At 57.6% G+C, this 248388-nt stretch overlaps 10 protein-coding genes across 26 annotated transcripts; 4 read left to right on the top strand and 6 right to left on the bottom strand.

Moving 5' to 3' along the window:
• Positions 1–14630: 14630 nt before the first annotated feature.
• Positions 14631–21421, top strand: TCTE1 (t-complex-associated-testis-expressed 1). The gene is made up of 4 exons (XM_072858176.1): positions 14631–14826; positions 16771–17339; positions 18436–18885; positions 20811–21421. The coding sequence occupies exons 1-4, from the start codon at positions 14646–14648 to the stop codon at positions 20985–20987; spliced, it is 1377 nt and encodes a 458-aa protein (XP_072714277.1). The 5' UTR covers positions 14631–14645; the 3' UTR covers positions 20988–21421.
• A 2798-nt stretch (positions 21422–24219) lies between these two features.
• TMEM151B (transmembrane protein 151B) lies at positions 24220–42671 on the bottom strand. 5 transcript variants are annotated; one of them, XM_072856684.1, is made up of 5 exons: positions 42327–42392; positions 35880–36025; positions 33255–35240; positions 33054–33172; positions 24220–27581 (listed from the first exon to the last, which is right to left on the bottom strand). In XM_072856684.1, exons 1-3 carry the CDS (start codon positions 42379–42381, stop codon positions 33804–33806), a joined length of 1638 nt encoding a protein of 545 aa, XP_072712785.1. In that variant the 5' UTR covers positions 42382–42392; the 3' UTR covers positions 24220–27581; positions 33054–33172; positions 33255–33803. The 5 variants fall into 5 exon arrangements, with proteins under 5 accessions (XP_072712785.1, XP_072712786.1, XP_072712784.1 ...); XM_072856685.1 differs by having other exon boundaries at positions 33626–35240; XM_072856683.1 differs by having other exon boundaries at positions 33054–35240.
• Positions 42672–52794: 10123 nt separating this feature from the next.
• NFKBIE (NFKB inhibitor epsilon) lies at positions 52795–66376 on the top strand. The gene is made up of 6 exons (XM_072858175.1): positions 52795–53283; positions 63904–64006; positions 64544–64775; positions 64966–65054; positions 65307–65555; positions 65876–66376. The coding sequence occupies exons 1-6, from the start codon at positions 52937–52939 to the stop codon at positions 65939–65941; spliced, it is 1086 nt and encodes a 361-aa protein (XP_072714276.1). The 5' UTR covers positions 52795–52936; the 3' UTR covers positions 65942–66376.
• A 1808-nt stretch (positions 66377–68184) lies between these two features.
• Positions 68185–75224, top strand: SLC35B2 (solute carrier family 35 member B2). Of its 2 annotated transcripts, XM_072856681.1 has the most exons (5): positions 68185–68282; positions 70760–70787; positions 71122–71315; positions 71606–71766; positions 73071–75224. In XM_072856681.1, exons 3-5 carry the CDS (start codon positions 71159–71161, stop codon positions 74007–74009), a joined length of 1257 nt encoding a protein of 418 aa, XP_072712782.1. In that variant the 5' UTR covers positions 68185–68282; positions 70760–70787; positions 71122–71158; the 3' UTR covers positions 74010–75224. The 2 variants fall into 2 exon arrangements, with proteins under 2 accessions (XP_072712782.1, XP_072712783.1); XM_072856682.1 differs by lacking the exon at positions 70760–70787 and having other exon boundaries at positions 68186–68282.
• A 2046-nt stretch (positions 75225–77270) lies between these two features.
• Positions 77271–83706, bottom strand: HSP90AB1 (heat shock protein 90 alpha family class B member 1). Of its 2 annotated transcripts, none has more exons than XM_072856680.1 (12): positions 83359–83703; positions 83127–83273; positions 82732–82938; positions 82292–82451; positions 81954–82087; positions 81125–81439; positions 80536–80701; positions 80151–80341; positions 79751–79898; positions 79209–79477; positions 78429–78762; positions 77271–77887 (listed from the first exon to the last, which is right to left on the bottom strand). In XM_072856680.1, exons 2-12 carry the CDS (start codon positions 83271–83273, stop codon positions 77778–77780), a joined length of 2181 nt encoding a protein of 726 aa, XP_072712781.1. In that variant the 5' UTR covers positions 83359–83703; the 3' UTR covers positions 77271–77777. The 2 variants fall into 2 exon arrangements, 1 of the variants encoding a protein (XP_072712781.1); XR_012041623.1 differs by lacking the exon at positions 77271–77887 and adding an exon at positions 79021–79091 and having other exon boundaries at positions 78627–78762; positions 83359–83706.
• A 988-nt stretch (positions 83707–84694) lies between these two features.
• On the bottom strand, positions 84695–107552 carry SLC29A1 (solute carrier family 29 member 1 (Augustine blood group)). Of its 5 annotated transcripts, XM_072856678.1 has the most exons (14): positions 98075–98218; positions 95227–95293; positions 91637–91719; positions 91036–91117; positions 90610–90770; positions 90243–90382; positions 89902–90036; positions 89630–89727; positions 89170–89260; positions 88950–89041; positions 88700–88808; positions 88327–88412; positions 86385–86584; positions 84695–85730 (listed from the first exon to the last, which is right to left on the bottom strand). In XM_072856678.1, exons 3-14 carry the CDS (start codon positions 91663–91665, stop codon positions 85619–85621), a joined length of 1335 nt encoding a protein of 444 aa, XP_072712779.1. In that variant the 5' UTR covers positions 91666–91719; positions 95227–95293; positions 98075–98218; the 3' UTR covers positions 84695–85618. The 5 variants fall into 5 exon arrangements, with proteins under 5 accessions (XP_072712779.1, XP_072712778.1, XP_072712777.1 ...); XM_072856677.1 differs by lacking the exons at positions 95227–95293; positions 98075–98218 and adding an exon at positions 107500–107552; XM_072856676.1 differs by lacking the exons at positions 95227–95293; positions 98075–98218 and adding an exon at positions 107224–107286.
• A 13394-nt stretch (positions 107553–120946) lies between these two features.
• On the bottom strand, positions 120947–140933 carry LOC140649448 (uncharacterized). Of its 5 annotated transcripts, none has more exons than XM_072856670.1 (33): positions 140195–140933; positions 136976–137083; positions 135448–135603; positions 134630–134761; positions 134322–134513; positions 134158–134241; positions 133884–134002; positions 133601–133715; positions 133241–133324; positions 132806–132921; positions 132483–132627; positions 132162–132268; positions 131976–132048; positions 131671–131799; positions 131465–131596; positions 130940–131196; positions 130699–130822; positions 130338–130532; positions 129876–130031; positions 129133–129353; positions 128612–128789; positions 128208–128354; positions 127583–127981; positions 127135–127254; positions 124447–125982; positions 123967–124047; positions 123644–123730; positions 123409–123500; positions 123091–123176; positions 122436–122502; positions 122148–122308; positions 121717–121851; positions 120947–121514 (listed from the first exon to the last, which is right to left on the bottom strand). In XM_072856670.1, exons 1-33 carry the CDS (start codon positions 140621–140623, stop codon positions 121279–121281), a joined length of 6399 nt encoding a protein of 2132 aa, XP_072712771.1. In that variant the 5' UTR covers positions 140624–140933; the 3' UTR covers positions 120947–121278. The 5 variants fall into 5 exon arrangements, with proteins under 5 accessions (XP_072712771.1, XP_072712770.1, XP_072712772.1 ...); XM_072856669.1 differs by having other exon boundaries at positions 133241–133327; positions 140195–140932; XM_072856671.1 differs by having other exon boundaries at positions 131997–132048; positions 133241–133327; positions 140195–140932.
• A 7065-nt stretch (positions 140934–147998) lies between these two features.
• CAPN11 (calpain 11) lies at positions 147999–161392 on the bottom strand. Of its 2 annotated transcripts, none has more exons than XM_072856667.1 (22): positions 161305–161392; positions 157951–158233; positions 157298–157367; positions 155743–155861; positions 155467–155600; positions 155127–155295; positions 154451–154534; positions 154279–154364; positions 153993–154067; positions 153431–153591; positions 153182–153351; positions 152955–152966; positions 152447–152658; positions 152284–152323; positions 151955–152020; positions 151618–151675; positions 151455–151519; positions 150510–150578; positions 150300–150378; positions 149727–149843; positions 149592–149650; positions 147999–149329 (listed from the first exon to the last, which is right to left on the bottom strand). In XM_072856667.1, the coding sequence occupies exons 2-22, from the start codon at positions 158194–158196 to the stop codon at positions 149303–149305; spliced, it is 2118 nt and encodes a 705-aa protein (XP_072712768.1). In that variant the 5' UTR covers positions 158197–158233; positions 161305–161392; the 3' UTR covers positions 147999–149302. The 2 variants fall into 2 exon arrangements, with proteins under 2 accessions (XP_072712768.1, XP_072712769.1); XM_072856668.1 differs by lacking the exon at positions 161305–161392 and adding an exon at positions 158711–158843.
• A 2763-nt stretch (positions 161393–164155) lies between these two features.
• TMEM63B (transmembrane protein 63B) lies at positions 164156–213210 on the bottom strand. 2 transcript variants are annotated; one of them, XM_072856664.1, is made up of 24 exons: positions 213052–213210; positions 183539–183737; positions 182826–182905; positions 180925–180963; positions 177230–177320; positions 176355–176392; positions 175431–175573; positions 175101–175152; positions 174703–174811; positions 174108–174178; positions 173168–173248; positions 172908–173031; positions 172685–172818; positions 172398–172535; positions 171972–172125; positions 171597–171703; positions 170710–170796; positions 169247–169312; positions 168947–169109; positions 168674–168779; positions 168348–168515; positions 168079–168194; positions 167763–167843; positions 164156–166674 (listed from the first exon to the last, which is right to left on the bottom strand). In XM_072856664.1, the coding sequence occupies exons 2-24, from the start codon at positions 183713–183715 to the stop codon at positions 166507–166509; spliced, it is 2493 nt and encodes an 830-aa protein (XP_072712765.1). In that variant the 5' UTR covers positions 183716–183737; positions 213052–213210; the 3' UTR covers positions 164156–166506. The 2 variants fall into 2 exon arrangements, with proteins under 2 accessions (XP_072712765.1, XP_072712766.1); XM_072856665.1 differs by having other exon boundaries at positions 164156–166671.
• A 44-nt stretch (positions 213211–213254) lies between these two features.
• MRPL14 (mitochondrial ribosomal protein L14) lies at positions 213255–224119 on the top strand. Its single transcript, XM_072856666.1, has 3 exons — positions 213255–213320; positions 220813–220906; positions 223458–224119. The coding sequence occupies exons 2-3, from the start codon at positions 220833–220835 to the stop codon at positions 223822–223824; spliced, it is 441 nt and encodes a 146-aa protein (XP_072712767.1). The 5' UTR covers positions 213255–213320; positions 220813–220832; the 3' UTR covers positions 223825–224119.
• Positions 224120–248388: the final 24269 nt, after the last annotated feature.

Below are 248388 nucleotides of genomic sequence, written 5' to 3'. Positions count from 1 at the left end.
TGAGGCTACGCAGGCACTGGGTTACTATTCCAGTCCCCGACCAAGATCCCTGCATCTCCTTCTAGTCCTTGCCCAGCTTTGTTTCACGCACTTCCCTCTTGCTTTGCATCAGAGGTTGCCTGAGCTTGAGCTCCAGGAACGTGAAGATATATCTGAGCCTACGTAGACCTTCTTTTCACATGGTGAGGAATTATTTACACTTGGGTTGGGATTTGCTGCTCTACTAATTTTGTTGTCTCCTCGTTTGCCTGTTTGTCCCACATTTCAGATGGCGTTCCCTCCCTCCCTCCCTCCCCCTTCCTTCCCTTGCTGCCCCCACTTGTGGGCGCCTTTCCTTCCTCCGCCTTCTCCTCCTCCTCCTGGCTGGCCCGGTTAGGCAGGTGCAAGAAGAAGCTGCAAAAGGAAGATAATCCATCAACTCAAATATCACTGAGTTTTACAGAGAAAGGGGGAAAGAGATGCAAAACTAAATGACCTTTAAAACAAGCGACCTCTCGGATTCCCTCCCCCACCCAGAAGCAGCTCCTCTGCTCCGCTGTAACCTTCTCCTCCCTGTCCCAGCATTTATTTATAAGCACCATCAATAATTAAGAAGCTGCCTGCCCGCCTGCTTGCCTCGGCTGCCGTGTTGACAGAGACATCTCTGACGTTTCCTGGCTCAGCCTGGCTGCATTGCTCACTTGAGCTTTTAATTTTCTTCCCCTGCCTTGTTAGAAACACAGGAATCACCCACCTGGAACGGACCAGAGGTCCAGCGAGCCAGGAGACCTCCCTGCAGCAGGCTGGTCCCCCCGAGAGCAACCCAAGAGCTGCCGGCTCTCACAGCCCCGCAGCAGCAGCGTGGGGTGGGATGTCTGGGCTGTCCCTGCCTCGGGCACCACCACTCCCTGCCAGAGTCCAGCTCCAGGAGAAGAGACCCCCTTGTCCACATCCGAGGGCCGGGGAGCTCCCACGCTGGTGGCTCCTTGCTGAGAAAACCGCAAGCAAGGGCTCTGTGGCTGGAGTTCCCTGCCCAGGGGAGCAGCATCACCCTGGACACCCAGCCCCAGGCACCCGGCCAGGGAGGTGGAAGAAGGAGAGACCCACCAAGCAGTGCAGCCAAAAAGCACAGCCAAGCCGGATGACTTGGCCCGAGCAGGCAGAGCTGGATGCCTGACAGTAGAGGGGTACAGCTGGGCTTAGAAATCAGGGATGGAAGGCTTTACACTGGCCTGGAGGAAGCATCACAGGGCATAACCCAGGGACAGGCCGGGCACAGAGGCAGCAGCCGGGCTTGGCACATCGCTGACACTTCAGAAGTCCTTGGGAACACTCTGGGTCACTCCTCGCGGGTTCAAAGGCACCCTGCAGGCATCAGGCAAGCTCTGGCCCTTGAACAAACCCTCAAGCGTGCGGTTTCCAGCCAGCCCGGCTCAGCAGCTGCAAGCAGAGCCTGCAGCGCGCCAGGGCTGAGCCCAGGTCCCTTTGCCAGTGCGACCCCAATGCAGCGATGGGGCGCAAGAGGGAAGCCCAGTGGTTCTCCCTGAGCTGGCCTGCGATGCTGCCAGACACGGTAGGGACAGGCAGACAAGCAGTGGCAGATAGCTGCAGCCACAGGCGTTTGGCAGCCTCCACCCCGCTCCCCCAGCACACAGCACGATGCCTTGGGCTCCCCTGCTCCACCGACTGAGCCCTGAAAGGGAACATGCAGGGGGCCGGGGCTCTGCCATGGCCCCCACACCCTGCCGCGGGGCCAGGGAGTGCCTGGGAGCCCGGCGCAGCAGCGGCGGGAAGCGGATCTGTCACAGAGCGTGGCTCTGGAGGGACGGTGATGGCAGCTGGCAGCTCCCCAGCCCTGCCGGTGCCGGGCTCCGCTGGGGTGGGAAGAGGGCACCAAAGGACAGTGTCAACTCAGCAGCCCTTGGCGCGCGAGCTCCCAGGCTGTCCTGTCCCATCAGCGTCCGACTCCCGCCACGGTGACCGCCCTGACATTGTCCTTGCTGCGATGGGGTGGGGTGGACAGGACCCCCGTTCTGCCCTCCCAAGTTGCCCCACAGCAGACCCTGCAACTGCTGATGAAGGACGTACGGAGCTGCAGCTGGGGGACTCCCAGGGCCTGAGAGACGGAAGAGGCACCTTCTTCCCCAGGTAGCCCACCTCCCCAGCCCACGCAGCCCAGCTGTCGCAGGGGTGCTGGAAGAGCTCACCCCCCTCCCCAGTGGTCTCCTTCTTCTGTGGGTCAGGCTCTGAGGAACGTCCCCAGCCTTCAAGGGAAGGGGTGGCCTCCTGCAAGGGGTATCAGGTGTCTCTCTGCAGGGGGTATCGCAGCCAGGCTGACTTTGAAGGTAAATAAGGCAAGCAGGGACGATGCCCTCATTTCAAATATAACAAAGTCCCTGGACCTCTGGGCTGCTTTCTGGTGGCCACATGAGGGAAAGACGCTGCACTGCCTGCCCTGGGCTTTTCAAAATCTGCCTGTGCACTGCCTGTGCTGTAGGACCTGAGCCCGCTCTGCATCCCTCTAGAGCACTTACCCCTGTCACAAGCGCCTTGGGTTTATCAAACCACAGCACAACAGGGAGAGGTGGAAACTGGGGCAGGGAAGGGACTGACACAGAGTCACAAGCTAAAATGCAAAGCATGGACCACCCCGGGGAAAAAAGAGACCACGCAAAACCAACGGAGTATCTCCATGAGAGTGCTGGAAAACAGCCTCCCACTAACTCTCATCCCCAGCCTGGGAAGGGAAAAGCTTCACACCTGCTCTGAATGTCGTGAAGGCTGCAATAAGCCCAGACAGGAATAGAAGTCACTAACTAGATGCTTTCCCTCCTCCAGGCGAAAGTGCAGCCGCCTCTCCTCTCCTCTCCTCTCCTCTCCTCTCCTCTCCTCTCCTCTCCTCTCCTCTCCTCTCCTCTCCTCTCCTCTCCTCTCCTCTCCTCGCCTCGCCTCGCCTCGCCTCGCCTCGCCTCGCCTCGCCTCTCCTCGCCTCTCCTCGCCTCTCCTCGCCTCTCCTCGCCTCTCTTCTCCTCTCCTCGCCTCTCCTCGCCTCTCCTCGCCTCTCCTCGCCTCTCTTCCCTTGCAGCAGCCCAGCAGCCGTGGTGCCAGAGCAGCAGCGTGCACGCCGTCCCGGCTTGGCTCGTGCACCCGCTGCCAGGTTTGCCGAGTGAGGTGACGCTGTCCATGTCGGACAGCCCTGCAGCTGGTGGCCAAGTCCACAGGGCAGGGAGGAACGTGACCAGCGCGGCCGAGGGGAGCCTGCCGCATCCAGCACCTCGGCAAGGACACGACAGCACCCCACTTCACAGGAACAGAGGTGCAGAGGAGGAGGGCTATCAAAAGTGTTCAGTGACCAATGTTATTGTATTAATTACCTCCTTCATGGCCTGACCTACTGCAGCTAGCCCTGTTTCTGTGCATGTCTCCTCCTGGACTCTCCTAAGGGAGATGTCTTCCTCATCCCCCATCCCCTCGAAGGGGATGAGTGGCAGCAGCCTGGCAGTGAGGGGATGCATGCTCCAAGGCCAGGAGCCGTGGGGATTGCTGTGACACAGCAGTGACAGTGGAGACCCTAGAGCTCAGGCAGTGCTAATGGAGATGCCCATCCCTGGGTATCAAGAAGAGCCAGCAGAAACTGTCAGAGTCCCTCCAGGAAAGGAAGGATTGCTCAAGGGGCCACCCAGTTCTGAGCCAAAAGCAGCAGGCATTGCGCTAAGGAAGCAGAAAGGCTGGGAATATCTGAGCAAATCCTCCCTGAGTCCCTTTTGCTGCCCAAATACTGCCCCATGCTGCCAGCAGGGCTCACAAATAGGATGTTTCTGCTGCCCACAGCCTCTGAGACAGGCTTTCTGGCAGGACGGTTGCTCTGCTTTTCCCCTCCTCCTCCTCATTTCAGAAAGGGGCCACTGGGGGCTTGTCCTGCCCGGGAGAAGCTTGCTAAACCCTCAGACCTTCAGACCTGTAACTACCTTTGCAGGTAGTTACCCAGTGGGGGTGAGTAACCCCGGCCGAACAAGAAATTTTCCAACAAGTAAGGAAGGAAGCAGGGGCGAGGGAGCGTGGAGGAAGCAGCAGCTGCGGTCGCGTCCCAGGCATTGCTTGTTAATTATAGCATAGCCTGGGAGCTGGGCACAGGGGAGAGCTTCAGAGCAGGTCCTCTCTTCCCTGGCACCCTTTGGTCTGGGGTTCTGCCAGCACCTCCCACGTCAATCCCACCGCGGCTGGGGCTGAAGACCAGGGAAGCTGGAGCAAACACGGCAGCCTGAAATCTGGCAGTGCTAGTTCTCCATCTCTTTTCTGTAAATTGAAGGGTGGAGAGAAAGGGAGGGGAGCCTGGCACAGCTCCTGCCCGAGCCTAGTGTGCCATCTGGCACTTGGATGCAACACGAGGGGCTGAGTGGGAGTCAGCAGAGGGACCTGAGTCTTCTGGCCTGACGTTGGAGGGATCTCGGCGAGAGAAGGAGAGAGGGCTCCAGCAGCAAGGAGAGAGGCGTTTGCAAACGGGAGCCAGTAGGTCCCTGGGCACAGATCCTGCCCACAGGAAGGTTTTCATGATTCAGTCAAGAAAACATATGATCTGGAAAAATAATTTTAAAACTAAGAAGAGGCAAATAAACTGTCTTGCCTGGGGAGCTTCAGCTTGGCAGGATGAGGCAGTGTGTCCGCCCTTTTCCTCTCACCCTGCTACAAGCAGCAAGGGTCACTGAAGGAAAGGGGTTCCCATAGTGGAAAGTGTTACCAGCTGCTGAGCTGAACCAAGCAGGGATAAATCCAAAGTTTTGGGGAGCTGCAAGGATTTGGCTGGCTGTTGAGACACCATGGCTCTTCAGATGGGCAGGACAGCACAGAGGTTGGGTTAGCAAAGCGCAGCCTTAGCAGGCATCTTGGGCAAACAGCGGGGCCAGGGATGTCCTGCCCCAGAGCCAGAGTCTGGGATGTACAGGAAAGATTTAGCAGCCATCCACCTTTTCCTCCATCTTCCTGGGATGTGATTCCTGGGAGGCACAGCCTCAGAGGATGAAGAAAACCTCCCACACTATTTTTGTGCCTGAGCTAAAGTAACCTGGATGAAAGAAACCTTCCTGCTTCAGAGTTCAGGCCCGAGGTGGAGCGGCGTAAGAAGGAAAAAAACATCCCCCTTGGGCAGATCGTATCCTGACTAACCCCACGGCAGCTGGGCTCTGCCCCGAGGGAGACGGGGACAAGTCCAGGTCTATCCTGGGACTGGCTTGTACCAGCAGCAGGGGAAGGATGCTGCTTTTCACAGACCTTGGATGCGATGCATGGTGGTGGGGATGCCAACCATCACGACAGGTCAGATCCCCTGATTATTTCTTCCTCTGACTTGTTTCTTTAATCAATCTCAAAGAGAGAGCATCCAACCCACCCGCGCCCTCAGGCTTGGGTGGGAGCATTTATCTGACCCCCTGCAGGGCTCCTGTGTCCCACGGGAGAGGCCGGGGTGAGATGAGCTCCCGCAGCCCGACAGCTGGCAGGCTCTGCCTCCTCCCCTGTGCCCAGCACCCCCGGGCAAGGCCTGCGGGATCTCCTGGGGAGACGAGCCTCCGCTCCCGCTGCCGAGCCCTGCTCCCGGCAGAGCCGGCGCAGGCAGCAGATGGGCCAGTCTCTCCCTGCCGGCACAGGCAAGGGGGCTGGAAGGTAGGAGGTGGAACCAAACCCAGTCTAATTAAGGGTAATTACCATTCATCCCAGGAAGCGGTAGGAGACAGAGCCCACGTTCTCCCCGTCTATTAATAGCTGTCAGCAGCTGCACGGTTCCTGCTGGGACCCAGGGAGAGCGGAAAGCTTTGGGAGGAGCGGCAGCACGGAGAGCATCCTGCTCTCCCGTCCTTCAGCGCTGGCTGCGCAGGGGCCTTTTTCCTCCTCCCAGGATGCCGTTTCTTTTGCCGCTTCCCCCAGGACTCCAGGAGATGCTGGCTGCTTTTAAGCTGTGTTTTCCAGCTGGAGCTGCAGGGAGCCAGCTGAAGGAGGACCTGGAGACAGGGCTTTGGAGCTCTGCTCCTCAGTCCTCAATTTGTGGAGCGCCCCCCATTTTTGGCAACTTTCTGTGCTCCTCTGAACTCTCCTTTGAAAGGGTAGAAGCCATCCATGCAAGAGGACTCCCCCGGCATCAAGGACGAACCTCGCTGGCTCCTGCCCTAGTGAATCCCTTTGGTGTCAGGCAGACATCAAACATAAACTGCCTCCTCTCAAACCTGACCTTCAGCTGCGACTGCGATTCTTCCCCCTCGGAGAGATGAACCGCATCTGACAGATGGGGGGTGCCTCGCTGAAGGCATCAGCTAGAGAAGCCACCCCACATGGCGTAAAGGACTTGAATAAAATGCTATCCTGAACCAGTACGGTGACTTCTGGCCGTCACAGCGTGATGTGAGGACAAAGGGGGCTGTAGGAGATGCACTAGCAGAGCTGACCGGGTGGACACGTGCACAGAGGGTTGGTTTTTTTTTTCCTTTCCACTGCTGCTACCTCCAGCTGCCAGTGCAAACAAACAGCCTGCCGCTTGCCGTGGGCAAAAACCTCACCAGATGCATTTGGGCAGTCCCCAAGGAGACAGCTGGTGCTGGTGCCACCCCACCAGGGAGGAACCAAGAAGCAGATTAGAGGAGAGGAGAGGAGAGCCGCTTGGCTGCGGGGTGTCTTGGTGGCCGGGCAAAGCAGCCTGGAGGAGGGAAAGGCACCTTTCTGTGCCTGGGCACTGTCCTCTCCCACTCTGGCACCTGGCAATAGTCCCTGTCCCAGCAACACCCAGCAGAGTTTCACGGCCAGTACTGCATGGCTGCCAGCAATCTTTGTGCTCAAAGCTGCTGGGGCAAGGGTTCCCCTTGGGTCTCCTTCTCTCAGCTGCTCAACTTGAAGTGGAAGATGCCTATTTTGAGAGGGGCCGCATCCAGCATCTTCTCTGAGAGGAGCAAGGCTCTGCTTCTTGCTGGAGCCGATTACCGAAAGAAACCAGGACAGCAGCAGAGAAAAGAAACGTAAGAGCGGAGGTTTGGGTTGAAAGAGGGAGCTCCCCAGGCCAGCCACGGACAGGCAAGTTGGTCTTTAACTTCTGCAGGTCCCTGCAGCACACAGGCTGCATACAGGCCACCAGCCTCTCTCCCTGGATGATCTTCAGCAAGCACAGCCTGCGGTGCTATGAAAGAGCATTTGGGGATGGAGCAGAGGTTTGGAGCTCTCTGACAAAGCCTGAGCTTCTGGTGTCCCAGCTCTAGAAATCACACCCAGTTGTGAGCTTAAGTCGTGGGCAGATAAAGCAAGGATTTTCCCTTCTTTCCCCTTCCCAGGATGACATGGTGCTGCCTTCATCCCCACATAGCTCATCTCCCAGCAAGTCCTTACAAACACCCTCTAAGAGACAAAGAAATCAGAGTGGGAGAAGCCAGGGAGGATGACATGCTTCTGGTCCATCACGCCTGGGACACTAAAAAAGGTTGTCATCCTACAGCCATAGCCCTATCTCAGAGCAGCACCCAAATCTTTGCATTAGATGCCTTGTGGGATACATTCCCCACACACAAGGCACTGCAGGACCTGACTCCTCTCCTATTCATTTGTTGTGATATGAAGTTCGACTACTGTTACACTGTCCTCAAACTCCAGGCAAAGACGGCAGAGCTGATAATGCACAACACCACCATAGGCGCTGTCTGGGGGAAACCTGAGCCCTGGCAGCTGGAGAGATACAGAGGGCAGCTGGGATTTGCTGGTAGGATGATGCTCTAGTCACTAAGGCCAGGAAGCAGTGCCTTTCCCCATCATCCACCTCAGATGTGAACAGGGGAATGGGAATGGATATGGGTGTTTTACCCTCCATGGCATTTGAGGAGCAACTGCTACTGCACACCCCACTGGAAACACATGCTAATGTCTACATGCATGGAAACAAATGCTAAGGTGCATAAAGAGTTAACACAGCCATTTTTCAGGTACCGCTACTTGTTTTCAGCATATGATTCAACACCTGATTGCATCTGTTTCAACAACTGACTGCAGTACTTGGGCAGTATTGTCTCTGGGATTCGGTGACTCTGGGCAGACACAGCTGAACTCCATTGGATTGCGAAGTGTTCAAAACATGGTATTTGCATCATATTAGCTGTGAGGTGGGCTAAAGACTCCCCTGTTGCTGGGTTGTTGAAGGCTCAGCTCAGAAATTGAGCACAATTGTGGAGGCAACTCAGGGGGGCTATTTCTGTGGATCCGGTTTGGCTATCTCCTTTGCTATTCAGGACACAAACTGAATTCAGGAGTAAGTGCACGGAAATCAGTGCAAGGGAAAATATTTATGGTTCTATATTGCCCTCATTCCTGCTTTTCAAGATCCCGAAAGCCCTGAAGATGTGTTCCCAGGAATAACATGGTCAGTGTGGGGCCAGTGTTTGTGAAGGGCTTTGCAAGGCTTCTGACACCCCCGCTGTGTTAAACACAGGTTGACTCACAGGCAGTGTCACTGTCTTCTCCGGAGCTGAGTGACAGAATCAGGCCACACCTAGAAAAGAAGTGCATTGCTGCCAAAGTCTAACTCACCATCTTTGAAACTCACAAAGGAGGCCTCAAAATCCCGATCCTTTTTTTTTAATCTAGCTGTCTTTGCATTTATTGCGTTGTTGCTGAGCCTTTCGGGTAATCTTGGATCACGTTTGTAACATCTTCTTCGTGACCAGGAGGTATATTTTATATGACAGTCAGTGCAGCTTCCCAAAAATGCCAGCTATCAGGGAACTTGCAGGACTGTCATGAGAGCTGGCACCAGTATTGTGTACGCTCCCACAGGGCACAGGCTGGCTACGCTCATCATGTACCCGCTACTGAGCACATCAGCATTTTGAAGGAGCGAAAGAAAGCCACGCTTCAGTCTGAAAATCTACTGGCAAATACCGAAATGCTTAGATCTGAGAAATGGGAAAGAGGAGATGCACATTTTCCTCCCTTTTTTACTTTCTGTGTTCCACAGCATTATGTGTGCAGCTGCTGCCATGCCGAGGATTCAGGTCTTTCCCCTGCTCTGCAAGAGGGTGCTCGCTAGCAGAATGGAAAAAGAGCAGACCGAGGAGGAGAGAGATGGGCACACAGCAGATGGACCAAGATCTTGCTGTTGGTGGAGTTCTCAGATTTGCTTTCCTCCCCCTCGGACCTGCCTGCGATCTGTCATTCAGGGGTAACGGCCCCAAATGTGAGGCCTTGAAGCAAGCCAGTTTCAGGCACCGACAGCATCTCTTTAGCAAGGAAGTTGTTGTGAATACTGATGAGCCTTAAAATACAAATGTGCAAGAAAACAAGTACCTTCAGCACGGCAAAGCATTCACCTTTTGAATACTGGTACCTAATCGCTCACGGAGCACTGCTTGCCCTGTTCTTTCCATGCTGCCGAGCTGCCGCTGCAAGAGTGTACAGGACCCTGGGCAACGTCCCCACCAGCACCCCTGGAGCAGCTCCCTGGGCCAGCGCGGGCTGTGGGGGACCTCGTGGTGAGCTCACGCACCTCTCCGTGCCGGAGAAGAGGGCTTCCACCAAGGCCCCGCGTCGCGGGCCTCCAGCACTGGGTTTCAGCAGCTTCGGTGGGGCGAGGTGACGGGGCAGCACCATCCCAAATCCCATCCCTCTGCCTTCCTGCCGTTTCTTGGCACCCCGGGCAGTCCCCGGCAGCAGGCGCAGCGTGTCACAGCCGGCGCGGAGCGCAGCACCCTGCGCGGGCTCTGCCCGGGAGTCCCGGCTCGGCAAGGACCCACCCGCGGCCCCCCCACGCGACGTGGGAGCAGCTCCCCACGAGCCCGCGCCCCCCCGCTCGGGCTGCCACGCGTGCCCGGCCCGGCAGCGGCTCCCCGCACGCCGGCTTTGTCCCCGCAGGAGCCCCCGCCCCGCCCCGCCCCGCCCGGCAACGGCCGCGTCCCCAGCGACCGGCGGCGGCGGGTGAGGGGTCGGCCGGGCCGGGGGGAGGAGGCCGGGCTGTTCGCACCCCCTTCCCCGCGGCCGTGGGCAGGGACAGCCGGCAGAGCCGGCAGACGAAACCCCCAGGGCCGAGGGGCGAGGAGGGACCCCGCGCGTTTCACGCCCGGGCTGCGTCCGCGGCGTTGCCGGGGGCTGCCGGCACCCCCCTCCCGGCGCCTCGGCGGACAGCCCCCCCGGCAGCTTGCAGGTCGTCTTCTTCGTCCAGCCGGCGGGGTAATGAGTTTTCTTCCCGCTCGGGGACTCTGGAGGGGAGCTTGGCTGGGAGGAGGCAGCGCAGGGTCGCGCCAGCGGCATTTCGGGCAGCCGGGCTGATGGGGCTGGCGGGGGCTGGGGCGTTTAGCAGCAGCCAGATGTTCTCCTTGCCCCCGGGGCGAGAGACTCCTCTCCCAGTCCCCGGGGGCTGACACGACAGAGCCACAGAGCCAGCTGCGCGGAGTGGCCAGGGCCGCAGTGGGCAATGCTCAGGTCCTGAAGTGCTTTCGTGCCTCTGACACCCCTTCGGGGCAGCGACCCTTACCTGGGCCTGCTGACGGATATCCAGGAACCACAGTGTTGGCGCCTGGATTACAGCGATGACATTAACCGTACTCCCAAATGGCCGGCTGGCCTCGTTCTGCCCAGTCTCCCATTACAGACGAATGCCATTACATCTGAAGTGAAATAGATTCCTCATTTGGCACACTTTTTTTTTAACTTACTTAAAGCCCGTTGCAGAGACTCAGCCCCTTGATGAGCCTGCAATATGCTGTCCTAATGCACACTCAGCATCAGCCTTTTGAAGTGCAAGGGAGCGTGGCAAGTCCCTGCAGGTGGCAGCGGGATCAGCGGTGTTAGCCAGCGCTCGGGATCGCTTGCCCATGTCCCCACTAGCCTGCCTGGAGCAGACGTAACAGCACAAAGGCCGGGACACCTGCAGAACAGCTGGCATTTTCAGAGTGCTGCTGCGGTGACGTGAGAGCTTCCTCGAATTCTGGGTAGATGGAGCTTCAGTGCGAATGCGACCTCGGCTGGGGCATAACCATCCTCAGAAAGAATTTCTCCTGCACTTACAAACTCTTCAGTAAACGCAGCATTTACAGTTGCTCCGTTTCTTGGATCACCGTACTGCTGGTAGGAGGCATCAGCCAAAGGTCACCGGTTTCCATGCAACTCTTCTTTTTTGGTCTCTCTGGGCTTTGGTGTGAATCGAAAGAGCAGAAATCTTTTATTTCTAGATCAAAACAGGTTCATCTGAAGAAGGTTTGTTAAGCAGGCTAGGTAGCAGCGTAAGTTGGCTGTGTGAGTGGATTTCTGTTGGCTTCTTCCTGGGAAGGAAGTGTGATTACTTTTTTTTAAGAAGTTTAGTATCATTTACCTTCCAGCCTAATCTGGGTGTTAAATGACACAAACTGGGAATTTACTACATGACCTCATTTGTTGTATATCATTTAATAAAGCCTTTTTAGTGTAGGTGACTGATGTGTATGTAGAGCGGGTGGAAAGGAGCGTGCATTAACGCTGTTGACTTGGCTTATTGATAGTGAATTACAACGCTTCTCCGGTGTTTAAATACATGCTTAGCAAGCCCAGCTACGGGAACTGGCTTGGCGTGTTAGCTCCGGCTGGGTGAGACTCCTGCAGCCAAGGCGGAGGGGATGCAGCGGTGAAAGAGGCCCTTCCCCTGGCAGCAAGCACTCCCGGTGGGGTGTGCTTACCGTGCTGGGGGTGGTGGGAATGGATGCAGTGCGAGCGGTGACTCAGCGTCAGACTCAGCCCCCCCGCCCGGCACTGCAGGCATGGGGTTGACTCAGACGCCTTACAGGCTGGCTGTCACACGCCGGCAGCCTCGCTCTTGCTGGCTTCACACCGAATGCTGAGTGGGGATGGCAGAGTCAGCTGAGCTGACTTGTTGTGGAGCTCAGGTCGAGGGAAAGCTCCTCAGCAGCCCGGACACAGACACGCCGAGCTGTCTGCCTCTCTTTTCGGGCTACCCTACATTGGGCCTGGCCCACAGCTGGGTAGCGCACACCGGCTGACCTCCCGCTGCAAGCGAGCTTCGCTCAGCGAGCTTCATCCAGTGTATGGAGGGGCTGCACTGTTTCTAGAGCTGAGTTTCGACTCTGCCTGAGGGCAGCTCTGTCTCCTGCTTGGTCTCCAGGAGCCCCTTTAGCAGTCCCACATGCGCCATGGGTTACATCCCCGCTAAAAATCAATCTGCCATCAGTAAACTGGCAATCAGATCCTCTGCTGGAACGCAGCCATGAAATAATCCTAGGTCACCTAGGCTTTCCCCAACAGCTGGCCTTTAACGATTGCTTCCAAAAGGTCAGGAAAGACATCAGAAGCTCCAATTAGCTGTGACTGGCCGGGGGGACAGAGTGACACAGATGCTTTTTGAATAGTACGAAGGACCGAGCAAGGAGAAAACATTTTTCCCAGTCACTTCTCCTCTATTAATGCCACCTCACTGCCATCTGGCTGTGCTTTGCCCTTCTGCTGAAGTCCATCAAGCACCAAGAGCTGGGTTTCAGCTGGGTCAGTGTGCTGTGGAGAATCAGGCCTCTTCTCTTCCCCCTCAACGGTGGCCCGCCATCACAGCACCTTCCTTTGGGGGCAGGGAGCTTCGCAGAGAAAGGTCTCCCAGTCCTCACATCTGCCTGTCACCCATTCCTTCTCCTTCCACACTCACCCTCCTTCAGATCAGGCTCCCTTTTTCTACAGCCTTTGCCTTCGTCATCCGTACAGCAGTGGCTCCCAGGAAATACAGCCTCCCTGCCCTTGGTGCCCTTCGTCCTCCTGCTTTGTGCTGGAGGATGCCCTGCCACGGACATCTCCACCCTTTCCTGACTCTCATTCTGAAAGGGTTACTCTTCTCAGACCTGCTCCGAGTGCATTTGAAGAAGCCTTTGCTGACATATTTGCTGCAGTACAGCATGAATCATTTTGCTCCTCTCCTCTAGTTCTCGGCATTTCACAGATCTCCTCTCTTCCCCCTTTTGCTGGTTCCTTTGCAGGCCCTTCCTCGGATGTCTTCTGGAGGGGGAAGGAGCAGAGGGAGGAACACTAGCAAAGCCAGCTACAAAGCTTTCAGGGAGAGAGGGGCCTGTGCTGACCGAAGCAGCGCAAACTGGGAGGGCAGAAGAGGAGGGAGCAGCCTGGTGCAGGGGCAGGACGTAAGACGTTTCATCTGGCGAGCACTGCCTGCCTCACACCCTTCACAAAGGAGGAGCTGTTTGGGATCAAAGCGCCGTTCAGCTGAGGGATGTTGTGGCACAAGATCCTACATGGCAGTTATCTTCTGTCCAGGTTGTTACCACAGGATCCTTTTGACTCTACTGTGGTGCAAGGCCACCTTTGCCCTGAGGCATCCTCTTGGTCTTGCAGGAAGCTGTCCTCACCTCTGACGTTGCCATCCATCCATCCGTCCATCTGCCTCATGCTTCTTTTAGGTGTCCTGCAGTCTCTAAGCGCCCAGCCCTGTGCTGCAGCCCTGTTATGTCCAGTTAGCCCCAGTAAGGATCAGCATGGGTCTGTATGCCCTGGGACATGCTCACCAAGTCTTGGTACTCTTGTTGAACCCAGAACTCAAGGGGCAGACTCCTGCCTAGTGTCTTCTCTGCCTCTTCCAGGCTGGTGGGCTGGGAAGGGAACCATTAGGACTTCCAGGCAATAACCGTACACGAGGGATCCTGACGACTGAGAGCCCTGGTCCTGAGGTTGGGGTAGGAAGCAGCAAATGAGAAACTTTGGTCTGGGAAAGCTCCGCAGAGCTAATAGGACTGGGCATCCTGCCTTCTGCTCCAGGCTGGCTTTTTAGCTCATATCTGCTTAGGCTCAGTGTGGTCTGAATAAGTTGGACCTATCTCATCAGTTAATGGATGTTTGGGAGGAGTTCAGCTGGAGAGTAATTGGGAAAAGCAGAAAAAATAAACAGCAAATACACTTATAGTGTATTCATCTGTAAAGCATCTGTCTTTAAAGAGTCATAAGAACAGGCATACTGGATCAAACCAGGGGATGGTCTGGCCCACTATCCCATCTCTGACAGTGGCTAGAAGCAGGTGCCTGGAGAAGAATAGAAAAACAATGCAAGCATGTGTGTTTCTTTCCTCCAGCACTCTCCCCACCTCCAGCTGTGTTCAACTCACACTGAGCCAGATGTGGTTTCTGTGCATTGAATCCTTCTCAAGGGGTTTCTCTTTCACGGACTTCTCCTGGAACCTGCATAGACTCTCAGCATCCATAACATCCTGTAGCAAGGAATTCCCTAGTTCAGCTGCAGGCTGTGTGAAGAACCATAATTTTCCTTTGCTTTAAACCCAGCTCCTGCCAGCTTCACCTGTTTCTTTTATTGGAAAAGACAGTAAACAATCCATTCCTGTCCATCCTTTTCAACACCACTCTGAATTAACACCATGTTATTATCTGCTTATTACGCGTGGTATTTAGAGTCCTCTTGCTACAGGGCAGTGTATAAAGATAAGGCTGAGTAATAGTTGTTTTGCTGCAGTGCTTCCAGTCCAAGCAGAAGAGGCAGGCAAGGAGCAGGGGCCAAGTGCATTACAGGAGAGCAGTGTGAGCAGACCATTCTTATCGCTGGCCTCTTTCTAAAGTTGCCTTTTTCTTTTGCAGGCAGCCCAGCTGGAAAATGTGGTGGTGACTCTCAAGCAATTTTCCTCTTGCTCCTCTTGAAGGAGAAGCGGGTCCTGAGCAGGATGCAGCAGCCAGCAGCGGGTGACAAGAGCACAGCCGTCCCCTCGCTGTATCCATGCCAGGCCAGCCTCGCTGCTGACTTGTACTATACACACCGCATCATCGAGGATCCCGAGTGGTCCCTCGCCACTGTCCCGCACCTCACTGAGCTCTGCCTCCAGCACATCGTTCACAATTTCGAAAGTAAGCAGGAGCACGTTTCCCTGGGACACATGGAGAGAGAGTGTGAGTCCCGGGGAGCAGAGGGTCAACAAGGCAGGCAGATGCATCTGAAAGGCAGAGTGTGGTACCCAGCCCTGCCAAAGGAACAGATGGGGAGAAACATCCCCTCAGGCAGCTAGTTAAACAAACTAACTCTTTAGTTGCTAAGTATGTACTTGAACACTCCAGGGATGGCTGTAGTCCTCTGGGCTGCTATCCAGGATGTGACTCTGCCCTAACCTTGTCCTATCGTTTCTTCTTCCTTCCGTGCTCTGCTGGACTCACTTACCTCAACCATGGCTGGGGCTGCCGAGTCGGTTTCCTTCTCTTGATTCATGCACGTGTTACAGTAGCGCTCGAGGACGGAGCCCCGTTGTGCTGAGTGCTGTACAAAGAGATGGAGAATTGCTCCCTGCTCGGAGGAGCTGCCGTCTCAGAATATGTATTGTACTCACAGTCTCAGGCCTTCTCCATGGCTTTTGGTGGTGATATGACAAGTTATATCCTCAGGCAGGGCATGTGCTTTTGAAGCAGGTGGACTGATGAAACATAGCAAAACAGAAAAAGCGTGTCTCATCTGGGAACTGACTGGGAAGGGGAAAGGAAGGGCCTACCTGTCTTTTTGGCTGACTCGGTGAAGTGGCAGCAGAGACCAAAGGCAGGTCTAAGGCTGTGTCCACTTTGGGACTGTAAGACAGCACAGAGGAGCTCAGTGCTGCCTTACGCCAGGAGCTGATGGTACCTGGGGGTCTGAGCTGGGACACCCTTGCAGTCCTGTCAGCCTGGTCAGTCAGCCCGATGCCAAATGGATTGGACCTACATTGCGTGCACATAAAAGCAGTGTGCTCGGTGTCTTGGGGACCCTCATGCCATTACCTGAGCTGTGCAGCTGCATCTTGCCCACTGCTGTGGCCTGAGTGAGCCCGAGTGAAGCGAGCCCGGTTCTGCCCGTACGTGTCCCTCCACTGCTTGTGTTGCGGGACTTTGCAGAGAAGGTCACTGCAGTGCCGCTGTAGGACACTGGAGAACAGACTCCAGGAAGAGGCTGTGGTAAAACCCTGGGTGTCCTTAGGAAGGAAATGGCCACAGAGACAGAGGAAATATAAAGTTAACCCCACTTTGTGTCTCAAAATCTGATTTCCCATGCGCAGATAGGCCTCTCCACGGATGATTTCTGTTACTCAGCACTGCTGTGTACATGTCACCAAGCATTCATGGTGTGAGTATGCACGGCTTTTCTCTGGCATTTCTTACCACAAAGAACTTCCACCAGACAGGAACCAGCTGAGTCTTAGGGTGAGCATCAGGAAAGAGACTGAGGGGAGAAAGCTCCTTGGAAAAAAGAACTTTTATTTAAACAAGGTGCACCTAAAGGCTAAGAGCGTGTCTCGGTGGAAAGGAACAGGAATCAATTTGGGGTAAGACAGACACCTGAGTTAAGATAAAAAGGCACGAGGACTTGCATGAAGAGCACACAGACAGTTGTTCTCCAATATCATCCTTCAATATGCTTAGAAACCAAAGGGAGCAAAGTTCAGCAAATGACAAGCCAAGCTCTCCCATCGCTGTAAGGCTGAATTAGCTCTCTTGGGAGCAGAAGTCCTGCTCTGAATATAAACTGCATTCAAACTAAATTTAAACTGGGAGCTAAGTTTCTGATGCAGTTCCCAAATATTATGGGAGTAAACCCAATTATGCTGATGTTTTATTGTAAAAGTTAGAAATCCTACACAGAAATGTAGGAGATGAATCCTACACATTTTCTGCCAGCTTAGCTCCCTGCACCAGCCGCTGGCAACTGAGAAGAGAGACAGTATCAGCAGAGGGGAGGGCATGGGCACACAGCTGGGGGCCTGGGCAGAACCATAGTGCCAGCCATGGTTCCTACAGCCCAGACCAACCTCTCCTTCTCTTCATCCCCTCCAGAGAACCCTATTTTGGACCGTCTTCTGCCTCAGCACCAAAGGAAGGTGCTGGACAGGCTCTCCACTGGCCTTCCACTCGCTGTGACTGCCAACCTAATAAGCGATGAGGACTACTGGAAGAGGTGCTGCACTGAGCGCTGGCAAGTCTGCGACATCTCCAACTATGGAGACAGCTGGAAACGGATGTTCTTCGAACGTCACCTGGAGAACATCCTGAAATGTTTCATCCCTAACAGCACAGACCCCAACCAGGTCCTAGAGCTCATCCCACTCTGCAAAGACTATGTGCGGAAGCTGGAGGTTGATCAGTTCCTGCCACCGGTGCAGGTGGATCAAAAGGAGGAGAGGGATGACCTCTCTGATACAGGGAGTGATTTTGGATTCGGCACGGTCTCCATGCATCACTATGACCTGGGAGTCCTCATTACTGCTCTCCCTCACCTTGAAGAGCTTGATCTCACTTATGGTGTGAAGGACTGCGGCATGAACTTCGAGTGGAACCTCTTTAACTTCACCCACCAGGACTGCTGCAACCTGGCTGTTGCTGTGAAGATGTGCCACAACCTGAAAGTAACGTATCCCAAACTGAACCTTCCTTCCTCAGCTAGATCTCCAAATTGCCTGGGGATAGAAACCCAGGGACCAGTTTTGCTTGCTGGCAGCACCCTTCCTTTTGCAAGTTGCAATCTGGCAGAGTGCAGAGATGTTAACTCTCTGGCTAGTGCCAAGTATCTTGTTCTGCATATGTCCTTGTTAGAACAGGTTGTCAGAGGGTCGGTGAGAAAAATACTTGCTCCTACAAAACTTGTTCCCTGTAGCGCAAGAGAAAGCAGCAGTCCTATTTTAACTCCTCAGATAGTTCTAGGAGGGATGAGAGGAGAAGCCCAGAGAGAGTTTTTCATAAGGAGTTTTTGGGAGTTATGCTCAGTAAATACACATCAACATGCCCCAGAGGAGCAGAGACCCCCCCAAGAAGAGTATGTGGAAATACTCACATTTGCCTTAGAGTGGTGAGGGGTTTTCCTTCTGGACACTAAGACCATCTTCAGTTCTGTGGCAACTGCACTGCAGATACTCAGCCCCTCAAAAACATCAGCGGGCATTGCTATCCAGAGGGCAGCCAGAGCAAGCTGGCTGAACGGTCTCCCCACAGATTGGTGTGCTTTGGGAAATATTTGTCTGCTTGGCTTCCAGAAGAGAAATTACTTCTCCTGTGGCTATTCAGGTACCCTGGCCATGCAGGACATTGCCCTTCACAGAGAGCACTGTGGTTACCACCGGTGCACGTGCTCGTTCAGACAGTGTTCAACTGTGATGTGGGGTGAGTTCTGCTGTTACTCTCTGCAGACATTTGGGCATCTTTATCTCGTTTTAATTTAGCCCTCTGTGTCAGAGATCCCGTGGAGTCAGAGGAGAGGAAAAGGCATTTCCAGGAGATGAACCATTTCTCCCTAGAATAGGCATGGGACGTCAGTGGCATGCCCTGCCTGCTGGAAGTATCTGCCCACTATAAAAGCAACTATTTGAGCCTACTGGCTAAAGGTGTCTGATGTGAAGGGAGATGAATCCTGTCTGGTGGACCATGGGCTTAACTCCCTTGAGGTCTTGTACAAAGCTCCATCCAAAGCACTGGCTGTTTTAGTGTCCCTGTCCTTTATCCCCACAGGTTTTCAAGCTGACGCGAAGCAAAGTGGATGATGACAAGACCAGGCTGCTGGTCCGTCACTTGCTGGATCACCCCTGCTTGGTGGAGCTGAACTTGTCCCACAATCTCATCAGGGACAAGGGGGCACAAGCTGTTGGCAAACTGATCAACCGCAGCAGATTAGAAACCCTCGATCTGTGTAACAACCAGATCCATCACCTGGGGGCTCAGGCTCTTGCTCAAGCCCTGGCTGAGAACTCCACCCTGACCTCCCTGAATCTGCGCCTCAACTGCGTGGAGGACAAAGGCGGGGAGGCGATCGGCCGTGCTCTGCTGACCAACACCACCCTGAAGTCCATCCACCTGGGAAGTAATAACCTGTGCGAGCCAACCGCTACGCTTTTCTCCCAGGTCCTGACTCAGAACACTACCCTGGCAAATATCAACTTCTCATGCAACCACCTGGGGCTGGTAAGAGAAACCCCTTCTCCCTGCAGTTTGTGAGCCTGCATGGTGGCCTTACAAAGCAGATGCTGAGCCTGCCCTGCCTCGAAGCCGCAGAGGCAAATCCATCCCTCACTTTGCAATCTTGCTGCGATAACAATCAGTTGCGAGCAGGGAAGAGACTCTAGCAGACGGCAGGAAGGAGGACATCTTCTGTGCACGCAAGCATTTATCTCACTCGTTACATCTAGCTCTGTTCACAGGGCTGGCTTCCAGGCTTTGGGCTTTTGGGCAGAGAGGGATTTTCCCCCCAGGAAACTGAAAACCAGGGAGTATGTCTGGGAAAAATCACAGCCGCTTCACACACGTGGGAGTAGATAATAATGATAGGCGGCATGAGACAAGGGCCTTATGCATATCCTCTGTACTTTGGATCTGCTGTGCCATCTGTCACTCAGCAGCACACAGATAGTGTCATCCTTCCCAGAATCTCTCCTGTCCGTCACGCGCTCAGAGGAGACTGTTAGAAAATTGGCTCGGTTGTTGAGCTCCTTTAACTCACCCTGCAGCTCTGGAGCAGTGCAGTAGGTCAAAAGTGTCACGTCGGGGTGCTTGCAAGTAGCTCCTAAACCACGGGTCCTAAACCATTTTCTAGATAGAGGAGCATCCACAGATCTTACTACATCCCTAAGAGCTGCAGTATGCAACATGCCCACAAACCAGACCGCTTCTCTTCTGCTGATTAAAAAGAGCTTTAGAAATCTGAAACTAGACAGCCAAATGCAATCATGCTGGCTTTTAAACTTTCTGCGCTGCCTCAATTTTTCTCACTGTCACAATAGACAGCAAGACCAGCTGTCCCTGCTGGCAGGAATATTGGCATCAATGTGTTTGACAACGGTTTTAAAAGGGTTTGATGGCAGAAAACCTTTTGTGAGTTCTGAGTTTTATGATCCTGGACATGGAAAACCATTTGCGTTTAATGATACAAGGGGGCAAAGGTTGGAAAGGATAGAAAGATTTTTGCTTAGTAAATAATAATCTCTATGCTTAGCATCTTTCTTCTGATGAGCTCTCCCGTTACCCATTTGTGAAGCTCCACAGCAGCCCAACAAGTGGGCTGGTGGTATTTTCTTTGGGGAAGTGGGGGTCTTTGCTAGAGAGGCATCAAATTCTGACCTCTGTACCCCATTAAAAAGAGACTCCTTCCCGGTCCTTTTTGCTGTGTCCTTAATAGGCAGGGTGCTGGGATGAGGGGACCACCTGGATGGAGGAGATGGGGGCAGGAGGTGTATTTGGTACCTGAAAGAGAATAGCTGTGGGGGAAAAAAAAAGTCAAATTGTCACATCCCTAAACACAGTGCTTCAGGTAAGGGAGGGAAATGCCTCCAAGTGAGTTGCCTCCCTAAGGCTATCTGCATCGCGTTTTCTGTCCCGTGCAGGCTGGACCTCAGTTGCGTGAGATGTTCCCCCCAGGAAAGCCAGCCCAGCCTGGGAAACAGCATCCAGGCAGGAGACTGCCAGCACTGGGGCTCTCGCCACTGCCGAGACGAGGCGCAGCGCACTAGCCACGGGCATTTGTCACCAGGCAGCAGTGAGCTGGGGACCAGGGACAGGGGAGAGCAGAGACTCCTCTCAGGTTATCATCGCCAGCCGTGCTATTAATCAGCCTGAGCTTGAGGACTCCTGACACGGTACCCAGAGGGAGTCATTAGCATGTGTCATATCACCAAGTGCTGCATAAGGTTACACTCCTTCCCTGTGTACTTCTCCTGTGAGCAACATTTCGGGCTTGGGTGAAGGCCTTTGTCACTTTTGGCACCATCTCATGAGCTCTCCACCACCGGCAGCAGGGAAGTGCAGGAGAAGTTGCCCTGGGGAGGAGGGAAACGGAGCAATACACTTCACTTTTGGATCTCCTCCTTTAACCCTTCCTTCTTACCCATTTGCAGGATGGTGGGAAGCAGCTGCTTGATGGGCTGGCAGATAACAAGGCTTTGACCGAGTTCGACCTCCGCCTGGCAGAGGTGGGCCAGGAGACCGAGTACCTCATTCACCAAGTTGTGTGGGCCAACCGGGAAGCAGCCAGGCTGGGGTCTCTGCAGCACCCCCCTGCCAAACCCCTCTGAAGAAAATGTTCCAGAGAGCAATGAGCTTTGCAGGTGCAGTGTTGGAGATACTTTACTTCAGAGGCTTGTTTTTATTTGTATTTCTGAGAAACGCTCAACTTGTGGCCGCCATCGCAGCCTTTTCCAGATCCCCATCATCCAGCCTGTGACTTAACACGAGACAGATATTAGACCTCATGGGCCTGTAGTGGCATCACAGAAGCAACCTGCCTCTTGGGCCCTCTCTCCCACTGCACCTGAGCCTAAATCCCACCTCCTGTGGTGTTTCTTATGTGCTCCAGCAGCAACCTCAGTTCAGGCAACTGGATGTTGTTCCACCTGCAAAGCAGCTAAGGTGAAGGCTCCACTATCTAAATGGCCTAGTCCAGACCTAACCTCCAGGGCAGGCAGTTCTTTTAGGCTTTTTGCTGAGGAGGACGTCAGATGCATAGAGGATAGAGGGAATGTTGTTTCTAGTTCCTCAGCAGCTTTTTCTGGCTATTGCTCTGCTCCAGGATTTATTCGTTTTTATAGCAAAATCTGTCTGGAGTCTCGGATATGGGTGGTGAAAAGTAAAAAAAAATAAATTCAATAAATGATAGGTCTCTCCACCATGGTTTCCTGCTTTGGGTTGCTATGCCTTTGATCAGTGCTAGCCTGCTTTGCCAACAGGTGAATTCTTTACGACCAGATGCTTACCTTAACTAGTAGTGCTCTTCTGTGCAAACCTGTCAAAAAAATCTGTGTTTTGCATGACTTCAAGGCAGAGGGGTCCCTTGCAGGACTGCTGGCCCACACAGCCCACAGGGTTGAAAATGGAGCAGCTTCCTTGGGCTTGGAGGGAAACGGAGCAGCTTCCTTCTGCCCCATGGGCTGTGGCCGCCTGAGGACAGGACAGGGCACGTACCTGATTGCCTTGGTCCTTCAACCACCCCCCTTAGGAGAGGTCAGCAGGGAATTAAGCAAGCGGGCTGACCTCCATCCCCTCCCGCCCTCTGAGCATCACAGGGGCTTCAGGCGTCTCCCAGCCTGGCACCAGCGCTCACAGACCCACCGCTGGCAGCCACCTCAGTGAATCATCTGAAACTTTTATTACACCGATTTGGTTTACAATCTTTGTACTTTGATATTTCCAACAAAAAAGGCAACATTGTGATATACTGTTTGTACATATATAGAGAGACAGACAGAGCTAGATCATATTGACAGAGTTGAAAAGTAAAAACCATTTCCCAGTGCTCACAAAAGAATTTGTTCGCCACATACCCGCTTCTGCCTTGCTCTGCCTGATGGATACAGATGCCCGCAGCACCGCCGGCCACCGGCCCCCAGCTGACGGGACCTTTCCTGTGCCGTGTCACCCCCTTACAGAGCAGAAAGGATGGAGTGCGAGGCTGTCCCCGGCGGCAGCGGCCACACGAGGGGTGCTGACAGGGCTCAGCCCAAGCCCTCACAGGTTGTGCGAGGCTTGGGCTCCTTTCCCAACTATTTGTGGATGCTCCAGGGGCTACGTCCACAAGAAAACTTAACCAGCAGCAGCTGTGAAACCTCCCCACCCGGGCATCTCCCTCTACTTGTTTCCCATCCTCGAGACCGAGGTATTGAATAGATTTATTTCTTTTTATTTGCATTTACAAAATATTTCCACTGAATGACACACCTGAATGAGATGAGAACTCGTGTTCAGAAACAGCAGAAAAGACCCAGATCAGCATCAGGCTGATGAAGGAACAGCTCCAGCAGCAAGGGTGGGGTGGGGGCTTAATGGGGGTGGCCTGGTCCTGGGCAAGCCTGCCTGTAGCTCCAAGTACAGGGCTGTGTCTGGTCAGCCAGTTGTGCAATGAAAGCTCATGCTGGGAGGGCAGCAATGAGATCCCTTAGACATGCTAGCAGACACGTGAGGAGGAATTGGCCACCAGAGCCAGTGAGGAACAGGGATGGAAAGAAAAGGGCTTGGGAAAACTTAACATCACCAGAACAACTGTTGACTTGCTTTCCAGAATACTGACGGCTCCTCTTCCTGCAAATGGCCAAGACTGTTAAGACCAACTGAGCACCCTCCAAACCCACGTACAGGAACGCCTGGACAGGTAGCTGCTGCCTGGAGAACCCTCTGCCTTCCCTCCCATCACTCTCTTGGCCAAAGAGCAAAGCCCAAACCAAGCAGCCTGCACCACTCGCCCACGCCCAAGACCAACAGTCCACTATCTGCCAGTTTACATGGGTTGAAACCATTTCAAATGCCATACACTTTGGTAAAAATGAAAGCCCTGACAGCAACAGCAGATTGTCTGAGAGTGAACACTGTTGCTGGTGGGTCACTTGTCAGCTTCAGCTCCAGTTACCGTGGTGTGGGACTGCCTTGCAGAGCGGTAACTAGCAGGTCACTCTGTGCTGGGAAGGGCACGTGCCAGCGCAGGGCCAGTACAGACCCCTTAGCTCTCCCATGAGATCCATCCCTAAGGAGTACTGCAGGGCTTTGAGGAGGGGGGTCAGCTGTGGGCCTCCATCTGGAGGAGGGAACGACCTCCAGCACCTTGCCTGGGAGCTGGTCTTCCCTCCCGCCACCATCCACCAATGCAGCGTGAGCGGCACTCAGCAGCAGAGGGACTCCAGCCAAGCTGGGAGCATCCCCCCACCCATGGGTCTGTGCCAGAGGGATGGGGGGAGACAGGGGAGAGCCGGGAAGTAAAGGAGGGGGGATGACACAAGGGCTTGCACTTAGACAACGCCAGCGGGTGCCCCATCGGGCCGGAGCAGGGGCGCCCGGCTGGCTCCCTCCCGCAGCAGATGGCGAGCCCTGCTTCTGCTGCTCTGAGCACAGCGCGTGCGGCGGCAGGAGCTGATGGCCGGCTTCCCAAGCCTGGTGGCTTCTGCTCACAGCGACCCAGGCATCGATTTGCAAGGTGTCAGGCTGGCATATGTCGTAAACAGGACGGCAGGTTGATTTCGAGCACCAACTGGGGGTGGAGGAGCAGGCTGCCGCGGGGATGGGCAGAGGCTGTGCATGGAAATGGTTGCTGCCTTCAGCCTCCCTTTGCTCCCATGAAGCTGGATTTGTCCACACTGAGCTTCTGTCCCTGCCTGCCGGGTGCCTGCTGGCCCTCTGCACAGCCAGCCGAGGTGCTCGCGGCTGGGGTTCAACAGCAGGGGGGAAAATGGGGGGCCCTGTGCGCTTCCCCTGGGACAGCACAGTAGAGCTGTCTCCGGACGGGGTGAGGGCTCGGGCTGGGGCAGGCTCAGGGAATTTCCAGGTCGCCTCTTACAGGGGCAAACTATGGAAGTGAACTGGGGAGTAAAGGGCACGTTCGTAAAACACGGTGCCAAGCACGACTGGCCTGAAGCACGCACAGTGCAGGCCACGGCCCTGCACCCCAGACAACTGACGGAAGCTCTCCTGGTCGCTGGGGACCCACGGCTTCACGCCCACACCACCTGCACCGCCCGTGCCCTCTGTGCAGCAGCCTCCCTCCAAACTCCCTCGCCAGCTAGCCCCGGCCAGGGCCACACACCGCCCTGCTGACAGGGCACTTCTGGCGAACCTAGACCTTCTCCTGCTTCTTCCTTCGGTCACAGCGCAGAGGGATGAAGCCCGAGCTCATGCGGCTGGGAAGCTGGGGAGCAGCGCAGAGCCAAGTCCTGCATCGGCTTCCCTAGGCGGAGGGGACAGCTCAGAAATGAAGCGTTCCTCCTCCCTACAGGCTATGCCTGAAATAGCCAAGCCTGTCAGATCCCCGTCCCCGGCTGCGATGGATTAGCCTCTCCAAGGCACACGGCAATTTATTCATTAGTGACACTTACACCTTGTGGCTGCATTAGCACTGCGGTTTGGTGACACGTGCTCGAGCTGTCAGTGCTGGGCTTGGAGGCAACATCACTGCTCTGACAATGCAGCGAGGCTTGGCCTGGGCACATCAGCTTGGAAATACTCCTGCCTGTCTCCTCGGCCAGAGCATGCACAGCCTGCTTTGAAAGCCCGCTTTGTTCCCAGGCTTCTCCCTCCAATGCCCCGCTCCCTCTGTTTCCCTCCCACCTTCCCGGCCTCGCAGCACCACCGCTCCAGCACAGCAGCCTCCTGCCCTGTCTTGCCTCGTGTCTCCCGCAAAAGCCACCACATCTGCAAAGCCTTTTACAGCTGTTCTCATACAGCCCCTCCTCTCCACACGTCTTGCTGAGCATGTACATGCTATTCTGCCCTCCTCAGCTAGCTCTTCCATCAGCTGCACCTTGTTCAGCCCACAGCAAAGCTGCCCTTGGTCCCAGCGGAGAAGCACAGAGCCCATGTTCGGAGACTCCCCCAGCAGACACGTTGCTTTCACCACGACACCGTCCCCTGGTCCCGCACCACCACAAGAGCTGACCTGCCTCTCCTCCCCTGGGACAGCACTGGGGCACTGGAGATCAGGACCACCAAAATGTCAAGGGCTTCTGTTTTCTAACTTCATTCTGTCGAACTTATCCTGTCTACAAAGGCTCAGAGAAGTGCTGTGAAATTCTCTGGGAAAGCATAAAGCGATGCAAACATGAGGCCAGGATGCGCTGCAATGCTCTGCAGGCTGTGCTGTCTCTCCACCAAGCAAGCACGAGGCACGCCAGGGCAGGGAGCATTGCTGGAAGGCCCTGCACAGGCAAACCAGCAGGTTATGGTGAGGTCTGGGCACCAGCACACCCGAGGTCATCACGCGTCCACTGGCGTTTCACGGCCAGCCCATGGCGACTAGCAGGGAGAGGACTGAAATGATGCGAATGCCAGCCTCGGAGGAGTTCAGGGGAGGGGGGTGCTTTGGCTAGCTCAAAGGAATGACAGTTTGCACACTGGGTTTGGGGAGGGTGAGAAGAGCTGGACAGTGTTGGCCAGGGAGCAGATCCAGCAGCTCTCCCATTTCAGGCAGCCAGCAAGGGATTAGCTTGTTCTCAAACACAGCTTGCTCCATGCTTTTATCCCTGCTCCCTGCCACTCGCTGCAGCAAATGTGACACTTCTCACCATCTCCTCACAAAAAACAGGTCAGGAGTTTCCTTGCATGAGGAACAAGCATTGCTCTATCACCTTGCACCTCACCACGAGGACAGACAGGCGACACCAGACCAAAGCCACAAACACACCAACCCTCTGCAGGGCCGCGGGTCCTGGCCTTGCACACGAGCACGCAGAAGCCCGCCCTGCCACGCACACACGCTTGGGTGGACGGCCAGGTCACACCTCAGGGGCAGAGGAAGACTTTAAACTCCAGCCTCCACTCCTGATCAGCCTACCCCACTGCCAAGCCACAGGGCCACCGTCCCAGTCTTCCCTGAGCATTTTTTTTCCACCAGCACTGCGCATTTCTAACAGAGCTGGCTGAAGTGGAGTGTTTAAACCCACCTCAACGTCAAAAATTAAACTTTTTAAGCAAGGAACGGCAACCTGAAACGTTCCTCACAACTGTTAAGGGCTTTTAGTCTCATTTCAGTTTGAAAAAGCCGTTGGCATTTCCAAAGTGAAATCCTGTTATTTTGGGGTCTAGTTGTCACCACTTTATTCCCAACCGGCCGAACGGTGCTGTGCACGCTGCTTCGGCGGAGGCTCCGTTACTTGCATTCCCCTCTGCTCGGCCCCTGGGGACAGGCTCTCCCTGGGAGGGCAGGTGCAGCACAAACAGAGCCCACCAGCTTCTGGCTGGGCTGAGCAGGAGGCGACGGCTGCTTTCAGCTGATCCTCTCTCTGCATCTGCTTCTGGAGACGCGTATAGGCTCGGGCTTGGGTTTTTCCAAACTTTTCACCCTGACCGGTTCGTGGGCTGCCATCCAAAGTCCGAATTCATGGCACGGCAGCTGACGGCACTGCTAATGGACATTGGGACCATGGGACTGATACAAAATACTAAGTCATCTCACCACGTTCTAGCTAGGCTTTTTCTTTCGCTAATGTGAGTAGCTAAGATTGCAGAAGCAGCTTGTGCTGATGGAGAGTGAAAGAACCTCGTGTGTCTGTGTGTGAAGTTACTTTGCTCTACAAAGTCCGCTAAATTACAATCACAGTAGGTGATCCATCCGTTCCCGAAGTTCAAAGGACTGGGGAGGGTTCAGGATGGGCACCAATTTCTCACAAGCTTCATTTCCCCAAATGAATTTTACAAAAAACAAACTAATGAATAAAAAGCCCCAACAAAAACAGTCTTCCTCGGGAGGAGGGGAGGAATAAAACCCACTTAGCTTTCCAGCAGCCGCTGTGCTTATTCTCAGTGCTGGATGGCCACGCCATGCATTGTAATGGGCTCCTGAAAACTCGGCAGCTTCTGGAAGTGTTGCATAGGTGGATGACGTACCTGTTAGTCGAGCCTGGTTATGAGCTGCAGGAAGAGGAGCTTGCTGAACTCCACAAAGAAACTGTCCCTCCCCCAAGACAGACAGACGAGGTGAGGAGGGAAGGAGGAAGGGGAGGCCATGAGGCCATGGGTCTTGCAGGTTCAGTTCTGTCCTTGGGACCTCTTTTCCCTCGTGTGTGGAAAGGCTACAGTCCTGTGGGAGAAGGCTCCTCTCCCAGTGCGGTGGAGGTCAATTTGCTTGTTAGCTTGCTTTTGAGGGAGTTGACGAGATCGCATCCATGAGCATAACGTTTCCCTTGGCGGAGCAGCTGTGATGGAGGCAGTAGAGCAGAACAATTCAACCCACTGCTTACAGAGACAGTAGATATTCAACATGCATTCATGTTGGCCAAGTCCCAACACGAACTCTATGCATCAAAGCAACACTGTGACAGATCAATTTGTCTGGACTCGAGGACAGATCACTCTGAGAAGTTGCTAAGCCAAGCTCACATTGGTATAGTACCACTGGCTTCAATAAAACTACACTAGGAATGAACATAGCCCATTCATTTCTACCTGAAATGGGACTAAGCCCCTTTCCCCTTTTTCCAGAATGCCCACGGGGAAAAGAGCCCTAGGCGGGCTCAGCGCCAAGTCCCCACTGGGCTCCCAGTCCTGTGAACCAGCCTTTGGTCCCCACACAGACCTGGCTCAGTGGAGGCTCTGGGCCCACGAGCATCACAGGAGGCAGCATTACCAAATAGAGCTAACACTTAAACCATGTCCCATTTCTGAGATGATCTGGATCCAGACCATATTCATACAGACCTTATTCTAACCACCAAATATGAATGAAACATGATTAGAAGCACGTATCACAAATTGAGACTTCTAGCTCTTTGGTAACACAGCTTCTTGGTAGTGGTGTAATTTTTCAGACCCATGCCCTACAGCTACTGCAGCAGAGTAGGAGCACATTGCAGCAAGGTTGTACCCTGCTAAAAGTAAGGCAGCATCCTGGTGATATTAGACAGCAGTACTGAAGCCATGGTTGGAAAGGCTGGAAGGAGAGCTTAAAAGGTATTCTTCTTCCCACAGGCTAATCAGGAGGCACTGCTCTACCGACATCAGCTGCTACCTAACTTTCCTCAACTTCCACTTAATAAACCTCTTCCTGCAGTCCCCTCCCCACGGGCATCCATCAGAGTTACTAAAGAGCTCTGCAGCCTCTTGAGCATGAGCGGAGAGACAAGAAAGAGGGCACGGATGGGCTGGGTCTCTGACGTGCATTTTATGGGGAGCCGAAAGGGAGGGGGTTGTGCTTGTTCGAAATCAGAAAAACAGCAGCTTCCCCAGCACTAATCCTGAGTATTTGCCTGGTGTGTGACTCTGGAAGGCTTGGCATTGGCCATAAGCTGAGGTTCCCTCTCCCTGTTCTAACGAATGCCGCTACAGTTGCTCAACCCAAAAGCCCTCTCTGAAGCTTCCCTCCTTGGTGTGGTCTGCATGACACACAGTGGGCCCAAGAAGTACCACCAGGCTGGCTGGTGTCACCGCCTGGCTCTACACGAACAAAGTGCTAGGCACTATCTGGGAAGCTTCCAGTGTGTGCTGAAAGATGGATAAATGGGTGGTGATGTGTCTTGAAGATCAGCTAATCCAGAGCTTCTCACACGCTCATTCTCTCTCTTTTTCTAGTTCAGGAAAGCTGGAGAGCTTTTAAGTACCCGGCAAGTATACTGGCAGCAACGGGAAACACCAAATAGCCCAAACTTATTGTCCAGCCTTGCAGCAGTGAGGACTAGCTCTCTTCTAGGGACGTATTAGTGCCGTGAAGGGCCAGGAAGAGGAGCTGGCAACGTTCCCGCTTCACTCGTCCGGTATGCGAGGAAAGCCTGCTGACAAGTGCAGTGCTGAGCCTGACTCTCGGCCCATGGAAAGCTGCAATGGGTGAATGACATATGGAAAAAACCAAGGCTGTCTGACTGCGGAGATCCTCTAGTTATTGCCCCCTCGTACTGACAAGCACCCGTCTTTCACCTTCCCAGAGGGTGATGCTGGCTGTCCCGCTTTCCTTGCGTAAGGGGCCAGCAGCTCTGTGTACTTGCATAGAATCATAGAACAGTTTGGGTTGGAAGGAACCTTTAAAGGTCATCTTGTCCACTCCCCCTGCAATGAGCAGGGACATGTTCAACCAGATCAGGTTGCTCAGAGCCCCGTTAAACATGACCTTGAACGTTGCCAGAAATGGGGCATCTACCACCTCTCTGGGCAACTTTGCTCACTTTGAAGAGATCTTCTGCACCAGAAATGAGGACACAGCCATCCTGACAGACCAAGGCATTGCTTGCACCTTTGGCCCTCTCCTCTGGCCCAGCCCAGGCTCAGAGCAGGAAGGATATACTCACTACCCATGGAAAACCGCACCATCACACAAGCCAGGGTTTGCCCAGTGAGATCCTGGGGGAGAGAAGACCCTGGGGTTGGTGAAGGGAAGGCTGCAGAGACCAGATAACACCTGCTTGTGTCGGGAAGGCCATGGGGAAAAGGAGCAGAGCCAATTAGACTCGCCAGTCAATGGAGGAGAAGTAATGGGATTAAGATACAGCAGGGAGAATTCAGATTAGATATAAGGGAGCAGGCTATCATGAGAGGAGCAGACTGGGCCATCGAACAAGCTGCCAAAGGAATCATCGTCACCGACACAGACACGGCAGAGAGCAGACGCAAGTCTGCAGGAAGAGCAGGCACCTGACGGCTGCTCAGCCCGGAGCTGTGGCGGGTGGATGTCTGTGTGCCGGGGGAGATGGGACCACTCCACCATGGAGAGGCTGTGCGCCAGAACAGGGACAGACCGTCTCTGGACATCTGTGCTGATAACCTGAGCCGCAAGGAGAATTAAATCAGCTGCCCTTTAGCCCAGCGCGCTGGGGTCCCTCGCCAACGCTTAGGAGGAAACCTATACACGCACACACGCTTTCTGCTGGCTGAGTCCCATGCTGGAGGTGGGAAGGGAGAGCCTAGTTGTCTGCCATGAACTTCCCTGCCTGGCTAGACATGCTGCCCTGCCACTGCAGGCAAGGAGATGGAGAGGGAGCACAACCCCAGTTTCAGCCTGTCGTCTTCAGCTCCACCAAGCCACCTGTTCCTCCTGCCCAGTCCCGCTCCCCTCCCATGCCCAAGCATGGCACCCGCCTTCCTGAGCCTAAGACAGAGCAGGAAGGTCTCCAGCCTGGCGAGAATGGAGTAGGCTGGACCGGGGGTGCAGCTCCACCAGGTGTAGTGGGGCAGCAGGGCCAAGAACATGAGGAAGGGATGTCCGAGAAATCCTGGCGTGCAGCGGGGAGCACTGACTAGAGAGCTCCCACTTCTTCTCAGGGTGCTGTGGGTCTGGCACGGCCACAGACTGTGGCACTGGGACTACGTCTGGGACCTGGCTGCGGCTGGCACTATGGGCATGGGGAAGGTGTTCAGCAGCAGGAAGACTCTGCATGGATCCTGCAGGCCAGAGCAGCAGCCATGCCTCAAAGATACATGTGTCCACCTGGATAGACCACCTCCAGAATAAGATTTCATAGGTGAAAATGGGGCCAGAAGAATGAGTTGAGGCAATCTCATGAAAAGGCCCACAAAGAGCCAAGGACAAGGTGCCTGAAAGCAGAACTGCTGCAGGTGCTAAAGGACAGGGGCACAGAGACCCTACTAATCTGTCCCTATTCCGAGGACTGTCTTTGCCCCAGGGAGCTAAAAGGCCTGCCAAATCTTAGATAAATCCATCTGTCCAAGGCACCTTGGAGGCTGGAGATAGAAAGACGAGACATCGCAGCCTAATTTAAGCAATGTGTAGGAGATTTCAAAGAGAACATGTTAGGAAGGACAAGCAGACCACATTCTTCACTAATGACCCATTGCAGCTCCACTGACCGAACGTCTCCTGATTCACCAAGACATACAAGCACACGCATTATCTCCCCAGAGTCACGAGGACCCTCAGCATTGGCCTTGGCTTACATTAGGCCCTTGGAGAGAGAAGCACAAGTGCACAGCAAGCCAAATGTCATCACTAAGCAAGGAAACCCCCAGGCGTCCAAGGGGGCTGTAGCGACTTTCACCCAGTCTGAATCTGTGCCAATAATGACAAGAACAAAACGCAGAGCTGTGCCCACACCGGAGACCTTATGCTTCTCTGTTCTCAAAGGGACCCCCTTATTTAAGCCAACGTCTAGGTCTGGTAGCAAGAGTAAGGGCAGATGACAAGACAGAATCATAACCGAGTGAGATTTTAAGGGACTTTCTGTTCAAACCGCCATTTGGAGTCTAGCACTTGAGATCCAGGAGGACAAGCTGACTTGAAGGGCAAGAGACGCCGACCAGGACACGCAGGGCACAAAGAGCAGGAGAACAGACTGCTCTGGGGGCAAAGCCAAGCAGAGCCTTACCATGCCTGCAGGCACTGACCGCTCCAGGCTTGCCAGCAAGAGGTGATTTTCAAAAGAGGACTGATGTGCTGGAAGGGTGCATTTGCAACCTCCCCAAGACCTGGGAGGTGAAGCAGTACAGCAGCATGACTAGAGAAACAGACCCTTCGTTACTAAGTTGGCAGGAGGAAGACTGGCTGGACTAAATACACTGCCTTACAGTTTGCTGTTACATCTTGCCCTTCTGAGATGGGATGCGGAGGCAGACACCAAGCTCAAATGCCCAGGTGCTAATGGACTTGCTCTTGTCACCCAAGACCTGCTGCTCTCAGCTGTTGCTTGCCCCAGCAGACAAGGGAAGCATGGTGAGGCTGAGGAGCAGTGCTGTCTGGAGAAATCGCTGCCTGATTTGGCATGCACTCCCCCAAAGAGCCGACTGAAGAGGAGACAGCTTTTCTGAGAACAGGGACACAACAGATCCGGGGATGTGTTAACGGAGAAGGAAAAGCTGGGTGCCTGCATGCTGCAGTCACTGGTGCGGCTTCAGCGACATGAAGGCTCCTTGCCCAACGTCACCAAGATCCTTTCTGGCAGGGTAGAAGGGGCAGCACAGAGCTCAGAGCTGGCCAACCTGCCCCAACAAGAGCAAGGCAGAGGAACCCAGGGGTTAATGGGCTGCAGAGAAGCCATCTCACTTCTCACAGCCTGACACCTCTCTGCAAAAACCTCTGTAGTGCAAGCCGCTCCATTTTAAGCAGGCTCCCCTCGAACATATCCCCAGCCTCTGTTCTGCAGAGCATCCCTCACGGCAGACGCCTCCCTGTCTCCCAGCTGCAGGTCCTGCACCCACAGCGGGGTCCCACAAGAAGGGAATCCCTTCATTCCTCATTTTCCCAGCCCGGGCTCCTGACGCTGCAGGGTGCTTTTGCATTTCTCCCTCCCAGCCCCTCAGAGCTCTCTGACAAAACCATGCTGCCAGGAGCCTGCAGCTGAGTCTGCAGCCAGAACCCAGCCTGATCTCATGCAAAATTCACTCTTGCAGACATGCACCAACCTGCTGCTCTATTATTAATAGGTGAACTGCAGCTGAACCGACCAGAGCCTTCCTCGATGCTTGTCTGAACCAATTAGGACACACTTCAAAGCCAGGACGGGACCCCAGCCGCTTGATGTGCCGCCTATTACCACAATGCCTGTCCCACTGCCACCCTCTCCCCCTTCCCCAGCTCACCGGGAGCCTCCCGTTTTCTCTTTCCAGCTGAGCCCTCCTCCAGCAAGCGGATCAGTAACGCCGCAGATCTCCGCTACATCTGGGTTCGCACATTCATCCCTTACCCGGTGCTGCCTGTCTGCTGTAATCCCACACAGAAAGCCCTTTACCTAGGGGATGCTGACTCTCAGAGCTGGCGTGCCGAAGCTTCCTAAGGAGCCGAGCCTGGGATCCTCTGGAGGCGGTGCCATTCCCAGCAGTGAGAACAGAGTAACAGTCGGAGCATGGTCTAAAAAAAAAAGTGGGGAGGGTGGGGAACGGTCGGGGGAAGGGGAAGAGCTGGATTCGTGGCTTTCAGCCTTTGCTCTAACCTGCCGCTCAGCTCCACGTGCCTGGATGCCCCAGACCTTTAGGCACAGGCAGTTACACGCCGCTCCCAAAGGGCCCGTTCCCCTCCACCCTGCGAGGGGACTCGCTCCAGCATGGGCAGCGGGGTGGGCAGAGGTGCAGCAGGACGCTTTCTGGTGGCTGCTGGTTCCTCGGAGCACGAGCCAGCCTGGAGCCAGGGCTGGGAGCCAAAGCACCCCCCTCCCTGCATCAGGCCTGTCTTTTTATTCCCCCTGTTGGATCTTGATGCCATGAATGATGGTTTTGGGGTTGGTTTGGTTGGGTTTGGGTTTTTTTTGCATGTGGTGGTCGGTCTAGAGTTCTGTGCCATGTCAGGGGGAGCATCAGCACTCACCCCTCCGGGAGGTCAGAGCCACGGCAGGGGGAGCTTTCGCTGGCTGCCGGAGCGAGATGCCGTGTCCGCTCCATCCTGATGTCCTCCTAGGCCATCTCCCTCCCCTGCGCTCCTCTTCCCAAATCCTGCACTGGCTCGGGCCAGGCAATGGACAACGAGATCTCACCGCCCTCTGCTTTCACAGTGAGGTCTCCACGCAGGACCCGTTGCGGTGGAGGTGACGGTGGTCATGGTTCAGGCAGCCTTCGTTGCGGTGCACGATGAGGATGGGGAAGTAGAGGGCATCCTGGTAAGGAGGGGGCTCTTCCTCCTCCACAGTCACCTGGCTGGAGAGGCGGGTCTGCTCGGTGGGGCAGCTCTGCTCGTTCAGGCTCCCACTCCGGCTCTGCCAGAGGCAGCTGCGTCGCGAGCCGTACAGGCGGCCCAGGGAGAAGCGGCTGCTGCTGAAGGGGATCCTGGGGCTGCCGTTGCAGATGCTCAGGGCACTGCGGGAGAAGATGGAGGAGCTGCTTATAGTCCTGTGGCACTGCTCGCAGTTCTGCCGGTAGCCCCCGTACCGGCAAGCGGAGTAGCTGGTGCAGCTGGAGAGCCCCACCAAGTCCATCAGGACCGCTTCCGAGTAGCTGGGCACCAGCTGCTGGTTGGATCGGATGTGCCACTCCAGCTCGGTGCTGTCCACTGTGTTGACACGGGGCATCCTCCGGCAGAAGGAGCGTTCCTCGGCCGGCGTCACCGCCACGTAGTCGAACCCAAAGAGTTTCTCCACGTGGTAATGGACGTAGGAGGTGCGGTACTCATTCAGCACCCGCAGGGGCCAGGATAGGGTCAGCAGAGCCGCCACCCAGAAGACATAGTGGGATACGTACCAAGGCAGGTTGTCTGGGTCGGAAAAGGCCACCATGTATTCCTTGAAGTCCACGTTTTTGAGGTGCATCCCCTCCCTGGCCTCCATGTAGTCATCTAGGCCCTCGTTCTCCGTGAAGAAGCGGGCCCGCTGGGTCAGGTAGGAGTTCTCCGACTCCACATTGGCAAAGCTGAAACACTTGGTAAAGCGGAGCCGCGTGGCCGGGTAGCTCTCCAAGTCAATGAGGTCCTTGGAGATGTCCTTAACTCCACAATTGGAATAATCAAACTCAGCCTCTGCCACGTGGGTGTTGACCCGCTCGTGATACACTTGAGTGGTGGTGTAGGCATCCCCGTTGCGGTAGCGGGTAACCTGCCGGGTCCTGCGGACATAGTGGTAGCTGATGGCCTTCCACCAGATGCAGGGGGTCGCCTGCTGCATCCGCTGCACGCGCTCGTGCACGCTCTCCACGTCCACTTTGTACTGCAGCTCGTTGCGGGTGTAGCAGTGCCAGCACTCCACCAAGTACACCACGTAGAGCATCACCAGGAAGGCCAAGGGGATGTAGACGTAGCCGTTGGAACAGGGGCTGTCATGGTACATCATGGACTTGCCCTTGTAAGCGCTGTCAAAGGTCAGCCGGGTCACCTTGGTGACATGGCACCAGGTCATGGCTCCCATGCAGCCGTACATGAGGAGGGACAGCAGCAGGCATTTCCAGTGGGACTCTCGGCACAGGGACTTGCTGAGAGACTGCTTCACTGGCCGCTGCTGCTCCGGGGGACCGGGGAGAAGGAGAGAGAAAACAAGAGAGAAGTCAGTAGGCTGCAGCGGCAGGGGGAAGGGGAGCAGGCAGCAGGGTGCCGTGGTGGCACTTGCAGCTCCGCGGACGGGGACAAACAGCAGAAGCTGTAGGGCTCCTAGCCTCAGCGGGCAGGCCGGGGGCCGGGATCTCTCCCAGGATGACAGTCCCAGAGTGCGGGCAACTGTCACCCCCCTTCCCTTCACGGTGCCCTGCCCCTCCTTGGGAGATGGCCGGAGCCCTGCTGGACGTGGAGGAGAGCGGCAGAGGGCAACTCTGCCAGCCCGCACCCCGAGCATCCCCCTTCTTCAACAGGGAGTAACCCTCACCACTGCCACGTCCCGGGGAGGGACACTGAAGCACAGCAAGATGGAGGCTGGGGGATGCCCTCCACGTACCTCGGCTTCTGCAGCCATCCCACCAGCACAGGCAGCGCTAACTGATGGGTCGTCCCACCTGAACACCTCACGACAGCTCACCCCATCGCGCCTCTCACCACTCGCATTAGTCTCTCCCCCTTTCCCAGTAACGACTGACAGCAACATTCAGACTTCTCCTACCAGGGCAGCACAAGCGGCCTGGGGTGCCTGTAAGGTGGAGAAACAAACCTTCTGCAGCTGGGAAGGTCTCTGCTTGGTAATGGTGATTCCCACCACAACACTTGGCAGCCCAAGGGGCTCTGAAGTGCTTCTCAGGTGCTTTACAAACCACACGAATGGGAAAGTACTTTTCCACGACTGAAACGCAGCCACCTCTGGTGGGAGAGAAAGCGAACATGGAATAACATCCTAAAAGGTGTTCAGGCTGGAAGAGAAGAGTACCCTACCAATCTGCAGCAGCAGGGAGGGCAAGCGGTGGGTCACGGCTGCCAGGAAAGGGCCCTGCCTGCAGTGGAATTTGGTTGTGACAGCCCATACTTCTGGAAAAACCGCTCTCAGGTCTTTCATGGTGAGGAAAGGGCAGGGCTTCAGCAATAGGACTTTTAAAAGAGATTGCACTGATGCCTTCACCATAGGAACTGTGCAGGGTTTCACAAAGACCTGGGAAAAAAACCCACTTAAGGAAACCTCCGTCACTCTCTGCAACACCCTGAAGTCTCAAGTATTGATCCAGCTTGGTCAGTGAGACCTGACAGTATCACACCCAAAGGGAGAACAGGCAAAGAGGTTATTTGCTTTCTTACACAACAAACTTCATCCAGCACAAACACCATCCAACCCAGCAATCTCCAAAGGTGCGACCTGAGAGAGGGGGGCAAGAACCCCAGCCTCATGCAGATGCCACTAAGCTCACTAAGAAGCTTTCAGCTTTGCTTTCCCTCCCCAGCTGCACGCAGCACAGCTCCTGAGCTCACCTCCGCCATTGCAGGGGCTAACACCAGCTCTAATGACACCGCTCAGGGCAGTGAAGTCCAAGTCTGGCCCCATTCCTCCTCCATTCCTGAGCGCACTGGGCTGGAGAGGTCTTTCATCCAGGGATCCCAAAGAGCTTAATGGGCTCACGCTGCTAGAAAGCAGGGGGTTCACTTTCACTCTTGCATGAAAAGGGAAATTAAAGCAAGACCCAGAGGTCACAATGTCACTGGCAGATCTAGGGACATATCTAGGCCTCTTCTTTCCTCTAAGAAATTCCCCTTGCTCTCCCTGAAGAGCCCCTCAGCCCTGGCTTGGTCCCCTAGAGTCCCACATGCTAATCTTTCCTCCCTACACCTTGCCAAAGCCTGGTCCACCCCATGCCAGTGGGACTTCTGCCACTGTGACTAGCAGGTCTGGATCCAGCCCAAATCTCCAACAGAGGTTTCTCTCCCGGAGGCAGGGAGCTTCCCTTCCCGCCCACCCAGCAGCCAGCCTGTGATGAGCGGAGCCCGCAGCACATCCAGAGGGGTGGCGAGGGGAACGATGGCACATCCCACTGGGGGTCCCGAGCACTGGTAGCGCTGAGTCCTCCTCTTTGGGGCAAACTGACTGAGAATGAGAGCCCGCGACAGAGACACAGACCCCAGGGAAGGCAGGTGGGGTAGCGCTGGTCTGCAGGCAACAGCACGGGGCACAGGGCAGTTCTGCTCAGCAGCTCCGGCACAGACACGTGTGTGCCCCGGTCTTCCCAGTGCAACCCTCCACTGCGGCAGCCTCACAGTCACGGGGGAAGAAGGGAACCCCAGGTAAGAGAAAAGGTAGGGAGGAGAGGCAGGGGGGGCACTGAGCAGGCAGAGCTGCCTGAGCTGTGCCCTCCCTGCTCAGGTCCCCGCTGCGGTTACAAGAGCCTGCCCGGATGCCTCTGCCTTTGCTCGGCTACAGCACGGCTCTCCCGCACTGGACTGCTGTGCCACCACCCAGGCGGCTGAAGGTTTCCTCTCCCACAGCTGCCTTCTGCATCGCAAATCTTCCCCAGCAGCCCTGGCTGTGATGCTCTAAGGGGACGGCTGAGCCGAAGGAGAAGCATGGGGGCTCTGAGCAGGAGGTGCAAGGCACACGCTAACCCTGGGGTGTCTATGGGGTGAGAGGGCTTGCACAGAAACAGTGCCTTGTTGGGGGCGGGGATCTGCAAATGGAGTACAAGGAATAAAGCAAAGCGTACAGCTCACTCATTTGACAAGTTGGGGAAGGGGCACCAGGGAGGCAGGTCTTCAGCCAGGCCCATCTCAGAAAAGCAAATTCCACCTCCCAGTCGCTCCCCGGCCCCTCACATCCCGCGCTGCCTGCGTCGTCCTGCTCAGGAGAAGGGCGATGCTGGCTGTCGCCTTGCGGACATGCAGGCAAGCCCTGCTGCGGTTACCCGCCCGGGGCAGGGCGGCAGGGAGCGCGATGCAGCCCAGGCTTGGTTCCAGGAACTGTGTTAGCAGGGCTCTAGTCCACGCATTAGTCTCCTCCTAGGACTACGCAGCATTTAGATACTGCGGCGCTTTTACAGGGTCACGCTAACCCCTGCTGTAAACTGTTTACAACCCAGTTTTGTCCTAGGCTTTTGAGGTAAAACACATACACATCAGCTGTGCTGGTGGGGTTTCTGAAAGCTGATCAAGTGCCAATGACAGGGGATACAAGCACAGCAGAGACGGAGGAGGAGCCAGCTGCAGAGCCTAATCCCAGTAGGAACTGCAGCATCCCTGCTCCTCTCCCGGGCTGCAAAGGGCTCACAGGAGCAAACAACTGGCTCCATGGCTTCCCCCCACAGAAGCAGCTGAATAAGATTGCCTCCTCGAGCTCTTACCCAGCCTTGGAGAAGTCCAGCACAGCAAACATGCAGATGAAAAAGCTGAGGAAAGGGAAATCCTTTCTGTCCCAGAACAGTGTCACTGAGAGGAGAGCAGGCTCTGATACAAATGCCATCGTCATCTGCCCGCTGCAGTCTGATGGAACAAGGCGAAAGGCTTGCCCTACTTCACTGCAACCAGGGTTTCCCTCCATCACCAGGAGCCTCCTGCACTGCTCAGGCTTGAGCACTGGAGAGTGGTAAGCAAATCTGCCATTGCAGGTGCACCTAAACATCTCTGCAGTGCTAGAGGGCAGAACTGGTCCAGCCATGGCTTGACCAACCCCTTTGTGGGACCCCAGTCAACTCCCTTCTCTGTGCTTCAGTTCACCATGTAGAACACATGGGACAACCCTTACCAAGCGCCTGGGCGCTAACTGTAACACACATTGGGAAGGGCAAGGGGTAGAGTGTTGCTACAGCCTCCCCTCCCTCATACATAGCATTTGCCTCCGACGTTGCCCCTGAGGCGAAAGGCGATGGAGTCCCACACCTGCAGCTGCTGCTCTGGGATGGCCGGGAAGGGATGGAGGGGATGACTTACAAGCAGCCATGAAGCAAACGGAGATGCCCACAATGCACAGGGCAGAGGCAGTAGAAGAGAGGGCGTCCATCACTGCTTGCACTAAACTCCTTTGAGATCTGGGGAATCCTCGTCTCAAAAAAGCCTCGAGGGGATAAACCTGCTCAGAGCCCTCCTGACCAAGCACATGGGCCAAAATACCTTCATCGCCCCTACAACCTTGACCCTGCAACTTAGAACACTAAACAACTCCAGAAATCTTTCAAGCTCTACAAAGTTCCTCTCTGAAACTGCCTGGCCCTGGCCCCATCTACCATCCCTCCATTTAACAAGTGTTCCCATGTCCTCACCTCCCCTGCCTCTCACCTGCTTCTCCCTGCAGAGACCAACCTGAAATCTCCAGTTCATCCCCAGAACGCTAAGCCCTCACTTTACAAGACGCCCCGGGGTTCACAGGGTTAGGTGTCCTAGAGGCAGCCCTCTACGGGGCTGAAAAAATGAATCAAAAGCCCCAGACCAGCAGCCTGAAGGCCCAGGTAGCTCCCGAGTGCTAGGCTGTGGCAGCAGCTTGCAGGAGACTCCAGTGGGACTCCTGAGCATCAGTTTCCATGGCTCTGCCCTGCCGACTTGCTTACCTCATGCAACAAATTAAGAAGCCCTGTCCCCGTTGACTTCAAATTCCCAGAACAAGGCAGGTGGGGAGGATCGAGTCATTTCTAGGAACTGCCACCGTCTTCCAAGGCCCCGGACAGACATGGACAACTCCTGGTCAGGATGGTCCCAGCAAACCCCCACATCACACCCCACATGCCTACCGTCCAGATTCAGGAACTACCTGCCTAGAAGAAAGAGCTGGCTCAGCCCCAGGCTGGCAGCGTTGCCAACTGCAGAGGAAAGGGGAAGGCTGAGCATCTAGGAGCCAGGGAACCCTGCCAGCAGTCAGCTCCTGCAACGGTACCCAAGGTCTCCATTTTACACAGCAACTTGGAGGAAGACCGGTTCCCTCCATCGGATCCCACCTGAGCAACAGGACAAGGACATTTTTTTGCTTGTTCCCAGGCTGAAGAGCTTGTCCCTTGGCATTTCATACCCTCTGAGGTGGAAATGCATTGCTGAGTGAGATTCAGCTTACCGTCATTAAGTGTAGGTGTATGCATGTGATGCCAACAGGGAACAAGGGCTCAGCCAGCCTGCTACAGCCAGCTCTAGCCAGTAACTCTTGCTACTTGCCTTGCTGGGACAAGCTGAGCAGCTGAACAAGCTGAAGCCTTGCATGGCTCCGAGGTACAGTGACCCAAGACATGTCAAGATGAGGCACCTTCCAACAGGACAGAGCTCATTTCCCATTTTCCAGTCCCCAGACATCTCCTCTGGCTCCCTGCCAGCCCTGGCCAACGGACCCTTACAGGTGGGACTCAGCCACATTCCCGGGATGCTCAGCAATGCTGGCAGCAGCAGTTGGTCCTGATGGAAAGGAGGACATCACACTGGCAGTACAATTACGCAGGCAACAGAGGGGAGCAGGAACACCCTCCCCTCCCGACAATTCTGAAGACAAGAAGATTGCCCTAGGTCAGCCCATGAATCCAAGCTCCCCACTAAGGTCTCTCCTCATTGCATCAGATGAGACACCAGCAGGCATGGCACTGTCAGGAGAGGCTGTAGCTTCCCTCTCCTCCACCAACTGCTTCATGCAAGTCTGTGATAGCTTCTAGCCGCAGGAAGCGTGCCCTTAGCCTAACCAGTGCAGGTCATGGACTGCAGCCTTTCTGCCTGCTCCCACGGGGTAAGATTATACTGACACCCTAGTTGGCAGCCACCGCAGAGCAATCAAAGCCCAGACGATCTTCTTGTAATCCCCACAAGGCAGGGGACACTGTAGGCGAGGGAAACTCACCCGCACACTGCCCCTGCTACGCTTCTTTCATCCAAACCGGCTCTCGCTCTGGCACCTCTCAAAAGCCACTGTGCTCTCTTGGACGTAGTACCAGCACTGCCAGGGCACTGGGGGCAAGAGATCATGTCCCAGTGTGGCACAAGCATGTCCTCGCACTAAAAAGACGCCTCACGGTTTAGCTTCGCTGGTCAGGATCCGTTTGGAGAGCCTGGGCTCATGGCATCAGGGGCTGCTGAATGGAAGCAGGAACAGAGGAACAGCCGCAGAGCAGAGTATAGGGTATCTGTACAGCTTCCCAGTCCTTGAACTTCAGCATTCCTCTCCAGCAATTATTTATATCTAAATATAAGTCTGTATGTATAGAATAACCGTGCACAGGCATGCATGTTCTTCCTAAACCAAGGAGGCAGAGAATACCAGGATTATGCAGCACTTGCTAACCGCAGCTCCTCAACAGCAGAGGACGAGTGATGCGCCAGCTTCTGAGCAACCCCCCAAGCTGCCCTTTGGGCTGTGGTCTCACCGGCGAGGACAACCCACCACGCCAGGAGAACGCTGCCCTTCCTACGCTGCCTAGCTGCCCTCCACGGGCCGCCAGCCCCATAGCGTAAGGTGGGTCTTGCTAGTCAGTGCGGTTGCTTTCTCTCCTCTTGGGAAGCCCAAGCTGCAAGCAGGATCTGTGAGGGCAGACAAAGGGGCTCGCTTGCACACCTGCCTCCCGTGCTGCTCCCTATGCACAGAGCACCCTGCTCCCGGCCCTTTTCGGCGTCTGCTGCCTGGACGCTAGAGAAGTCATCAGCTGGGGGGGGACTGCAGCATACCTGGAGGCAAGGCTGTGCTGCTACCTGGCCTGCCCTAGCCTGCACCTTCTGCTCTCCCCAGCCTGCCTCCGGCTGCGAGCTGCCACCAGCGGCAACCCCAGGGTCCAGCACGTCCCCAGGCCCTCTCCCCTGCTGCCCGCCGCGTCTTCCCTCGCAGGGACCCAGGCAGCCGTGCTACCTCCTGGCACCCCGCAAGCCAGAGCGCAGGAAGGGGGGTCTCCCTCCACACCCCTTTCTCCCAACCCCTTCCCATCGCAGTCAGCCCAAGCAGCGCCCCGCGCTTCTCTGTTGTGGTTTCCTCCCTTCCTCCCACGCCCCCGCCACCCCCGGCCCCGGCCCCGGCCCCGGCCCCGGCCCCGTCTCCGGACGGCGCTGGCTGCTGCGCCCCTGCCAGCCCCGGCGAGGCGGCGGCGAGCCCGAGGGGACAGGCGAGCCACGGCGACGGGCAGCCTGCCGGCGGCGGGCACCGACGGGCGGGTTTCCTCGCCCTCCCCCCGCCGGCCCGCACCGCAGCCCCGGGGCCGGAGGAGGGGAGAGGAGCTCCCGGCGAGGGGGTCCGTACCTGTGCGGGCAAAGCCCGGCCCGGCCCGCGGCGGGGCGGTCAACGAGCGCGGCATGCAAAGCGGGCGGGGAGGGAGGGTGGCCGGGGGCAGCCCCGGCCGGGGGGCGGCCGCTCTCCTCACCTCCTCTCGGGCCCCCTCCGCCTCCTCCTCCGGAGGCACCGGCGTGCTGCTGCCTCCCTCGCTGGCGGCGGCCGCCGAGGCCGGGGGGGACATGGCGGCGGCGGCGGCGGGGGCGCCCCGCTGGCGGTGCCTGCGGGCTGGGCAGCCGCATTATCCCGCCCGCCGCCGGGCGCTGCCTCGCCGGTCGCCGGGCGGGCGGCGGGGCGGCGCGGCGGGCGGGCGGCGCGGCGGCATGGCCCCCAGCCGCGGCAGGGCGGCAGCGCTCGCCGCCCGCCGGCCCCCGGCCCCCGGCCCCGCCGCAGCGCAGCGCCGCTCCCGCGCCCGCGCCCGGCGCGGCGGAGGGCGGGCAGAGCCGCGGTGGGAGGGCCGCGGCGGAGGCGGGGGGGACGGGATGGGGATGGGACGGGATGGGACGGGATGGGATGGAATGGGACGGGATGGGACGGGATGGGATGGGATGGAATGGGACGGGATGGGATGGGATGGGAATGGGATGGGATGGGATGGGGATGGGGGCGCGGCGGGATCCGCGCCCGCCCCGAGCGGGGCGGCGGGTGACCTTGAAGCGCCGGCGGCAGGCAGGCAGGGAGGCAGGCAGGCAGGCAGGCAGGGAGCCTGGTGCGGCCGCCCCTCGGGAGCCCCACCGGGAGCGGAGCTGCCGTCCGGGCGTTGCCGGGGAGGGGTCCTGCTCCCAGCCCCACCGAGGGGGCGTCAGGCTGGCCGGGGTGGCCGGGTGGGCTTCGGCCCCAGCGGGGCTGCCCAATGGGGAGGCGAGGGGTCCCGTGGGTTTTCCTCCCCTCAGGATGAAGTGGGAGAGCTCGGAGGACCAGGAGCGCTTTGTGTGAGCTCCAGCTGTGTTTTTCTAATCCATGGGCAGCCCCAGCTGGTCTGGGGGGTAAGGCTGACCATCAGCGCTAATGCCGGCACTCAGGGCAACAATCTTAGGTCAGACAGTGTCTTCACTGCTTTGATCTCCACCAGGCCCAAGGGTGCTCAGCTAGCTACCACAGAGCTGACTGCAGCATAGACTTAACCTGCTTGGTTGCAGGGACAAGTGGGAAAGTCTCTTCAAACCCTCCATCTAAACTCACAGTAGCATCCTCAGGGGACGCACGCAGACACAGAGCTCAGGAAAGGTCCAGCCTCATCTAGGTCCAGATATTGCAGGTAGAGCCCAGCTTCCTTGACAGTCTTGGGTACCTGCAGGTACTTCCCCAGAACCAAACTGGGGAAAAGCATAAGCTGCAGAATTTGCTGGAAATTGCTTCACTTTTTCTGAGCTCTGAGGCTCAGCCTTGGCGTCGGGATGACTGGCTTGCTCTTGCCCACTCTGTTGCCTGCCATGGGGAAGGAACGGTCCATGGGCCTGGTGCTCTCGCTCGGGGAGACGCATCCGAGGGGAATTGCCAGCCACTGCTTCCTATGGGAATAGGTGTGGCAGCCGGGGGTGCTGCTGAAGGAGCTCGTCTTCAAAAGAGGCTGGGGATGCGTTTCCTCTCGCCTTTCCCCTGTTTCCATGGGAACAGCAGCAAGCAGGAGCAGCCTGCTCTGAATTTCGCTGCCTACCGCCCAGGCACCCCCTGCCCAATCCTCTAGGCAGACTTTGGCTCTCGAGGGTTTCAGACCCATCTTCACGTGATGGATCCCGTGCCTCCAAGGAGAGCTCACCGGTGTGCACGTGTACCGTGGCAGAGCAAGGCAAAGAGGCACAAGCCCAGAGCTGCCAGGATTTCTGTAGCAGCACTGTATGCTATCGCACGCACACTAATAGACAGTTGCAAATAATTTGCATATGTATATGCATTTCTGCTTTTTACAGTGCTAGGGACTCCTGGAGGAACTGCCCTCAGCTAGGCCAAAAGGCGCCTGTGGGATGATCACCCTCCAGGAACAGCTCTGGTTTTCTCTCAAAGACGGGAATGTCACCCAAAAAGAGCAAAGCAGAAGGGTGGAGAGGGAAAAAAAGGTGACACGAGTTTATGTCTTTGCATTTAATAGCCCGTGGTGGCTTTTTCTCCGGGGAATTTGTCCATTCACTTTTGAATTTGTGTTAACTTTGGACTTGTAGATGCTGCGTGCGTTCTGTGGCAAGGAGTTCCACAGCACACCCACAGACTCAAGGAGCAGCTTCCTTCGGTGTGCCCATTTTGGGCTTGTTACCCGCTAGGACTAACCCTTGGGAAGCGGGCCACTGCCACCCCTATCGAGCCACCCACACAGAGCCCTGCAATTTATCCTCCACCAGTGGATTCAGTAGCTACTGGTGAGCCAGAAATAGGGGGTTTTGTATCAGGCATCTTTGATACTGGTCCTGGCAGCATGTTTTCTGTGTCTTGGAGACAACACTGCCAAACACATCACCAGCTATGCTATTTTTGAGCTCAGGTGTCACAAAGAAGTCCTGTGCCCTGCTCTGTCCAAACTGGAGTTGTACAAGTTCTCAGACATTTTCTGTGGGAAACAGGCACGTGGCAGGTTTTGACCCTCAGATAGGAGCCCGAGGGCATGGCCAATAACATGGTACAAAGAGCACAGGACCCTCCCAAGAATGGGAGAAATAAGGCTATATGATGCATAGGCCTTTTGGAAACCGAAGCAAGGCTGCCAACGTTCAAGATCGTGTTCCGTGTCACCGTCACAGGGAGAACCCAGGCATCCTAATTATAACACACTGCCCTAAACACTCAACCCCTATTTCTCCAGAGAACAAAAGACAAAAACATCTTTGCTATAATATGTGAGAACCCCCCCCAGTTATTCCTGTAGGTTTTGGGGTGCTCTACTGTTAGATCATGTTAGAGAGTGGGACATCTGGTACTGTGGCATTTCTGATGTGACAAAATGGTTGGAAGAAGCAGGGAGGCTTTTAAGAAGACATGAGAACTGAAGTAGAGGTGGTGCCCTTACTGGGGTATCAATAGGTTTGTTCTCCAGATACCCTGCAGAGACATTCATATCTGTTCCAAGCAGACGTAAAGCACTAGGTCATATTAATAGTATTCATTCACTTTCCATAATGCATCAAGCCAGAAAAGGTCTCACACTTCTGCCTCTGGTAGGTAGAGAAAATAGCCTTTTCGCTCCTGGTTAAATATGTTTTTAGTTGTTACCCATGCAGTAAATTTGCATTTAATTTCTGGAAAAATTTTGACAGAGCCTGCATTTTAAACCAGTGACCACAGATACCTATCCTTGTGCTGGTATTTGTAGCCTAAATATAAAACTGGATTTTACAGCATCTTTTTTATATATATATATATATACACACACACACATAACATTGGGTTTAGCTTTATTTTGTCCAATAGCCCAAATGTGATCAAAATTTAGTCTTTTGTTCCAAAGCAATCAATGATTCCTAGCGGTCTGCTGCTTTTTCTCTCTTAAGAAGATGTGTAGTAGAAAATTCCCTCGTGTTAGGATGCAGGATTTTCTAAGCTTGGAAACTAATGCCTATTAAATTTAGAAATTTCAAGGATATTTCATGCTGGCTGCCTGAGCCTTCCAGAATGCATCGCTCCAATTAAATTACTCCTTATTAATGCAACAAGGGGAGTGTGGGTGAAGGAACGTGCCTCTTGCTCGGGTTAAACAACATCCCTTTGCCATTGCTGGTCGGCAGTGTTGACTGCACGGGTGCCATTTACCTCTGCAATCATTGTCCTCAAGGAAATCTGTGCCATTAGTTAGGTTTTCCTTGGCTACACTCAGACTTCATGTCTGCTGGGAGGAGATCCAGGTGTGCCCTTTTTTATTTTGGAAGGAACCCGTAGGGGTCACTAATTTGTGGCTGGGGAACTAGTTTCTGTTCAGCATCACTAGACAGGGGTCCGCATCTCCATGGGCAAGATGCCAATGGTTCACAAACGCGCAAAGTCTGAAACCTCGTGAAGTAGGTAAGTTTGTAGCTCATGCTCTGGGGTGTATTTCAAAGATGGGAATTGCTGTTGTTGGAAACTCTTTGATCCCTGCTCTGATCCTTCCCTTTCTAACAGGCTGCCTGTGTGCTATTTGCTTTTTTTCCATCCAGCCCCATGAGAGTCTATTTCTTCATCAGCACAATTATTTGTGAGGCTCCACAGAGGTTTGTGGCTCGGGTTAAATTGCTTTCCTCCCTGCAGCAGCCCAGCAGGATACCCAGGGCCCTCCCTCGCATCCCCCCTAGAAATGGAAAGTGGATTCAGAGCTGCCCAGATGCTGTTTGACAGTCCTCAGGACATCTTGTCCGATATAACTCCGGAGCAGTGGTGACCACCCCAAGTGCCTGGAAACTGAGCCAAATCCTCCCCTGGCAAATGTTTTGTTCTGCCTGAGATTTTTGGCCCATCACCCCCAGAAAAGAATAAGGCATGGCAACAAATGGCTCAGGGAATTTAGCCTATCCCTAGTTACGGTCCGGGGAGTCACCTCCCTCAAAGCAGAAAATAGGTTTCTGTTGCAATTTGCCTTCTCTACACTGAGCGGTTGGAGCTGAGGCATCCTGGTCTGGGGAAGCATCCCCTCGTCACCCCACTCTTCCCACAGACCCAGGCAGGCGGGGGAGACGAGGCTGTTCTGGGGAAGGGGCTAAAAGCCCACCGCACAACCATCTGCATTACTTAGGGGCCATCGCATGGGCTGGGGCTGGTGGCGAGGATGACGTCCTGGGGAATGGCTGCAATCCCACCTTGGGGAATGGCTGCGATCCCACCTTCAATGCACCGGGAGCAGCTGTTACTGGGGCAACACGGACTCATTCATCACTTAATCGTGGTGCCGGGGCTCCTCCATCCCAGGGGATGGCCACCTGCCCTCTGTGTGCCCTGTGCTCCTGTTCAGCACCTGAATACTTCAGACAGCTTGCTTACCCCCACCTCCCCTCCCCGCCGCCCAGAGCCAGCCATACTGCTCACCCCTCTGTCCTAACCCCTGCCTGGGCTCCTCTCTTGCTTACAGTAGTATGGCTTCACCAGGCCTGTTCCCAAATCACTCTGATGCAAGCAGGGAGAGACACAAGCTCTAATTCAGTCTGGCAGCTGGGAGGTTTAACTCTCCTGAGAGCAGAGCCGAGCTTGCATGAGTAATACCTCTGGCAGCACTGCGCGGCTTGCTAGGGACCAGCAGAGTAGCCACTCGGAGCACTGATAGGAGGCAAGGACTGGGCTAGCGGGGGGCTGCAGGGCTACAGTGAGGGGCTGGGGTGAGGCGGGAAGCAACTCAAGCAGAAGCAACTCAAAAATGGAAGTTAACCCATCCTCCTTTCTAATGGCCATCAGGGCCAGAGTGGTGATGCTGAAGCCTGGGATGCAGCGTTGTCAGCACCCGTCCTGCGCTTTCTGGCAAGGTGAGCTGAGGGGTGGTTGGGTGACTTGCGGTTTTTGTTGTCTTGGGTAGTCTCTGCCGGGTAAACTGTGCTTAGAGAGTCATGAATAAATGATAGCCCAGCGATGGAGCACTGCCTTCCACAGCTATTCCGCGGGGAGGGAGGAGCGCTCTTCGTTAGAGCGCTGTGGCCAGACAGAGGGTATCAGAGCCACCCTCTGGAAGTGAGTCTGTCTCTCCACTAGCTATAAAGGGAGCCCCAGGTGACGAGATTTCTCACCTAGGGCACAGTTTCACCATCTATTTAAGCATGGTTTTATTATCAGTTCTCCAAGACCATCTGCCATCCCCTCCCCATTTGTAACCACATCTGCCATCTCTGTTGCAAGAGCTCTGAGCACACACAGCTGCACACACACACACACATAAATAAATACATACCGAGGCCTTATCAGCCATGCATTTGCCCACATGTGAGCAGACAGCATTGCTGCTGCAGCCACTGAGCTGACAGGAGTTACACAAGGAGGATCTAATTTAGAATGAAATTTTGTTAAAATATCTGTGAGTTTTATTCGTTCACTTTGTAAGCTCGAGGATTTTTAGTGCGTCTTTATATCGCTCACATTCTGCTTGTGGAAGTGAATGCCGTGGCCGAGAGTGGGGTGAGTTAAGTGTGATCCCCGTTCAAAGAATGAATTAATCCTCGTTGTCTGACTTCCTACACATCATACACACGTATACACACAGTGAATGACAAAAGGAGCTAGAAGCTGCCCTGTCCACTGCAGGACTCTGGGCAACAGTGGGAATTGTGTGTCCTTCTCAGGGAGCGCTTTAGCTGGGCATCTTGCTGACCACCTACCACGCGTAGACAAACCTGATCTGCTCTGGGTTGTGTCACCGTACTGGCGCGATGGGTCCCAAAATGTTACGGGAGCGCACAGCAGAAGGACGAGAGGCATCCAACATGGACTGCAAGGAGGAAAACTCCGACTGGAAACAATCCCTTACTACAAAAGCAAGCAGGTGCCCGGAGCAGCATCCTTGGAGAGATTCAAAGTGACCCTGTGATTTCAGCCAGACTTACCACAAGAGGGCAGCCAGTGTTTTCTGGGCTGATTACCCCAGAAAATGGGTACCTGAGGAGGACCTGCTTTGCACTGGTCTGTTAGAAAGCTTGGCCTCACTTCTAGGCATTGAATCTTTAAAAGTCATGTTCCTGCTTTACTCTGTTAGGCCAGAAAGCAAAGTGTCCCAGTTTCGTGCACTACAGAGCTGATTTGCTGTCAGATATATGGAACAGCAGTTGGAGGAGAGAGCCTGTCGTCTTTCCTGCGGCTTTCCTCGCTCTCCCGGGGCCTCTGCTCCCAGCCGAGAGGCACACGTGGCTTCTGGGCTGAGCTCCCTGAGCTGGAGCTGGAGTCCCAGGAAGAGGTCTGGGTTACTGCTCAGGGTGCCCAGAGGCATCTCCAGTGTGGAAAACGCAGTGGGAGCTTTCTCAGATGAGGGTCTGGCACCTTTCTGCTGGACTCAGGACTCCTGCTGCTGGGGACGGGGGGAAAGGGCTGCATGCCCAGGAAACGGGGCAGCCCAGTGCTTGTGTGGGACCAAAGCTGTGTGGTGGACAGTCTGCATGGGGGGAATCCAGCACCAGTCACATTGCCTGGTGTCAATTACTATGGCAATAACTGCTTTTAACAATTTCACGTAACCTGTGTTGCTTAAACATGGTGGAGGACCACAGCTGGCAATTAAAGTACCATTATTTTTCCTCAGACCAGACACAGACTGGGCGTAAACTCCCTTTCTCCGTCTCTCTCAGCCTCATCTCACCCAGTTAACAGCTTGAGGAACAGTGGAGAAGACACTGATGCCAGGCCCAGGCTGCAACTGATGTGGGCAGAGCTTGGGTTCAAGAAGTCGGGTGCAGAGAGCTGGGTTTCACTTAGGAAATCAGAGGGCTGTGCTTGGGGACAGGTCATTATCAGGGACAGTACCGGCGGTCACAGGTCGCCTGGGGATTCCTTCCCATGCCCAGGGTCTGCCCCGATACTCTTGGCAGTGCAGTGAGGTGGGAGAGCCTTTCTGAGCCGAGTTTCTTGCCAGAGAGGTTATTTTGAGTAGCTCTGGGTGCCTTCGAGTGGCGTGCGTTGACACTGACCTCTAGTGGGAATAGATCCCTGTGTCTTTATTTTTTCCCTGCAATTTTAACCATTTTAAGTGACACATCTTAAAGGGGACTGGAGAGGGCCCAGAATTAGAGTTTCGGTTTTAAAATCCTCGAAAGCAAGTCAGAACATCAAAATTGGCCTCATATTATATTTAAATGTTTTTACTCCCTCCGCCACTACCTGCCAATACTTTTATATATATATATATATAAAATATATATGCATGTGCATGTGCATGTGCATGTGTATATATATATGTATATGTATATGTATGTGTATATGTATATGTATATGTATATGTATATGTATAACTCCCTCTATTTAAAGCCTCTGAAAATAATGTAAGTCCAAAAAACCCGCATGGCCGGGCAGAAAAGCTCTCTGACGGGAAGACAGCATAAAACAGAGCCCAAGCCTTGCTGAATGAGTGACAGAAGGCAAATAATGAGGCAGAGTGGCCAAGTTCATCTTTCAGACTTTCCAGTCAAATTGTCCGAAGGGATAGTAGAAGCACACCCAGCCAGAAGAGAGACGCCAAGGAGATGGTGCCTGAGATGGGTATTTGTGGGTGTAGTTGGAAGGTCAGGGCGCAGAGCGGCTGGACCTGCATGCCTGAGTGGCATAGCTGACATTAATGGGGAGTGCCTGGTCTCTGCAGCTCCGCTGCAGCAGACCACTGCAACACAGCCCTGGGAGAGCACTAGCCAGCTCAAGAAAGTTCAAGGCTTGCCTCAGGGAAGCTGCAAGATCACTAGCTCCAGCTAAGTGCACATCAGCAGCAGAGGAAGGCCACCTCCAGGGGCTGCTCTGCAGTCAGAGGTGTAGACAGCTTGCTGTAGACTGGACCGTAGAGTCGCAAGTGGTGGAGCTCGAGTTGCCTCCCTGCAGAGCTGGTCCAGGGCTTATTGGCTCAGGCTCTGTGCTTTGGCTGAACCACTCCTGGACCTGTGCTAGCCCTGGAAGCAGGCTCCGCACCTATGCCGCAACTGGAACAGGACATCGCAAGATAATCGAGGGGTGACTGCCACTTGCTGCAAAGCCAAGCAGCAGCTAGTTCACAGAAAAGTGAAATCTTTGTGCATCACTACACAGGTTTGTGCTGATTTGGCCAACATGGATTTCTCCCAATACCTGATTTCATCCATGCAAATGTCTATAAGAAATCATTCCATGATGGAGCTGCACCTCTAGCAACATCTAGTATGTTACTAGAGAAAATGGCAAAGGCATTTTGGAAGGTACTTGATGGGTACCCTAGTAGCACTTGGGTACAGAAAGCTGAAAGTGTAGAAATTCTGGCTGGGGGTCAGGAACATCAACTGCAGATGCACATGGAGCTGGGATGCAGCCACCACCAGGGTGCGAGAGGGAGCGACATGAATATATGGCCCAGATCCCTGACCTCCGTTGGACAGAGCTGATAAGATGTGGGAGAAGCTCTTTTCCCTTAGCAATTGTAGTCTCGCAGCCAGCCAGTGCCAGGGACACAACTGGAGATACTGAGACAGATCCTGAGCGTGGGAGGAAAACTTGTGACTAGAAGTTATTGATGCCAACAGAGAATTCCCCCGCCTGCCTCCTGCTGCCCTCACACCCCAAACCCTTTTTTCCTGCTTGGTCGGAGGCACTTTTCGTGGGTAGGTCGCCTGCAGCTAGGCTGTGGTTAAAGGCCTGGCGGCCAGTGCTGGGGGAGTGACGCAAACCCAAAGCGGCAGCTGCAGCACAGGAGGGGGAAGTCATTGGCACTTTGCATGCGGTTTGTGTGAACTCGGTCCCGTACCCACCACCACGCTTTCCCAGGTGAGCTCCCCTGCAGGTGTGTGGCACGAAGAGATCCCTCCTCTCCTGCTGGGCTGAACTGGAAAGGTGGGTGCCCCGCGGAGGCAGAGAGGCATGCCAAGCAATAAAAGCAACAAGTGAAACTGATTTTAAAGTGTCACCTGCGTTCAGAGCTACCTAGGTTGTCTTCTGTGGAAAGCTCACTGCTTGGGACACTGGAAAGCAACTAGATGAAGTCTAGTCTATGCAGATCCATGATGAACACAACCGGATGGTTTTGATGTTGGAAGGAGAGCACTGAAACGCAGCCTGGTCAATCATTCACAGGCAGAGAGCTAGGCCTTCGTTTGAGCTTCTATTTTCAGCTTTGATCTCTGCGTCCTGGCTGCTCTTGTGTGAGCCCCGGCAGCTACTCTGGGCTTTGGGCTTTCTATTTGCAACACAACAAGGCGGCGGGAAGCAGCTAGACCAAGTGACTTGTACCTGTAACTGTAGTGACCACCTGGCCTTTCCCTTTGCCTGTACAGGCAGGACAGACAAGAAGGTGTCTCGGTGGGTGAAACGGGTTAAACCATGCACACGGGAAAAGCAAACGTCTCCTTCGCACCTATCTCTGCTACCAGTAAGTGACATCCACCGTACCATTTCCCACAGAGCCTGCAGCTTCAGTGAGCACCTGCGCACGCAACAGCATCCTCACCCACGCACCGCCGGGGCTGGCAAGCTCCCTCTCCCACCCCTGGCAAACCTGCCTGCTATTTAAAGAGCCCAGACAAACAGGGCAGGGGAGGAGGCAGGTCCGGGACGCACCGGCGGGCACTGCCCGGCGTAGGGAAGCCCAGCGTGGCCACCTCCGCAGCGCGCCCCAGGCTGCCGGCCCTCGCCCACGCGTGCCGCGCCCACGGGTGGGTTTTCTCCCTCCTGCTGCTCCTGCGCCGCCCCCGGACGAAGCGGGCGGGCAGAGGCAGCCCCCCGTTTAGGGGGTGCAGGGGGGTGCCGGGGCAGCGCGGCGGGGCGGCCGCGGGGGGAATCCCGGGCAGGCGGGGCCGGGCGCGGCTGAGTCAGTGCGGGCAGGGGCAGGAGGAGGAGGAGGAGGAGCCGCGGAGCCTTAGCCTCCGCGCCGGCCGCCGCTCGCTGGCTTTCCGGCCATGAGCCCCCCGGCGCCGGGGCCGGGGCCGGTGCCGGGGTCGGGGTCGGGGTCGGGGCCGAGGCGGGCGGGCGGCGGGCGCTGAGCGATGTCGCGGGCGGCGGGCGGCGAGTGCCGCAAGGAGGCGGCGGGCTGGGAGGGCGAGGACGGGCAGTGCGACTCGGGCATCGAGTCGCTGCGCTCGCTGCCGGGCGGGAGGGAGACCCCCGCCGCCGCCGAGACCCCCCCCGAGGCCGCCGCCGCCGAGACCCTCGCCGAGACCGCCGCCGCCGCCGCCGAGGAGCGGCTCGACTCCAGCTACGGCTCCGGCGCCCTTCCCGAGCCTCTGCCCGGGCTGCCGGCCGCCTGCCGCGCCGAGGAGCCGCCGCCGCCGCCCGAGGGGCTCAGCCGGCAGCAGCTGGAGGCGCTCACCTACGTTTCGGAGGACGGAGACACGTGAGTGACCGCGGCCCCTGCCCGCCCGCCTTCCCGGGGGCGGCTTGCGAGCGCCGGGCCCCCCGAGCCCCGGGCTTGGCCCCTCCGAGCCCCGGGCTTGGCCCCTCGCAGCCGGCCCGCCGCGTGGAGCCGGTGCCTAGAGATAAGCTGGGCTTTATCTGCAGTGGTCCCCAGCCCTCTCCCGAGGAGCGCCCGTTCAGCCGGGCTGGGAAGGACTCCCCGAGCCCCTGTCCTGCGAGCCTCCCGCCTTGCGCTGCACACGGATGCTTGGCACCCTGGCGTGGGTCTGGGTGGGTGAGCAGTGGGGCGTCTGAGCCAGGTCCAGCAGAGTGAGCAGGGAGAGGCACCCCAGGCAACGTGGCACAGAACGGACCCGCCGGAGGAAGCCGACTTCCACTTGCGATGGGGCTGCTAGCAACTAGAAGGTGGTGTGGGAGCAAATCAAGCCCCCCCGCTGTCTCTTCCCCAGAGAACGCGACGTTTCCTCCCCAATGGGGAAGGCTTGGCTGTGTGAGATGGTGCGTAAGCAAGACCCAAAACGAGATTGGCTATGCAGGGCAAGACCTTGAGATGGCTGTGTTAGGGCACAGATACCGCTCAGCCGAGCAACCCAAGAACTATCTGTTCTCAGGTGGAAATCGCCGTGCTTTGCCAACCCGCCTGCACAACCGCAGCCTTCGGCACGGTTGTGACGCACGCCCTGCTACAGGGCTGCCCTCCTGAGCCTCTGTGACGGGGATGAGTGTTTCTCATAATGAGGGGGGGCTTCCCACATCCGTAATGCCCTCTAAAGGGCAGAGGCATCACGCTGGAGGTATTTGGTTTGGCTTCTGGTAAGTGCCTTCAGCTAATCACAGCTCTTTCCTGTCGTACATTCCCTCAACGGAAGGTTTTCATCATGAGTGCACACAGGGAGCATGAGCGAAGCGTGCTCGCAGATGAGAAGGGCAAAGCTTTGCCCCAAACCCAGGCTGGAGTTTGATATTGAGTAATGGTGCAAGAGGAAGAGAAACTAAGAGGCACTGAGACAAGCAAGCAAGTGTCTTCAGCAGCAGGAGCAGCGAGGAGCTTCTGTCCTTGCCTGGCAGAGCTTATCTAGTTCTGAGGCTGAAGATGAGCACGGAGCCAGCCCGAGTGTTTACTTCCCGGTTAGGAAGGAGCCTGTGCATCTGCTAATTACTTCATTAATGCTCACTGTGGGATCTGCTCCGAGGACTGGCTGGAAGTCTAGGGGCAAGCAAGGTTAGACTAAACCCAGCCTCCCATGCTCACCAGCCGGGTGCCTGGATACTGCTTTCTAGTCCTGTCCTGTATCTACAGGCTGGCTCTGGGGCTCCTCAGCATGGAGGAGCTTTGCCACCTTTCCCAGCTGTAATGCTAGAGCCAAGGTGCCCACGGAGAGAGCCAAGGGTCTTTTAAGCAGAGCTGCAGAAGTAACGCCTCAGAAAAGCCCCCTGGGCTAGTCCGTTGCAGTGTGCCCAGGGCTCCCCGCTTGCTCTTCTTAAGTGAGTCTGGTAGATAGTGCTGCTTGGAGATGCTTTTGCTGCTTGGGGCTGTCTTGTAAGGTGGCTGAGCCCTTTGCTTGTCAGACTTGCTTGGCCAGAGCCTAATGCAAGCATCTCATTAACTAGGGAAACATTAATCGGTGGTGCCTTGGTTACTGTAGGCAGGAGAGCGCTCCAAACAGTTGCAGCTGCTCTTCTGTTTTCTCTCACTCACAGTGCAGTTCAGAACAGGAAATCTGTAAAGAGCGAGGGAGGGAGCGAGAAGTCTGACGGTGCTGCAGCTCGTACAGCTCCGGGCTGGCCGTGTCCGCGCAGGAGCCGGCTTTCCTGGGATCTGCTCCCAGCGCTGGGAAAAAAAAACTATTCTTGTGGTTAGAGCGGCAAGGCTGTGGATTTCTGCCTCTGCTATTCCTGTCTCTCCTCCTGACCTTGTGGGAGAGGTAGGCGGCATTTATATTTAGAAATGCTGAACATCCACTACTTGGTCGATGCAAATGGGGACTGCGAGCGCCCAGCGACTCATTGAACTGCCGCCGGTTTTGTATGCAAAAACAAGTCAAGTCGGGCTGATACTAATGCTAAAGTCTATGGAGCCAATTGCTCATCCGGTAACAGAAGGTCCCCAAAGAAAAGGGATCATATGGCCACAGGCTGCATCCCTTTCATCCAGCCAGACAAACCCATCGACTTTTCATCTCCATTCGCAGCACATTTCCTTGTGTGCCTTGCTTGAATGTCTGCCACAAAACAGCTCCAGGCCAACAATTAAAATCATACTACCATTATATTTCAGAAGACTTGGGCAACAACACTTTCCTGTAATTGTAATTCTGAAAATACAAAAACTTCAGGGGTTTTGGCCAAGTAGTTCCTGTTTCCCCAGATGTCCTGGCTGGTAACTGAGCGGAGGGGAGCACTGGGCTCACACAGAGGGAGCTGGCAAAAGTCTTGGCTGTCCATCTGGCAGAAGTCTTGGCTGTCCATAGCTCCCCCGGGCTCGCCCACCCATGCCACCTCGAGGTGTGCCTGCGAGGGGGCTGTGTTTGTCAGCCTGCCGCTTGTGGGGGAAGTGTACGAGGTGGAGGCAGAGGCGAGGAGCATGTGCTTGGGTGGTTGGAGCGTCAGCAGGATCTTCCTTGGATACCTTCCTGCCTGCCTCCGTGGCAGAGGAGCGTTAACCCAGGCAGGATGAAGCAATGGGGCTAAAACTGGCTCTTTCTGCGCTCAAAATTAGAAAGGGTCCTGCTTCTAGAGGAAGGAAATTGGCCAACAGGGGAGATTTGGGTGTGATGGCCAGTGAAACGTGTGGGTGACGTCTTCCAAGAATCATTTGCCCACGTGTCAGCCCCCCCCAACCCCCAGTGCCACTCGCGGTCCCTCTGCCTCTGGGAAGTCAGAGCTGCAGTAATTGGGCACCGGCACATCAGTCCCCGAGAGAGAGCGGCAGAGTTGGCGTGGCAGGAGAGGTCAAGGATGAGGAACAGGGTGACAGGCAGAAGGTGCTGGGTGCACTTAGGGCAGTGATACGTATCACTGCCCTGTTCCACGACCGGGTAGAGGACAAGCCCTGTGCACTCAAGCAGTCTCCTCCAAGCATCTGTTTCTTCCACATAAACCAGCTCCTTTTCTGCTGAACGGAGTCCCGATGGGACTGCTCTGCATGCAAGTGAAGAGAGGGGCTTTCCAGCTGCAGGCATGGCTAGCTCTGAGAAGGCTGCAGGCAGCTTTATCACCGTGGCCCGGCCTCCGGACAAGCTCAACCTTTGTTAGGATTCACCAAGGAAACCCCCTCCTTTCCGGCATTGCCAGGCAGATGCATGAGTCCAGTGTCCTGGGAAAGGGGTGGGTGTGGGACCAGCTCCTTCGAGGTGGGATGGGGTGTGACGGGATCGCCTGTTGCATTCCAGCACAAGGGAAAACCTCCATTTGCTTGGGCTTATGGCAGCCTCTGCCAGCTCTGGAGAGGCAGTTGATTTGTCAGTGTGGGAAATTAGGCTGAGCTTCCTCTCTCTAGGACTATATATTCTGTCTTAAACTTAAAAACATGTTTCCCTTTCTGCCCGTGCTGGTCTTCGGGCCACACACCAGTTTATGCCGTCGGTAGCTGATGCCACGGTGATGGGCCCCTTGGGCAGCTGAGTAGAGCACATGCAGTCTTGCTCTGGGCTCTCTGGCTGTGCCTCTGCAGGAGGGTGGCCGTCTTCTGCACAGGGCTCTGCATGCAAACCAGCGCGGCTCCGCTGCGGGGGTGAAGGTCAGGGGTCCGCAGCTCAATTGTGGGAGAGAGATCTCAGCCTCCTTCAGATGGAAAATGGGACCCAGCAGTTTTGGTTGGGTGCATGTTTCGGGGAGGGAGGGGAGCGGAGGAAGCCTGACTTCCTCCTTCCACCAGAGACAAGTGCTGCCCCGTCTGCTGATAAGAAATCACGTGCCGGTGACTTGTGGGCTGAGATGCCTTAACAAGGGCTTGGGAACAGTTAATCGAGTAAAACTGGGGCCCCACGGGAGCTGATGTTCTGAGCTCTCCTCCGCGTGACGGTAGCGAAGGGGCCTTCCCTGCTGAGCCCTTGCCTGCGTGGGTAGGCATTGAGCGCGAAGGCTTATCTAGGGGGGCCAAGAGCCACTTCTAACCATTCACCGGCGTGTGCCAGTCGTAACCCTCCCATCTCGTGTAGCCCTGTGCTAGAGATCTTCCCCGTGCAGGGGAACAGAGGTTGTCCCCATTCAGGCTGCCTGCTCCGGTGTGGCTGCTTGCTTGGCGCTTGCCCTGCTGAACAGGGTGTTGCTGAACCCCCGTACCCCTGGATCCCAGCGTGTGCGCCTGGGGGAACGCTCGGCGTGTGACAGCAAAGGAAAACCACTGTGAAAGAAGAAAACAGAATCAGAGGACTGGAGAGACACAGTTTTAGGAGAAGGATTAAAGTCCGATGCAGAGAGCACACCTGGTTGCTGGTCAGGCTGGGAGTCCCCCTGCTCGGCTGGGCTGGGCTGTTGCTGGCTCCCAGCAGAAGGATGACCATAGTTAATGGGAAGCAGGGATTCTCTGGGTTTTTCCAGAGAGGCTTTGGAAACCTCCTTGCCCGATTGCCAGGGGAGTTTAAGTCCATGTGCTAGGTTGCTCCCTAGCACACCGCTGTGGTGGGGCAGAGAAGAAAATGAGTCCTAACATGGGGCTGGCCGGAGGGAGAAGGGAACCTGCTGTGTCCACCTCCTTGTGCCTGGACTCTCAGCTCTTCCTCTGTGCGTGCTCAGGAGTTTGGTGAGCAGGGGAGGGCTTGATGCCCCTCCAAGCGAGGGCAGGCAGCTCTGCACAGGCTCCTTTAGGATGCCCTAGAAGTTGCTGGCTGCCTCAGGGGTCACACACGTACAGCCTTGGCGAAAGGTGGGTAAGTCCTGGCAGCCCTCTGAGGTTGTGCAGGCAAGAAGAGATTTTTTCTTTTCCCTGTTCGGATGACTTCAGCCTGGCCTCGAGGAAGTTTCTTCAGACTTTCCGCCTGCATAGGTTTGCCTTGGAGCTGAGGAGAGGCACAGGGAACTTCAGAACAGAGGAAGGGAAAGAATGGCTGGAAATTTCCATGTCCTAGGATGCAGAAGCCTGATGCCTGGCTGAAACAGATCAGTCGAGATGGGGAGGGCTTCAGGTCCTTGCACTCTGCAGGCAGGCTTGGCCGCTGCTGGAAAAGGGTTGAGCTCAGCTAAATTAACAAAGAAAGTTTTGATTTTTGTTGGTTCGGGGTTTTTTTAATACAATGTGGATAAACGAGGAGTCAGACGTGACTGTGTAGGAAGAGAGGCCGTGGGGTCTGAGCTGTGAGAGTGGTTACTGGATGCCTCTCAGTGAGCTGCGTGGGATGCTCTCTGCATCCCAGAGACGGGAAGTCCCTCTGACTGGGGCAAATGCAGGGCTGAAGCCCTGAGACATCGTAGACCCACGGCTGGTGCCTCATTAAAAGAAAATCCTGAGGCAGCGAGGATATGTGTGTGGGGCTGTAAATGATTGTTAGGGTGTGTTGGACCGGCTCTGGCAAAGTCCAGGCACTGTCCTCTTGCAAGAGGCTGTTCTGACCTAAAGATATCTTTGTGTGTACAGAAACTGTAGAACATATTTTCCTCCTGATGAGCAAGAATGGTAATTTGCTCCATTTGAAATGGAGTTGCCATGGCCAGTGCACCTTTCGGGATGTTTGCTGCTTTTATTGCTATCATTCATCTCGCTTCTCGGCCCATGTCTGTGAAACCAGCTCCACCTGCCTGGGATGGGCTGACCTGCTTTCTGGCTTGCCTCATCCCTGCAGCGATGGTAGTGCAGGACAGACCCCTCGTTTTGCAGGGGGCAGTCCATGTGCATCTGATGTTTAGTGTTTCTGCAATCCAGGATCCACCACCTGCTCAGAAACAGAGCAAAATGCTCAAACGTGTGGGTGCAGAGTGGGGACAATGTAAGGCCAGGGGCACAGTACGTGGGGGAACGGGGGCACCTTCACCTCCCCACCTCCCCCTCCTCCTCCCCCACCTCACTGAAAAACGAGGTGCCCGCAGCCCTCTCGCAATGCCTCCCCTGCCAGTCAGCCTCCAGCACTCCTCATCCACCAGCACCTGGACCGGGCCCTCTGCAGAGCACCACAGGAAAGGCGGAGGCTGTCTCCCCTGCTCGCCCATCGCTTCCCACCTCTGCCTTTGGCCCCAGGAGCAGCAAGCTGAGCAGCAGCAGCTGCCCAGGCTGGAGATCAGGGGGGCTGAACCCGATGGCAAAGCCCAGGGAAGGGGAGAAGAAATCTGCAGAGCAGGAGACCCAGGGCAGGAGCAGAGGACATGGGGATGAGCCTACAGCCCGCTGGGATCTGCTGCTCCCCTGGAGCTGCCAGAGGGCAGCTGGCACAGTTTTATGGAGCCGGGCAGCATCACATTGGTATGCAGGGAGGAAGGGAGCTGGGCTGGGCTGGCAGAGGGCTGCAGGGCAGGATGGAGCTGTGCTTGCTGAGCCTGCTGGCAGAGGTTCCTGCTGATGGCTGAGGAAGCGGTTAGCAGTGCAGGTTACAGGGCTGGAACAGGAGAGCAGGGTAAGCGTGGAATTCCCCTACTGTTTTCCTCCTCCCTCGCTCTCCTCTATTGCTGCTGGGGCCATTTCCTCCCCTGAACAAGTTTCTCTTGTGCAAATTGTTTGCATGATTTCCTACTGCTCTGCTCAGCCAAAATAAGGAGCCAGGAGCTAACTGTTCCTGCTACAGACAGGGATCTTATCTAGAGAGGGAGAAAAATTTGTCAAAGCAAATTCTACTGAATGCTGATCCCTTGTACTAGACGCTTCTGGGGTGAGATGGTGAAGGGAGAGGCTGCTTTGAGGACAAGGTGTCTTGCTCCACAGATGGGGGGATCTGCATGGTCAGCCCCTTTTCTAGAGGGAGGGAAGAGGATAGCCGGAGAACTGGTGGGACTTCATCAGTTCTGCTTGTGTGTCACAGCTGGGTGTCACCCTTACCCTTACTCCTTGCCTCCAGTTGCAGGCATCCTCAGACATGGACACTTTTCCTACCAGGCGCTCGGAAGCCTGGGAGATGGACAGCACTGTGGAAATGGGTGTTCTTCTGTGCCTAAACTAGGACCACCTTGGACACGGCAGTGCTGCGTGTTCAGACCCGTGGACATCCCCAGGGATGGCCCTGACCCCTCTGCTCCAGGATGGTTATCTCTCTGGTGATATGTAGGTGACCTTGTGCCAGGGATGCCCTGTGCCCGTGGGACCTTTGCGATCCAGAGCACTAATGAGGCCCCTTGTGCCAGGACGGAGGTGGTGAGCAAGCGGAGAAGCCGTGAACGAGCCCAGCAGTCTGTCCTACTTGGCTGGCCACATTTCCCCTGTCCACAGCTCCTCCTCCTGCCCTTTCCAAAACTCCCTGTTGCGCTTTCCAAAAGTCCCATGGCTGCAGGCAGGAGTGCTGCAGGCAGGAGCAGGGGAGGGAGGGAGGGAGCAGGGAAGCAGGGGAAGGCGGAGGAGAGGCGTGCAGGCAGCTGAGGGAAGGGCAAGGGTCCAAGTGTGGCGGGGTGGAGGGCTTGTTCTGGCAAAGGCACGGGGCCGTGGCTGGGTGAGGAGGGCTGTCTGGCAGCGAGCGGGTATCTCCATCACTGCACCCTGGCTCTGGGGCTCAGCTGTGAGCAGTGCGTGCCAGCATGCAGCAGCCCGTCAGCGGCTGGACCGCGCCGCTGCCGTGGCAGAGAGAGAGGTGTGCTCGTAACCTCAGCCGGAAGAAAGTGGAGATTGGCATGATGCCTGCGCCTCGGGTCTCCTGGGCGTAGGAGGTTTCCCAGGTTAGCAGGAGACAATCCCGATTCCTGGTTGGCATCACTGCCCGTGGCGTAGGGTGCCTCAGTGCACACGTGCTCTCGGTGGGCTCATCCCAGCCCGGTGGCCTCGCCAAGATTCCCCAAGCTCACGGCTCTCGCAGCCGTTTCAGGAAGTTGAGGCCTGGCAATGAGGAAAGGGGGGAACGAATGCAGAAATGAAAGCACAGGAGGAGACTGTGCCCGGGTAGAGAAGGAAGAGGGAGGGGGGAAAGCAATCCTTCAAAGCAGGCATGTCCCAGCTTCAAGGTGAAAGCCTGACCTCTGGCCGGGTGGGGATGATCACCCCCATCACCTCTGTGGCATAGATGCCCAAACTTGCTCGGCATCAGCGGAGCCCCGGAAGGCTCCACCGCCTCGTTGAGCTGCAAAGCCACCCAAGCCAGGAAGAGCAAGGTGCTGGTGGCGGTGGAGGGCTGCCCGGGGTTTCCGCCTCCCCTGGGTGACTGCCTCACTTGTCCCCACGTGATGGCACGGCGTGGCGTGTGTCATGGCAGAGGGGCTGGCGGGGATTCCTGGGGGTGCGGGGGCTGGCTGCAGGGGGGGCACGACCCCGGACGCTGCTCTCTCACCCGGGAGCCCAGCATGGCTCTGGAAAGTGAAAGCAGCAGAGGTTTAAAGTTCAAGCTGAATTGCCTTGGAAAGTCCCCTATCTGAGCAGTCCTATCTCTGCCATACCTGAAAAAGGCAGATCCCGTGGCCTCCTCCTGCACGTGGCGCCTGGGAGCGGGTTTGGAGAAGCAGGGGCTGTCCCTGCAAGCGGGCAAAGGACACCTCGGTGCAGGTGCCGCCGCAGGGACCGGGGGCCTGATGCAAAACCCAGCAGGGAATCACCCTGCCGGGATCGTACCCGGGCTGCGGCCAGCGAGAGCCTGCCAAGAGGAGGGGTATTCTTGCAGCTGGTCCCCCAGCTCTGCCCCTCGCTCCTGCCCCCAGCTAGCCTGGCCTTGGCCCCTTGGCTGTTCCCCTGCCCCATGGTCCACTGAGGGCAGCCGGACCCTGCCCGTGGGGCCGCTCGGCCCGGATCGCAGCCCCCTCCCCTGCCCCAGGGAGCGCCGGCGGTGGGGGGCACCCCATGGCGGTGCGGAGGCAAATGTGGGTGGCCTCTCCTTCCCGCGGGGAATTCCCTGCCGCAGCGTGACCCGGGGCTTCCCCAGGGATGCAGCCTCTCCTGTCAGCCTCTCCCCTGGCGGCAGGGCGAAGAAGAACCGGCCTTCTTTTGCCACCAAAAATGGGGCTCGGCTGAGGGTGCCCGGCGTCCCGGGTGCTGGCTCGACCCTCGGGCAGCGCTTGGCAGGAGGTGGATAAAGGACATTTTGGGGACTGGCCTCTGGGCTCCTCAGCACACCCATGTCCCCCCTGCAGCTGGCAAGAAGTCAGCCCCAGCCCCGCTTCTTTGCTGCAACGCTTTAGGGCCAGGTCTTGCCTTCCTGCCCGCGGAGGGATGCTGTCCATCCCCCACATTGCAGGTGGCATCCCAAAGCTGGGCTGTCCGGCGAGCAGGTTGTCTTTCTGGGGCTGGCACAGCTCTCGCCCTCCATCCCTCGTCCCTGCCCGCCTCCACCAAGCAGCGTGGGTGGCAGGAGCCCGCTCAGAGCCTGGCCTTTGGTTCAGAGCTGATCCCTGACGGAGATAAAAAAAAGCCACTCAGGGGCCCCAGCGCAGGCCGTGAGGAGGTAGCAGGAGGCTCAGCTCATGCCTGCCATGCTCTGCAGAGCGGGAGCTGCTGCCCGCTCCTCGCTGCTGCCCGCTCCTCGCTGCTGCCTGCCATGGCCGGGGCTGGCCTGGGGGGCTGCCTGGCCTGGGGGGCTGCCCTGCGGCAGGGGGCTGGTCCCTCTGCACAGCGGGGCCCAGGAGTGCGGCAGGTCGGTGGAGGGGACTGGAAATTCCCTCTCGGCTCTGCCTCCGTCACGCTCTCACTTCTGTTCTGACTGCGCCGGGGGCCGGCATCAGACTCAGCTGGAAATAAAACCTCTCCTTGGGCTGGGGGACTCCGGTCTGCCCGGCCACCCCATGGCCATGGGGGCCACAGTCCTGAGGATGTGGGCTCCCTGCTGGCCACCGAGCTCCGACAGCCACACCTCCGATGTCCCTCTGTGCCGGCGGGCTGCGTGCCAGCCCTGCCACAGCAGTGCCAAAAGGGAAGGATGTGGGGGAGAGAAGAGGAAATCGGTGCGGGCCAGCAGGTCGGGTGGCATGGGGACTGTGCCACACAGGTGCTCTTGGACCAGCACTGGCCTCCTGCCCAGCTTTGGCTGCCTGCCTTAGCAGAGGGAAAAGCAGAAGTGCGGTGCGCAGCTGGCAGCGGGGAACTGGAATTCCCCAGGCAGCTGCCAGAGCCCAGACCTCCCTCCGCAGCCGCCAAACCTGGCCCCTGGGCTCTGCGAAACGCATCCCAGGCTCTTTGGACCTGCCACAGCCGGAGGCCTGGCTATGGGCAGTGCCGGGTCCGAGCCCCACGTATGCTGTGAGGTCTGAGGGAGGACCCTGCGGTGCTTTGCGGGGACAGGAGGGTCCATTCCCTGTGGGGATTGGGGTGAAGGACTGCCCTGGGGAGCCTCAGGCCGTGTTCCTGCCTTGCCCTGCTGCTGAGCTTCCCCAGGGAGAGGGCAGGGTGGAGGAGCTCCGAGCTGGTGGGAAGGGAAGGGGACTGGGGGAGGCAGGGAGGTTATTCCTCCATGCAGCAGTGGAGGATCTCTGCCCCTGAGCATGGCTCTCGGGACTCATTTTTCTTTTTTTTTTTTCCCCTCCCCCATTCCCTTTATCCCCTCTGTAGGTTGGTTCACCTGGCCATTATCCACTGCATCCCAGCTGTGGCACTCTGCTGCATCACTCAGCTGCCCAGGGAGGTGCTGGAGATCCAAAATGATCTTTTCCAGGTATGCAGATGTGATAGGCAGAAGGTGGGAGGAAGGCAGGTGCTGCAGGCTGCTCCCTGGGTAGACGCCCAATCCATCTGCCCTTTCCCCAGGACCCCCCAGCTGCTTACTCCAGAACATGGTGAAGATCCCATGTGAGCAGCCCCTTTTCAGGGAGGGGAAGAAGGGTGTGGGAAACCCTGAGAGAGAGGTGTGCCAGCTCCCAGCACCGCAGGGTGACGGGGTCCTTTACGAGGCCCCAGGATGTTGCAGACATCCCCGGAGGGTGGAGCAGGCGTGGCTTGAATGTGGCAGGGTAGATAACCTGGGAGAGTGGTATCTGCCCCCACGGGTGATCCTTGAGCTGAGATGCAGGGGGGCAACAAGCCATCCACACCCCCCGGTGTCAGCCACGCTTAACCCCAGGACAGGGACAGGCTTCTGCGTGGCAGCCTGCCCGTGCCACCAGGCTGGCTCTTGGCTGATGTGGCTCATCATGCTTGGTGTCCTGCGGGGCATCCCCCGCTTTCCTAATTTCTGTCCCCACCTCCTCTCTAGACCCCACTCCACCTCGCCGTGTACCTGGAGCAGCCCAGCGTGATCCAGGCGCTGATCCACAAGGGAGTCAACCCCTGGCTGCAGGACCGCAATGGAAACACTCCGCTGCACCTCGCCTGCGAGCAGCAGCGCCTGTGGTGTGCCCAGCAGCTGCTGCGGGGCACAGCCCCGACGGAGGGCACGGCCCAGCCCCACGGGCACCACCGGGACCTGCAGCTCCAGAACTGGCAAGGTGAGACCTGGGGGCAGCCCGCTGCAGAGACGGTGGCTGGGTTGGGGCAGAGACCGTGCGTTGCAGGTCTCTGGGATCTGGGAGCGCATGCAGGGATCTGGGAGCGCAGCAGAGCGGGCGCGGGGCTGGGGTTGGCGTGCCTCGGGGTGGTCCGGGCTGACTGGCTATGTCTCCTGCCTCCCCATCCCAGGCTTGGCCTGTTTGCACATCAGCACCTTGAAGGGGAACATCCCGATGATGTCTCTGCTGCTGGAGAGCGGTGCCAACATCGATGTTCGGGTAAGGCTGGGCATGGTGCATGGCTCCCTTGGGCACTCCCTCCAGCCTCGGGGCAGGCACTGCTGTGGGGCTTGGAGGCACTGAATTTTGAGGGAGCAGAGAGAAAAGGTCCTTCAGGGGCTGTTGGGTGCCGTGACAGCAGTTGGGGTGGGGACTACCCCCTCTGCACCCTGTCAAGGGGGTGCGGGTGGGTACTGCGGGGCCCATCTGAGGGGACCCCGCACCCACGCCCTTGTGGTCTGCGGGTTGCAGGAGGGCACGAGTGGGAAGACCCCACTGCACCTGGCCGTGGAGTGCCACAACCGCAGGGCTGTCCAGTTCCTGCTGCGCAACGGGGCGTACGTGGACGCCCAGATGTACAATGGGTGCACCCCGCTCCACCTGGCTGTGGGCCGCAAGGATGCTGCCATCGCCGCCATCCTCTCACACTCGGGGGCTGACACCCTGCTGAGAAACATGGAGAATGAGACAGCCCAGGACCTGGCTGATGGCAACGATGACGTGAGTCTGCATGGGGGGAGGCCTGTGGCTCTGCAAGCGTGTTGGGGGGTGCAGGAGTCAGATGATTTGGGGGGAGCTCCTAGGAGGAGTTTCTAGCCGTGCCCGTCCTCCCCTATAGGGTGCAGGCGTTGGCTGTGGGGATGCATGGGGTGACTGCCTGCTGCCTCGAGCCCTAGGGAAAGCCCAGCCAGGATTTCTTGGCACTTCCCCGGGGAGGTGGGAGGCTGCAAGGGCTGGGGAGACAGTTCTGGGCCCCTACCCCAGCCCTGGTGGAGACACGACCCTAGATCCTTACACCTCCGCACCCTTGGCCTTTGCAGCTCCTCGCCTTGCTGCCCTTCGATGACCTGAAGATCTCAGGGAAGCCTGTTGTGTGCTCTGAATGAGCGGCTGGACTCCTTTGGCCGATCAGGCTGCCTCCTCACTCTGCGCTGTTGCCCTGCTGCCCGCTGAGACCTTGCCTGCCTGCAGTTCAGTGGGAGCAGAGGCACTTTGGGAGACATTACCCCCCCCTCCCCCCATTGGAAAAGTTTTGTTGTCCTCAAGGCTGCCTTCTCGGATGGAAGAAGGTGGCACTATGAACACTACACGGGGGAGGTTTTTTTACTATTTGTGCCCTGCAGCAGGACTGAATTTCCCCTCCCTGCCATGGGTCTGACTTGTGGGGGTCTCCAGCTTACCCAGGGAAGGAGCAGGAGTGGACTCCTTTTCACGCTGTACAGTGGATGGAGCATCCTCTGGCACCCGCAAACACCATCAGAATAAGTGTGGGGTGAGGAAAGTTAACACACACTCTAATAAACATTTGGTTTTGCCGGGGGCGCCTGAGGTCTCATGTGATCTAACCCACCCCACTCCCCCGCAGCATGGGGAGGCTGAGCACTACCCCGGGCGCTCGGGCATGTGAGGGCTGCCGAGGCTTCCCCAGCCCGCCTGCTCCCTCGGGTCCTGCTCCCCTCCTCACACGGCAGAAGGCGAGCAGGAACACGGGGTTTCCCCGCTTGCAGAGCCTTTCCAGTGCTCAAAGCCCAGGCGGGGGGATCCCAGCCTGGCGCTCCATTCCCATGCCATCCTGCTGAGTGTCTGGCACTGGGGCTGAAGGCAGAGCATAGGAGGTGCCAGAAGACCAGGTCATGCATCCCTGCTTCTGCTGTCGTGCCTGACGTCTCGCTGCCTTACTGTGCCGCAGTTTCCTCTTCTGCAGAGAGGACAGAAAGATCCTGCCCCATCTCCTGGCTTGGGAGGGTGTTAAAAAACTTAGGGCATGGGTCTTCCCTGGGTTTTAGATTCCCCCAGGCTGAAAGCAGAGGAGATGGCAGGGTTATCTCCACATCCCGTCTGTTGTTCAGCTCACCACCCTTCCCTGCCCCCTCGCCAAGCCAGAGGAGCACGTGCAACGCATTAGGGAACCAGCAACAGAAGGTGCTGTGGGAATGGAGACACGAAGCGCGCCTGACCCCACCTCAGCCGGGGAAATTCCCCACTTGCTGCCTGGGAGCAGCTGCTATTGTTTGGGGCAAATCCCAGATGGCGCAATCACCCAAGATGCTCTGGAGTGAGCCGTTGTCTTCCTCCTCCCTTCTTGGAAAGACAGATAGCGAGGGAATGCTGCCAGGAAAGCAGCCAGGCTTCCCCCAGGCCTCTCTGGAGCTTGCCTGGTCTCTTCAGCAGCCCTGGGCTGGATTGCTCCGTTTCTTTGGAATCTTTGCCTCTCGCCTTCTGGCAGGGCCTCAGCCCTGCTGCAAACAAGCCGTATTCTGCTCATGGGCCTTGGCCAGCGCCTGCCAGGAGCAGGTGCCCCTGGGGCTGCTCCGGTGCCACCTTCACCGGGGACGTGTGGCACTCCCGGGTGGCCCAGAGCGGGAGCGACGGGCGCTGCAGGGCAGAGCGGCGTGGTGGGGCCAGGGCTGCAGCTGGGTGGGAAGGGGAGGAAAAAGGCAGAAGCAAGTGATCCGCACTATCTTTTTTTTATTTTTTATTTTTTCAAATGAGTGTCTTGTAACGTATTGCTGGGTGGCCACCTGGTGGCTGCAGCCGGCCCTGCAGCCTCGCCTGGGGCCGGGATGGGGGTGCAGGGCTGCTGGGCTGGGGGAGCGTGGGGCGAACGTCCCACCCTGCCCCACGGCCCCCGGGCAGCGCCCGCCACGGGGAGCGGCTGCGGTGTGTGCCCGGGGGAGGGCGGGGAGCTCGGCGGCGGCGGCCCCGAGCCCCGGGGCAGGGACGGTGGGAAGCCTGGGACAGAGGGATGAATGTCACGGGCTTCTGCACCGCAAGCGGGTTTTTCCCTGCGTCAGGCTTGGCTGGAGCTGAGCGACAAGCGCGGGTTTAGCGTGTCCGGGGCCGAGGCGGTGGGGGCGGCGGGGGCCGGGACTGGCCGTCGGGCCTGGAAGCCTCTTCTGGTGCTGGGCCTGGAACCGTCGCCTCCTCGGGCCGGTGACTTCCCCTCCCTGACTCAGTATTTTCCGCTCCGGAGCGCGGGGGAAGCGATACCGGCCCCTTCCCGGCCCGCTCCCCTCCTCCCGCCGCCGAGCCGGCCCTGCGGCCGCAGCGCTCCGGGGCCCGGCGCGGGCACGGCGGCCGCCCCTCAGCCGCGGCCCCTCCGGAGCGGCAGGGGGCGCTGTGGGGCGCCGCCACGCGCCGGCCGGGCGAAGGTGCCGCCGCCGCCGCCGGGAGCGGAACCGAGGGGAGTCGGCCGGGGCCGGGGCCGGGGCCGGGGCCGGGCCGCAGGTGGGTAGCGGGGCCGGGGTGGGCGCGGAGGGCGGGCGGCAGCCGCCCCGCTCGGCAGGGGTGGGCGGGGGGCCGCCGCCGCGCTGCCGGCCCGCTCTCTGCGGACGTGGCCGCCGGGCGGGGGGGCGTCCCCGGCGTCCCGCTCGCCCCGCACCCGGCCGGGCGCTGCCCTTCCCCGTGCCTGGGCCCGCGGCGCCGGTCCCTGGGCAGAGGCCGCTGGCGCCCGGAGCCTCGGGGCAGAAAAGCCATCGAGCGGGAAGCGGGCTGCCCGCACGCCTCTCCCCTGCCCGGGGACCCCCGGGGCCCGCCAGGCCCTGGCCGCGGCGGGGCGCGGAGGGTGCCCCTGCGGCCGGCCGGGGGAGATCCGGGAGGCCGGTTGCCCCTGCTAGCAGCCCCTGGGCAGAGGCGGCGGTTGGCCCAGGGGGGACAGTCGCAGGCTGTCCCTGCGACCCGGCTTTGAGCCAGCTGCGGGGCAGGGGCAGCTGTAAGTGGGTGGCCATGGGCTTCTAAGCTCTAGGCTTGCATTTGAGCTCAGCCCGTCGAGGTGCTAGAGATGCGCTCGAGAGTAGCGGGGCTGCAGGCAGGAATTTTTTTTCAGACCTCTGGCCCAGGACCCAAATTTTGCATCAGAGGCAGTCGGCTGTGGCCCAGCCCAGCTCTGGAGCGGTGCATTTGAGGGCTGCCCCTCCTGTGCCGAGGGGAACAGTAGCCGAGTTTGTTGTCTCGGCTCCCTGGCTGTTCTGCAGGCCCCAGACTAAGGCTCCTTTCATGCCTCAGCGTGCCACCTGCTTGCCCTGCGTGCCCCCCCCTTCCTACCTGTAACACTAGCGTCCCTGTTCCTTCCAAGCCTCGGTGGGGAGGGCAGGGCCTGCTGCACTGAGTCAGCTCTTGGGGCCTGGGAATTGCTAGTGCAGGCATAGAGAGAGCCATTGTCCCTCCATAGCCTCCTCTTCATGGTCGTTGTGGGAGAGCAGAGCTGGTTCTCTGCCCGTGGCGGTGCTGAGGGGGCCAGCAAGGGTAACAGCAGGCACAGTCATGCTGAACGGAACCGGCTGGCTTTTGGTCTCTGTGAAGTTGAAGGGAGACGTGGCCCTTGAGTGTAGCAACCGACCCTGCCGTTTATATCTGACTTCTGCAAAAGCAAATGGCATTTCTGCACCCTCTCCCTGGCAAGAGGGCTGCTGCGATCAACCAGTTACTTAATACAGGCTGCATGTGGGTAACTTCAGCCCCAGGTGCCTGCACCAAGTCCTGTTCTTGCATCCTGCAGGACCCTTACAGCTTGCAATGATGCAGCAGGAGAGAGGACAGGGGTGGAGGAGTGAAACTGCCCTTTCTATGGGGGAGAGTGGGGGGGGTATAGGAAGCAGGCACAGAAACCCACCCCCAGCTGTTTGCAGTTCTCCCTGGGCTGGGAATTTCTGGGTCCTTTAAGTCACAGAAGGGAGATTTCAGGGTGAAACACAGCCTCTGCTTAGGTCAGGTTGTTGGACTCCGGGGTGCTGGCCACAAGCAACTGAGGATAAGAAAAGCCCCCGAGGCCTTTCCCAAAGGGACAAGAGGTTGGTGGGGAGGGCTTGTTGTTCATGAAATGGCAGGGGACTTCCTTGCCTTTAAAGCTGTAAGTTTGTAAGTCTCCGAGTTTCATGTGAGGGCTACTAGAGGTCACAGCTATAGTATGTTGAGGCCAGGTACACCGCACAGGGCCTACATTCCTATGACTCACTTGTTTTTGGGGAAGGGGGGGATTAACATCTCTGGCCCATTCTGTCACAGGAGCCCAGAGCTGCTTCTGGTGCATGTTTATGTAGCCAGCTCCACAGCACCCTCACCTGGCCCCCAAGGCAATCAGGAGGCTTTTTCTACAGGAGAGACTGAGGCAGGGGTGGAGCATGGACCAAGGAAACCACCTGCCCTGATGCAGGAATCCACAGCTTGCTGCGTGAGGGGAGGATGCAGGTGGCCTTGGGTGTAGGAAGTCCTTGCCAGCTTGCTCATTCTGTTGTGTACCTGGTGCTCTTGTTCTTTGCGTGGCCCCTGAATATCACAGGTTTGCCTCTGTGAGGGAGGGGACAGGGGAGGGAAGAACTCCTTCAGGGAGTATTAAAGCTGTTTTAAAGCTGGCTAGGTCACCATTTTAGGGCTATAGCTGAAGAATATCAGCTATACCTTATTGGATAGTCCTGGTAAAATCCCAACCAGCCAGCTGGTAGGAAAGTTCCTTCCCAGCCTTGCTCTCTGGCTGTCTTGCCAAACGGGTGAGCCCTGGTAATTTCCTCTGAGCTGTGGGGAATGCCTTGGCACGCTCCCTTCCAGGGCTGCATGGGGAGGTGGGGGAGGCTGGCAGCCTGAGCCCTCCCCAGCTCTCCACTCAGGTTGTGCAGCCGGAGGGGGAAGCTCTGGCCACAGGCTTGAAACATGAGCTGCTAGGTAGGAGTCGCTTTTTCCATTCAATGACCTTTTCTTTTTCCACCCAGGAGCTGCGCTGAAGTTCATCCTAAAAAGGTGAGGTGTGAGGTGCTCCTTGCATTTGCAGTAAGGGCGTTGTCAAAACCAAATGGTTACAACAGTGTTCAAACATTCTCTCCAATCCTGAAAAGCCAAGTTTCTAAGTCCACGTGTTCCAAGCCAGAGCAAACACCCTTAACAGAAGCAAACATAAATGTCCTGCATGTGTTCTTGAATTCCAGAGGGCTTTTCCTACTCCACATGCTGCCATCATTGCTGTTGTGGGATCTGGGTGCTGCCTGCCGGTGGGGAGCAGGCTGGGTGGCACAGGCATGCGGAGTGGAGCTGGCCATGCCAGTTGCCCACTGCCTGCCTCTTTGTCTCTCTGCAGATTTTGCCTTCCCCTCGTGCTGGCTTCCCTCCCTACCATGGCTACTGGTGAAGAGATCGCCCCTGCCTTGCAGGACTCGTGGGGGGACTTCTGGCTTTTCCGTTTCTTTGTTAATGCTGCTGGCTATGCAAGTATCGTGGTGCCAGGATTCCTCCTCATCCAGTACTTCAAGAGAAGGAATTACCTGGAGACAGGTAAGGGCAGGAGCTTCCCTTCCACATACTGCCTCCCTATGAGCTCTCCGCACCCCATTCAGCACTGACAGGTCATTTCCCTGACCTGCTTTGTCAGACCAGGAGTGAGCTGCTCGCAGAGCTCCATCCCAGAGCTGTCTAGGTGCTACCCTGAAAGAAATTTCTCTGAGGCCCCTGCGCCAGCAGATGCGGAGGCTAGTAAGGAGGGAGGCTTCACCTCTCAAGATGGTGCGGCTTGTGGTGCCCAGGCTGTGGTTAATTCTTTCTCTGTGTTCTCTTACCCCCTTCAGGCCGAGGCATTTGCTTCCCTGTCATCAAATCATGTGTGTTCGGCTCTGAGCTGAAGTCTGTACACCAGGAGGATGGCTCCCTGCCCCCCCGAGCGGAGCCCACAGAGTCCTCTACAGCCCGACAGGTCTTCAAGCTGCTCTTCTGCACTGCTGGTCTACAGGTAGGGGCCCTGTGCACGTGTGTGTGTCCATCCCACTCTGGGAAGCAGGAGGTGGGCAGCAGGTTTGTGTCCGTCGGTTCCTTGAAGACCAAGGATGCATCGCTGTTCTTGATTGGGGCAGGGCTGGAGGCTGGGAGATCAACCAGGATAGTCCACCAGGGCTGCTGTGTCACTTCCAAGGGCTGTGGAGGTCCATTTAGCTGGTGTCATCCGGGTTGGGACCTCTTGTCTGTCTGATTGCAGTCCTCTGCAGCCACAGATAGGGAAAATTCTGTGATTCAGCAGGTTGTTAGGGCTGGTTTTGTTCTGGCCCTCATGTCAGAGCAGCAGATAGTTTGAGCCGCCTTATCTCTCAGGCTCTCCTCTGGGTCACCTTCTGAGGCTGATGCATCCTGCCTTGATTGATTGGATCCGAATACTGGAGAGAAATACTGAATTCAGCTACAGATAAAGAGGATTTTTTAATCGTAGTTTCCCTAATTCTTAGCCACAGCCTGAGCATCATTACGAAGGGCAGCTTTTTGGGTCTATGAGGATTAAAAATAGAAATGTGGGCATTGTGATAGAAAAACCCACACATCCCACAGCCAGCAGAAGGCACCCACTCTCTGGCCTATTATCCCAGCCCATTCAGACTTGCTGCGGATCACCAGCAAGTCCTTTCATCTCTCTGTGCCTCAGTTTCTTGGGAGGCGATGTGTGGTGAGAGGAAGTCTGTGTTACTTCTGTGAGGGGCACCAGGCACCAGGGCTGCAGAAGTAGTGGAGTTTGACAGCCAGAATAGTGATCATCCCTGGAGGACAATTCCATCTGCTGGGTTTGAAACTAGAATTGATTTGGATGGAAAAACCGGGCCTAGGGAGCTGGAAGTGAAAACCAATGCAGGGGCCACTGGGAGAACTGCCAGGACCTGCTGCAGGGAGCTGGCACCAAAACCACAGCTGTGCATTGGTAACGTTCCCTGATCCTGTCCGTCTGGTTCAACAGGCAGCTTAAAACATAACTGCTTGCTGTACACCAGTATGTTTGTTTTGCAGGCTTCCCTCCCCTTGAAGAGGCTGTAAACTGAGCAGGTTCTGTTTGGGACAGGATGTTCCTGGTTGTAACCCCATGGGACAGCGGGTTCCCTCAGACGCGTGGAGTTGGGGGTGGCCCCATCTCCTAGTGTCTCAGGGAAGCATTGCTGTGCAGAGGATGAGGCAATGCTGGGGCAAGCAAGGATCTCCTGGGGTCTGTTCTTCCCGTGGTTGCTTGCAGCTGCCATGCCAGGTCTTGACTCTCCCTGTGCTCCTCCTGCTTCGCAGGCCTCCTACCTCACGTGGGGCGTCCTCCAGGAGCGTGTGATGACGAGAACGTACGGTGCCACCGAAACGGACCCTGGTGAGAAGTTCAAGGATTCCCAGTTCCTAGTGTTCATGAACCGCATCCTGGCCTTCACGGTGGCTGGACTGTACTGCGCCCTGACCAAGCAGCCGCGCCACGGGGCTCCCATGTACAAATACTCCTTTGCCTCCCTCTCCAACATCCTCAGCAGCTGGTGCCAGTATGAGGCACTCAAATACATCAGCTTCCCCACCCAAGTGCTGGCCAAGGCCTCCAAAGTGATCCCAGTGATGATGATGGGCAAACTGGTGTCACGCAAGAGTTACGAGTACTGGGAGTACCTGACTGCTGCCCTCATCTCTGTGGGGGTCAGCATGTTCCTGCTCTCCAGTGCTCCCAACAGGCATGTGTCCACTGTCACCACTTTCTCAGGCATAGTCCTCCTGGCTGGCTACATAATCTTCGACAGCTTCACCTCCAACTGGCAGGACGCCCTCTTCACCTACAAGATGTCTCCTGTGCAAATGATGTTTGGCGTCAATGTCTTCTCCTGCCTTTTCACGGTGGGCTCGCTCTTGGAGCAGGGTGCCTTGCTGGAGTCGTTACGCTTCATGGCCCGCCACTCAGAGTTCACGGCTCACGCTGTGCTGCTCTCGGTGTGCTCTGCCTGCGGCCAGCTCTTCATCTTCTACACCATCAACCAGTTTGGGGCAGCCGTCTTCACCATCATCATGACACTCCGCCAGGCCTTTGCCATCCTCCTCTCCTGCCTCATCTATGGGCACACTGTCACTGTCGTGGGTGGGCTGGGCGTAGCCGTTGTCTTCATGGCCCTCTTTCTCCGCGTCTACGCCCGCAGCCGCATGAAGAAGCGCAGTAAGAAGATCCCGCCAGGCGAGACCCCTGTACAAAAAGTCTAAGGAGCTGCGGCCATGGCATTTAAGCCATGCCTGCTGTCCTGCCCCCGCTCGGGGGCATTTGCTTGATTTCTCAGAACCCGCTGAGGAGCAGGGTGGGGTATGGATAGGCTGGACCAGTGACTCACTTTTCCACCTTCTTTTCCTGGGGAAGGGCCTGAAACAAGCCCAGGGAATGCTCCGTGCTGCCACAGCTCCAAACCTTTCCATTTGCCTTAATGGGTCAAAGACTTCCAGCCAAGGCATGGGCCTGGGGCTCGCATCCTGGGGGAAAACCAGCATGGAGCTGCTGGTACTCCTGCCCGACTTCTGTCTTGTGGCTTCTCTCCAAAGTCACTGATGAACAAGGGAGCTAGTTTCCCTGGCACAGTCTTGCCTCTGGCTAATGCTCCTCCATTTCTGTCACTACTACAGAGCTCAGCAGGAGGAAAGGGCAAGCAAAACACTAGCTTTCTTTTTTGAAACACCTCCATGTGAGGCAAATCCCAAGCTGAGCCTGTCCCAAGGGCAGGGGAGCTCTCAGCCCCCCTCCCAGGAGGTGCTCCAGGTAGGACAGGCACAGCTAAGGGAAGGACTCCCAGCCTATCCTACCACAGGCCTGGGATCTGCTGTGGGAGGGCACTCTGCAGTGAAAGCCAGTACCTCCCAGTTTGGTTTATCAGTTCCTTGCCCCTGCTCTGAGACACTTTTCTTTGCTCCCCTTGGCCCAGGCTGATTTTTATGCAGAGACTGAGGCTGGCCGGTACGGTTCCCAAGGCTTGCTGAGCTGTTCTAGGTTGCTTTTTGGTTACATCCACTGCTGCCACAGGCCAAAGGCTGCACTTCCCAGAAGCCCCAGTATCGCCTCGGGGTGTCTTAGTGCCACAGTTTCTGGGCTTTGTAGTCGCCATTCAGAGAAGCACAAATAGCCCCTCTTCCTGCCAACTGGAGGCATTGGCCCTGGCTTTCCTGGGGCCTGCCAGAGCCCCACGGTGCCTGGAGGGCTGCAAGATGGGGCAGAGCCCACTTGCAGTGCCTTGTTCCTGCTCTACAGGAAGCAGGGGATGGAGTGACAGAGCAGTGGAAGCTGCTCTTTCCCAGGAGCCTGGGTTTTACTGGTTAACCCTTTTCTCCTCAACACAACCTGACTGTCAAGCCAGCAGGTTTTGGTACTTTTGAAAGGCAATTTTTTTTTTTCTCTTTTTATTTTATTAAATTAAAAATATGCTGCATATAGTGCCCTGGGGGTAAATGTTCATTTTTATTGGTTTGGCTTTTTTCTTTTTACCTGGAAGGAGGGGAGAGAGTTCCCAACCCTTCCTGTGTCCATCCCTGGTCTCTGTGGGGCAGCAAAGCCCTCTGTCTTTCCTTTCCAAACATAGATGCCTCTGCCTTCACCCAGGCAGGCATCAGGCAGGGTTGGATGCTGACAGCAGCTGAGAACAAGATCCTTGCACACATGACAGGGGAGCATAGCTGGGTTTGGACCTCTGCTTCTGCTGGTGGGCAGGTGGAGGAGCTGTTAGCCTGATTCTGGTTTGGCTCCTGGGTTCCCTGTGTGGTTCAGCTTGGGCAGCCCCAGGGGGTGTAGCCGCAGCCTGCATAGCTAGATAAAGATGGTGCAGAGACCTGCTGAGCACCTGCCAACCAGGGCTACCAGTGCTGTAGCAAGGCCCTGGAAGAGCCCATCCTTTATGGGGTGCATCTGCACCAACACCAGCTCCACAGGCCCCACACAAGAGCCAGGGGAGGCTTGGGGTGCAGATGGTACATCCCACTACATATGGGAGGCCTGGTGAAAAACCTTGTCTGTAGGCCTAGGCAATCTGGTCATGGCAAGGTCTGGGGTCAGAGACAGGACCTTGGACTAACAGAGCTAGAGAAAGGGGAGACTCAGGAGCAGCTACAGGAGAGACAAGAGAACAGGACTAGGGACAGGAGCTGCTTTTCACAGTGCTGAGTTAGCTGAGCCTGCAGGGATAACAGAGCTGGTGCTGAGCACAGCCCAGGCTTCAAAGCACTTGGCTCTCCAGCAGAGTTTTACCAGTGCTGCTTTCCTAGCTCTGAGGTCTTGAAAGTGCCTGTGCAGCCTTCACAGCTGTTCATCTTTCCTTTACAAATTCCCCCAAATGTCTTCCCCCACCATCTGCTGACAGACTGAAAATGGAATAGATTTTTTTTCCTTTGATTAAAAAAAATAGGTTGTCTGCCAGGTTAGGAATGAGATCCCTTTTCTAATTTAAATGTAGATTTAAAGAAAAAATTAGTGGGGGAAAAAAAAAGCCCCAGAACATTCTAAGTTAAAAAGAAGGATTGACTTTACTGATTTGTTATTTGGCAAAACTTTCCTATCCAGAGAGAAATCTTACTTTTAAACAATTTTATTCTCTTGTATCTCAGGGAAAGAAAACCACCCTGAAGGCATTCGCTAGGTCAGCTCCAGCACTGCCCTAGCAGCCTGTACCCAAACAGCTGCCACACTTGCAGCACAGGTGCCTTGGTGTGCAATGAGGGACTCCAGCAGGCTCTGCCTCCTCCCTCCCTGTTGAAGATGGATACTGGCTAAAGCCTGCTCCATTTTGTGCCTGTGGCTGCTGACAAGCAGCCAGCAACAGAACTTGATGGTGGTGTCACTTTCCCCTGCCAAACCCCAGAGGCCACTGTTGCCAAGGGTGACAAGCCCCACTCATGGGGTGTCAGCTCAGTGCAAGGGGCAGATGAATCAGAGGTGATGCCCCAGGCTTCTCTGTCATCTGGGACACAGGCAAAAGCCAGAGGGTAGCCAGATACTGCCAAACCCCCCAGGGCTGTAGAAGCCCAGAAAGGACAGGCTGGAGGTAGGAGGAAAGGTGGAGTTTAGAGCACAAAGCAAGAGCAGTTTGGCCTAAGAGCTGAAGGGAGGCAGCTCGAGTACAGTCCTGAGCCACAGCTCCCACCTCCAGGGACACTCGGATCAGACCAGCCAGCAGCAGTGCAGGCCCAGGTCCTAGCACAGCTTGCCCAGCTGACCCATACAGATTGGAAAGGTTTGTTCCCAGGCTATGGGGCACGCAGTGCTCTGGGAGGACAATGACTGCACACTGGAGATGACCCCACCTGCACAGCAGGTCATGTGTTTCTCCAACCCACTTCATGGTGGCTGGGCAGGGAAGGGGTAGAGATCAGCTAAAGCAGGGCTCTGAAAAACAGTCAGGGCAGGGGAGAGACCAGTGGCCTGATACCCTCAGGCACAGGCTGACACCCCTTCCTCCATATGGTAGGCATGAAACACAAGGGACCCTACTGTGTAAACCACATTCTTTGATACTTTAATTCCAGTAGAACAAAACAACAGAAAAATAATCAAAAAATAACCAAGCCAACTGAAATACAATATCCTACACCCTGGGGGTTTGGAGAGGCAGCAGCTCAAAGGAAGGGCTCTCCCACCCTGATGGAACAAGGGCAGTGTTGATGCCTACTGGGAACATGGGAGACCCCGTGGTGGGGGGGACAGAGGGGAAAGCCTGATGCCTCCTCACCTCCGCTCCCCATCAGCTGTTCCTACACAAGCAGAAAGACACAGAACAGACAGGCCTCAGGCTGCCTGAATCACTCACTACTGACAAACAGGGAATCATGCCCTCCTGCCCTCTGCCAAAATAAAAAAAAAAACAACAAAACCAAACAAACATCCAAAAAAAGAGACACCACCAAGGAGTCAGTAGCAGCTGGTGGGAGCAGACCCCCCTCCTAAGCAGACATGAGGTAGGGCAGAGGCCTGGCAGGTGAGGGAATAGGCTTCCTCCTACTTTAGTCTACCTCTTCCATTCGGGATGCATCTTCATTTCCCTCCAGAGGGGGGATTTCATCAGGGACAGCTGCACTGGGCTCCTCTGCAGTCACCTCATCTTCATCAATGCCTGGGAGAGGGGAGGAAAGGAAGGAGGTGAGGCCTCCAAGTGACACCAAGTGATCCCAGAGGAACAGCCTCCCAGAACAAAGGGTGACTCCTGCCCACAGCCTGAGGGACAGGGCTATTAGCATCCAGTAGTTTCACCAAGCCACAGCACCTCTTCATTTACATTTTTGCCTTAAAAAGCCAGTTTTGAGAAATAAGTTGGGTGCAAGCACAAGCTGCTTCACCAGATAGGTCACATCTCCCATTGCAGACTTTTCACATTCACTGTGAAGAACTGAAAAGCCTCAGCTTGTCATCTGAGCAGCCTGCTGGTGGATCCTGGCCTCATGGAGAACAGGACAGTCCCCCTCTGAGCCCTCCTAAAGTACCTTGTTCCATGCTTCCACTTGCCCCAAGCCACCTTACACAGCCAATTCTGCACATCACACCAGCATGGCTCCCTTACTGGCCTCTCCCCTGCCCCAAGATAGTTACATGCTAGCCTGCCCAGCTAACCTGCTTCAGGACCTGCTCCACACCTGAGAAGCTCCATGGACACCTACCAAGCCCCAGTTTGATCATCCTGTAGATGCGGTTGGAGTGGGTCTGGGGATCTTCCAGGGAGAAACCAGAGGACAGCAGAGCAGTTTCAAAGAGTAGCACCACCAGGTCTTTGACAGCTTTGTCATTCTTGTCAGCATCAGCCTTCTGGCGGAGGGTTTCCACAATTGGGTGGTCAGGGTTGATCTCCAGGTGCTTCTTGGCCATCATGTAGCCCATGGTAGAGTTGTCCCGCAGCGCCTGAGCCTTCATGATGCGCTCCATGTTGGCTGTCCAGCCGTAGGTGCTGGTGACAATGCAGCAGGGAGATGAGACCAACCGGTTTGAGATAGTTACCTGCCAATGTAGCCAAGAGTTAGCTGAGCAAGGGCCCCATATGCCCTGGACTGGGCCCAGCCACAGCACATGATGCCCCAGGTCTTTTCCCCAGGTTCACCTAGGGACACCCCAAAGCAAGCAGAGATCCTCCAAGCAGCTCCAGGACTGCTGCATAGACCAGTTTGGACAGCTCAGCCAGCACCTTCAGCACCCACTGCATGTTTCCCACACTTACCCTCTCCCATCAATGCACGTATTTGGGTCAGTGCCCCTCACCTGCAGCCTGGCTGCTTAGAGCAAGATGGTGCAGTGCATGCTGGGACCTCCAGTCTCCTTTAGCGGCTCCTCTGCAGGAGATGAGAGGCATGCATTGAGCTGGGGCACTTGCCTACATCGTGGAGGGCCCAGCCCTCCTCCCTCCAGCCCAGGACACAGCCCTGAGCTGAGCTCCCTGCCCATCTCACCTTCTCCACCTTCTTGTCCAGGATTTCCTTCATGAGTTTGCAGAGGGTCTCAAACTTGGCCTTGCTCTCCTCCATCTTTTTTTTCTCCTCCTCATCCTCAGGCAGCTCCAGCCCCTCCTTGGTGACTGATACCAGGGTCTTGCCATCAAACTCCTTGAGCTGCTGCACGCAGTACTCATCAATAGGCTCAGTCATGTACACCACCTCAAAGCCACGCTTCCGCACACGCTCCACAAAGGCTGAGTTGGCAACCTGCTCCTTACTCTCCCCTGGGTGTAGAAATGAGATGTCACCAAGATGTAAGAGCTGGTTACAACAGGACAAACAGCACCAGTCGCTCAGAGCCCCTAGTATAAAACTGGCTGCAGCCAGAGCTCTAGGCCTGGTGATCTTTCCCCAGCCCCCAGGGATGGGCTGTGATTCAGCAGGGAGGGTCTGCTGAAGGCAGCAGGACCTACCTGGAAAAAATCTGCTTTAAGTTAGGGCTGGTAGGCAGGTAGCCTACCTCCACTTCACTAGGGCACGGAGGAGCTCTGGCTCACCTGTAATGTAGTAGATACTCTTCTGGGTCTCTTTCATACGGGACATGTACTCTGAAAGCGAAGTCACCTCATCACCTGACTGGGACGTGTGGTAACGCAGTAGCTCCGAAAGGCGCTTTCGGTTGGTTGAGTCCTCATGGATGCCCAGCTGGGGGCAGAAGAGATGCATAAAGTCTCCAAGAGGGGACTTGCACGCACTTGGCCATCCCCGAGGCACAGCTCATCTCTGCCCCCTAACCATTTGAGCCCTGGGCCTAGGGCAACCAGAGGGGCTAGCTGCCCACAGAAGGCTCTCTGGGGCACTTGCGAGACCCTCTCTACCCTATCACCCACACAGAGAAGACATGGCACAGGGACAAGCCTGCTCCTCAGGCAGACAGGTCAGGGGTGCCCAGCTCACCTTCAAATTCTTGGAAAAGGCCTCGTAAAATTTCTTGTAGTTCTCTTTGTCCTCTGCCAGCTCGGAGAAGAGCTCCAAGCATTTCTTCACAATGTTTTTGCGGATCACCTTGAGGATCTTGCTCTGCTGCAGCATCTCACGAGAGATGTTCAGAGGCAGGTCCTCAGAGTCCACAACGCCCCGGATGAAGTCTGAGTAGGGGAAATGAAAACAGGAGTCAGGTTAGGAGCTCTGAACTTCATCACAGGAGGAGAAGTGCTAAGACACTGACTGCTGTGCGTCCACACCAGCCAGTGCCTCAGCCAGCCACTTTGTACTGGGAGCGGTACCACAGGCTGTGGGAGTCCCAGCTCCACACTGGGAGGCTGAGGCAAGGGGCTCTTACTTAGGTACTCAGGGATGAGCTCGTCACAGCTGTCCATGATGAAGACACGCCTCACATACAGCTTAATGTTATTCTTCTTCTTCTTGTTCTCAAAGAGGTCAAAAGGGGCACGGCGTGGGATGAAGAGCAGGGCCCTGAATTCCAGCTGCCCTTCCACGGAAAAGTGCTGCAGAGCCAGGAAGGAAAAACAGCTGCCGTGGTGCTACTCCTTCCCCCAAGACCTGCTGTAGGCAGGCTGAACTGCTGCTCCTCAGCACTGAGGCTGGCAGGGGGCACAGCAGGGTCTCTAGCATCCAAGCAGCCTGCATTTCTCCCTCCTCAGCCCACTGCCCCCTATGTGCCAGGGCTCTCTGGCATCCAGCAGGCCTGGACAGAGGAACCATGCTTCTCTGAGGCCAAACACCCTCCTGTCCTGCTTCTAGGCTGGCACTGCCAACCCCACCACCTGCACAGGAGTTGCAGTGCAGGCTGAGGCACCACCTAGTGGCCTGGGAGCCCTCAGTCCTGTACTGAGGCACAACCATGTGATAGCTCTGGATATGGGCTGGAAAGAGGCCCTCTGTCTCTTCCAGAGTGGCCTAGCACCCACCTTGACAGCCAGGTGGTCCTCCCAGTCATTGGTGAGGCTTTTGTAGAACTCGCCATACTCCTCCTGCGTGATGTCATCGGGGTTGCGAGTCCAAATAGGTTTGGTCTTGTTCAGCTCCTCCTGGTCAATATATTTCTCCTTTATTTTCTTGGTCTTTTTTTTCTTGCCTTTGTCTCCCTCCTCCTCCTCATCAGAGCCCACATCCTCGATCTTGGGTCTCTCCTCATCTTTGGATATTGTCTCTTCTTCTTCCTTCTCATCTTTCTCCTCCTCTGCCTCATCATCACTGATCTCTTTCTCACGTTCCTTCTCCAGCTGTGGAGAAAGGGACAAGGAAGAGTCAGGGCCATGAGCTCAGGTTTAGCTCCAAGCAACCATTACCAGGAATCCTTTTGCTCCAGATGAGACAAGTGGGTGTCCTCCTGACGTAACACAAGGCTCAACAAATGCAACACCTGGAACTAGGGCTTCTCCTGAAATCAGCCCTCAAAGTCCGCCCACAGCTCATGCCACCAAAAGCTGTGTCTGAGAAGATGAGACAAGGGGCAGGAAACCCTCCTGCCTCCATGGCTGTTTTAGTTGACTGCCAGCTGCATAGATCAAAGGCCAAAAGTGTGGCTGGATACCCACCACCTCCACCTCACCCCCAGCCTCAAATCACCTCTGGCCACAGAATCTGGGAGCATCACTGCTCAATACTTGGCAGCCAGGAGCTACAGAAGGGAACAGAAGAGACCATACTCTGCCCTTTTCTAGGCTCCTGCTCCCAACACCACCCACCCCTGCCCCCAGCTTTCCAGTAGGTCCCCACAATCCTTCCCTTACGTACATAGAGTGTGATGGGGTAGCCAATGAACTGGGAGTGCTTCTTCACCACCTCTTTGACACGCCGCTCCTCCAAGTACTCTGTCTGGTCCTCCTTCAAATACAGGATCACTTTGGTGCCCCGTCCAATGGGCTCACCTACAGCGTGGGCAGAGAAACATTAGCGTTTCAAGGCATAGTGTTAAAAGGCAGAGAGCAAGTGGGACCAGCTCCTCAAGCCTAACTGTTACTTGACACCTTACGTTAACAAAGCATGACTGACAACACAGCCCAGCTCCAGGGAGCACCAGGAAAAGGGGTGCTTCTAGCAGAGAAATATGCTTGGTTTTGTGCAACACATACCATGGTCAGTCCGGACGGTGAAGGAGCCCCCAGCTGATGACTCCCAAGCATACTGCTCGTCATCATTGTGCTTGGTAATGACAACAACCTTCTCGGCCACTAGATAAGCAGAATAGAAACCCACGCCGAACTGCCCGATCATGGAGATGTCTGCACCAGCCTGTGAAAGCAGAGAAAGCCTAACAGACCAGTGAGAGGGGAGATGTCTGTGATTGATTCACAGCAGCAAAGATCTGTGTCAGCATGCAGAGAAAAAGGGGCAAGCACCAACAGGCAGCCAGCCCTACCCCCAGCTCCTCCCTGCTGCTGGAGAGGTGAGGAAGCACACTCAGGTAGGCCAATAGCTCCCACAGCAAAAACGACAGCAGGGCTGGGGTTATACCCCAGTGAAAGCCTATGGCCCAGGCCCTAGGGAACCCATGCAGCCAAAGACAACCCACCTGCAGGGCTTCCATGAAGGCTTTGGTACCAGATTTGGCAATAGTGCCCAGGTTGTTGATGAGGTCCGCTTTTGTCATCCCAATGCCAGTGTCCACCAGGGTGAGCGTGCGGTCCCGGGGGTTGGGGACTATGTCGATCTTGAGGTCCTTACCGCTGTCTAGCTTGGAGGGGTCTGTCAGGCTCTCATAACGGATCTTATCCAGAGCCTAGGGGAGAAGGGTGATGCTCGCCACAGCCTTCCTACTCAACAACGACCTCCCTCCCCCAGCAAAAGCTTCGCGGGCCGCCCAGGCACCAGCCTCTCCCCGGGCACCCCCGAGAGACACCAGCCTCCCCTGAGCCCCCTGGCAGAGAAAGGAGCCCCCCCGCAGGGACGAACAGGGCCCGGGCTCACGTCGGAGGCGTTGGAGATGAGCTCCCGCAGGAAGATCTCCTTGTTGGAGTAGAAGGTGTTGATGATGAGTGACATGAGCTGGGCGATCTCCGCCTGGAAGGCGAAGGTCTCCGCATCCTCCTCCCCGTGCTGCACTTCCTCAGGCATCTGTAAGGCAACCACAAGCCGATAGCACCAGGGGACAACGGGGACACCAGACCAGGCCAGGCCAGGCCCGGCCCAGGGCTCCTACCGTGACAGGCGTCCGAGACCGGCGAAAGAGCTATCGACCCCACCGGCCGCCTTTTATCGGCACGGGGGTCGCACCGCCCGCCGTCTCCTTCCGCCTTAAAACGGCCCTGGGTCCTGCTGCAGCTTCGCGGCACCCACCGCCCTCATGAACGCACCTCCCCGCCAGCCCTGCCTGCTCCACCCGCTTCTGTCAGCCCCATTGGTCACGGTACAGCCCGGCCCCGCTGCCGCTCTCCGCCCCGGGTGTCGCGGCAGGACACGGTGTGGCGCCTATAAGCGTTGCCGTTTAGCGGCGGCGGCCATAGTGGAGACTGGCGCACAGCCCTCAGCCCCATGCCGCTGCCGGGCCCGCTGCCGGCCGGGGCTCCTCGCCGCGGCGCTCGGAGGGCCGCGGGTCCCCGCGGCCCTCCGAGCGCCGCGGCGAGGAGCCCCGGCGGGGGACTATTTTCCGCGGGCAGCGGCGGAGGAACACCGTCGTGAGGAGATAGTGGTGCGACGCCGCTTCCAGAGGTTTCCACAGGGGTGACGGGTGGTGCCGCCCGCGGTGGTTCATCGGCCGCAGGCTCCGGGCCCGGGCAGGGAACCGGGGATCCGCACAGCCCCAGGGGGTGCCCGCTGTGCCAGCTCCATGCTGCGGGTTCCCTGAGGCTGAGAGCCGTGTAGCTCTGCCGTCCTGAGGCTGGGTGTATCCAGGGGCGCTGCGGATGAGGAGGGGGACAAGATGGAGGGCACAGGTTCTGGAGGGGAAGACAGGCTGGAAGGATCCTGTCAGCGTCTGAGAGCAAAGCAGGCCCGTTTTCCCCATTGGAAACGGGTGTTTGGGTACGCTGTATTTCTAGTGCCTAAGGGCAATAAGATAAACCTCATGCTTTATCCTCCCTGTTGGGGCTGTGGGCACACAGGCCTGACCGGCAAAGGAAGCCGGGGGTGGGATGAGGGCATCCGGGCCCCACAACTTTTGGCTATTGGTGCCTGGGGGTGCCGAGGATGTGAGGGCTGTGAATGATGTGGGGCAGAGGCGTGGTGTAGTTCCCCCCCAGGAGCAGGAGGTGGCACTCCAGCTGTTGCCAGGCACAAGGAAAGCTCCAAGGTGCATGTGCTGCAGGTCACTGCACCCCAAAATGCACAAGTGCATCCCCTCATCAGAGGTGCTGGTGGTCCCTTGGCATACCCCGAGGGCAGCGGAGAGCCACTGGGCCTGTCTGTGCAGGGGATGCACACACTGCTTCACCGCCTGATGCTGGCTACAGGGAATGCTGGGGACGCCCAGGAAATGCCGGTGCCCGCTCCCTTCAGCACTTGCCCCTCCACGGCCCTCTCCCCTGTGGTGATGGAGACACACACATACCCAAAGGGGCATTTTGGTCTTTTTATAGAAAATGGCAACTGTACAGACACATTTACACAAGGATGGGAAAGCCAAGGGAGAGGTCAGGCCTCCCCTTGCAGCACAGGCAGGCAGGGAAGGCAGCCTGGGTTGGAAGGGAGTTGCCACCTCTCCTCTTGCAGCCCATGGTGGGACCTCCCGTCACACAACCAGGAGGCAGAAAAAAAACTGGCAGAATCACCAAAAATAAAAAAAAGGTAGGGAACAAAGGCAAGGAGAGGGGGAAAAGGTGGCGTGCGGAGGCCTCCTCCTCCCTCAGCCGAGCCACAGCGTTGGCTCTTTGTGTGGGTGGGACACAGATGTCCATGTCTCTGGCATGCAGCTGGGCAGGAGGATGTGCGCCTAGCAGAGAGCAGGCATGGTGAGGCTGGCGGGGGCTCTCCTCCCCGTTTGCAGGTCTCACCAGCAGGAGAAGTGGTGTGGGATGTTTCCAGGCCCCCTGGAAGGAGAGGAGAGGAGAGCAAGTCCCTAGGTGCCTTGGGGACAAGGGCAAGAGAAGGAATAACACTGGATACCAGCCTTCAACTCTGTCAGAGAGGAGGAGGCTGAGAATGGCTTTTGGCCTTGAGCTGGGGAAATTACGCAGCGTGGGAGGCAGCTGGACCTCTGTGAGATCCCAGGGGTCTTACACACACACACAGCATGGGGAAGGAGAAGGCACATAGGCCTGAAGGCATCACACAGCCGAGTTGTGGCAGGAGCCAGGCCAACCCTGCAGGAGTGGAACCGTCCCTGGGTGTAACGTCTGCCGTGGCAGTGCGATTTGGCAGGGGCAGGCATGAGGTGTATCTCCCCACGGCGCCGAGGTGTCCAGAGCCTCAGAGGAGGATGCGGAGCTGTCTCTCGGTGTCCCTGCACCCTCCAGGTGCCTCTGCTAGATGAGAATTCGGAACAGAAAGGAGACGGCAGCTCCTAGGGCCAAGCCCAGCGACAGGAAAAAGGCCATGATGGCTCCAGCTGTCTCTGCTTCATGGGCAAGCACTTTCCTATGGGAGAAACAGGTGTCAGACCCGTCCTTGGGCATGCGTGCCCTGTGCCCTGCTGTGACTTCCAACGGAGAGACGGGAGGAGGCCACAAGAGGAGCCAGAAGCTGTGCTCCTCTGCAGCAGACAACCAGCAAGAGCAAATCCACCTTGGCTCCAAGAGCCTACCTCCACATCATAGGCTTGTAAAGAAAGAAAAAGTGCATCAGGCAGGCTGCCCTGAAGCTCCTGGCACCAGAGACACCCCTCCCTGACTCCTGCCCCCATGCACTGCAGCCCGCCTGGCTGAGCCCCAGCTGGGGTCCTCGTGCTACCTGTGCTCCTGCGCTGGGCAAGGCTGCTCACCCTGCTGTGGGTGCTGTGCCACGCTTTGCTCCCCTCCAGATCCCCGCTGCATTCAGCCCCTTCCCCAGTGTGGCAGGTGGGAGAAATAGAGAGCCCGAACAATAGCTTCCTCATCTCGAGGATATGGAGGCACAAGGCTGGGAGATGGGACACTGAGGTTGTCTTCCCTGAGGTGGTGTGGCAATTCTCCTCTGCGCCTGCATCCCCTTCTCCAGATGCCAGAGCTGGGCAGAGCCAGACTCCAGGAGTCATGCTGGAGCTGGTATCTGGGGGTGTAACAAACCCTTCCCCTGTCCCCAGCTCTTACTCACTTGGGCCCGAAGCACATGCAAAGGCTGGCCAGGTAGCCGTTGGAGATGGAGAAGAAGATCATGAAGATGATATACCAGGCGTCGTGAGAGAATATGACAGGCAGGTAGTCACGGGGTTGCACATTGCACAGCATGAAAAGAGGGATAAAGATGACACGGAGGGCCACCATCACTGGCAGGAGGCAGCTGTCCTTCCCGGGCTGGGAGAAAAACACAGGTCACTGAGCAGCTGAGAAGTGGACATTCCCCATCCCATGGCATGCCAGGAGGGGCTATACAGAGGCTGTCCCTACTGCACCAGGGCTGTGGAGGAGCCACAGAGATGGCGAAGTTGCTGAGAGACTTTCTCTGCTCCAACAAATCTTGGCATCACCACCTGCTGTGGTAAGGAGGTCTACTAGGTCTGAAAGTCCTATCCCAGCCAACTTGGAGAGCAGCAGCACTAGAGCCAAAATACTGAGCTGGGCTTCTGAGCGACTGCTAAGCCCTTGCTGGAAACAACAGGCAGGCAGGCAGGAGAGTGTTGTGCACGCTCACGCAATCTCCTGCAGTGAACCACCGTGCAGGACAAGGCTGGCTGAGGTAAATCCCCTCTGGCACCTCACGGCCTGCAAACTGGGCTTTAACCAGCTCTTCAGCCTCCTACGCCATTCCCCAGCCAAGCGGGGCGAGATCCAGCAATCTGGGAAAGGGATTATGCTGGGGCTGTTTTGGACAGTGCTGGGAAAGGCACGAACTGAGTTACGGTCTCCTCAGATCCTAACAGAGTGCCTGGACATGTGAGGCTGGGACAAAGAAGGAGGTACTGTCCCCCTGTGTTGTCCCTGCAGCTGGGACCAAGGCAGCCCCTGGTACGAGACGTGCCTGGCTCCGTCTGGGGTCCCCTCAGTGGGGTGCCAGGGCCGCAGATGAGAGGGCTCACTGGTCTGGGGTCAGGAGAGACCCACAGCTGCTTTGGGATCTGCCTGCGCTGGTGTAGCACAGGACACTTCATGAGCATGGGCAGAAGCTGAGGTTAGGCCAGCTGCTGTGTCTGTGGACAAACTGGCAAGAGCAGCAGCCTCTCCTGCTTGAGGAAGAGAAAAGGAGCGAACGGGGCCCCAACCAGGGAAATGAGGCCCAAACCGCACGCAGTCAGACTTTCCACACAGCCTTGTTTTGGAAGCGTCTCCTGCTGGGTCATCCCACCACAGAGGCTGCGGCCTGGACTCCAGGCAACGCGGCTTGTGGCCAAGGCCAAGAGCAGCCAGCAGTGATGGCCAGGGGAGAAGCAGCTCCAGGCTGTGGGGAAGGCAGGCCTGGACAGAACCCATGGTGTGTGGTGCTGAGGAGCTTCTCTAAACAAACAGCCTGAACAATACAGGGGGAAATGGCGCTTGGGGGGTGGGTGAAGGGGCAGGAAGAGAGACAGACAGGACAGCCCCCTTCCTCACCCACCCCCATCACAGCTCCCATCACTCAGCCCCAGCAGCTCTGAGCCCAGCAGGGGAGATGAGAGCAAGGGGACGCGGCAGGGGCCAGCTCTGTGACCCACGTGGCATGGCTTTGCCCTGCTCCCAGGACAAGGCTCTTTGAAGCAGCTGTGTCCTGTGCGGAGGCCAGAGGCTTTATTTTGGGCTGCCCTGTCTTTCACCCTCTTTCGCTGCCGCCATCCTGCCTGGCTGTTTGCATAGCTGGAGTGAAGGTTTGTTTACAAAGAGGCTGTAATGGAGGAGGCAGCTTCATCCAAGCCATGCTGAAAGAGGGGTGGGAGGAGGACAGGACAACACTGTGGTTCTCGGCTCTGACCCATAAATCTCTGCTTAGGACTTAAAGCCAAGGCAGGAGTCAGCTCTGCACCTCCTTCCTGCTCCAAGCCAAGGCTGGAAGCCCCAGTGAGAGCTGTGGCCAAGGGGCCTGGGGATGGAGACTGCCTGGGCATTTGCTCCTGCCCCATGCTCACCCATGTGAAGAGGGCAGTGAGACTCCGTCCCGTCCAGTCGAAGACATTAAAGAGCAGGAAGCAGGAGACAGGGATGAAGTAGAGACCTGCAAAAGGGGGAGAAGGTCACTGACAAGCCCAGGGTGCTGCAGGCTCTCCCACCAATTGCACGGAGACTGTCTTTAAGGTCTTGGTCTTCCTGGTTTCCCACTAAGAGCTGTAATGGTCTCCCAGCCAGGTGGGTGTCCGCATCCAAACCATCATGCAAACCATCATGCACAGTGGTTTCCTCTTCCCCTCAGGCATACCTACTACTTCAAGCCCCACTTTCTTTTCTCCTATTTACCTTGTTCCCAGTTTCCTCCTACCCCACTCCATCCCTGGCCACACTTACCCCATTTGTTTCCCTCTCCGAGAACAGTGGACACCTTAGCTGTGATGGAAGGAAAGACGCCGATGGTGACAGTGAAGACGAGGCAGACAGACAGAGCCATGACCCAGAGCTAGACAGATGAAAGAAGAGGCTGGTACCAAACACAGAGCAAGAGACCAGTGCAGGACTGCACTGCCCATGCAGTGTGCCTACACCTGTGCCCATCCCCCAATATGAAGGGCAGGGCAGGGGTTGCCGGGAACTCACAGACCTTCTTAAAAATAGCAATGACTGAGGGCTTCTCGTCAGGGTTGTGGATAGGGATGATCTTTGAGTTATTTTGCTCCATCCCATTGGGCTCGTCTGCAGGGAGAGACACAAGTAGGGCATAGCAGAACCCCGAAAGCTGAGATCTAATTTAGTCCTCCTGTCTCATTCTTCCTCTCAGCTCTTCGTCTTTTTCTTTCCTCTTCCTGCTTTCAGCCCCTCACCTTTCTTAATCAGGTCTCTCTTGGTCTCCAGCTCTGCATTGTACACACGGTACTCTGTCTTGTCCTTCATGGAGTAGTATCGGAAGAAATCCTGCAGAGAGACAGCCACAGAGAACTCATGTATGAGGAAAGTAGGCTGCCAGGGGCTGTGTGGTAATAGCAGATATAGGCAATATAGGCAAATGCAATATGGGCAAAGTATTCCTTCCACTTATATCCAATACTGATGCTTTCCTGCTCACCCAGAGGCTCATTTCTACAGTACCCCAAGGATACTGGGGTATCTGAGGTGGGAGGTATCCCAGAGAGCTCCCTCGGGACAGGAGAGCTTGCCCTGACCCAGGAGGTGGAGGCTGGTAGGAGCCAAGGCTGGGGTGCTAGTGGGCCACGGTCCTTGTGCTGTGATGTGCAAAGGTCCCATGTCCCCGCGCCCTTCCCCACCAGGATGACAAAGTCTCACCATGCGAGGCAGAAGGATGTAGGAGAAGATTGCCAGCACGATTGCCACACAGGCCGTGGTGAAGTAACCAATGAAGCTCTCAGGTTGCTGGGCGCCAACTGGGAGCACAGGAAGGGAGGAGATGGGGGGGAAAAGGAAGAAGATGACAAGGGCTGAGAGGAGCGAGGCCCCGCTGCCATCTCCTACCCAACCCTCCAGCATGACCCTAGCAGATCCTGTTGGTAGCAGTGCTCTGGGAAGGCCCTGTCACCCACAGGGTAGGGATTACTCACTGGCAATACTGAAGATCATCGCCAAAGCGGCAAAGGTGCCTGCCAAGCCCTGCCCACTCATGATGGGAGCTGTGTAGCTGGCAGGCAGGAGCCCTGCCAGCCCAAAGAGGCTGCTCTGGAGGATGGCGCCAAAGGCTGCGAAGGGGAAAGATGAGCAGAAATGAGAAACCAAAGGCAAGGATGGACTGCACCTTTCCAGGAGCCCAGGCCCCCGCCCTGCGAGGCAAGGCAGGTCCCCCTCCTCCTTGGCTCTCCCGCAGTGGGTTCATGTTTTTCTCCCAGAGAGATCAGCCCTAGCCATGGGGCTCTGCCCCTTTCCTTCCCCCCGCTGCCTCACTCACAGTTGATGAAGACAATGCTGATCATGGTAAAGACGAAGAAGGGAAGAGGCTCCATGGCGACCTTCACCATGATCGCGGTGACTAAAAACACCAGCCCAATGGCCACCAGGCTGCCCAGGATGCGTATCTGCTGGGGAATCCTGCAAGAGAGGGTCTCAGTGAGGAAAACCCACCCCCCAAAAGCCTGTGCAGCTGGGGCCAAGCTCTCCCATGGGAATCCCAGCCAAACTCCAGCACGAGAGACCGGTGTTTTGCCTTTGACTTGACTGGACACGCTGCGGCTTGGCTCAGTGCTGGGGCAGGAGGACGGGCTAGGGCTGGGCGGCCCTATGGGGGCTGGCAGGGGTAAGGACAGGGCAAGGCTCACCGCTGGTGGATGAAGGAGTTGAGGCAGGTGAAGATGAGGAGGGGCACCATGGCGCAGAGAGTCATGAAGTTGTCAAACATGGACTGCAGGTAGGAGGGGGGACCACTGGTCTGGTTCAAGAAGTGGCTCATCTCTGGGTCTGCAAGGCGGCTGATGAAATACTGCGAGGGAAGGAGCCTGGTGGGGCCGAGGTGCTGCGAGGCCTCCCCCCAGCACACTCAGGCCACCCTTGTCCCCCCTCTGGCCCCATGCCCAGCCATCCTGCTGCCTCAGCACCACTCATCCCACCCAGGTCACCCACACTTGTGTCTCCTGTGTGCAAATGCGGGGGCTCTATGCTGTGCCGTGCTGCCACACCTATACCATGGTCCCTACATGTGACGGGATGATCAGTGTCATGGGCAGCAGCGGGAGGGAAGCCCTCACCTCCCTGGCGGTCATGAAGAAATTCCATGGCAGCAGTGTTCCCAGGCCGAGGATGAAGAAGATCAGCCAAACAGCCTTGTACCTGCGGAGGGGACAGAGTGGTTTGGAGCAGGACGCTGCGCAGGGCAGGGGACAGGCATCGCTTCTGACTGTCCCCGATCCCGCAGTGGGAGGCACCAGGAGGAAGAAGGACAAAATTTATTGCCCTGTCCCTGCCCCTGCCCCACAGCCCCTGCTAGCCTGGGCTGCTGGAGTTGCTGGAGGAGACGTGGCACCGTAGAGGGGCCGTGGGAGGCCCTCCCTGGGAGGGTACGAAGGCAGGGGGAGGCTGGCTGCTCCTCAGCATGTGGCACCCAGATGCACAGCGGCCATTGCCAGAGGTGGGAGGGAGTCACGCTCCACAGGCGTGTACCAGCGCCGGGGACTGTTTATAGCCCATTTGCTATGGAAAAGCTGATGGAGAGCATCTCGGGGAAGGGACAGCTCGGTACCCAGTGAGCATGCAGGAGAGGGGGTCCCCAGATGCTGGGTCTCCCTGTCCTCCCTCACCTCCTGGTATCCTGGATGTGCTCCCAACACCTACACCAGAGCCCAGCATTACCTATCTTGGGGACCGTCTCTTGCTGTCATCTTGTGCAGCAAGAGTCAGCACAGGTCCCACGAAGTCTTGCGGCTGCTCTCCGTCTGGAAAACAAACAGAGGATTTTATGGGGGAGTGAGGGATGCAGGGCAGGCAGGGGCAGCGCTGGTTTTAGCCCCCCAGCTGTGCTGCCGGGTAAGTGCTCCATAGTACCGGGAGCCAAACAGAGCCGGCAAATGGTGAGAGCACAGCACAGCAGCTTTGGAAACCTGCGGCTCAGAGTCCTTCAGCTGAAGAGCTGTGACACATGGCTTTATTCTGCTGGCTGAGGGACACCAAGCCCTCCCTCCGAAAGGGAAACCGCTTTCCTGAGATGCCCAGGCTGCTCAGTGCCGGCTGCCCAGCTGCTCCGCAGCAGGCTCTTAAGGGATTTGTGAGCCTGCAGCTCTCTGCCCCCAATCCTCGGGCTGTGAGCGAAGCATATGCGCAGCAGGCTGTGTCGGCACCCCCTGCCCTCCCCACCTCCCTCCAACGCCCGGGGCACGGCGGCACAAAAGACACATTTAATTCAGCAGCCTTTCCGGCCAGAACCACGCAAACCCCCCATTTCCAATTCCTGCTTCCCTGGGGCTCTCGCAGCCCTTTCCTGGGTCACCTTGGAAAGCCAAGGGCGTCCCTGGCACTGCTGTCCCCTCCCCGGTGCCCGCCGCTCCTTTTCCCCCATCGCCACCTGCCCGGCCCCTGCCGCCGCCCTGGCAGTGCTCTCCCCGCAGACAGCCCCAGAGACGCAGCCCCGGGAGCCCCGAGACGGGACCTTCCCTCCCCGTTCCCCCCCTCTTCCTGGGGCAGAGCGGGATTAGCCGCCCCGCAGAAGCCGCAGGCCTGCCTTGTCCTTTTCCAGTCCGGCGGGCACAGCATGGGGTGCTCCGGCACCTCTCCCAGGGCGTCATCTGCAGCGCGGCTCCCGGCGCTGAGCCCCCGGCCCCCCCGGGGCATGCCCCTCGGCCGCCCGCACCGCTGCCCGCTACCGCATCCCTGCCTGCACCCTGCCAGGTAGGGCGTGGGAGGAGGCAGGCAGGAAGCAGCATGCTGGGATCTGTAGTCCCTGCCAGCCCCGGCGTGCATTTAAAGGCATCGGAGCCCGTCCCTTGTCGCAGGTGCCCGCGTGGTTCTGCGCACAGCTCGCCTCCTTCCCCGGCGTGGTCCTGCAGGCTGGGGAGCCTACAGCTGTGCTGCAGCTGAAACGTAGCCGGCAAGATGTGGAGAGGGATTTGGGAAGCCCGTTGGCTGCTTGGGAAAAGCCAGAGCAGGCTGACAGGTACGTCTGCATGGGACCGAGAGCCCCACCAAGCCGGCAGGTGCCACCCGTGACGCCAGGGCCATCTGCAGTGCTGCTCCCCTGCCTTCCCAGACAGACAGCTCAGGGCATGACAGCTCCTGCCTTGCCCTTGTGAGCCACCCGGGCTTCCAGCGAAAACATCCGAAAATCCCCTCCTGGCAGCCTGCCAGTGCCTCTTGTGGGCAGGAGACGCCCCAAGCCCTGACCTGGGATTATCAGGGGGATCTGCAAGCACGACTGCCACCCCCTTGCACACAGAAACCCCGCTGGGGCCACTGCTTGTCCCCGAGCAAACAGATCTCTCCCCCAAACAGGCAGGAGAAGCCCAGCTCCCTCAGCAGGTCCCCAGCAAGCCCTCAACATGCTGCCCCTTGCCCAGCCAAGCCCCGGGCCTCCCTCCCAGCCCCCCACCAGGTCACATCGGTGTCCCAAGAAACAGGGGCAGGGATCCAACCCCACAGACATACCTGGGGAGGACGGAGCCACGGAAAGCCCCGTGTTCAGCGTATTTGAAGGAGGCGCAGTCCCCCCCCTTCCACACCCCCCTGCTCTTGGGGGTAGGCATCAGGCCCTGGCTCAAGTCACGGGGGCTGGGGCCATGTGGGTCTAGTGGCATCCGCGGAGGAGGAGGAGAGGTGTCGAGTACCACAGCTGGCACACAGCCCGGGTCTCGCTGCCCAGGCACCCGTCTGCGGTGCCCAGGGAAGGGAGGAAGGGAAGGGTGTTGTGGAGGAGGTGGCAGGAGCCAGGGGTGGCAGGGAGGAGGTGGGGGGGATTGGGGGTGCTGGGGCAGGGCGCTGTGTGCTGCTCTGCCACACTGCTTTCCCGGCCGCCTCCTGCTTCCGTCCGGAGAGCGCCCACATCCCTGTGTCAGGAGCCCGACCTCCTCGGCGGGCACTGCTTGGCTGCCCAGCTGCAGCCTCCTGCCTGCTCTGTTTGTTTTCTGTCTCACTTCGCTAAGTGCCTCCTAATTTTTTCCACAAAGAGCCGGTGTCTGCCAAGGGCCACACGGGGCAGCGCTCATTATGGCAGGAAACGCATCCAGCCGCCGGCTCTTACAAACAACCCTACGTAAACAGAAAAGGTCACACGAACCAACACCAGCAATAGGTGGCAACCCTGCTCCCACCTGGTGAGAGCAGCCCCTCTGTAAGGGACCGGGGGACGGAGGCCACCCACCAGCCACCGGGCTGGCGCAGCAGAGCTCTAGCCACCTCGTGGAGGAGTCTCCCGATGTTTAGCCCGGCCACCGGCTCGGTGGCTGCACAGCCTGGGGGACAGGGGAAAGGAGGAGCGATGCGGGGCCTTGGCATAAGGACATCCATTTCATTCCTGGGCGTAGAGCAGTCCGTCTCATCCCCTCGAAAGCAATGTGTAAGCGGAAGGAGCAAAATAACAAGGAGTGGGCTTAACAAACCACAGGCTTGCGCCTCTGTGCAGGTACAAACAAGAGATGGCACAATTTTAATTGCCCATTTGTGCCACACAAAGGCATTGACAGACGCCAAGTGACACCTGTGGTATTGGGCCACGCACAGTCCCATTGCCAGCAAAGCCCTGGGAGCCCACGGCAGGGCCAGCCGTCACCAAAACTGCCTAACCTTCGCAGAAAAACTTGCACTGCAGAACAGCCACGCCTGCAGGTAGCTGTTTGTCACCGGGCTTCAGAGATTTCCCTACCTCTCCCTTCCCACACATCGCCTTTTCTCCTGCTTCTGCTGCCTTTACTGAAGGTGAGCACAGCGCACACTTGGCTTTACACTCAAGAGCAATTTCACGTGCCAGGTAGGCACGCTATGGGTTTATGCCCAGAAACACCAGCTCTTTAAAGAAAAGCCCTTTATGCCACACCAAGCCATAACACCATCCTTGCAGTCCCTAGACAAGGGACTGCCAGCAGGGCCAATGGTGAGCACCCCGCATCCTCCTGCTGCCACTTGTAGGGGATCACTTTGCAGGGATAAGGTCAGCACTTCCTCTGAGTGCGGCCAAGACGGGGCAGGGCCAGGTGCCTCACGAGGCTTCACCCCATCCCCTACATCCGCTCGCCCCCCTGGGTGACACTGGAGCCCTCCCAGCAGGAAGGCTGATCTGGGGGCCCATCGAGGTTTACCTGCGGGCAGGGAACAAGCCTAGCACGGGTGTGCAAGTCACATGAAGCCCTGGTAGCCGTGACTCATCTGGAGGATGAGAAACGCTCTGAGACCGCCTGTTCCATGAAATTTCATGTGCGTGCCTGAACTCTAACCATGACGCTCGCGGGTCCTCCTACCTTGTGCTGGAGTCCAGGGTACCAGCCTCCTGGGCTCCTTCTGCCCGCCTCCACCTTCAGCCACCAGCTGTGAGGACACATGCTTGTATTTCACAAGACGTACGAGGGTGTGCGATTGTGCACCATCACCGCGGCGCTGGGACAAACGCAAGCCCTCCTGTGGCCCTGGGTCAAATCAGAGGCTGGTCTGGCTCAAAAGCTTGTCTCCATCAGGGGGAAAAGTAGATGCCAAGAAAGGGTAAGAGTAGCACAAGCATAGACTAACTCCCCGACTGCTCCCTCAGCCTCCATGCCGGGAGGGATATGCTGTTTGTTGTAGCCCACAGCAGGTTTCACTTCTGTGAAATCCCTGCTTCGCCCTTTAACTTGGGAGCCTCTGAATGAGAGCAGCATCTCTCCCCGCGTGCAGGGCCTCGGCCGGGGCTCCCTCGCCGTCAAAGGGTGGATGAACATTGGAGTGGCTTCTCCATGCCAGCCACAGCTTTACAGGCCTGGATTGTATCCACCCTACAGCACGTTTTCCAAACGGAGAAATTCTAGCTCACTTAGTCATTCAGGCACAGCTCCACGCCTTCAGTCCTCCTTGTTGCTTTCCTCCCAACCTTCCCTGGCTGCCCTTGACCCTTCCAGAGAGGCTGGGGCTGGTGGCACACAGGGACTGCAAGGGGGTCCCTGTGAATTTGAAGAGCAGCGCAAGACTTTCCTGCTTTGTTTCTGCTTTGTCACTCACAAAGATGATTTGATGTGTTTTTGTGCACACAGAGCTATCCAAAACAGCCCCAGGCCTTGCTGCAAGTGGCCAGCTCAGTGTGTAAACTTGTTTGCAGAACTGGGGCTTCCCCACCCCTCATCTATCACTTGGTATTTATCTAAGCTGAATTTCATCTCCCTAGCGCCCGGTGTTGTAATGGCTGTCTGTACTCTTCCTAGCTGGCACTTGTCCCTACGAACCTGAGTAATCCAATCGCCTCAGCAAACCCTGTCATCTCATTGCTCATTCCCTTTTCCAGGTCACTCACAAATGCATTGAAAAAACATGGGAGCCAATGCAGCAATCTCTTTCCAGACTCCTACACCCTCCTTCCTGTTTTCATACCAATTACGGAGCCATGCAAGGACCTTCCTTCTTGACCAGCCAATTTCCTTAAAAACTGGGCTGAAAGCCCTGGGTGAATACTTTTTGGGAAGCAGCGTGGGTGCCACAAGCCCATAGTCCCTATGAAGCGCTGCCCCAGCTTGGGGGCCCCTCGGCAGGACTCTCCCCACCTGCCCACGGACCCCGTCCCTGCACAGACGCCCAGGACATGCAGTAGATTCGCCAGTCAGCTTTTCCCCGAAGTTCCCTCCAGCCCTTCTTAGAAATGAACGTCACATCTTTCCCCCCTCCCAGTCCCCAGGGGCTGGGGCAGTTGTGAATGAATGACTAGAGGCCACACGTGACAGCCAGCCAGTTCACCCTCCCTTTCCTTTTGGTGGACATCGCTTTGCCCTAGTGACTTGTTCCTGTTTAGCTTTCCTTTCTAACCTTTCCTCTGCGGATGCTCTGAGGAGCCCTCAAAAGAAGGTGGAAGAAACTGCTCAGGCTCTTCTGGAGCGGACAGAGAGGCAAAAGCTTCATCTGGCTTTTCTGCTATGGCCTCTTTTCCTCCAGTCCCCCTTCCCTCCAACAGACTGCGGCAGGCTTCGTACTCCTGATGTGCTTTGCAAGCAGTTTTCATCAGACAGCTGATAGCACTTCCTATTATTCTTGTTCTTCTCCTTTCTGAGCCCTGCCTCTCTGCAAACAGGCTTGTTGCACCATCCGCTCCCCCCGGCGCTGCTCATGCTTGCATCCTGAGGAGGGAGCTCGGCAAGGCAGCGGGATGGGGGCATTTCTGCCTGCCACCTCGCCTCGCTGCATGCAGACAAACCCCTCTACATCGCCAGGGCTTGGCAGGCAGAAAAAAACCTCCTGCAAGGCAGCCCATGCAGCACCCTCAACCCACAGAGGTTTCCACACCGTAACCAGCAGCTATGCCTCCTCAGCACCTCCCCGGGAAGCGTCCCAACGCTGGGCACCATTTCTGACCCTGAGCCCGCTTCACCTTGCTCCCTCCACTTCTCTGTTGGCAAAAGGAGAGGCAGCTCTAGACCATCTCTGCCTTCAGGCTTGCGGCACTCGCAGCCACCATGCAAATGCCTCACAGAGCAGAAGCTACGGAGGCCACCTCCGCTCCCAGCACCCGCTGCCAGCTGTTATCTCAGCTGCCGGGTGGCATGGGGAGGCGCGGGGGGAGCATTCAGCCCCGCTGTGTGTTTTGAACTGCGCACACCAGCCAGCTGCAAAGTCCCTTATCTGGAGAGTTCGAGGAGCTCAGAGAGGCTCCCCAAGGGGCCCTCGCCCGCAGCAGGTAAAGCGACCCGGCTGGGCAGCAAATTCCCCGGGGCCCAGTGGGACTCCAGCGCTGTCCCTGAAGGGCTTCCCGCCCGGGAGAGGGGAGCAGGCAGTGATGGGGCAGAGCCAGCCATAAAACTCCCCCAGGCAACGCAGCTGGGACTCTTCCACCCATCACCGAGTCCCACGAGGCCATGGGCATCCACCTTCCCACCGGGGCTGCTGAGTAGGTTTCCAGCCCTGGCATATCACTGGCCAAATACCAACAAGGGGTCCCTAGCGATGGCAGCCCCATGGTGAAGGCACACACCTCTCTCCCCAGCACGTAGTGAGTGCCCAAGCACCCCTGGTCCCTGGGCCAGAAAAAACCCCTCCAGGCACCCATGCAACCCCCTGGAGCGGAGATGGGTGCTCCTGCTCAGCATCCCATCAAACACTGCGGGGGTCATTTTAATGTCACAGCAAGAAGCTTACCAGAAGCGCAGGTTGGTCCCAGACCCTTGCTCCTGGTCACTTCAGGCCATGGGACTGTGGGGATGGCGCAGCATTGGGAGAGGCAGGAAAAGCCCCGCAAATATCGGAGCAGTTGCCTGCTCCAAGGCCGATGGTTTCGGGGTGCAGGAGGAGATACAGCACCCGGGGGGGCAGGAGCTAAGGGGGAACGTCATTTCTGAGGAGGCGTCAGAGGGAGAGAGATAAGCTGTTCTTGGCGCCTGTTTGCAGAGACAGGATTCATAGGGGCTCTTCTGAGGAGCTGTTTTCCCTGATGGCACCCACTCAGGCCGCTGTCCCCAGGGGAAAAGACCATCCCCTCCAAGCCACAACCCTGACCCGCTTCTCAGCAGGCTGGGTGGGGAAGGAGGCACGTTTTTCCAGGGCTAGGATTGGGCTCCATTTGTTGGAAATTTAGAAAAATAAAGACCCTTTCTCCCAAGGGCAGAGGGAGGGATTTGCTCAGGGCTCCACTCAATGCAGCTGCAGAAACCTCCAAAAACAGGCAGAAACCACCTCCAGGACCTGGGTGGTGCCTCCAGGCAGCTCTCGGCACCTCCAGGGGCTGCCTGAAGGTGGGAAGGGGAGGGGGGATGACCCACTACAGGTAGGCACAGAGGCTCACACCAAGCTCACGCCACCTGGCCATGGCTTCCCGTGGGACCGCTATGGGTTTGGGGACAGCCAGGGGATGCCTTGCCCCAAACCTTCATCCTCACCCAGCATCCTCTGCAGCCAGCGGCCCCCCACAGCCCATGTCCCCAGGGCTGGTCCGAGCCCCCCGGGGGTGCCGATGTGGCCAGCAGAGGTGCTGCCTGGCTCTGCCCAGAGGCCACGGGGAGGGGAGTGCTGCGGGAAGGGGTGCTCCACCAGGGTCGGCCGGGGGGCTGCGGCAGGAAGAGGCACAATGGGAGGAAGCCACATTTCCACTTCCCAATGGAGAAAACCCTACAGGACCCCTGGGGAGAACAACCGGACACCATTAATGTAAAAATCAGCTGGGAGCACAAGGAGTGGCCAGAGGCAGTCCCGAGTTGGGAGTGGATCCTCCTTGCATGCAAGAGCCTGGGGCTTGGTGCGCTGGTGGCACAGGTCACCACGTACCAGGACAGCCACGCACAGAGGGCAGAGGCGATCCCAGCCATGCCACAGCACAAGGCACAGTGCTGGCTCCTGCCTGCCCGCAGCCCGGCTCTCCTGCAGGGAGGTGACACTCCTCATTTCCACCCAGCTGGGTGGGAAGAGGGATGGTCCCTGGTGGGCTGGGGCAGCACTTAGGTAAGACACCCTGGGGCATGGCTGCCAGATGCATCTCTTCTGCTTTAGTAGCTTCCCCAAAGTCACGCTGGGGCTTGCTCAAGAGGAATCCCCATCTGTACAGATGGTATCTCGGCTGACCGCACCTTGGGCAGCAGAAACAGCACGTCGGAGGGATGGGCTGAGCCTACGGGACCGTGTCCCCGTTTCCCTCTCATGTCTGCAGCTGAAAGGAGTGGAGGTGAGACTCGTAAAGAGGAAGCATATGGCAAGATGGGACGAGACTAAAACACCCTGTGGCCAGACAAGTCTGAAGATAAGGACTCAATGAATGCACGAGAAGAAACCCAGGTGGGCCAGGCTGGAAGAGTCCCGTGGATGGGGAATGAAAGAGAAGGGCAAGGAGAGTTTCTCCATACTCTGCCATATCTACCAGCACCACGTGGCTACCCCAAGGTCACCACTGAGGGAGCAGTACCAGAGGGGAAGAGCAGGACTGCAGGAGGCCACCTGCCCATCGGTGGCCCCCCGGGTGCTGGGACGGAGACTGGAGAGGATTCCTCCTTCATTGCTTCAAGTTCCTGGCCCCAGGACTGAGCTCAGAGCTGGCAGACCTGGGAAGGAGTCAGGCCAGGAACACCACAAGGGAGCTGAGCACGGAGCAACCTGTGGTGAGGGGCTGGGGGAGAAGGATGGGGACAGCTTATGTTGCAGCCAGGAGGTCCTCAAAACAGCCCTGCAGTGAGGGGCAAGGCAGGGGGGGCTGTGAAATCATTGGAAAGCTCAGAAGCCTCTCTAAATCCTTCGCCAAGCTATGCATGGAGCCCCTGCTATGCACAGAGCCCCCAGTGGAGGAGGCTTGGAGGCTCAACCCCAAACATGCTCCCCCACCCCAAATGCCACTCTGCACTTTACGGGGGCTCCTCTCCCCCAGGAAAGCCCGAGCCCAGGGGTCGCTCGCTCATCCCCAAAACAGGGCTGCTTCTGGAAGGGCAGGAAAAGTTAGCAGTCAACCAGCAGCGAGAGCACCTGCCCACAGCAGCCCCCTGCCCGCTGCCACCCAGCTGCCTCCCACACCCTGGGGCACGTTCGCCTCCCAGGGGAGAGGCTCTGTCCTTCCAGCTCCTTCCCGTATGGAGCCAGTGCTGGATGCAAACGCACAGAGCTGGCAGCAGGCAGGACCCTCAGCCAGCAAGAGCTGCCCGCACCCAGCAGGAGCTGCTGAACCACGTGCGCTTGGGCTGCGCTGTCCCCTCGCCCGAGCCGCCCGGGCAGGTGGGAGAGCATCCCTGGGGCTGGACGGAGCGAGCCTTGCCTCTGCATTCAGGGGACTCGGTGGAGGGGCTGCAGCAGGCTGCCAGCCCTGCCAGGGGGCTGGCACAGGGACAGAGCTTGTTTTGCCACCAGTCAGCAGTTTTTCGGAGGCTGGTCCGGGCTGCACAGCTGCTTCCAATTTAGTCAGGGGGTGGAGGAGTGAAACCAGAGCCAGAAAAACACGATCTTCCCCCAGTGTCACAATCTCCCCAGCTCCCAAAATTTGGAGGGGCAGTTCCTCCCTGCTGACCAGCAGCCCCATGGCAGAAGCTGGGATGGACACACAGGGGCCAAATACTGCTGGGCCTCCGACGGGTTGAGGTTGGCTCCGTCCCCCGCATGTCAGCTGTGCCCAGGACAGAAATACATGGGCTATTTTGGGTCCCCGCAGACCAAGCGGCCTTTCCCTTGTAGGTCAGCTCAGGAACAGGGGCCCTGGCTGACCGCTGCTTTCGACATGAAATGTCCGCAGCCCTACTGGGAAAGGGGATGGTGAGCGGGGAAGCAGGTTTTGGCACCCGCCACAGTCCCGCACAGTCCCTCTGCCAGCCGCCTGTCCTGCCAAGATCCTGCTCGCTGCTCAGAGAGCCACAGCATCTCGCAAACCCCGAACTGGCTTCTAAATGCAGCCATTTCATGATGGACAGGGGCATGGCAGCTCTGCTCCAGGAGATGGGGCATGTCTGTCACCCCCCCACCCCCTCTTTGTGCCAGCCAAGGGGCACCCCCCGATCCCCAGAAACAAAAGGAGGGACAAGGGATGGATGCCCTGGATGGGTCTGCTCCCCCCACGTGGACCCTGCCCAAAGCCAGTCACTTCCAAAGTTGCAGCCAGCTCGGAGCAGCAGGGCAAAGCCATCCCCACAAGTCCTAGGAGCCACACACGCCTGCACGTTTCCCAGCTGATTTTAAATTAGGCTGAGGGGAAGATGCTGCCTGCTGAGAGCCAGGCTTGCCACTTCCCCGCTCTGTGGCAGCTCCAGAAGAGCCGTGTGGGCAGCACATGGTCTGTGGACCGAGGCATGGAAAGCCAAGGTGGCAGCACGCCATCAGCGGCATGCAGCAAGCAAAGGACTTGGAGTAAACACCCAGGGCGGAAACGTCACCTCTGGCACCCCCTTCCCTCCTCCCTGATCAACTTCCCACTCCTTCCCCAAACACCCTGGCAGGACTAAGGTCTCATGTGCAGCCAGAGCAAGGCTCGAGGTGGACACCTCCTTTGGAGGGAATAAGTCAGAGCCCAAACCTCCCGCTCTCAGCACTGGCCTCGGCTAACCCGCGGCAAACAGGAAAACCTTTATGTGAGTAGGATCAGGCAGGGAGAGCCAACAGGAGGTGCGGAGCTCATCTCCACGTCTGCCCAAACCCCAGCAAAACAGACTCTCCCTCATGACCGACAATAATAAGCCTGGCCACAAGTCAGGAAAGGGCAAGTCACATCCTTCCAAATACCAATCTGCAGACACTGCCGCATCTGTGCAACCAGCCGCCACTCGGTGTGCCACAGCCACAAGGTCCCAGGCTGCCTGGGACCGTGAGCATCCTCAGGGATGCCTCAGGTAGGCATGGAGAGCCCCACCTGAGAGCCCCCGAGCGCTCTGCTCGTGCTGAAACAGTGCTTTGGAGAGGCTGGTGTCGGCTTGCAGGCTCCACCGGCATCCCGGCCTACCTTGCGTTAATTTGGGGAGCAGAGGAGACGAGGGCAGCTCTGAGACTCCCCACTGGGAGACCCAAGGGTACTGTAGCCTCCATCAGAGTGGGCTGGCCATCCGGCAAGGTGTCCTGCCAGAGCTTGCCCGAGTGCCTGAACACACTGGGATCCCGATGCACTCCCACGGCAATGCAGGGCAACAGGGAGCCCAGGGGCTGGTCCCTGCTGAAGCAAACCTTTTCTGGCACACCGCATCCCTCTCGCAGCCATGGTGGTGAACAACTTGCGTTTGTTTATCGACAGCCAGGCAATCTACTGCTGTTGAGTTTTGTTTCTGGTCGAAGGCTCCTCTTTTGGAGCAAGCCCAGCTGCAGAGCACAGGTAGGGGGAGTGCGGGGCCCTATGGCAGCTCCCTCGACCCCCTATGAGGCACGGCTCCTGCCCCGCATTGCCCAGGCACCCCACACCTGCTGCCTCCGGGGTAACAGCCCCATCCGGGAACACGCTGGCAGATCAATTCCCTGATGTGGTTCACCATGCAGTCACACCAGCCTTGTCTTGCCACGAGGAGTGGGTGTGAAGACGGGAAGGAGAAGCTGCAGGGGAGGGTGGATTGCTTCTTAATAGCTTGGTCATGTTGCCATTGGTCTGCCTCCTCCCGTGGTTAATGGATAATGTTCCTGCTTTCATCAGGACAGTGTGGAGACCTAACCAACCCTGCCGTCCTCAGCCACAGCCCAACACCTACAAACCCTGATGGGCTGAAAGCACTGTGCTCCCCACGTGTACCCCGCAGCAGCAGGCTCCCGGAGGGGGCAGTGGTCCCGTCTGGAGCAAATACCATCTGGAGCTCATCCACAGCACTGAGGGAGGATATCCCAGGCAAAAAAATTGAATTGCCTCCAACTTGGTCCTGAGGCCAGGAAAAGACAAGGCCTGTCGAAGGCAGGGCAGGCAGGGCAGGCAGCTCCTTCAACCCTGAGACCTTGGCCAGGACCAAGAAGGGAGCTGTGCCACCAGTCCCTCCCACCTCCCCGAGCTGTTCTCCAGGGGTAATCCCCAAGCCTAAAAAGAGGGAGCTCCTCTCATGAGGGTTTCCTATGAGCAAACCTGTAGCAAAACTCAAACGGGGCTGCCCACGCCAAAGCTCTCACCGTCTTTGAGCTCCTTTGGGCAAGCCGGACCTTGGCCGCAGGTGTAAATCGGCTCCCTGTCCCTGCATGGCGTCGGTGGGTGGCTGTGCGAGGCGTGATGAACCAGGCAGGGGTGAGGACCACGCTCGGAGCCGCAGCATGGGCAGCAGCGGGCAAAGCCAAGCAGGGTGGCCCAGACGGGACGCCCCTCTCCCCAGCAGCCTTGCAGGAGGCTGGGGCCATTTCAGTGGCAGTCCGGGGGTGCTGATACACATTCAGGTTGATGGCTTGCCCTCAGCACAGCAAGGCTGATGACCCAGTCCTGCTGCTGTGACTCAGCCTCAGTACGTGGCCAGAGTGGGCTGCTCACCGGGCAGGAGGCTAACAGCACGACGCTCCGGTCCCGCCGCTGCTCCCGACCCAGCCGCATCCCCCCCAGCCTTGCTCTTCTCCACCTCAAGCCCCTGCCTGCCTCCTCTCTCTGCAGCTTCCCGGTCAGCTCACTCTGTAAATTTCCAGCTGGAAATTTCACAGCGAGGTGCTTTCCCATCAGACAAGTCCTAAAGGAAATGAACTAAAGCAAATCCCACTGGCAGTGGTGTGGTGGGAAGAAGGCAAGAAGGCTGTGCAGAAATCTGCCTGATTTCCTGCTGGCTTCTTCTGCATGAGCCGGCAGGCAGGTAATAGGTCTCCGCTCCCCTTTAGCCTCAAAAAAAGCCAGTCTCCTAGAGGTGAAGCCTGACTGTGCTTACCCATGGCTTAGCTAAGAGGCTGAAAGAGAGGCTCGAGCACTGCACCCAGAATGCCAGGCTCACCAATTTGTGTCACGGATGGTGTATGACAGCCATGCATTCCCAGTGCTTTGAGCCTCCCCTTTCTCAGGGATTGGTGAGACCAGGGAAAAGCCTGCTCCAAGCCGGAGCAGGACCAAAATGTCACAACAGTGATGTTCTTCACACCACCAGCATCAGCAATTAAGTTACAAAGGGCTAGTGCTATCTCTATGCAACAGCTTCCCTTGTCTCACGGAAGCAACAACCCTCGTACACATTCCTCACGCAGCACCACGGCTCCTCTCCCACACAGGGACCACAGAGCCCACGTAAAGCCAACCCCCGACCATGTCTGCGGGGTCTGGAGTGGGAGACGGGGTGCAGTGCTGTACTGCAACCTCAGCTGGGGGCAGCGGGGTCCCTCCGGACCATGCATCCTGATGTAACCAGACCCAACCAGGGTCTATCCCTACTCCGCACACTTCTTTCCCCATCCCACGTCTTGCACACTGTTAACCTAGAAAGCACTTAGTCTTTATCGCACTGCTTAATCAAATCCTAATAGCTGTGTGGCTCTTAAAACCCTGACTCCTGCCCATCTGCAAATGCCTGTAGCTCACTCCACACAGTGCTTTGCACCTGAGCTTGCTCACAGCTGAGTACAAGTTAGCATGGAGGTGCGAGCCTGAGAGCTCGCGGTCCTGCAGGCCCAGCAGCACCAGTCACAGGGCAGAGCTAGGTGCCAGGGGGGGTCAGGAAGGCACAGGGAGGTGAGCAGAATTTGCACTTGGGGTTGGTACAGAGCTGGCAAGGACCGCAAGCAAACAGCGCTCTGCTGATAAAAGAAGGTGTTGTAGCTTCCTTAACACTTGCCAAGGACCTGGATGTTACGCTGGATGAAAACAACTGAGATCTACATCTGTCCTAGAGAAAGCACTGGAGGCTGCTTGTTGGCTTTCCAAAGCCCATGCCCAGTGCCTTCCCATCTGGACAGGGCAGGCGGGTTCTCCTGGGCTCCCTCTGGCTCCCTAGCCGTGCCTCTGCCAGCAAAGCTGGGAGCGGAGCCAGGTGGAGCGAGGAAGGAGCAGCACAGGAGTGGGTGAACGGGTACCTTGCCCTCCATGCCCTGGCTTCCCCCCAGACCACAACAAGGAGGGAGACAGGTCAGGCCAGGGCAAGAACAAAGCCCATGGCTCATCTTCAGAGAGGAAGAGGTTCATTAATACCTCCCAGCCCAACATAATGAGGGCAGGGATGCCATGATGGGGAAATGATGCCAGTAGTTAATTACACAGCTTTGGGGAAGGGACAAGAGGGACAACTGCAGGATGGAGGTGCCACACTGCCCTGTGTGCTGGCACTACATTTGCTGGTTCAGGCTGGAGTGAATTTCTTCATCCTCTTCACTCCAGGTACCTGGTACAGTGTAAGCACCCTCAGCTCTCATCTGTGTCAGCTGGGGGTGACCAGCCACTCTGCAAACCATCTTCTGGGGCCTATGTTACAGCCCTGGGTGCCATACAGAAAGCGCTCCTGCTCTCTGAAGACCTTCGTGGTGAGCCAAGAGCAAGCCTACCTGTCTTTTCCAGGAGCAAAAGGCAACAACGGGAGCAGGAGTGCTCCCAAGGGCACACATGTGGTGTCCGCACTGCACTGACACTGTATCAATGGCCCATGAGCCACAGTCGGACAACCAGCAAACCCAAGAGAAAAGCATCCCTGCCTGTCACGTCCTGAGATAGCTTTCTAGTGAAGGCAGGCTTGAGGGAGCCCGAGGTTGTCCGGCAGCCCGCAGGGGCTGGCGAGCGGAAACGATGCCGCCAAGCCAGGATGCGGTGCATGAGGGGAGTGGGATTTCCCGTGTCGGCATTCACAGAAGTCCCTCAATTGTGTCGGCTCGCAACAGGCAACTGAGGGGCCATCGGGCTGCTTCCTGCTTCGGAGCAGCCGGGAAGCGCATCCAGCTGTGGCCAACAGCTGCACAAATTCCTCCTGCAGCCCCTAGCCCTGGGGAATCCACTGGGCTCAAGGATACAGGCTCACTTGTCTGCGATCCCACAGCCCCAGGGCTTGGCTGCTGCTGCCTTCCCACACAGCCCGCAGCTCCACAGCCTGTTCCCGAGAGGCAGATGGGAGCGCTGGTGAGTACAGGCAGGGACTGTGTTGGTCCGGCAGTATTAGCACCTAGCAGGGGTGAGAGGCTCAGATTTAAATACAGGGGTGGGGAGGACAGCACAAAAGGGCTCCACACAGAGCTCTCAGTGCTCCTGCCTGGACCAGGCTCTCCGTTAAGGCAGCTGGCTTGCTCAGGAACGGAAAGAAATGCTTACTGAAATCTTCCGCAGCATCCCACAGCCAACGCAGAGCATTTTCTTGAGCAGGACCTGGAGCAACCCCGGCCCAGCGGCTTTGCTGCCAGCCAAAGGGACCCTGCTGGGGACCCAGCGGCACATGGCACCCAGCCCACGCACCTTCCAGCGGGCCCTCCCAACGCGTGCCGGGCTGCGGCACCCCGGCAGCGGCTGTCACACACACACACGAGTGCTCGGCAGAGATGCATACCCCGGCAGCCGGAACACGGCTGCACAAACCCCTCGGTGAAGTCCTGCATCCCAGGCAGCAGAGCATCAGCGCGCTTCGCATCCCCAAAACCCCGGGCTGGCTGCTCTGCTTCGCATCCCCAACCACATGCTCTCCCCCCCGGCAGCAACTACGAAAGGGGATTTGGAGTTGCCGTGCGAGGCAGCGAGGAAGAACCCCCCCCATCCCAAAAGGCAGCATCTATGCATCACCCCCCTGCCCCGAGCCGCGACCCACACGCCGCCTCCCCCCACGCTGCGGCGCCGGATCCTGAGCCTGCACCCCCCCGGCTCCCACCGAGGCTCCCAGCAGCCTTTCAAAGCTGCCGGGTGCTCCCACCGAGGTTCCTAGCAGCTTTGAAACGCTGCTAGCAGCCTCGGTGGGAGCCGGGGGGGTGCAGGCTCAGCGACTGTGAGCCAATACCTTAAATACGGGCGCCCACCGCTGCCCCCGGCTCGTCGCCGGCTCCGGCGCCCTCTGTCCCCGACGCGGATGGGAAATCGCCTCCTCCCGCCCCGCTTCGCAAACTCCTCCTCCTCTTTTTGCCGCCTTCAGCACCACGCGGTTCCCGCGTGGGGGAAGCGGCGGGTTTTCCCTCTCCCCCCTGCCTCCCCCCCGCCCCCTCCCCGGGGAGAGAACCGGGTAAGAGGCTCCGCGATCCTCCGCGGGCAGCGGTACCCACCCCACGGGTGAACCCACCTGCGCCGCGCTCTTCCACGCCGCGCCGCGCCGCTTACTGGTCCCGGCCCTCCCCCTGGGCTTGCCCGCCCCTGGCTCCCCCCCTTTCCGCCCCTCTCCGCATCCCCACGCCCCGCAGCCGGCGTGGAAACCCCCGGCCCTCGCAGCCCTGGGTTCGGCTGCTTTAGCAGTGCACAGCCCTGGTGGAAGGAGAGCCTCCTACGGCCCTGAGCTGCACCCGGCTCCGGGTTTGCATTAATACCCATACATTAGTAAATATTATAGCTCTAAAGGGGGCTTTACCTTGTATTATGGCTCTACATGGAGTGTGAACTGGCCCCGCTTGCTAGGTCCACCCTTTGTCCCCCATGCTGCATCCTAAGCCAGACAAAAACCCTCTGCTGGCAGTCACCACTTATGGGTGTAAATATATATATAGAGAGAGGTGTATATATATACGGCGGGGTGTGTATATATATATATATATATATAAATAGCTTGGGTTGCAGAGAGGTTTGAAGACAGCTTTTTGCACTGTGCATTCATGGTGGTGCTACCCGGGAAGGCAGACGGTGCACAGACCCCTCTGAAATCTAGCAATTCCCCTGTATCCAGAGGATATGAGTATCGTGTGTATCCAGTATCCAAAGGGCAGGCGTGGACTCTAAACTGTTGTTTTTCAGGCTGGCCGTCTCCAGGCTCCTATCTCTCCAGAATAGATATCTACTCTGCCGTGATAAAAGCCTGTTGTTTTGCTTAAGTGCCAAGGCGCTGCAGGACTCGGGGTACTTTGGCTGGCGGCAAAAGGGAGTGCACCTGAATTCAACCTCATATCCGGGTGGTTGAACTGTCTGTAGAAACCTTTTTTATGTAGCTCTGTGTTTCAAGGTGCTTCCACCGGGAGCACAGGGCCCTTCTCGGCTCTCTCTGTTAATTTATGCTGTGTGGCCGCAGGCAGCGGCACCAAGAAGTCCCTGCAGCAGCTTTGACTGCAAAAGCGTTTGCTCCATTAATAAACAGCCTTGGAAAATTCTCTGCAGACAGCGATTAGTTTGGGTTAGAAATTAAAATCAGAAGTTAAAACACCCCCAAATGCTCTGGCAGATCCCCACCCTCACTATCTCTCAGCGAGATCTCTAACACACATCTCCCTGCAGAATCCAAGCACCAAGCTTGTATTTTAAGACAGACCTGCAAAACATCGCCACGTAAGTAAAAAGTCCATAAAGCCTGAGAAAAGGGCAGTGGTGACAGGGATGAGACAGCTACCAGTGCTTTCTGAGACACAGTGATGACACTGTAGAGTATCACTCTCTGGAAGCGACTTCTTCACTGTCCTGCTCGGTAGCAGCCTCTGCCACTGGATCTCTCTGCACTGGTGGTAGATATTTGTTGTGGTTATGGGTTTCTGGGGTCAGATAGCAGGGTGCACTGACAGCATGAAGTGAGCAGCAGACAATGTTGTCAGATAATAAGACAGGAGGCTCTTGTCTTAAATGTAAGATTCATATCAGATCAAATTAAATTTAAAAGCTCCCATCTCCAATTAAGCTCCTGCTGCATCTCCCAGGCAATTAGAGATCCAAGCCCTGGGCCTGCCTTTCTTCAGCCTACTTTCCCTAAGCCTTTTTGATCTGGAAGGTCTTCTTCTGGGTGAGCTGCAACACAGGCAAAACCTCCTCTCCCTCTCCCTCTCCCTCTCCCTCTCCCTCTCCCTCTCCCTCTCCCTCTCCCTCTCCCTCTCCGTCTCCTTCTCCTCTCACGTCCCTCCTTCCACCCCAGCATAAAGGGAAAAACATGAACAAAGATCACTTCAAAATAGGCAGGGGGAAAAAAAGCAAAATAGAAGAGCAAGGTCACCTGTTTTGGGATGTCTCACGTCACCTCCTCTCTAGCTTTGAGATGTGCCACGCTATCACCTATGGAGCCCTATGAGCCCCCATGGAAGTCCCTGGGACACCGATGCTGCGGCACCTCGGGCCCCGTGTTTCCCTTTGAGATGCCCACGCTTGCCGCTCAGCAGCATTGAGCTAAAATTGGAGCATCGCTACAATTTTATTTTTCTACATAAGCTCCAACTTTAGCACAGGCTAAAAGTTGCGGGAACCAATCCCCCAGGGACTCCCGAGCATGGGGTCCAGACCAGCAGTGCCCAGCCAAACCGCCACCACACGCTTCCAGAAGCCAGGACAAGGCTCTCAGCATCATTAAGAGCCTCAGACCCCATCGGGAGGAGAAACACCACAAAATTTACCTTTGACTGCATATTCCAGGAAGTCTCCACTTCAGGACAGGGTGGGTGTAGCTGCTGCCTCACCCCAGGCTTTCAGCAGCGTGGTGCGTAGCACTTACCATCCCCAAAGTACAGGATTAAATGTTCTCTAATTCACAGCTCTGGTCCTGTCTGCACAGCCACTCCCGCGCACTGGAATCAACATCTCTCAGTAGAGCTGTCTCTCAGTGGAGACATGGAGTTTGAAATCCATTAGCGCTGAACAGCGTCGCAGCCACCAGCGACCGCAGGCAGACAGGAGGCCAGCAGCATACCCGAGGGGTGGCGAGGAGAAAGGCAGCTTCCAGCTCCTAAGTACAGCGCGGGCCTCCGGCTGCTTCTCTGCATGCAGACCTGTGCTCCCACCCACCACCAACTTGCAGGACGGGCTCTAATGATGCCTCGCTGCAGGCAAGCAGGAGACCCGGAGTGAGCAAGACACCGTGGAGTGAGAAAAGCTAAGGGTGGGAGAGAGTGTCCTTTAAAATCCATCCCTGGCTGGTTCAGGACAGAGGAAATTTCACTGAGGGGTCTCGTCTCAGGAAAGGCACTTCAGCCCCCCGGGGAGCACACCCACCCTCAAGAGTGATGCATGCTCCTTGGGCTGCACGACACCAATGCCAGCGTGTGGTCTCCAGGGGAAGACACCTCCTCCATGAGGGAAGGTGACAAATCGCACGGCCGGTGACAAGTCACTTATCACCCCGCAAACACGCGCCCTTGCTGAAGGGCCAAGCTTCATTTTGATGGGACGCGTTGCCTTTGCGGAGCCCTCTGCTCCCAAGTGACTCATGTTATTGTGTTGGCTTTTGCGAGTATAGTAACAAGCCTCCCAGAAGAAGCAAACAGCTACGGAAACAGTTTCTGCTCCAAACTGGAAACAGCTGGTGCTTTGCCCAGCACTGGTACCAGGCCCACCACTGTACAACACCAGTATGACACACAGAACTAGATCTTTCTCCCCTGCGTAATTTGGGCAAGGAGAAAAGGCAGCCTCAAGCAGGGCCTGGGGGCTTGTTGTTCTTTCACCCCATCCCCGAAGCAGCAGCGTGGTGCCAAAATACGCTGCTGCTGTTGGCAGATTGCTGCGCTCCCCAGAGCAAAGGAAGAAGGCAGAGCCCTGCTTTCCTGGAGGAAGGCAGCCAGCAAAGCCTCTCCCTTCCATAAGGCCGGGAGTCCCACGGACATGCTCCCCAGGACATGCCGATGAGGCTCAAGCTGCCCAGCCCTTTGAGTTTTCTTTCTGAAACCTCAAATGTGCGCCGCAGGCATTGCGACGCCGTCACCTGGAGCCCAATTTGTACGCTCTGCTCAAAACTAGTGTGTAACAGGCAGAACAAACTGGCAAAGTGCTCTCCCTTCAGAGACGCTTGCTGCCAAACATTTCACAAAAGCTGCTTTTTTTTTTTCCCCCCGCCTTGTAGCAATTCCCTGCTTCAGCTAAAGCAATGAAATCCAAAAGGGGAAAGCAAACAAACAGCTGGTTTGGAAAGCAAGAGCAAAAAGGGAGATTTATTCCAGGCTGTGGGTAATGCAGCATATGAGCTGAAGGAATATTTTCTGTGCCTCTTGGGCAATATTTGAGTTTTAGGGCCTGAGGAGCTAGGCAGCATTTGCAGGCACTTAGTGTCTCCAGGATCCTTTACACTTGGCACCCACACTGAATGTTTTCCTCAGAGATTTGCAAGCGCTTTGCAACTATACATTAATTAACCCGCCAGCTCTCCTCCCCTACAATGAGATTTTCCTTTCCCTCTAATTTGCCTGTGCCTGTGGAGGAAACTGAGGCACGGCGAGGCCGTCAGCCTGCAGCAGGGCTGAGGTCAGGGGGCTGCACACCGTCCAGCTCCCCTTTCCATCACAAAACCACCCTTCCCTTTGCAAGCATGACCCACAGCGAGAGTGTTTCCCTCCGTCGGCCGCTGCCCACCCTGTCCCTGAGGAAGGCATGGGCAGCTCAGCTCAGAGAGCCTCTGTGCTGGCCCTCAGCGCCACGGAGCAGAGAAACAGAGAGCCAGTGTGCTTAAAAGGCTGAGCAGGCAGGCAGGAGTTGGGTGGCAAGCAGATTAGCAGCTGTATCCGATTCTCTGCACGTGTGACAAGGCAGCGGAGCACAGCCAGGTTGGGAAAGGGGGAGAAGGGGCATTTTAATCAGTCACATGGAGGGAAACACAGAAGATGCTGGACCTCTGTCAAGTGCCAGCACGTTATTAACCTATTAGCCAATGGGGGGGAAAAAAAACACTACAGGCTCCTGGGAATCCAGTTATAATGAGGCTGCAACGATCCTGGATGCTTTGATAGTCAACAAAGCATCTCAGCCCGTTGATGAGATCAGCAAATGGCTCAGGGACCGTTTTAGTTTTGCTGTTCCCTCGCTGGCCCTGGCTGACCCCAGAGCAGGGTCCTGGCTGCAGAGCTGCTGGCAGACCCTTTTTGGGGTGGGAGTTCTCTGGTCGTTGCTTGCAGGGCTCCCGATGGTGACCCCCCGGGACCTCGGTGCCCTGCCCTGCATTTCGGGATGAGAGGTGGCAGGGCGGAGGTGATGCTCACCTGATGGCCTGAGCCTGGCTGGGATGAGGTGGGGAAGGAGTGGGCTGCAATCCCCTCCCGAGCTCTGCCCGTGGCACAGAGATCCAGCCGGGCACGTCACCGTTCGCAGGGAGCCACGCAGACCTCCAGCGCGCCACCGTCCCTCTGCTTCCTCACATGACCCGACCTGCCGGGATAAAGTCAGGCAGATGCCCGTGACTTCTTCACTAGTGGGCTGAGGGCAGCAGGAGCTCGCTGCCAGCAGAGGAGCAGCTCTGGCTGAAAACCTGCAAGGAGAGGGAGGCACTTGCTGCTGATCGGCCCCACCACCTCCCATGCTCAGCATCCCCCTCGCTGGTAACACCGAGATGCAACGGGGTGACGCCGCTACCCCCAAAGCACTCGCAGCTCCTGTGAGCAAACAGCCCCGAGAGGCGGCAGGGAAGGGCCTCGGCCCCAAGCGCCTCAGCCCGGTGGCAGGGCCGTGGGTGTTTTCCAGCTGGGCAAGCAGAAACAAACCCCATTGTCCTCCAAGCGGGCGCAGCTCAGCAAGGGGCCCGGGATGCCCACAGGGCTCCCAGGGGCTGGCGTGGGCGGTGGGGTCCAGTCAAGCTCCAGTCCCTCTGAGACTGCCGGAGGGGAGAGGGCCTGGTGTCCTGTGGGGCGGTAGCGTCTTTGGGACGTGGGGCATCTCCCAGCTGGCAGGCTGGGGGACACACAAACCCTCTGCCCAAGCCACTGCTGAGGGTCTCCCGTCCCTGCCACCTCCTGGGTGCGATCCTTCCCGCAGCGATCCCTCCCTCCTGCATCCCCATCCCTCTGCCTTCCTCCCCGCACATCTTCCCTCCCTCCCTGTGCCGCTGCTGCCCTCTCCTCAGCTCCAGCCGCCCATTTGCTTACTCTTACAAGCATTTACTGCCTAATGACACCAATTAGCTGCGGAGTTGCTGGGTGCCTAGTTACTGAGTGACAGCCACGCAGCCACCGGCCAAGGGTTAAATGTTACCCCTGCAGCAGGCAGTTTCCACCTGCCAGGGGCCAAGCTGAGGCCTGGGTAAACTCAGGACACACAGTGCAGGTTCCCACTTGTACCGGAGGAGCCAGGGTTAACCCCTGGCACAGCAGCAGGCAGGAACGCCCTGAGGCATTCAGAAATGGCAGCCCCGGGGCATGGGCCACTCCGAGCACCCAGTGTCACCCTGTCATGGTCTCATGCCGGATGTCCTTGGCGAAGGATGGAGCTGGCGTGGGCGGAGGGGGCCACACTATAGTCAAGGTCATCCGGCCCATTGAAGCAGTGCCGGGGGCACATCCCGCTCCTTGGCCGGCAGCACCAGCCTCCCGCGACAGAGCAGAGCCATTGAGGAAGGAGCCGGCTGGCACCCAGCCACCCTTGTAAAACACCACGGGGGAGCCGCGGGCGGCTGGGAATGAGGGAACCTGGCAGGAGGAAGGGGGGTGGCAGCCGCTGTGTGGTCCTGCTCCCCCCCTGCAAAGCCCATCCACGCCCCGCCAGAGCCAGGTACCCAGCGGCTCCCTGGATCTCCAAGCACCTTCTAAAAGGCAGAAGAAGCCTTTCTGGAGGATGGCCAAATCCCAGCCCTGAGGGATAGCCTGAAGCCATGGCTCCCCATCAGTCTTCCCAAGACACCTTGGTGGCAGCGGGCAGAGCCGTGCTCTGGCTCTCGGGGGTGCTGCTGTGGCCAGAGGCTGCCCACCCTGCACGGCAGAGCAGGGGCAAGGTGCCCGCCTGCTCTCCCAGCCAGCCTGCCCCCCAGGTGGGCTCTGTGGCCACGGCACCATGGGGACCATGGCATATGGCTACCTGCAGAGTCGAGGGCTCCAAACACAGCCCCAGGAGCTCTCACAGCCATGCCGGCCCCAGTCAGTGCCTGGCCCAACAGTCACTGGTTGGCGTGGAGGAATTCAGCTCTGTGCAAACGTCTGGCACGGCTGACTAAATCCTGTTTGGAGACTAAGCCTGTCCCATCATGCTTTCCCCCTTGGGCAAATCAGCAGTGGAGCTGTGTCCGAATGCTCCCAAACATCCCCCAGGGAGGTCTCCAGGAGGGCCCTTTCCCACAGCTTCCAACAGTACCAGCCGTTCATCATTTCCTCTCCTTGCCAGTCATGCTTCCGCGGGTTCCCAAGCCGAAACGTGGCCCCCAGGCCACCCAGTGGAGCGCAACCATGAGACATCAAAAGAAGGGCAGGCCGAACCCATGACCAGCAGCCTGGCCGCTGGATATCACCCAAGTGACTGCCTTCCCTCCCTTGGCCCCTCTGCAAAGCCGAGCATCCACCTGTGGGCAGAGGATGTGCCAACACGGCCTGGGGAGAAGGAAACCCTCGCGGGGGGGGGGGTCCTGCGCTCCTCACGCGTGGGGCTGGGAGACAACACCAGGAGCCTGCAGTGCCCCACACTGGTGCTGCCAGGGGGGCCCTGGCAGAGTTTGGCTGTCCCGGGAAGGGGAGGCACCTGCTTCTGGCCCCTGCCCGCTCTTGCTGCGGAGCCACCTGAGCCCGAGAGGGGCTGTGCTGGGGGCTGTGGGGGCTGTGCAGGGGGCTGTGCTGGGGGCTCTGGGGGCTGTGCTGGGGGCTGAGCTGGGGCCTGTGCTGGGGGCTGTGGGGGCTCTGCAGGGGGCTGTGTTGGGGGCTCTGGGGGCTGTGCTGGGGGCTATGGAGGCTGTGGGGGCTGTGCTGGGGGCTCTGGGGGCTGTGCTGGGGGCTGTGGAGGCTGTGGGGGCTGTGCTGGGGGCTGTGCTGGGGGCTCTGGGGGCTGTGCTGGGGGCTGTGCTGGGGGCTGTGGAGGCTGTGGGGGCTGTGCTGGGGGCTCTGGGGGCTGTGCTGGGGGCTGCTGGGGACCCCCCGGCGCAGCAGCAGAGCACCCACGGACTCACTGCGGGAGTCGTGCGGGCCGGTGCTGCCCTCTGCTGGCAGCGGGCACGGGGCGCGGCGGCCCCCGGGTGGGCGGCCGGCCGGCCGGCAGCCGTGGGCCCTCTCCCGTGACCGGGGAACACGGGGAGCCCACGGGGAAGGGCTTAGCCGGCCTATAGGCTTAAGTGGCTTTGCGGCATGCGGGAGGGAGGGTGGGAAAGCGGGGGGGGGGAGCGCAGAAGTGGCATGCTCCCGAAAGTGGGGAGCTGATGGCTGGTGGGAGAGGATCTGGCCTTTCCAAGCTGGGAAGCATCCCCAGCCACCCCTTGGGCAGGGGACTAGGGAAAGGGCAGGCGTGGGCCCAAGCGCTGGGTCCCCAGGCCCACCGTGAAGATAAGGAGGCAGTGGGCTGGAGCGGGGAGATGGGGGCACTGCTGGCATTGGGATCTGTGTGTGCAAAGTGGGACCAGGCACCCCAAAGTGTGGGCAGCAGTTCAGAGGGCTTGGTGTGTGTGCTGTGCTAACCCACGGCTGTGCCACAGAGTGCGGACTGGGGATGAACGAGAGCCAGGAAATCTGGGGGGTAAGCAGGGAAGTCCAAGGGCAGAAGCCCCAGCTCTTGGATTGAAGGCAGTGAAACGGTGCAGGACAGCATTTGCCTGTAGGTAACGTAACATACAGAAGGGCAGGGATGGTGTTAGGAAGCAGATTTCAGGGTCCTGCTGTTACCCAGGATGGATCACGTGAGGACACAACACAGTGACAGTCGCCCTGAGCACGATACCTGTCCTGCGGGGCTGTGCTTGCTTGCTTGCTGCTCACCTGCAGGCCACAGAGAAAGGGGTCCTGGCTGGTCCCCTGTGAGCCCCAAGTCTTGCAGGGATGGGATGGGATGGGATGGGATGGGACAGGGAAAAGCACAAGGTGCATCTCCTCGGCGTAGCTCACTTCTCAGAAGGCAGCTTGCCTGCTTCTCCCCACTGCCCTGGGCTATAAGGCAGCCAGGAGCATCCTTGTGCCTCTGCCAAGTGCCATAGGGACAAGAGGGGCTCCTGGCGTTACCTTCCCAGGGGCTCATGGCCTGAGGCTGGCTCGACACATCCATCCTCAGCTGACAGGGACTCACAGACTGTCTCTGGGGAAACACAGCTTGCTCTGCTAACGCTGCGACCCAGACCCAGTAAATCTCCTTTCTGACAAGCCAGAAGGGGAAAGTCAGCCCTGACAACAGCGGTGCCTGGCTTCCCATGAAGACCCTCCTTCTGAGGAGGAGCTGCAGGCATCACCTACTCCCTGCCTTCTCCACTATCCCTGCAGGACTTGCCATCTCCAGTGGGTGCAAGCAGGTGGAAAAACCTCACCTGGCTTTTGCTAGTGCTGTGTCCTGGGATGGCAGCGCTGGGAAGCTTCGCAGCAGGGCTGAGCTGCTGCATGGTGCCCAGCAGTGCTGTGCTGCTGCTGGCCCTGCTTTGTAGCTGCAGTCATGGAGGTGCTGGGATCCCTGCGAAAAGCCAGGCTTCTCGAGAAGAAAAAGAGCTCACAAAAGCCTGGCTTCCCGGTAAGCCCCAGAGTGGCTTGTTGCTACTGGCAGCTGAGGTCAGGGCTGCCCGCTCTGATGCAGGACAGGCTGCTCTGCCACTGCTGCCTGCTTCCCCCGTCCTGCTGCTCCCAGTGCTGCCCAGCTCGCCTTCAGGGACGCTCCGGCCGCTCTTGGCAGGGAGCGGGGGGCTCCTTATATGCCTGTGCACGAGACAGCCGGCACAGCACAAGCAGGACAGCAGCAGCACGTGGCCGTGCTCCTCCACCACTTCCTCCATCATCTTTCCTGCACGGGCCTGGGGACTGTGGCAGCTGACTTTCACTATCTCCTACCACCCGGCCATGTCAGCTTCCCTCGCTCCCCACCTTTCCCCATACATCACAGCTCCTGCAGAGCCCGCTCCCTCCCCGAGGCAGCACCAGGGCACGGGAGGGATAGGAGCAGTGAGCAGCAGCGGGGACCCTCTTTTCTCACCTCTTGTGTGAGACCTTTATCGGGGCGGCAGAGCAGCGCCCTGACCTTGAGAGGCACCACGGATGTGGGGGCAAGGGCCATGCCGTGAACCCTGCGCTGCCTGTACCTTCGTCTCTCTCCCCTGCACGCAAGGTCAGGCTCCTGCAAACAAGCCTCGGGCTAAGCCTCGGGCCCCAGGGGCAGCCGGGACCTCTGCACCGGGCCAAATCACGCTGAGGGCAGCCAGGGAATGGCGCCTGTGGAGGAAGGAGCTGGATGGGGAATAGTGCAAGGGCAGAGGGCAGGCTGCCGGCTCTCAGCAGTCAGCCTACAAATAGAAAGGGTCATGGGAGAGTGCCTGGCTATGGGGACAAAGGGCCTGCAAGAGGTGGACAGGGCTACAGAAGAAGCCCTGGCAGGGAGGCGAGGGGTGGCACAGCCCCAGGGGTGGCACAGCCCCAGGGCCTCCAGGAACAGGGAGGGCTCCCCAGCGTGTCCCTTTCGGCGCAGGCACCCCGGGGGGCCATGCAGGAACATATGGGACTGGCCGGGCAGGGAGGCAGCCAGCGCTGAGGGAAGACTGGGACTGACACAAGAAGGTGACAGGGGCTGGCAAATGTGGCCATGCCAGTCCTGGGGTGACATCCCCACGGGCAGGGTAACCAAACACCGTACCCCGTTGGCTGGTGCGGGGGGGGGAGGGCGTTTGCTGCCCCATGGCACTGTCCTGGTGCCAGCCATATCTCCCGGGACAGGTCCCCTGCCCAGCCCCGTGGGGGGTCCCGGAGGGGGAGGGGAAGGCAGCAGCACCCAGTACAGGCAGGAGCGCGGTGGTGAGCATGCTGGGGTCAAAGCACTCGTCGGACAGCCTGTCACCCCCCAGCACCCCAACCCCGGCTGCCCCGCACTGCCATGGGACGGGTGCCAGGGCTTCCCTGGAGCACAGCCGCCGCCGCTGCTGGGGTCCCCGCTCTCCCCAGCACCCACAGGTGCCACCCGTGGCAGCTGGCACCGGCCCTTAACCCCGTGCCCTGCTTACAGCCCGCGGCAGCAGTCCCCAGCCCTCCGGCCGGCGCGTCCCTGCCCGCGGGACGCAGCGCTGGGAGCTCCTGCCCGGGCCGGCGTGGCCCGGGGCACAGCCACGCTTGCTTACATGGTTTTTTCCAGAGCTGGCAGGCTCCTTCCCGCGGTGCTGCCGGCTGACAAGGCAGGATCCCGCACCGCGCAGGCAGAGCGCTGCCAGCCATGCCTGCCTGGGGCTCGCCAGGTCCTAGCGCGCTGCTGCCACGTCAAGGACACAGCGCAGACGGGTGCAGGACAGCCCTCAGCCCCAGCCCCGGGCCGGCCCCGGTGCCGCCGGCACTGCAGCTCCGTGCTCCCAGCCCGCGTCAGCTCGCCTCGCACCCCGCTCTGCCCCGGGCCGCCCCCAGCTGCAGCACCCGCATCTGCAAGAGGGATGCTGCTGGGGTCACCCCGCTGCCGCAGCCCCGGCACAGGGATGCCCCGCGCTCTGGCTTTTCCCGGTGCCCTCCCTCCTCCTGGAGCAGCCGGCTGGCCCTCCTGCCCCTGCGCCCTCCTGGGGACCCTGCCCCGGGGGTCCCTGCCCCGGGAGAAGGGCATCGCTGTGCTGCGAGTTTGCCCAGGCAAGGAGGGCAGGGTGCCGGCAGCCAGCCCCACCACTGCTGCTCCCTCCTTTCACTCCCCCCTTGCAGCGGGGCCAGGCTCCGAACCCTCCTTGCAGCCACGGGACTGGAAAGCCCTGGGTCCTGCTTGGGGTCCTCGGCCTCTGTTCCCCCGGGCTGGGGGAGCGAGGCAGTGGGTGATGGCTCCGGGAGCTCCGCACAGGGCCCTGGCTGCAGGGTGACCTTGCAGCAGGACTGCTGTGCAGCCAAAATGGGGGGCAAGTCCTTGGCTCGGCGGAGGGCGGCTTGCAGCCAGACCCCCTCCTGGCAGCCGGGGGAACAAGGCACAGCAGGGACAGCACTTGGTCTGCTCACCCCCTGCCTGCACCCTGCCTGCGCCCTGCCCTTACCTCGAGGGCTCAGCTCTCCTGGTGCCAGCTGATGCTGCCTGCAGCCTCCTCGCTGCCTGGTGCCAAGCGGGGTCGGGGTTTCCTGCGGCAGCGGGACCGGGGTGCGGAGGCTCCGCCGCCCCGCGGGCTCTGCAGCCGGAGCGGGTTTCCGAGCCCTGGCGCTGGCCGGGGCCGGCTGAGCACGGCTCCCGCTGGCTCAGCAGGTGGAGGCTGCATGCACGGGCGGATTAGCGGGGGGGGAAGCGGCTTCTGCCATAGGAACTGCGAGCCGGATTCGTCAGCGGGTTGCAGCGGGGCCGAGCGCCAGCGCGGGGAAGGAGCGAGGGGAGGCTGCGGGCCGGCAACGCAGCCCCGGCACGGGTACAGCCCTGGGCAGTGCTGCGGGGGCCAGCATCGTCCCCGGGACGGGGCACCTCTCTGGTGGGGCATGTCACCCCGCGCTGCTGCGCCGGACTGGGGCCGTGGCAGGATGCTCGCTGAGCCCCCACCCCACGGCGGGTCTGCATCGGCCCCCCGGGGCCGGAGGCGGGGGGGGCTCAGCAGAGCACCCCGCGCCCGCTGCCCCCTCCGCCGGGCCCCTCAGCTGCTCAGGAATGAACTGGCGCCTGCCCACCGGCTGCTCTCCTGGTATGTGCGGCCGAGCCGTGAATGCCATGCCTCGGCCTCCTCCCCCGCCGGCCGGGGCTGGCCCCCTCCCAGGGCATCCCCCCAGCCCCAGCCCCAGCCCCAGCCCCCCTCTCGCCTCTTCCCATTAAGGCAGCGCAGGTGGCCGAGCTTCGGTGCCGGCGGAAAACAGGTGCCAGAGCCACGAGCGATGGAGCCGAGCGGAGGGTGGGGAGGTGCAAGGGGGAGCACAAAAAGCACACCCCCCCCGCCCACACGGCAGCACCCCTTGCCGGCATTTCCTCCCATCCCCTCCTTGGGAGCACGGAGGAAGCCCCTTTGCAGGTGACACAGGTGTGCCCACCTCCACTGCACTCCCTGTCCCCAACCTCGGGGACACCACAGGGGGGGAGAAGGGGTGGGAGGAGCAGCCCCGCGCCCACATTTCTCCTCTCCCAGCCCTTGCTGCAGAGCTGGGCTGCAGCCAGCACTTCTATTTTAAGCCCCACAGTGCAGATGAGGAGGCGAGGGGTGTGCACGGCCAAGCCTCACAGCCTGCTGGAGAAAGGCCCCGCTACCCATGGCCCTGGAAACTTCTCCTTCTCCCCCCAGGGCTGGTGCACCCTCAGGGGCAGCCTGGGCCAGCTGCTCTTTCCCCTTCCCAGCGCAGGCAGGAACCAGGGCAGCTGAAGCCGGCATAGCCCGGTGAAGTTATTGCAAAATATCTGGGATGCAGGAAGCCCTGAGGGTCCGGCCACACTCCCCTGGCCCCCTCCGTGGCACGCAGCATCCGCCTGCCGTGACCTGGGGCGGCAGCTGTCCTGCGGGAGAGGAAGGGCAGGCCTGGCAGGGCTGCGCAGGCAGGAGGATTTGCTCTGGAGGCAGCGGCTTCCTCGTCGAGCTCCTGCGGCAGGGAAAAGGGGCCTAGGTGCCCCGTGGGATTAACTGGGCTGGGTGCAGGCACAGAGGAACCACGGGACAAAGCATCCTTGTGAAAGGCACCAGATGGCTCAGGCTTCTCCCCAAGCAGGACTGAAAGCCGCTGCACGGAGCCCCTCATCTGAAGCTCTCTCCCCCGCCTTAGCAGGGACCACCCTACAGCACCCCTCTCCTCCTGCACTGGCAGGTGCTGCTGGAGGAAGAAGCTCCCAGACTAAGCATCTGTTTGTTTTTTAATAAAAACAACCCCCACCCCCCTACCCCTGCTTGTGCTGCGTGTCAGCGAGACGCCTGGGGAGCCGGCGGCACCCAGGGAGAGCACCCGGCAGGTGGGCAGGAGGGTGCTCAGCGCCGGGCTGAGGCTGGGGGTGGCAGTGGCTGGGGCACGGTGCAGCCCCGGGGCCGGCTGGAGTGGAGCCGCTTGCCACAGGCTCTCTCCCCCGGGGAGGCGGCGAGCGGTGAGCTGGTGTTGGGAGCACAGACCGGGCCAGGACAGCACCCGAGAGGAGGATAAAGGGCAGGCTGGGGCTTTTCTCCCCCCTCAGCTGGGTCTCACTCCTTCTTCCCGAAGAACTTCTTGAAAACAGATTTGTTCTTGGGGCGAGGAGGGCCGGGGGTCTTCTCCCCCAGTGTGTCCCGTGGGCTCCCCGGCTGGGCCACAAAGGAGTGGCAGCGTGCCCGTGGCACGGCCGGCACTTGCTCCCCGATGTACAGCGTGACCGAGTAGCTGCTCCCAGCCTCCACTGGCTCCTTGGGCACAGCCATGGGGGTGATCTTCTGGTAAGTGGCTGCAAGAAGGAGCAGTCAGTGGGGAGAGCAGGGTGCCAGCAGGCACTCTCAGCCCTCCAGAGCCCTCCCCAAGTAGGGGGCTGCAGCCCACGGCACAGGGATGTGGGACTGGGTGGGTGCTGGAGCAGCATCACACCTGCCTTCGGGTGACAGGGGCAGTGGTGCCACCTCCTGGCAGTGACAGTGAAACCAGGGCTGTACCTGAGGTGAAGGAGTAGGACCTCCTCTTGTTGGCCACAAGCCCGTAGTCGTCTTCTTGGCAGCTGTTGTCCCACAGCCCGGGGGACCCCCTGGGTGACCACTGCGGCTCCCTGTGCCCGGCCCCATGAGCATCCTCTGAAGCAGAATGGAGACATGTCACAAGGCAAGGCCACCACAGGACATCCCTGTGTCAGCCCCAAAGAGGACGGGGAAATGTGGTTATCCCAGTATCCCAGGAAGTGAAGGGAGGTGACGGGTCCTTCCCTCAACCCCATTCGTGGGCAAGGGGCCCTGGGACTCCCGGCCCAGATCCCACCGAGTTCAAGACTGACGGACAGCCTCCAGCTTCCCCCAGCCGGCTCCCTTGCACCTCTCTGGGCTGGGGAGAGGAGCTGGGGGACAGCAGGAGCCCAGCCAGGCAGGAAAGTCACCTGCTGCTGCCACTGCCCCATCGGCTGGGCCATCCTGGCTGCCCAGAGGCCGCTGCGGCCAGGCGTTTGAGCGGGGTAGCACCACGATCTCCTGGCTCTTGGCGGTCGTGACCTGATGTCCCTGGAGGTGGGAGCTCCCAGGGCTGGGGACCTTGCTGAAACTGGAAAGTAGCAGAGATTTAGCAAACCAGACTGGCCCACCGATGCCGTGCTGGAGCAGCCCACGCTGGCAAGCATGGCAGAGAGTTGTCATAACGAGACCCGGCTGGCCAGCTCCTGGCTACTCACCCCCCAGCACCGCCGGTGCTCTCGACATGTTGTGCTGCTGCCTGGAAGTAATCCACTTCGGGGAAACCTGGGGGCACAGCAAACATCCCACTGGGTGCTCTAGGCACACAGGACCGTCCCACGGAGCCCATCCGAGGTCCAGCTGGCCGAGCCACCCTGATGCCCATGCTGCAGGGCTGGCCCATCCAACCTCCTGCTGTAGCGCCTGCTCTTGGTCCCGCCAACCAGCCTAGGATTTCATGGCATGGCCTGAGCCCACTCGGGTATGGGTACAGCAGCGGCAAGACCTGAATGTTACAGATCTCCTTGCCTGGAGGGATGGCAAGGGGTTTCCAGGCCCCACAGAGGAGATGGAGGAAGACCAAGGCATAATTATAATTTTCCTGTCACTGGCTTTTTGCTGCTGAGGCTCCACTGACGTCAGTCATGCTATTCCTGATTTATAACTGTATATGTGGTGTGAAAACAAAGTCTCCAAATCCTGCCTGGCAGAGAACTGCCGTTCCCGAGGCAGGTTAGAAAGATGCATAAATCAGAGACAACGCTGTGCTGCTTCTCTTCTGACCCACTGTATATCAGAGGGCTTGGTGGGGGCTGCACACCCATGGTGGCTGCATATAGCCAGGCTCCTGCTCCGCCAGCAACGGCTGCTCACCTGAGTTTTGCTGCAGCTTGGAGACCCATTCGTTCATGAGGGGCTGGGAGGGGGCCCTCAGGAGGTACTCGGAGCCATCCCGCAGCCTGGGGAGGGGGAGAACAAGTCAGCAACGAGACAGATGGTGGGGTGCAGATACCACAGCCCCCACCAGCCTGGGAAAGAAGGGAAGCAGGTGAGAAAGGAGGAAATCCTTATCCAGGCACTGGACCGAGCTGGCCCTGGCGGGGGGTGTTGGTGTGCGTCTGTCCCTGCAGGGACACATTATGGAGGGCTGTGGCTATGAGACCCCGGCTGCCCTGGGTTGGGGTGACTCACTGTAGCCTGAAGCAGTTGGTCTTCTTGGTGTACTCGGCATCCGGGGTGCAGATTGCCCCGGAGAGGTTGAGGGGAAGGGCCACCACGGAGCTCTGCAGCACAGGGAACAGCAAGAGCAACAGCGGGGCTGGTAGGTGCTGCCCTCCCCTGCCACGGGGGCGAGGACACCCCGCTTCCAGCCCCCCCACCCTGCTGCCAGCCCCCTCCGGTGCCACCCCGCTCTCCCCCACCGCACCTTGATGCTGTCCCTGCGGTCCTGGTAGAAGCACAGCGTCTGCCTCATCAGCACGGTGTGGAAGAGGCCCCAGGCGCGGCAGTTGGCCTGCGGGACGCAAGCGGGGGACAGCTGTGATGCCAATGGGTTTGGGAGAAGACAAGTGGTCCCCTGCCACTCAAAATGCCCCCCAGCCCCAGTAGGCTCTGCCCTCCCAGCATGGCCAGCAGCACTGCCACGGTACTGCCAGGAGCATCCCTGGCTTCGCTCCTGCCCCGAAACCTGGATCCCCCTCCACGTCCCAGCACCCCAGTCCCGAAGGAGACCTGCAGTCATGCCTGTACCTTCCTCCCTCCTGTCTGCAACACGTGCTTCCTTTCCAGCGTCCCCTCCATCATCTGAAACTCCGTTTTACCAGGGGGGCCCTGCAAGGGCACAGGGGGTGAGTGAAGGAGCGCTGGGGCCGGCAGTGCCAGCTCAGCCCCCAGACACGCAGGGTCCATCCGACCCATCCCCAGCGGGCGATGCCAAGGTGGGAATGGGACAACAGGAACAATTTTCTGGCTGGGCTCTTTGTAGGCTTTTGGGATGAAGTGCTGCCTTGCTAAGGCTGAGGGCTGGTGGGGAAATGCCGTGCTGCAGGGACCCCCAAATTCAGCACCTAGCTCTTCCCCACCCCCCAGCTGGAGCAAAGGGGCCACCAGAGTCGGGGAGTCCCCAAACACAGGTCACGTTTGCTGGAGCAGGTAACCCAGCTGCTGCCTGGGGTGTCCCCCGACCCCCTGCCTGACCCCGAGGGAGAGTCCCCAGCCCACGGCTCTCACCTTGCTGCCCTCTCTCTCTTCCACATGCCTCCGCTGATCCCCGGTGCCCGGGCTCTCCAGGGGGGCTGCAGACACCCGCTCCTCCCTGTGGGGGGATGCCCTGTGCCCACTGGGGCTGCCACCACTGCTGTGCCCCACACCAGGGCTCTTCTCTCCCGCCGGGCCAAGGAGCCGGGCGGCGGTGGGAAGGGTGAACTTGGCCACCAGCATGTTGTTGGCAGCCGAGAGGATGAGGGGCCCGCTGGCGGTGGCGTCAGGGCTGGGTAGGCTGCCCGCCCCACTCCCTGCCCCACGGCGGGCACGGCTGCCTGCTGGCGGGCTGGGTGCCCGCCGCTCACCCACCCCATCCCAGATGGCCTGCAGCTCCTCCTCCTCTTCCTCAAACTGCCCGTGGGCAGGGTGGCAAACCTCCTCAGCGCCTGGCACAGGGCTGGGGGGCTGCGGGGACCCCAGCGCCCACTCGAAGACAGACAGCTGGGTGGGGGCAGCGGGGGAAGCCGGGGACCCACTGGGCTGGCCACTGCCAGCTGGCTGCTGTGTGCGGGCAGTGCCAGGGACGGCTCCTGCCCGGCCTGGGATGCCGGCCGGGGATGGCCCGAGCTCCAGCCGAGCGGCTTCACGATGCCTGGCCCTGCTGGCGGCACCGGGGCTGCTGTCCTGGCCCAGCCGGCCGGCCAGCTCATCCCCCTCCCAGCCGACCCGCTCATGCGGCACGCCGACATGGGACAGCTGGCTCGGCCTGATGTCCGGGAGGTCTTCACCGGTGCTGCTGGGGCACCGCGGGCTCCAGTGCTCCTCCCCGGCACGGTGCGCTCTTTGCCGGCTGTAGCTAGGGTTGAAGCTCACCTCCTCAAACCACGTTCCTCGCTCGCTCCTGGGGTACGTCCCCAACCCCTCACCGGGCCCCTGGGGACTGTGCCCATCCACATCTACCTCCTCCTGCCATCCAGCCCCACACGTGCCTGTGGGCTCCAATGGCCTCACCCCCCCACCCTGCCTCTGCTCCTGCCCCTCTGCCTCCTCCCGCTGTGCCGCAGCCCCTCGGTGGCACCCCAGGACCGCCGCGTCCCGGGGCAGCTCCAGGCTGAGCACGGAGCCCAGGGAAAGGTGGGGGCACGTGGTTTTCACGTCAGGGAGGCGGGGGTCCCGGGGGGCCGCCCCGCACTCAGCGTCGATGTCCCGCACGAGTGGGTTCCTGATGTAGAGCAGCAGCTCCCCGAGCGGGGGTCCAGCGGCGGCCGTCCCCGGCTCCCCCTTCCTCTGGCCGCACTTCTGAGGCCACGTGTTGCTGGGGCCGTGGCGCTCCTCGGGCGCAGGCTGCAGGGAGCTGGCGCCCATGATGCCCTGCAGCGTCAGCAGCCGGGCCTGCTCAGCCCTCGCCCGCTCCCGCCGCTGCAGGCTGTTGAAGAGGGAGCCAGCCCCGGCCTTGGGCAGGGTGTGGGAGGCGGCCGGAGTCCCGCTGCTGGATGCTGGAGGGCGACGGGCAATGGCGGGCGGCCGCTTCATGCTGGAGGTTTTCTCGGCCTCCACCGGCGCCTGGGGACACAGAGAAGGAGAGAGGGGTGACCCCCATGGCCAGAGCCTCCACCACCCTGCACCGACCACCCCCTCTCCATGCTGCGCCTGGGCAAGCAGGGAGCTGGGGGGGCAGGCAGCCAAAAACGCTCACCAGTGGCACATGCAGAGCTGGGAGCAGCACGGCCTCACCTCAGCCCGCCAAGGGCTGCTCCCACCTCGGCACAGGCAGGGAAGAAGCAGGCAGGGGAATGCCTGCCTGTGACGGAGTTCCCCAGGTGGGGTGCAGCGGGAGCTGCCTGTGCCATACGGCTCTCCTGCTGCACCACTGCCCTCCAAGCCACCACTTTTGGGTGGCTATGGAGACAGCAATCACCGCTGCCTCTCCCTGCCACCCCTGCGTGCCCCCAGGCAGCAGAGCAGGTGAATGCAAGGGCAGGGGCTGAGCGCAGCCCCTTCCCCTTCCCTTCCCACAGATACCCTCTCCAGCCCAGCTGCAGCCCCTCTCCTGGGTTTCTGGGGCCACAAGGATGAAAGCGAAGGGCTTTGCCGGCAGGAGCTGGAGGAGCATCTCCCTGTACCCCTTAGGCTAGAGGGAGCCTGTTACCCCCAACCGTCCTGGCAGCCCCTCACCCTGCCTCGATGCCTTCCAGCCTCTCCGTCCCCCTGCCCTCTCCCTCGGGCCACCCACGGGGGGGCCGGCCGTGACTGCCCTCAGGGCTCCTTGCACACAGCTCTCTGTGCTGGGCCTGAAGCAATGAATGGATGGAAGCCCCAGCAAAACGTTCAGCCTCCAGCCCTGGGGTTACAAGCCATGCACCCCGGAGCATGCCCCCCCAACACGTGCACCTTCACGTGGCCCCATCCAGATCTTCCCCCTTCAGTCAGCTGCACAAGGGACTGCTGCTGTCCCCCAGCAACTGCTGGCCGTGCCGCCCGCGGCCACCAAACCCACTTACCTGGGGGGGCCAAACTGCGGCCAGCCCCATCCGAGCCCCCTCCTCGCATGCCCCAGCACCCACACTCTGGAGCCCATGGCACTGGGAGGGCTTCCCCTCTCCCGGGGGACCACCACCGGCAGGGCACGGCGGCACGGCCAGGTGGGTAGGTAGCAGGCGGGTTCACGCCATGCAGCCACTCTGCTCAGCATGCAGCCTCCCCCGGGGACGTTACCTCTTCCACCGGCTGGCGAGGCGGCTTTCTCTTTCGCTTTAAACTACCCCAAGTGTTTCCTAAAAGCCCCTGGCAACGCTTCCAAAAGGTTTTACAGCCTGAGGGTTTAGTGGCAGGGAGCTGAGCGGGGGGAGAGAGAGACACAGAGAGTTGAGGGCAGAGAGGGCGAGGAGCAGCAGCAGGAGAGCACAGGCAAAGGGGGTGGTGCAAGCTGGTCCTCAGCCCTCAGGCATCGCTCGGCATTGGCACAGCCAAAGGTCCCTCTCCTGAGACTGACCAGCCCCAACAGCTCGCCTGGAAACGGGCCGGGGGGATCCCAGCATGGGGGCTACCCCGCAGCCCTCAAAGCCTCCTGGTCTGCATGGGGGCACGGCAGTGGCCGGCCCTGGGACAGGCGCTGGGCACTCACCCACGGTTCTGCCGAAGCCGCCTACCATCCCCCACGTACCGTCCGCACTGCCTCCTCCTCCGGCCGCTCGCTGCTGGCCACCGGCTGCGCCGCCTTCTTCTCGCCCTTCTTGCCAATGCTGAGGATGAGGTTGACCGTCCCCCCCAGCCCACCGGGGCCCCGTGGTGGCAGCAGCAGCGTGGAGGTCTCGGCAGGATCCCAGATGACAGCCTCCTCAGGGGGTCCCACACTGTGGGGTGTTGAGCTGCTGGGCTCCCCCCAGCTCCGCTCCACTCCCGATGGGGCATCTGAGAGGGGCGATGACGGTGGGGAGATGGTCGTTCCTGCTGGCAGCCGTGGCTCCGATCTTTGCACAGGCTCAAGGAGGGAGCAGGGTGTGAACTCCACTGGGCTGTGGATGCTCTCCAGCCGAGGCCAAGCACACGGGGCACGCTGCTCCTGGGGAGCGAGGCAAGAGAGGGAACATGGAGGAAGGTCTGCCAGGGCCAGGCACTTTCTCAGGACAATCTTCCCTTTGCCCTGCCTGAACCCCAGAGAGTCCCAGAGGCACTGTCACACATCCCTCCCCTACTTCTGCACCACCCTCTCCGTCCGGTGCCTCTGCTACCCTCAGCCTCGAGGCTGGTCCTGCTCCCCGACAGTCTCAACATGGCTGGGTACTCACTTGGCTGGTGGGGGACGCGCCCGAGGGGCTCTCCGGGTCCCTTCTGTCCTCCTGCTTGCTCCCTGGGTCCCGCTGGTGCCTCTGTGCTCGCCAGCGCACCAGCACCCAGCCCAGCATGCTCTGCAGCTCCTCCAAGCGCTCCTTTATCTGAGGGGAGGAGAGATGCTGGGCCACCTGCAAGGACCCCTGGCCCAGGGACAGTAGCTCTACCAGGACACCTCACTACGGAGCAGTTTAGGAAGTTTTTGGGAGTAGGATACAGTCAGTCACATCACGTCAGGTCTCAGCACCCATTGCGGGGTGAAACCCCTTCCTGCCCTGAGCAGCCCTGGGGATGCATGGCTGTTCCCGTACCACTCGCTGTCCCTAGAGGATTTTGGGGGGTGCTGAGGGTTTTCCCTTACTGTCGCGCTCAGGTAGTGCTCCTCAGATACCAGCTGCTGCCCCGACGCCGCTAACGCCTCAAACTCCTTGAGCTTCCCTTCGATTCTCCTCTCCAGCTCCTCACACGGAGTCTCCAGGAGGCCGTGGCCGCTTGGGCTTTCAGAGAAGATCTGAGCCCGCGTGTCCTCCGTCCAGGAGCTGTGGGCATGTGAAAGACAGGCTGAGGGGGCTGAGGAACGACCCAGCCCCTCTCCTCAGCCCTGCAGGCCTCAGGGAAGCCATTCCCATGCTTAGGGATGGCTGGAAGCAGCTCGCTGGGGCAGCGGCAAGTCTGGCAGGGCAGGCCAAGATGCCATGGGGCTGCCCCACAGCAGGCAGCCCTGGCGCAGCCCTTCATTCCAGGCTCCCCATCGTCTTGCCTGGCTACAGCTCTGACACTGCCCACGTACTCGCCAGCAGCCCACGCTCCAGCAACGCCATGCTCTCACCAGCTTCCCCCCAAGCACCGCAGAGGCAACCCTGATGGCTCATCGCCACTTACATCATGGCTAAGTAATCCTTGAAGAAGTGCCGCAGCCGGCCGGCCTGCTGCACGCGGGCCCGGGTCTCCCGCAGCAGCTCCTGCAGCCCTGCCCAGGCCCACAGCGTCCCCTGCACCTCCCGGCTGACGGGGCACAGCCGAGCCGGGCAGAGCTCTTGCAAGCGGGCAGCTGCCCTCTCCAGCTCCTCCAGCTGCCCCTGCAGGGTCTCCGACACCGCACGCTGAAGATCACAAGGCAGAAGAGGTTCAGGATGCGTCCAACCCCTCTGCACCCAGGCTGGACTCCCCTGCGTTCTGGGATGCAGGGACGGAGGGGAGGATGCAGGGACGGAGGGGAGGATGCAGGGACGGAGGGGAGGATGCTGGCACAGGGGCCGCAGGGAGCGAACAGAGCCACCCTCGGCAGGGAGGACGGGCAGAGCGGAGGGCTGCCCGGTTTCCCCGTTCTGCTCGTGTGAGTCACCTTCCCGCTGGCGGGAAGATGAGCGAGGTGCTGGCAGCCGGGTGCTGGCACACAGGAGCTGACACAAGCTCTCTCCCCTCGCCTGGCTTGCGCTGGCAGAGGGGAGCGGAGCGGGGTAGGGCTCAGCTCTGCTGGAAAATTCCAACCCGGCCTGCCACTGCGTGCCAAGGCCTACAACACCTAGGCTCCCAGGGGCCAGTGCCTCCCTGGGATGGCCCCAGCCAGCCGGGACACCTCCCCGCCATGGGCTCGACCAGCCACGGTGCTCCCCGGCTCTCACCTCCATCTCCTGCTGCCGGCTCAGCAAGTCCTGCAGCCCCTGGAGGTCCTTCTCGCTCTTCACCACGGTGAAGCCGCTCTCTGCTTGCGCAATGTCACGAGCCAGCGACTCCGCTCTGCATCGAAGTGCCTCCAGGCGCGGGGACACCTCCGCCACCTGGGTGGGCCAGGGGGGAAGAGAGATGAGCCCCGGCGTGGGATCCCCTGTGCCACCACTCGCCAAGCGGCCCCAGCCCACCCCAGCCTGGGAGCACCCTGCCATGCATCTGCGACAGGGCAGGGAGCACCAGCCATGGGAGGGACGGGGATATCAGCCTCGCACAGAGCGGTCCCCATGTATCCCAACGCCCTTGTGTCCCACTGGGACCAGCCGAGGCACACGTCCTGTGCCAACTAGCTGGCATGTCCAGCTGCAGGCGGACCACCTGGCTGCATCCCCAGCCCCCCTGCCTCCATCCCCTACCAGGCGCTCCAAGCTCTCCGTCTCCGCTGCCACCTCCATGACCCGCTCCCGCTCCTTTGCCGCATCATTCAGCATCTCCACGGCCTCCTGTAGCTCTCCCAAGGGGCGGCTCATGTCCTCGCTGCCCGGCGGCTGCCCGGCCTGGGCTGAGAGCAGGGGGAAAGACCCCTGCGAGCCACAACACCCGCTCCCTGGCTGAAGCCAACAGAAACACCGGGCGTGAGGGAGATGTGGAGCAACCCCCCAGGCAGCTGGGCCGGAGTGGGGAACCCACAGGGTCCCCCCTGCCAGCCACAGACCAACGCTTGGGCCGGTCCCAGGTGCTGGGCGATCCCGAGGGATGCCTGGCCTCGCTGCTCACCACTGCAGGTCCCTGCCGGCTCCGCGCCTCCTCCTCTTGTAGGTCCTGCAGGAACTCAGACAGCACCAGGGAGTCACGCAGGTCTGCCGCCCGGTGCCGCAGGGCTGCCTGCACGCGTGCCAACCTGTGGGTACAGGCACCCGTCACAGGTGCCAGCACCCTCTGCACCTCCTCGGGGCGAGCATCCTCCTCCCTGCCCACCCAGGGGACCAGAGAGGGGGAACCTTCCCCCGGGACTCACTTCTCCTCCACCATCTCCACCTTCCTCTGCATCTTCCTTGCCCCCTCGTGCTCGGCATACGGCTCACCCGCTGCCTCGTCCCGCAGCGCCTGGAGCTTGAGGCCACACAGCAGGAGCTGCCTCTCCAGCTGGCCCGTCTCCTCCAGGTCCCGGCGCAGCTCCGCTGGGCTTCTCATGGTGGCTGGCTCCGAGAGTGACCCGGCCACGGCTTGCAGCCACCGCTCGGCCCGGTCCAGCTCCCCCACCAGCCTCAGTGCCTGCAGAGAGAGCGGGGAGCCCATCGGCCTGGCTCCGAGCCGCCCAGGGCGGGCAGGAGCCATGCTGCCACCCCACTGTAGGGACCCGGGCACCAGCGGCTCAGGCAGCACGGCTGGAGCAGCGCGTGGGCTGTGGGGCCAGCCGGAGATGTCGGTGCCAACGCTGCAGCTCCCGTCCCTGCGTGCACCGGCCTTGCTTGCCGATGCCCAGCAAGCTCCTGCAATCGGGGCATGCCCCTGTGCCCACCCCAGCCCTCCCTCCACGTACCTTATCGATTTCCCGCAGCACGGCGCCGTTCTCCTGGTGCTTCCTCTGCAGGTCCTCCCACAGCTCCCCCAGCTCCCGCAGCATGGCCTCCACCTGTGGGCTCCCCGGGGGCCCCCCCAGTGCCGGCCCCTCCTGGGGGGCAGGGAGGGTGGTCAGGACAGGCCCTGCCTGGTGTATCCCCCCACCCCACACCCCAGGGGGCTCACCAGGAGCACAGCCCTGGCGCTGGAGTCCAGGGGCTCCCGCTGTGTCCGTGCTGCCTCCAGGCTCTCCACGTTCCCCACTGGACACGGGGGGACTCTGGGACCTGTGCTCTCCTTGTGCGGGGACGCAGTCTGCCGAGGAGCAGGGAGACATGGTGCATTAGAGCCCAGACCAGGGACGGGCAGGACCGCACAAGCGTGCATGCCCACGAGCAGCGGGAGGGGGTCGGGGAGGGGATCCCCGACACTGGCTCCCCTGGCTGGGCTGGGAGCAAAGGGGAGTCTTGGGGAGACATTAATGCATTCACTGCCTGACAGACGTCCTGCACCTGGGCCTCCGGCTGCCGCGTCCCCCACTCGGCCTCCACCTCTCTCCTCCTCCTGCAGAGAGGGGGACAGTCAGGACTGCAAGGTCCCCCCTTGCACAGGGGACCCGCATCCCCGTCCCCTCCAACTCCATCCCACTCCCCACAGCCACCTCCATGAGCTGGTACCTTTTGCTGTCCCCGCCATGAGGGGGCTGCCCTGCCGCTGGGGAGCCAGGGCTGCTCTCCTCCCCTCTCTTGTGCTCCGCCATCTTCCCCGGCATGTCCTTCGGCACCTACGGCACCAGGGCTCCCATTCCTCCTTTGCCAGCCCAAAGCGCGCATCGCTTTGCCCCGGGCCTGGCACTTATCACCTCCCATAAGCCAGGAGGCCAGATCACAGGCATGCTCAGCTTGGGCTTTGCCCAACACCCGAACCCACGAGCTCCCTCGTCTTCCTGAGGCAGAGGTGCTGGAGATGCCTGGAGGAAGGCAGACACCTGTGCTCACCGTGCTCCTGGGGCCTCTTGTCCATTTGTCTCCTGCTTCCTTCCCCACAGCCCCACGGCCGCTATCGTCTCCTTGGGGCTCGGCGCTCGGAGACGCAGCTTCACCCGCCGGGGAACTGCTCGCCAGCACCGGAGCCTTCTCCGTCCTGGGAAAGGGGCACAAGGGAGGCCCAGGGGAGCAGAGGATGAAGAGAGACCTTAAGCGGAGCTGGTGCCTCAGAGACAGCCTGCCAGGGGCTAACCCAGGTCTTTCGCCACACCTCTGGCTCCAGCACTGGGGGGTCAGGGCTGGGGCCCTGGGGCTCCTGCCGGGCTGTGCCCTACCTCAGTGCCTGCTGGAGCTGCGCCCAGCTCTCCTTGACATCTCGGTGCTTGGGGGAGACTTGGGCTGCCAGGCTGGGCTGCAGGCTGAGGAGCTGGGACACGGTCACATCCAGCATCTGGAGGAGAGAGAGCAGCTGGGGAGCGATGACAGGGCTGGCGAGGGACGAGCCACCGCGGCCGTGGTGCGAGTGCGTGATGGCAACCCACTACCAGCCCTGCGGGAGCAGGAGAGGTGGTGGGTGCCAAGCTTGGTCCCCTTCTGCCCCCGGGGAGGCTCCCCCGTCCATCGCACAGCCCCGTCCACCCCATGCGGCCGTGGGGTGCCCACCGAGCCCCCAGCCCTGCTGGTTCCAGTGTGACCCGGGAAGGCACACAAGCCCCCTCTGCCAGGATGCTCCCCGGGGCTCAGAGGATGAGGCAGAGCCTTGCACTTACCATCACCTGGCTGGCTATGTCCCTGACGTCCCGATCCCGGCCTGGCTCACCCTCCCCTGGCTTCCCCACACCGCAGACGCTCCTCTGCTGCAAGAAGAAGCTTCAGTCAGCGGTGGGAGGAGGACGGGGCCCTGCCCTCAGCTCCAGCAGAAAGGGACGCTGCAAAGCTGAGCTCACTGCTCTGGCTCCCCGTTTAATATCAGGCTCCATCCCTCAGCTCTCTCCCTGAGCCCCAGGCTGAGGGTGCTGGGACCACAGCAGCCCCCACGCAGGGGACGAGAGCGAGGTGCTGCCCACCCAGTTCCGCTCTGGCCCTGCAACAGTCCCGCACCAGGCTGACCCTGGCTCCAGGGCTGGTACCTTGGCATGGATGGCCCCGAGCAGGGTATCCGCTTGCTGGAGGAAGGCGGCTACCTCCAGGGCCAGCTGCAGAGCCTCATGGTGCTCCTTCAGGGTCCCCTGCAGCCGCAGCCACCTGCATGGGAGGAAGGAGAGAGGTGAAGGGCAGCCTGTGTCCCCCTGGGGAGCCGTGCAGAGGTGGGGCAAGGGGAGGCAGGCGGGAAGTTTGGGAGGCCCTGCTTCCCAGCCCGTCAGCTCCCTGCGCCCAGCTCGCCCCTGCTCAGCCCGTGTGTCCTCTGCTCACGTTTTGTTGAGGTGCTTGCGCCGGGCTGAGATGCTCCTGCTCTCACTTTTGCCTTGTTTCTCCAGCTTCTGGGCCAGGCTGTTCAGCTCCTCGTGCAGACTCTGGAACTGCTGCTCCTCCTGGCCCCAGCAGACAGACAGACATACATCAGCATCCTCCGGCGGTCTCTCCTGCCCCCCTCTCAGGGACCTGTGCCATGCCCCAGCCTCGGGACCCTGAGACCGGTGGGGTTCGGGGTTGCTGGCATAGCAGCGGCCCCCCAGCAGCCTCTCACCTGCTTCAAGTCGAGGATGCGGCGGGTGAGCTGGATCTTGTCCGGGCTTTCCTGCAGGAGGGCTGCCAGGGAGGGCTTCTCCTCCTGGGCCAGGGGAGGGTGTGAGAAGGCGGGGGGCAGCCAGGCTGTCCCCCTCCCCGGACCACACTCCCCGCACCCCACACCTTGTGCCTGATCCACGCCTCCAGCCGCTCAGCTTTTCTGTTGAAGTCCTGCAGGCTCCGCAGCCCCCCCAGGGCTTTGCTCTGGCTGGCGGCCGTCTGCTTCAGGAGCTGCCACTGGTCCCGCAGGGCCAGCAGCTGCCTCCGCACCCCCTCGGCGCTGGGGCTCACCCGCCACATCAGCTGCTCACCCATCTGTGGGGCCAAGGGACCCGCTCAGCGTCAGGGCCTCCCAGAGACCCCCCCACTGCAAAGAGCCTAGGGACACGGGTGCTGTGGGGAATGGGAGCCGTGCCGCCGCCCGGCCTCACCTGGTTGAGCTTTATCAGCGTGTTCTCGAAATCCTTCATGTCCCGCTGCAGGGTCTGAGCCACCTCCTCCCAGTTCTGGAGGTCGCAGCCATCCTTCAGGTCCCGCAGCTTGTCTCGCACCCAGCCCTCTGCCTGCAAGGTGGCAAGAGCCACATGGCCGGGTGCCTCTGCCAGAGCCCCAAGGACGCGGCTTTGGGGACCCAAGCCCAAACCCTCCCAAAGCCACGACAGGGACCAGAGGGCACCCTTTTGGCTGACGACCCATTTGCCCCAAGTGAGAACAGGCCAGCAAAGGGGCTCAGGATGGCGACAGCGAGGATGGGGGTAGCAAGGCGAGTGGCATCTCGCTTTGTTCCAGCATCTGCCTGCCCCAGCCCGGCAGGAAAAGCCGGGGCCCCCCAGGCAGGCCAGACTGGGGGTCTCTGCGCGGGACGTTCCTGCACGAAGCACCTCCGCTCCTCGCGCTCAGCTCCCCTGTGCAAGCACCCAAGCTCCCTCCCCAGCACGGCGTGGAAGCAGCCCCCCGCACCATCCCCATTCCCACGCTGCTGGGGAGGGACAGGGGCTGGGAGGAGGAATGTGCGCACGTGGGGAGGAAGCAGGGCCCTGGTGTGGGCTGACCCCCCCTCCCCGGGGCCAACAGCCAGGGAGAGGCGGCCAAACATGATCTCATGCCACAACCATGGCTTCGCTCGGGGCCGGGAGTTCAGCCCTCCCCGCCGTGCACCCCACCCTGCAGCTCACATGAAAGGCTGCTGGTGGCCCCCCCGCCCCGCTCCCCACGCAGCCCCTTGGGCGGGCGCCCCGGCTGGCCTCACCTGCAGCATCTCCCGGTTGAACTGGGCTACCAGCGGGCTCGGGTCGAGGAGGGGGGATGCTCCTGCGCCGCTTCGCCCACCACATCTCGGTGCCACTGTGGGCTCCTTGTCCTTGGGGCTCTCTTTTCGGGGCGATGACGCCGGGGGTCCTGCCAGCTGGGGCAGGCAGAGGTGGGGGGGGGTCAGCGTGCCACCCCAGGGAGCCCTTCCCATCCCCTCCCAGGAGCATTTCGGAAACCCAAATAAAGTATGTCAGCCTGCCTCATCCCCGATTCCACTGCTTCACTGACATATTTGGAGTTCTCTCCCAGCACCCGAAGGCACAGCTCCCCTCTACCAAGGCCGCAACAGCGGCTCTCGCAGCCCTGGCACGGTGTTGCCAGGCTGTCCCTCAGCCCTGGGTCGCTGCCAGCTGGCAGGCTGGCACCCAGCACCCGGGCTGGTCCCCGCGCCCACTTTGGAGGTGGATGCGGCGCTCGCTGCCTCTCCAGCCTGAGGCTGCGCATCCCTGCGAGGAGCATTCACGTCTGCGGCATCCATTTGGTGTCATCCCGGGGGACACTGCCAGGATGGGGGGCCATGGGGCAGGTTCCTGACGAGCTCAGCCCGCCACTCCTTCAGGGGCACCCGGAGCCCCCCATCCCAAGTGAGTGGCAGTGGGGGGCAGAAAGCGCGGCATCTCCCCCAGGGCTCGGCCTCACGGGCAGCCGGCACTGACGAAATGCTCTGTCAGGGCTCCAGCTCCGCCAGGGGTGATGGCGAAGGTCAGCCAGCGAAAGCGCTGGCCCCCCTCCAAGCTCAGCCCTGGACCCAGCTGCATGCAGCCCAGGGGACGGCACAGCCGCCCGGGCACTCGCTTCCCACCCTGCTGCCGGCGGACGGGGACCCGGCTGCACACTACCCAGCAGCAAACAGGAGCCTGAGCATCTTCAGGAGAAACCTGAAGGCGCAGGGCTCGCTGCCTCCTCTCCCCAGGCAGAAATTGCTCCTGGGAGGAGCAGCTCCCTCGCCAAGGTGGCCGGGTACGAGCTGCCCCGTGGGGTCCCAGCCGCCCCCGAGTGCAATCTCCCAGGAGCCTGTGGAGCAGTGGGATTCGGGCAACTGTTTCAGGCTCTCTAAGCACTCTGGCATGTGCTGCCCCGCTGATGGCATGGGAGTCGCTTTTCAAAGCCTTTCTGCCTAACCACAAGAACTAGAGAAATCCTCTGTCTTTTTTTTTTTTTTTTTTTTTAAATAGCAGCACAGATTCTCAGGCCTTCCTGCAATCCAGGATCTTCAGTCTCTTGACATGGCCAGGCTGGAGGAGCCCGTAAGCCAGCTCCCTTAGAAGCAATAAAACCTCTGGGCACTGGCCTGGGGGCTATCCCCCCGCCCCGTCATGCCCAGCTTGTCCCCTCGCTCATTTAAAGCAGTGAGGCTCCATCCACACCTGCGCCCAGGCAGACCACCAGCGGCCACCCTCGCCTGCTCAGCCCCAAGCTGCGGCCCTGGGTCAGACCCTCTAAACAGCAAGGGCAGGGGGATGTACCGCATAGAAGGGGGACCCTCTGTCCACCGGAGAGCAGAAACCACCGGCCCGAGGACTCCCAGCCTCCTGCTGCTCGTCCTGCACATCCACGTCCTTCCTGAGGAAGACCTAGAGACAGGAAGGCACAGCCGTGAGCCTGGAAGTGCTTGACCGTCCCAGCAGCCGAGGGGACAGAGGAGTGTGCGCCCACCTCCCCCTGCCCTGGGCCAGAGGCGGCTGCCGGCAGTACCCAGACACTGCTTGGCCGGGCTCTTCCCCGTCCCTCCTTACAGATCCAGGCCAGGCTCCTCTGGGCAGCATCCACAGCTCCTGCCACGCGTTCGGCAAGTGGCAAGAGCTCCTAAGCTTGCTTTGCTCAGCACCTTCTCCACTTTAGCTCCCCCCTACACACACACCCTTTTTCCCCTCAAATTGACTCCAAAGCCAGCAGAAACCCATTCAGTGGTCACGGCTGGCCCCGGGTCATCTAAGGATGCTCAGGGTCAGCCCCGCACCCATCTCCAGGACAGCAGGGCAGAGGCGCGAGGGCACAGGAGGACAATAACCCCACCGGCATGAACCCAAATCCTCTCAGCTGTTGATCCCTGACCTCGACCTGTCCAGGAGGCAAGAGTTAAGGGGGCAGCTGACTCACAGGGAAGGGCTCCTGCGGGACAGGGGCGAGGGTGGGAGCAGAAGAAAGGAAGTCCAGGAGCCGTGGCCAGGCACAGAGAGGAGGTCCAGGATGAACTCCACGTTACCTTATCCTTAACAGAGCCCAGCCCCAGGAGGAGAGGTGCGTGGGATTGCTTGGATCACGCACAAGGGCAGTCACTCTCCTCCTCTACGGATGGATCTTTTTTTGGGCCGTCGGATATAGCAGGCCAATTTAAGGACCTCCTTCCTCTCCCTCCCTGGGACCACCTTGCTGTCTCCATAACAGACATCCAAGCGTGCACAGGGCAGCACGAGGTGGTGGGCAACATGTGCTGCCCTGACAACCCCTCCCTGGTCTCCTCTGAGGCTGCAGCAAATGGGGTGGTGGAGCAGCCAGAGCCGGACCCAGCCCACCACCACTTGGACCACTCCAGACTGGGGACAGTCTCCAAGGGGAACCAACGCGGATGGCATTCCCCAGCTGCTGCCACCAGAAAGGCTCGGAGCCCCACAAACAGCCCAACAACCCTATAACCCCTGGGAGACCAGCACCACTGGACCTTTCCAGGGGGCTGCAGAGCCCAGCTGGTGGCTGCAGAGAACAGACCACCACACCACGCCACAGCATCCCGTCCTGAGCAGGAAGAGCGGGCAGGGAGCGAGGCTGAGTCACGGCCCGGCAGGCGCAGCGAGAGCTCAGCGCGTCTGGCCAGGAGGGTGCCAGCAGCTGTGGGAAGTGCAGCTCTGAAGGAGAAGAAGACACCCCCCTGCCTGACTGCAGGGCTGAGATGTTTGAATGCCCGTTTAGGGAATGGCGGGGAGCTAAACGTGAAGTGCTTACAGGTCATAAGACCCTAGGAAACCCCTCTTCTAGGCAGCAGTGTCCCAGGCTCACTGCAGCCCATGAGCCCCCCCCCCAGGGCTCAGCCATGGGAGACAAGCCTGCAGGTGACACAGGAGCTTTATTTAAAGTCCTCGTCTCGTGATCCATCAGCCGCAGGAAAACAGGGCTGCCGGCACAAGGATGACTTCATCCTTCCCGCAGAGCTGCTCCCACCGGGACTGCCCCCCCTCCCCATCCCTCCAGCCGGAGCTGGGTCCTCACTCCGGCAAAAAAATACTCTTGCAGCAACCCAAGGCTGGGAGAAGGAGCCGTGCCTTCCTCGGCATCCATGAGGTGCTGTGCTAACTGCTCCCCAGCAGGACCCCAGGCTTCACAACATGAGCAAAGCCACATGTGAAACGAGTGCAGTGGCCTCAGCTGCCTCCTCTGTGAATGCTTCTTTCCCTCGTTCAAAGCAAAATTAACGTGGCACATATGCTTGCCGCATTCCCGTAGAACAGTGGGTGCCAGTGACTTCCCGCAAGCGAGGCGAGCGGGGCCAGAGCCTCCCGGGCTGCACTGTGCTCATCCTGGAGGAGTCCCCCATTCCTACAGGGCAGGAGCAAGGGGGAGAGCCGGGGGGCAGGCTTGGGAAAGCCCTAACGTGCCCTGCCCAGGGGACAGCATTCCCATCCCTCCTCCGGCTGCCATCCTGCCTAACGCACGCTTTCCCCTGCGCCCTGGCTCTCTCCCTCCCTCCCTCCCAAAGCTCCATCTTGCAGCCTGGCCCCCCCCTTCCAGCTCCACCCCCGCAGGCCGGACAGGCAGGAGGGGCCGATCCTGGCAGCCTCCCGAGAGTCCCGCACCATACCACCGTGCCGAGCACGTGCCCCTACCTTATATGAAAGAGGGGAGTCCTCGTGCCGATGCCCCTTGGGCTGCGCAGGCTCCAGCCGCCCAGCAAGGAGCTGCCTGCGTGCCGGAGGAAGCGGCAGCTCTTGTGAGGCCGTGCCTGGCCTTTATTGGCAATGAAGACGAGGGTTTTGGCAGTGGCCTGCGCGGCTCTCCCTAGCGCTATCCCGCCGGGAAACCAGCTGTTGCGGGTCAGGGTTAAATCCCAAGGAGTTCCTGTCTGTTCTTGCCAGCGACGGCGAGGTCTTCGAGCTGCCTTCCGCCCCAGCCCAGCCACGCAGGGGGTCTCCCAGGCTCCGGCACGGGTGGATTCGGACCTCCAGGCCTGCTAGCGCTCAGACTCGGAGGGCGGGGTGCCGGTAGCCCTGGGTCCTGCTCCTAGCCTTGTCCCGGCTCTGCCTGGCCGTGTGGCCCTTCCTGAGTCACTTCCCTTCTCCCAGCCTCGGTTTCCCCTCCGGTAAACGGGAGAGCGAGTTCCCAGCTCCCCGCACACAACTGCACCATCGCGGGCATCCCGAGAGCGGAGCCCTCCACAGCTCGGGCTCTGGGGCAGAGCTTTTCGGGGTCACCGTAGCCCTAGGGAAAGCTCGTCTCCAGCTCGCCCGCAAAGACCTCCTGCCCTCCAGCCTGGCGGTACAGAGAAGTGCGTGGGGGGGGAGGCGGGAGGAAAAGCAACTACCCCAGGAGCCCTGTGGCGAGCGCTGCCTGGAGGGCACGGGGACAGGGCAGCAGGGATCCCCCGCCGGGGCGCAGCCTCCCCAGGACCTACCCGTCCCTTGGCAGCCAGGAACGGGGAACAGCAGGGAAGACGGGGAGAGAGCAGGGCGCAGGGGACGGGGAGCGCTTACCTTGAACTGAGCTTTCCCTGGCCTGCTGTTGTTGTTGTTGTGGTTCCTCTCGCCGCCGGTCCGGGCAGGGTCCCCGGGTCCCCCGGCGTCCCCCGCGCCAGCCTCCCCGTGCCAGTTGGACAGCGTGATCTTCTTAATGGAGCGGGCGAGGGAGTTGCGGTTCAGCCGCTCCTCGTCGGTCCCCCCGTCCTCGCCGGGGCTGGGGCTGCGGGGCTGGCCCTCGGGGGCGGCGGGGCTGGCCCGGGCTTGGGCCAGGTAGAGGGAGATGCGCTCGTTGAGGCTGCGGCGGAGGCCGCGGTGGCTGTCCAGAGCGGAGGCGAGGGCGATGCCGGGGCAGGCGTCCCCAGGGCAGTCGGCGGCACACTTGGGCAGCGAGAGCTTGGTGCTGATGGTGAAGGGCTGCACCTTCCTCGCCGTGCTGCCGGACATCCTCGCCCTCCCCGCCGCCGCCGCCGGGCAGCCGGGGGGCAGCCGGGGGGCCCGGCCCGGGCACCGCGGGGCGAAGCAGCAGCGCGGGGCCCCCGCGGCCCGGGAGCGCCGGTGATGGAGACCGCCCGGGCGGCGCCGGCTCCTTCCCCGGGGCGGGCGGCGGCGGGGCCGCCTCTTCCCGCGGGGACGCTCAGCGGGGCGGCCCCGCGGCGGGGGGCAGCGGGGCGGGGGGCGGCCCGGCTCCCATGGCCGGAGCGGCAAGGCGCGGGCGGCCGTCCGGCCTCGGCTGCCTGGGCGGACCCTCCGCCCTCGCCGGGGCGCGTCCCCTCCCCTGCCCGGGTCCCTCCTCCCGCGGCGGGCAGGGGAGGCGGGGGAGAGCCGCCGCGCCCTGCCCTGCCCTGCCCTGCCCTTCTCTTCTTCTCCTTCTCCCCTTCCTCCCTTCCCTTCCCTTCCCTTCCCTTCCCTTCCCTTCCCTTCCCTTCCCCGGCCGGCCTCAGTCGTCCACCTTCTTGCGCAGGTTGAGGAGGCAGAGCAGGCAGGTGAGCAGGGCCTGGCGGCTCTCCCGGGAGCGCAGCCGGCGGCCCAGGCGGCGGAGCGGCGGCAGGAGGCGCTTGCGGGCCAGCGGCAGCAGGCGGGCCAGCAGGGCGCGGAGCAGCGGGGCGGCCAGCGGCGGGGCGGGCATGCTGGCCCCCGAGCCTGCGGGCTGTCAGGCCCCGGAGCCCTCCGCCCCCCGAGGTGCCTTGGCGGAGCGGGGGGTGCCCAGGAGCTCCTCACGCGTCCGACCTCCCGGCCCGAGCGGAACGCGGGAGCCCGAGCGCCGTGCTCGGGGGTCCGCACCCCTCTGGGAGCGGGGGGCTGCCTGCGGGAGGCTCGGGGGAGAAGCGCTGGAGGGGGCTGCTCTCCTCCCCGCCTCTTCCCCTGGTCACCCTTACCCTCCGTGGGATCCTTCCTGCTCCGGGACACCGCTCTGCCCGTTCTCCCAGAGGAGCCTGTACTGCTCAGCTCCCCCCACCTGGACCTGCCGCCAGCCCAATGGCAGGAACGTCTCCACAGCAAGGGACAACAAAAAACCCAGCTGCCCATTTAAATGCCCCCTCCTCCCAGGCCAGACACATGCTCCCTGTAAGTGATACTGCTCCTGAGTCGGGGTGGACCCCATTTGTCGGGGTGGCAGTGCCGGGGGAAGAAGGGGGGTGAGGGAGGAACAACATCTGCCCACCACAGAAATGTGGTCTGGCAGGATGGCGTCCCGTTTCACTACAAGGCTTCGCCAAAGCCCCTGAGCAGGCAGCCAGGTCCAAAATATGCTTGCCTGTCATTCTTTGCCAGCGCCAGCAATTGCCACCCTGCTCCCACAAGGGCCAGGAATGCAGACCAGGCAGACCGCCAAGGAGAGCAGGCAAGGGATGCCCCAAGGCATGAAGCATCGAGGAGCAGATGGGTGCTCCCCTGGGCAAGAGCTGTGATCTGGCTCCACGCGGGGCTCCAGAGCAGGCTGGTAACCGGTGCCCCATGCTTCCCAGCTGTGCTCCCAGGCTGAGCCTGCTTGGGGCAAGCAGCCAGGGCCCTGCAGACCAGGGGAGCACAAGCTAGCCAGGGCGAGGGCGCAGGCAGGAAGGTCCACGGCTCACGTCTGTGCCCTTCCACTTCCCTCCTGCGCCTAACCTTTGTTTTGTTCCTGGTGGCTGTCTGGCTTCATTTCCTCCCCTCGTTGTTCCCTTCAAAAACCCTGCCAAGGCCCTACTCTTGGCTCCCGGTCAAGCAGAATTTAGGAGAATGAACAGACACGAGGGACCGAAAGCTACTGCTCCGTCTCCCAGCCTGCCTGATGCAAGCTGTCCCTTGCCCAGCGAGTCCCATCCAGGGGCGGTTAGTTCAGCCAGAGTGACCTTTCCCAGCCTCGCGGATTCCTCTCGGGGAGCCAGCCATGGCTGAGATGAGGAAAGCGGGCTGGCTGTGCCTCAGCACAGAGACACTATGTGCCGAAACCAGAAACAGCTCCCCGACGGCTCAGCTCCAGGCCCGGGAGCTGCAAGGACCGGGGCTGACGTCAGCCCCTTGGGACTGGTTTCTCAGAGCCTTCCGGGCTCCGGGTCTGCCGCGGTCAGAGGGCTCCGGCACAGGCGCACCGCTCTGCTGCGTGCTGCCGCCGGCCCTGTGCCGGCAGCGTTGTGGGGAGTGGGAAGAGCCCGGGCGAAGGAAGCAGGAGCCAAAGCTTTGCTGCAGCTGTGTCAGGGTTTATGCTTCCCTGGGAGGGAGCTTCCCCCCTTTTATCGGGGAGGCAGCGGGTACAGCACTTGCCGTGCTCTTGAGACTCCTGGGTTCACTGTGCTGCGGCTGACCCCCGGTAAGTTGCTGCCTCGCTTGGTGCCTCGATTTCCCCAGCAGTACAGCCCCAGCGGAAATATCCCCTCCCTGTGCAGAGGGCCCTTGCAGTGTCTCACCTCTAAGCGGGCCGGGGACCACTGGGATGAAAAAGTGCAGTGTCCCTGGTCAGTGGTAGTGACCGCAGTGATGGAGGACAGCAGAGATCTTATTACTCAGGAAGCCTTATCTATTCCTAGGAAAAGCCCTGCCTGAGCTGGCATACTGCCCATCCTACCGTGCCTACCAGGGGAATCCTGTCCTCCGGTCCCACGGGGAAAGAGAGGTGCTGGCCAGGTGCAGAGCTGTTGCAGCAGAGGTATTGCAGCATGTTCCTGCGGGCATTGTGCCTGAGCATTAAGTGGCAGAGATACGCAAGGGGGGGGGATGGAAAATCCCTTGGGAACAAAGGGGCTCCAGTGCGTGGCCTCTGCAGAAACCTGTTCCTTCCCAGGGAAGGTAACAGCGCAGGTAACAGCAGGAGGGTTATCCTGCTGTGAGAGCCAGATGCTTGCAACATCCCAGCACTGGGCAAGAAGCGGGGCAGGGCTTGTTTATCAAGCTCTTGGGACTCGTAAAGAGGTAGATTTTTGTCTCTGTCAAAAATGCAGAGACATTGCTGAGCCCCTTTCCCCATCTGGAAGGTCAGGGGCTTTAGCCTTCTTTCACAGTTGGACAAAAGCACAGCCCAGGGAGGTGGAGGGACTTAACCCTCCTGCTCTGGTGAGTCAGGCACAGAGCTGGGAAGAGAATGCAACCTCGAAAGAAAATGAAATCCCACCAGTATCTACTTCCAAACACACGATTTAGGGCACTGGAGTCCTGTGCCCATGTGTTTCCTGGGCCAAGGCGTGTAGAGCCTTGCTGTAATCTCTCTGATCCATGGAGGACTTTCTGCTCCTGCAGTCACTGCTCTGTCTCTCAACCATTTTTCTTGTCTATCCTTCATCCCTCTTCACCAAGGGGCTCAAAATCCCTCACCAGGTGGCCGGCTCCTTTTTTGCCAGGTACATATCAAGGCTGCTTCCTTTCAGGCATCCATTTTCTTTATCATACCAATTGCACAACCCATTATCCCCTATTTAATTGACAGGGAGGGCTGGGATCCACTTCCCAAGCGCAAACAGGGACTGTGTACCCCTCCGTAGCATTTATTTCTCTCAGGTGGTCATTTAGCAGCTGGACATCAGCAAACAAGGAGCAGGAGATGCCCCTGGGTGGTGTGAGGCAGGCGCGGGGTCCCGGGAAGCCTGCGGACGGAGCACTGCCGGTGATGGGAGAGCAGGGCTGGAAGCAGCCCAGCTGCAGGGGCTGTTCTCAGGGTGGTGGCAGGATCGTGCAGAGCTGTCCTCTTGTCTTCTCCTCCCTGCCATGCCAAAGCCCTGGGGATTCGGCTTGCCCAAAGCCCAGCCCCTTCCTTCTTGCTGCTGAGCAGGGGTGAGCTCACAGCCCACGTGTCTTCTGGGCAGAGCCCAGGGCTGGAGCCAGCCAGCGCCTGCGTCTCCTCTGGGAGAGGATGACCTGCTGGGCGGCCACCTCGGAGGAGGCACGGTTGGAGGAACGTGCCCACCTTTGGGCAGGACACAGCTCTGCTACCTCCTGGCACAACGCCTCTTGGTTGCTGCTGCCCATCAGCGGAGGGGAGGCCAGCTGAGCAGCCCTGTGCCCCGTCAGCCAACAGGCAAAGCTGGCGTGGGCTTTGAGAGGGGGCCAGATCCCTGGCCTTTGCCCCATCAGCAACCTGCCAGCACCCAGCCTGCTCCCAGGACCTCCTGCTTCGCGGGACGGTGAGACCCTCATGCCACCTCAGGGGCAGGCATAGGGGACAGAGCAACCATCGGCACCTGCCAAAGCTGAAAGCTGCTGTTGCATGGTTAAGGCTCCAGAGGATTTAGCAGGGAGCAGGGATGCGGGCAAGAAGGGCATGGCCCTCGGGCATCTCTTCATAAGGTGTGCGAGATTTTCTGCAAATCTTGCTCTGGGCATAGCACTGGGAGCTAACAGAAATGGGGGTGGAAGATAAGAGGCAGCTGAGAGTCCTTTCTTTGAGGAGACCTCTCCCTTCCGGTGGGGACCGGAGAGGGTGTTGGTGTGGGGACACCGGTGGCACCCGAGCGCCCGGCCCCATGCAGGAGGAACGCAGGCCATTCCTGCTGGGGAGGGATGCAAGTGCTATAAATAATTTGTTTAACACACCGTGGCCGGGCCCTGGAAAGCCCCGGCCCATGCACATTCCCCATTTGCTGGCACTGAGACGGCAGCTGTTGCAAAAGGCCAAATCCAGCAGCTGCTGCCCTGTGCTCTCAGCCCCCACCCCGCGGCCCCAGCCCTCCCGCTCCCCTTGTGGGGTGGCTGAGCCCACGGCATCCCTTGGCACGGGTGCCGAGGCTTGCCAAGGAGGTGCCAGCTTCGTGCTGGTGCTGGCACTGCTCCCCGGGCCGGCAGTGGCTGCAGGATGCTCCCGCCACCCAGCTGCTGGTGCCGGAGGGGCAAGGAGCGTGGGGAGGGGGCTTTCCTCCCTGCCAGCCCTTGCGGCAGCGGGGATGCCGCCGAGCCTGGCTGGGAGCTGAGAGGCCGTGCTGGCAGCAGCTGCTGCCCACGCACGTGCCCTCGGCTGCAGCTCTCCCCAGCCCCATGTCGGGCTGCTGGGCTGGGCCGCGGCCCCCTGCCCGCCGGCTCCGCTCACACAAAGGCCCCTTGTGCCCACGGGACTGACATTCCTGCGGCTGCGGGCCTGGGGCAGAGGGAAGCGTGGCCGAGGGGGAGACGGGGCCAGAGCCCGGCTGCTGGGGCAGCTGGTGGGGCCAGGTGGGGCCGGGCTGCGGTCCTGCCCCCCTCCTGTGCCGGGAGGATGGACGTGAGCAGCTGGTGGGAGAGGGGGGACCCCTGGGGTGAGCACAGGGCTCCAGGCTGTGGGAAGCAGGGGCACGGGGTGCAGGAGGGGATGCTGTGGTACTGGGGAGCAGGAGCAGTGGTGCCATGCACCCACGGGTGCTGCCTGCCCACCTTGTGCACTCCCACCCAACGCAGACCTGCGGGATGGGTGTGGGAAAGGCAGGAGCGGGCTGGCTCTCGCTGGCTAGTGCCCGTGGCAAGACAAACCCGACACTAAGAGCGGTTTTGGCCACATCTGGCCCCCGGCCACTCTTGCTCCTCACCTTACACCAGCACGTAAGGACTCCGCTGGGCCTCCTCCTTGTCCCCCTTGCAAGGAGGGGGAAGAGCCAGGCTACTCTTCGTGGCATTAGCTGGCAGCTGCGGACCCCCCGCCTGCTGACTCCCCGCCAATACTGGCCTGCCAGCTGCCGGGGCCAGCGAGGGAAGGGATCTGCCAGCTGGCGCCCGGAGGGAGGGAGGGAGGGAGGGAGGGGGCTTCTGGTAAGGCTGTGCTGGGGGCACCTGTCATCCCAAAGCCAGGGCGTCACTGTGCCCTACAATTGCGCCTGTGTGCGCGCAACGAGGCCCCGCAGCTGGGACAGCGATGACAGCTCTGCATGCTTCCCTGTGTCCCGTCCCTGCGCCTCAAGCCCTTGTTTCGCAGGGGCTTTGGGGTTGCACAGGGGACCCCAGGCTGCCAAGCCCTGACGTACCCCCACCCCACACAGGGCAGCTCAGCTCACAGGTAGCCATGAGCCAAGTGCAAGTGGCCCACCTCCATCCAGTCCTGGGGAGCCTCCGGAGGAGAGGGCAGCCTGGGGAGGCAGCTGGGGGGATGCTCCCTTCTGCTGGGAGCTGCCCTCGCACCTCGGCTCCCCTCCGTGCTCTGAGCCAGGCTGGCTCGCCCCAGAGCTGGGTGCTGCCCCACCATGGGGAGAGCGGTCCCAGAGAGCTGGGCTGGCACAAAGGGCACCCACATGAGGGATATTGAGATGCCGGGGGGGATAAGGTGTGTGAAGACACTCCTTTTCCAAATGCCGAGCACCCCTGGGGCCGGCTGGGCTGCAATGCCCCTCTGGGCTGCCAGCAAGGGGCAGGAGGCACAGGCTGACAGCGAGTCCTGCTCTGAGCCACGCACTGAAAAGCCCCACCACCTGGCCTTCCACTGTTGCTTTCCTGGAAGGTTTTTACCTCCAGCTCTAACCTGCATGGCCTGCAAGGAAGCAGGGAAAACCACCGGCCTCCCACAGCCCCTACCCAGGGTCACATACCTCCTGTGGTCCCTTTCCAGGGTCCAGAGCTCCAGGCTGCCCTCCACTCCCACCCGCTCCATGGTTAACTCCGTCCTATCCAAGCAGACCCTCTTTCCCCTCCCCAACCTCCCCAAGACACCTTTCTTTAAGAGCAGACCCCACCTCTGCCACCAGCAGAGGAGACCTTGGCAAGGGGCCGGCCAGGGCAGCAAACTGTGACTAACATTAATCCACCCCAGCGCAAAGTCTGCCAGCCAAACAGCCTCGCCGGCTGCCTTCAGCCACTGCCGGGCTGGTGGTAAGGCAGGGGCGGCGAGTTTAAACTGCTCCAGCCGCTTGCGCAGCAGAGGCACCCGGCGGTGCCCTGGGGAGACCTTTGGGACACTGTGGCCAGACCCAGGGCTCCCCGAGCTGAGCAGGAGCATGGCTGCACCCACATCCCTGGGGCACAGGCTGGGATAAAGTTGCCCCGGCCCCCCACATCCCAGGCCGGCACTAACACACGCCTCCTCCCACTGGCACCAGGGAGCAAGCACTGGCTTTTCCTCCACTTGAAAAATCCCTAGGATAACGGAACAGCCCTGCTAACAGCATGCTGCTTGCTCTCACTTTGAAGAGCAGTGCTCCCTTACACCTCTCTTACATGGTGCTGCCCCTGTGTGTCGGCATTAAGACCACGCTGCAAAGGAAGAGGCGAGCTTTATAAAATCCTAAGGGATATGGACCCCCCTATCCCCATGTACCTGGTTGTGCTTCTCCACCCACGGCCCAGGCTGGGCAAGCAGCGTACCTTGGGCTTGGCTCTGCATCTCACCCCCCCAGCCCAGGCCACAGCCAGCGGAGGGAGGATGTGACCCCCAAGTCACTCCCCGGGCCACACATCCAACAGATCTCGGTTTATTCCCGAGTGCGCAGTGAGTGGGGTGAGGAAGCGGAGCTGCTGGGCGGGCAGCAGTGGTTATTGCTGCAGGCGCATCCTCCAGCGACGACAGGGGTCTGGGGGAAGCTAACTGCCTGCCTGCCTGCCTGCCTCTGCAGGGCAAAGGACGGGCTGTCACCCACCACCAAGCAGGAGCCACCCTGTTAGCCCAGAAGAAAGGTGACGGGAGTGGAGGAGCACAGAGAAGTGCAAATATGTTGGCACTGGAGCCCATCCGCACTGGGCGAAGGAGCCCAAGGGAAGAGGAGGGTGTTACAGTGTGGGAAGGTGAGGGAAAGGGGGAAAAAACCCAACTGTGCAAGAGAACACCCCCCAAACCACCCCCCCCTCCTCTCTGGGAGAGGCATTGTCTCTTGGGTGCTGGCCCCCCACCAGCCCTGCTGTGGGCCATAAGCAGGGGCAGTGGATGCCCCAGGAGCTCCCAGGGATGGCAGGGGAGGCCAAGCTGCTGTGACGGTGGTGGCATTGTTGTGCCCATGCAGAAGAGAGGAGCTTCTGCTGCACTACAGGGTGGCATGTGTTCATGTGGTAGGGGAGCCCCCAAACATTCAGTGCTTAAGTTGCAGGGCTTGACCCAGTCGTGGGGCAAAGGCAGGGGCATGGAAGTGGGAGGGATGTGTTGAAGGCCACGCAGAAAGAGCCAGTGGGCTCCATGCTTTGGTCATGCTTAGTGGTGATGAGTGCAGTGCAAGGGCTTCAAGAAGAGTATGGCCCTTCCTCCTCCCAGAAGGCCACTCTGGCTCCCCGGGAACCCGCTGCCTCTGCCTGAGCAAGGCAGTACCTGCTGATGCTCCCAGGCATGGGCGCAGAGACAGGCAACGCATGCCAGTGAGGATGGGGCAGCACTAGAGCAAGTGATACGAGTCCCCCCCTTCCCCCTGCAGCTCCTGCCTCTCCCTGCTCTGCAGCCGGCCCCCAGCCTGCTCCTTCACTCCCGCCAAGCTCGGTGCAGGGATGCACAGGTACCCCATGCTGCTTGCCCTCCACCTGTTCTGGGGTGGGGAGAGACGAGGGCAGAGTGGAAAGAAGCCCAGCCCAGAAGAGGAGAAGAGCATCCCCTGCCTGCCTTGACCCCTGGTCCACCGGAGAGGGTGGTGTGAGGCTTGCTGGGAGGCAGGGCTGGTGGCTCAGCGTGGGATGGAGCAAGAGGGGAAGAGTATCCTGTGTCCACAGATCCAAGGGGAGGCACTTGGAGGGGGCCTGGCCCGCTGGGGTGTCCCAGCTGCAGCAGATCTGTCGTGGCTCCTAGCCGCACATCGTCAGCAGCAACCACTGGGAAGGAGAGGGAGAAAGGATGAGCAGGGGTTGGTGCATTTTTGACATGCCCTCGTGTCAACTTTGACAGCCCTCCAAGAAACACGGAGCCTGAAGCAATCCCGTTTTCTCGTCTTGATGTTTTATGGGTTTTTTCCCTTCCCAAGGGGCTGGAGGGCTTTCTACCACCCACCCCAGGTGCCCCATTCACCTTAGTGCCTTGTCCCCTTGTCTCCCACCCCACCTCTGGGCCCACCTCACCACTGGGCTGAGCTCTCACCTCGGAGAGGTTCATGACAGCAGTGCCAGTGCCTTCAGAGTCCATGCTGTAGAAGAACCCTGCAGGGGCACAAAAGCAAAGGTGAGCAACCTGTCCCTCTGTCCCTGCCCTCCCTGCCGTGGGGCCAGCACTCACTGAACATGGCCTCCAGCTTAACGAGGCAGCAGACAAAGTTGTCAAAGTCCACACCCATGTCAGCATCTGCATAGCGGGCCACCACCACCTGATGCAGCTTGTTGTTCAGCTTGAAACCTGCAAGGCAGAGAGCAGTCAGCACCCCAGGGAGGCAGGAGAGGAGGATGTAACTATGAAAGTCCATGCCCCCACCCAAAGGAGCCACCAACCCACCCAAGGGCACCAAGTCCAGCCTCAGCAGGAAGAGGGGATGCTCTCCCTGGAGCCATATGACTAGTTAGCTCACTGATCCACCCCAGGCCCCTGCTTCACCAGGATGGGACCCTGCAGGTCAGAGGACAGACGCTGGGACTACCTGGTGTGCGTCCCTAACCCTGAGGCTCCAGCGCTTGGCACAGTTGGGATGGAGAGAGCCCAGCACAGATATGGGCCACATCTCACTACCACAACAGGTTGGCTCCAAGCACGCAATGTAGGTTGGTTTCACTCTTCTCCAGCTACTTGGGACAGGGCTCCGACAGCAGGAGCCCCCTCCCCAGTCCCCAGCCCAGCGTCATCCTTCTCCAGACCTACCGGCTGACTCTAGAGCCATGCGCATCTCATAGGAGCTCATGGTGCCCGACTTATCCAGGTCGTGCTGGCGGAAGATCGTCTGCAAAAACATCATGGAGGATATGAAGGGCAGGCTCTCCTGTGGCCTCCAGCCTGGCTGTCCCCTCACCCTGCTGCCCCAGGAGGGGTGCTACCCCTGTGCAGTGCACCATGCCCCTGGCTCCTCCTCACCAGCCAGCTCCGGATCTTGTTCCACAGGATCTGGAACTCCACCAGCCCGAGGCGGGCACTGCCATCTTTCTGGGGAGCAGAGGGTCAAGGAGAAAGCAGCCAGCAAAGGGCGTGGCGTAAAGGCAAAGCCATCAGATCCCAGACACCTGAGGCAAGAAAAGCCTGGCCACGCTTGGCCTGCCCGATTTTCCCCCCAGCTTCCCCTCTCTGTCCTGCAGCATCAGCAAGATCAGAGCCTGCAACCCAGCGGGGAAAGTGCAACGCTTAAACTAGCTGCCATGCAACTCCCTGGGAGCAGCTGTGCTGCTGCTGTAGAAGCACACCCCTGTGGTGTCCTCGGAGCAAAACTGGGCTGGCCTGCAGCAACAGGGGATGCTGCAGGGCCAGGCTGGAGAAGGGCTCGGAGCTGCTCCTCTACCCTCGTCTGACCCCTCAGCTGCATGTCCTTGTGCAAGCAGGAACACAGGCCATGGCTCCTGTCGCTTTATACCTCTCACCCTCAACTGCTGGACAGGATGGTTTGGGGGGAAGGAAGCCCAATAGCCCTCATTCCCTTACAGTAGCACCTCGAAGGCCGGGTGGCATCATGGCACGTCAGGCTGGGGAGCCCGTGGGGTAGGGAAGCACAGGGCACTTCCTCCTGGAGGGGAAGGTTGAAGGCACGAGTGGGGCTGGGCTGGGCTGGGCTTCTGGCGGCAGAGCCAGGGCCCAAAGCAAGCAGGGGAACTGATGGCCCTTTCCAAAAAAACTGCTGCTAAAGCCCAGGAGTGTAGGGCAGGTGGCCCTGAAGCTACCAGGACCCCTTCCTTCCTTCCTTCCTTCCTTCCCCTGGTTGAAGAGCCTCGGCATGGCTGAAGAGCCAAGCCCCAGCTCCCACGGAAGTCTTGCTGCTGGCAGGCTGAGCACCAGGGAAGCTGGCCCCTGCCTGCAGCGCCAAGAGGATACATCCATCAGGTTGACCATGTTGCGGCAGGAGTCGAGGCTGAACCCATCCGTCTTCAGATCTTTATCTGAGGAGGAAGGAGGAGGTTGAGCACATGCATCAAAACCCAACCTGCTGAGCAGGCCTGGGCTGTGGGCAGCAAGGGGCGGGAAGGGCAGCGCTTACGTCTAGCGACAACTCTGTTCAGAATAGTCCGGAGCTCGAAGACGCTGATTTCCATGTCCTGCAGCAGGAGCAGAGTTAGCATCACCCCTTGCCTGCTCTCCACCCCACTTGTGGACATTCCCCCCCCTGCTGCCTAAACATCTCTGCCTTAGTCACAAGCCATCAGGGTGCCATTGCATTTCCTGCATGAGTTTGGGCCACAGCGGAGATAGGCTTGTCTGCAGGATGGGACTGAGCGAGCGTGGGGTGGGCTGGAGCTCTCACGGCCAGGGGTCCCATCCCATCCCATCCCCTCCCCAGGCCAGGGCCCCCCAGAGCTTGGCACAGCCGTACCCACCTCCCCTGCCAGCTGCTGGAACATATTCTTGAAGCCGTCCTCTATGTCATCCTCAGTTATTTCCTCCTGGGGTGACGCAGGCCAGAAAGAAGAGGTTAGTGGTCAAACCCAGGCTCTGCCCTGCCTCCCAGGCTCAGCAAACTCAAACTGGAAGGGCAGCTCTTCTTCTTCTCATCTTTGTTACTTCCCACATCCCCATCACCTCGACGCTGCCAGCCCCTCTCCAGCCACAGTGACATCCCAAACACAGGCAGCCACCTCCTGCCTGCAGTTCCCCCTCCCACGCCCCAGAGCCTCAGCACCAACCGAACCAAAGTGTCAGCTCCTACCTCATCTGCCAGATCTGCCGAGATCTCCTCGTCCAGCTCCCTGGGGGCAGAAAGGAGGAAACCAAAACGATGAGCGGGATCCCCAGCCAGCAGGCTGCCTGCGGTGGGGAAATGTCCCACCGCTCACAGACACAGGGTGTCCCCTGGCCAGGCAGGGACTCACGCTGTGTCCGACTGCTTCTCCGTGAAGACCCGCAGGATGAAGTCGGCCTCCTTGTGCGGCTCGAAGGTGGAGGGCACAACAATGTACTCGCCAGGGGGCAGCCGGATCTGGTTGCTCACCTCCCGCAGGTTGATGAAGGTCTCGGACCGTGCCCGCGACTGGTTTCGCAGGAAGAAGTCCTTCTTCAAGTGCACGTTCTGGCTGCCCTGGGCCTGGGGGAATGAACGCGCTTGTGGACCACAGCCCTGCAACGGCGGGGACCCACAGGGAGCGGCGGGACCAAAGCCAGCCCCGTTGGGCAGGACATCCCTGCCCTGCCCATCCCAGCAGTAGCCATATCTCCTGCACGGAGGTGCCCAGCACCCATTAGCACCCTAACCACTGCCATCATGGTGGGAGCTCCCACGCCACTGGGTGCACATGCATGCATGCTTGTGCATTAACCCATTCCTGCCCACTCTTCCTCTCCCCTCCAAGAGGGGGTAGGCTCTGGTGGCTCAAGACGTACCTCCTCAGGAACCTGCAAAGAGGAGAGAAAAGGGAAAAAAAAATCAGCATTCCAGTACCTGTCCCCATCCCTTACAGTGCGGGGAGCATGGGGCAGGGGACATTAACCCACAGACCGCCCAAAGCAGGTGGGAAAGGTTTCCTTTAGGACTGGGGTGCCAGGGCCAGGCAGGACTGGCAGGGCTGAGCTGGTCCCAAGGAAGCAGCGCCGGGGCGGGCAGGGCTTACCTCGTAGACAGCAAAGCCGATGGTGTGCATGTCGCCTCCCACCCGCCGCTCCCGCCGCCGGTGCTTCTGCATCAGAGCCACCAGGAAGCTGCAGGCCACCTCATCGTCCCCAGGGTCATCATCCTCTTCCAGCAGCTTGATCTTAAACTGGGGGTTGATCCAGAATGTGGCTGGGAGGAAGAGGACACGTGGATGAGACACCTGGCTCAATTGCACGGCCAGGAGTGGAGGTGCAGGGGGAAGAGGTACCTGGGTGATTCCTGCAGCCCCCAGCAGTGCTCCCCCGGCGCCACGTGCCCTCGAACACCTGCGTGTGCCACCTGCTGAGCTCATCCTTGGTGAGGGCATCGGGGGTCAGGTTGCAGATCTCCAGCCTGGAGAACTCCCTCATGAAGTCCCGGAAAGACATCCTGCAGGAGGCAGGCAGAGGCTGAGGCCAGGGCACCACTGTGGGGGAGGGAGGAGAGCGCAAGCAGCTCCGGACCCAGGCAACATTTTGGGAGAATTAAGTGACAGCAAGACCTTTACCCTGAGCATTTAAAGCCCACTGCTGGGTTTGGGGAAGAAGGGATGTTTACCCTTCCTAGATGTTTATTTTGCATTTAGTTGGGCTGAATTTCCTTGAAGAGAGGAAAATTATTAACTAGATCAGATGAGAAAATGCTAGCAGGCTCTCTGGTGCTGGAAAGCCAGCTCATAAACGCAGGTCATGTGTTTCAGGTGAAGCAGGACTGTGAGTTCTCTCCCCGGCTTCTCTGCTCCTTCCCAGGCTGGCTGCTGAAGAAGAGCAGCAGTTTGCTCTGACACTCACCAGAACTCTCCATCCTCCATCTTCAGCTGCAGCTCTTCCCTGTCGCCAGGGTCAATGTTGTTCCACTCGGAGGAGCTGGAGTAGCAGGAGAGAGACAATTAGATGAGGACTACTCAAGGTGAATCGAGAGCACTTCAGAGCTGGCCCTCAACTGCCCCCCCTGACGATGTGAAGGGCACTGCATGCTGCAAACTTCCCCTCGGCAGTGCCATGCACTCGCTTGCTCTGTGTGCAGTGCCTGCTGGCCTGCCAGCAGCGGGACTGAAGTCCCATCTGTCCAGCTCACCCATCGCTCCAGGCTCCGGTCCACTCCACCTGACCCCAGGGGTTCCTGATGCGGATGAGCTGTTCCTGCTGACCCCGGTAGTTCACCTGCCGGCCACCAGACACAGGAGGTTGAGCCCATGCCACTGGCTAGGCTATTTCATTGCTATTAAAGTCTCACATAGCCAACTTACATCTCTGAAGGCTGTGACAGAATAGGCGTGGCCCTTCACCAGCTTCCTGAAGGTCACCGCTTCCATATCAAAGGCACTTGTGATCTGAGGAGAATGAGCAAAGCTCAAGTGAATATGATTAAATTCATACAGTCCTATCTCGACCCCTTCCCTCCACCACGCGGAGAATTCCCCTTGCTTTGCACTGCTCCAGCCAAGAGAAGCAGAAGGTACCAGCACCCTCTGCTCAAAGGCTGCTGGCTGAGGACAATGTAAGGACAGTTTCCCAGCCAGAAGACCCTGAATATCCATCAGGGAACCACCCAAACTTCAGAAAGCAAGAAAAGGATTTCATGAGAGGGAACGGATGGAAAACCCTGCTCCAGATAATTCTCAGATACTGATGTAAGACATGGCCAGAGCTATAGGCAGACCCTTGTTCAACAGCCCATGCTTGAGATGGACATTCCTGCTCCACCCAAAGGAGCCCGTTCCCAGCAGCTGGGCTGCAGCCCCGCTCGCTGTGCCCAGGGGCTGCCATGCTGGCTCTGTAAAGGATGCTCTGGTAAGAGGGGAAAGAAGTAACCTCCCGCCCAGTGTCCCAGTGAGGGGACTGCTGACACAATCTTGGGCTGCGAGGCCTCGCTTTGGCCTTTGCTGGGGCAGAGCCCCTGGCTCATCCTGGTGCACCACTTACGTCAATGGAGCAGCCCAGCAGGGACCCCCTCTCCAGTGCCTTGCGGATGATGTGGCCCATGTTGCGCGGCGGCCGCTTGAGATCGTACATCTCTGCCACGCCGCCGGTGAAGTCCTCGAAGCCCTCGGTGGTGCTGCCCCCTGAGAGCGCCTCGTAGCAGCCGTTCAGCCTGAGCACCAGCCGGCAAGAGGGACGCGTGAGGTGACAAGGACGTAGCACACTGCTGTTCCCCAGGCACCCAGCACAAGCAGGGCCAGGGACAGAAGAGACACCCCTCCCCTCCGCACAGTGAGCTGTCCTGTCCCCCACCCACCCACGTGCCCGCCGTGGGGGTACCCACTTGGCATAGGCCTTCTCCAGCAGAGCACTCCAGAACTCGGTGCACTCTGCCGAGTGCACAAACAGGAGCTCCCCGTCCTTGGTGGGCAGCTGGTCGTCCACCACCACGTCCACCCACTCACCGAACTGCCAGATCTGGGGGGTAAGGAAAGAGTGGAGTGAGCTTAAAGCATCACATGACTTGCTCATCCCCACCCCAGAGAGATGCCCTCAGCCCACCACCCTCCCTCCTGCCCCCAGCCCACCAGCCGTGGAGGGCCAGGAGCTCCCAGCCCACCTGGAAGTGGAAGATGCCGGCATAGTCCTCCTGGAAGCTCTGCCCATGGGGCACCACACGGTGCAGGAGCTCCTCATTGAGCGTGAGGGAACCGATGGCAGCCAGCAGCCAGCAATCGCCTGGGGAAGGAGAGGAAGCCGGTGTGAGCACCCACCACCTCCCCAGCTGGGGGGTAGGTGGTGGATGTGCCTGCAGCGTGCTCTCCTTGCAAACATTTGGGGCTCCCGAGCTCAAAAAGCACGTGGAGAAACCAGAGAGGATCTGGGAGCCAGGCTTGTTCAGCCTGCCTTGGAGAGAAGTATTAGCTGTAGGCAACAGGGAACGATCGTCCCTGACCTGGAGCCTGTGTCCAGACCACCACATACAGTCAGCACCAACAGCCCCCTCCTGCAGCCACTTATCTAGACCCTCCTGGGACTCATTCGTATGACTGCCCTCCACATGTCAGACCGTGAGTTCTGCAGCAGAGTTACACTTTGCATGCAAAAAAACATTTTATCAAGCAAGAGGTTTAATGCTGCTGCCCTGGCTTCTCAAACTGCGAGCAACACCACCGCACTTTTCCTTCCAAGTGCTCTTAACCACAAGTGCTGCTCCAGGCCAGCACTGCACTTTAAATTCTTTGCCTTGGTTCCACTTTCTCTTTTGCCTTTGAAGCCTGTCACACCTTAGCCTTGAGCCTGGATAACCTGTACAGGGCTGTGGTTTGACAAAATGGCATTTCAGACTTTTTAATGACCAATTGAACACCGCCACAGTGCTCTGGGCTGTTATGTGCTCCAGTTACCACCTCAAGTTTGTTCTAATTACTGGATGCCTTAAATGTGGTCAGCCCTAAAACCAGCATGCTATATGTGCTAAAGTACATGATACTCCCAACCGAGTGCTCAACTTGATCCAGATCAGGATGACACTCTTGGTGGTACCCAGATCTGTTTCCGATGACCACGAAATCCCAGTCGCCAGCCCTGCCAGCCTAGCCAGCCCATTAACACTGTTCTCCTTGTCTCAGTGCCTTTGCCTTGGGAGACACCCCTGGAGAAATGACAAATCACCACTTGTACTCCGTAGCTCTCCGCTCAGTTCCCTTCTGCCACACCGTGTTGCTTCACAAGCACTTTGTCATGACAGTTTGTTACTGTCATCCAGCTGCCATCCCTCACCATTTGCCAAAGCAGGGAGCTCTTTGGAGCAGCTCCTGGCATTGTTGTTGGCATGTGTCAGGCATGGATCCACCCGACATCTCCCCTGATCTTAGCATGGACAAGCTGTGCACACATCAACCCATTTTCGTGGAGCCTTAACCTAGAGACACCAGGAGGCACAGGGTGTCCCCCGCCTTCCAGTTTCCACCGCACTAAATGGGAAGGGAGCCTTTGGTACAGAGATGGTTGTGCAGAGGCTGCCATGAAAATGCGCTGCACAGGCCTGGGGAAAGGTGATGTGAACCTGGTCCACCCTCAAACTTATACGAACACCTCTTCTCCAGCCATGCCAGCCCTCCCCAGCCACTGCTCTCCGGACCAAGGTCTGGGGACAGAGCTCGAGCACTCACCCAGAGCCCCCTGGCAGATGTCTGTCCGGGTTGCGCCGCCAACGACGAACTGAGGGTCACCCACTAATTCCTGCAGGAGGAGGAGAAAATCAGATGCTGGTGCTGGATCTCGGTAGGGCCTGGGCTGCTGGGGGTCTGGCACCCACTGCAGCTCTGACTTGGGAGGAAGGGTATACGGTCCCTGAGAGATGCACTCCACCTGCCCTCTGCCAGGGAAATCTGCTTGACTGCAACCCCAAGGCCATCACGGTAAGGCAAGGCAAGATCTTCTGCTGTAGCCATGGGAGGACACGGCTAGATAGACTAATGGCATTCCCGTTGCAGTCGTGGCACCAGGGGATATACACCCTCAAAAGCCCCGGTCACCGAGGGTGACATATCCATGCCATGACACCTAGAAGCAATGACACAGCCCACCCATTTTAAAGCCCATGGTCTGCTGCCCAGAGGAAGCAGGGCCTGCTAGACATGATGCTTTTCTGAGCACTCATGGGGCATTGCTCTAGGCCCTTGGGAAAGGAGGCACTCGAGGGATTTTGAGCACCGAGAGGAGCAGGCCAGGGCCAGGCTGCAGCTTGGCAAACCATGCCAGTGCAGACATTGCAAGGCAGGGACGCCAGCCCAGCCCGAGGAGAAGCAAACCCAGCACTTACCGATGGACGCTTCCATTCCACCCCCCGCGTCTTGCTGGAGTGTGGCCCCAGCTCCTTGAATCCGAGGGCAGAGGGGCCGGCTGGGAACTGGGGGTCTCTAAAGAGGGTGCCGCTCTCAATGCACTCCTGTTTGAGGGTCTCGTAGTCCTGGTTGAGGTACTTGATGGCATTGTTGTGTTGGCCAACCCCCTCGGCTCTCAGGCGGTCCCTCTGCAGACGGGCAGCCATCCCACCAAAGGGCATCATGGCTGGGCACTGGCAGCGCTACCTTCAGCTCTGCTCCCTGCAATGAAACAGGCACGGCCGGGCTGAGGCAGGGCCTGGTACCCCTGCACTCCCCTGGGGACGTCGGCCATTTCACCCAGTGCCAGGCTCGGAGGCTGGATCCCCAATTCCCCACCACCCCCACAGCAGGGACCTTCTCCATCAGCATTGCCCCGGGGCAGCAGGCAGGGCCGGCACACAGAGCATCTCCCAGGTGGGCCCACAAGCCAGGAGGACCTCCCCAAATCCCATCCCCGGCAGCAGCCCTGTTCCGAGCCACGGCCTCCAGCCCGGCCATCGCAGCCCTGCTGTCTTTAGGGGACACCAAAGGAGCAGAGCGGCTTTGAGGGCCAGCTGGGAGGAGGCAGCCGGTCGGCAGCCAGGCCGCGGCTCTCCCGTCCTGTCCCGTCCCTGCTGCGTGGAAACGCCGAGACTGGAGGAATTTCAGGCGCTTTCTGCCCCCACAGCCTCTCCTCCCGGCGCAGCTTTCCGGGACCTTCCCTCATCCCGGCTCCTCCTCGCCTGTCGCAGCCGGGAAGGCGTCAGCGGCCGCCCCGCAGCTTCTCCCAGCCCCGGGTGCCTCTCCCTCTCCCTCTCCCTCGAAAGCCGCCCCGGCTGCCTGAGCACTGAGTCAATAAGGCCGGGAAGGGAGGAGCCCAGCGGGGCGCAGAGGCAGCTCTATCTATGGGGCCAGCGGAGGACGAGGGGAGGAAGAGGCGGGACGGCCCCTCCCGCCACACGCACAGGCAGGGTGCGTCAAGCCCCGCCGGCAGCCAGCGGGGCCGCCCGCTGGGAGGCACCAGGGAAGGGATGCGGGGTGCAGCGGGGCACCCGGCACCAGGAGACCGGGGCAGGGCAGGCCCTGCAGAGCCCCCCCCGCCCCCCGCACCGGTCCCTCGCCCTGGCGAAGGCCTTGCCACAGGCCTCCCTCCCGGGGGGTTTAACCGGCAGGCTCACGGCCGGGCGCTTCGAACACTGGGTGATGACACTGCTGCGGGGCTCGCCTGGCCCCCAGCCCTGCCTCGCTGCACCTGCTGCGGTGGGGCGAGCCCCAGCTCCCCTCCCTGCGCCCAGCTGCCCTCGGCCCTGCTCAGGCGCCCGCAGCACGAGCCGGCGCTCGCGCCCACCGCGCCGGCCAGGCTGGAGGGGCCCTGGGGCCGTCTGGTCCAACCCCCGTGCAAGCAGGGTCACCTGCAGCAGGGCCCCGGGGCAGGTGCCACCGCCACGGGCCCACTGGCGTTCACGGCTTAGCGTGCCCCGCTCCCCAGCCATCTAGGCGCCTGCTTGGCGGGGCTGGTGCTGAATACTCCACGGGTTTCTCTGCGCGAGGCAGTGGAGCAGTTCTTGGGTAAATAACCCAGGAGTCAGCAACCCACCCAGAGCAGCGGGCTAGGATGCCAGTGCTGGCCTGCTGCCTCCCCGGTGCCCCGTCCCAGGGGAGCAGGGTGCAGCCTGGCTCCGGAGAGGCGACTCTCCTTGTCCTGAAGTGCTGTGATAGCTAAGGGAAGGCAGGCAACAGCAAAAAAGGTGCAAGCTCTTGGCATGTGCATAGGGCATAAACCTAGCTGCTAACCCAAGGGGCTGCCCTAACCAGAAGCTTTTCAGGAGGAAAATCTGCTCCTCCCCATCACTCTGCCTGCCCTGGGATGCTCTAAACCCACTATCCTTCTCCAAGGCAACGCCAGCCCTTCTCTCCTCTATGATGGCCCCAAATCTATGGAACTCAGCCCTTTTCCATCATCTCCTCCCTCCGACTCCTGCTCTGCAGCCAGCACCCTGACAGTCTCTCCCAGTAGCGAGGCACTCGTTGCCTGCAGAGCTGGTGGGATGGCTCCTCCAGTCCGAGCCGCTGCCCAGAGCCCAGGGGTGCTGCGGGAGGAAGAATCCCAAATGCAGCCACCTGCACAGCCTCCAGCTCCCACCTCCCCTCCCCAGGACTCACGCCGCAGCCTGCTGAGGGCCGGGGAACTCCCCCTGCCCGCAGCCCCTGCCAGGCTCCCTGCACCCTCTCCTGCCCTACCTACCGGCACTGGACATGGCCGCAGCCATGGGGAGCTGTGTGCAGCTCAGACACGGGCACCGCACGAGTTATTCTTAGCTCTGTGGCTCAAAATACTCGGGAAGGTTGTGCCCAGTGGCAGACGGAGGTCACGCAAGCGCAGAGCGAGGAAAAACATTTCAGACCCCAGGATGAGACAGGAACCACGCGGGGCCTTAAGCAATGGGGTCGATTGCTGCCACCCCCCCAGGCTGATGCTGATGGACACTTGCAGGTCCTCCACGGGGGAAGAAAGGGCGTGCAGAGACAAGCCAAGCCCCCAGGGCAGTTTTCCACACCGGGCAACATCCAACCACAATATGATGTTTTCCAGTATCGGAGGCACCTCTGACCTCTTCCAGGTGGGAGCAGAAAGACACACTGGTCCCCGTAGAGTCCCTGATACCTCGTGCGTCTTCGCACATACTGAAAACCCCCTGGACAGCATCATCGCTGAAGTCCAGCCAAAAATCTCTGCAGACCTCTAGTTCGCCAGAGATAGAAGGAAGGGGGAGCTCCCTTCCTTAAAACCAGCCAGGCCGGGCCCAGACACCGCATCCTGCCGCATACTCAGCTCGGGGCAAGGAGCCACAACCGCCCATAGGGTCCCACACTGCGCAAGCAGCTCTCAGGCCCTTCCCAGCCCTCCAGGTGAGAAAAATTCTCATTTCCCACAAGCTCCCCTTTATGTTCCCGCATCCCCTCGATGAGATGCGGCGTTGGCTTGGGGTGGGCATCGCAACCCGAGTCGCTGCGGTACCCAGTTTACTTGACGCCCTGACTGGGAAGCCTCCGGGTCTCTGCGGCTGCGTTATCTAATGCAAAAAAACCCGCGGATAAAAAAAGGGATGGGGGGATAGGCAAGCCTGGAGCAGCTCTGGGCCCGGGGGAAGCAGCCGGGGGGTCCCCGCCGCCGGGCGGGCAGGGCTCGTTCGCCCCCGCGGCGGAGGAGCCCTGCCCGCCCGGCGGCGGGGACCCCCCCCCCGGTGCTACCCCTATGCTGGGGGTCGGATAGGGGTGAAGATGGGGATGGGGAGGGGGGGTGGACTTACGGAAGCTGCCGCCGCCACCGCCCTGCCCGCTTCAGCCCAGCCCAGCCCGGCTCGGCTCGGCACGGCCCCGCGGAAGGTGGGGTTTCGGCGGGCAGGATGTGCGAGCAAAGCTGGGAGGGCGGTGGGAGGGGGAATTAAAGGCGCAGAGACCGCTCACAACTACCGGGAGGGGATTTACCGGGGCTGCTGGTGCGGTTCTGTTTGCTGTCACCGTCTCCCAGCTCCCGGGGATGGAGGGGTACCGCCGGGCTGGGCGTGCTCCTTCCACCTTTGCTCTGAGCAGAGGGCTCGGTGCACACGGAAACCGGAGCTGGAAGGAGAAGAGGAAGCGACTTTCCCCTGGGAAAGGGTTTGGGGGTGACATGGCACTGCCCCATGCTGCTGGCACCCTGGCTTAGCTGGGTGAAGCTCTGCGCTGCGCCTCATCCCAGGGCTTGTTGACCTGGTGTCAGGGCTGAGCTCAGTGGTCCCAATGGGTGTCACCCACCCTGGGGGTCCCTTCTCCTTCCCTCATGCCTGGGGAGGCTGTGCCTGCACCACCCCACTTCTGCAACCCCAGGCAGTCACGGCCCAGCATCCATGCAAGCCCTGGCAGTCATGGCCAGCACCCACCCCACCAGCTGCCCCTTGCTGCTGGGTGCTGGCAGGGCCCATCCCGAGCAGGTCCCAGTGCCCTGGGGCTTCCCACAGTGGGGCTGCCTGTGCGTGCCCGCTATGACTCACGGTGCGGCTATGCTGGGTGGTACCATTGCCGACAGGCACGGCCACAGCAGGACTTGGCACGGCATCGCGCAGCCCAGTGTGGTGCAATATGGCTTTGCCTGGCATGGCATGGCCCAGCATGGACTGGTACAGCTTGGCCTGGTGTGGCTTAGCCCAGCATGGCCAACGTGGCTCAGCACAGCATGGCTTGGCCTGGCATGACCAGCTCAGCTCAGCCCAGTTCAGCATGGCCTTGCCCAACCCCACCTGCCCCAGCCCCGGGAAGAAGCTCTGCACTGCCATCCTTCTGGTGCCAGGGCTGAACACAGTGATCCCAACGGGTGTCACCAACGACGGGGCTCCTTCTCCTCCCCTCGTGCCTGGTTGCAGCTGGGGAGGCTGTGCCCGTACCGCCCCACTGCAGGAGCTGGCATCCAGCTGCTCCCCCAGGCTTCACAGAGCACCTGCTTTCCAACCGACCCCACCTTGCCCCAGGGGGGCAAATCCTTGCTGAGCAGCGAGCAGGTTGCATGTGGGGTCAGGAGCTGTGTCCCTTGCCTGAGGGAAGGGCAACCAGGACATTCAACATCAGCTGTAGCACGGTCCTGCTGCCACAGCCACAAGGGAATGCTCCGGCCCTGGCCAGGACCCACCAGAGCTGCCCTGTCCCCATCCCCACCTAGAAGAGCCCGCCACAGGCAGCTTGTTCTGCCCACCCTGGCATGGAGAAGGCTTTGGGGTGCCCTCCTCTGGGTTGCCACAGCAGCCGCTCCATCTTATCCTCAGCCAGAAGGCGGCTGCGTCACTGCCCGCAGGCTGGAAGTGTAGGGGGGTCCCTGCTGGGGTCACCAGCCAGCTCTGCACCAAGCTGCAGGCAGCAGCATGCTTTCAGACGGGGAGCAAGCAGACCTACAATGCCAGGGCCTGTTCCTGCTTTGGGCTTGTGCCTGAACAGCTCTGCCAGCTTTTTCTCTGGCCTTGACCACCACTGACTGCCCTGCCCGCTCAGATCCACCCAGGACAGCGCCTGTTCTTGTTGTGACACTCCCCCCCCCATTCTCCTGCTGTTCATCTCTTGCCTCATTACCCCTCGGTGGCCCTTAAAGCCGCTTTCACAGCTGATTTTCCTGGGGTAGGAGACAGCTCCTGTGTAATCCCATCACACAGACTGTCCCATATCCTGCCCCTTGTGCTTGGGAGCAGTTTCCGTCAAACACCTGCACAAATACCTGCACAATTGCCTTGTTCCCTTCCCTTAAGCTTCTCTTTGCAGTGATGCCTGCAGGGACTTGGCAGCAGGCACCATTCTTCTTTTGGTCTTTGGTTCTCTTTGTCTGTGCCCAGGATTTGCCTCTTTCCAGGCCTTTGGCTGAGACTGCCAGGGGAAGGAGAGCTTCTTGTCCCCTGCTCGCGCTGCACCACTGGCACAATGAAGCCACAGAGCCTGAACACAGCGAGGTGGGAATGGAGCTGGGGTCACTCGTCCATCTCTCAGAGGCCTGCTCCACACCTCGCCTCTCCGTTGTGCCATCCTCTGAGCAATAGCCACTGTACGCAAATTACTGAGCATGTAGAAGCCGCCTGGGAACCACCCCAGCTCCAGCCTGCACCAGGGAGCAGTCCTGGGGGCTGGCTGCTTGCTGCCTGCCCCTGTGCTTAGGGGACAGCAGGAAAGCACACCCTGCCAAGCTGTGCTCCAGGGGTCTAGCACCCCTGACCCTTTCCCAAAGGCTTTAGCTGTCCACCCAAAGCAGGCTAGGAGACAGGTTCCTGGATGGAGGTGGCAGGAGCAGCCATGTAAATTGCTATTGGGACAGTAGGGTTGGGCCGACATCTACCACCAAGGACACCAGCAAAATGCCCCTCCTTTCCCAAAACATCTTCCCCCATCCCAGCCTCAGTGCACACAGCTCCCCATCCACCTGCTTTTAGCAGCAAAGCCTTTGATGCCTCTGCAAGCCAGAGGACGGGAGAGCCCATGAGCCAGACTAGGGTCCCAGCAGCAGGGCAGGGCTTGTGCTCACACAGGCCCCAGACTCCTCCTTTTGCACCACGCATGCTCCTGCATCCCTGCTGCAGCTGGGGTCCTCTCCTCCCAGGTCCCAGCCCCCAACCCACTCCACAAAGAAAAGACTGCAAGAACAATAGCTCCGTTTTTTCCTTTTTTCTTTTGTACACAAATATATACAGGGTATTATACACATCTCTACACAGACAGTGCCACTCAGAACACACAGCTCTCTGCAGGCAGAACCCCAAAAGCCGCAGAGGCAGCCCCAGGCCACAGCCGTACCTACAGAGACTGGAGCATCCCAGCCCACCTGCTGGACCAGAGGCAAGGGCAGTAGGCGGATGCAAGAATAGTGAAGCAGGATTAAAATCCTGCCCCAGCCTGGGAGCATACCAGGATCTCTCAGCTCACATGCTCACTTCATTTCTAGCCCATCCCTGGAGGGGACGGGTGACACTCACTGGGCTCCTCCGCACCCACGCATGCTCCAGCCCCGGCCGGGCCCCAGAAGCCAGGGTGGCCTGCCCTCCCCATGCATCAAAGACCCACATCTCTTCCCCTCCATCCCCCCTTTCCTCCGGGCCTGGGATTCCTATAGAGAGGTGTACAGGAAAGTCAGCTGCGTCCTCCCTGGAGCAGCCCCCTGCCTGCTCTGTGTGTCCAGCTCCCCTCCTCTAATGGGGGGCGAGGGGGAGAAAAGCCATGGGATGTCACCACCCTTCCCAAAGCAGAGCTGGGCAGGGCTGACACTTCACTTGTTCAGGTCTATTAAAGTGCTTGGAGCTCCAGGGCCAGCACGGGTGATTGAAAAGGTAAATGACTGTCCCCTTCCACCCAGCCCCATCAGACCCTGGAGGGCACGGCCCCAGCGAGCCGGTGCAGCACCCACAGATGACAGGCAAAGGGAGGGTGGTAGTGTCCGCAATGAGCACCAAACAGAATGGTGGCAGGGAGTTGAGGGAAATAAATATAGCTCAATAGCAGGGAGATTTATTATTTTCCTTTACATTTTACACAAGGGGAAGGGGGAAGCAACTGAGGGCAACTGATCCTGACCAGAAACCTCCTCACAAAGAGCCTTTAAACAGGGTCAGACCTCCCTGCAGGTGCCAGGGGCTCCAGTCCACCTCTCCCATCCATCCTGTCCCCTGCCTGCCTCTGGGACACAGGTATCACCAGGGAGGGGGCAAGGGCAGAGGCAGGGGAGGAACAGCCCCCCCACTATCAGGCTGGGTGATGCCAGGGGAGCCTACACCCAGTCAGGGCAGGTGAGGAAAGCCAGCACAGCCCCACGAGGCTTTTGTGCTCCTGAAGATGGTGGTCTTGCTCGGAGAGGGCTCCCAGGGGCTGCTCTCCCAGGGCTCCCTCCCTTTCCGACCACCTCAGCTGGGGGAAGACCCTGCGGCAGCTCAGGGAAGGCAGCCCATGGTGCCCCGCTGCAACCAGGCAGTGCCGACCCCACAGGGTGCCAAGGGCCTGCAGTCCAGGACCCTTTCTCCCCTCTCCCTAGCACCCAGGAGACCCCAAGCACAGCCCCCCTGCCCCCGGCCTGACCCTGCTGTGCAGACACAGGGCAGCAAAGGGGGCCGCAGTACTACGCAGGGGTCAAGGTAATTTGTTTGAAAGGGGAGTAAAATGTGCAAAAAAAAAAAGCCACTTAAAATGATGCTGCAATCCCCTGCCTATGCCCCTGGGGGAGGAGGGGACAGGACCTGGGGGAGAGGCTGCCTGCGCCTCCTCCTGCCCACAAGAAATGCCCTCAGCACCCCTCACCCTGCGAGGGGCTGCCGAGCTCACGCCAACCCCGTGCCCCTTCCCCAGGGTGATGCCACCCCTGACCGCAAGGCCAGGCTGTCACCTTCCCCGTGGGGGGGAGGTCTCTGTCACCACCCCCCGTGCCTGGCCCAGCTCCTGGCATGTCACACCAAGGGGATGCTGCAAGGGGCTGAGAGAGGGCACACCTGGGCATGGGGAGAAGGTGCAACAAAAGCCACCCCCCTCCCCAGGGGGACTTCCAATACACTGATTAAAGCTTTTTGTTTGTCACCTTCCTGTAAATCTAATAAGTTATTAGTGTTTCTCACCAGGAGGACAGGGGACAGAGGGGCCTGCTGAGGAGCCCCCAAAGGTTCCTCTTGTGCCCCTCCTCACAAAGCACTCAGCCTTCCTCCTCCCTGCGGGTCCAGAGCAGCACCGTGGGGGTCACAGTCCCCCTCCTCCCCAGCCCCTGGGGTTTTGGGGTCTGGGGACGCCTTAAAGAAGGTAGCTAGTAAAGAGCATGCCCACCGAGCTGCCGGGCCGGCACAGGGGTGTAGGGGCAGGGAAATGGAGAGTTTGCGGCAGGGCCCCTGCCCTCGCTGAAGGCAGCGGCCCCAGGGCATGGGCGGGCAAGGACAGCGGCCAGCGCCCTTGGGTGCCTCTCCCTAGGTCTCTGTGCACACAGCCTGCCCTGCTCCTGGGCCTCCTTCCCCTCCCTCCCTCCGAGGTCCCTACTGGTGGATCTCATTCTCTATCAGGCTGTCCTCACACGACTGGAAATCCGTGTCATTCATGCCATCCGCGTTGATGAGCTCCTCATCCTGCGATCCCTGCTCCTCTGACTCTGTCGCTTCACCCTCCGGCGAGGAGTCCTGCAGCACTTGGGCGATGTACTTCTGCCGGCGCCAGGCATGGGGTGGGCAAGGGGTAGGGAAAGAGCAGAAACACATGTGAGCTCAGGGAGCTTCTTGTGGCAGCAGAGCACAAGAGGTAAAGCATCATGCAAGAGGCTGAGTGCAGGGACATGCTGGGAGGGTGAGGAAGGACCCAGACTCTGTGGGATGTACCAGGAGAGGGAGTAAAAGCAGGGATGGCTTGGTCCTGCAACAGTGGAGGTGCTTGCAGCACAGCTCTAGCCAAACCCCACCATCCTGGGACAGGCGGCACCCCCAGGGAGCCAGGGCTGGGCGAGCATGGGGCTTCTCAGCACTTTGGAGCTCATATGGACTGGAAGCCTGTGCTCCCTTTTTTGCTGGTGGATGTGTCCCTCTGAGGCTGTGCCTGCCTCCTACAGGGAATCTCCTTTTGGAGAGATGCCACTGCCCTCAGGTACGTGGAAACTGGAAAGGAGCCTGGATTACTCCAAGGGAGCAGGAGGCTCTGCTTTACCTCATCTCTGCACGTACTCCCCTGAACAGCTCTGCACAGACCCCAGCTAGAAATGGTGGAAGCGAGCAGCTGGAATAGCACCAGTGAGCCAAGCAGATATTCAGAAAACTGTTTCTGGGATGTCAGAGTTGGGCAGGGGAGGGGAGAGTCCCCAAAACACTTTCATGGCCTTCAAGGCAATGCCCGTGAAGACCCCTTCACATTGGCACCAGGACCAGCCCAGTGGGTGAGAGCTTTTGCTGATGGGCAAGTGCTCAAAGATGCAGAAGGAGAAGGGAGACTGACCCAGATGATTTACTGTCCTGGCCAAGAGAGAGGCAGAAAGTAAAGGCACAGTGTCTGGGAAGCAGCAGAAAAGGGGTGTGCGTGTGTGTGGGGGGTTACACTTCATCACCCAGCTCAGATGAGGGGCGCAGGGCCCAACACTTGCCTCCCACCCTTGCTGGGAGACTCCAGGTGCTGCCTCAGAGAGGTGAGGAGCAAGGTACTTGGACAGGGAGGGGGAAAAGAAAAAAAAAAAATCTACAGGTGTTACTTCCTTCTTTCCAAACCCAGGTAAGGAGTGCACCAGGGCATGAAGGTGGGGACAGGGACTCACAGCTGATTTGGGAGCTGGCAGACTGGTGGCAGGTCTCCCGTTCTGCCTGTTTTCTATGGCGTCCACCTCCGTGTGGTCAATCTGGAGAGGAAAGGAGAAATTGAGAGACTGCTGGGGCAACACATCTGCTGTCCCACCACAGGAGTACCATATGGGCAGCAGGGACAGCCTTGGGACCGTCCCCTCCATGAAGCCAAGGCTGAGAGGCTCTGCCAGGAAGCAGGCTGGGACCTCCCTCAGAGCCCCTGCTGTTTTGCGGCTGAGCTGGGCTCCCAAGGAGAAGGGTCCTGCACCCCCACCCAGCACTCCACCTCACCTTGTAGTTGTGAGCGCTGAGGTATTTGAAGTGCCCAAAGCAGACGTGACACAGGCAGATCACAATGGTGATCACGAGGACCACAAAGGTGAACATGGAAGTGGGGGCCAGGAATCCTGGGGCAAAGGAAAACCGAAGTGGTGGTGTCAGAGGGACTTGTCAGATGGTGTCAGACTGTGCCCAGCGGCTGGGGGCTGCCAGGACCACAGCCCAGACAGGGAAGCGGCTCTGTAGGAGGCCAGGGGATGGCATCCCAGCCCAGTGCTCACCTGTGCGCACGGTAGAGAAGAAGAGAAGCCAGAAGAGGCAGAGGATGGGGGCTGCCACCACCTGGTTCACAGCCCCTGAATGGATCTTTTTGTCCAGCTTGGCAGGCAGGTAAGCATAATACAGGTTGTATCGGTCCACCAGGTGCTTAAGCAGCATGTACATGAGCCCTGGGAGAGAGGGGAGGGATGCCAGCAGAGAGGGGAATCAGCCCCTTTCCCAGTGCCTCTGACTGACAGGGAATATTTCCCCCACCCCACCATTCTTGTCTCTCCGCCTCAAGCTCTCCCCAGCCTCTGACACAGGGAGGCAGAGGGATGCCACTTACCAAAAGGGACGATGATGGGGCAGGTGATGCTGTATGTCATGACCACAGTGAAGACGCACATCATCCAGGCGTAAGCAGCCCCAAACTGGAACTCGTAGGCCTGGTGCTGCAAGAGAGAACAGGGACCTGTCAACACAACCCCAGGTGCTCAGTGGGGCTATGCAACACACCCAGCTGTACACACAGCATTGGGCAAGCCTCATTGGGGCCCCATCGCAGCACTCCCATCCCCAGGTGGGGGCCACAACCCACCCCCTCAGCCCCACTACATACACGTTTGACATTCCTCCGCTCGGCGGCCGAGCGGGCCAGGCAGAGGCGTATCATGTACATGAGCAAGCCAGGGATGCGCAGCAGGTCCATGGCGTTCCCGATGAAGGCAGAGGCGATGACATAGTTGACAAAGAAGGCCCCATTGTCCGGCAGGAACACACACCTGGGCAGGCGCAGCAAGAGCAGGCTGCAGAAGGTGCTCCCCCTTTGCAGGGCAGCAGCTGGGAGCCCCCAGTACCTTTGGACAACAATACCCCCCCCCCCATTGCAAAGAAGGGCCTTCTGCCCAACTCCACTTACTCAAATCGCACGGCAGCTTCGGCGAGGAACTTTTTGTCAAACAACCAGCGGAAAAACACATCCAAGCTGAGGGGGAGGGGGGGCAAGAAGAAAAGAGGAACAGTCAGAAGCAGCGACAGACAGACATGCACATGCAAATATGTGGAAGCTACTCTAGAAGGACCCAAAGCTCTGGCTATAGACTGCTTTGTTCCCTCTTGGGATGTGTCACCAGCAGTTACGTAAATTAGACACTGGAAAAAACAGTGCAGCACCCAAAAAGGGATGTAAAGCTTCCCACTCTCATGTGTGGTGTTCTCCCTTTGCCCTGATCCTATCAGTAAAGTATTTTCCTCTCCCTTCTGTTCGGGCACAACATCCATGCAAGGAACAGGTGACTGACTCTACAGAAGAAACTGGTTGGGTACAAGGTACCCTCCAGCACAGAGATTAAAAAAAAATCCCATAGGAGAAAAATCCCATTTTCCTCAATTCTGATTTTTTAATATAAAACTGCCCAATCCTCTGGCACCTCAGGTACTGGGAGAGTACAGAGCTCCAGAGGCAACAGCATGGGTCCTTGGAAGCGCAGCCTGTTTAACGGTATCTAGTCAAAATGCAAACCTTCCGAGAGCATTCACCTGCCTAGGTCATGAGGTTATATGCAACAAGGCATTTTTCAGCTGGCTGGGAAACGTTGCTGTAGTCACACACTGGAATGGAGGACTATTCTACCTCTATCAGAGGGTTTGTCTATACTCAGGAGCTACCCAACTTCACCACTGAGGTGCTGTATCCCAAATCCTGAATTTAGGGGGGTGTAGATTCCCCACCCTGCAGTGTGTAAGTAACTCCCTACCACAGTAAGGACCCCTGTCCCACCTCCGAGTTTTTCCTTCCTCACTGTTTCCCTACTCGGCCACTGTTCAGTGCTGAGAGCCTACGCCAACAGCTGGCAGCTGATGCACCGCTGTTTGCCACAGGGCATTTCTATAACCCCTGCAGGAAGATCTGGGGCTCACATCCAGATGGATCAGTATTTCTACAGCTTACACTTAGCAATTCCACCCAGCCAAGCAGTTGCAACCTACTCAGTTCTGGCTCAAATGGGGAATTTGCTAATTTTGTGCAAAGTTTGGAGCGTGCACTGAACACAGAGGTAGGGAGTGTCTCCTTCACCAGCAGACCTTGAGCAGACTTTTCACATGTCCACCGACCATGTTAGTTTTTGCTGCGTTATTTGTAACACCAAGGCACATGTCAATGTGGCCGCAGATTGATTCAAGGAGCTCCTAGGGACCCAACCAGGTATCATCTGGCCTGACCCCCCACCCAGAAATAAATGCCACCTCCCCAACAGGATGGTGGCCACAGCACTTGTGCAGCGGGGAAAGGAAATAGTGTAGGAGAAGAGCCAGGGGTGCATCTCAATCCTCCCTGTGCTCCAGGTCTCTCTGCTTGCTTTCCCCAACTCCAGCCCTTACCTGCTCAGGCCCAGTGATGGCAGCAGCAAGACCATGAAGATGAGGAAGGTGTAACACTTGTGCATGGTTGTTCTGTTCTCTCCAGACCTGAGGGCAGAGAGGAGGCTGTTGACCCTTCACTGTCACCCCACCAGCCCCAGGAGTGGTATCCCCATCGTTTTCTCATCAGAAAGTACTTCCCAGTGTCTAATCCAAATCTCACCCTGTCTGCTACTGGTACATGAATATGCCCCCTTCCCCTCCAGCGTGTCTGAGGTCTGCCCGTTCTCGAGTCCCAGTTCCTCCCCCCTTGTCTCACAGGGTCTCCCAGCCCTCATATCTTTAGAGGAGACTCTGCAATCATCTCTCTTGACCTGCAATCCTCAAAGCTAGTGACATCCTCCCCACCAGTCTTTGCAACAGAGAGAAGAAAACAGAGCCTACACCGCACATCCTGCTGGGAATGTGCCTCACAAGCAGCAGATTTCTAGCACTCTGCACTTCAAATACCTTCCCTATGGCCAGAAGCCATAGCAGCTAAGGTGATTTTCCCTTGGAAAAGCTATGACTTACACATGGGTACAGGCACACCACCTGAGTCAAGACTTCCCTCACTACTAGCAATTCTCACAGTGACCAGCCCCAACTCCTCCCAGCTTTCTTCTTCTTGTAGACCTACATCAGGCCCTGCTCAGAGAGCCATGCTGCACAACAGCAGCTAAGGATTGGCAGAACAGCTGTCCATGGCAGACCCCAGGTGTCCAAGAGGTGCAACATAACATCACGCTTGGAGTGGAAGGCAGGATTTCAAGCAGAAGGATCCAGCCAGGAGCTTTACATCAGTGAGAAGCGTCTAGTGGCCAGGCAGCACACTGGTATGACTGAGAACTGGTGCTGGCTGTCCTTACCTGGTCCAGTGCGCTTCGAAGAAGGCAGAGTAATACACAATGGTGGGCAGCAGAGCAGAGAAGCACCACAGCAGCAGGGTGGGGAAGAACTGGGTGATGATGGGGTTCTGTAACAAGGCAGAGAAGAGACTGCATATTACATGGTGCAGCAGCTCTCGTGCCAGCCACAGGTACAGCTGCTTTTGCTGACGCTGAGTCCCCGGCACCGCAGCTGCCACTGTACCCTGGCCAGGCTCAGCACCTCTCTCCTGGTCAGGCTGACAGGACCTGGGGAACGCTGACAATTTCTCTCCCTACCCCCTCCCTTGCAGGGGCTGTTGTGCCTCGGGGTGGTTCCCATGCTACCCATCCTGCACCTGTCTCCGAAGGCCTTACGTTGAGGTACTCCACGGGCTTGGTGACATTGAACTTGTCCATAGTGGTGATGATGATAGCAGGGGTAGTGAGGAAGAAGAGGAGGATGAAGAGGACCACATTGATCACGAGGCAGCGGATCCACCAGATGAAGCCCCGGATGGAGAGGTGTTCCCTGGGAGGGGGGAAGGAGGGCATCAGCATGGCTGCATGGGAGAGAAGGGCAGGTCCGGGGCCTCACGTGCACACCATGACCCAGCCTGCATGAACAGCATTTGGGGCGCCAGCCGAAGGCTTTCCCCCTCCAAGTCAGATCAGACCTCTAGCTCAGCCAGGCTGGCCTTCAGCAAGAACAACTCATTCAGGTACCAGAGGAGCAGAGATGGGGAGGGAGGATGTCCTCCTTTCCCATCGGCAGGGCCCGCTGAGCTCCACAGAGCTGCTCACCAGTAGATGTTCTGTGGGTCGGGGGCGTAGCTGACTGTCCAGTTGGAGACGTGGAGAGACTCGCTGCAGGAGGAGGCCCTGGGCTCCCCACGGCATGCACAGCCCTGACACTTGCAAGCATTGAAGTCCTTGAGGATTCTGGAGAAGAAGAGAGAGAGGGAGATGCTGACACAGAGGGCTGGCAGGGACAAGCAAGGGGAGATGCCTTAGTGCTGGCATTCCCCTGATTTAAGGGGAGAGCTGCAAGAAGTCACCTTCTAGGGAAGGACAGAATCCTTTGCACTCACATGGCTGTGATGGTCTCATTGTGGAAGGTGACAAAGGCCATCCCCAGAGGCTTCTCGTTCACCTTCTCCTTCTCCCGCTTGTAATCGTCTTTGAGCTTCTCCTCCAGCTTGGTGTAGTACTCGATGGCCTCCACCTGGGCAGGGGGACAGGGGTCAGAGCAGAGACCTAGGGACCCAAGCCCCTGTGCACCCCTCTGCCCAACACCTCCAGCTCTCCCCCCACCTCCTCACAGCCCCTGATGACACAGCAGCACAGGTGGCCACAGGGCTTGGGGTTGATCATGGACGGTGTGTTCTCCTTGCTCTGCAGATTGGTGAAGTAGATTCGCCCGCGCTCAGCCTTCTTCCTGAAACAGGAGAGGGGAAAAGAAGGAAGGAAAGAAAGAAAGAAGGTGGCTCAGAAAAAGCTCACGTCACCAGACTCGAGGGGGAGCCCACAGCCCCCATCCCCCCTGTGTTAACATCTCCCAAACCAGGTGTTACCTCTCCGCATCGAGGAACATCAGCCGGGCCACATCATAGCAGGGACGGGCTTCCAGGACGGTGCAGTTGGCATAGGCCTCCCTGTGGATGGGAAGCACCAGCTCATCACGCCTGGCACCAAAGGCTGTACCCCCAGGCAAACCCCATGCATCCAAGGCTTCCGTCCTGCCCTGGGCCAAGCATCAGGGTGCACAGCAAGAGGTTGCTGGGGGCATCAGGGGAGCCTGCAGGCTGTCCCTTATAGCGGGAGCAATGCGTGGGGCAAACGCTACATCCTCTGGGCTCTGGCACAAGGAGCCTCTTTGGACTTTGCCCTGTGGCAGCAAGGCACCCCTCTGATCCCACACCCCCTCTCTGCCTTCATGGACCATCGGGCTTGGAAAGAGGCAGAAGGCTTCCCAAAGGGTACAAAGCATTTCTTCTTTATGGTGCTTCTAAACATAGCCCTGACAGTGTGTTCACTGAGGTCTTGATGGAAGAGGACTTTTTTTTTTTTTTTGTTAAAAAAACCCAACCAACCAAAAAACCAAAAAAACCCCAAACAAAAAACACACCCACACTTTTCTACAAGGACCATGATCAGGGCAGAAACAGCAGCACAACATCCTGCAGTCATTGCTTGAGTGTCTCCTGCCCACATATCAACCTCTGAACTTGACTATATCTCAGGACATGCTCTGTCCACTGCTTACCACACTGATCCCCTATGGCTCCACAGGAGATAGCTAGGCATAACCCAAGGCACAAACCAAGGACAATGCGCATTTAGATAAAAATTTGCACAGAAAAGTAATGCTGAGATGCCCAAAATGTGTTCACTGATTTTGATTAGCTTTCTGCTCTCAATATATTATTGCCACTTCAGGTAACGCTAGCACTACCCCAATAAAAACATCCCCGTTACAGAGCAGCCTTTAATTAGAGACGCAATGAGACTCACTCAAAATGCTTCTTGATCTTCTCTGGCTCAGCATATTTTGAGATCCCATTGATGAAGAGAGTTCGCTTAACCTGGAAGGAAGGAAGAAAGAAAGAAAAAAAAAAAAGAAGGACAGGTAAGTGTGGATGATGTGAAAGACCAGACTGCAGCAACCCCCCCCAAGGCCTGAGTCAGCAATGGGAAAGGGCAGCCCCATCACTTCTAGCATCCAGGGCTCCCCCTCTCCTATGCTTCCACTAGCTGTTGGCATCCTGGTGCGCCGCAGATTGACAGGCTGGGGGCTTACACCACAGCTGCCTGAACAGAAACTAGGGGGTACCCTTAAGAAATGAAGAAGGCAAAAAGCAGCTGGAGCAACCCCTAAGGAAGGCATGGGGTCCTTTGCACATGTTCACCCAGTGCAGACCTCTCTCGTTTCCCCACAGGCAGTCAGGACTGCTGCTCTGGAGGAGATCTCCCTTTGTCCACGCAGAATAAAAGAACAGCCAAAACAAGACAGCCCCAAGTGGGGTGCTCATTACTCTCTCCAAGGCCACCTGACTTGACAGAAGGGCATGGGAAAGTGTGCCTGGGAGAGCAGCCAGATCCTGCTCACCAAGTCATCCTCTTTGTAGCGCATCTTGGAGGTGTGCCGGCGCATGCTGTACACTGTCAGCAGCAGGTACAGGAAGGCAAAAGACGTGTGCAGCCACAGCAGGTTATTCCTGTCACAAGGGAGACCACAAAGGTCAATGCAAGGTTGCCACTACAAACTTGTATATGACTGGTCAGGCCCTGAAGGCACTGGGGCCACGAGCAGCATAACTGGCACAGCACCCACATGCCCTACAACCAAGTTCCAGGAGCTCAGCCCAGAAATTGGAGCAGGGACAGTAGCCTCACAGCGAGGGCAAAAATGCAACCTTCAAGGAGGCGAGGCTCTGCAGCAAGTGGCCATTTACAAAATACCCCCCGAGGGCCTCAATTAACCATCCTACCCCTGCCCACACATACCCAGAATTCAGGTTAGCGATAGTTGTCCTTCCAAAGCTGTAGGCGTTGTTTTCTAGAGAGAAAGAGGCATACAGAGGCGTGTTCAGCTATGCTGAGTGGCACAGAGCACCACTGGGGTGGGATATGGCAGGAATCTCACCTGCAGAACACCCTAAAACCCAAGCTGCCCAGGATGACCCTCTGGATGCACCACGAACAAAGTGGGACAGCAGTCAGGGTTTGTCTCTTAGTCAGCGTTAGTCCCATCCTGCCCTCCACTGCTCCCCAGTGGTCTGGGCCATGGTGTTGAAAGCAGCTACCCCAGCCCAGCCAGAGGCTCCCTGCTCTCACCTAGCAGGTCCCCTGAGAAGTTGACAGGTAACACAATGCCCACAGACAGCACACCCACGGCCACCAGCAGCCCGATGATGTGCCTCTGGAAGGACAGGTAGTGCACCGCATCACCCCCACACTTGTCCCGGATCTCGTCATCCCTGCCGGGGAGAGAAAGGCAGTCAGGCAATCTCGTACATTCCCTCAAGCGCTGGAGAAAAGCACGGGGTCATGGCTGCCCTCCTGGTTTGAACCCACACGGCACCACTGGTTCTGCCCTACAGAGCTGTGGCCAAGCCTCGGGCAGGGATCCCGGCAGCCAGCTTTGAACCAGCCTGGGCAGAAACCTGCCTGTGCAATGCTTACTGCAGCCCCACTCCCCACGCCCCTGCCCTCCACCCCCTGGGACAAGCAGCTGGACCCATGCAAACCCCACCTCACACCCTTCTGGTAGGCCTTGCTTCTCCTGCTGAGATACAGGATGGCTGACACTGTCCCACAGCACTCTGAAGCCAAGAAGTGCTTAGGAGACTGCTCCTGAGCATCATCAGTCTGGGGGTGTCTCCCTGCATCCTCCAGTCCCTCGTTCATAGTCAGTCCTCAGACAGCAGTGCCCCTAGCAGGAGTCCCAGGGAGAGGAGCATCTCTGCAGAGCAGCAGACAGTGTTTCTGAGAAGGGACTGAGGCAGGGGAGACCTGGGCTGGGTGCTCTTCTCTGTCACAGACTCACTGTGTGACCTTAGTTTTGGCTTTAGGACTCCTCATCAAGTCCTGTCTTTGCTTGTCCTCTTCAGAGGACACACTTTACTTGTGCTCTTCAGAGAAGGGGCTGCAAGGGCAGTTGACTTCACGCAGCTGTACTGCGCTGGGTGTCCCAACGCCCTGCACTACCCTCTGCTGCTTCCCCACGTAGGTCCTACGTGCAGGTCCTGGGGCACTTACTTTATCCTGAAGATGGCTGTCAGCCAGGAGCAGAAACCCTGTACAGAAAGAAGACAGGAGGGTCTTGTATCACTCTCTGCTCCCCTTTCCCTGCTCCCCCCTTCAAAGGCTCAGGGGACCAAGCTGGCGTCCTTGCACCTCCACAGACTCTGATCAGGACAGGAAGGGGCCAGACCACGAGCACCCAGACGTGCAGAGCCACAGATGGGCCCAGGTGAAGGAGATGACAGTGCTACTCCACAGGCCACAACACAGGCTGGACTCTGCCATGTGGCCATCCCCTGCCAAGTGGCAGCTCAGCCTCCCAGGTGACCCATGGGCTCCTGGCTAGCATGAAAGCTCTCCACAGCCTAGGGACACCCAGAAGATTCACCATACAGGTACTTTAGCTATCATCCTGGACAAGAGGAGCTCTGCAGGGACTGGGAAGGCAGAGTGGGCCAAGCCAGGTCTCCTCAAAGGACACCCAGGGGAGGAATATTTCCTGGGAGCTTCACAACCCATCCATCATACCTTGTTATCCTACTGAACTGCACCTCCCCTTTAGAGAGGAAAACAGCAGTAGAGGTAGACAGCGGTGTGAGGAGGAGCCAGACACCATTCTCCTGGCAAGTACTGTTTGTAATGCTGAGATTATAGGTTGGACAGATGTCTGTTAAGCCACAGGGATATACAGCCTACTTATTTAAGCACATGCCTAGAAGCCACGTAGTTATGTCTCCTTGAGCTCTATACCACACTCACACACTACAAGGTGTGGGACCTAAGGCCTGGGGATGGGCAAAGAGCATTGTTCCTGAAGAGCCCTTGGTTCAGGCAAGCTATGGGCTCCTGGCCACTCAGAGGCAAGGTGTTCGACTCTTGCTGCTACTCACGTTGTCCCTCTGGTCAAAGTCCACAGAACTGGAGACAGAGGTGAGGCGCTCGTAGCGGTCATGGTTGTCGGAGTGCAGGGCGGAGGCTACGCTAAAATGACAAGCAGGAGGCGAGGGAGAAAGTTAGAAGATGTGAGGAGGCAGCCTGGCCAGGAACCACGAGCACCCAGAAGATCAGAGGTTAATTCAGGTCAGTTTGCCCCAGGCGAGATGGAGAGAGGTGAGATCAGAGAGCAGAGGTAGCAGTAAGCAGAGACTCCTCCTCAGACAGCACCCGGAGCTGGCAGCCCCCACAGGCTCGATCACGGATGCTACACGCTCAGCGCCTTCCGAGAGGCACCCGCATTACACAGCAGCCCCTGCGAGGAGGGGCTGGCAGCGGCTGCCACGGAGGAGAGCTGAGGTCTGTTTAGGGCAGGGTTTAAGCCAGAGGAGAGGAAGCGGGAACCAGAGGGTGCCGCAGCCCCTCTGGCTCCGGTGCGGCCACGAGGCGGCAGCCCCGGTGCACCGGAGAGGCACCGGCTCCCATCCCGGAGGGCCTCACTCGCCTTAGGGAAGAGGAAGGCTGGGAGTCTGGTGGGCCATATCCCCGCTACACCAGTCCTCCCCACCCTCAGTGCTTCAGTGCAGGGAATACCAGGAGGAGGAGGAGGAACGCAGCTGAGCCCCAGCGGCCGTGCTGCCCGGAGTCAGGCTCAGCCCAACCTGCTCCACAGCCTCAGCTGGGCCTCCTACCTGGAAATCCCTCCAGCAGGAGCGGGGCAGGCAGCTAGAAGTGAATGACCGCAGGCTAAAGGGCAGGAAAGCAAGAGAGGTGAATATCCCAGACTGCTTTACTCCAGATGTAGGCAGGGACCTAGATGAAGAACCTACAGCAGAAGCATCCAAGGTAGACAACAGCTCCCATTACAAATGGAGGCGGAGGGCAGCTGGCAAAGGAGACAAGAAAATGGTCCAGAGACCCAATTAAATAGCACTTGCAAGATGACAGCAGGCCGGGACCTTGGAGGTACAAGAAGAGATATGGCTGATCTGAAAGCTAGAAGCAAAGAAAAAAAAACAGATGAAAACATGGTCTGCCTGTAACCAGTATAGGCTCAAGGAGGAACAGATGGACAAGAACCCAGAGAAGAAGCAACTGAGAGACAAGCGCTAGAGACAAGGTGGATGACACTATGAGAAGGAGAACAAGCAAAGACCCTCGTGACCCTGCCGAAGGAAAGAGGATGGGACACGTGGCCTCCCTCAGAGCGGAGCAGCACCTGCTGAGTCCCTCACTGGAAGCAACAAAGAGAGGGGAAAGGAGATTAGCTGAAGGTCATGGGACTAAAGGAGCGCAGATTAGAAAGTGGTGTGCAGCCTTGCGAATGCACAGCCCAACAACCTGCTCTGCTGGAGGGACAGAGCAAGCTTCGACCAAGCTCTCGGACCTTCAGCCCTTTAAAATCCCAGAGGCCTTGCAGCCAGGCGCAGGAAGTGAGGGTGAATTTCTGCTGTCTGCAGCCCCAAGGAGAGCCCAGCACGATGACACGGTGTGCTTTTGGCTCCTCGGTACTGGAAAAGCAGAGGGCAGAGCAGCACCGGAGAGGACAACTGAGTGCCATGTTACGAGATGATCAGGTTAACTCAGCTCCACTCAGCAGGATGCAGAGATGACAATCAGGATGACCGGCAGCAATGAGAAGACAGAGGGGGCCAAACCTCGCCAAAGATGGGAAGCTGAAGAGGGAGCTCCAATGGTACCTGCACCTAGCTGGAGGCTTTTTAAAGCAAAGCGCTAACAAAGCGAGTGGGTGGAGGCAAGGTTGCCTTAAACTGCAAGAAGATTAAGGTGGGACCCTGCCTGCTGCCCCAGGTTTGGTGTCGGCCCTGCCAGGGAGGGAGAAGGATGGGGTCTGAGGCATGGATAACCTCAGGCTCCAGGAGGGGAGGCCAGGCATGCTGTGGAAAGGGCTTGCTGTGGTGCAAGGGTGGCAAGCCCTGCAGGGCTCTGATCACGGCCTTTACACATGGAGGTGCAGGTGGGTTCCCACAATCTCCCAGTGCAGACTGAGTCACTGATTAAGAGTGCTGATGGCTACCACAAGCCCTGGCAAGGGGCAGGACAAGGGCTCTTGCCAGTTCTCAGGCAAAGGGACACATCTGAGGAGGATGTCCTCCTGCACCAAGAGCAATGCTGCCTATTCAAGGGCTGGGAGCACCAGGCGGCATACATGTGTCCCTAACCCACCATGTGCCACTGCACCCCAGCACAGAGAATGGCTGGGATGGGAAGGTGCCACCAGCCTTGGAGGAGCACAGCCAGGACAAGGTTTCCTCACTGAGCTCCACAGGCTTTTGGAAGTTTCTGGCTACCAACACTGTCCCAGCTCAAGCAGTAGGTTTGGGGGGGTCAGCAGAGAGCTCCAGCAAGCCCAGATGAAGAACAGGAGCAGGAAGAAGTGGCCCCCTGGAGAGAGACGAGTACTCATGAGGATAACTGAGGTGGTCTCTCTGAGAAGCCTCAGGACATGATGGCTCTGCTACTTCTGCCTTACTCCCCCTGCAAGGCGTTAGCAGTGAAAAGTTGACAGACACACTTGAAGCAGGGCCAACCACTAGTGAGGCACTCAAGTATGAGCAAGGGGTCCCATCTGTGCAATGTACCACAGCTACCACCACCTCTGTTTTCACCACTCCAATTGCTCTGCTCCGTTGGGGGCAAGGAGCAACTACAAAACCAGGAGCATTCCTGTACCCTCTCAAGGCAGTAGCAGTGGCAGGTACCTGCTCTGCAAGTGATGGAGTACGAGAAGCGAGACTGTAGCTTGCTCTCCCGGCCTCAGACATGTGTCAGCCTGGCTGGAGCAACCATTGCAGGCTTTGTCCTGCCGGCTGATTGTATCCTCTGCAGGATGCACCACCCAGCCAGTCAGCAAGGCACGGGGGATGCTCTTTTCTTAGGCATAAAAGCAGCAAGAAAGATGAAAGAGCAGGGAGGGAGGGTCCATGGCAGTGCTTAATGGGCAACGCCAGGTCAAGGTGCTAGAGGATGCTCTCAGCAGCACTGAGGCAGGAAGTTTGCTTCTGCAGGGGGAGAGAGAAGGGACAGAGGTGCTGCCTTGCCAAGCATGCTGCCAGCCAGGGGTAGGTGGCAAGGGACAACACTTGACTCTGTCCTGGTAGCCTCGTGGGGTGAAGGAAGAAGAGAGAAGTCTTGCAACTGCCTGGCAGATCCTCTCTGAGCACCCGCTTGCCCTTGCAGCTGGTGTGGGAGCAGCACTCCTGGCACGAGAGGGACCAGGCAACGGAGGCTCCCCTGCGCCTGGGTGACCTGAGCGTGCTGTGGGCTCAGGCAGCTGGGTTTATTTTCTCCATTGTAAGGTGGGATAGCTGGACACAGGCAGGTAGAGCAGGGTATGTGATGTGGCACCCTCCACGTTGGCTGGGACTGGGAGCTCCTCAGCACTGCTGCCCTCAGGGAGCATTTAAGGGCTACTAGGGGAAAACCAGAGTGCCTCCAGCTGTGGTAGTGGCTGACACAAAGGGGAGGGAAAAAGAAGAGCACGAATCCACCGAGAGGCACAAATCCAAGCCCAAACTCCCAGCCACTCAGATTAGTTCAGAAGCAAGACAGAAAACTGCAAGAGAAAAGGAGAAAGAGAGAGTGCGAGCAAGAAAGAGAGAAGAAACGACACCCTGAAAAAACGACATACTATTCCCGCTCCTCTCGTTCCGTCTGCCAGCGTCGGCGCCTGGGGGCACAGAAACAGAAAGGGAGAGGTTACAACCACGGTAGCAGGTGCTGGGTCTCCTCCGTCGCAGGGAGCTACGCACCCGCCAGGGCTCCACACCGTCCTGAGGAAGAGAAACCTGCCAGTGGTCAGGCTGGAGAAGACCTTCCTTCCAGAGCCCAGCACCGCCCCAAGCCACAACAACCCAGAGCCCCTGCTGGCCCAGGGGCAGAATGCTTTGCTGCCAGCTAAAGGGAAGCTGGCTTCACTGGGGAGGTGGCCCGGCTCCACACAGTGGGCGTCCCAAGGAGCTCATAAGGGACAGAGCCAGGTGGGACAGCCTGCCAGGGCTGCCTGGCTGCCATCTGACCTCCCCTTCCATGCCTCTCCTCCCCACTCAGGCAGCCGACACACTTGCAACCCACCCTCCCGAAATGCTCATCCCACCCTGCAGATGGGCCAAGCAGCAGGGGCTCCTCCCTAGGATCCCAGTCCTGGTGATCCACAGCCCTTACCACAGCCATGCTGTCCCTCTCCCTGTGCTTACCAGCTCTCCCTCACCAAACAGCTGGCACCCCTCTGCCTTTCTGCCTACAGCCACTGCTCCCAATCCCTCGCACCCAAGGTGCTCAAGCATCGCCTCTGAGAAGGGCTAGCCCTCTCTCCCCACTGAGAGCCAGAGCTGTGCAGCCCCTGTGGCTACCAGCCAGGGCCTGGGTTCAGATAGCTTAACCCTGAGGAGCTGCTGCCCTCTCCCCAGTGAGGTCTCATATGGCTATTCCCTTCTCCTTGCTTTCCCTCAAGGCCCCCACATTGCTGATTTCCCCAGCCAGGCCAGGAAAGGAGGGGCAGAGGAGCCACAGTGACACGGCTGCTTATCTAACGCTATCCAGGACCACTTATCCAAACCAGGAGATTTCCTGGTTCGGCGCTGGAAGAAAACAGCTCTTACTCTCTCCAGTGTTGTGCAAGGAGTGCTCCAGAGCAGCTTGCTTGAATCTGTATTGTCAAAAGACCGAAGGAGGCTGGAGCTCAGCCCCATCCAAGCCTTTGGACACAACGAGCTCGTGGAGCTGATCAAAGGGAAGAACCACCTACAACAGCTAGCCTTCAGAAGCCACACTTTGCCTCCAGCACGTGACAAAGCACCACGGGCATAGCAAACCATCCCTGGAGAGAGGCAGACTACCTGCACAACCCCTCTAGCTTAATCAAGGAGAGTTCCTTGTTCCACACTGGAAGAAAATAATCATTGTCCTTCCTGCGGCTGACAGCAAAAATGAGAACAGCCTCTCACTCTGCTGTGGAGCTGCCATCCCCAATGCGCTCCAGCTTTTGCTGGCAGACACTGTAGCCCATGAATGCACTGGGCAGGAAGGATCCATACCCATACCGACTCATCAGCGCTTGGGATGCGAGATAAACTCGCATTAGCACAGCAGTACCACACCTGGAAATGCAGCCTACTGTTTTCAGGTGCTCTTAAACAGGAACTGCATCCAGCAGAGCCACAAAGACACCTTCAGAGGCTTAACAAAGCCTTCAGTGTGGCAGGCCTCTCACTTCCTGTGACCTTTTTTCCCTCTCTCTTCCCTCCATCTGCTGTTCCTCTGTAAGGGCCCCTGCACACCTCTGTCACTGTAGGGACCGTAAGTGATATGGAGCCAGCAGGGACCACTCCCTATGTTGGGAGAAGGATACTGTAACAAGAAAGCCAGTAAGCAGGGATTTTTCCTGTCTCTGGAGCTCAGGGGATAAAACTGGCACACTTGCCTCTCCTCCCCAGCTGCCTCTGGCACCCACAAGGGGATTTATCCCTTCTGCCCTGCAGCAAAGAAGGGTACCACTCGTGCCTTGTTTTCCTGCCCCCCTCCCATGCGTACCTGTCAGCATCAGTCACCAGGGCCAGGCGTCCGTAGTCCCAAGCAACTTTACGCAAAATTGAAAAGACAAACAACAGTGCCTGGAAGAGAGCAAAGGAGAAGCTGTGAGATGAGGCATTGTCCAGCTCTGTCCTTGTCCTCCGTGTGCAGAGCCACAGGAACAGGGAGGGTAGGAGGGGACAGGACTGCTCAGCTAACAGCACACTGAGGCCATGGGACAGCACAGGTTCCCCAGGGCTGTTAAAAATCAGACTATCTGGATGGCTGTGGGAGGCAGAGGTCCAGGATGCAACACAAAGTAGCTAAGTTAGCCACAGGATCAAAAGGCCCTCGGGTCCCAAGGAGGCAAGATTATGGCTACAACATCTGTGGTCCTGCAGTTCCTAAGAAGGAACAAGCAAAGCCTTTGGGTGGGTAAAGCTGCAGGGACCTGGCATCATAAGCGGGAGTTTTGGGATACAGGACTGATCTAACCCGATCCATGTCCTTAGAAAAATTTGCAACACCCTTCCGTGGGCTCAGTGCGGTGGTATTGGAGGTAAGTGAATAGTGGCTAAGCCCACAGTGGCTAAGGGACATGATCAGGGCCATAAAGTCAGCCAGCAGCAAAGTCCAGGATGGCATTTGGGGTCCTCAACTCTAACCACCTGACCAGTCCTCTCTTCATGGCTAATTAGGGGAGAAGGTGCTGAAGCAACAGTGGGTAGACTTACGAGAAAGCACATAAAATCGAGGGCTAGGACGGTGGGCACCCCACCGAAGGGCAGCCCCTGAAGCACAGTGCTGCGGATGCGGGCACTGTAGCAGTAGTCCTTGGTGCTGTTGTTGCATACGGAGTCTTTGCAGGTGGCCCCTGCTGAGCCCAGGGTGGCAATCACGTAGGGAAGCATCTCTACAGCTTCATTGTCTTCCCTGGGGAAAGGAGAGAAAGGCCTGGTTAGATGCATACCAGCTGGATGACAGCATAGCCCTGTTGGAGTTAGGGGCCAACCTTGCCTGCTATCTCAGGCTCCTCTGCGCTACAGGATTTCCCTGGGAACCAGTGTCCAGGGACAAGGTCATCTGGAGAAGCCTGCTGAGTTTGGGGAGTGCTGGAAGAGCCTGGGTGCTTCAGCAGCTGTGGTCCCACCACGCAGAGTTCCAGAGCTCCCTTCCTTGCTCCCCCACTCTCACGCTATTTAGGTGCATCACCTTCTCATGGACTACTCCTCTTCTTGAGGACATGGTGTCTCAGCCCCTTCCCCTCAGCAGGGAGAACATTTAAGTACAGGAAAGAATTAAAGGGTGGGGTGGTGGGGACATGAAGTCACATCCGGATGATGGAAACAAACTGCTACAGGACAGTTGCTGCATCATGATCCCACAATTTCCTTTGCCTGGCTGCATGCCATTAGCTTTATTAGGCTGAATCACCACTTTCCACTCACTGCGGGCCTCAGCCCCCAGCTCCCAGGGCACCCATCAGGGGCTGGTTACACCCCCTGCTTGCTTTCTTTCCTTCCTCTGACTTTGATGCATTTAGATGCAATCAGAGAGGCAGAGAAGAGGCTTAGGCTCTAATATTTAGCTGGTCAAATATTTTATTTATTTCAGTGCCCTCCACAAATTGCTACAATACCCACAGCTGGGCTCGGGTCAGCATCACTGCTTGGACATGGGGAGATCTCCCTCCCGTGCAGAGCAGCTCCATGGGAAACACAGAGAAGACCATGCTAGCAATGGATAAATGCAAACTGAGCATCACCGGCATCGTCTAGAAATGACAAATTGACAGCAGAAACACAACTGCTTTGTGGAACAGGGGAGAGAAAACCCCCCATCAGCTGCAGAAGGAAGCAGCAATAACAGACAGGAATATCTACCCAGGCTGCTGATCCCTGAACCACCCCTCTTATCCAGCACCCGCCAACAACCCCAAATCCTTCACTACCACCATGTACCATGCAGAAAGGCTGGCTGTCACAGCATCACTTCTGGGCAATGCTCAACAGCTGTTAACCCAAGCCCAAAAATGCCATCCTGGTGGGCTGGGCAGAAGAGCCATCACTTGCCCAGAGCCTGAGAAAGCCACCACCACTGCCCTGTGCTTGTTTCAGCCTCTTGTCCCAGAGATGCCCCCTGCCACCAGCCCTGCCCTTCTAGCTCCGTGTTGGATGGTGACATTAGCAGAGAGGGCACAGGGCTCTTCCCTCCAGCTCACAGGTATATCCTGGTAATCTCCAGCCTGGCTGCAGAGATTTATCACCATCACAGCACAACACTGGCTGGATAATGACCAAACTCTTCACCACAGTGTCCTCGGCTTCAAAGTGATCCCTGCCAGCTCAGCTGGTACAGATGACCAGCTGCAAACCAGCTGAAGCACCGATCAAAGGGCACCGTGACGAGCAAAAGCCCAGCTGGGTATAGGCATTGAGGGGGGTCAGCTAAATTGGAAAAGCCACCAAGCAGCCTGTTAAGAGATATTCACAGGTACAGAGCTGGAGCAAGGCTGCCGGGAGCAGAAAAAAGGAGTAGAGAAGTAGGAGAAGAAAGTCAAGCCACAAGATCACAGTTGGGAACCAAGTAGGGAGCCAGGCAGGATAATTCACCCTGGCTGAATTAACAAGAGGCTTGGAAGCTCCAGGGGAGGGATGGGAAGAAGTGATGGGATGAGACTCAAAGGAAAGTCACACGCTTTGGAGCGTGAATGGTTATACCCCTCTGTTTTTACCTCTGAAGTGCCAGCCTAGATGGACTCATGGCAAAGAGAAATACCCCTCATTTCTCTTCTTGGGAATCTTGTAAACTTTTAGGTTGTAAACGGTATCTTGCAGCAATTAGTTCCAGATGTTGAGTAAGACTATGATCCCACTGCAACTCCACAGCCTGCAGGTCTCCTTGCATAATGAGAAAAGGCAAAGAATAAAAGCCTTTGCTTTTTATAGACCTACTAAACTCACTACTATTAAGTGCCCTCTGCTTTCCATGACACGAGGTGTCTTCCAGCTCTAACCACTCTCACCGCACATCCCCAATATATCCTCTCTTTTGACCCTACAGAAAGGTGACCAGAACCGCATATGATATCCTGGGTAGGGAAATGACCTTGACTGCCAGAACAGCATCCTGATGCTCTCAGCATCTGTCCTTATGCTCTTCCTCGTGCGGCCGAGCATGATTTACTTCTCCAATGGCATCTCTGCTTATTGAGGAAAAGCATCTCTGCTTATTGAGGAAAAGCATCTCTGCAACCAGCCAACAATGCTGCTGCCCTGAGTAGCCACAGTAATTTAGAAGCCAGCCATGTCCCAGAACAAATCATTCTTTCCAATACACCCAGCTGCACGCTTCTCAGTACCCACTTTCTCATCGCCTCACACCACTTCGCTTCACACGGTGTCGCTTTGGAGTCGCTTCATCTTGACAAATCTGAATGACTCCAGGGTATCAGCAGATTTTGGGTACCTTGCTGCACATTATCTTTTCTGGGTCATTAATAGAGAAGGACCTCATCCCTCTGCTCTTGTCACGCTGAAATTCCTCATTCACTCCTAGGCTTTGTTTGTGGACCCTCAGCCAGTTTTTGATCCAGAACTCTACATCTCCTCCAGCGGACAGTTTTCTTAACAGTCTTTTGTGAGGAATTTTAGAGGTTTTCTGAACGTCCAAGTTAGACAAGCTGGCCGAATACTACCTACTATTTTACTGAAGTACTGAAAGACTTGCAACAGATCAGGGAAGTATGATTTTCCTCTGCAGAGACCAAATGGTTTACCTCATTCCTGCATGTTTTATAGCCTCATTTTCCGGTCGTCTTTCTAAAAGAAACGAGGTTCATACGCTCACATTGCCCACGACCCTATCATAATCATTATTTATACAAACCATTACGTGTTCAAGACAAACTTTGCAAGCCTATGGGTAATTTAAGCCACATTTCAAAGAGACAGGTTCCAGAGATGTACTTTTTTTCTGAAGCCTAGAGGATGGACTGGGACTGGAGATAAACCTTCCTAGCCTCTCCAGTAACCCAGCCAGAACATCCAGTAATGGAAAAGCTGTGGCATATGCCCAAGGCTTACACTGCCTTTTCATCACCCTAGCCAGATGGCACAGCAGCAGCCAGCACCATCCTTAGGTATGCAGCCTCCCACCTGGCTGGTAAGCACAAGAAGGGGCTCCCCATGGAGACAGAGGTGTTTCACATGTGTGGGAAGGCTGGGAAAGTTTGCAGGGATGTCTGGAGCGCTTCTGCCCTTCCAGCTCCCCCAGCTACAGGCACACCCGGCAGCAGGCTAGAGGCAACATGCCGTCATGTCACTTCAGGTCAGACCCACCAAGGTGCCCAGCTTCTTCTGGGGTTACAACACAAATTAGGCAACTAAGACAAAGCTTGGTGACCATCTCTGTAGGCTCAATCGACAGTGCCTACCTAGTATCCTTAATTCAAAGACCTTTCCCAGGAGCCTATCAGCTGAGCAAAGGCTGGCCAGCCTTGCCAGGCACAGCGCAACCCATGGGCCTGGCAATACCTCTGTCCTCACGCTCAGTTTGCACCTTGGTCTCAGACGGCCACTCCAGGGGACCCTCTGTCCCCACCCTCGACCGGGCAGGGCACGCTGCAACGTGTCCCATACTGCAAGGTGCAGGGCTGGTCCTGAAGGCAGCCAACACTGGATGCAGTGTTTTAAGCAAAGCACAGGCGGGGAGGAAAGGTGGCACTAGCAGCAAGCACAGTCTTGCAGCACAGCAGCATACTTCCCAATTATGAAAGGAAATCCCCTCCAGCAGCGCGGGAGGGAGAAAGGGACTTCTCCAGCAACAACTGCCCCCCTCCCCAAATACACACCTGATGCCCTGCCTCCACCCAAGACAGAGATGGTTTTGCAAAGCTTTCTGCTCAGATCCCACTGCCTGCCTCTGGGGAAGGACCCTGGGTGCCTCCTTACACCTATACATAGGTAAGAGCCCCTGTGACCACACAGGCTGTACTGTACCGGGATGTGGTTAAAGGTGCCTTTCCTGGTCCCTCCTTCCCCTCAAGGGCTGTAGGACAGGGAGAGCTTGGCTCCACCTGGGCTGAGATGCTCCTGCACATCAAGACAGCCAAGGCACAGGGAACTGGTGGGAAGCTGTTGCGAGGGCTGGGGCAGTGGGAACCAGCCCGAGGTGTCCAAGCACTTTCCTGACTGTGAGCATGGCTTCCCACCACAGCACACAGCAGGCCCAAGGAGGCAGTAAGAGCAGAATATCAAACCTGGTCCCATGCAAGCCCTGGAGCCTTCCCCTCCTGCATTCTGTGCATTTAATGCTGACTTCCTCAAAACAGCAAGGACAGCACAGAAAGACTTGCCAAAAGGCATTTTTGGCTCTTATTCAGCAATACTGGAATCCATTCCCTTCTCTATGAGCAGCGGGAAACAAGGAGGGAGGAACGGCAGGCCCCCTGCTTCCCCCAGCTCCAGAGAAGCCTGCTCCCTGCCCCACACCACAGCCTCTACATCCCCAGCAGTCCACACTGCCCCATGTTTCTATCCCCACATCAGGAGCAGAGGCATCCTGCTTCCTAGCTGAAGTCCCTAAAGCACACCCCGCTGGGTGCTGCAGTGCACGCAGCCTCCAGCCCACCTCCTGCCTGCTAAGCCCTGTGCCCACACAGGCCTGGGAATCGCCACTCTGGAAGGCTTGGTGGACCCAGCAGGGCAGGGGCTCTCCTCCTCCGCCTTGCCTTCGTCCTTGGCCTGCAGGTCAGCACAGCTCGCTGGGTTTTCCTCTTGGACGAGCACCCACGTAGGAACCAAGCAAGCCTCCACACTCCCATCCATCCATTGCAAAGGGAAAGAAGGAAGAAGGTGGCATGAGGCTGGGAAGGCCAGGATGACTTAACTTGGCCCTTCCACGGCTGTGTCTCAGCCTGCAGAGTGTGCACCAGGATGCTCATGGAGTCATCCTGCAGTCTAGGCAGGCAGTGACACCCGGCAGAGGTCCGAGGGGCTCTTACAGGGCAGGGGACCAGGAGACACCCATTGAGGAGGCTGCATGCCCCACACTGAACTCTGCCATGGCACAGCGTGGCCAGGGCACGCAATGAAAATAGCACTGCGGGTCCTCCCAAATGGAGCATTTCCCATTCTCCTCGCCAGCTCACCCTGGAGTCTCTGCCCCTCACACCCAGCGCTTGCATCCTCTGCCAAACCCCTGGCACCAGGAGGAAAGAAGAAAGAGAAAGCACTCTGCTGGGACTTGGGCAGGAGTGATGCAGAAGGTGGACAGCCAGATGCACCGACATGGGCAAGTGTCTAGCTGTGTTCTTCCAGCCACACCACTGATGTCAGCCAGACATGAGGAGGTGACCTGAGAAACGCTCACAGAAAAATATAAATCAATAAAGCATATGCCTGCACTTGCAGCCAGAGCGACGTAAGCACACAAGCTACGTTCATTTGTTTTCTCACCGGTAAATGTTAATAACCCCATCTGTAATTAGAACAGCAAGATTGTGCTCCGGTAGAGATGCATTCGTTTATGGAAATGTGACAGTCTCACAACAGGCTGGGGGCACAGAGACAGGCAGCCAGATACCAGCAGGTCTGGGGTTAGGATACTAGAGATTTCCAGATTAAAAAAAAAAAGCAACCAAAAGAACCCAAAACAAACAACCCAATATTTGCTAAATCTCTAGGACACGACATTCAGGGAGGTGAGGTGCATTCTGGTTCCTGGCCCCAGAGGGTGCTGGGGGCACAGCCTGTACCTTGCAGACCTGCTCCTCTGGGGACCCCTTGGCATCCCAAGCACCATAGGTGATCTGCACCATGACGCCAGGGACCTGAGCCCGGAGGATGTGCCACCCTGAGCCCCTGCCTGCCAGGGCAGCACAGACCTGCCTGCACTGGGCACTTGGGGACCCTCATGCAGCAGCTGGCACCCAAGGTTGAGGGAGCCTTTTCACCCTCCCAAACAGCCACCTAGGTTACCTGCACCTCGATGGCAAAGCCCAGCAGAGCCCTGTGCAAACCGCTTGCAGCCACAAACTGACCACAGGAAGAACAGGACGACTCTTGGCAAGGAAGCAGGGAAAAGCCTTGGGAGACACAGGGAGAAGGGGGCTTGCAAATTAGCTGAAAGCCTTTCCCAGAGTACAGCAGCAAAGAAAAGGGATAAATAGCACTCTTGCTGCAGACAGAGTGGTGGGAAAGCTGCCCTGTGCCACACTTCAGACCTGGCACGGGGCTTTCGGGCAGCTGAGGGCCGGAGAAGTGCTGACACACCGGGTGCAGCGAGGAGGAACGCGATCTGCAGGCCAAGGGAAAAACCATCAAGAAGCAAATGTGCTACTGGTGCATTTCAAACAAGCCTGGGCAAAGCACCGACGAGCATACAGTGGGGATCAGTCCTGTATCACCAGGAAGGAGGAGGGCCTGCCAAAGCCCTGCATCTCTCTGCCTCCTCTCCATCTCCTCCAGTCAACATACAAAGCTCCCTGCACACTTCATTGTCTGTATGAGCTAGCCAAACAGACACTGGGCCTCCAAAGCTTTGATCGGGCAGGCTCGGCTTCTTCAAAGCAAAAACTAAGTGCATCCTTCTCCTGGGTCCAAAGTCCTTGCAGCTGGCTTTGCATCAGGCCTCACATATCTACCAGTGAAGGGCACCACAACTTTTGTGTGTATCAGCTCCCAGCCCCGGTGTTGGCAGGTACTGTCACTGTCATGGCCAGCCGCTGGCCCCACGCTGCTCAGAGCATTGCTTTGCAGCAGCTTGCCTACTGCTGGCTGTGTACATCCCGCTGCTTGGGCACCCCGGTCCTGCTCCCAGCACAGCTGCAAGCACAGCTGACCAGGCAGGTGACTCATCTGTGCTGGGACAGTGCCTGGCAGGGATGGAAGTAGACTTAACAGTGGGGAGCCTTTGGATCCATGAGAAACCTGGGTTTGATCTTCTCCTAAAGGCAACCGAGACCTACAGAGATCACTTCATGAGCAAAATGGGAAGGAAGTGTGGCTTCCCCACCCAAAAGGAGGAGAACTCCTCCCAGTATTCTGTCCTGAACCTGGTAGAGGGTGATCCCAAAGGGACACAGATGCTTTGGAGACCCCCTGCTTACTTCCTGGGGCTCAGTACTGGGCTGCTCCTTCATTTCGAAGGCTTGAAACAGGGTTGTTTGAAGAACTCCCTTCCCTGGGAAAAAACACTCCACAAGCTAGGGAATCTCAGCATCAGGGAAATCTTCAAGTTTCAGGTGAAATCAAGCCATTTGATTTCCACAACTTCATCTTGACAGTCCTCCTTTGACCAGGCCACATAACACTTCTTTCTTGGAGGTTATTTTCTCATCCATGATTTTCAATAAGGAGAAGAGCTTTGGGGCGCTAACTTCCATGAAGGCCAGGGAATCTGTCCATTTCACAACTCTATCCCTTTCAAGATCACCCAGGATAGTCAACCACAAAAACTTGCCTTTGAACATCAGCAAAACCCTTCATGCTGCCTTCGCCCACTGGAAACTATCTGCCTTGCCAAGCAATACGGATTTAGTTCCAGACAGCTAGGTCTTTTTTATGCCTCATTTTTACAGGAACTCCCTCCAATCTGCTAGTAGCGCTTTCAAGTCGTATGGTGCCCTGAACATAACGTACCATGCCAAGAGGGGCTGTACCACAGCTCGAAACCCCGGTACGCTGTGGTTCATGCTCTTCTCATCTCAGCTGGCTACTCTGTCCTCAGCCTAAAGGCTATTTGGTCTCTCTGGCTCTGCGTTTTACTCCCATGTCGCACCTTGCTGCCCTCCTGCCTCAGTTTTCACATCTCTTTGGACTGGGTGCTCCTGGGCAAGGGGTGCCTGTCCCTCTCTGGCCATCAGGGAAGGGCTGATGGTGTCCCCTTCCCCTCCAGGGAGGTTTGGTGGAACAGCAGCACCTACGCAACACCATGCTGCGGCTCTGCTGCCAAGAAGGCAGCCCGACTGCCTCCATCCGGCTACAAGGAACCAACACAGCCATGGCACCTGGCATTTCTGCACCACTGAGGAGAGGTCCCCAGCCCCATCTTGTTTTACTCCTGACAAATGCTATGGAGTCTCAACGCCACACGGACACCCCCAGGGTTTCATCCACCTGTCCCACCCTAGTCCACAGCAAGGGCCCATCTCCTCCTCTGCCATCAAGAGGAAGCCCAAACCTATCCAACAGTTCTCCACATCAATCAGCTCTCAGTCTGCACGGCAGAGTCACAGCCAACCTGATTTGCATTAAATTTTGAGTGTTAGATTTTGTGAGTCACCAAATCAAACACTTTAGTTCCAAATATATCTACCTGTCACTTTCCCTTCAAGCTCCTGGGCTGTAAATCTATCAGAAAGAAATCAAGTTTGTCTGCCAGCTTGTACTTTATAGTCTATAAAGAAATACCGCTTACTGTTTGGCTTCCCTTGTTTCCTGTAGGCATATGCTGGTAGTGATACAGCAAACGCAATATAAGCTGAGTGGCGAGACTGATGAGGCGCTGGACTTCACGCTGTATATTCTGCGGAGCAGTGGCCATATGGCAAACAAGTCCTGGTTGGGAGTAAGTCCCAGAAAACATGGCTTTCTCACCTGTCACCCAACACCCCAGCAGCAGCAACTCTACCAATTCCCAATGGACATTTACTAAACCCAAGGATGGAGACTCCACCACATCTCAACACCAGTGGTCTTCAGCTTCTGGTTTATGGATCCCAGTAGCACATGGGCTGTTCCTCAGGGGCTGCCTTCTTGGTTATCTCCTGCACGTCTATTATCAGCACTTACTTGCACTGATGGTCTGCACTTTCCTTGCAAAATATCTGTGGGCCTGCCCCAGGTTGGCTCTCCCATACTTCATTTTTTAGGTGAGAGTGACTATTCATACAGGATCTTTACTGCACAAATATCACTTTGGTTGTCAAGTACTGTTAAGGAGAGCTGTTCAGGTGCATGACATCTGGCTTGGCAGAAACACAGACCAGTCTCCCTGGTGATCCCTTATTTACTCTGAATTTTTCCATGTTCCCCTCTGTTTCTGAAGTGACCAAGTGCTATTTTGTCTGTTTTACACAGGTGCACATTTTTAGCAGGAGCTTTGCACCTCTCCCAGCTCTCATCCCTTTTTCCTTTGTTTACCAGTAAGCTCACCTCATCTTAGAGCTTCTTGTTTATCTCTGATCTTAATCCTCTTGTGCATAGGGGAGTATTAACATACTTGCCTTCCCTCATGCCCCATATCTGTCCCTTACTACTCGTCACAGACTGGGTATTCTCACCTGCACCCAGCTTTTCCTCTTGAGTGAAACATGTGTGTGTCTCATAAAACCAGGTTTTTGAGCTAGTCTCAAGGTCACAATGACTGTTTCCTCCTCCTCACTTCTGCACTACAGGAGTCTTTACCTCCTTGCAGCACAGCGCTCAAAGACACAGGAATTTTGTCTACTGGGCATGATTACAATCACCTACACAGTATGATCAGCACTTCCCACCAAGGAAACCCTCAGTGATGCAAGTCGCCAAGCAGTGGCAAGGAACATCTCTCAAGAGTTGTCCAAGCCGCCTCTCAGGGCTCCACAGCTGGTTCCTCACCAGGGGCTGGTAGGATAACCTACTGTGTGAGCCCTGGGAGCATCCCTACTCCTTATTCTGCAGCATGCAAGCTGCTCACTCAGAGGTTATTGGGAGTAAGCTTCTCTCTTGTCCAGTCCTCCTGCCCTAAGCACTGACAACACCACACTCAGCATGCACAGGGTTGGGACATTATCTCTCTTGAATGATACTTCAGAAAAGCTTCATGCCCCTGCTTTTAGCAAGTGCTCCATAGAGACCCAGGAAAATTGAAACCCTGCATCAATTCATGAACGGTGGCAAAGCAGGTGCACGGGCTGCTTAGAGCAGCATCCCTGGAGATAACACTTAGCAGCACACAGAAAAACCCTCCTTCACATCAGAAGGTGAGAAAGCTTGGCACTAGCAGGGAAGGGCCCACCAGCCTGGCTCTCTCCTCCAGCAGGAAACACACAGGATGTAAAACCAGGAAGCCTAGAGGGAAATCCCTTCCCTTGTGGGCACTGGGGGGCAAGCAGCCAGGATACTGCATGACCTCCAGCAGGAGCAGCCTCTCAGCATTGCTCCTACAACAACAGGAACATCTACTCCAAACCCTGGCACCTGCACCCTTCCTGTAACAAATAAAGGCTGATCCTTTCCAAAGGTCCTTAAGCAGATTGCAGCTCCAAGTGTTTGCATTTTGCAGGCTGGGGATGTTCTCACCTTTTCCTCACCTTCTTTACAGCGCTCCTAGGGTAGCGCTTGCCTTGCGGGACTGGTCTACAAAGGACCCACAGCACAGGCAAGCAACAAAGGTCAACGTAATCACAGCCCTGCAGCAGGCGGAACTGAGCTGCCTTTACGACTCCATGCTGGGAAGAGATTGGGCAGCCACAGCAGGAAGAGAAAAGAAGTCAATTGTTCCTCAAGAACAGCAGAGCAAAGGGCTCTCACAGCAAGAGGTCTGGATGCAGCCAGCAAGCCGGGACAGTTATAGGAGAACATCTAGGAACCAGCATTCTGCATCTGCTGGGGAAATCATGACAGAAGTGAGAGCTCCGGCAACAGCAGCACAGCCCAACTCACGGCACAGCACCAGGGCACTACGCACAGGGCTGGCACAGCACCCAGTACAGCCAAGAGCAGCAGGGAAACCTTGGCCACAAGGATGTCCAAACTAGGACACTGTGATGCTGGAAAAACTTTGAGGCTTTACGGCACACGGTTCCCCTTACACACTCTGTTCCAGCCGCTACTGAACTCCAACAAGGGAGACAGAGGCCGAGAGAGACCAATTTTGAGCTCCTGCTGGGCACTGAATAAATAACAAAGGTCATAGAGTGAGATGGACATCAAACACAGCCTTGAGACACTTGTTTCCCCCAAGCTCTCATCTATGCTACAGAAAGAGAACTGCTGGACCTCACTTGGCATATCAGTGCCCAAAGAGGCCCCAATTCCTCTTCTGCAGGATGTTTGCTTGGATGCTGCCAGAGGGATCTAATCCAGAGGCAGCTCCTCAATAACCTTTACCTGCTGGGAAGAATGAGGGTTGAACACCTCTTTTTGAGTTTTCAGGGCAGCTCTGCCTGCCTTTGACTGCTGGGGCTGGGGTCTGCAGGCAGGAGTCACTCACACGCACTGGGATGGGGACACCGGGCTCTCAGCCAGCCACCAGCACTTGAGAGATGCTGACCGGGCTCTTTTCAATGGTCTCTCTCCACCCCGTTGGGCTTGGCAAGGGGAGCTGGGCCTGGCTTGGGAACACAGGGAACAAAGCACCGGTCAGGCACTGGGCACAGAGACAATGGCGTCCAGCCGAGACCAGGAACACTGAAGTGGTACTTCAAGGGAAGCAGCCCGGCTCCCAGACCCACAGATAAAGGTGTGCGAGATAAAGAGGCTGCTTGGACTTGGAGGAGGGCACTGAATTTTTGGTAAGACATGGCACTGCAAGCCTCGCGTCATCCGGACTCTATCTTAATGTTAGGACAAACAAAGAAACAGTACTTTAACTGGCCCAAGCTGCTCTGAGTCACTGTTTATCCATGGAGCACAGCTCCACAAGAGCAAATATCAAGGCTATGAAAGTCCACTAAAAACTTGCAGTTGGTAACCTGAGCTCCTCTTGCCCACAGCCCCAGCTGAAGCCAGGGTGCTCACACCTACTAAGACCACTAAAATCCTGACCTGACATGAAGGAAATGGCTTGGAGGTCACCCCAGAAGCAATGTGGAACACACCAAATACTGTGCACCAAGGGCTGCTGGAGATGAAGTCAGGAAGAGCCCTCCTGCCCAGATGGACCAGCATCACACAGAAAAACTAAGACCAGATACCTGGCAGCCCCCTCAGGCATGCCTGCCAGGTGGCCTCAGCCTCTCCTGGGCCCTGCTCCTCCAGGCTGTGGCACTGAAAGGAAAACAGCAGCAGGTGCTTTCCATGGGCTTGAGTCTGGAGAACACCCAGGCGCAGCTAAGCATCATGGCCTGGAGCTGCTGTAAGGCAGGCTGCACACCTGGAGGCTGCTTTCCATGGAAAGCACCGCCCTAAACAGAGTGCAAATCAGTGGGGAACTGCCTGATTGGAGCTGCAACAGCAGCCCTGAGAGGGACCATGCCCAGAAGAACTGCGCTGCTCCCATCCCACCGCCTCTGCTGCCAGGCTAAGCCCTTCAGCCTTGATCCTTATGCATCAGTGGGAGCCAAGACCCATTGCTTATTCTGGCCATGTTTCCCCGAGACCACCTCTCCCTCGCAAAGCACTCCCTCGAACTCTGTGCTTCCACAGATGACTTCTAACAGCAAAAGAAAACACTGTGATGGCACTGATAGCTGGGGTCCAGGTGCCCCAAGCCTGGGGGGAATCTCATCTCTGACCTTGTGTCTCCATCCTTGTGTGAAGCCTTGAAGTTTGAAGGTCACTCTGTACCCAACAACCCTAACCCTCCCCTAGACACAAGTAACCAGCACACAGCACAACACTGGCAGGATGCACCAAAGCGTGCCATAGGTTTCCACCAAGAAATCACACTCCTGGGTTTTCCCCTTGCATGGAAGAAGCATCTGGCTGTATGGACCGATGTGAAGTGCAGCATCACAGAGGTGGGTAGGAGGTGCAGCACATCCAAATAAAAAGGAGCCAGCGGACCCCAAAGACTATCAGGGTACTTTCAGACAACAAAACCGTCCTTTGCTGGTTCACATGCTGGAGAGGGTGAACATGCTGTTCCATACCTCATTTCTGGATCAGGACAACATACCACATGTATTGCACGAAAAGAAAAATCACTTGTTGAAGCAGTGGCTGAGGCCTCTAATACAACGCAACAGAACAGCAAGCAGTTCCCCCAGAATTTTCCTTACAGGCGTGAAGTTTGCCTGGCCTTCCCAAACACATCACAGGAGCAGGAGTATAAAAACAATTAGTAGATTATGGCATTCCAAGATTAATTACTAATTAATAACCCAGATGAGGTTACTGCTTAGTATTTCTCCCAGTGCAAATCTAGCTTTGGCAGCTGTATGGGCTAATGCTTGTTAAGATATTTCTCCAAGGATCTTCATGCAAAAGAAATCACCCCTGCTCAGGAAAGCTCCTAAGTACATACTTAGCTTGAAATGCTCTCACTGAAGTAATCATAACTTAAGTACATGGCTAAATTAAAGTGTTTACCTAAAAAGGGACAGACTTGAGCACTGTGCTCTGCTTCAAGCACCAGATGTTTTCCAAGACCATTCTCTGAACCCCAGCTATGTGCACTCGTTATCAACCCAGCCCCAGTTGAGCATCCCAGGGTAGAGGCAGCAAAGATCAAGTAGCTTAACCAGAATTTTTCTTTGATGATGAGAAATAGGTTCCTGCAGTACACTTCATAGGGACTGGTTAAATAAATGATCCTAGACCAGAAAGCTTGCTTCTCTTCATGAGGAAATGGTTCTGGAAGGCTTGAAAGGCATGCCATTCCTCCCGATTCTATTTCCAAATTTCATTACTTCTGTTTCTGGCTGCTCCTCCAAAAACACTGCTCCCCCTTCTCAGCAAGGAGACTGAAGATACCTTGCTGTCAGGAGACGTCTCACCTGCCTCCGCTCTCCTTAAGCTAAGCTCTGTACACCTGGCATCTTTCCAAGCACACCTTTCCAGCCTCTGACTGCTTCCACCACGGCTGATGTCTCTTTGTGTGGTCAGCATCTTTCTAGCCATATTGTGCCCAAACGTCCCAAGCACAGATAAGGCCAGAGCCAGAGGGAGAACGGTACTGTGGTCTCCTTGCTCTGCAACGTAACTCCTTTGCATTCATAGCCTGAGAGGCCAGAGTTCTCTTTCAGTCACATCGTGGCCAAATATCTAAACCCCTATACCCTGTCATCCTAGCTTGTACTCTGGCTTCCCAACTCCTTCCGGCACAGCTGCCTCCCATGGTGTCCAAACTGCCCACAGCAGGAGGGGAAAGCAAGTTTCATTTTTTTTTAATTTTTAAACACAGTAGTTTGACAAGTGTCAACTGTTATACAGTGAATTCAGTTTTCCTATTTAAATCAACAAACATTCAAACAACCTAGTTGTCCCATTTTTACACAGTGGGACACACCTGAACCTTGTTGCCAGACTTGCTACCAATCATCAGCAGTAGTGTCAGGGCCTGCCTGGCTGTTGGCAAACACTACCACACAGCCAACACGGCCTTTGCATCTCCATCGCTGTTATGGAATATTTTGAAAAGGTCTCCTGCACTAAAGCACTCGAGTACCTCAGAATTTCCCCAAGCAGCTGTATGATCTAGGGTCTCCTGTACTCCTGCTGGGGCAGGTGATCTACAGATGCCAAGGGCAGAGGCGAACTCCATTACTGCATGATGGAGAAGAGGCTTCCTAACATTTGCTTTTCAGATCATGGCGTGGAAATACGTACGTTACAGGCTGGAGATAAGGCAGGAGCTTCTTACTGGGCATTTTGCTTTTTCTCAATGGAGAAAGCGCAGCCACACTGCCTCATCTCACATGCTGGTCAGGCTCTTTCCTGGGATGCCTTTTGCCTGGCTCTTCCAACGCATCCCAGCCAGCTCAGAGGAGCCAGCCTAATACTTCACAGGAAAGCACTAGGCAGCATTAGGTTTACATGGCTTAAAACACAACCTGAACAACACAGAGTAAGGCCAGACAATGCTGCAATTGAGCAGCGAACCTCTGCTCCTCAAACTGCAAGAGGGTTCAGATGCAGTTTGCGCTTTGCAAGCCACCACTGCCCTCCCAAGATCTCCCAGGCAAGCCCAGCTGCTCCTTCCCCCCAGCCACCCTCCCATCTGATGCAGGGGAAGGCTGCAGTCAGTGGTCCCCTGCCTAAGCATCATCCCAGCAGGAGGTGCATCCCAGGTATGCCAACTCACAGCTCCTCCTTGAATCACAGCTGCCTGCTGTGGGGACATCCCCTCTCCACCCTACGCTGCTGCTGGGAGCACACCTCCCAGGCCAGCCTCCAGAGGGGAAGGTGCCCGGCTGCCCCCAGAGCAAACCCGGCAGCCACGCTTAGCTCCTCCAGGTCCTGAAATGGGCAAGTACAGAGATGCAGGAGGGCAGCACCTCCTCCAGCCTCTCCTCCTGGGCAGCCAGCCCTGCCACTGCCTCCCTGCCTGCCTGTTTACACCCGAGGCCTGCCACGGCAATCCTGCCACAGCCCTCTAAGCAAGCGGGAAGGCTGCAATTTCACCCCTGGCACCCTGCCCTCCGCTTATGCCACCTGACCGGCATTGCAGTCAAAGCCTCTGAGGAATCCCCATGTACGGAAATCAGGCCTCTGCCAAGGCTGTGGTGCCAGCCACTAGGCACAGCTGCCAGGGACCGACTGCCAGGTCTGGTGGCAGGGGGACACATCCTATCAGGGTCAGTGCTGGGACCCCTGAGGATCAACCCTGCTGCATGGAGCTCTGCTGGGCTCCATGTCACACACACACCTGAGGGCTCATCATTTACTGCAGCTCATCAGAAATCCACAGCCCCAGCAGCACTTTAGGGTTAACATAGGTGCATGCGTGTGACCAGGTGGCAATCAAAGAGAGATCCCTCACTTTGTGCCTTCTACCCAGCACCCCGGTGGGCACTGCAAAGCAGCCCGGGGCAGTCATCTGCCCATCTTCAGAGTCTCGTCCAGATGCTGGCCACATATCTTCTCCCAAGTCAGCAACCATTTCAACAGGAGGAAGCTGACAGCGACCCTGCCCCAAGTTTTACCCCACTACTGCCAGCTGCAGTATCTTTGTCCTTACATGAAACACCTGCAGCCCCTCAGGGATACCTGTAGCCCAACACAGCCATGTGCATCTCACTCCTTCCTCCTGAATCCTAGCTGCTTTCAAGCCTCCTCTCCAATGCCCCCATCCACATGTTGGTAGGGGCAGGAGGCTGTGGATGGCTTCCCAGGGCTAGGGGACCAGAGCTGGTGCTCAGGCAGCTTTCCACCCAGCCATATCCACAACAGCCTCTTGATGAGGGGCCACCAGTGCCTCCACATACCCACCAGTTGAGCTCACAGCTTCCAGGCCCAGGTCCCACTATGCCTGCGCTCACCAGCAGAGAAAACTCCTCCCAATATAGCATCAGTTGCCTATTTATAACATGCTGTTTACCAACACCAAGCACTCTCTCGTTGGAAGCAGAGGACAAGATGAGTCAAGGCACCATGAGCAAGGGACCTTTCTCCTGTCATGGGAAGATGAGGGCAGGGTTACTTAGGGCTGGGTGCTGCAGCATGGCTGGTCACCTGCAGCTCCCTCACCAATGCAAGCAGACTCGAGGGCATGCTCAGCTTTTTTTTTTTTTTTTTTTTTACATTAGACCTGGGAAGATCTTCCTGTGAAAGGGCGAGATGAGATCCAGCACACAGGAGTGAGCCAGCATCCCCTTGCAGCCTGCTCCAGGCTCAGGAAGCACTGAGTGCCAGCAGGTGTTGAAAAACAGATTTAACATAAGGTCTCCAAAAGCCTCCTGACAGCTCCTGGGACCCTCTTCCAGCAGCTCAATGAAGGGCTGCTGGTTGCTACAACGCTTTGACAGGGCTTCAGGGGGAACCACAGGCCCATCTTCAGGGGGAACCACAACTCTGCTGGCCGGCAGTCCTCCAGCAGGCAGGTGGGTGGGAAGGCAGCCCCCACTGCTCACCCTCACCCAGCCTCCCCTCTGGACGGTCACTCTGTTATTGCCATTTGCTCAGCGTCCCGGGGAAGAGTTAGATTTGGGGGCCTGTACGACCCAAGAACATCCAACTGCTGAGGCACTAATGACACCAGCCTTCAGCAGTGGGCAGAGACAAGCTATGGGTCTCAAAGCAGGGTTGGGGGGGAAAGGGGTTACAACCCCAGGCGCCCATGGCAGCATCTCACGTTCAGGATACTGTCCAGGAATATGCTCCTGAGCAACACAAGGCAAAAAATGAGTAACTCCTCCTAAGGCTCCTTAAATTTTGCAGACTTTCTCCAGTGTCCAAGCTATACCCCCTCCTGGGTGGCTGGAAACAGACCCTGCATGATGTTATTGAACTGCACACCCATATGGTGGCAGATCAGAGTCTTGAAGCCCATCCAGGCAAAACAACCAGTGCCAGCCCCTGGCTCCTCCCAGAGCCACCACCGCATTTTCCATTCCTCCTTCCCGGCTGCACCCAGCCGTCTCCTGATGCCAGGCTCATTTTTAGAGCCTCACATTTTCCTCTCCATCTTCGAGAAAGTTATTGCTTTCCTGCCCCCAAATAGCCAACACCTCTTCCATCCTACCAAACTGGTAATGGACCTCCTGGCTCTGTTCCCCTCTGTCATTTCCCGGATTCATCTCCTATGGCATTGCACTTACCAGCCCCAAACAGGCTGGTGAGGATGCGCACTCACATTAACAGGCTGGATCAATTTCTGAGTTTTTAATCTTTCCTAACAGGCACAGGGAGGGTTGTCTTGGGGGCTCTACCAGAAAGCCTCCTCTGAGGCTTTGTGCATGTTCAGCCATAGCTTGGAGTCCAGAGGTGTGCTTGGAGCACGCTGCCTTAGCAGCGGGAACATGGGACATCATCACACATAGAGCCCAGGAACTGCTGGTCAACCGCATGATGAGTTTCAGCTATAAGCCGTCCACTCGGCTCGCCCTCATGTGCCATCCCTTTGGCACGGCTTCTCCCCACTGACAAGCCATGGGCTTGGTGGGGGTGCAGGCTTCTGCACTCCATGCCCTGCCAGAGGCAGAGGCACCAGCAGTGCTGCCTGTACCCAGGATGATCCTTTGCTCCCTTCATCCTCCTGGCTCACCCCGGTACCCGCTGCTGGGCCCCCACTCTCTGCCAGCTTCCCACTCGTCCACGGGTTAGCTCCCGGCCATCCCCACCCGTGCCCCAGCCCACCTGCTCCTCCTGGCACCGATTCACCCGCCCCCAGTGCTGACTCACTCCCCACGGCTCACGACCACGCATCCAGCATCCAGCTCGCCTCCGGCATTCCCGCCGCCCCGAGTCACAGGGTGAGGCATCAGCACTCTGTTTTAGAGAGTGGCAGTGAAGCAGCATGCACCCACGAGGCAGGACAGCCCGGCTCTGCTCTGCATCCCACCCCAACTGGCTGCATGACCACGGGCATGCTGCTGATATGCCCCGTGTCTCTGTTTCTGTCCATCAGAATCACATACAACCCCTCCCAGAGAGATCACATAGTTAATTCATGGGCATTAGAAAGACACTCCACTTTCCAGATTGGACATACCAGCAGCACACAAGTATTTCTCACTGCTTGCACCCCCACCGACAGTCAGCTGAAACTCCCGTTGAGTCACTAGGACTGAAGGCTACATCCTGCAGCTATGGTCCTCTGCTCCCATCGGTAAGGTCCAGGGCAGTGGCAGGGGGCTGTCACTGCCCTGTCTGCCAGGGATTTTGGATTTACCCCTCTCCCACGTGAGTAATACCTGTCCTGTCCCTGCTTGAGAGCATCACCAGCCACAGGATTAAAACTTAAGATGTTTTTGGATGGTTTCGCAGCTGCTTGCTGGGGTAACTGCAAGAGCACAAACTTCATGTCAGCTCTGAGCAGCCAGGGAGATGCCCAGGCAGGCAGCAGTGCACCTCATGAAGTTTTGCCACTGCTGGTTTAATCTTCCACCCAAGATCAGTGTTGAGGGTCTTCAGGACCAGGTACGTTCCCTGCCCTCAAGGGAGGGGCAGTGACACCGAGCAGCAAGTTTGTCTCAAGGAGTGAGAAAGAAGGAATAAAACACTCCCTGTCCACCTGTGGTCCGAGTCATGGGACCCCCTGCCAGCCCCACCACAGCCTCTCCTGTCTGCAGACAACGTTCACCTTCAGGTACCTGCAAGGAGCGTGGTGCTGTGGGGTGCTCTGCTCGGTGCCCTGATGGCTGCTGTTCCCCATCCATGGATTTGTCATTCTGTGCCTTGCAGAGCTCCTACACATCGCCTCGGGCTACCTGCCGCTTGTCTCCACCATCGCTTTTTCTCCTTTAGTTCTTCCCTCCCCGAAGAGGACTTCAGGTTTATGTTAGGACCAGGCCAATTCCCAGCCCTACAAGGGGATCCCAACAAAGAGAGCACATATGCCTGACCACTTTCTGTGGTCCACTGCTCTTCTCCCCCAACATCCAAAGTCACTGCATTAGGAGCACAGAAACAGCATCTCGGCTATTCCCTTTGGTACTTGTTTCGGTGCCGCAGCGCTGGGGAAGGAGTGGGAGGTTCCTCCTCCGGCACGGCAGGCAGCAGCATGCACCAGCACGGCCTCCTCCTGGACCTTCTCGCCTGCTGGGTTACCAAGGGATGGGGCAGAAGTTCCTGTCCCACCATCCCCAACACACGTGCTTTAAGAAGCAGCAGGGGTAGATAAAAAAAGAAACCCAAAACACCAAAAACCCCAAAGCACCCCCCTCCAGCCACATTTGAGCCTCAAACCCTCATTGATCCTGAAATCCACCTGGCAAGAGGCTCCTGCAGGCAAAACGGTGCACTAAAACGCACACACCTCTAAGGGGTGAGGCAGAGCAGGAATAACAAGGCAGCCAAGCCCCGGTGCTGGGGCAGGAGGAGAGGGTGTTGTCCCAGAGCTCTGCTTGGAGCCTCCAGAGCCAGCTCTGCAAGAAGGGGTTGATTGGAAGGGCAGGCTTCGCAATCAGTAATGCACTGCGAGTCAAGGGATGCTCTGAAATGCTGGGGTGGGCTGGGAGGCAATTAGAGGTTGATCAGGATGATTGATAGGCTGGAAACAGCCAGGGAGAGGGAGGGGAGCAGAGGGAAGAGCAGGCAAGTGTGCTTGCTACAGGCCAGGCAGGCTCACTCCCCTGCACTAGCTTTTCAGGACTAGGCTGGGAGTTTCCAGTCCATGCACCCATTTGGCCACAATGCACAGCTCTACCTGCACCACTGCTTGGGTGGGCTGCAGTCTACCTTTGCTAAACAGGTTTAAAAATCCCCTTTCTTGCTCCAAGAAATGCAGTGCAAACAAGAGACAGAACATAACAAGCTGCAGTCCAAATAGCAAAGTCTCCTCTCCCCAAGCTGTCCGAAACCTGCTTTGTTCTCTATTTACCCGCCACACACTTCCAGCACTGCTTTCCTACCCATACATCAGTCACTCCCATATATTTTGAAAACAGGCTCATTAAAACTGCACACCTCCTCTACTTTGATTGCCCCATCCCTTCTCTTCCCTAGATTTCTGAGCTCCAACTAGAGGTCCTGTTTGATCTTTCACACCCAGCGAACCCCAGAGATGTCTGCAAGCACAGCTGTGTTAGACACAGAGGCAAAGACCCAAGCGATCAACATGTCTCCACAGGCCTAAGTCTGCTGATAGATGTGCAGTTATACTGGCAAAACTGCTTCTCTGTGTTTTGAGGTGGTGGAATAAGCTAGGCTGAGAAGCAGGAGCATTTTTGCCAAAATAATGTATCAGCAGAGCAATCAAAACAGGCCAGAAGCTGCAGGTGTTTTGAAGGAGGCACCTAATGCACCACACAGACATGGCCCAGACCACACTCAAATACTGCTACCACACCTTGTTTTTATGCCTTTGATTTGCAAAGGTGTGTCCCTCATCCCGTACCCGCCAGAGGAGAGCTGAGCTATGGCTGCTACTCCATGAGATACTTCTGGAGCAACTGAGGCTGTTCCACCCTGTAGCACTCAACTCCCCAGAAGACGACACAAATGCTTACCAGGGTTATCGCCTAAAACCAAAGCTCTGCTCCCCTCAAATGGGAGCAAAGCTTGAGAGAAAACAAAATAAAGGAGTGAAACACTGGGGGGTTTTCCCCCTTCTCCCTTAAAGCACATCAAAGCATTTGCTTTCCCCTGACTCACAACCATAGTCAGGAGCTATCTACTAGCTTTGAAATTCCCCTCCTACCCTAGGCGATAATAAAACATGAAGATACGAGAGCGTGAGATTCCAGGAGCACTAGGCAGCAGGGATTTACAAGGGATACATCCTGTCAGGCACACTGGATCATCTTTATTTTTAACAGCATTACAGCGTTAGTGGGTGAAAGGGAAGTCGTGGATATAGCAAGATTTTAGCAAGCCATCTGCTGCCGCATCTCACCCAATCTCTCTCAAGGTTTGTTCATCAGGCTAAGGCAGAAACATCGCCTCACGGACTGAAAACGGGTGTAATGACCCTAAATAAACCAGCAGCTATAAGTGACAGAGCACTGGACCACAGGCTGGCAGGCACAAGAGGCAAGGGTGACATTTGGTTTCCTTCATCAATTTCACTGACCCAGGCCCCCAGTTTGGAGAGGTGGTAGGTGCTGGCTGCTCCCAGGTACCTGTTTGACAAAGAAGCTGGGTGCCACAAAGGAAGGGATGCTATAAATCACTCAGAGGCGGATGACCGGCTGGGGCAAGGAGAGGCAGGGAACAATTTCAGAGGCACATGCACGGAGAGTGGGCATAGGTTTGTCAGGGCATCACCCTACATTAGTTGGGGCCAGGCTAGTGCTTTCTGTTACTGGAGATGCCTCCTCATCAGGTAGAGGAGACTCAAGGAAAGGGCTTGGACAGATACCAAGGCAGGAGCAACAAAAAAGGAGGGCTTTGGAACCCAGAGAACAGGGGTGCACTGAGAACGCAGTAACAGGTGAAGACAGGGACCTCCACCCATGCAAGAGAAGGGAGAGCTGGCTGCATGGCTTTGAAGGTGACCACAGCCCCCGCATCTCACCATGGGTTTTTCTTACCACTCTTCATGGCCTGGCATTTCTACCCTACCAAGCTAATGACACACAGTCATAAGATATGTTATGCTTATGCAGGATAACCAAGCCCCACCTTAATCTTTTCCTTGATTAGATAAACAGATTGATCTCCTTATGTTTCTCACCATAAAGCTTTCTCTCCAGACCTCAGATTATTTTATAACTCTTTTCTGCATTCTCTTCAATTTTTCAGCATCCTTTTCTGAGCACTGACACTGGATTTAGACAAAGTATTTTAGTACCAGTCTCCCCAGCACCTCCTACAGCAGTAAAGTCTCATTCCTAGGGCTACTCACTGCTGCCTTTCCAGGTGTCAAACATTTCACATAACTGCCAGGCTTGAAGGGGCCTTAACAGGTCACATGGTGAGGTTCTTTGCTTCAGGCACAGCCAGCTGCAACTCAACCATATCTACAGACTTTTGGCTAATTTGTTCTACCCCCCCCCCCCCCAAAAAAAAAAAAAAAACCAAACATTTAAAAACCCTTCAATATATTCTCCTCTTCTGCTTCACCATCCCAACTGATATTATGGAAAACCATAAAGTCTGAACTCTCTCATTAAGGTAAAGTGACTTCCTGCCCCATCTTCGTCACAACTAGTCTTCTAGAAGTACATTGCTGTACATCCTTGAAGACCATGAAGTTCCTTCTTCCATCTTTTCTTCCTCAGGCTACACAGTCCTAGTTCTTCTCATCCTTCCTCCCACACCATATTTCTAAAGACCTTAATCATTTCTGTTGCTTTCCTGGATACTCTCTTGTTTGCGCACATTCTTCTCCAAGGGTTGCATCTACATCTGAGCCTGGTCCTTCAGCAACACCTCATCTGTGTCGAGGAGAGCACTAATTGCTTCCTGCACCTTAGAGGTGTCACTCCTCATACAGCCTGGCACAAGGCTTGCCTCATGTTTTTCTCCTCTCCAGCAGAGCACTAACCCATCCTGCTCACAAACCCTGGTAATACCAACATTTTCCCCAGCCCTGCCTAGCCAGGGTCTCCTCATCGGACAGGAACCCTTTTGAGTACAGCTTTTCAACCGGTTGTGGGTCCACCTGAGGGACGCTTCCTATCTCCCACCCCTTGCCTGTTTGTTTACGAGGCTGACACTTGGGTCAGTGACACAGACTGACTTAAGTAAAGATCTATCACGTCTATCACCTCTGCTCAGCTGGTAGGCAAGCCATCCTTCCAGGCAAGGGCGTTGACCGACTTGACGTGGTACGTTCCAGACAAATGCACGCTGATGGATTTTTAATCAGCATATTCTCCCACCTCCTTAACAGGATAAACACTAACTGCTTATCTGTTTATTCCAGTTTATTTAGACAGGCTGGTTGTAGTCCCATTCTTTCTCCCTGTATTTCAAGGGATTCAAACCTTGGGATCTCCCTCCACTAGATGTTCTCTAAGGTGGCTGCTCACCATGCAAAAGTTGCCTTAGTCTATTCTTTAAGTACTTCCAGGGAAATTTCATAAGGCTTTGCCCACATCTAATTTACCTAACTGGCCCTGTCACCTGTTCTGACTTGTGCTTGGATTCACTTTTTAAAATTAATTCCTTTAAGTACCCCATCACCCCGACCTTCTTTGCAAGGTGAAGACAGAGTTCTTACTGTCACATTTTATTTGTTCCTCTTTTCCACACAGTCAGGAGCCAATTCCTTCTTCCATCCAATAGCTGCATCAGCTCCTTCTGCCCTAGCTGGGAGTTCACACTGAGTCTTGCATCCACCGCAAATCTGGTTCCTTCCTCCCAGATTTATAACTTTGCGACGCATGCCAACTTGAGCTGCCTTTTCTGTGTTGCGAGTAATAGCAAGCCCCTGGGCGGCTACCGCAGTTCACAATAATTCATTTCCAGCTCTATGCCTCAAGCATAGACAAGAGCCCAGCAAAACCAAATCACCAACTTGCATACACTGTCATCCTGGGGAAGATGTCGGCTTTACCAGCACCACCTGAGAGCCTCCAGAGACCCATGGTTTCACACAAAGGGAGTCTAGACCATATGAACAGGGAGTTGAGGGATGAATCCCTTTTAAGATCTTCCTTGGGACCCAAAGGCACTAAGTTTTTGGCTCAAGAGCCGAAGTATCCTAAGGTCAGCTACAGAGACCTCCCCAGCCTGTGTCACTGCCAGGCTCTCTCTGACCTCCAAGCAGAAGACATCAGATGCTGATAATTATTTCAAGCAGGAGACAAGGCCTGCTGCCATCTGAGTTTCCTCTAAGTAAAAGATCACGCCAAGATTGTCTCACCCCCCCCGTCTTTGAAGCGACCTGAGACAGAGCCTACTAAAGGCCTCTATTTAATTAGCAAAAGCAGGGCCAGGCCAACACACGACTCTCCTACTAAATGCACTCTCGTAAGAAATTCCATTTAAGAGTAGCACGCTCCCCCTGACCCATGTCAGCAACACATCAGGAGACAGTGGGATGCTCTTAAGGGAGCTCGTCAGAGCTGCTCTTCCATGCAGGTCAACAGGAGCACTACACCTCCCCACGAGCAACATCACGTGGCCTCCTTGTTGGTGTGACAGAGCCAGAGGTCACATCACTGGTGGCAGCTGGCTGTCTGCAGGGCGATGCTCTGCACTGAGCCAGGAGAAGAGACCTGCACGGACCCAGCAGGAGCATCCCTAGGGAAAAGGGAAGGGGTGTCAAAGCAAGCAACTGCTCTGCACACAGAATTACAGGGGTGCAGAGGGGATGAGCACACCCACCACAGGGACTCACAGGAGTAGCTCCAGGGACAGACAGTCCTTCTAGGGAGCAACAGGCAACAGTCGGACAGGAAAGACCCGCAGCAGCCGCTCTTCCAGCCAGAGAAAGGCAGAGAGGTTCTTTGGCTTGCTGCTCAGAGGCAGCATGGCTGTGGTGGTTCAGGAAAGCAATTGCAGAACATACCGAAAACAGGCAGACATGAGTCCTGCCTGCAGCTGCTTTCTCCTGGTGCTGATGCAGTGTGCCGCCTTTCAAATACACAGTCCCTTAAGAGATCCAGCCCTTTTCTTTAATGCAGTAGCACAAACGTCTTCCTAGATCGGTCCACACAAACGTGAATCTTCAAAACCTTGCTTTAAGCCAGGCCCGTTCTACCAACTGCCAATTTCTCTGGGGAAAAACAGCATGCATAAAACAAGACCTCTCTCTCTTCCCAGCACAATAACCATGTGGGCAGGAGCTGCTGGCATCGACAATTAGACCAAAGCACATCAAGAACAGGAGACCTTGCTCAAAAGATGCAGTGGGCTATGCTAGCAGGATCCCCACCTTGCCCATATAACCTGTGTAGCCACTATAAGAGCTTGGCCTAAGGAAAGCACTGGGATACTGGGAAAGCATTCCCACTCCCCCACCTGGCTTTACGAGGGATGGGGAGGAAGGGACTTGAAAGCAGAAGAGGGGGAATGGCAGACAGGCAATATCAACATGCAAGAGCCATGGGGAGAACAGAAGTATTTCCACCACTGCTTAGCAATGATGTGCAGGGAATGCATAACAAGCATGCAAAGATAACCCTGCAAAGGGCAGGGAGTGCTGCACGGAGAAGCACGGAGGAAAACGTTCTGCATCTCATGCTTAGCAAGAGTCTCGGGCTTCCTGCAGCTAATCTGTATTTGGAGCAGAGGGCAGACACCCAGCTCCATGCTGGAAGGACATGAAGCGAGAAGACAGTGCCAACCGCAGGCCTGCAGGCTCAGAGAAAAGCCATTTCATACTGCAAGCCTTTGCTCTACAAGCTTGGCACCAGCTTCATGAATCTCGCCCTCCCTCTGTTGCAGAGTGCGTACACACATGCGCGTTTCTTTTTTGTTCCTTGATTTTTGTTTTTCTCCTTTTAACCAACTTTCTAGCCAATGAATCAGGCCCACCCCCCACCCCAACTCACTCCCCTGAGCAAGCCAGAAAGCTGCTGACAGGACGAGGGCTGCAGGCAAAGAGGTGCCTCTTGAGAAGGCCATGCTCAAGGCAGTTCCTGCACACACCAACTCCCCATATGGCTGGTGACATGAGGAGTCCTTCCCAGCCAGAGCCTGAGCTGCACGGGGCATGGGAGAGGCCAAGGGCTGCAGTCTCAGGCAGCAGGTGCCCCCACAAGGAGCACAGAGCTACCCTCAGAGAGGCCGGCTGCCCCACGCTGTGGTCCTTCAAAGATAGAGCATCAGGACCAGCACCACACCTGTGAAAAGTAAAGTGACAGAGGGACTCCCTCCCTCCCTCTCTCCCTGCCTGGAAACCTGCATTTCCCTTTCCAGCTCAGCCTGCAAGCAAGCTCTGAGCTCCCCAGGCTTGTTTCCAGAGCCGGGAGGAGCAGGAGACAGCTCTGCTGAGACCAGACACGGGCAAACCTTCCTCTGACTCACACAGCATCCCAGAGGCCACGACCCATTTGAGGCTCCACTGCTCGCCCCGCAATGCCTCCTGAGCCATCAGGCAAAACCTGGGACCCTGCAGAGCCAGTTCAGGCAGTAGCAAACCTGCCCCTTTGCTTCAGGCTCCACGCAGGGCCTCCGTCTCCTTGTGCGAGATGCAGCGTGGAGAACAGGCAGCAGGCTGGCACGCTGGCTGCTCGCCGCAGGAGCTGCCGGCCGGGAGGGGGGGACAGCTGCCGGAGGGCAGCACGGGGCTGCCAGGCTCAACACAGCGGGCTGCTGGGCAAGCTCTCGCTGGAGCGAAGGAGGTAGGGCAGGAGCTGCCCGAGGGACGGCCACCAAGGATTGCTCCCTCTCTTCTTGGTTCCCACCCCCTGGAAAGCAGCTGCTAGATTAAAAAAGGCTTAACGGTGCTGTCATTCAAGGACATGGAGACAATCTCCATTTTCCAAACATCCCCATCATCTTGTCTCATCTCTATACCACAAAAAGCCCCGGGGAAGATCCGGCCCCAGCCTCCAGCAAGCCCTGTCATCCTTCCCTCCGTTACCCACTGCGGAGCTCTCAGATGCTTTGATATGCAAATCAGCCACAGGATCCATAACCAGCGCCGTCTGCAATTAACAGCACACGGAGTATCCTACGCCCAGGGCCTCTTCCGGCACAAAGCAGGCACCCCACAGCTCCGCAGGCTTCACGTCAGACGGCACAGGTCCTGGGTGTCTTTCCTGGGAGCAGGAGGTGCTGCCCGCAGAGTCCTCGGGTCCCCAGCGTACAGCCAAACCCTGGCTGCCAGGATGGAGATGGGGTGCTTACAGGCTGGGGTTGCACCTCGGTATGGATGGGGAGGGTGGCAGAAGAGCCGCCGGCAGGACGCTGCGGGGCTCCCCATGACCCGAGGCACTCCAGCTACCTGGGGCTCAAGGAAACCGTAATTAGCAATGGACAAAAAGCAAGCTCTAGGCACTGCCAGATCTCAGGCTTTTATCGCGAATCTCACACTACCTGGGATTTTTCTTAAAGTCCTAGTTCCCAGAACAAAGCGATTTCATGAGGATATTTTTTTTAATGTAAAAATTTATCAAAAACACCCAAGCGACTTCCTAGCCCATTTTATTGCTGAAGAAAGCTAAAAAATATGACCAAGGATATTTTAAAAGCCCAGAAGGAAAAAAAAAACAAACAAGAAGCAAAGCACTCTGTATTTTTCTTTTTTTGGCTCAACTCATGGCTCCAGGACATTTCAGGATAGTTGCACCGTGCTCCAGTCAAAGAGGAAGAAAATGGAGCATTGCAAAGCCTCATGGCAATGCCTTCTTGACAAGAAAACCGACACCCTCAGAAAATACAGTAGCTTCAGTTCCTTCCAAGGTTACTGAAGGCAGGAACAGACAAAAATAGAGCAAACTTAGTGCAACAAAACATACTCATGAGCCAAACCAGTCTTTTCCCAACCCCCTCAAAGGCATCTTCTTTCATGTTTATCTTGTTCCTATGGCATCCAGGTGAAAACTGCAGAAAGGATTTCTCTCCCTGTAAAGACAGCATATTCCTACTACTAAAAGGCTCGAGACAAAAAAAGGCCTTCCCTAGGTAGACACCAGCTAATTGCAGCCATCAGAAGCAACGTCCTTAATGCTTTGCTATTTCTGGTTTGAACGGAGTCCTCCTGGAGTCGGTTACAAGCTGAGTAGTTGGCCTTCCGCTCTCTCAGAAACATTAAAAGACTAAAAGGCTATTAGGAACCATATAGCACAGGTGTTTGGAGGGGAAGGGTACCGGTCCCTGCAAGGCACTTGCAAAGGCTTTGTCCCCTACCCGGGTGGGGCATCTGCAGGACCATCCAAGAGGCACCTGTGCTGTGCAACCCTTCAGTGGCTTTGTTGCCGCTGCTAATGGGATGCTCCTAACCTGCAGCCCGTGGCTTTCCATGCATACTTCCTCTGGAGGATGACACGATGGAGCAGGACACTTGCAGAGTAACAGACAAATGCAGGGCTTCTTGTGGATTATGCACAACTAAATTAGCAGACCCTGAGCATGCACTGATCAGCCTTTTGCTTCCAACTCCTGCTATCAAGGGAAGAGCAAGGGAGTGAGGTGCCCAGAATCCCAAATTCCCCAAACACCTAGTCTCCATCCAGCTGAGAGCTATCAAACCTGCTACAGGCACCAGGCTGACTGCAGCCACGTCACAGATTTTTGGCACAATGCCTCCAGCAGGTAGCTACATACAGACATCCAGGGCACACTCCAGGACAGGAGGAAAAACCATGGTTTGCTGATTTGGAGGGGCTGGTGATTGAGACAAGAGGAGAAAGGGACTGCTTGGCTGCATGACCACGCACACAAGCCCCATCTAATAGCTCTTTGCTAAGTTCTCCAGGGTACGACAGGCAGGCAATATCAGAAATTTGCCTGCTGCTCCCACCCTTGAAACATCCCTCCTCCCTCCCTGCTGCTCACCGTCTCAGCGGTGCCTGCAGGAGAGAGGCAGGGAGGAGGGCAGGCAGCTCTCCCAGGCCGAGCACGCACAAAAGCGGCCTCAGCACCCCCGACGGCGATCGCAGGTGCGACGGGAGCCGGCGCCACCCCGCAGAAATGGGTCCGGCGACCCCCGGGGCGCAGAAGCCATGTTACGCAGCCGAGGGACGGCGCGCAGGGAGACGGCAGAGGACGGGCGCCCGGGAGGCGGGCGAGAAGCCCCGGTGCCCAGAGCCACCCCGCTTCCACGCACCCCGGCCCGGCCTTGGAGGGGGCACGGGCCGCTCCGCAGGCGCCACACCCGGGCGCGCCCCCCGCCCCGCTCCGCCCCAAGATGGCAGGCGGCGCCCCCCGCCCCAGGCTGGCCCCGCTGCGGGGCTCCGCGCAACGGCCGCGCCGCCCGGCCCGGCCCGCTCCGCCCTCAGGAGGGCCTGAGGCGCGGCTGCTGGGGGCAAGCCGGGGCGGGGGGGAACACAAGCACTGAGGCAGCGGCGGCGGGCTGCAGCCCCGGGCCCGCCTGGTCTAGAGGAGCCGCCGTGCCGCGCCGCGCCGTGCCGTGCCGCACCCCGCCGCGCCGGCGGCCCACTTACCCCGTGTCAGGCGCGGACTGGCTCCCCCGTTGGCTTCGCCGGGCCGGGCGCTGCTGTGCCGCGCTGCGCCGCGCACGGGAGCGAGCGGCGACCGCCCGGCTGGGCTCGGCTCGGCTCGGCTCGGTTCGGCTGGGCTCGGGGCGGGGCGGGGCCCCGGGTGGGCGGGGCGCGGAGGTGCCGGCCCTGCACAGCGGTGGGCGGGGCCCGCGGGCGGCGGCGCTGCGCATGCGCGCGGGCCTGCGGGCGGGGAGCCCGCGTTCGCTTCGGAGGTGCGCGGCGGGGGGTGGCGGGGGGTTGTGGGGGGCCCGGGGTCTGCGCTCCGTGCGGGGCGGGCGGGCGCGAAGGCGGCCTCGGCCCCGGCAGCGGGGGGCTGGGGCGGTGGGGAGCGGAGCGGGCGCCCCGCCGGCGCCCCGCCCCTGAGCCGCGGCGCCACTGTCGCGGGGCCTTAGGCCTCCCGGGCGGGGCTGGCCGCGGCCTGCGCACCCGGCGGCCTGCGGGCGGCCTTGCCTCGCCGCCGGGCCAGTCTGCTCCCGGGGTGCTGGCTTTCCCCCGGAGCCGGGCCCTCACTCGGCCTCGTGTCCGAGCCGCTCGGGGCGCGGGCGGGCCCCCACTCAGCCCTCGGGCGCTGGGTGAGAGCGGGCCGCCGTGCGTGTTCGGCTGCCGTGCTCGCCTGTGGGCCCTGCGGCGCCTGGGCTGTGCGGGGCCTCCCTCCGCGTACCGGCCCTGCCGCCCGTCCCTCGTAGGGAGCCGTTTGCAGGGGTCGCTGACGCTGTGTGCACAGGGCCTGAAACGTCCAAACCCTGAGCGTGGGTTGCTGCTCTAAAAAGGCTGAGAAACGCAGGCCCCGAAGATGGCATGTGGGTTGAGTGGCACACAGCAGGGCAGGTAGTTGTGACATCTTGCAAAAGCAGCTGGGAGCTGGAGCCTGGCCTGTGCAGAGCCTGGAGCCTTTGTGTCACTTGAACACAGGGCACTGCAGATGGGGTGACTGGCAGCATCTTGGGAGGGGTGACCTCCCTCCCCCTGAGCTTCGGCCCGTGCCCTAGCAGTCTGGCCGGGGGGAGGAAGAAAACCTTATTCTGACACTCCTGCACCTGTGTCCTTCAGAGCATTTCTTTGCTTCGGAATTCATGTGGGGCTCTGCTGCCGGGAGTAGGCTTGTGTGGGTACGAGTAGTCATGCGGCAAAGTTGGACCAAAATTCCTGTGTCCTGACAAGCGTGACATTTACTCGTGTGTGTCATGGGGACTCAGGAAGTGTGGACGGTAGTCTGTGCTTTGCTGGTTATTCTCCAAAAAACTCCTTTGGAGGTCCAGTGAGTAAGGGGAGGTAATTTGGGGAAGAAGACAGCATGACAGGTTTCTTATAAGTGTGAAAGACTTACTCCTTGTAGTAAAAGTAGATGGGCAGTCAGCCTTTTTAAAAGCAGGACACAGATGCTCATCTGAGCTGTGTTCACTTGTCTGGTTTGAGAGTTCTCCAAGCTTATCTGGGAGGGTCTTGTTCGGGAAGGAGAGAAACTGAGTTAAGGGAAGTTTTTGAGTGAGAAGCGAGGCTTGTTCCAGCAAAGCTGCAGGTAGCTCTGTGCTGCCTTGCAGCATGAGTGTGCCTTTGTCTCCAGGTTAGGCTTCTCTTAAGCCTGAATTCTGTCTGTATTAGGCATCCTTTTCTGGTGTAGCTTTATCAGGAAGGCCTGGAGCCACTGTCGGTCTTTGTTCTGTGAACAAGTAGCCTAGGTCAGTGGTTCTTGACTTTTTTTTTTTATGGTTGAGCCACAACTCCCCACCTTCTCTTTATTCTTGTTTGTGTCCTTCTTCCTGCCACAGCTCCCCACAGTGCGGTTACTCTGGTTTGTGATCGCACCTTGCTGGTTGGGACCTGGTCATCCACATCAGGGCTGGGAACAGACTCTGGTCTTGTGGCTTGCTACCTATTGTCCTGTTCCTGAGACCTCAGTACTTTTAGAAGTAGTGAAGATAACATTCGAGAGGTGATAGCAGCATTAAGTTATGGGAGTGCGGGCAGTTCTCTGCATTCATGTGGAATTCCAAAAGACATGGACAAGGCAGGACCTCACTGGGCTTCACCTCCAGCCCCACAGACCATACGAGAGCAGAACTTCTGGAATTAGAATCCTGCTCTACTGCTTTTTTCCTTTGACCTCACACAGGAAGTTGTCCTCTTTGTAGCTTAATTTCCTGCTGGTGCACTGGGAATAATCCCTTCCTATTTTAGTACAGTGCTATGAGTATGAATATATAGAATTGTTTAAGGTGCTCGAATACTAGAATGATAAGAGCCATAAGTACCTTAGAACTGGGACTTCTGATACTTAAAATGTCAAAAATAAGTTGTCCGTTAAAGCTACTCAGCTCTTTTTTTATCTGCCTTTCCTGATTGTGATCTGGAAAATGAGGTTAGTGTGTTTTGCTTCAAAATTGTTAACAGATGTACCTGTAATGAGTTTCTGTTGGTAACTTGGATCAATAAATATCCTGTTTAATAGCTAATCCTATTCATAAATGGAATTCGAAAAGGCTTAATTCCGTTTTGTGAATCCTGGCCTTTCTGGCAGTCATTAATGTAAAACCAGTCATGTCTTGGTAATGAATATCTTGTGTATTTTTAACACACACAAGCCCTTAATCACATTGTTTCCTTTATGAGGAGAGCTGTGAATGGATTGAGTCCCGTAGTTCACAGTTGGCTCTTGTAGCTCACCCTGGCAGACAGTCTATAAATAAACCTGCAGTGGCAGAGCAGGGGTTTAGGTATTTGCATTGTGCATATTGTCTTGGATTTATTTCCTGCATTTTAATGATGGATGACAGATGCAGTTCAAATCTTTGTGGTGCCCAGAGCATGTCTGTTTTGGTCTCTTAGAAGAATAAAGGGGATGTTGGCCCCCACGGTTTGACTGTGTAGATCAGGTTACTACTATTAAAGTGAAGAATATTTTTCCCTGTTTTATTTTGTATGATTGACAGCAGACTTTGGGTAGTAGGCCTCAGCATTTGCTTTGCAACATCCATTGGTTTTCCCTGAGGCCTGTTTGTATGGATGAGTTACTAGCAGAAAGAAGGAAAATAAATAGCTGAGTGGTTGTGGAACTACAGATCTTGGGAATATAGGGAGCAGGTGTCATTTCCAAAACTTGTGATTAAAAAGGGAGGTAATACTGTATTGCTAGTTAACAGCACTATTTAAAAGTACATTTACTCTAGGATGCAGGCAGGGTAAGAATGGCACCTTGGCTGGTTTTTAGGGTATACACCACTGGTAAAAACTTGGTCAGAGCCATTGCACTGGCCTCTTGAATGTTCAGATGCAGACCTTTTTAGTGCTCCCATGGCTGTGTTAATAGTGCGGCTTCATACAGACCACTCTTGTGAAGCACATCAGTATTTTTGCTGAAATGAGAGAGATCCTTTTCTTGTCCAAATCTCCCCATGTTTCTCCAAAGATACTGTCACAATGTAAGTCTGGGTTGGCAGTGAAAGGAGAAGTCCCAGTCTTGTGTTTTGCCACATTCCCTCACACCAGCATTCATGTGGCTGCAGGATGAGTTGGATCAGGGAACTGATCTAGCTGAAAACTGTGACTGATTTACATGAATGCTAGAGCTAGCATAAGGGAGGTGATGGAAATGTGTGTTGGGGGGACACAGGGCTTCCTTTCTTGTTACTGTATGCCCTGACGTTGGCTCAAAGTGAGTATGTAATCCTGTCCTTGTCTGGAAGATGTCCTTGCTTTGTATCAGCTCCCTGAGGTGGTCTACTTGTGTGTTTGCATGCGTTTGACGAAAATATTTTATGTTGCCTGCTTCTGTTAGCTGGGATTAAATTTTCTAGAACTTCTCCATTTAAAAACCACTCAGGATTGCAGTAAATATAAGTTAGTTCTTTAATCTCAAGGGAAAACCGTGAAGGTGGTAGCTTTAGTATGGCACTTGAAAATGGTGCAGTGGATAAATAACTTCCAGAGGTTTATAACTGGTGAAGAGTTCCTTTGTTGTACGGTGTGGGAATTTGATGTTGGTCTGTTACATTGAATGGGGTATGGCTGAAGGGCCCTCGAGAAGGGAGTGTTTGCTGCAGCAGGTTATTGCGTGCTCAGACTTATTTGGTGAAGTAGAAATTGTGTCATTTTAGTGAATATTTGATTAACAGACTCCTTCACCCTTTCTGAATCTTAGTCTGAACTCAGTCTGAGGTCTGTGCTAACTTTTAACTGATATGTGGAGCAGAGAGAAGCAAAGCATCTCTACGATTCTGATTTTAAGAAATTAGTCTCTAACCATGAGATAGAGCCACTGCTAGAATTTAGGGGCAGCAGAGTAGGAGCTGGGAGAGAGGTTGCTCTGCACCGTTCTTTATCACCGCTTTGGTGCAGCTATGTATGGCCTACGCTATATCAATAGTTGTCTTGGTGTTGGGCCTTTCATTTTAGAATAGTGTCTGTTTAAATAGTGCTCTTGCCTAGCATGAGCAACTTGGAAATTAATCCTGCTTGAGAAAGAGATTGGACTAGATGACTTCCAAAAGTCTCTTCCAAGATAATTCCTTGGTCAGGAGTGTATTAGTGATTAAGTACTAAGCAGCGGTGCTGTTTTGTTCGTCCGGGGTATTGTAGGGTGCACTCCTGTATGAGTTGGGTGATACCGATAGCAGACTTCTGGGAATTCCTGAAAATTTTCCTGTGCTTGAGGGTTATGGGGGTACTCTTTCCATACACCTCCGAGCACTGAAACCTGACGACGTGGGGAGAGAGCCACCTTCAGAAGCAGACTCGGGTGATGTGCATTCCCCGTGCCTGTGTGAAGTACAGCCTCCTCTGAGCCTTCTTAAGGCCTACTGCTGTGCGGCAATGTCAGGGCTGGGAAGGACAGAGGTGCTGGGTGCGCTGGGGCTGATGGCTGTCATCGCTTTATAGTGGCTCTTCAACTTTGGCACCAACTCAGGGTGTTTGTATCGCAGCACCCAGCGTGACAGAGTGAGTGGCTTCTGTGCCCTTTGGAGTTTAGTGATTAGCCGCGCCACAGAGGGGGAAGCCGAGGGCGGAGGACAACAGTGCCCTGTTCGCAGTTGCAGAGGGAGCAAGTTGGGACTGGGTCTGGTTGAGGAACACCTGGAGACAGACCCAAGCTACTGGCTGTTCGTTTCTAGCAGGGAAGTTGGCGTGTTACGATAGCTGAAGATGTGATTCACTGTTCATGAACCTGCTTGCACCCTTGAATGCTGTACTCCATGCCACAGATGCATTCCTCTCTTCCCCCCACCCTGAACTTTCCTGCTAATTGGAAGCATCCCCCCTGTTTACTCAGTTCCTAACAGGTTGCTTCATACCAAATAATCAATCATACGAAGTTTCTTAGCTTGTGACACATCTTAATGCGCCGAGGAATAATTCTTAGCAAAGAAGGGGGTGGTGAGTCATCTGGAAAAATAAACAGTCCTTGGACACTTAACACTGTTGATGCTTCTGCTGGTAGTTTTGTGACTTCAAACCTTCACTGCTGCCACAGGGTAGAAACAAACGTTGACTCCTCCCAGGAGTGGGGAATGAGTTCAGAGTTTAGGCAGTGCTTTAGGACTCTGACATGCAGCCTTGAGCACATCTAGCTATGCTGGTCGTGACGTTGCTGTCCCTCTGACAGAGGGCAGAGTGTGCGCCTGTGCCTGCCCTGCCACGAGCCAACAGACCTCTCCTATGGGTCTTATGTAGTGGTGAGGATGAGCAGGCCCATCCTCTCCTGCCACCGAGGCCACTATGCCTGCCAGGGGAATAGAGCTGGACTCCCCAGGAAGCATCTGTCAAAGACAACAGAGAGGCCGACTCGCTGCTGCTTGTTTGGGTCTTCTAGAGGGATGCAGGGCCTTGGTGCAATTCTGGAGGAAGTAGGAGCAATATTACCCACTGGGTTTGCATTTCGTACAGGGAAACAGTACACCCAAGCGCAGGATGGGACACAGGCTGTCCTCCGTGCCAACGCGGGGTGTGGGCTTACAGCAAGGCAACATAGTTGGCCTTGCTTAGAAATCCTAGCAGCAGCAAGGCCCAGGTAATTGGATCTTGATTGCCAGCAGCACTGTAAATACCACAGGGTCTTGTTTTGTTAGGATCACACAGCTGGGTAAGGAGCTGTGGCAAAAACACAGCCTTCTCGGGATCTCATTTCAGAGAGGGGACAGTGCAAGCAAGCTCTGAAGGGAAGCTCTGAACTCATTTGGAGATCTACCCCACAGAAAAGTGGCTTTGTTTAGCAAATAAATGTAAGCTTTGGCTGTTGCTTATCTCTTCCAAACCTGCATATATGACAGGCGAGACTGTTTGCCGCGTATCGTGTGCTTTGGTCAGGGAGCGCTGCTACAGAATTGCTGTGGTGTATGTCTCCAATACTTCTCATCCTGCTGTCAGGTAACACTTGCTCTGTAGAACAACCAGAAACCCTAAAAAATACATACATCTCCAAGTAAGCAAACACACTGGGGAAAAATAAAAGCAATAAAGAAAGAGTGAAGATTTAGCCTGGGCTTTACTTGATTGTAATAAGAACAGCTGTGGCATCATCTGTCAGAAGGCTCTGTGGGTATTTTTTTCTCCCTAGAGAAGTTAGGTCAGCTTTGTTTTTAAAAGAAAAGTTAAGAAAATGGCTTTACAATGTACTGCTACAGTTTGGCCCTAAGCTCATCAGAACTGGCAAAGGAAGCTAAGTGGTCAATGTATTTTTAATGTTTACTTTAGAAAGGAGAGAGCATGTGTTGGTTACACTGCCAAGGTCTAAGCAAGCAGTGTAACACAGTGGTAGCTGCAGTCAGATGGAAAGTCTTAGCTTTACCTGAGCTGGCCTGAAAGAGGACTGGCTCTAGGTCCATGTTGTTTTCTCCCTTTGCTTGGATCTGCCGGCATAGCTGCCTGGGTCATCACTCCCTAACTGATGTCTGGCAAAGTGATCCAGGTTCAGATAAGCCTTTGCAATTTCGCGTGCGAGCTGGTCCCCATCAGACTGACAGAATGAGGTTAGGGAACTGCCATAGATGTAGTCAGGGAAGAGGGTGTGGTAAACGCAGTCAGAGGTTACCCTTGTAAGCCAGCTCTGCTGCAGTCGGGGTAGTGTTTCGGTGTGGGTTGAGCATGCACCATAAAGTTACAGGGAACTGTTTCATCTGGGCAGCCTTAACAGGGCGAGATTGGCAGAGGTGCGATTCTGATTCTGATACAGGCTGCTGAACACCTTGTGTATGCTAAGAGGGAGCACACCCTCGCCAGTGGAGCTTTGTCTTGTTTCTTGTCTGGCAAATTGTTTTTTGGAGCTCTGACGCCAGTCTGCAGAGTATCTCTGGCTTTTTGCTCGGTTTTATAGGTAACATTGGTAGCTTTTACAAGTAACTATGGTAGCTTTTACTGATCACTGTGGCCTCTAAATTGGTTCACATCCAAAATTCTCAAACCTGCTTGTTGTTACATGGTTCACAGTGCATGCAGAAGGCCCCTTACCTCTGTGCACAGGAAACTGCAGCGCAGTGATACTGAATCCAGCTTTGTAGTATACGCATCTGAATTATACTGTCTGTTGAATTCAGGCAGGGGTTGTTGATCTGCTTTGTATTGTGCTGCAGATGCTGTTAGCGCTCTGTGTGCTGCGGATTGCAGCGTCTAAAGAGGTACTGAGACTCTAGTGTGTGATTCATATACGGAAAATGAAATGAAACAAATTTTGTCCAATTTCCAGAGTTCGTAATTCTCTTGTTTCTCACCCAGGGCGGGTTACCAGAATCCAAATGGCTCTCCTGAATAGGCGGTTGTGTTTATCCTTAACCCATCTAAGCAGCACAGTGATCCAGCGACACTTCAGGTAATTTTCAAATCCTGCTCTTGCTTTTGTTTTCTTGGGAGAATTTCCTGATTGAAAGAGATGCTGTTAAGTAGGTCAAGCATAAGATACAGTATTTCTAATTCAAAAAGGATAATTTAATAAAACAAAATCTCATAGTTGTCTCTTCACAGGTTGTAAAGTGAGCCCAAACACAACAACAGATGCAGGTTCCTGGCAGTCTGAGTCTGGTCTGAACTCTGCATTTTTGTATGCTTGTAAGGAGGCTTTTAGGCCTTTGAGGGCGATGCAAGGGCCTGCAAGCAGAAGTTGAAAGTGCCTGTGTTTCTCAGCCAAGTCCAAAAAAGCAACAGCCAGCCCCTGCTGATGTAAAGCCAATAACATGTTTAAAATTATTCCAGAGTTTATAATTTCAGTTATTTAGAACAAGAGTAGCCTGAAAAATTATTGCCTTGTACCTTAACAGTGTCCATTTTGTTATTTTTCTTTAGGTCCTTGTTCCAGGCTCAAGGCATTTAAAGCTTCTTAAATTTATGGACCTCATGTTTTACAATGCCTTGCACAAAGCTTAGAGCCTAATCCCACAGTACACTTGGTGCGGGTATGGGGAATCTCTAGCATGTAGCTCTTTGAAGGGTCAGGGCTTCAGTTTATAGGGTGAGAATAGTCATTCCCATGACTGTGGTCTAGAGAGGGGATTAAGACAATGCTCAGGGCTAGGTTGTGTGATAGTCCTAGGAGCTATCTCGAGGAGGTATCTAAGTCTTACTGGCTTTCTCTGTAAATGGGCTGCATGAGAGCATTGGCCAGTAAACATTTAAAGGATATATATACACTGACAGCAAGAGGGAGGCCAAGTCCACAGAGGTGAGCAGTGCTCCTGCAGGATGTCAGCAGTCTTAATGGAGAAACCTTTCCTTTGTGGTGGGCCTGCTTTGGATGTGGTGGGGTTTTGCTCCAAGACTGTGGTAGAAATGAAGGAAAGAGGGGAAAGAAAAAGTCCTCCTTGTGCAGTTACTCTTGTCTAGTGGTACCTGGGTAGCAGTTTGCTACTGCTGCATTGTGGACTTGGTCCCACCTAGGTTTCCCCTTCTCCTTCCTGCGACAACACTTTTGCCCCTTTCCAGCCTCCTCCCTTCTGCCTTTCCCTGCTGTGCAGCCACAGCCTGGCAAGCAGAGGACAGAGAGTGTGGTATACCACAGCCCCTCCCAGGGGATGGGATGGGATGGGATGGGATGGGATGGGATGGGATGGGATGGGATGGGAGAGGGTGGCTGCTTGCAGAGGTGAGTGACTTCTGAGAGAGGTGTCCTCTTGGAGGAGAAAGCTGGGGAAGGCCTCTGCTGTGGGAGACAAATCTTGAACGGCAGCACTGCACCTCTGGAGCAGTTAGACTAATGCAGACTGACCCAGCCGGCCTTCCTTTACTGCATGTAAAAACGTCTGCTTCAACTGATGTCCATCCACACTGTGTTTGATATGCAGGGGATGGCTTGCTCTTCTTTTAGGCAGCATTGCAAATACAGGTCCTTTGTCTTCAAGAAGGGGTGGTGGTCCCCATTGGTCTTTGTTTACTGTTCACACTCCTGCTCTGCAAAACAAGGTGAACGGTTAGGTTGATTCCATATGCTGTCTATTTGAGTAGTTCAGCTGACAGCAGCTTGGCATTCCTGCAGCTGTCTGGCCAGCACGTTTCTAGTACCTTACTGCAAAGCCATTGTTTAGCAGTAGAAAGGATCTTCCTGCTTTTCCGATGGTCTGTGTTTAGGCGTCCTTTGAAGAGAAGCAACAAATCACTTGAATTTGAACTTACTGGATAAAAGAATAGCCGTTCCTGAAAGGGAGGTTGAATTATTTCTCAGTTTATTCCTGCTGTTCCTAAGCATATTCAGAGTCAGATCTAACAACTTAGTATTGTGCAGTTTATTTCTGTTGTTTCTTACTCATGATAATCCCACAGAGCAAACAGATGCAGAAGAGACTGTGTCTCTTGGGGTTCCTCCCACACGGGGAAGGTGATGATCTGTTAGATTCTAGTTGGTGGCACCTTAGCACAGCCACAGCAGGACCTCAGAGGTCTCGCTGAGAGCAGAGTAAGATGAGACACCCTCATAGACCTCACTGAAAAGAAGATTGATCAGAAAAGTCCGTATTGCTGAGGACTGTGTACAAGATTGAAAGAGTCTGACTTGAGTATTAGCTTCCTGTGGGCTGTTTGTGGCAGAAGCAAGCACATTTTTTTGCTTGTAAATTGAAGTTGAATGGAATCATCTGCAGTTGCTAAAAAGCTCAGTAAATGCAAGCCACTCTTCATGCCATCTTTTAGTCGTGTTTCAGAGTAGAACGGTCATTTTATGTTTGACATTTAGTGAAGAGTGTGCAAAGCCCAAAGTAGCATCTGGCTTTCAAAGAGCACATTGAATGCAGTGAATGTGTCACCCATATGGTATGTATTTGTTGCTGGCGCCTTCCAAGTGGTTTGTGTAACGACAAGATCCTGTGCTGGGCTTGCCCTTGCTCCCCGAGGATTATTGCGGAGATCTGTCTCTCATTCTTTCTGTCTTTTGCTAGTATCACTGGAGCATGCCGAGCAATACAGAAACTCACCCGCGTGCGAGTGGTGGACAACAGTGCCTTGGGGAACACGCCATACCACCGGCCACCAAAATGTATCCATGTGTATAACAAGACTGGAGTTGGCAAAGTAGGAGATACAATCCTTCTGGCTATCAAAGGAGAGAAGAAGAAGGCTTTAATTGTAGGGCACAAGATGCCTGGCCCCCACATGACGCCTAGATTTGATTCCAACAATGTGGTACTCATAGAAGACAACGGAAATCCAGTAGGGACTAGAATAAAAACACCAATACCCTATATCCTGCGACAGAGAGAAGGAGAGTTCTCCAAAGTATTGGCCATTGCCCGCAACTTTGTATGAAAGCCAAGAAAGGTCTCTGGCAATCCTGTTTACATCCTTTCATACAGTAGCTGTTCCTTGGTCCTTTTCTAGAAAATGGTGAAACGTGAAAAAGTTGAGGTTCATCAAGAGTCTCTCTTCCTGTTTCAGAATTACAAGCAACTAGTTTAAATGTTGAAATACCTTGTTTTTCTCCCAAAGAAGGTTGATTTCTTTCACAGAACATCTGCAGTGTGTTTGGGAAATGGTCCTTCACCCTTACTGCTCTGGTGGTGTTAGTTTGGTCTCTAATCATTAAAACGAGAATGTGAAAATCCTTCTTGTTTTGTACTGCTTATGCTCTCTTTTCCTTATTTCTGCCTTTCCCGGTTCCCCAGGGGCAAGATGCAAAGTGCAGTCCCTGGCCCAATGACACTGGGGTCTACAAAAGGGATTCACATGTAATAAGAGTAGGAGAGATATATAATGAACTGTTGGTGCCTTGGGCACATTCAATAAAAGTCTCTATGACTTTGCCTAAGAAAAGTCCTTAGGAGGAATTGGAATTGGGAGAGCATGATGGCGTAGAACTTCAGTGGTGGGTGGTCGAACAGGATATGCCAGAGATGGGGAAGCAGAGGTAGAAAGGGGAAGTGAATGGGATGGGTTTGAGATGCAGCCTGTGCTTTCCACCTGACCAACCTTAGGAAATTGTGTTCTCCAAGTAATGCAAGGGCTGGGTTCAGACTGAAAGGTCCACAGAAAGAAGCTTCCTTTTGGACTGCTTTTTGGGACCGTGTCAGACATCGTCTGTGATGTCGGTTGGTGAGACTGGCTGTAGTCCAGCTTCCTAAGCTCAGGCACAATAGTGGGCAAATGCTATGTATTGCTTTCAGGGCCAGCTGTGATCCAGGAGCCAAACAGCTGCCTTTATATGGAGCTGAGCAGAGGAACTCGCTGCTTGTGGCAGGTAAAGGGACATCGGGGCAGAGCACTCCTAGAAATAGCAGTGCTGGGGAAGAGGGTGCAGGGGATGCAGCCAGCGGAAGTCTGGCCAGCTTCAGGCCCCTGAGCCGACTCCCCACAGGTCTGGTGGCAGTGGTGGCTGGCTGTGCGTTGTCCTTCCACCTCCCCTCCCTGTTGTGCTGGGAAAGCTCCTTGGCCCTGTGTTGTCCCTGTGTGAAGATCTGAAGACTGCAGTGCTGAGCTATTCCACACTTTAACTAGTTACTCCTTGGCAGACCTATCTGTCCCATGCTTCCCACTGCGGAATCCACATTGCCCATGGAAAAGGTGAGCCCTGGATCCCCTTGTACTCCGTTACGCCAGGTAACGCAGATAAGGTGATACTTACAGATTTAGACTCAGTCTCAACCTTTAAGTAACAGCACTGTCCCGCTTAGTAAAACTTCCCTATGAACTGGAGGGGCCCAAGCCCATGTGCTGCTCAGTTCTGTGGGAAAGCAGAATTGACTGCTGCTGGCAGCGCGTTCCTTGTTTGCTGTTGTCCGTGGGCCGGTGGATGTTGGGTCTGCCGCTCTGAGTCCTGAACCCCGCGGGCATTGCCTTCGAGCCCTCAGCCCTCTTGCTTCATAGGTGTCTGCCTGCTGGCATAGCAGCGGAGCGGACGCTCGCCTGGCTGATGTCAGTCTTTCCAGTCTATCTGAGCGCAGTTAACTTCCAGGAGGAGCTAACTGTCCGTGCTCGGAGGCGATGTTTATGCCATTTTGCCAAGCGGGATGGTGAACAAACTGTGCGTGCCAGTCGCAGCGATGAGCGTGACCGGCCTCCCTCCCTCGGGCGGGCTTTGCCTCCGTGTCACAGGGAGGTGGCACGGCCTGGCCTCTCGGGCATTGCTCATCACCTTTTTTCCCCCGGTTGAATTTATTCCCGGATCAGCGCGGGATGCTCCCGGGGCGCTTTTCTTTGGGAGGAGCGCTGTGCTGCCAGCGCCTTCCCAGCCCTTTGGCGGTGCTCGGTGCCTGCCCTGCCGGCGCGGGGAGCGGGCCGGGCGCACCGATGCCGGGAGCGGGCCGGCGGGGAGCGGGCCGGGGCGGGCCGGGAGGGCTGGGCCGGCCCCGGCATCCTCCGGCGAGCAGGCCGGGCCCTCTAGCGGCTCCTCGCCGCCGGGCGGGGCCCTCCGCCAGCCCGCATCCCGCCCCGGCTTCGGGAGCAGGGTGGGGCCGTGGGCGAGGGCCTGGCTAGGCTCTGCTGGAGGTGGATGGGGGGGTCTAGCGAGCGGTGGGTGCGCGGGTCCGGGCCTGGCTCCGGGGAGGCTTTGTGCAGGGCTGCAGGGTGCCGACCCCAGCCGAGGTCGGCTCGGGGTGGGGAAGTCAGCACCGTGCCGGCCGCCAGCGGGTAAATCGTCACTGCCCACTGCAGGTGTGTTTTTCAGCTTTTTCAGAGCTCGCCCCTGTAGCAGGCTAAAGTGTTTTGAGTAGAAAAGGGGTGTATGGTTTTATGCGTTTTTAGGGGCAGTGTTTGTGCCGCTTAACAGCTCTGCGGTCTTGCTTTAGAAAACCTTCCGCAACCTTTGAAGGTCCCCCAGCCCCGATAAACACGTAAACAAATACTCCGATAGGTTTTTTTATAAACACATCATAAGCCAATTGACATGTCTGTCATGCCCTTCCTGCAGACAGAAGGAGCTCAGACGGCCTCAGTGTAAATCCTTTGAGAACAGAAGAGGAAGATGGCTTCCACTAACACAGGGCTGGAAAATACACTTTCAAATGGCACTTGTACGGGGTGTTTCCTTTCTGTGCAAAGGCTGAGGGCACAGTGGAAGTGGGGCCCATCCCAAGCTGGAATACCTCAGTCCCAGCTAGCCTGCTTTATAGCTCATCTAAAGGGCTGCTTTGCTGTGAGGTTTTTGCCTGGCAACAACTCCAGCCTCGAAGCGCCTCCCAGTAGGACCTGGGGGCCTGCAAACAATCCTTGTTTTTCTTGTCCTGACCATAAGGGCTGGGAGTCTCTCATGGGATGCACAGACCCCGCTGTCTGGTTATTAAATATTTCACAGAATATTTGCTAATAACTTTCCAGCGTTTTGCTGGGGAAGAGGTCGTGGGGAGAGGGCATGAGAGGAAGCGGGCAAGACAATGCAGCATACTTGAGATTAAAATGTGAAGCGATGCTTTATTTCTAAGTAAACTGATATGTGGAACTAAATCCTTAACCTCGGAGCTTAATAAGCAGACATGCAGACAGCTAAGCTAAGCATATCCCATAGAGCGTCTCCTGAAGTTTCTACCCGTCTTTCCCTAACAAGGAAGGTAGCCTCGGCAGAAATCCCCGGCCCACGGTGACAGCTCTGTGCTTGGAAAATTCCAGGTGCTGCCTGTAGCAGCATCTCTCTGAGGGGAAAGGGCCTGGCTGGTGGATGAGCCCTTAGCCTGCTCCCACCCGTCCCACTGAATTTGGCCCCGCCATGGCTGCGTCGGCCCAGGCTGACGTAGGTTCTCTGGACTCTCTTTTCCTTTGAGCAGGCCCTGTATCCCAGGTCCTCTCTTTTGTTTCGGCACAGGGCATGATACCTGCTTGTTCTCAACTTCCAGGCTGGCCCCCGCTCTGCTCCGGACATGCCAGAGCCTTCTGAGCAGCGAGGCCGTGGTGTCCCGGGAGCGGCTGCTGGGTTTCCTCGGCTCCGGCTTGCGGCATCCTTTTTTGGGATCCGCCTGAGACTGAGCTCTCCCCAAATGGGAGGCTTTTCCTTGTGCATCCATCCTGCTAGGAAATCAGATGTGATTTCCTCTGTGGGTAGCAATTCTTGCAGGTCCTTTCCTTGAAGGATGGCTGCAGGCTGGTAGGATGATTCCCTCAGAGGAGGGAAGAAAAACCAAAACACCACCTACCTCAGCTGCTGCCCGGAAGGTCATTCTCTCCCCTGCTCCCTATTTATATCTATTATTCTGCCATTAACATAATTTTATGTGGTAAATGGGAAAATTTCCCAGCATGAGATGGTGCTTAGGAGGAATTCTCTCATCTCCCGTGCAGCCTCTGGGGGAGCTGCCACCCGCTGCAGAGGGAAGGGGAAGCCAAAGGCAGAGTCCTCCCAGGGTCTTTTTGCCCCTTACAAATGTGCCTCCCTGGTCAGCTCCGACAGGGTCCCTGGGTTAGTGTCCGTTCCCGTGTGTTTGGATATGGGGTTTGCACCAGATGAAGCTCCCGAGAGGGTGCCTATTCCCCTGGCGATGGCGGGAACTTCGTGCCCAGACATTCTTCCATGGGAGTTGGGGGAGAGGAGGCTTTTTTTAGGGCATCCTGCATGGGTAGGGAGAGATGGCCTTTGGGGAGATGCTTGCCCAGAAAAGACATGCAACGGGGCTCTCTGGTGAGGGCCAGGGTCTGGTAAGAGACAGGCGAGCACTGGGGATTAGCTGGCCGTGAGAAGGGGTGTCCCCGAAAGGAAGCGGGCGAGACAGATTATCGCAGAGGGATGCAGCGGGGAGCTGATGTCTTCCATCTGCTCGGAGACCGAGGCTGGGAGACAGGCGGCCCCGTCTCGTGGCCCTGCGCCAGCAGGGTGGATGGACCACAGAACTGGGGGAGGCAGCTAGTGACTTTGGGGGCTGGGAGGAGGGGGAGATGGCCGAAACCCCGGCCGAACCGGGGGCGATGCAGCCAGAGGCCAGACTTTGGTCGAAGGTGAGCGTCGCTCAGTTGGCAGGGGTGAGGGCGGTGAGCTGCACATCCCAGAGCGGGAGGCTAGATGGCAATGTGGGCATGAAGGTGTGCCCGGCAGCCTGCCCACGGCCCCCCGCGCCGCTCGGCGGGCCCCTAAGCCTGACTGACGCGTCGGAGCCGAAATCTCCCTCCGTCAGCACGTTCCCCAGCCGCCGGCCCGCAGCAGGGCAGCGGAGCCGCAGCGGCGAGGAGGAGGAAGATGGAGACTTTGGGGCGATTGAGCCTGACCTAGTCCCTTGGGGAAAGACCCGGCGAGAGCCAGGGAGCTCTGACTGGGGCTGAGCCCTGTCTGCGTGGAGGGGTGTTGAGTGGCCGGGGGCGGCAGGGTCACACCTAACCCCTGTCCCGTTTTGGCGAGGGCGAGCTGGGCAAGGGAAATCAATGGAAAGGTGGGTCTGCAAGCGGTGCTGTGATTCCCACAGGGCTGGTAGCTGCTCGCGGCGGGGAGAGGAGGGACACGGTTCCCTGCCCGGCGGCGGGATGCTGGCTCGTGGATGGCAGGGGGCTGCAAAGCAGGGGGCAGGGGTGGGCAGCGGGGAGGCACAGTCTGGCTCTCTTGGGAAGCCCGGAGCTGGGCCACTCTGCGGATGCAAAACAACGCCTCAAAATGCATTGAAACACCCTGCCGGGGCCTTTCACCTAGAGGCAGATGCCAAATTCTCCTCCCTGAGGGAGAGACTTGCCAAGCCTCGGGCGGTGAGCGGGGTTTGCAGGCTGAGCAGCGTTTTCCACCCGGCCCCTTGCAGAGAGGCAGCGGGAGGACCCTGCCGAGCCCTTCTGATGAGACAAGGGAGGGCTGTCATTTTTTTAGCTGTCTGCTTCTCTTCTGGACGTGGCTGTGCTGTTTAGGATCTGCATGACCCAGGGAGAGCAAAGAGGACCAGGAAACAGCTGGACCCAGGGCCCTCGCTTGTTTATATCCTGCAGCTACTGTTCAAGATAGACAAGGGCAGGGGGAGAGCGTCCATCAGGGAGACTGTATGGGCTGGACACTTGTACTGGGAAACCCAGAGGGGCTGGAGAGGCTGAAGAGCTGGGGGTGAGGGGAGGAGGCTGGGGCTGGCACTGCTGCCAGGGCAGAGCCCCGAGGTCGAAGCTTGTGTGGTCGCTGCCCAAAGGGCTCTCCCGCGAGTGAGTTAGCACGACTGCAGCCTTGTCAACTCGTTTTCTGAGTAGTTTCTCCTGTTCTCCAGCATAAGAAATGGGGTGATGAACGATACTGAATCTAGTCTCAATGCTGTTGTGTAAATCAGTGGTGGAGGCTCAAGTGAGCTAGTGCATGCCGGGCTGGTCAGCTTATCTCAGAAGCTGTCGGGGTAGAGGATGGGAATTTTCCTAGGCCTGTCGCAGATACACCCTCTAACAAGAAAATAGAATTGGAAAGCTCCGGAGTGTCTGGCCTGGAGAGAAGGAAGATTAATGAGGGCTCATGACAGAAGGATAGAAAGAAGGATGTGGAGAAAGGACATCAGGCACATCCATTCACCCTCTCTGAGAGCTCAGTAGAGGCAACGTTCCATCAAATAGGCTGTCAGAGGAAATAAAATTAGCTTTCTTCCATTTTTGCTTTCACCCAAAGCACAAGTTGCCCCGTGGAATTCATTGCTCCAGGGCACCGGCAAGCTTCACTGCTTAATACAGCTCAAAATGAACATGGAGTCTCACCTCCATGCCCGCTAGAGTGAGCGTGCTCAGTATGAATAGTACACACGCCCTCCCCAAAAGGTTGGGAAGTGATGTGGCCAGCTGCTGTGCCGTAGGCACCAAGGACAGGCTGTCACTTGGGCATCTGAAATGCGAGCTTGCTTTGAACTTGTCTGAAGGCTGTAAATGCCCTGAACCTAATGTGGTTCTTTAAAAATAAACACACAAGCCCCAAGATACAACATGGACCAAGGCAGAGCCTGTGAAGCAAATCCAAGGTAATTTGGTATAAGATCATACCCCCGACCTTTCTCGCTCTCTAGCTGCTCGTCATAGTTATGGCCTCGTAGCACTTGGGTGTGGAGTAAGAGGGGGCACTGGTGAATATTCCCCAGGGCCAAGGCCAGGACGCACTGGTCCTGCGGCTCCTGTATGGTGGGGCTAGCCCTCTGCTTGGCTGGAGGCACGGCAGGGTGAGCTCTGCCAGTGTCCCAGCCTGCCGAAGGACCGCAGCTCTGGGAAGGGCTCAGCGGGCATCCTGTCTGAGCTACCGGGGTGCTTCCAGTGGTGATCTACAGCAGCTGTACCCCAGGCTGCCTGTGGAGTGTGGGGAGAGGAGGTGAAGCTGCATTCAGAGCCCACCAGCTGCTCTTTCTGCCAGGATCTGGCAGGGCAGGGCAGGAAAAGGAATGAGCCAGGGCTGGGCCACCCCAAGGAAATTCTCATCTCCTAACCCTTGTATAGCAGTACCCCCAGTTGGGGCTGTCCTTGTACCAAAACCAAGGGCAATGCTTTGATGGGCTTCCTGACTGCTGCTCTGACTCCCCAGTATGAACATGGATGGTGGCTGACCTTCAGCCCTTGAGAGCTGAAACCTCCCAGGTATGGTAATGTCGCCCCGTGACATCCACCCCTGGCCAAAGAGGGCCATCATGGAGCTCACAACCATGGCTGTGTGGCCCAGACTCTGAACCAGACCTCCTCTTCTGATGGACCCCAGTTGTGACCATGACATCCCAATGTGGTTTCCCGTATTAGATGCATCTCTTGAGATTAAAAGATTTGTTGCTCTAGCTTGTGAAATTGGGCACTGACCCCGGAGGAGGTAAAAATAAAGCTTCCTCCCATTTCTGAGACAATATGATGCAGGGATTGGAAATCACAGTGGTGCCTTCTTGGCTCTGAAACGAGGGACATTTTGTGGGTTGAGAGAGCAGCAGTCGAGCATTGGGGGCGGCATGCACTGCCAGGGAGCATGTTCCACCTCCTGCATCTGGGAGGTAGGAAGAGCTCAGGTGTTCCCTGATGTCCTGGTCCTGCCAAGCCTGGTGCTGCTCACCCAAACAGGCACCCTATGCTGGGATGGAGTGGGGGGAGATACAGTGGGGTGAGTGATGCCCAGCCCACGCTGCTGGCCCAGCAGCAGCTCCCTGGAGGCACTGATGACAGCAAACCACCCCTGGTTCACCGGGGAAGGCAAAAGCCGAAGAGGTCAGAGTGCATTTCTTATCACTGTGCTTCAGGCCATCCCTAGGGGAGCCCTGCCTGGGGCCCCCCAGGTGCTGTTTTGTCCTGACTTTCACACTTTGCCCCATGGTCTGGTCCAAGCTGTCTGGGACGCACAGGAGGCTTGGAAAGGTGATACTCGTCTCGAGTGCCGGAGGGGGCTATTACTTCTGCACGATGAGCTTTTGGTCTTTTGCATTCATGCATGCCTGGAGCAGAGAAAATGGTTTCATGCTGCCCAGCCACCTGAGCTTTGCTCCTAACCATGTCTATGTTCCTCTTCAAAACGAGGCCCAAGATCCCCTGTGGGCGTCTGGAGAGTGGTGGGAAAGGCTCCAGTTCACTGATGGCACAAAACTCATTGCTTGGAGGGGTAGATAAAGTGAGGAGAGGAGGTGGTAGGATGGTAGATGTTATCTTTGTCCTTGTTTCCCCGCGGTTGATGCTCAGCTTTTGGCCCTTCTCCAGGATGCCCTAGACAGCTCTAGGAAGCCTCGAATCTGCATTTTGTGATGCTAACAGCAGTAAATAGCTGGTTTAACTTGCTTCACAAGTCTGCTGCTTTGCCCTTGATGTGCCTCGGCTCTGCTTTGCTCTTGATGTGCCTTGGCTCTGCCTTGAGGAGGAGGGACGGGTCCCCAGGAGGCCTCACCTGCAGCGGGGTGAGCTGAGGACATGGGGCTCTCCGGGGCATCAAACCCAGACCCGCGCAGGTCGTTCCTTCCTGGAGGCTTGGCAGCTCGGGCACTGGGGCAGGAGAGAGGGAACCTAGGCCAGCCTCCTGCCTGCGACAGAGGGTCTCCAAACACCCGTCGGGCTCTGCGGGGCAGGATCCGTCCTTCTCCTGCTTCCTGGGCTCCCTTCACTGCTTGTGTCTCCGCTCAACGTGCTCAAAGCAGCCTCCGTTGCTTGCTGGCAAACTCTGCCAACACAGAGTGGTGGCGGGCAGGTGGTATCTTGTGTTTCTGCAAAAAGTTGAGCAAGCCTTAAGACTTTTAAGAATAGGGAAATGCAGAGTTAATGGGCTGTGCCATGCAAATTTTGGGCCACCTGAGGCTGGGCTGAGCTCCCTTCTACAACCTCCAGCTCCTATGTGGGGTGGTTGAAGGATGGGGAAGAGCCCTGAGAGATCCTTGCCAGATGGCATCACGCGGGTTGGGAGAGGGGCTGTAGGGAGGGGTGTTGCAAGTCAAGAGCAAAGGGGCTGTGTAACCTGGGAGGCACATGCTGTGGTTTTAGGGCAGGTGTAGGCTGCGCGGGTGCTGCTGAGAAACAGAGGGGGTGCCATCCCAAGAGACTCGTGAGCTGGTGCATGAGCTCTGTGTTTCCTGCGCTTCAGGAGCCGGGCTTTTACTGACTGAGAGGATAGCAGATCCCACCTGAATTCTGCCATAGCTCTGTTTTTCCCTATATGGGCTACGTGGGGTGGATAGGGGCTGTTTATCATGTCTAGGGATTATAGTTATGTAGTTTACGGTAGGGATGCTACTGTGACCCTTTAAACCATGCTGTACGGAACTGGAGCAAGGATTTGTGTGGTCCTTGGGGAATGTCTGAAGTACAGGCATGCTAAGAGAGGTGGAGGTCAAAACCAGGCTGCATGTACAGCTCCACACTCTGCCACTTTGTTATGGGGTGGTTAGTGGATTTTAGCGTGTGAGTGAGGCCTGGTGTTTGCCTTTCTCCATCCCTTCACCCACCCCTTCCTCTGGTTGCTCTCTTGTGCCCATCGCATTCAGCAATGAACACACTCAAACCAGGCTCAGGCACTGGTGGGACAACCAGCCCGTATGATTAACCAGTCCTTCGTATGCATCCCTCTCACCCCTGCTTTCGCCAGGCTGTGCCTCAAGCCCACGCCATTCTCTCTCCCTCCAAATCAGCTGTATCTAAAGGACCATTCAGGCAAATAAGCCAAGTCTGATGGGTCCTATGCCCTCAGCCTGAGATGCACTGAATTTCAAGACAAGCTGAGGCAGGGGGTACATTGCAGAGCATGTTAAAGCATATACTTCAACCATGGGCTTTCTGGTCCCGGGGAGGGCAGAGGGAGTGCTGTGCTGCAGTTTGTGGCCCCGCCAGTGTTACAGACCCGGAGCAAGGCTCCCAGGGCTTAACTGACTCAGTTTCACACACGCCTGACACTGAGCGTGTGGAGTGGATAATTTAGTTGGGGCTGGCAATCTTCTCAGCCTGGGAGCTGAGTTTGTTGGCCCAGTATCTGTAAGGTGAAGTGCTTACCTGGTGGCGTTAATGCAGCACCATCTCGCTGACAAGACAGCCCCCAGCCCTGCCCAGCCTGCCCAGACTCTGCCTCCGAGTACTACTCACTGGCCTGGCTTTTTAATTAAGAGGTGTTCTCCCCATCCAGGTGTTTGAATGGGCTTTGGGTTGACTTTCTGCCAAGTATTGGCCTGGCTTGGGTGCTGGCCGCATAGATGCTGAGATCTGGTGGGGCTGTGGCAGCCTGTGGCTCAGCTGCATTGAGACATCAAACGCGAGGCGAAAGCCCCCGGTGCCATGCAGAAGGGTTAACAGTCCACTTGCTCCCTCTCTGCTTCGGGGAGCTTTGTTCATTGGAGTATTAAATTCCACAGCTGTAAATAATCTGCAGCAGGAGAGATTATTAAGGCCTTGGGAAGAAGCAGCTTTTATTAATAAGATCAGTTCTCCCTGCAAAGCATCACGTAGTCGCTCTCCACCCTTTCCTCGCTGCCTCGCCAGGCATTGCAGAGGACCGGTGGCATAGCTTCCCCACCTCCAATCCGTGCTACCCATCCTCCTGCCACGCTCCCTCTGTCTCACCGGCACTGATGGGCAAATACAGCTCTTCACAGCGACCGGCAGCGCGGGCTAGAAATGCTCCCCGCTTTGCCTGAAATATAATTGTGGTTTCACGTGGCCAGGCTGCCGCTAGCCGAGGCGGGGAGGCGGCGGGACACATCCTCGCTGGGACAGGAGCATGGTGCCGCTCACCATCACGGCATCTGCCTCTGTGCCGGGCCGGAGGCTGCTCCACCTCTGACTCCTCCAGGGGTATGGCTGTGGGCAGGTGCGGCGTGCAGGGCCCGGCTGTTGCTTTCCACAGCTGTCCCGGGAGCAGAAAACAGGCCTGGCAGATGTTTGGAGGGAGACATGTTCCTGGTGATTTAGAGCCATGTGGTTTGGTGTCTGGGAGCTTTTTTCCAGAGCATCCCGGGAACCTCGGGTGAAGGTGGGAGGATCACAGCTACCCAGGGTGGACTAGGCTCTAGCCGGGAGGCCAGCCTGAGAGAGGCTCTTTGGGATGGACACTAGGACTTGGCCCTCTTTCAAGCCTCCCAGTCCCTGGGGATCCCGTGCTTCTACGTGAGGAAAAATCCCTTTGCCTAATTCCTCCTTAAACCCTACTCCCCCTCACAAGCCGTTTCTGGTCTTAGCACGTCCCCAGCAGTGATGGATCCTCTCTGCCACCAGAGCTGAGAGCATGGCAGGGTTTGCAGCTCAGCAGAAGGGACATGAGAGCTAGTTGTCATTCCCACCTCCAGGAGGTGGCTGTGGCTGCGGTGGCTCCCCACCACGCTGCAATAACGCACCTGCTGCAGGGCCCTCTTGAACTTCTAGCTTTCTTTTCTGGCAGAGACGGAGAACCAGCATGAGGCCCCTGTACCCGCAAACATCCAAAAGCAGCGCACAGACATCCTCCTTCTCTGCCGGGAGAGGGATTGGTACCGGGGAGCAGCAGATGCTTTGAGTTCGGGGAGGGGAGTCCCCCAGTTTGCACTGGGCTTTCAGGGCACTGTAAGCATTGCCAGGAGCACCAGCCCCATGGTGAGGCTGCTGGGAAGTGAGCACCAGCTCATCCTGCCGCTTCCCGCTTTCCTTGCAAAGCTGTTGAGTCCAGAGCTAACCCTGAGCAGGCACATCTTCCCCCCACGTCACTCACCCAGCCCACTCCTCCTCCCCATATCCCCAAAGAAGCCTGTGCCCCGCTGACCAGAGCATCGCTTTTAATTAAAATGGTTCCCCTGCGATGCGCTGTCTGAATGTCTCCAGTTCTCCCCGCTGGGCTCTGGCCAGAGGGACGTGCTGGGGCAGAGTATCATGTCGAAATCTTTCCAAACTGCAGCCAGTTTAGAGAAACTGAAGTCGGAGTAAAGAAAGCAGCTGATAGCCGCACCGCCCCGCTGCCAACAGGCTCTACAGCGAGGGCGAGCTCTGCCCCAAAAAGGCCTGGGCATGAGAAACAATCTCTCTCCCTGCAGGGGCGTGCGGAGCTAGGGATGCCCGGGGGAGGCTGTGAATGCTGTGAGCAGTACGGCAGGGTTAGGGGTCACCAGCTCCCTGGGCACAGCCGATGCACCTGCAGGAGAACCAAGCTGGTGGCCATGCTCAGCGCTTAGCGGGATTTGGAGGTCTCTCTCCAAGGCCCTGAGAGGAGTAAGGGTGGGACATCCGTTGGGGTTTGTAAAATGGAGAAGGGAGGCAGGTAAGCAAGGGTATCCCAAATTTCCCCTCCTAAATGGAGACAAGCTTTTCCATGAAGGTTGCAGGGCTTCACTTGGGTACCTGGGCGAGCAGCTGGAGGAAGGGCTGCCTGCTCCAAGGTGGCTTGGCTCTCAAAGCTCTCTCAGCAAACACCTTCACCTCCCCCTGCCCCCAGCATCCTGACAGCTTTTCCAGGGATGAGGGCAGACCTCAGCTGTCACTGCAGGAGAGGATGCTGAGGGTCAGTAACTCCTCTGGGGCACCACGTAGAGCCATTCCTCCTGCTTCCCCGGGAAGGATGAGTGCCAGCCCCATCCCCAGCTGCTGCTGGAGCTTCCCTGGGCTGGGGTCTTGCAGTGTCGTAGTTGCTGGTGGTGCCTCAGACATGCCGCAGGGCCAGCTCCGAGCAGTGGGAATTGCCGGGGTGTTTCAACTCTTGCAGGAGCGTGTCCCCCACCCAGACCTGTGTGGGACATGTGCCATACAAGGCCACTCTGACCCTCACATCTCACAGGTGGGCGCAGCAAATGGGCATCCCGCGCTGTTGGTGGCGTGCAGATGATTGGGTTTTATTCCTGCACAGTCCCAGCAGAGACCCCAACTTTTGTGCTTTGGGAAGTGGAAATTTAGCCTTCTGGCAGGAGGTGAGCAAAGCCATGGAAAGGCAGGGGAAAGGCCCTGCCGTGCAATGAGGAGGACTCTCTGAGGGGCTTGAAAGCCATATGGATGTTCTTAGGGGCCTCTCATCTGTTGAGACATTATCATAGCAGCCCCCTGCTGTCACACGCTGCCCACAGAGCAAGAGGTCTTGTGCGCTCATATGCATCTGGGGCATCAGCTAGCAGTAAAATGAAATTCTTTTCCTTCTGGACATGCTGGGCTGAATCCATGGGCACCTACGGAAACTGCCGGGACACGTGTGTGCTGCTTTATTAAAGCGTGTAGCATTTTATCCCCGGATGGCGGGTGGCAGGAGTCAGGCGTGCGCTCGGGCTGCGATTTCTCCCCGCTCCTGTTAACTTTGCTCTGCTAAGAGTCAGTCTGGGCGAGACCCTGCCTGCCCACTCCCACGCAGCCTTCCCTCCCTTCCCACCGACGGGGTCCGCATCCCCGGGCTGGCTCCGGCACCCTCCCCGCGTCCCTGCAAGGCGGGCGGCGGCCACACGGTGTCAGGCGGGTGCCGGCCTTCCCACGGAGCGCGGGCTACCGGGCCGCTCGCTAACGCCTGTGGGACCAGCAAACCCCGTGGGCCTGGGGAGGAAGCCTTGGAAAATTGCAAATAATTGGCGGGGTTTGCTATAACCGATACCCCTGGGCGCGCCTTGCTACGGGGGAAGGACGGCTTCTGCTCCTTCTCCTACGGCACGTAGGAAGGGCGCTGTGTTTTTCGGGTGCTGTGTGAATTTTGCCTGGTCTTTCACAGCGGGGGGAGGAGGGGAGGTGGTCTCCTGCCCCTGGAACACCCCAGGCGAGATGAGTTGTGCTGGGCCTCAGCCTCTCGCTGCGAAACGCAGAGGAAGGCTGCCCTGCGAGGGGAACAAAGGGACTTGGATAGCGAGAGCGACACTTGCAAGCAGGGAGCGTTGGCAACACGGCTGCTGTTGCTCGGGGAAGAAAGAGCCTGAGCAGGGGTGTGGGGAGAGGCAGAGCTCAGGGGAGTGCGGGTCCCCAGCAGGAAAAGGGGATCAGGAGGTTCTTGCTGTTGAATGTCCTCTGGAACCGGGGCAGGCACGAGCTGGACCTTGAATCAAGTTCTCTCCCAGCTCTCTGCTTTGTGGCTGCACCGGGTGTTGGGGGGGAACCCATTTTTCCCGCTGCATTTTTGTGGCGGAGGCGGGGGAGCCGGTGCAGAGAGAGGGCAGGCTGGGGAGGATGCATCAGTAAGTGACGTGTGATGCCGAAGCGAGCAGTGGCCCAGCCTCGCTCAGGTGCAGCTCTCCGTGCTGTGCCTCACGTACAGAGACGCTGTCTATCCTCCAGCTATTTACCGCCAGCTCATTTTGCAAATGCTGCACTCACACGATTTTTTTCCCTCTCTCCCTCCCTCCCTCTCTCTCTTCCCTGTAGAGATGCTCAGACAGTGCTCCCCATTCAGCTCCAAGCACGAGGTCTCCCACCTGCACACGCGTTGCACACACTGACCCGCCTGCAGGTTGTTCTGTTGGGCCGGTCCAAATTCACCACCTTCCCCTTCTCCTGCTCCCCTGGGGCTTCAGTCCTGGGGGGGAGCTCCAGTGAACAAAGAGGGAGGCTGGTGCGAGCTGAGATGCTGCCAGGGGGGAGACCCGGCCAGGGAGCCCGCTGCTCCTGCTCGCCCAGCCGTGAACCCTGAGGTCCGGCCCTGGCCACCCCGCAGGGCTGCTCACTTCCCGGTGGGGTGTGGGGTTGCCGTCTTTGCTGCCCGGGGATAACCCTCCCTAGTGAGGGGAGGAAAGGAAGGCAAGGAAGGGCATGGGGGATTGGGGAGGGTGCTCTGACATGGCGGAGGGGGGGCAAGACTTTATTCCTGTGGGTGATAGTAAGGAAAGGGACGTGGAATAAGACCCAACCAGGGATTGCCCCATTGCACGCTGAGGAGGGAGAATAAAACACTGTAAGCGGAGCGGGGTGGGAGCCCAGGCCCTCTCCAGTGGGGAACGGGAAAAGGATCGCCAAGGGAAAGGGGCTGCCCCTCAGCGTCTCCTCATGGAGGGGGCTGCTTGGCCCTGGAAGGGTTTCTTCCCGAGCAGGGACTATGGCTGATGGCTAACTCTCACCCTTCTCCTGGTGGGCACGTGCTACTTTCATCTTTTTTTTTAAAGCCTCAGGCCCATGGCTCCTTACAGGAGAAGCTGGGCTTTTATCTCCGCTATCTCCCCGCGCTGAGAGAGGACTTTGTGGATTTAAGGAGGTGCTTGAAAACATGAGGTGAGGGTTTTCCTAAGGGTGGGAGGCCAGACAGCATAGGTATGAGACCGCTGTCTCTGCCGCCTCCTGATTTCTAGCTGCTTGGGCGGTGGAGGTGGGGCTGACCGCTCAGCTCTTGGCTGTGCTGCCCCAGAGGGTGGCGAGGAGACCCCCTCAAATACAGCTGGGGCAGGCCTGAGGCTGGGGTGAGGGGCTGGATGGAGAGACCCCAACTTCGCATTAAGGGCGAGGACAGGATTGCCTTTCTGCCCCGTGGGAAGTCCCGTGGGGGCTTTGGGAGTGCTGCTGGGATGAGGGCTCGCGATGGGGCGGGACCCACGGGCAGGGCCCAGGGGTGCGGGCGGGGGTGCCAGCGGGGCGGTGGGCTCGGGGCCGAGCGGGGCGTGGGGCTGGCCGTCGCACGCTACGGTAGATGGCAGTGCCGCCCGGATTTTATGAATGGAGGAGGAGGAGGAGGAGGAGGGGATGCAGATGGACGCGGGGAGGTGGTGATGGAGAAGGGGGGGGAATGTGCTGGCTGGGCTCCGGCCTCCACCTCCGTTCCCCCTCGCCCCTGCGCCAGGCGCCCTCCCCCAGCCATTAGCATAGGCCTGCCCGGGTTTACATGTCAGGCTGCACGTTGCAGCGGCCGGATCCAGCAGCCAGCAGCGCTGGCAGCCGCCCCGAGTCAGCTGCTTCCCAGCGAGGAGCGGCGGCGAGGAGCGGAGCGGGGCGGCGGGAGGCGGCCCGCAGGCACCGGCGTTAAGGTGTCCTCGCGGAGATGCCGGCGCCGCCTCCCGCCCCGCAGCCCGGCACCGCGCCGCACCGGCGACCCCGAGCGGAGCCTGCCTGGGGGCCGGCGCGGCCCCGTCGTTTTGCACCGGGCTGCCGCGCCCGCCTTGGGCCCTGGCGTGCCCCCGCGGTGCTCTCCGCACGCCCCTTGCAGAGCTGTCGGAGCCCCGGGGCGGGGGCGCTGGGCCGGGGGGGGTCTGGGAGCAGGCTGGGCTTTGAGGGGCACGGCTGCCTTTTGCTGTCAACGAACTCCCTTCTCCCCGCTGCCCACGGCTAGGCCCGGCCTCGCAAGGCAGCGCTGGGACATCTTCCTCCCCTGCAGCTTCCTTGTGCCCTGGGGGATGTTCGCAGCCCCTCATCCTGCTCTCCCATGGCCGCCCAGTTGCGTCAGAGGTCCCCTTTGGTGGGGAAAGCCGGGAGAAGAAGCTGAGTAACTCCCTGCCATTTGCTGGCAGAGAAGCCGGGGTGACGAGTGCTCAGTGCTTTGAGATAAGGAGAGGAAAAGCCCTTTTTTTTGGTTTGGGGGCCTCTGAGGCATCACCTGGGACTGCGTGTGTCGGTCGCTTCTAGCTGCAGCCGGGATTTCCCGCTCTAGGGACGGGGACATTAGCATCGCTGACACAGCTGTGGGGCGGGTGACTGAACAGCGATAGCAGTGACTGCACGCAGCCCCGAAGCCTTCCCTCTAACGCCCGGGCGGCTGTGGGCCATGCCTGCAGCTCAACATGGACAGCCCTTGCTGTTGCCGGGAGGCAGTGGGCTGAGGGAAGCGCTGCTTTCCCATCCACTCTGCCCACTGCCACATGGGGGATAGCATTTCCTCCAGAGGCAGCTTTGGCTGCCTGCATTGCTGAGGCTTAAGTTTCCTTCTGGGGAGCGCTCAAGGTGCAGAGATGCTCAGGGGGAGCTTTGGGGGAGACCCCCGAGAGCACGTTGATTGGGTTCCTGCTGGAGGTACCTACCCTTGTGCCACCCCCGTGCCACAGCGCAGGAGCAGAGCTGGCCTGTGCCATGGGCGAGGGACCCTGCAGAAAGCTCCAGCACGGCACTCGCAGCGGCTGGGGCCCCATTTCTCAGCTGCGCCTGCGTTACTTGTGGGATGGACAAGGCTGGTGCTGTGGCACTGACCCCCCCAGCATGGCTGGCTGTACCTCAGGGGCGGTACCCTGCAGATCCGGTGGTGCCTTTGGCACTGTTTGGGCACCGGTTCCTGCCTGCTGGTTGTGCTCCAGCCTGGGTGATCCCACCTGCCTGTCCTAAATCCCACAGTGGTTTCAGCGGGACGCAGGGTTTTTCATCACCCCTTGTCTGAACCAGTTAGGTAGGATTGCTGTGTGCTGGGAAGTGGTTACTGCATGCCACACTAAAGGAGCCCATGCTTTAGTGGCATCCTGCATCCTGCAGGATCCTTCATCCAGAGGGCAGATGAGAGGGGGACTCTCCAGCCAGCGGGGTGAGGTGTCCCCGGGGCCAGGAGGGGATGCAGGAGGACAGGAGAGCCTGCAGCAGCGTGGATGCTTCCAGCTCGTGGTCGGCAGGAGGTCCCTGCCTGGCCCAGCACCTTGCGGTGCCTCGAAGCCACCAGCAGCACTGGCCTTGATGGGGCTCAAGCCCAGGAAGGATTGGCACACCTTGCCACCCCGTGTGAGCCTGGCTTGAGCAAAGGAGGGCAGCTAAACTTCAGAGTGAGCATGAAGCAGAGCCCAGCCCAGGCTGCATGGCTGGGCCCGCAGTTTCTCACCTCTGCCCTGTGACCAGCGTTAGCTATTGCTGCTTGGTTGCCACAGCTTCCCCCACACCCTGCGTGTTTGCCAAGCACTCGGATGGTCCCTTGCTTGGAAGAGCTGACAATCCAGGGATTTTTGTTTGCATATTAAACCAGCTAAGTATTCAGAATTGGCTCCAGCTACCGCCGTGGGGAAAGCAGCTCCAAGATACATAGTTCCCTGCCAAACCTGCCTGTGCTACCTCCGAGGCAGCGGTGCTGCTGCCCTCCGATGCTGCCGGGAGCGGGCGCCTGGCAGGGCTCCGACCCACCAGCCAGCACTCGCACAGAGTCCGGCCAAGCTCACGGGGAGAGCACCTCTCTGCAAAGGTACCAGCAAACGTGCAGGGAGCTCGCCCCACTACCGCCATGTTGAGGGGCTTCCAAACATGTGCCAGGCTCTCCGTCCTCAGGAAGCGGTCGGAAGGGAGTGGGTCATGCCTGCCTACAGCCCGAAGCGCAGGAGAGCAGGATGGGGGAGCTGGTGTGCACCCCGCCATCCTGTGCCTGGGTCCCTGTGGCCGTGGGTAAGAGACACCCACTGCACATCCATGCATGGGGCAGGATGAGACCTCACCATGTAGGACAGTCACACTCGGGCCATTTGCTGCATGCCTGGCACTTTGTCTCGCTGTTTTTTCCCATGTGGTTTGCGGGACCTGGAGTTGGTTGGCCTGCCGGGCACGGCACACAGCGTGTCCCTTTTCCAGGGCGAGCTGGTCTGGCTCTCCCGCTCCCGTTCTGGGAAGCAGGGATCAGGGGAGTACACCCTGCCCGGCACGTAGGCCATCCTTGGGTAATGACTGTGAGTGTTTGGCCGGTCTGATGCAATGAACTAATTAGGAATTTGCTGTCACCACAGCTGGACTCACCTGGATTGTACGCTGCAGCCGGGTGATTCTCGCTCCATGTGACAGTCCTCCAGCCTCACTGGGGACCAGGAATAGCAGCGAGGGAATCACATGGCTGCTCTGGCTGTCCTCCCCTGCACTGTGCCAGCCTCCTGGCAGCCACGTGTGTGAGCATCATGCGGTGGCTTCAGTGGCCGTGGAGGAACGTGCTTCTCCTCACCAGCCCTGGGGACAGGCAGGTGAGAAGTCTCCTGACATGCTGGCAGCACACGTGGCTGGGGTGCAGCCTGGTCAGGAGGGAGCGGTGGTCGTGGCACCCCTCCTCTCTGGGATTTAGCCAAGATAGTCAAGGGCGCTGGGGTGACCTGATGCCTTTGGAAGTGTCTCCCCAGGGGTTTGCAAAGGCCCTCCTGCCAGGCAAAGAGCTGAGCAGAGCAGCCCTGTGCTCCTTTCTGCGGGGAAGCATCCTGCTGCCTGGCTGGGCATGGCACTCGGCTTGCGCTGGCTCCATGGTGGGTGCCCAGGAGCTGGGAGGTCCAGCCTGGCCATGGCCAAGAGCTCTGAGAGATGCTGGAGCAGGACCACAGGAGATACCATATCTAGGCTTCCTCTGCATGGGGTAGGCACAATGTACAGGGAGCCCACAGCCTGAGTCTGTCCCAAGTAATGCCCAATACAGAGAATCCATCAATGCCAATGAATAATTTGAGCACCTATCCAGGTGGCACAGGTCAGCCACTGGGCCCTCAGGGCTGATGCGAGCTCAGGGCATCCCAGCATCACTGGGGTTTTCCCACGGGGAACCCATGGAAAGACCCCATCCATTCCCAGCATGTCCCAAGGGCTGGGGTCTGTGAGAGGACACGCTGAGAACCACCTTGGTGACCGTGAAGGTGGGGGGTCCTGGGGACGACATGCTGGGCATGAGCAGAAATCAGCTGCAGCTGCTGGAAGAGCCTCTGAGAGGTAAACTGTGCAGCCCACGGAAAATGAATTAGTGTTGATGTTCACAGAACATTTGTTTAGATTAAGCAATACGGCTCAAAGCTGCTCAGCTATGGGGAGCCGGTCACTGCGGCACTTACTAGATGTCTTTTGGTGTTGCTGTTCATGGCACTGGCCAAGTGGCTGGGTGGCAGCAGGGAGAGCTGGCCCCATCCTCGTGAGCCTCCTCCTCCACCCTGCACTGCACCTTCTCTCCCTGGTTGCTCCTCATAGCCAGAGAGCCGAGCAAACGGTGGTTTCCCCTCCCAGAAGTGGATGCTCTGCGTGATGCCCTCTCCCAAAAGGTGTTACCTCCTGCAGCATTTGCAAGGAGGTTGTGGTGGGGACATCTGGTGCAAAGACCTGCCGAACTTTCCCATGGACGTGGGCGCTGGAGATCGGGAGGCAACAGGCAGCCTTGCCCCGGCTCTGCCCCAGCTCTGCTGGGCTGGTGACACTGGGGTCCCTGCAGTCATCGGGGCATCAACTCTTTCACCAGCTTCCAGTTGCAGAGTTTAGAAAAGGCTGTGGCCAAGGAGCGTGGGCTGTGCACTGCTGGCACCAACGCCTCGTAGCTGCTTGTGTGCGTGGCTCTGCCGGCTGGGGATGGGCATGCACAAAATACCTCAGAGGCACGGAAAAAACCATATTTATTTCCTGGAAACCTATATAAATTGGAACCATCTCCCAACAAGAAGCACTGAGTTTGGTTTCCTGATGTAAAGCAGCAGCGACAATGAAGAAAAAGTCAAAAAAAGGCTGGACCACCCACCGTCTGCAGAGAACGCGCCCCAGGCCCCCAGGGCATTTGGAGGGGGAACCGGCCGGGCCCTGGGGTCTCTGCAGGTGGGACGCTTGCTGCCTGCAAATGCGGGGAAGCCTTCCCGCAGCCCTCCCCAAACCCAAGGGAGCCACCTTAAGAGCTCTCCCTCCATAGGACCAAACGGGATCCGCCAGGCGTTTCATATACCATATTCTATAGCCAAGGAAACCTTAACAAAGAGCCGTACGCTCTCACGTTTCGCTTCAGGCTTCTCCCTGCTGCAGCTGGGGCTGAGTTTTTTAAAATCTTTGTGTCATTATTTCGTTCCTCTTTTGATTCAGCCATCGAGGGACAAGGAGATGCCAAACGAAAAGAATGGGCATTTAAACAGAACTAGATTGAAGAGGCAGTGTGTGCACCGAACAACAAGTCTTTTTACATTTCATATGATCTTATACATGGGCTCCATTCAGTATATTTCCCCTCTGTTTCATTTGAATGTACAGAATTAGCCATTCACATCCTCTGGAATTACGGCTCTTTAACATTTCCATTCTGAGCTGCCTCCATATTTTGGGGGTTGGGAGCGTTATTAGCTCAGCTGGGGAAGCACAGGCTGAGGTCAGAGTCGGTCTTGCAGGCTGGAAATGAGCTTTTTCTTTTTTTGGAAAGTGCAAGATTTGATGCTTGATGACTGCGGTCAGAAAAATATACGAGCGTACACAAATCTACATATGTGCTGGAGCATGCGTATATCTGGTTTCAGCGGAGGGGGGTCTTCTTCACATTCATTTTGGTGGAGTTATTTCTTCAGATAGAAAAGCGAGCCTCAGTTTTCTGATGCGGGGTGTGCTCCGCAATTGCCCGAGGTCGCACGCGTGGCCATATCCTTGTGCATGGCTGCGTGGCTGCTGCCTCATTGTCTTTTTGAAAGGCAAATATTGAAAACAAATATTGACTGTGTTATTTACTAAAGCTCCCTGGATACTTGTACAAATTTAGAAGAGTTGGCCCAGAAAACTCAGTCGAACCGAGCTGGGAGTCATAAGAGGAAAACCAGGAGGGACGTGCGTGTGCAGCTAATCCTGCTGAAAAGCTCAGGAGCCAGCACCGCTGTCCCGAGCAAGCATGGCACTCTGTGGTGGCATTGGTGCATCCTGCAGCCCATGCTGCCTTACCTGAGAGTCCTGCAGCATTCCCGTGGTGTTACTTCTTGCACCCATCAGCACAAGGAAGGAGGCAGGCATGGGAACCTTTCGCTTGTGGATTTGCCTTTTTTCCTGGCTTTACATGTTGGCCAGTACAGCCAGGCCAGTGTCCCGTTTGAGGGTGTCCCACCTTTCCGCAGCATCTACATGCAGGAGGGTTTCTTGTCAGACAGCCTGGACGTGGAAGTGGTAACAATCCGCAGAGAAGAGAGAGCGGGAGCTGCCATATCTCCGCTACCTGCTTTGCAACACCTGCGTGCTGCAGAGAGGTGCTTCCCTCGGAGGACCCCGAGGCTGTGGATGAAGTGGTCCCCAGGCACCAATGTCCCCAAAAGAAGTCTCTGCCTCCTCTGCCACTCTTTCTGTGCTGTACTTTGAACTTTTTCTGTCTATGGCTTCTGCATCATCATTTCCTCAGGCCACATCATCTGGTTGTTGTGGAAATGAGGACAAGGTGGCAAACAGCAAACGTGGCCCCCCAACGGGGTAAATAAACCCAGCAAGGCTGAGCGTGGCTCAGAAGGCAGCAAAGCTCCCATTTTCCCCCTCACCTGGCTTTCTGTAAGGCAAGGTGTAGCTTGCCTTACAGAAAGGAGCTTGCCTCAAGGGCAGGAGCGCAGACCTGGGGGCTGGGACATCGCGCTCTGCAGGTGATCATGGCCAGTTGACTTCGCTTTTATACACAGCATCTGCTGGAGAGGGCTCACCTGGGCCAGGCGCAAAACCCAGGTCCCTGGTCGACCACCCCTGAACCAGTCACACACGATCAGGCTGCAGGCTTTCCCGGAGATCCCTTCAATCACAGCCCCCTGCCTTAATTTAACCTGGTTATTTATACCTTTTCCTGTGTGTGTTTAATTATAGTAGAACCTGGCAATGCTGCTGTGCTTAACGGTCTGTTGGCGTTTCCATTATGAGCCCAGACTGGAAGGGATTATATAGCCTGAGTGTTTGAACTGAGCCTCAGACAGAGACTTGGCATAGACTTGCAGCCCAAATACAAAGATTTTTCAATTGGCTAATGGCAGTTTTGAAAACGGAACATTTTTCACATGCTTAGCCCCTTCCGTTTCTTAAGCTGCCTTCCTCTGTTTTAAACTCAGCAAGCAAGGAGTCGTAATTCAGCAGTGACTCACGTTCGTTGCACAGCGATGCCGTAACCAGCCAAGGCAAGGCTTTTGGCCTTAAGAGGAATTACGCTCAGAAAGATGACTGGGGGAAAGTAATCTTTTTCACTCACCGGAGTCACACCATCTGTGCATCCAAACTGCAGCTTCTGTGGCCAGCACGAGTTGTCTGACCACGTCTCAGGCTCTGCAGTGGAGACATCTAATGTGACCAAGATGTCCTGGACTTCATGAGCAGCCAGAAGCACTTACACAGCATCAGTTGTTTCATCCTCAACTAGACATCTCAAAAAGGTTAGCTCCATCGAGTTCCTAAAGGAGATTTTTCTTCCCACCAGCTATATGGGGAGCCTGGGGTAATTAGCTCAGGCAGCAGTTTCCACGCTGGGGATGGTCTGATGGGACCAGTCCCACTTGGAGGGAGTCTAGAGTAGCTCCCGTGGTGGGATGTGGTGCACACATCCATCTCCACATGGAAAGAGATTTTTCTCTAGTACCATGGAAGGCAGAGCAAGAGCAGGGGAAAAGCTATGTCTTTTTTTAATGCATGGGAATCTTTGGTATAGAAGGATTAAGGGATTTGCCCATGGTCTCACAGCAGGTCAAAGGGAAGCCTTCCCTGGGAGAGAACCTAGGTCTGCATTGCACACTGGTGCCTCTGCAGTGGGCCTTCCCCCACGTGAATGCATTAAATAAGCAAGCTGATATTACAAGCAGGGGAATATCATGTCCTGGGAAGAGCTGTAAGTCAAGTTGGCCAGGCACCAGCAAAGAAAACTAGCTGGTGAATTCAAGAGGAGCTGATAGCAGAGATCATGGGTTGCAAACAGCCTTTCTCTCCAGAAAGCTTGCCTTTGGCTTCAGGGGTAGGTGCTCTGTGTCTGTGTCCCAGGGAGAACTGGTCCATCCATTGCTGTCGTCACTGACCTTTCGCCTTTTGGAGCCTGAGTGGGGGCGAATACCAAACTCCACACTCGGCCGAATGAGAAGCAGCAAACCCCAAAGCTGCTGCTTTTGCAGCCTGGCCCCGGAGGGATGCTACACAAGGTGCCCTGGCTGCTGCTCCCCCAGATTTGGGGCTGCATTTCGTTCCCCATCTCAGGGGGTGTTGGAGCTGGATGCGCTCACCCGGGCTGCGCCAGGCGGCTGCACCCCCCGACCTGGGAAGGGCTGGTGGGGACGGGGCAGAGGAGACAGCTCTGTTCCCACCAGGACTGTCACCATGGGAACTTTAGGGACCGAGGCCATTTACAGCTGGTTGTAAACCCTGATTCTGACAGCAAAGGCTTTCTTCGCCTCTTCCTCTGGGCTTGGCCCTGGCTGTCTCAGAGAAAGCAGGCTCGCATTTTACCTCCGGCTGGCTCTGCACACACATCCCCTGGCACTGAGCGCTGGCCCGCTGTGTGGGAGCTGCTCGCGCCCAGGGAAGCGCCCTGGCCGTCCCTCCCAGCGAAAGTGGAGCAGACGCCCGAGGTCACGGAGCACCGCAGGTCCGATGGCTCTGCAGACACCTGCGGATGTGGAGGGAGAGAGACGGTGGGCGTGCTTTTCCTCCACAGTGCCATTGCCCCTTGGAGGAGCTCTCAGATAAATTTGTGAGGCTAAGGATCTCGGTTAAGGTCCAGCTCCCCTCAGCAGGCTCCTAGCTTTGAGGCTGGAAAGTCTCATCTCTCAGCTTGGCCAAAGCTGGCGGTGCTGTGGCGAAGAGACGGGGAACAGCTGGCAGGAGCCAGCCTGCGGAGGAGAAGTTGAGGGCAGAAGGACTTCAACAGCCAAATGTCATCTGGTCCTTCTTCCAACACCAAATGCTCCTGTGAAGCCACTTCTGCTGTGCAGTTTCCGAGGACTACCCTGGTTTGGATGCCCGCCTGGCCCTCCTCTAGAGAGGGAAGTTAAAACGCAGAGCTGGTTTTCGCTCCTTCTC

This window comes from Ciconia boyciana, chromosome 3, assembly GCF_034638445.1.
Source record: "Ciconia boyciana chromosome 3, ASM3463844v1, whole genome shotgun sequence".
Lineage (NCBI taxonomy): Eukaryota > Metazoa > Chordata > Aves > Ciconiiformes > Ciconiidae > Ciconia > Ciconia boyciana.
Note: the sequence above shows the minus strand (reverse complement) of the source record. Positions and strands in the feature narration are given on the sequence as shown.

Excerpts from the sequence above, each read along its gene's own strand:
- SLC29A1 (XM_072856677.1), bottom strand. The coding sequence starts at position 91,665 with ATGACAGCAAGAGACGGTCCCCAAGATAG. Across the intron at positions 88,413-88,699 it reads CGGAGAGGGAAACAAATGGG|GTCTCTACTTCATCCCTGTC; the intron begins GTAAGTGTGGCC and ends CCCCTTTTGCAG. Across the intron at positions 86,585-88,326 it reads TCACTGCCCTCTTCACATGG|CCCGGGAAGGACAGCTGCCT; the intron begins GTGAGCATGGGG and ends TTTTTCTCCCAG.
- CAPN11 (XM_072856667.1), bottom strand. The coding sequence starts at position 158,196 with ATGATGCCCTTTGGTGGGATGGCTGCCCGTCTGCAGAGGGACCGCCTG. Across the intron at positions 154,535-155,126 it reads TGCTGGGCTGCTCCATTGAC|ATCACAAGTGCCTTTGATAT; the intron begins GTAAGTGGTGCA and ends CATTCTCCTCAG. Across the intron at positions 152,324-152,446 it reads GAGAAGCAGTCGGACACAGC|GGAGCTGGACGAGGAGATCT; the intron begins GTGAGTCCCTGC and ends TTCTGCCCCCAG.
- TCTE1 (XM_072858176.1), top strand. The coding sequence starts at position 14,646 with ATGCAGCAGCCAGCAGCGGGTGACAAGAGCACAGCCGTCCCCTCGCTG. Across the intron at positions 14,827-16,770 it reads CATCGTTCACAATTTCGAAA|AGAACCCTATTTTGGACCGT; the intron begins GTAAGCAGGAGC and ends CATCCCCTCCAG. Across the intron at positions 18,886-20,810 it reads CATGCAACCACCTGGGGCTG|GATGGTGGGAAGCAGCTGCT; the intron begins GTAAGAGAAACC and ends ACCCATTTGCAG.
- LOC140649448 (XM_072856669.1), bottom strand. The coding sequence starts at position 140,623 with ATGTCCGGCAGCACGGCGAGGAAGGTGCAGCCCTTCACCATCAGCACC. Across the intron at positions 134,514-134,629 it reads CGCTGATAAAGCTCAACCAG|ATGGGTGAGCAGCTGATGTG; the intron begins GTGAGGCCGGGC and ends TTGGCCCCACAG. Across the intron at positions 121,515-121,716 it reads GTCCTACTCCTTCACCTCAG|CCACTTACCAGAAGATCACC; the intron begins GTACAGCCCTGG and ends TCCTTCTTGCAG.
- TMEM151B (XM_072856683.1), bottom strand. The coding sequence starts at position 42,381 with ATGCCGCGCTCGTTGACCGCCCCGCCGCGGGCCGGGCCGGGCTTTGCC. Across the intron at positions 36,026-42,326 it reads GCCGGGCTTTGCCCGCACAG|AGGTGGCTGCGTTTCAGTCG; the intron begins GTACGGACCCCC and ends CTCTCCCACCAG. Across the intron at positions 35,241-35,879 it reads GACCTTCCCAGCTGCAGAAG|CAGCGGCCAGTGAAGCAGTC; the intron begins GTTTGTTTCTCC and ends CCCCCGGAGCAG.
- HSP90AB1 (XM_072856680.1), bottom strand. The coding sequence starts at position 83,273 with ATGCCTGAGGAAGTGCAGCACGGGGAGGAGGATGCGGAGACCTTCGCC. Across the intron at positions 82,452-82,731 it reads CCTTCATGGAAGCCCTGCAG|GCTGGTGCAGACATCTCCAT; the intron begins GTGGGTTGTCTT and ends CTGCTTTCACAG. Across the intron at positions 79,478-79,750 it reads GAGTATCTACTACATTACAG|GGGAGAGTAAGGAGCAGGTT; the intron begins GTGAGCCAGAGC and ends TTCTACACCCAG.
- SLC35B2 (XM_072856681.1), top strand. The coding sequence starts at position 71,159 with ATGGCTACTGGTGAAGAGATCGCCCCTGCCTTGCAGGACTCGTGGGGG. Across the intron at positions 71,316-71,605 it reads AAGGAATTACCTGGAGACAG|GCCGAGGCATTTGCTTCCCT; the intron begins GTAAGGGCAGGA and ends TACCCCCTTCAG. Across the intron at positions 71,767-73,070 it reads TCTGCACTGCTGGTCTACAG|GCCTCCTACCTCACGTGGGG; the intron begins GTAGGGGCCCTG and ends CCTGCTTCGCAG.
- TMEM63B (XM_072856664.1), bottom strand. The coding sequence starts at position 183,715 with ATGCTTCCCTACGTGATTGCCACCCTGGGCTCAGCAGGGGCCACCTGC. Across the intron at positions 174,812-175,100 it reads ATCGCTAACCTGAATTCTGG|GAATAACCTGCTGTGGCTGC; the intron begins GTATGTGTGGGC and ends CCCTTGTGACAG. Across the intron at positions 173,032-173,167 it reads ATGTTCCTCGATGCGGAGAG|GAAGAAGGCTGAGCGCGGGC; the intron begins GTAACACCTGGT and ends CTCCTGTTTCAG.
- MRPL14 (XM_072856666.1), top strand. The coding sequence starts at position 220,833 with ATGGCTCTCCTGAATAGGCGGTTGTGTTTATCCTTAACCCATCTAAGC. Across the intron at positions 220,907-223,457 it reads GTGATCCAGCGACACTTCAG|TATCACTGGAGCATGCCGAG; the intron begins GTAATTTTCAAA and ends GTCTTTTGCTAG.
- NFKBIE (XM_072858175.1), top strand. The coding sequence starts at position 52,937 with ATGTCGCGGGCGGCGGGCGGCGAGTGCCGCAAGGAGGCGGCGGGCTGG. Across the intron at positions 64,007-64,543 it reads TCCAAAATGATCTTTTCCAG|ACCCCACTCCACCTCGCCGT; the intron begins GTATGCAGATGT and ends CCTCCTCTCTAG. Across the intron at positions 65,556-65,875 it reads TGGCTGATGGCAACGATGAC|CTCCTCGCCTTGCTGCCCTT; the intron begins GTGAGTCTGCAT and ends TGGCCTTTGCAG.